General features: G+C 58.6%; 14 protein-coding genes across 67 annotated transcripts; 9 read left to right on the top strand and 5 right to left on the bottom strand.

Moving 5' to 3' along the window:
- Positions 1 to 30,027: 30,027 nt before the first annotated feature.
- ASB8 (ankyrin repeat and SOCS box containing 8) lies at positions 30,028 to 31,063 on the top strand. The gene is given in 2 exon segments (XM_009673444.2): positions 30,028 to 30,156; positions 30,419 to 31,063. Coding segments are annotated over 2 exon segments (774 nt in total).
- Positions 31,064 to 33,280: 2,217 nt separating this feature from the next.
- On the bottom strand, positions 33,281 to 42,154 carry PFKM (phosphofructokinase, muscle). Its single transcript, XM_009673061.2, has 23 exons — positions 41,997 to 42,154; positions 41,057 to 41,155; positions 39,606 to 39,679; positions 39,362 to 39,439; positions 38,738 to 38,927; positions 38,285 to 38,450; positions 38,104 to 38,148; positions 37,909 to 38,017; positions 37,736 to 37,831; positions 37,521 to 37,613; positions 37,286 to 37,411; positions 37,048 to 37,112; positions 36,907 to 36,970; positions 36,681 to 36,827; positions 36,373 to 36,443; positions 36,064 to 36,151; positions 35,824 to 35,976; positions 35,529 to 35,693; positions 35,306 to 35,367; positions 35,005 to 35,116; positions 34,723 to 34,822; positions 34,443 to 34,548; positions 33,281 to 33,885 (listed from the first exon to the last, which is right to left on the bottom strand). The coding sequence occupies exons 1-23, from the start codon at positions 42,121 to 42,123 to the stop codon at positions 33,738 to 33,740; spliced, it is 2,484 nt and encodes an 827-aa protein (XP_009671356.2). The 5' UTR covers positions 42,124 to 42,154; the 3' UTR covers positions 33,281 to 33,737.
- Positions 42,155 to 42,859: 705 nt separating this feature from the next.
- SENP1 (SUMO specific peptidase 1) lies at positions 42,860 to 61,069 on the top strand. 3 transcript variants are annotated; one of them, XR_011136524.1, is made up of 19 exons: positions 42,863 to 42,983; positions 43,435 to 43,485; positions 43,891 to 44,021; positions 44,931 to 45,003; positions 45,111 to 45,270; positions 46,604 to 46,763; positions 47,109 to 47,212; positions 47,290 to 47,537; positions 47,680 to 47,734; positions 48,097 to 48,135; positions 48,835 to 48,919; positions 49,219 to 49,371; positions 50,001 to 50,132; positions 50,612 to 50,815; positions 51,784 to 51,863; positions 53,599 to 53,666; positions 57,690 to 57,774; positions 58,195 to 58,290; positions 58,986 to 61,069. XR_011136524.1 is itself a non-coding variant. In XM_068921358.1 (18 exons), the coding sequence occupies exons 2-18, from the start codon at positions 43,482 to 43,484 to the stop codon at positions 59,046 to 59,048; spliced, it is 1,872 nt and encodes a 623-aa protein (XP_068777459.1). In that variant the 5' UTR covers positions 42,860 to 42,983; positions 43,435 to 43,481; the 3' UTR covers positions 59,049 to 61,069. The 3 variants fall into 3 exon arrangements, 2 of the variants coding, with proteins under 2 accessions (XP_068777459.1, XP_068777460.1); XM_068921358.1 differs by lacking the exon at positions 53,599 to 53,666 and having other exon boundaries at positions 42,860 to 42,983; XM_068921359.1 differs by lacking the exons at positions 57,690 to 57,774; positions 58,195 to 58,290; positions 58,986 to 61,069 and adding an exon at positions 53,918 to 54,102.
- A 14,243-nt stretch (positions 61,070 to 75,312) lies between these two features.
- COL2A1 (collagen type II alpha 1 chain) lies at positions 75,313 to 96,151 on the top strand. 2 transcript variants are annotated; one of them, XM_068921041.1, is made up of 54 exons: positions 75,316 to 75,440; positions 77,997 to 78,203; positions 79,124 to 79,140; positions 79,406 to 79,438; positions 79,556 to 79,588; positions 79,685 to 79,738; positions 80,173 to 80,274; positions 80,480 to 80,557; positions 81,113 to 81,157; positions 81,248 to 81,301; positions 81,409 to 81,462; positions 81,630 to 81,683; positions 81,795 to 81,848; positions 81,930 to 81,983; positions 82,098 to 82,142; positions 82,261 to 82,314; positions 82,872 to 82,916; positions 83,170 to 83,223; positions 83,372 to 83,470; positions 83,699 to 83,743; positions 84,752 to 84,850; positions 85,938 to 85,991; positions 86,500 to 86,607; positions 86,697 to 86,750; positions 86,830 to 86,928; positions 87,478 to 87,531; positions 87,618 to 87,716; positions 87,936 to 87,989; positions 88,224 to 88,277; positions 88,553 to 88,606; positions 88,749 to 88,802; positions 88,916 to 88,960; positions 89,080 to 89,178; positions 89,287 to 89,394; positions 89,483 to 89,536; positions 89,632 to 89,685; positions 89,793 to 89,846; positions 89,938 to 89,991; positions 90,093 to 90,200; positions 90,396 to 90,449; positions 90,538 to 90,591; positions 90,965 to 91,126; positions 91,213 to 91,320; positions 91,943 to 92,050; positions 92,353 to 92,406; positions 92,605 to 92,712; positions 93,364 to 93,417; positions 93,530 to 93,637; positions 93,803 to 93,856; positions 93,956 to 94,063; positions 94,145 to 94,433; positions 94,695 to 94,882; positions 95,139 to 95,381; positions 95,492 to 96,151. In XM_068921041.1, exons 1-54 carry the CDS (start codon positions 75,344 to 75,346, stop codon positions 95,636 to 95,638), a joined length of 4,476 nt encoding a protein of 1,491 aa, XP_068777142.1. In that variant the 5' UTR covers positions 75,316 to 75,343; the 3' UTR covers positions 95,639 to 96,151. The 2 variants fall into 2 exon arrangements, with proteins under 2 accessions (XP_068777143.1, XP_068777142.1); XM_068921042.1 differs by lacking the exon at positions 77,997 to 78,203 and having other exon boundaries at positions 75,313 to 75,440.
- A 2,341-nt stretch (positions 96,152 to 98,492) lies between these two features.
- Positions 98,493 to 104,211, bottom strand: TMEM106C (transmembrane protein 106C). 8 transcript variants are annotated; one of them, XM_068921035.1, is made up of 9 exons: positions 104,041 to 104,211; positions 103,352 to 103,404; positions 102,869 to 103,086; positions 102,464 to 102,527; positions 101,762 to 101,921; positions 101,520 to 101,660; positions 101,171 to 101,220; positions 100,813 to 100,866; positions 98,493 to 100,402 (listed from the first exon to the last, which is right to left on the bottom strand). In XM_068921035.1, exons 3-9 carry the CDS (start codon positions 103,056 to 103,058, stop codon positions 100,243 to 100,245), a joined length of 819 nt encoding a protein of 272 aa, XP_068777136.1. In that variant the 5' UTR covers positions 103,059 to 103,086; positions 103,352 to 103,404; positions 104,041 to 104,211; the 3' UTR covers positions 98,493 to 100,242. The 8 variants fall into 8 exon arrangements, with proteins under 8 accessions (XP_068777136.1, XP_068777137.1, XP_068777141.1 ...); XM_068921036.1 differs by having other exon boundaries at positions 103,343 to 103,404; positions 104,041 to 104,128; XM_068921040.1 differs by lacking the exon at positions 103,352 to 103,404 and having other exon boundaries at positions 104,041 to 104,120.
- A 6,510-nt stretch (positions 104,212 to 110,721) lies between these two features.
- Positions 110,722 to 153,255, top strand: VDR (vitamin D receptor). 2 transcript variants are annotated; one of them, XM_068921351.1, is made up of 12 exons: positions 110,722 to 110,824; positions 111,879 to 111,968; positions 116,345 to 116,425; positions 132,308 to 132,379; positions 134,038 to 134,188; positions 139,869 to 139,999; positions 147,777 to 147,961; positions 148,525 to 148,648; positions 149,239 to 149,410; positions 149,959 to 150,110; positions 150,598 to 150,714; positions 150,875 to 153,255. In XM_068921351.1, the coding sequence occupies exons 4-12, from the start codon at positions 132,316 to 132,318 to the stop codon at positions 151,132 to 151,134; spliced, it is 1,356 nt and encodes a 451-aa protein (XP_068777452.1). In that variant the 5' UTR covers positions 110,722 to 110,824; positions 111,879 to 111,968; positions 116,345 to 116,425; positions 132,308 to 132,315; the 3' UTR covers positions 151,135 to 153,255. The 2 variants fall into 2 exon arrangements, with proteins under 2 accessions (XP_068777452.1, XP_068777453.1); XM_068921352.1 differs by lacking the exons at positions 110,722 to 110,824; positions 111,879 to 111,968; positions 116,345 to 116,425 and adding an exon at positions 118,446 to 118,583.
- A 661-nt stretch (positions 153,256 to 153,916) lies between these two features.
- MYG1 (MYG1 exonuclease) lies at positions 153,917 to 156,970 on the top strand. 2 transcript variants are annotated; one of them, XM_068921133.1, is made up of 7 exons: positions 153,917 to 154,172; positions 154,929 to 155,044; positions 155,122 to 155,281; positions 155,436 to 155,585; positions 155,696 to 155,818; positions 156,113 to 156,294; positions 156,411 to 156,970. In XM_068921133.1, the coding sequence occupies exons 1-7, from the start codon at positions 153,924 to 153,926 to the stop codon at positions 156,595 to 156,597; spliced, it is 1,167 nt and encodes a 388-aa protein (XP_068777234.1). In that variant the 5' UTR covers positions 153,917 to 153,923; the 3' UTR covers positions 156,598 to 156,970. The 2 variants fall into 2 exon arrangements, with proteins under 2 accessions (XP_068777234.1, XP_068777235.1); XM_068921134.1 differs by having other exon boundaries at positions 153,919 to 154,172; positions 154,932 to 155,044.
- Positions 156,971 to 159,190: 2,220 nt separating this feature from the next.
- AAAS (aladin WD repeat nucleoporin) lies at positions 159,191 to 169,335 on the bottom strand. Of its 13 annotated transcripts, none has more exons than XM_068921647.1 (17): positions 169,210 to 169,335; positions 168,677 to 168,812; positions 168,008 to 168,135; positions 167,376 to 167,431; positions 166,871 to 166,962; positions 166,454 to 166,500; positions 165,556 to 165,654; positions 164,009 to 164,152; positions 163,662 to 163,782; positions 163,172 to 163,296; positions 162,855 to 162,915; positions 162,593 to 162,683; positions 161,877 to 161,970; positions 161,715 to 161,782; positions 160,422 to 160,503; positions 159,934 to 160,018; positions 159,191 to 159,634 (listed from the first exon to the last, which is right to left on the bottom strand). In XM_068921647.1, the coding sequence occupies exons 2-17, from the start codon at positions 168,797 to 168,799 to the stop codon at positions 159,494 to 159,496; spliced, it is 1,557 nt and encodes a 518-aa protein (XP_068777748.1). In that variant the 5' UTR covers positions 168,800 to 168,812; positions 169,210 to 169,335; the 3' UTR covers positions 159,191 to 159,493. The 13 variants fall into 13 exon arrangements, with proteins under 13 accessions (XP_068777748.1, XP_068777745.1, XP_068777749.1 ...); XM_068921644.1 differs by having other exon boundaries at positions 168,677 to 168,850; positions 169,210 to 169,329; XM_068921648.1 differs by having other exon boundaries at positions 168,677 to 168,834; positions 169,210 to 169,329.
- Positions 169,336 to 172,733: 3,398 nt separating this feature from the next.
- SP7 (Sp7 transcription factor) lies at positions 172,734 to 173,771 on the bottom strand. The gene has a single exon (XM_068921129.1). The coding sequence runs from the start codon at positions 173,769 to 173,771 to the stop codon at positions 172,734 to 172,736; it is 1,038 nt and encodes a 345-aa protein (XP_068777230.1).
- A 24,292-nt stretch (positions 173,772 to 198,063) lies between these two features.
- On the top strand, positions 198,064 to 218,829 carry SP1 (Sp1 transcription factor). 2 transcript variants are annotated; one of them, XM_068921232.1, is made up of 6 exons: positions 198,064 to 198,228; positions 199,717 to 199,811; positions 200,507 to 202,004; positions 216,533 to 216,701; positions 217,240 to 217,439; positions 218,137 to 218,829. In XM_068921232.1, the coding sequence occupies exons 1-6, from the start codon at positions 198,222 to 198,224 to the stop codon at positions 218,454 to 218,456; spliced, it is 2,289 nt and encodes a 762-aa protein (XP_068777333.1). In that variant the 5' UTR covers positions 198,064 to 198,221; the 3' UTR covers positions 218,457 to 218,829. The 2 variants fall into 2 exon arrangements, with proteins under 2 accessions (XP_068777333.1, XP_068777334.1); XM_068921233.1 differs by lacking the exon at positions 198,064 to 198,228 and adding an exon at positions 198,702 to 198,753 and having other exon boundaries at positions 218,137 to 218,823.
- A 4,799-nt stretch (positions 218,830 to 223,628) lies between these two features.
- AMHR2 (anti-Mullerian hormone receptor type 2) lies at positions 223,629 to 231,923 on the top strand. Its single transcript, XM_068921433.1, has 12 exons — positions 223,629 to 223,691; positions 223,800 to 223,955; positions 224,612 to 224,807; positions 225,511 to 225,533; positions 225,652 to 225,717; positions 226,422 to 226,540; positions 227,350 to 227,574; positions 228,536 to 228,650; positions 229,052 to 229,212; positions 230,540 to 230,687; positions 230,782 to 230,918; positions 231,699 to 231,923. The coding sequence occupies exons 1-12, from the start codon at positions 223,667 to 223,669 to the stop codon at positions 231,918 to 231,920; spliced, it is 1,593 nt and encodes a 530-aa protein (XP_068777534.1). The 5' UTR covers positions 223,629 to 223,666; the 3' UTR covers positions 231,921 to 231,923.
- A 284-nt stretch (positions 231,924 to 232,207) lies between these two features.
- On the top strand, positions 232,208 to 236,655 carry PRR13 (proline rich 13). Its single transcript, XM_068921474.1, has 4 exons — positions 232,208 to 232,270; positions 234,340 to 234,387; positions 234,518 to 234,843; positions 234,929 to 236,655. Exons 2-4 carry the CDS (start codon positions 234,369 to 234,371, stop codon positions 234,977 to 234,979), a joined length of 396 nt encoding a protein of 131 aa, XP_068777575.1. The 5' UTR covers positions 232,208 to 232,270; positions 234,340 to 234,368; the 3' UTR covers positions 234,980 to 236,655.
- Positions 236,656 to 237,784: 1,129 nt separating this feature from the next.
- On the top strand, positions 237,785 to 256,121 carry PCBP2 (poly(rC) binding protein 2). Of its 29 annotated transcripts, none has more exons than XM_068921567.1 (16): positions 237,792 to 238,099; positions 241,056 to 241,191; positions 241,743 to 241,766; positions 241,865 to 241,897; positions 242,333 to 242,449; positions 244,326 to 244,457; positions 245,141 to 245,269; positions 245,851 to 245,925; positions 247,639 to 247,725; positions 247,897 to 247,962; positions 248,699 to 248,740; positions 249,847 to 249,919; positions 250,401 to 250,439; positions 251,492 to 251,544; positions 252,058 to 252,227; positions 255,614 to 256,121. In XM_068921567.1, the coding sequence occupies exons 2-16, from the start codon at positions 241,123 to 241,125 to the stop codon at positions 255,648 to 255,650; spliced, it is 1,146 nt and encodes a 381-aa protein (XP_068777668.1). In that variant the 5' UTR covers positions 237,792 to 238,099; positions 241,056 to 241,122; the 3' UTR covers positions 255,651 to 256,121. The 29 variants fall into 29 exon arrangements, with proteins under 29 accessions (XP_068777673.1, XP_068777668.1, XP_068777667.1 ...); XM_068921566.1 differs by having other exon boundaries at positions 251,489 to 251,544; XM_068921552.1 differs by lacking the exon at positions 255,614 to 256,121 and adding an exon at positions 253,957 to 254,761.
- A 642-nt stretch (positions 256,122 to 256,763) lies between these two features.
- On the bottom strand, positions 256,764 to 267,143 carry MAP3K12 (mitogen-activated protein kinase kinase kinase 12). Its single transcript, XM_068921523.1, has 13 exons — positions 266,777 to 267,143; positions 266,206 to 266,389; positions 265,678 to 265,869; positions 264,871 to 265,029; positions 264,098 to 264,256; positions 263,120 to 263,228; positions 262,143 to 262,252; positions 261,754 to 261,870; positions 260,607 to 260,744; positions 259,493 to 259,943; positions 259,116 to 259,186; positions 257,718 to 257,979; positions 256,764 to 256,900 (listed from the first exon to the last, which is right to left on the bottom strand). Exons 1-13 carry the CDS (start codon positions 267,141 to 267,143, stop codon positions 256,808 to 256,810), a joined length of 2,412 nt encoding a protein of 803 aa, XP_068777624.1. The 3' UTR covers positions 256,764 to 256,807.
- Positions 267,144 to 269,065: the final 1,922 nt, after the last annotated feature.

Below are 269,065 nucleotides of genomic sequence, written 5' to 3'. Positions count from 1 at the left end.
AAGTGGTTGTCTTGCTTGATGAGTGATAGCTGAGTGCTGTCTCCCTTTTCTCTGCCTCCCTGTGAAGGATCACCGTCCTGTTCTGCACAAGGACAGAAGTGCACCCCACAAACAAGGGAGTTGCAATCTGACTAGAAATGGTGATGTCGCCCCCGGTCTGCTGCCTGCTCTCGGGGAAGGCCATACCTTTTAACTGTGTGTGTGTGTGTGTGTGCGCGCACGCGCGCCTGCGCAAAGAACAAGGCTTCAATGTGCAACGCCTACTGTTGGACTTTGAAAAGGCCATGCCACTAAAGAAGCAGAGTTAGGCCAGCATTCCGTGCTTTTTGCAAGCCAGCCTCCAACAGGCAGGCAGGCAGGCGTTATTCCTGAGTGGAAAAGAATGTAAACAGCCCTTCCTCCAGATTTCACCCCCATCCTGTTCTTTCTTACGTTGCTTTCAGCCTTCCTGCTCGGCTGTTAGACCCTCCCGAGCAGTCTTCCTTGTCCCAGTAGACATCGGCCTCTTCCCAAGCGCCGGGAGTCTTTTGGCCCAAAAGTGCCTTGCCGGGGTATGGTGAGCTGGGAGTTTTGTGCAGGGCCTGCTGCTGCATTGAAGTGGAGGTGTGGGCACTGCTGGAGGTTGGGAGCCCGCTGTGCCCCTGGCAGAGGCGGCAAGGCGGAGAGCAGAGGAAAGTCTGAGGGCGCTGGCTGGGAAAGAGAGAGAAAAGGAGCACGATGCGACTGGCAAGCCGTGAGCCAGAGGTGCTGCTGGGACGCGAGGCCTCCGAACTCCCTAATGCCTCTCTTGGCTGCCGGAGTGGGGATGAAAACTGTTCAAGGGCAGAGGGATTGTGTGAGCGGTAGCGGGGTGATGGCGTTGCAAAGGAGCTCCAACTGGCACCGCCCGTAGGGTCAGAAGGGAGTCTTGGGGGGCAAGGCTGCCTTCCTCTAGATAGCTCCATCAGTGGGACCACCTGAGGTCAAAAGGGCCTAGGGAGGAGCGTGGGAAACCTGGAATTTGGGTTTGGCTGTAACAGAATGGGGAGCAGTGAGGGAGAGGTAAGGAGGGGTGGGTTGTTTATTGGGGAGGAGTTTGGGCAGAGGAACGAGGTGCAGGGGTGGTGAGAAGGTGGCTTGAGGAAAAGAAAGGAAGTGGGGAAGAAGATGTGGAATCCTGGGGAGAGCACGGAAGGGGGGCATCTTATGACGGTAGGAGTGCAGACACCCACGGATGTGGTGCAGCTGACCTGCGGGCCCAAAGGCCCCCGGCAGGTGGGAGGGAATTGCCTTGGACAACCCCCTGGCCTCTCCACCAGGTCAGGGGTCAAAAGACTCAGTGTCACAGGCTGCTCTAAGAATACACACACACAAACACACACACACCCATCCCACAAACCCAGAGCTTTGCTTCTTTTGGAGTGACTTTATGATGCCCGGCCCTGAACCCTTCCCCTTTGCCTTGCCTCACAAAGCATCACCTGCCTCTTTCTCCACAAGAGAAAGGAAACAGGGTGCGGTTGCCCTAGCAAATGAAAAGCGGAACGCGAGCTGCAGACAACTGCCAGTTACAGACGAGACACCGGAGAAAGGAGAGCAGAACACCCTCCTGCGCGCTGCGTTGCAGAAGTGGCTCTAGGCGATCCTTAGGCAGCGTCTCAGATGGAGCCCAGTTTGGAGCCTCAGGGGCATCCCAAGGGTAAGCAATCCATATGGATTTACTTCCAAGAATGGGCATTTATCTTTTTGTGTCCTCCTGACAGCTCAAGGGAGAGGCAGAGCACATCTCTTCTCATGGCTGATGACAGGCATTCCTCTAGGGCAGGCCTCTCCAGAGTCTCAGCCGGCCAAGGTTTTGCTCCATGCCTGTACCATGCAGCACCATTACCAGAAGGCAGACACCCAGAAGAGAGCTAGCCTGCAGAGTGAACCTGTCATCCGCCCGCCACGATGGCTGGCCGAGGTCTGTGCTTGCACTCGCATTCCCAGCGGAACCACACCTTGCCCGGGACGGCCCTTGCAAGGCCTCAGCGTTCTGCTACCGCCACTCGAGTAACCTGCAGAAAAGACCACGTCGCGTCACCCTTTGGAAAGGGCATGCCCGTGAAGAAGGCAAAGGAGGCCAAAAAGAGGGGCCTTTGGGAAGCTCAGCCTTACATGGGAGGCGTGATTCAAGAGGGAAAATAGCCGGGCCCGGGCTGAGGGATGAGGGCTGAGAATGAGGCAGCAAACGACCGTAATGTTACTAGGGAGAAGAGCGTTCAAAAGGGAGCAGAGTGTAACAACCGAAAAAGGCCCATGTCAGTAGCAGCGCTGTCTTCCAAAAGAGGCCATAGGCCCATACTAGAGAGAAAGCCACAAAGGCAATAGCAAAGCCGTGCTGCCTTGGAAAGGAGCCCCGGCTGACTGCTTCCTTTTGACAGGAAATGAGTGCAATAGTTGCAGAGGATGGAAACAGTTCTCATTCCTGTTGTAAGCTCGAAAGAGAGGAAAAGCCAGACGGTCCCAAGAGAACCCAGTCTGAATGGTGCATCAAGGTGCAGCCCCTGCCCCTGCAGAGCCCTTGGGGAAGCTCCACTGCGGGCTAGGAGCAGCCGGGCACGTGGCCGAGGGCAGGAAAGGCAGCCTGCTGCATTGTGTGGCGGGGTTCTCTGGCAGACTTCTCTCTTAGCCTCTTCCCTGTCTGGAAGCTCGCCCTTCCTCCTCTAGAGCCTGAAGGGAAGCCCCGTAGCTTCCGAGATTCTGGAAGGAGAGTCAGGAAAAGTGGGGTGCAGCCTGAGCCAAACTTTGCCAGCTTTCCCGCATGGAAGAGTGGCGTCTTTATAAAACCACCTCTCCTTTTGGAAAGAGCTGTGGAAAGTGGGAGCAGAGCTTTCCTGCATCGCTGCCAAAGGCATGACTCAGGCTAGGTCGGGCCGCTAGGCACACCAAGGGAGGCAGCAGGCCTTGTTGCGCTGCGGGAGGCCAAGAAAACTTGAGGGGCCTCCTCACTCTTCTTTGGGTCTCCCGCAGATGGCTGGGTTCCGTATACTGCAGGGCGTCAGCACGCTACAAGAGCGTGCCTTTGCGCTGTACAAGGAGGAAACTGCGTGAGCCCTTACAGAAAGCTATGTGCCGCACACAGGTCAGGAGCAACCATGCGGAATTACGGCCTGCTTGAGACTTGCTTTCACTTTGCGATGGCTATGCCAAACGCATAAGAGTCAGAACCAGTGGCCTTCTCGCTTCTTGAATGCCTCTCTCCTCTCTGCCTCCTTTTGGCCTGGAAAGATAGGGCTTTAGCTGCCCTTTATTTTTCCAGCTGCTGATGTGTTCACAGAGTGGGGCAAGCAAGGGACAATGTGAAGGACATCTCAGCGCCACTTCTTTGGAGACCAGCCAATCCTCACGGGATGTTCTCAGCAAGACATCCTCTTTACTGCAGCGCACACAGGCCATGAGGCACTGCTTCCTGCTTGGTCCAGGAGACTTGCTCTCCTGTGCTGCCCCTCTTGCTGCAACTTTGTCTGCCGAAAACTTCCACCACCAGGCTCCTGCTGTGGCTCTATGGCAGGCTTGGCATGAGAGCTTCCATCGCCTTGCTTGTACCTCCAGGGCCCTTCTGCATGGTGACCGTGTGCAGGGAGGCATGTGACTGTGCTTTGTAAGGGAAAAACAGCGAGGGAGAAGTGGAAGTGCCTTTTGTGAGGGAGGACTTGGGTGGGAAACCTCTGCGCCACTCATGGCCCTGGGGAAAGGTTCCAGGCTTTCAGCGCCAGCCGTGGGCGTTACCTGAGCAAAGGCAGACCGCTGGAGTGAGCCTACTCCTAGGGCTGAGCCCAGGTGGAGAAGCAGCCCATTCCCTCCTTTGCCTTTCCTAGCTCCCAGGTGAAGACCTTGCCCTGCCCAGCATCTGCAGCCAGGTGAGAAGAGTGCCAGCCTTGCAGCAAAATGGGAGCCGTGCGGGCTTAGACAACAGGAAAGGAGCGGTGGCTGACGTGGGACAAGACCCGCCGCTGCTCTCCCTCATGCCACTGATCCTTTTTCCATGGCCTTTGGGGACTGGCGCACTGAGCGAGACGGCTGGAGGCAGCCCCACCTCGCCTCGCACTGGGCCCGTGAGGTCACAGAGGGGCTGCGGCGCCACGTCGGGCTGGGAGACACCACTCGGCACGCAGCCTGCAGAGCGGCGGTGACTGCTGGCGAAGGAGCAGTATGGTGCGAGTGTGGGGGGCCTCGGCCCCCGCCCGCCTCCTGCTGCTGCTGCTGCTGCTGCTGCTGCTTGTGGCCCTGCGTGCCCAGGACGCCCGGGCTGCTCCGTGGGGAGCGCTGGGCCCAGGTAGGGCGGGCGGGCTCGGAGCCAGCCGCGCCGCCACCCCGACCAGCAGCACCGCCGGGGCCAGGCACAGTCGGAGCTGGGGCCGGGGCCGGGGCTGGAGGCGGGAGATGGGCTGGGGCCGGGGCAGTGCCCTCCCTCCCCAGTGGTCGGGAGGCCGGCAATAGCCGGTGGGGAGGTGTGGGGTGGCTGCGGTCCCCGCGGGGCCTTTTTGGGAGATGGTGTGGTGCGAAGCAGTGCAGCCGGGAGAGGAAAGCGGGGCCAACCCCGGCACCACCCTTCCCTGCAAACGGGCCCCTGCCCCAAGCTCCGCCGGGGCAAATACTCCCCGCAGACGGCTACGGGTGCCCCTTGCTCCACTGCCACCCCCCAGAAGCCTCTGGCCGTGCCTCAGCCTAGCTCTTCCGCTCTGTGTCTGCTTACAGACGTGCCCACGGATGCTGCACATCCAGCGGCTCCGCTGGAAGAGGTTTGGGAGCCTCGGCGGGCCCCCACGGGTAAGGAGTCACGCTTGGTTTGCTGGCAAGGACAAGCTTTCTTTACAACATTTCTTTTCACCCCTGCAAGCCCAATGGTTGCTGGAAAGACCTATGTCGTGGTCTAGAAGGGCAACGAATCTCCTCTCTGCTTGCAGCTGGGCCTGTAGGTGAAGCTTCCCCAGCATCTCAGCTGGATGAGGTTTTGCCGCCTCTGTGGAATGCTGCGGGTGAGTGGCCACTACTTTTCACCTGGCAGAATAAGCTGGTGTTATTATTTAAGTTCTGCCTGCGCTTCTGTTATCACGCTTGTGACTCCCAAGCAATATATCTGGAGAGAGAAGCGAAGGAAATCTCCTCTCTGCTTGCAGGAATGGCTGCAGGGGATGCTTCTCCGGATCCCCGGGCAGACAAGGTTGTGGAGAGTGCTCTGGACCTCACAGGTGAGGCGAGGCTTACTTGCCAGACTCCTCTTTTATCTTGGGATCTTTGGCTGCCCTCCTGATGACTCCAAGTTTCCCACCAAACATCCGCTGCCTGAAGCCCACAGCAAGAGTTGGGGGGAGTGAGGGCTGAGGCTTTGCGCTCCCTCTCCAGTTTGGGCTTCTCTGCGGTGCCGGTGGAGACCTCCTTGTCAAAGAGCCCCGAGGGACAGGCTGTTGGTGCAGCTGGTCTTTGGGCAGTGCCAAATCCTGCATCGATGCAGGATTTGGAGGGGTGCCCAGGTGCAGCTGGAAGGGCACCCGGGCCCCTCGGCAGCTTTGAGACCCACAGGTACCATGCCCCGGGCCATGACCTCATCCACTCCCCTTCCCTGCAGTCCAGATGCTATTGGAAAAGTCATCCTGGAACCTTCTCATTCGCCTCTGGTTTTCCACGGGCCTCTAGGCACTCCTTGCCCTGCCTCTCAGGCGCACCCTGACCTCAAGCCTCGCAGGGATCCCGTGCCTCACCAGTCTCTATGGATTCCTAGGCAAGAAGAAGCCCTCATGCTTTTGTGGTGTTTCCTTTGAAATGTAACCTACTCCTTTCTCTGAAGGTGCTCCAAGAGAACCTCTCCCAGATAAAACAGCAGAGTATTCTGAGGCACTGTCAGAAGCTGTGAGGAAAATATTGCAGGGAGAATTTCTGGGTAAGCGCTCTGGCCTGGCGGGCCTTGCTTCTCCCAAGGCTTTTGTCCGCAGCTGAAACGGCGGCCCCTTTTGCCTGCCTTCTGTGCAGTGACTCCTTCAACGTCCTCTTACGGTTGGCACTCTAGGAGTCTGTGTGTCTGCGTGAGGAAGGGGCCTCAAACCGTGGCCTTGCAAGACTAAGGGGAGCCTTTCTGAATAAGCTGCACGTGGGAAGGCAGCTCCGTGTGGCCTGCAGGGCCTGTGCGTTAGCAGAGGGCTGCCGGCCCCGGCTGCTGCGCCCTGGGTTGGATTGGCAGGGCGCCGTTTTGCAGGGGCCGGGCAGGTCAGCGCCCGGGCTCAGCGGGGTGCCGCCGGAGGTTGGCCGGGGGAGAAGCCGGAGCACGGGAGTTGGCCCCAGATCCTCTCTCACTCACAAAGGCCAAGAGCCATGAGTCATCTTCAGAGACCAGTCCGGAAACCTAGCTGAAGGCACCCTTAGCTTAGGAGTAATGCCGACTCTGCCACTCTAGTGCCTGCAGGTGGGGCTGACAAGAAAGAGGCCAAGGCTTCAGCTCCTCACGATCGACACAGGCTCGTGAAAATAGCCTCTGGAGTCGCCTGTGGTGTGATGCTGGCTGGGATAATCCTGCTGCTAGTAGTTTCTTTGCTGCTGAAGAAGAGAAGACAGTGAGTTGGGTTATTTTCCCCAGGTACTGCTGAGATGGCTGCTCTTGGCAATCAAGAGCTCTAGGAGTGTGGAAGAGAGGGAGGGCTGCCCAGAGGCCCCTGTGGAGATTTCTGCCCTAAGTGGTGCTTGTAACTGGCCTCACGATTCATGCCAAGGACTATGCTGGTCTGAACCTTGTTTCTGTTGTAGCAGAGACCCAGGAAGGCCTGTCACCAGTGCTGCCTGGAGAAGGGAAGAGGCCAAGATGGAAGAGGGCGGAGCAGATTGCGCAAGAGGAAGGCAGGAGGCTGACGTGGCCATGGAAAATGACAACCTCAACAACAGCTACAGTCTGCTGCTGGGGAATCTGCCAGCAGACGCCACCCTGTCGACTAATGGTGCTATTTCCAATTGTCCGCCTCCGCCCAGAGGCTGGAGTAGCTCCGATGCTGGCGATGACTCTTCCTCAAGTGCATGCGGGTCTTGGGAGCCCACAGCAAAAGAGCATCTGTTGGCAGGATCTGAACCAGGTCACTCCAAGCCTGCCTATCTGCAGCCCGACCTGGCCTTTGGCACGTCACCTTCCGATTCTGAATAAAGAGCATGAAGAGCAAGCAGTGGAGCAGAAGTGGTTGTCTTGCTTGATGAGTGATAGCTGAGTGCTGTCCCCCTTTTCTCTGCCTCCCTGCGAAGGATCACCGTCCCGTTCTGCACAAGGACAGAAGTGCACCCCACAAACAAGGGAGTTGCAATCTGACTAGAAATGGTGATGTCGCCCCCGGTCTGCTGCCTGCTCTCGGGGAAGGCCATACCTTTTAACTGGGTGCGTGTGTGCGTGTGTGTGTGTGTGTGCGTGTGCGCACAAAGAACAAGGCTTCAATGCGCAACGCCTACTGTTGGACTTTGAAAAGGCCATGCCACTAAAGAAGCAGAGTTAGGCCAGCATTACGTGCTTTTTGCAAGCCAGCCTCCAACAGGCAGGCAGGCAGGCAGGCAGGCAGGCGTTATTCCTGAGTGGAAAAGAATGTAAACAGCCCTTCCTCCAGATTTCACCCCCATCCTGTTCTTCCTTACGTTGCTTTCAGCCTTCCTGCTCGGCTGTTAGACCTGGGAGCTGGGAGTTTTGTGCAGGGGCCGCTGCTGCATTGAAGTGGAGGTGTGGGCACTGCTGGAGGTTGGGAGCCCGCTGTGCCCCTGGCAGAGGCAGCAAGGCGGAGAGCAGAGGAAAGTCTGAGGGCGCTGGCTGGGAAAGAGAGAGAAAAGGAACACGATGCGACTGGCAAGCCGTGAGCCAGAGGTGCTGCTGGGACGCGAGGCCTCCGAACTCCCTAATGCCTCTCTTGGCTGCCGGAGTGGGGATGAAAACTGTTCAAGGGCAGAGGGATTGTGTGAGCGGTAGCGGGGTGATGGCGTTGCAAAGGAGCTCCAACTGGCACCGCCCGTAGGGTCAGAAGGGAGTCTTGGGGGGCAAGGCTGCCTTCCTCTAGATAGCTCCATCAGTGGGACCACCTGAGGTCAAAAGGGCCTAGGGAGGAGCGTGGGAAACCTGGAATTTGGGTTTGGCTGTAACAGAATGGGGAGCAGTGAGGGACAGGTAAGGAGGGGTGGGTTGTTTATTGGGGAGGAGTTTGGGCAGAGGAACGAGGTGCAGGGGTGGTGAGAAGGTGGCTTGAGGAAAAGAAAGGAAGTGGGGAAGAAGATGTGGAATCCTGGGGAGAGCACGGAAGGGGGGCATCTTATGACGGTAGGAGTGCAGACGCCCACGGATGTGGTGCAGCTGACCTGCGGGCCCAAAGGCCCCCGGCAGGTGGGAGGGAATTGCCTTGGACAACCCCCTGGCCTCTCCATCAGGTCAGGGGTCAAAAGACTCAGTGTCACAGGCTGCTCTAAGAATACACACACGCACACACACACACCCAGCCCACAAACCCAGAGCTTTGCTTCTTTTGGAGTGACTTTATGATGCCCGGCCCTGAACCCTTCCCCTTTGCCTTGCCTCACAAAGCATCACCTGCCTCTTTCTCCACAAGAGAAAGGAAACAGGGTGCGGTTGCCCTAGCAAATGAAAAGCGGAACGCGAGCTGCAGACAACTGCCAGTTACAGACGAGACACCGGAGAAACGAGAGCAGAACACCCTCCTGCGCGCTGCGTTGCAGAAGTGGCTCTAGGCGATCCTTAGGCAGCGTCTCAGATGGAGCCCAGTTTGGAGCCTCAGGGGCATCCCAAGGGTAAGCAATCCATATGGATTTACTTCCAAGAATGGGCATTTATCTTTTTGTGTCCTCCTGACAGCTCAAGGGAGAGGCAGAGCACATCTCTTCTCATGGCTGATGACAGGCATTCCTCTAGGGCAGGCCTCTCCAGAGTCTCAGCCGGCCAAGGCTTTGCTCCATGCCTGTACCATGCAGCACCATTACCAGAAGGCAGACACCCAGAAGAGAGCTAGCCTGCAGAGTGAACCTGTCATCCGCCCGCCACGATGGCTGGCCGAGGTCTGTGCTTGCACTCGCATTCCCAGCGGAACCACACCTTGCCCGGGACGGCCCTTGCAAGGCCTCAGCGTTCTGCTACCGCCACTCGAGTAACCTGCGGAAAAGACCACGTCGCGTCACCCTTTGGAAAGGGCATGCCCGTGAAGAAGGCAAAGGAGGCCAAAAAGAGGGGCCTTTGGGAAGCTCAGCCTTACATGGGAGGCATGATTCAAGAGGGAAAATAGCCGGGCCCGGGCTGAGGGATGAGGGCTGAGAATGAGGCAGCAAACGACCGTAATGTTACTAGGGAGAAGAGCGTTCAAAAGGGAGCAGAGTGTAACAACCGAAAAAGGCCCACGTCAGTAGCAGCGCTGTCTTCCAAAAGAGGCCATAGGCCCATACTAGAGAGAAAGCCACAAAGGCAATAGCAAAGCCGTGCTGCCTTGGAAAGGAGCCCCGGCTGACTGCTTCCTTTCAACAGGAAATTAGTGCCATAGTTGCAGAGGATGGAAACAGTTCTCATTCCTGTTGTAAGCTCGAAAGAGAGGAAAAGCCAGACGGTGCCAAGAGAACCCAGTCTGAATGGTGCATCAAGGTGCAGCCCCTGCCCCTGCAGAGCCCTTGGGGAAGCTCCACTGCGGGCTAGGAGCAGCCGGGCACGTGGCCGAGGGCAGGAAAGGCAGCCTGCTGCATTGTGTGGCGGGGTTCTCTGGCAGACTTCTCTCTTAGCCTCTTCCCTGTCTGGAAGCTCGCCCTTCCTCCTCTAGAGCCTGAAGGGAAGCCCCGTAGCTTCCGAGATTCTGGAAGGAGAGTCAGGAAAAGTGGGGTGCAGCCTGAGCCAAACTTTGCCAGCTTTCCCGCATGGAAGAGTGGCGTCTTTATAAAACCACCTCTCCTTTTGGAAAGAGCTGTGGAAAGTGGGAGCAGAGCTTTCCTGCATCGCTGCCAAAGGCATGACTCAGGCTAGGTCGGGCCGCTAGGCACACCAAGGGAGGCAGCAGGCCTTGTTGCGCTGCGGGAGGCCAAGAAAACTTGAGGGGCCTCCTCACTCTTCTTTGGGTCTCCCGCAGATGGCTGGGTTCCGTATACTGCAGGGTGTCAGCACGCTACAAGAGCGTGCCTTTGCGCTGTACAAGGAGGAAACTGCGTGAGCCCTTACAGAAAGCTATGTGCTGCACACAGGTCAGGAGCAACCATGCGGAATTACGGCCTGCTTGAGACTTGCTTTCACTTTGCGATGGCTATGCCAAACGCATAAGAGTCAGAACCAGTGGCCTTCTCGCTTCTTGAATGCCTCTCTCCTCTCTGCCTCCTTTTGGCCTGGAAAGATAGGGCTTTAGCTGCCCTTTATTTTTCCAGCTGCTGATGTGTTCACAGAGTGGGGCAAGCAAGGGACAATGTGAGGACCTCTCAGCGCCACTTCTTTGGAGACCAGCCAATCCTCACGGGATGTTCTCAGCAAGACATCCTCTTTACTGCAGCGCACACAGGCCATGAGGCACTGCTCCCTGCTTGGTCCAGGAGACTTGCTCTCCTGTGCTGCCCCTCTTGCTGCAACTTTGTCTGCCGAAAACTTCCACCACCAGGCTCCTGCTGTGGCTCTATGGCAGGCTTGGCATGAGAGCTTCCATCGCCTTGCTTGTACCTCCAGGGCCCTTCTGCGTGCTGACCGTGTGCAGGGAGGCATGTGACTGTGCTTTGTAAGGGAAAAACAGCGAGGGAGAAGTGGAAGTGCCTTTTGTGAGGGAGGACTTGGGTGAGAAACCTCTGCGCCACTCATGGCCCTGGGGAAAGGTTCCAGGCTTTCAGCGCCAGCCGTGGGCGTTACCTGAGCAAAGGCAGACCGCTGGAGTGAGCCTACTCCTAGGGCTGAGCCCAGGTGGAGAAGCAGCCCATTCCCTCCTTTGCCTTTCCTAGCTCCCAGGTGAAGACCTTGCCCTGCCCAGCATCTGCAGCCAGGTGAGATGAGTGCCAGCCTTGCAGCAAAATGGGAGCCGTGCGGGCTTAGACGACAGGAAAGGAGCGGTGGCTGACGTGGGACAAGACCCGCCGCTGCTCTCCCTCATGCCACTGATCCTTTTTCCATGGCCTTTGGGGACTGGCGCACTGAGCGAGACGGCTGGAGGCAGCCCCACCTCGCCTCGCACTGGGCCCGTGAGGTCACAGAGGGGCTGCGGCGCCACGTCGGGCTGGGAGACGCCACTCGGCACGCAGCCTGCAGAGCGGCGGTGACTGCTGGCGAAGGAGCAGTATGGTGCGAGTGTGGGGGGCCTCGGCCCCCGCCCGCCTCCTGCTGCTGCTGCTGCTGCTGCTGCTTGTGGCCCTGCGTGCCCAGGACGCCCGGGCTGCTCCGTGGGGAGCGCTGGGCCCAGGTAGGGCGGGCGGGCTCGGAGCCAGCCGCGCCGCCACCCCGACCAGCAGCACCGCCGGGGCCAGGCACAGTCGGAGCTGGGGCCGGGGCCGGGGCTGGAGGCGGGAGATGGGCTGGGGCCGGGGCAGTGCCCTCCCTCCCCAGTGGTCGGGAGGCCGGCAATAGCCGGTGGGGAGGTGTGGGGTGGCTGCGGTCCCCGCGGGGCCTTTTTGGGAGATGGTGTGGTGCGAAGCAGTGCAGCCGGGAGAGGAAAGCGGGGCCAACCCCGGCACCACCCTTCCCTGCAAACGGGCCCCTGCCCCGAGCTCCGCCGGGGCAAATACTCCCCGCAGACGGCTACGGGTGCCCCTTGCTCCACTGCCACCCTCCAGAAGCCTCTGGCCGTGCCTCAGCCTAGCTCTTGTGCTCTGTGTCTGCTTACAGACGTGCCCACGGATGCTGTACATCCAGCGGCTCCGCTGGAAGAGGTTTGGGAGCCTCGGCGGGCCCCCACGGGTAAGGAGTCACGCTTGGTTTGCTGGCAAGGACAAGCTTTCTTTACAACATTTCTTTTCACCCCTGCAAGCCCAATGGTTGCTGGAAAGACCTATGTCGTGGTCTAGAAGGGCAACGAATCTCCTCTCTGCTTGCAGCTGGGCTTGTAGGTGAAGCTTCCCCAGCATCTCAGCTGGATGAGGTTTTGCCGCCTCTGCGGAATGCTGCGGGTGAGTGGCCACTACTTTTCACCTGGCAGAATAAGCTGGTGTTATTATTTAAGTTCTGCCTGCGCTGCTGTTATCACGCTTGTGACTCCCAAGCAATATATCTGGAGAGAGAAGCGAAGGAAATCTCCTCTCTGCTTGCAGGAATGGCTGCAGGGGATGCTTCTCCGGATCCCCGGGCAGACAAGGTTGTGGAGAGTGCTCTGGACCTCACAGGTGAGGCGAGGCTTACTTGCCAGACTCCTCTTTTATCTTGGGATCTTTGGCTGCCCTCCTGATGACTCCAAGTTTCCCACCAAACATCCGCTGCCTGAAGCCCACAGCAAGAGTTGGGGGGAGTGAGGGCTGAGGCTTTGCGCTCCCTCTCCAGTTTGGGCTTCTCTGCGGTCCCGGTGGAGACCTCCTTGTCAAAGAGCCCCGAGGGACAGGCTGTTGGTGCAGCTGGTCTTTGGGCAGTGCCAAAGCCTGCATCGATGCAGGATTTGGAGGGGTGCCCAGGTGCAGCTGGAAGGGCACCCGGGCCCCTCGGCAGCTTTGAGACCCACAGGTACCATGCCCCGGGCCATGACCTCATCCACTCCCCTTCCCTGCAGTCCAGATGCTATTGGAAAAGTCATCCTGGAACCTTCTCATTCGCCTCTGGTTTTCCACGGGCCTCTAGGCACTCCTTGCCCTGCCTCTCAGGCGCACCCTGACCTCAAGCCTCGCAGGGATCCCGTGCCTCACCAGTCTCTATGGATTCCTGGGCAAGAAGAAGCCCTCATGCTTTTGTGGTGTTTCCTTTGAAATGTAACCTACTCCTTTCTCTGAAGGTGCTCCAAGAGAACCTCTCCCAGATAAAACAGCAGAGTATTCTGAGGCACTGTCAGAAGCTGTGAGGAAAATATTGCAGGGAGAATTTCTGGGTAAGCGCTCTGGCCTGGCGGGCCTTGCTTCTCCCAAGGCTTTTGTCCGCAGCTGAAACGGCGGCCCCTTTTGCCTGCCTTCTGTGCAGTGACTCCTTCAACGTCCTCTTACGGTTGGCACTCTAGGAGTCTGTGTGTCTGCGTGAGGAAGGGGCCTCAAACCGTGGCCTTGCAAGACTAAGGGGAGCCTTTCTGAATAAGCTGCACGTGGGAAGGCAGCTCCGTGTGGCCTGCAGGGCCTGTGCGTTAGCAGAGGGCTGCCGGCCCCGGCTGCTGCGCCCTGGGTTGGATTGGCAGGGCGCCGTTTTGCAGGGGCCGGGCAGGTCAGCGCCCGGGCTCAGCGGGGTGCTGCCGGAGGTTGGCCGGGGGAGAAGCCGGAGCACGGGAGTTGGCCCCAGATCCTCTCTCACTCACAAAGGCCAAGAGCCATGAGTCATCTTCAGAGACCAGTCCGGAAACCTAGCTGAAGGCACCCTTAGCTTAGGAGTAATGCCGACTCTGCCACTCTAGTGCCTGCAGGTGGGGCTGACAAGAAAGAGGCCAAGGCTTCAGCTCCTCACGATCGACACAGGCTCGTGAAAATAGCCTCTGGAGTCGCCTGTGGTGTGATGCTGGCTGGGATAATCCTGCTGCTAGTAGTTTCTTTGCTGCTGAAGAAGAGAAGACAGTGAGTTGGGTTATTTTCCCCAGGTACTGCTGAGATGGCTGCTCTTGGCAATGAAGAGCTCTAGGAGTGTGGAAGAGAGGGAGGGCTGCCCAGAGGCCTCTGTGGAGACTTCTGCCCTAAGTGGTGCTTGTAACTGGCCTCACGATTCATGCCAAGGACTATGCTGGTCTGAACCTTGTTTCTGTTGTAGCAGAGACCCAGGAAGGCCTGTCACCAGTGCTGCCTGGAGAAGGGAAGAGGCCAAGATGGAAGAGGGCGGAGCAGATTGCGCAAGAGGAAGGCAGGAGGCTGACGTGGCCATGGAAAATGACAACCTCAACAACAGCTACAGTCTGCTGCTGGGGAATCTGCCAGCAGACGCCACCCTGTCGTCTAATGGTGCTATTTCCAATTGTCCGCCTCCGCCCAGAGGCTGGAGTAGCTCCGATGCTGGCGATGACTCTTCCTCAAGTGCATGCGGGTCTTGGGAGCCCACAGCAAAAGAGCATCTGTTGGCAGGATCTGAACCAGGTCACTCCAAGCCTGCCTATCTGCAGCCCGACCTGGCCTTTGGCACGTCACCTTCCGATTCTGAATAAAGAGCATGAAGAGCAAGCAGTGGAGCAGAAGTGGTTGTCTTGCTTGATGAGTGATAGCTGAGTGCTGTCCCCCTTTTCTCTGCCTCCCTGCGAAGGATCACCGTCCCGTTCTGCACAAGGACAGAAGTGCACCCCACAAACAAGGGAGTTGCAATCTGACTAGAAATGGTGATGTCGCCCCCGGTCTGCTGCCTGCTCTCGGGGAAGGCCATACCTTTTAACTGGGTGCGTGTGTGCGTGTGTGTGTGTGTGTGCGTGTGCGCGCAAAGAACAAGGCTTCAATGCGCAACGCCTACTGTTGGACTTTGAAAAGGCCATGCCACTAAAGAAGCAGAGTTAGGCCAGCATTACGTGCTTTTTGCAAGCCAGCCTCCAACAGGCAGGCAGGCAGGCAGGCAGGCAGGCGTTATTCCTGAGTGGAAAAGAATGTAAACAGCCCTTCCTCCAGATTTCACCCCCATCCTGTTCTTCCTTACGTTGCTTTCAGCCTTCCTGCTCGGCTGTTAGACCTGGGAGCTGGGAGTTTTGTGCAGGGGCCGCTGCTGCATTGAAGTGGAGGTGTGGGCACTGCTGGAGGTTGGGAGCCCGCTGTGCCCCTGGCAGAGGCGGCAAGGCGGAGAGCAGAGGAAAGTCTGAGGGCGCTGGCTGGGAAAGAGAGAGAAAAGGAGCACGATGCGACTGGCAAGCCGTGAGCCAGAGGTGCTGCTGGGACGCGAGGCCTCCGAACTCCCTAATGCCTCTCTTGGCTGCCGGAGTGGGGATGAAAACTGTTCAAGGGCAGAGGGATTGTGTGAGCGGTAGCGGGGTGATGGCGTTGCAAAGGAGCTCCAACTGGCACCGCCCGTAGGGTCAGAAGGGAGTCTTGGGGGGCAAGGCTGCCTTCCTCTAGATAGCTCCATCAGTGGGACCACCTGAGGTCAAAAGGGCCTAGGGAGGAGCGTGGGAAACCTGGAATTTGGGTTTGGCTGTAACAGAATGGGGAGCAGTGAGGGACAGGTAAGGAGGGGTGGGTTGTTTATTGGGGAGGAGTTTGGGCAGAGGAACGAGGTGCAGGGGTGGTGAGAAGGTGGCTTGAGGAAAAGAAAGGAAGTGGGGAAGAAGATGTGGAATCCTGGGGAGAGCACGGAAGGGGGGCATCTTATGACGGTAGGAGTGCAGACGCCCCCGGATGTGGTGCAGCTGACCTGCGGGCCCAAAGGCCCCCGGCAGGTGGGAGGGAATTGCCTTGGACAACCCCCTGGCCTCTCCATCAGGTCAGGGGTCAAAAGACTCAGTGTCACAGGCTGCTCTAAGAATACACACACGCACACACACACACCCAGCCCACAAACCCAGAGCTTTGCTTCTTTTGGAGTGACTTTATGATGCCCGGCCCTGAACCCTTCCCCTTTGCCTTGCCTCACAAAGCATCACCTGCCTCTTTCTCCACAAGAGAAAGGAAACAGGGTGCGGTTGCCCTAGCAAATGAAAAGCAGAACGCGAGCTGCAGACAACTGCCAGTTACAGACGAGACACCGGAGAAAGGAGAGCAGAACACCCTCCTGCGCGCTGCGTTGCAGAAGTGGCTCTAGGCGATGCTTAGGCAGCGTCTCAGATGGAGCCCAGTTTGGAGCCTCAGGGGCATCCCAAGGGTAAGCAATCCATATGGATTTACTTCCAAGAATGGGCATTTATCTTTTTGTGTCCTCCTGACAGCTCAAGGGAGAGGCAGAGCACATCTCTTCTCATGGCTGATGACAGGCATTCCTCTAGGGCAGGCCTCTCCAGAGTCTCAGCCGGCCAAGGTTTTGCTCCATGCCTGTACCATGCAGCACCGTTACCAGAAGGCAGACACCCAGAAGAGAGCTAGCCTGCAGAGTGAACCTGTCATCCGCCCGCCACGATGGCTGGCCGAGGTCTGTGCTTGCACTCGCATTCCCAGCGGAACCACACCTTGCCCGGGACGGCCCTTGCAAGGCCTCAGCGTTCTGCTACCGCCACTCGAGTAACCTGCAGAAAAGACCACGTCGCGCCACCCTTTGGAAAGGGCATGCCCGTGAAGAAGGCAAAGGAGGCCAAAAAGAGGGGCCTTTGGGAAGCTCAGCCTTACATGGGAGGCGTGATTCAAGAGGGAAAATAGCCGGGCCCGGGCTGAGGGCTCAGGGCTGAGAATGAGGCAGCAAACGACCGTAATGTTACTAGGGAGAAGAGCGTTCAAAAGGGAGCAGAGTGTAACAACCGAAAAAGGCCCACGTCAGTAGCAGCGCTGTCTTCCAAAAGAGGCCATAGGCCCATACTAGAGAGAAAGCCACAAAGGCCAGCTGGCCACAAAGGCCAGCAAAGCCATGCTGCCTTGGAAAGGAGCCCCGGCTGACTGCTTCCTTTTGACAGGAAATGAGTGCAATAGTTGCAGAGGATGGAAACAGTTCTCATTCCTGTTGTAAGCTCGAAAGAGAGGAAAAGCCAGACGGTGCCAAGAGAACCCAGTCTGAATGGTGCATCAAGGTGCAGCCCCTGCCCCTGCAGAGCCCTTGGGGAAGCTCCACTGCGGGCTAGGAGCAGCCGGGCACGTGGCTGAGGGCAGGAAAAGCAGCCTGCTGCATTGTGTGGCGGGGTTCTCTGGCAGACTTCTCTCTTAGCCTCTTCCCTGTCTGGAAGCTCGCCCTTCCTCCTCTAGAGCCTGAAGGGAAGCCCCGTAGCTTCCGAGATTCTGGAAGGAGAGTCAGGAAAAGTGGGGTGCAGCCTGAGCCAAACTTTGCCAGCTTTCCCGCATGGAAGAGTGGCGTCTTTATAAAACCACCTCTCCTTTTGGAAAGAGCTGTGGAAAGTGGGAGCAGAGCTTTCCTGCATCGCTGCCAAAGGCATGACTCAGGCTAGGTCGGGCCGCTAGGCACACCAAGGGAGGCAGCAGGCCTTGTTGCGCTGCGGGAGGCCAAGAAAACTTGAGGGGCCTCCTCACTCTTCTTTGGGTCTCCCGCAGATGGCTGGGTTCCGTATACTGCAGGGCGTCAGCACGCTACAAGAGCGTGCCTTTGCGCTGTACAAGGAGGAAACTGCGTGAGCCCTTACAGAAAGCTATGTGCCGCACACAGGTCAGGAGCAACCATGCGGAATTACGGCCTGCTTGAGACTTGCTTTCACTTTGCGATGGCTATGCCAAACGCATAAGAGTCAGAACCAGTGGCCTTCTCGCTTCTTGAATGCCTCTCTCCTCTCTGCCTCCTTTTGGCCTGGAAAGATAGGGCTTTAGCTGCCCTTTATTTTTCCAGCTGCTGATGTGTTCACAGAGTGGGGCAAGCAAGGGACAATGTGAAGGACATCTCAGCGCCACTTCTTTGGAGACCAGCCAATCCTCACGGGATGTTCTCAGCAAGACATCCTCTTTACTGCAGCGCACACAGGCCATGAGGCACTGCTTCCTGCTTGGTCCAGGAGACTTGCTCTCCTGTGCTGCCCCTCTTGCTGCAACTTTGTCTGCCGAAAACTTGCACCACCAGGCTCCTGCTGTGGCTCTATGGCAGGCTTGGCATGAGAGCTTCCATCGCCTTGCTTGTACCTCCAGGGCCCTTCTGCATGGTGACCGTGTGCAGGGAGGCATGTGACTGTGCTTTGTAAGGGAAAAACAGCGAGGGAGAAGTGGAAGTGCCTTTTGTGAGGGAGGACTTGGGTGGGAAACCTCTGCGCCACTCATGGCCCTGGGGAAAGGTTCCAGGCTTTCAGCGCCAGCCGTGGGCGTTACCTGAGCAAAGGCAGACCGCTGGAGTGAGCCTACTCCTCGGGCTGAGCCCAGGTGGAGAAGCAGCCCATTCCCTCCTTTGCCTTTCCTAGCTCCCAGGTGAAGACCTTGCCCTGCCCAGCATCTGCAGCCAGGTGAGATGAGTGCCAGCCTTGCAGCAAAATGGGAGCCGTGCGGGCTTAGACGACAGGAAAGGAGCGGTGGCTGACGTGGGACAAGACCCGCCGCTGCTCTCCCTCATGCCACTGATCCTTTTTCCATGGCCTTTGGGGACTGGCGCACTGAGCGAGACGGCTGGAGGCAGCCCCACCTCGCCTCGCACTGGGCCCGTGAGGTCACAGAGGGGCTGCGGCGCCACGTCGGGCTGGGAGACGCCACTCGGCACGCAGCCTGCAGAGCGGCGGTGACTGCTGGCGAAGGAGCAGTATGGTGCGAGTGTGGGGGGCCTCGGCCCCCGCCCGCCTCCTGCTGCTGCTGCTGCTGCTGCTGCTTGTGGCCCTGCGTGCCCAGGACGCCCGGGCTGCTCCGTGGGGAGCGCTGGGCCCAGGTAGGGCGGGCGGGCTCGGAGCCAGCCGCGCCGCCACCCCGACCAGCAGCACTGCCGGGGCCAGGCACAGTCGGAGCTGGGGCCGGGGCCGGGGCTGGAGGCGGGAGATGGGCTGGGGCCGGGGCAGTGCCCTCCCTCCCCAGTGGTCGGGAGGCCGGCAATAGCCGGTGGGGAGGTGTGGGGTGGCTGCGGTCCCCGCGGGGCCTTTTTGGGAGATGGTGTGGTGCGAAGCAGTGCAGCCGGGAGAGGAAAGCGGGGCCAACCCCGGCACCACCCTTCCCTGCAAACGGGCCCCTGCCCCAAGCTCCGCCGGGGCAAATACTCCCCGCAGACGGCTACGGGTGCCCCTTGCTCCACTGCCACCCCCCAGAAGCCTCTGGCCGTGCCTCAGCCTAGCTCTTCCGCTCTGTGTCTGCTTACAGACGTGCCCACGGATGCTGCACATCCAGCGGCTCCGCTGGAAGAGGTTTGGGAGCCTCGGCGGGCCCCCACGGGTAAGGAGTCACGCTTGGTTTGCTGGCAAGGACAAGCTTTCTTTACAACATTTCTTTTCACCCCTGCAAGCCCAATGGTTGCTGGAAAGACCTATGTCGTGGTCTAGAAGGGCAACGAATCTCCTCTCTGCTTGCAGCTGGGCCTGTAGGTGAAGCTTCCCCAGCATCTCAGCTGGATGAGGTTTTGCCGCCTCTGCGGAATGCTGCGGGTGAGTGGCCACTACTTTTCACCTGGCAGAATAAGCTGGTGTTATTATTTAAGTTCTGCCTGCGCTGCTGTTATCACGCTTGTGACTCCCAAGCAATATATCTGGAGAGAGAAGCGAAGGAAATCTCCTCTCTGCTTGCAGGAATGGCTGCAGGGGATGCTTCTCCGGATCCCCGGGCAGACAAGGTTGTGGAGAGTGCTCTGGACCTCACAGGTGAGGCGAGGCTTACTTGCCAGACTCCTCTTTTATCTTGGGATCTTTGGCTGCCCTCCTGATGACTCCAAGTTTCCCACCAAACATCCGCTGCCTGAAGCCCACAGCAAGAGTTGGGGGGAGTGAGGGCTGAGGCTTTGCCTGCGCAGCAGGCTCTTGTGCAAGACAAGTGCCAAGGATCCATTTTGGAGCCTGCGGCAAAGCGCTCCCTCTCCAGTTTGGGCTTCTCTGCGGTGCCGGTGGAGACCTCCTTGTCAAAGAGCCCCGAGGGACAGGCTGTTGGTGCAGCTGGTCTTTGGGCAGTGCCAAAGCCTGCATCGATGCAGGATTTGGAGGGGTGCCCAGGTGCAGCTGGAAGGGCACCCGGGCCCCTCGGCAGCTTTGAGACCCACAGGTACCATGCCCCGGGCCATGACCTCATCCACTCCCCTTCCCTGCAGTCCAGATGCTATTGGAAAAGTCATCCTGGAACCTTCTCATTCGCCTCTGGTTTTCCACGGGCCTCTAGGCACTCCTTGCCCTGCCTCTCAGGCGCACCCTGACCTCAAGCCTCGCAGGGATCCCGTGCCTCACCAGTCTCTATGGATTCCTGGGCAAGAAGAAGCCCTCATGCTTTTGTGGTGTTTCCTTTGAAATGTAACCTACTCCTTTCTCTGAAGGTGCTCCAAGAGAACCTCTCCCAGATAAAACAGCAGAGTATTCTGAGGCACTGTCAGAAGCTGTGAGGAAAATATTGCAGGGAGAATTTCTGGGTAAGCGCTCTGGCCTGGCGGGCCTTGCTTCTCCCAAGGCTTTTGTCCGCAGCTGAAACGGCGGCCCCTTTTCCCCGCCTTCTGTGCAATGACTCCTTCAACGTCCTCTTACGGTTGGCACTCTAGGAGTCTGTGTGTCTGCGTGAGGAAGGGGCCTCAAACCGTGGCCTTGCAAGACTAAGGGGAGCCTTTCTGAATAAGCTGCACGTGGGAAGGCAGCTCCGTGTGGCCTGCAGGGCCTGTGCGTTAGCAGAGGGCTGCCGGCCCCGGCTGCTGCGCCCTGGGTTGGATTGGCAGGGCGCCGTTTTGCAGGGGCCGGGCAGGTCAGCGCCCGGGCTCAGTGGGGTGCCGCCGGAGGTTGGCCGGGGGAGAAGCCGGAGCACGGGAGTTGGCCCCAAATCCTCTCTCACTCACAAAGGCCAAGAGCCATGAGTCATCTTCAGAGACCAGTCCGGAAACCTAGCTGAAGGCACCCTTAGCTTAGGAGTAATGCCGACTCTGCCACTCTAGTGCCTGCAGGTGGGGCTGACAAGAAAGAGGCCAAGGCTTCAGCTCCTCACGATCGACACAGGCCCGTGAAAATAGCCTCTGGAGTCGCCTGTGGTGTGATGCTGGCTGGGATAATCCTGCTGCTAGTAGTTTCTTTGCTGCTGAAGAAGAGAAGACAGTGAGTTGGGTTATTTTCCCCAGGTACTGCTGAGATGGCTGCTCTTGGCAATGAAGAGCTCTAGGAGTGTGGAAGAGAGGGAGGGCTGCCCAGAGGCCTCTGTGGAGACTTCTGCCCTAAGTGGTGCTTGTAACTGGCCTCACGATTCATGCCAAGGACTATGCTGGTCTGAACCTTGTTTCTGTTGTAGCAGAGACCCAGGAAGGCCTGTCACCAGTGCTGCCTGGAGAAGGGAAGAGGCCAAGATGGAAGAGGGCGGAGCAGATTGCGCAAGAGGAAGGCAGGAGGCTGACGTGGCCATGGAAAATGACAACCTCAACAACAGCTACAGTCTGCTGCTGGGGAATCTGCCAGCAGACGCCACCCTGTCGTCTAATGGTGCTATTTCCAATTGTCCGCCTCCGCCCAGAGGCTGGAGTAGCTCCGATGCTGGCGATGACTCTTCCTCAAGTGCATGCGGGTCTTGGGAGCCCACAGCAAAAGAGCATCTGTTGGCAGGATCTGAACCAGGTCACTCCAAGCCTGCCTATCTGCAGCCCGAACTGGCCTTTTGCACGTCACCTTCCGATTCTGAATAAAGAGCATGAAGAGCAAGCAGTGGAGCAGAAGTGGTTGTCTTGCTTGATGAGTGATAGCTGAGTGCTGTCTCCCTTTTCTCTGCCTCCCTGTGAAGGATCACCGTCCCGTTCTGCACAAGGACAGAAGTGCACCCCACAAACAAGGGAGTTGCAATCTGACTAGAAATGGTGATGTCGCCCCCGGTCTGCTGCCTGCTCTCGGGGAAGGCCATACCTTTTAACTGTGTGTGTGTGTGTGTGCGCGCACGCGCGCCTGCGCAAAGAACAAGGCTTCAATGTGCAAGGCTTACTCTTAGACTTTGAAAAGGCCATGCCACTAAAGAAGCAGAGTTAGGCCAGCATTCCGTGCTTTTTGCAAGCCAGCCTCCAACAGGCAGGCAGGCAGGCGTTATTCCTGAGTGGAAAAGAATGTAAACAGCCCTTCCTCCAGATTTCACCCCCATCCTGTTCTTTCTTACGTTGCTTTCAGCCTTCCTGCTCGGCTGTTAGACCCTCCCGAGCAGTCTTCCTTGTCCCAGTAGACATCGGCCTCTTCCCAAGCGCCGGGAGTCTTTTGGCCCAAAAGTGCCTTGCCGGGGTATGGTGAGCTGGGAGTTTTGTGCAGGGCCTGCTGCTGCATTGAAGTGGAGGTGTGGGCACTGCTGGAGGTTGGGAGCCCGCTGTGCCCCTGGCAGAGGCGGCAAGGCGGAGAGCAGAGGAAAGTCTGAGGGCGCTGGCTGGGAAAGAGAGAGAAAAGGAGCACGATGCGACTGGCAAGCCGTGAGCCAGAGGTGCTGCTGGGACGCGAGGCCTCCGAACTCCCTAATGCCTCTCTTGGCTGCCGGAGTGGGGATGAAAACTGTTCAAGGGCAGAGGGATTGTGTGAGCGGTAGCGGGGTGATGGCGTTGCAAAGGAGCTCCAACTGGCACCGCCCGTAGGGTCAGAAGGGAGTCTTGGGGGGCAAGGCTGCCTTCCTCTAGATAGCTCCATCAGTGGGACCACCTGAGGTCAAAAGGGCCTAGGGAGGAGCGTGGGAAACCTGGAATTTGGGTTTGGCTGTAACAGAATGGGGAGCAGTGAGGGACAGGTAAGGAGGGGTGGGTTGTTTATTGGGGAGGAGTTTGGGCAGAGGAACGAGGTGCAGGGGTGGTGAGAAGGTGGCTTGAGGAAAAGAAAGGAAGTGGGGAAGAAGATGTGGAATCCTGGGGAGAGCACGGAAGGGGGGCATCTTATGACGGTAGGAGTGCAGACGCCCACGGATGTGGTGCAGCTGACCTGCGGGCCCAAAGGCCCCCGGCAGGTGGGAGGGAATTGCCTTGGACAACCCCCTGGCCTCTCCACCAGGTCAGGGGTCAAAAGACTCAGTGTCACAGGCTGCTCTAAGAATACACACACACACACACACACACCCAGCCCACAAACCCAGAGCTTTGCTTCTTTTGGAGTGACTTTATGATGCCCGGCCCTGAACCCTTCCCCTTTGCCTTGCCTCACAAAGCATCACCTGCCTCTTTCTCCACAAGAGAAAGGAAACAGGGTGCGGTTGCCCTAGCAAATGAAAAGCAGAACGCGAGCTGCAGACAACTGCCAGTTACAGACGAGACACCGGAGAAAGGAGAGCAGAACACCCTCCTGCGCGCTGCGTTGCAGAAGTGGCTCTAGGCGATGCTTAGGCAGCGTCTCAGATGGAGCCCAGTTTGGAGCCTCAGGGGCATCCCAAGGGTAAGCAATCCATATGGATTTACTTCCAAGAATGGGCATTTATCTTTTTGTGTCCTCCTGACAGCTCAAGGGAGAGGCAGAGCACATCTCTTCTCATGGCTGATGACAGGCATTCCTCTAGGGCAGGCCTCTCCAGAGTCTCAGCCGGCCAAGGTTTTGCTCCATGCCTGTACCATGCAGCACCGTTACCAGAAGGCAGACACCCAGAAGAGAGCTAGCCTGCAGAGTGAACCTGTCATCCGCCCGCCACGATGGCTGGCCGAGGTCTGTGCTTGCACTCGCATTCCCAGCGGAACCACACCTTGCCCGGGACGGCCCTTGCAAGGCCTCAGCGTTCTGCTACCGCCACTCGAGTAACCTGCAGAAAAGACCACGTCGCGCCACCCTTTGGAAAGGGCATGCCCGTGAAGAAGGCAAAGGAGGCCAAAAAGAGGGGCCTTTGGGAAGCTCAGCCTTACATGGGAGGCGTGATTCAAGAGGGAAAATAGCCGGGCCCGGGCTGAGGGCTCAGGGCTGAGAATGAGGCAGCAAACGACCGTAATGTTACTAGGGAGAAGAGCGTTCAAAAGGGAGCAGAGTGTAACAACCGAAAAAGGCCCACGTCAGTAGCAGCGCTGTCTTCCAAAAGAGGCCATAGGCCCATACTAGAGAGAAAGCCACAAAGGCCAGCTGGCCACAAAGGCCAGCAAAGCCATGCTGCCTTGGAAAGGAGCCCCGGCTGACTGCTTCCTTTTGACAGGAAATGAGTGCAATAGTTGCAGAGGATGGAAACAGTTCTCATTCCTGTTGTAAGCTCGAAAGAGAGGAAAAGCCAGACAGTGCCAAGAGAACCCAGTCTGAATGGTGCATCAAGGTGCAGCCCCTGCCCCTGCAGAGCCCTTGGGGAAGCTCCACTGCGGGCTAGGAGCAGCCGGGCACGTGGCCGAGGGCAGGAAAGGCAGCCTGCTGCATTGTGTGGCGGGGTTCTCTGGCAGACTTCTCTCTTAGCCTCTTCCCTGTCTGGAAGCTCGCCCTTCCTCCTCTAGAGCCTGAAGGGAAGCCCCGTAGCTTCCGAGATTCTGGAAGGAGAGTCAGGAAAAGTGGGGTGCAGCCTGAGCCAAACTTTGCCAGCTTTCCCGCATGGAAGAGTGGCGTCTTTATAAAACCACCTCTCCTTTTGGAAAGAGCTGTGGAAAGTGGGAGCAGAGCTTTCCTGCATCGCTGCCAAAGGCATGACTCAGGCTAGGTCGGGCCGCTAGGCACACCAAGGGAGGCAGCAGGCCTTGTTGCGCTGCGGGAGGCCAAGAAAACTTGAGGGGCCTCCTCACTCTTCTTTGGGTCTCCCGCAGATGGCTGGGTTCCGTATACTGCAGGGCGTCAGCACGCTACAAGAGCGTGCCTTTGCGCTGTACAAGGAGGAAACTGCGTGAGCCCTTACAGAAAGCTATGTGCCGCACACAGGTCAGGAGCAACCATGCGGAATTACGGCCTGCTTGAGACTTGCTTTCACTTTGCGATGGCTATGCCAAACGCATAAGAGTCAGAACCAGTGGCCTTCTCGCTTCTTGAATGCCTCTCTCCTCTCTGCCTCCTTTTGGCCTGGAAAGATAGGGCTTTAGCTGCCCTTTATTTTTCCAGCTGCTGATGTGTTCACAGAGTGGGGCAAGCAAGGGACAATGTGAAGGACATCTCAGCGCCACTTCTTTGGAGACCAGCCAATCCTCACGGGATGTTCTCAGCAAGACATCCTCTTTACTGCAGCGCACACAGGCCATGAGGCACTGCTTCCTGCTTGGTCCAGGAGACTTGCTCTCCTGTGCTGCCCCTCTTGCTGCAACTTTGTCTGCCGAAAACTTCCACCACCAGGCTCCTGCTGTGGCTCTATGGCAGGCTTGGCATGAGAGCTTCCATCGCCTTGCTTGTACCTCCAGGGCCCTTCTGCATGGTGACCGTGTGCAGGGAGGCATGTGACTGTGCTTTGTAAGGGAAAAACAGCGAGGGAGAAGTGGAAGTGCCTTTTGTGAGGGAGGACTTGGGTGGGAAACCTCTGCGCCACTCATGGCCCTGGGGAAAGGTTCCAGGCTTTCAGCGCCAGCCGTGGGCGTTACCTGAGCAAAGGCAGACCGCTGGAGTGAGCCTACTCCTAGGGCTGAGCCCAGGTGGAGAAGCAGCCCATTCCCTCCTTTGCCTTTCCTAGCTCCCAGGTGAAGACCTTGCCCTGCCCAGCATCTGCAGCCAGGTGAGATGAGTGCCAGCCTTGCAGCAAAATGGGAGCCGTGCGGGCTTAGACGACAGGAAAGGAGCGGTGGCTGACGTGGGACAAGACCCGCCGCTGCTCTCCCTCATGCCACTGATCCTTTTTCCATGGCCTTTGGGGACTGGCGCACTGAGCGAGACGGCTGGAGGCAGCCCCACCTCGCCTCGCACTGGGCCCGTGAGGTCACAGAGGGGCTGCGGCGCCACCATCCCGTTCTGCACAAGGACAGAAGTGCACCCCACAAACAAGGGAGTTGCAATCTGACTAGAAATGGTGATGTCGCCCCCGGTCTGCTGCCTGCTCTCGGGGAAGGCCATACCTTTTAACTGTGTGCGTGTGTGCATGTGTGTGTGTGTGTGCTCGTGCGCACAAAGAACAAGGCTTCAATGTGCAACGCCTACTGTTGGACTTTGAAAAGGCCATGCCACTAAAGAAGCAGAGTTAGGCCAGGATTACGTGCTTTTTGCAAGCCAGCCTCCAACAGGTAGGCAGGCAGGCAGGCGTTATTCCTGAGTGGAAAAGAATGTAAACAGCCCTTCCTCCAGATTTCACCCCCATCCTGTTCTTTCTTACGTTCTATCTCTCAAGGTATGTTGCAGCTGCCTGAACAGAAGGGGCTTTCTTTTTTGGGACAGTTTCAAAGGAACTCCCTCCAGCTATACCGCCAGCAGACCCTTTCTTGTCCCATGGAGTGATATGGAGCCCAGAGTGTCAAACAGGCAGGAAAGGCACACGGAGCCTCCCCGGGCACACCAAAAGGCAGGCCGAGCCTCCCGCGGGGCACCGAGAGGCACATGGAGCCTCCCCGGGAGGCACCAAAAGCCATGCAGAGCCTCCCCGGCTGCATCAAAAGGCATGTGAAGCCTCCCTGGCTGCACTGAAATGTGTGCAGAGCCTCCCCGTCTGCACCAAAAGGCATGCGGAGCTTCCCTGGTTGCACTAAAAGGCACATGGAGCCCCCCGGGCAGCACCAAAAGGCACACGGAGCCTCCCCAGGTGAATCAAAAGTTGCATGGAGCCTCCTCACGGACATCAAAAGACATGCGGAGCCCAGCCAGGTGCACCGAAAGGCACACGGATCCTACCCGGCCACACTGAAATGCATGCCAAGCCTCCCCGGCCACACCGAAAGGCGCGCTGAGCCTCCCCAGCCACCACAAAAGGCATGCCGAGCCTCCCTGGGCACACTGAAAGGCACGCCGAGCCTCCCCAGCCGCACCAAAAGCCACACGGAGCTGCCCCGGACACACCAAAAGGCACACAGAGCCTCCTCGGCTCTCACCGAAAGCCACAAGAAGCCTCCCTGTCTGCACCAAAAGGCATGCCAAGCCTTCCCCGTCACTTCAAAACACACACGCAGCCTGCCCCGGCTGCACAAAAATGCACACGGAGCCTCCCTGGCCACACCAAAATGCACATCGACCCTCCCACACAGCACCAAAAGGCGTGAGGAGTCTCCCCGGCTGCACCAAAAGGCAGGCCGAACCTCGCCAACTGCACCGAAAGGAGCACGGAGCCTCCCAGCGAGGCACCAAAAGGTATGCAGAGCCTCCCCAGCCACATCCAAAGGCATATGGAGCCTCCCCGGGCACACTGAAAGGCATGTGGAGCCTCCCAGCTGCACTGAATGACATGCAGAGCCTTCCTGGCTGCACCGAAAGGCACATGGTGCCTCCCTGGCTGCACTGAAACGCACGTGGAGCCTCCTCGGCTGCACCGAAAGGAACGCAGAACCTCCCCAGCCACAGCAAAAGGTACACGAGGCCTCCCCAGCTGCACTGAAAGGCATGCCAAGCCTTCTCGGTTGCACCAAAAGGCACACGGAGCATCCCCGGCCACACCGAAAGGCGCACGAGGCCTCCCCGGGAAAACAGAAAGGCACATGCAGCCACCTTGGCCACTCCGAAAGGCACGTCGAGCCTCCTTGGCTGCACCAAAAGGCACACGGAGCATCCCCGGCCACACCGAAAGCCATGCCAAGCCTCCCTGGCTACAACAAAATGCACACGGAGCCTCCCCGGGAGGCACCGAAAGGCATGCAAAGCCTCCCCAGCAACACCAAAATGCATGCCAAGCCTCCCCGGCCACACCAAAAGGCACGCGGAGCCTCACCACCCACACCGAAAGGCACGCCAATGCCTCCCTGGCCACACCCAAAGGCACCCAGAGCCTCCCTGGCCGCACCAAAAGCCATGCGGAGCCTCCATTGCCACACCAAAAGGCACCCAGAGCCTCCCAGGGCACTCCAAAAGGCAGGCCGAGCCTCCCGGGCACACAGAAAGGCACACGGAGCCTCCCCAGCCGCATCAAAAGGCACGCGGAGCCTTCCTGGCTGCACCGAAAGGCACGCAGAGCCTCCCCGGGAGGCACCAAGAGGCATGCAGAGCCCCCCGGCTGCATCAAAAGGTGTTTGAATCCTCCCTGGCTGCACCGAAATGCACGCAGAGCCTCCCCGTCCGCACCGAAAGGCATGCAGAGCGTCACAGGGGACACCCAAAGGCACGTGGAGCCTCCCTGGCCACACCAAAAGGCATGCGGAGCTTCCCTGGTTGCACTAAAAGGCATGCGGAGCCTCCCAGGGTGCTCCAAAAGGCATGCGGAGCCTCCCGGGCACACTGAAAGGCACACGGAGCCTCCCCGGGCACACCAAAAAGGCACGCGAAGGCTCCCCGACAGCACCGCAAGGAACACAGAGGCCCCTGGCCACAGGGAAAGCCATGTGGACGCCCCTAACGTACACCAAAACGCACACGGAGGCTCCCAGGCCTCACCAAAAGGCACGCTGTGGCTCCCCGGCCACACCAAAAGGCACACGGAGGCCCCCCAGCAGCACACAAAAGCACACGGAGGCTACTCCCAGCCTCCTGACAAGGAACGTGGTGCCTCCCTGGCTGCACTGAAAGGCAAGCGGAGGGGCCCTGGCCGCACCAAAAGGCACACGGAGGCTCCCCAGCCACTTTACAAGGACTCCCTGGCCGCTTACACAGGCAGCCGCAGGTCCCCCGTCTGCACACAAAGGCACATGGAGGATCCCCAGCAGCACCGAAAGCCACTTGGACGTCTGCCAGGGTCACGGAAGGTTTGGTTCAGGGGAAACAGTAGAAAAATGCGTTTCATTGAACAATGGGGATAATGTGCCAATCACCCTGTCCTTTTTGCGGCCCCAGTCAGCCCGCAGAAATCCCCCACGGCCGCAGGTCCAAATCCTTGGGGGAGGGCTAACACGTGCCTAGAAGCCCGCAGCTGTCAATCAAGCAGAATATTCCAGAAGGAGGGCACGGCAGTCCGCAAGCAGGTCCGCATTATAATTAGGGACCGAAAGCAGACTACTAAGAGCGGGGCTCTAGACAAATTTGACTAATGGCTTTCCTGTGGCCCCAAAGTGAGATAGGGATCAAAGGGGCACGTGTGAGCCCAGCCACACCAAAAGGCATGTGGGGGCTCCCAGGCCACATACAAAGGCACGCGGACGGCTCCCCATCCATACCGAACAGCAGGTGGACGGACGTTCCCCGGTCACACCAAAAGTCGCACAAAGGCCCCCCCAGGCTGCACAGAAAAGCACGCGGAGGCTCCCCAATCGCACCAAAAGGCACTCAGAGGCACGCCCCCCCCGCCACACCAAAAGCCAAAAGGAGGCTCTCCAGTCCCACCGAAAGGCACGCGGACGTCCTGGGCCGCACCAAAAGGCACACGGAGGCCCCTCGACCACAGACAAACACACGCACCCAGGCTCCCCGGCTGCCTACAAAGGCACACGGAGGCTGACCAACTACACTGAAAGCCACACGGAGGCCCCCAGATGCACTGAGATGTACACGGAGGCCCCCCTTTTGGCCATACCGAAAGGCGCTCGGAGGCTCCCCCACAGCACCAAAGGGCACACAGAGGGCCCCCCCGCAGCACCAAAAGCCAAAGGGAGGCCCCTCAGCCGCACCCAAAGGCACACGGAGGCTCTTTGGCTCCACCTAAAGGCATGCAGAGGCTCCTGGGCCGCACCGAAAGGCACACGGAGCCTCCCCAGCTGCCTACAAAGGTACACGGAGACTCCCCCACCCACACCAAAAGGCATGCGGAGGCCCCCCAGCTGCACCAAAAGGCATTCAGAGGACACCCAGCAGCATGGCAAGACACACAGAGGCCCCCCTCTCAGCCACACTGAAAGGCATGTGGCAGCTCCCCGGCCGCCTACAAAGGCACATGCAGCACCCCGAGCCACACCGAAATGCACACAGAGGCCCCCGACCACACCAAAAGGAACACAGAGGCCCCCTGGCTGCACCTAAAGGCATGCAGAGGCACCTGATATATACTCACAGTCACATAGAGGCTTCCCGACCTCACCCAAAGGCACTCGAAAAGCCCTCTGACCTCACCAAAAGGCACATAAAGGCTCCCCGGCCACACCAAAAGGCATGCAGAGGCCCTCTAGCCACACTGAAAGCCACGCAGAGGCTCCCCAGCCTCCTAGAAAGGCACGCTCAACTCAACAGGCTTTTACAGACCTGCGCCAATCTTGCACAGGCTCGTACGGGCTCACACAGGGCTCCATGGGCTCATACGGGCCCATGTCAAGTTTGTATGGGCCCGCGTCAGTCTCTACAATCTCGTACAACCCCGCGCTGGACCCTCTGGGCTTGTACAGGCTTGTGCCAAGTTGTACAGGCCCACATGGTGCTCTACGGGCTCGTACGGGCCTGCACCGAGCTCTACGGGCTCATACGGGCCTGCCTGGGGCTCTATGGGCTCATACAGGCCCATGCCGAGCTCGTTTGGATCCGCACCGGGCTCTATGGGCTCGTACGGGCCCACACTGGGCACTACGGGCACTTCCTCTTGGCACCTGGCAGATTGTACACCTCCCCAGGCCTCATTTTCCCATTCTGTAAATTGGAGATGAGGCATGCAAATGTGCTGCAGGAATAAAGGTTTTGTGTAGTGCTGGTGAAACTTTTCCTGGCATCTGGAGGAACAGAGTTAGGTCAGTACTGGGAGCCTTTGGGAAGCACCTTCACCACCAAATTTGCTTTTCCTCATCTTCTCCCTTGCCCTTTTCATGCAGGTTAATGCCCTGGACAGCTACAACTGGACTGCCCTCCACTACACTGCAGAAAAGGACGAGACCTGGGTGCAGATCCTCCTCGAATACGGCACCAATCCCAACACGCTGGATGGCGACAAGGACACCCCCCTCCACTGGGCTGCCTTCAAGAACAACGCAGAGTGCATGCAGTCACTCCTGGAGAACGGCACCCTGGTGGACACCCGCAATTACAACAATGACACGCCGCTGAGCTGGGCTGCCATGAAGGGCAACCTGTAGAGTGTGAGCATCCTGCTCGACTTTGGAGCAGAGGTCTGGGTGGTCAGTTTGAAAGGTCAGACCCTCATCTCACAGCTGGTTGAGCTGCAGGTCAGAGGACTGGGCATGGAGCGTGAAGATTCCTGCTTCAACCTTCTCCACTGGGCTATTGGACACTTTGAGCTACAGAAAAACGGCAACATGCCCTGGGAGGTAACCAGGGATCAGCAGCTCTGTGGAAAGCTCACCCTGCTCTGCTCTGCCCCGGGCACCCTAAAGACGCTATCTCGCTATGCCGTGCACTGCAGCCGGGGTGTGCAGTTCCTGCTGGAGGCTGTGAAGGAGCTACTTTTGCCTGTGTTCCTGAAGGAATTTGTGTTGCTCCTTAGCTTAAGCGAGAGGTGAGGCTCAGGGTTTTTTTTGCACTTGGCTTACAGCCCCATTCCTCCCTGCTGCACAGGGGCAGCGACAGTAACCAAATTAACCACTTGGTTTGTGACTCACAGATGCTGGACCCCTCTCTCACCCCGATGGACAAGCACCAACCGGTCGCCATCCTGGGTTTCCTCCTGCTCTGCTCTTCTGTCTGACCCACCTCACTTGGGGCAGGACAGCGGGATCTTCCGGTGCCGCTCACGTCTGCTGAGCGGAAATGGCCCTGTGTAGTTTCTTTGCCTACTCGGCTCCTCCCAAGCTCTTTCCCTTCAGTTTCAGCCTTGAGCCACCTGCATTCTCATAAGACAACACATCCCCCTTGAACAAATGGCAAATTGTATCCCAGCTGTGGGATTAACTTTTTTTTTTTTTGAGTTGGCGCAGATCTTGGTGAGAGCAGGGAAGGAGAGCAGTTCGGTTGTAGCTGTCCTGGGCATTAACCTGCATGAAAAGGGCAAGGGAGAAGATGGGGGAAAGCAAAGCCCAGGGAAAAGTACACCCCGAGCATGTGTATCGAGTCTGTATGTTGCATAGTGCCATGGGCTGATGCCTTTGCTCAGAGCTAATGCCTGCGCCTGTCCTGGCAGCTGCCTGAGCACAGCACCCTGCACTCCCAACAAATGGTGAAGAGCTTGTCTGCAGCTCCTGATGCTTTGGGCATCAGGAGACCCTGGACTTCCTTTCAACACATGGGAGAGGTCTTTTTCCCCTCTCCTCTGCAATTTTTAAGACCCATTAGCCTTTTCAAAGGGAAGGAAGTGGGACAGAGGAGCCCTCAGTGCTTGACAAACCAAGCACAATTCCTGGGGATGCTGAGGGAAACATCTGGATAAAGGTGCAAGTTAGTTGTTGCAGGGATGCTTGTTCAGAGCAATTTACCGTGGCTGGTGGAGCCAGGTCTGGAGCGCATCAGTCCCTGCTGCCCGATCAGGACTGATTCCTACCAAAACATTGCTCTGGGGCAGAGAAGCAATCACAGCACTGCTCTCATTGCTCTCCACTCCACAAGTCTGGCATCCTGAGGTTGTAATTCATGCGAATGGAAGAAACGTTTCCCTTGCTGTGCAGAGTAGGCAGCAGGATGAGTGCAGGATGCTCCGTACTCCTAACCTGAGGGGCTGGCTCATACCTGCCATGGAGTAACCTGTCTGAGTTCTTCCTTAGTTTGCTGTTTTGATTTTGCACTGCCCACTCACCATTTCATTGTTGATTTTCATTTATGTAAATATATGTATTTTTGAAGGTAATGTGTAAACGCATTGGCAGCATGTCCACGTGGGAAGCTGAGCAGGAATTCCTCAGGTAGTGCCCTCTCTCTGTTTAGCAAGTTTTGCTCTCAAAGGGCACGTTCCCAGCACATACTGTAGCCATGGACGGAGAGGCAAAAGGCTCCAAAAGAAGGAAAATAAGGCAATCTCCTCTTGAAGTACTGTCAGAGCTTGCCAGGCATGAAGCTGCTGCCTGCTGTCTGGTTGTAGTGTCTCGTGTGTCCATGTCTTGTATTCACAGAAATAAATGGCTCCCTGCAAGCCATGAGCTGTGCATGGGAAGGTTTGTGTGTTGCACCATTGCTGCCAGGGCTGGCTCTGGGTTTTACATAAATTTTAGTTGTGGTTCTGCTCTGCCTGTTCCCCCTCACTGCTTTGAGTCACATCTTCCCACAGGGCCCTTCTCTCCCAGCCCTAACCACACCTTGGCTATCTAGATCTCCTCATCTTGTCCTTGTGCTCCCCTTTGACACGGTGGTCACCGCGGTCAGCCCCTTCAGAGACCACTCCTGTGCATGCAGACCCCCTTCTCACAAGACGCCCTCACCCTGTCCCTCCAGTGCTGGCCTGTGCTCACTGCGGGCAACGCTGTGTCGGAGGAGCCATCCCAGTGGAATTTGTCTGGTTTTTTTTGACGTCTTAATGACGATGCACCAACACTCTGCAAACCCTTCATTCTCCAGGCAGAGCTGCCGTGAGCTTGTGGCTGAAGGTAAAGTGAGGAGATTAGATTTCAGTTACTTTATGGGAGAAACTTTGAGGAGAAAGTAAGATTTTTTTCTGTTGTGCTGAGAAATATGCATTGGGACTCCTGTCAAACGCAGACATAGTGGCCAGGGTGCCCTGGCCTGAACACACATGCTTGGGAGACGTGCTGTGCTTTCACTAGTAGGCGAATGTCAGAGGATTCAAGCACCATTCATGTTGCAACCACTGATCAGCGGTGCTGGTTTATTGAAGCATCTTCTTTACGAATTTAAACTAAGGTCCTAGTAACTCTACCCAGACTGCTTGCTCTTGGGTCACTGCAATATCCTGCCATAACGCAAGCTGCTTGGCAAACACTTTTCTGTTTAAGACCCCAAAAATAACTAACTGCAGGGCTTTAGAAAGCCCAGATTGCCCTGAGGAAACTGTCAGCTTCAGGAAACTGCCCTTGCACCAGTGCATCAGGTGCCCTTCATGTGCGTTGCTTTGACAGCATCTCTTGGCCGCTGCACATGCCTGCATGACCAAATGCAGCCCCGAGGGCTGCAGAAGCGGAAGGCTGCTGTGCGCGCAGCCAGGGAAGTGAGCTACAATAGAGAGAGCTTTATTTGGAGGTCCCCGAAGCAAAAGAAAACTCATTAATGGGGAGCCTTGCTGGTGTAGGCCTCTTAGATATTGGACTCCAGCGAGATCCTCTTGTGCGCGATGTGCTCCAGATGGGCTTTCTCTGAGGTGTCCAGCTCGATGCTGTACTTGGCCAGGATCTTCAGGATGGGACGAAGCTTCAGCCACCACTGTTCCTTGGGGATGCGGTGCCTGGGGCGAGAGGAAGGGCAGCAGTGAGGACCCCGCATGAGCAGTGACGAGTTTTGCTCCACAGTGCAAAGCACTGGAAAGGCCAAAGTGGTGATCATGGCTGGGGTTGCACCCAGGTAAACAAGTACTGGTTTATTCCTCTGTTCCCATGCAGCAGATGCAATTAAATCTCGCCTGATAATCCTGTACTGAGCCCTTACTGATGGGTTGGATGAGTGTATGTGGGCAGGTTTTCCAGTCTGGAAAACCGCAGCATGATGGATATGGCACTGCATTGCTCATGAAGCTGTTTCCATCCCCTTTTTATCCTCCCTGTAGCAATGCTCTTCTTCTCCAGGGCAGGGAATAGCCTCGTTTGAGCTCTTACCATCTGGCTTTTTTCTTTTTTTTTTTTTTTTTTAATGTTTCTCACTTCGGAAAACCCTTTTCCACTACAGCCACCTTTGCTGATGCCCAACTTCCCAGCCACCCGCCCTCGCGGTTCCCAGCCCTCTTTCCAGCTCTGTCCCATGCCCAGAGGCAGCGAAGGCAGCAGCCAGTGGGGTTGGGCCACCTACTCAAAGTCCGTCTGCTCCTTGAGCTCGTTGATGGGCTGGAAGACGAGGCTGCGCTTGCGCATGCCCAGCAGGCAGGCCGAGTCGGCCGTGTTGGCAAAGATCCTACCTGCAAGGGAAGGTCGGCAGTGGGCTCAGCATTTCGCCTATTTGGGGAGAGTGGGGGGCAGCTTTGCTGGGCCCTGCAACCCTCTGCCCTCCGGTTTGCAAAAGGAGGCTTTTGCTTTGAGCAGGCTGAGAAGGAAGCAAAAGCATCGCAGCACAGCTGCACTGCAGGACCTACCGTGCCTGGAGCACTCCTTGATCTTCCCGGTGATCCAGGCCACGGCCTTGGCGCCCATTTTGGTGCCAAAGTTCCTGTCAAAGGGGGTGGGAGTGCCGCCCTGCATGAGAAAAAACCGTCGAGCACATGGAGAGGGTGCTGCGACCAAGCAAGAGGCTCTGGTTTGGAGCCCCTCGGGCAATCGGCGTTTTTCCCTGGGGCTGGTGTTTGGGGATCAGCCCCACCATGGGGCAAGGCGGGAGCCAGCTGGGATCCCCAGCTGCCACTGCATCCCATCCCTACCTGCTGCATGTGCCCTAGTACATTCTTCCTGCAGTCAAAGATGCCCTTGCCCTCCTCGGAGTAGAGGTTGTAGATGAAGTCGGTGGTGTAGTTCTCGCTGCAGCGCTCATTCCTGCGGAGGCAGCGCAGCCAGGCTGGGGCAGGCTTGGCACAGTGGCGGGTGGCATGAGCATGCTAGGTCTCTGCCATGTGCACCGCCACCCGCAGCAGGCCACAGGAACATCTCAGCTCACGTCTCTGGGCCCCAAGCGGTGCTGCAGGGGCTGTCCCTGCCTCCCAGCAGCCCCACAGCCAGGGTTACCTCAACACCAGGCCCCTCTTCACTGTCGTCTTCATTTTCTCAGTTAAATGCTCCACATTGATCTGTGACCAGAGACAAGAGGGAGGTAGGGCCCTTTCTTGGAAACACAGCAGGGAAAAAAAACAAGGAGGGATAAATGCAACCCCTCATCTGCAGGCACAGTGGGTTGCCCCTGTGCAGGGCCTGGCAAGGAAGCAACTGGCCTCAGCTAGGCGATGCCCACCTGCAAGTCGCGGATGCTGAAGCGCTCCTCAAAGATGTATGCGGCATCTGCACCGCCCGCCAGCCCCGCCAGCGTGGCCAGGTAGCCGCAGTAGCCACCCATGGTCTCGATGATGAAGACGCGCCGCTTGGTCCCGGCTGCTGATTGCTTGATGCGGTCGCAGGTCTGGGGGGAAAAACCCAGCGGTTCTTAAACAAGATGGGGACTGGGAAGGGGAAAAAAGGAGGCCGGGGGGATGCTTGGTCCCCGCGCAGGCTGCTTTGGAGGCTTGGCTGGCCTGTTTGGGGAGCCCTACCGTGGTGATGGTGTTGAGGGCAGTGTCGGCACCAATGCTGAAGTCCGAGCCGGGGACATTGTTGGAGACGGTGGCAGGGATGATGCAGAGCGGGATGCAGAGCTCCTCGTACTTGGTGCGGCCCTCCATCAGCTCCAGGCTGCCTATGAAGGCCTGCAGGACGCAGGGAGGACAGTGGTGGTGCGACCCTGAGGCTGCATGGGGCTGGTGGCTCTATGCTCGCACCACCCCGATGCTCACCTCAAAGCCACCGATGATGATCAGCCCATGGATGCCAAAGCTGCTGATGTTTGCACTGATTTCCTCAAAGTATTTCTTGGGCAAAGTCCTGGCAGGAGCAGCAGGAGCTTCAGTACGGCATCCTGGGACCTCAGTCTTGGCTGGCCCAGGCCCCAGTGCCCCTTCTCCCCCTGGGGCTGGGTGCACCCAGGCCAGGACACAGCTAAAAGCGCCTGCCCATGGCAGAGCTGGTATTTCTGATGCAGAGGGCTGGCTGCAGCTGAGCAGCCTGTAAATGCAGCAGGATTTCCATAGCAGGGATGGTTTTACCTCTTTGTCCCCAGTTTGGAGCCACCGAGAGCAGTCCAGCCGCCAACTCTCTCCCAGCTGATCTCTTCCACCTGGGAGAAAGTAGAAATATGATGGTCAGATGGGTGGGAAAGGCGCCCCGGCACCCCCAAGGCTGGGGTAAGAGTGGGCTGGAAAAATTCCCAGCCAGGGAATACCGCAGGGGGCTGTCTGGAGCCAAGAGCCTTTCCCTATGGGGAACATTGCTCTGGGTGTTAAGGGGAACATCTCATCCTGTGCACCCCATTTCTCCCTGCAAAACGCTGCCCCGGCACTGGGGAGGGCAGTACCATGCCAAAAGCGAGGCCCTCGAAGCCGTCATGCACTGCCAGCATCCTGTGGCCATGGATGAGCCCAATCCTCACAGTGGACCGCACAGCTGCGTTCATGCCAGCGGCCGGCGCACCAACGTTCAGCACTGCCAGGGTGTAGCCACTCTGCCAGGGTGACACACTGCAGTCAGGACGCGAATCGGCGCTGTCGCCAGCACGCCGTACCCCCAGCCCCGGCTCCTACCTTGGTGGAGGGTGGGCGGATGTGGGCCAGCAGCTTGTACACGTTCCAATTATTTTGGAAACTCCTGTGAGGACGCAAGTGAGTGAGCTGGCCCCCAGCATGGGCAGGACCCCCCTAGGCCCCAGCACCGCAGGCACTCACTGGCCCCGCAGCTTGAGGGCATCGTCAAAGCGCTTCTCCTTCATCGCCGTTGTCACGTCTTTGGTCTGCAGGGAGGGAAAATGGATGGAGATGGTTTGGGAGTGCTGGGGCGCCTCGCCGCAGTGGGTGGCCAAGCTGTTTGCAATTGCAACTGAGCGATTTGGGCCGCTCAGAACAGAGTGCTGGCTCCTGTCCCCAGGTCCCTGCAGGCAAATCCAGCCGTCGGTGCCGTACTCACCACCTGGACACACTCCATGAGGGGCAGGCGCACAGCTTGGTTCCCCGAGAGGCTGACAACACAGGCGGGGGTGTCTGGGGTCCCTTCCAGCAGGGCCATGACGGCTTCGACGCCCATGCGACTTCCCTGGGACACAGGGACACACCAGGGGGTCAGCGCTGGCTGGTGCCTGCCCAGGGTCACCACACGGCACGGGGCACCCAGCCAGGGACCTGGCGGGGATGGAGGTGCCTACCAGGATGCGGTCAAAGGCAGAGGGTGTCCCGCCACGCTGCACGTGACCCAGGATGGTGACCCGGGTGTCATAGCCCAGGCGCTTCACCACCAGCTGCAAGAGAGGAGATAGCAGCAAGGTTCAGCTCAGGTGGGGAGGACTCTGGGGTCCGCAGCGTAGGAGGGACCCCCTCAGCAAGGAAAGTGGAGTTCGACGGAGACCCCCATCCCACTTACATTCTTGATATCGTCCGAGGTGATGAGCTTGCCTTGCTTGTCGATGGCGCCTTCAGCCACAATGATGATGTTGAGCCTCGAGCCCCCAACCCTCCTCTGGGCGAAGCGGCACAGGGTGGGTTATGCCATGGGGCCGGAGCATCCTGGTGGGCTGCTGCCAGGTGCCCCCTTACCTCCGTCAGCCTCCGGCACAAGTGGTCTTCCCAGTCGTCCTCGGGAGGCGATTCGGGAATGAAGACCCAGTCAGCGCCACAGGCCAGGGCAGTGATGAGAGCCAGGTAGCTGCAGGCAGAGGCGAGGCCGTTTGGGGTGTTTTTTCCCAAAATCTGGTGCTTTGGCAGTGGCCGGGCAGCTGCTCCGAGACTTACCCACAGTGACGGCCCATCACCTCCAGCACAAACGTCCTCTGGTGACTGCGGAAGACACAGCGGAGCGTTATTCCCAGCGGGCGCCAGGGCGCAGCCCCACCGCAGGAAGCGAGGCCGGCAACCCGGTCGCCTGGGTTCCCTCCAGCCTGGGGGTGGGCCAGTGCCTTGCTGGCACTGGTACCTCTGGGCAGTGGTAGTGATGGCATCCACGATCTCCATGATGCGGTGGAGGGCCGAGTCAGTGCCAATGGTCATGTCCGTGCCGCAGAAGTCGTTGTCAATGGAGCCCACCATGCCCACGATGTTCAGGTAGTTGGACTTCTTCGCCTCCTCTGGTGTGATCCCCCCTGCAAGGAGAGTTGGAGATGGGGGGTGGTTTTTGGGGGGGCATTACCCACACAAGAAGGGGTGCTTTGGGTGATGCTACCCAGCGGTATCATCCTGGCTGCCTTTCCAGGGCAAGACGCCCACAGATCAGCACAAATCTCAGCTCTTCACGAGTACTGGAGCACAAAACCAACCTGTCTGTGAAAAATCACCTGTCCGGCAGAAACAGCGCCCTTTCTCTGCCATCCCGCCAGCTGCGAACCGAACCTTCGCTGGGAGGCGGTTTCACCCAGTGTCAGGGTCTTACCTGTCTTCACCAGCTCAGCGAGGAGGCTGCTCCACTCAGCCCGGAAAGTGTCAGCTCCGGTGAGGCTGCCGTCACCGCCAATGACGCAGAGGTTGGTGATGCCACGTTTCACCAGGTTGCGGGCAGCTTGCAGGCGGCCCTCACGCGTCCGGAAATCTTGGCACCGGGCACTGCCAATGACTGTGCCACCCTGGCAGAGCCGAGAACGTGATCCCTCAGTGCCCCGGAGTCCTCACGGACATTTTTTGCCCGTGGGATGCATCTCCCAGAGTTGCCCCTGTTGTAACCCACACCCTGACATTATGTTCAGGGTGAGATCACCCCATTTGGGGGGTTTTGAGCCCTGTATCTCCCTTTGTGGCGATGCTCTGCAGCCAGGCGGGTCCAGCCATGGCTTGTTTGCAAAATGCCAGCACATCGGCTCCAGTTTCGTGTTATTTTCAGGCATAGACCTTCACTCCGGCCCCAGCGCCATGGCGTCTGGTTACGTGCCGGCTCCGGCCAACGAAAAGGTCAAGACGTTGCAGCTGTGGCCCCCCTCCCCAGCAGCATCGTGACCTTCCCTTCACAGGGTTTTATCCCTGTGTCGAGCTGCCCGTTGTGTGGCAGTGCCGCCTGCCTCACCAGCTGCAGCATCATGGAAACGCTCTCCCACGTGGCCTCCTTGATGTTGTCTCCTCCATCCACCAGCCCCTGGTAGCCCTAGGATCAAAGTGGAGGTTGAGCCCTGCCTGGTCCTGGGACAGGCAAATTGGGCTGCAATTTCTGCCGTGACCCCTCCACGTGCAGCCAGCACCGAGGATGCACTTGCAGCCAGGCTTTGGGGACACTCGTGGAGCTGGAGCTGGGGGCCGAGGCGGGTACCGACCTCATGCACAAAGTAGACCTTGGCGCCCAGGTAGATGCCGACCCGCACCACGGCCCGGACGGCCGCATTCATGCCTGCAAAGGGAAGCAAAGCGTCAGCGCCCCGCACACGAGAAACCCACCGTGGCACGGTGGACGCGAAGCTTGCCGGTGTTTTGGCCTCAGTTTAAAGCAGCTGCAAACCTCGGTGGGCAGAAGGTCCTCACCCCCTGCTCTCGGTGCATCCCAGACTCCAGCCGCATCAGCCCAAAGCGGGGCTTCCCGCACACCATACTCCAGAGAGCTGCAGCCGGATCCCCACTCCGAGAGATACAGAAGCTGTTCCCGGCTCTCTCAGGAGTGGGGATGGCAGCATCGGCCCCAAGTGCCAGCATCGAGCGGCACGGGGCAGCCTCAGCTTCCCCCTTCCCCAGCTCTGAGCCACGGTGCCAGCCCCTTGGACAAACAGTTTATTTTTGCCCTGCTGACATTTAGCAGCCGTAAATAGCTTCGCCTGGGGCTGTCTGTAACCTGAGCCGGCTGCGCTCCCAGAAAAGCTACCGCGCTCAGGTGACACCTCCCCAACAGGCGACGGACACAACTTGTGTCATGCCAGCCCGGCACTATCAGCGAGCCGGCACGAGAGAGGTGCCAGGAGACGAAGCAAAGCAGATACCCGGCAGGTCCGAGCAAAGCTCCCAGCAGGGCAGACCCAAAAGTTTCATCCGGAAACGCTCCCTTGCAACATTTGCTTTAATACCCTGGTGCGGTTAAGCAGGGCCAGTGGAGCTCATGTGCTTTTTGACTTTTTCCAGGCAGCCTGGACATCCCTCTCCTCCTCTCTCCCTGTGCCTCCCGATTTTATTTCCTCTTCCTTAGCGAAAAAGGCAAACGAAGCCAGGGCTCCTTCCCAGCCTTCGAGGGTGGGGAAATTCCCCTTAATTCTGCCCCTCAGGAGGGCCCATGCTGACCCCTGCCTGCCTGTAACGCTGCCACTCCGCACTGCTTCTCCTGGCATTTCCCAGCCTTTGGAGACTTGTGGTTTATTCCCAGCTGCAGGAATGCCAGTCTCCAGGTGCTGATTTATTGCTTTGCACTTTTCCTGTGCAGCAAGAAAGGCCACAGCAGGGGACATCACCGATCATCCCAAAGCAGCAGCTAAAAACCCTCCTGGACTCAGAAAAACCAGGTCCACTTTTGGTGTCAGGGGCTCTCATGTCCCCAGTGCCTGCCCTTGCCCCGAATGCCTGATGCAAACTGAAAGCCTTGCAGTGAGGAGTTTCGGTGCAAATAATTTGGAGGGATTTGGGTGCAAATAATTCGGAGGGGTTTGGGTGCAAACAATTCAGAGGGGGGTTGGGTGCAAACAATTCAGAGGGGGGGTTGGCTGTGAATAAACCCCTTCTCTGCCCACTTTTCAGCCAAATCAGCCCCGGGGTTTTGCAGGCAGCCCACGAGAGAGCCTGGCCTTACCCTGTGCGTCCCCTCCGGATGTCAGCACGGCGATGGCCTTCCCGGCTCCCAGGCTCTCGGCATGGCCTTGCACTTTGGGTGGCTGCGCCATCTTTCGCGCTGGAAAAAAAAAACAATCAAAAGGGGAAAATTGGAGCCGGCCCGTCCCGCTCACCCTCTGCGAGCCACCGAGTGCCCCAGTGCCTTTCAAGGCGGGGCGGGACGTCGCGGCGCAAGTGACACTGGCCACCGCGTCAGCCGTTAAAGTGGGAGGCTGCCGGCGGGAGGGAGGGAGGGAGGGAGGGCAGTGAGATTAGCAGGGCAGCTGGCGCCCAGTGCGACGCCTAGCCCCCCCCCAGGCTTGAGCCCTGTAAAAGTGGGGGGGGGGACATGACACACTGCGGCTGTTTGTCCCCAAGCCCTGCCAGCCCTGGCCACCGTGCCTCAGTTTACACCACCTGCCCCATTTGTGCCACTTCCAAACCCAGCTTGGACTTTTTGCAGCCCATGGCGGGGGAAAATGTGGAGTTTCTGGGGAGAGAGGGGAACTGAGGCACGGAGGCTGCAACACCGGCGGTCGCCGGAGGGGTTGGCCAAGGTGTTTTGGGGACCTGGATGGGCACGGCCCTAGGGCAGGGAACAGCACCATGGCCTCGGGCTATAGGGGTCTTAGCAGCCCCCAGGGCAGAGGACAGCACTTTCCCCTTCGCCCTGTCCCATCCTCCCTCCCTTTCCCTTTTCCTTTTGTTCTCTTCCTCCTTTCCTTTTTGCTTATCCCTTTCCTTTTTGCTTTTTCTTGCCTTTTCCCCTCCTTTCCTTTCCTTTTTCCCTTCCTTTCCTTTTTCCCCTTTCTTTTCCCCTTTTTCCCCTTTCCTTTCCCTTCCTTGGTGCCTGTTGGTACCAGGCTGCTCTCACCGCTGGGACCAGTCCCATGTCCCTCCTGGTCCGAGTCCACACTGACCTGGCGGCTCCCGTCCTTTCTGGGCGAAGGGGAAGAAGGTGAGGAAGAGGAAGACGGCGGCACAGGTGAGCGAGGCCGACAGGAGGAGCTTGGAGGCCTCCAGGGAGAGCTCCGGGAAAACCCCCATGGCTGCCCCGAGGCATCACGGGACCAGCCGTATGGGGACAGCTGGAATGGGATCGGCTGTAACAGGATCAGCTGTGCAGGGACCGGCTGTAATGGGATAGGCTGTGCAGGGACCGGCTGTAATGGGATCAGTTGTAACAGGACTGGCTGTACAGGGACCACATTATAATGGGACCGGCTTCACGGAGACCCTGCAGATGGGGCTCCAGGGGTGGCACTGGCCCACAGTGTGACACCCCAGCGGGGTGTCCCCTCCATAGGGTGTCCTCTCCATAGGGTGACACCTCAGAGTGAACCCCCCCTCCCATGGGGTGACACGGCCATGTAGGGTGACACTCCCCAAGGCAATCCCCACACATTGGGAGCCCTCCATAGGGTGCCCCCCATAAGGTGACACCCTCATGGGCCCCCCCATATGGGCCCCCCCCATAGAATCACTCCCCGCATAGGGTGCCCTCATAAGGCGATTCCCCCCCCCGACTGCCCCCCATAGGGTGCTCCCCCATAGATTAACACCCCCCATACGGTGACATCCCCCCATAGTAACCCCCCTATAGAGTAACTCCCCCCATAGCGTGATTCCCCCCCCCCCGGATTGCCCCCCTGTTAGGGTGCCCCCCATAAGACGACACCCCTGGGACATCCGCGCCGCCAGGGGGCGGCCTCCGCCCCTCTCCGGGCTGCGCATGCGCGGGCCCCTCCCCCGCCGGCCGGGCCCCCGTCCTCCCCGTGACGTCACTTCCGGCGCCGTCGCGCTCAGCGCCGACTTCCGCTTCCGCCTGCCTCGTTGCCGGGAGCTGCCGGAGGCGCCCGGGAAACTCGCGCGCGCGCGCGCGCGGCCTCGCGCCGGTTCCGCTGCCGGTGAGCGCCCCCCTCCCCCTCCGCCGCCGCCCCCGCCGCGCTCCGGGGAGCCCCGGACCGCCCCCCGCCCCGCGGCAGGGCAGCAGTGGCGGGTTACCGGCCCTGCGGCCCCCGCCGCCGCCGAGCTCTTCGTCGCCCCCGGTGGGGAGCCGTGCACCCGGCTGCTCCGTGGGCGCCGCAGCGCGGCGGGGACGTTGTCCGGCGGCGGCCGGGTTGGGGGGCCGCGGCGTGGCCGGGAGCGGGACAGGCCCCTCGCCCGGGCGCTCCGCTCGCTGCCTTTGCGTAAAAAAAAAAGCCACTAGGCCCCTTTTTCTCTATTATATCATTTCGACTAATAAGAGGCCTCCTGCTCCTCCCTCCTGGCTGTGCCCCACGGGTTCCCCCGGTCCGTCGTGGCCACGGGGGTGTTTTTTTGCACGGTGCTGTCGGTATAACCCTTGTGTTCTTGCAGATCTCCGCGGGTGAGCCGTGCCGGTCAGGGATGTGAGCTGCCTGGAGATGGGTAGGTGCATGTGTTTCTGCTATGCCGGAGCGAAGGGTTTGGGCTGCACTGGCACTTACGTGGTCTCTGGTCCCACTTTCTCCTGCTCGTGTAACTTCTCTTGATGCCTCACGTCATTTCTTGCGATTACAGAAAAATATTTGGAGCTTAGAGGCAATGCTAAGGTGCAGATGTTATTTAAGGAGCTGACTGGAGGCTTGCAGGACTGATGAAAGGGACTGTCGTTTTTATTGATTTTTTTTTTTTTTTGTGATATTCATCTTTCCTTTAAAAAAAGGAAAAGTGAAGCCTTCTAACCCAGCCTGCAGCTGCTCTAATCTAAGCAGAACAAACCTCTCTGAGTGCAACTGAGCAGAAACTTCTGCTCTTGAGTCTTCTGGGGATTCATGGGGGCTCTTTCCTCAGATGAAATTGCTGACCCGGTGAGGATGGAAGCCAGAGATGCGGCGTTGACTAACCACAGTTCCATGTTCAAAGCTTTCCCTCCGCAATCAAGAGCGAGCCTGCGGGATCAGCTTTTGCAGTCGGACAGCAAGGTTTGCGACCTGTTTATTCCTTCCTGGCAGAGCCGTCCTTTGTCCGTGCTGTTGCTTCTTTTCACTCGAAATGATCTCTGCTCGGCCCTTTCTCTGAAGGTGATGTGCTTGGGCAGCTGGTCTTTTGGGCTGATTACTTCTCTTGTTGCTTCCGTCTCTATCTTTCAGTATCAGTCTTCCTCCTGGGGTGGAAGCCACTGTGGGCAGGGCCTTTCTCTGCAGCATCCAGCTGTTATCACAGGATAAGATACCAGTGCACGTTAACCTTTGAATGCAACCTGCTGGGTGTTTCAAAGAGTGACTCTCTATTATACAGTAGTGCTGATTGCCTGCTGTCGATAATGCCAAATACTTCCTGAACAGAGCCACTGCTTTAGGAGCCACATTGTGCTTTTAGTTACTGATAAGCTTATAAAGCCGAAATTGCTTGTGAAATCTGCACACGAGCCCTTGTGTGTGCACGTGAATCCTGTGGAAAGTAAAATACACAGGTTTGCTTGTTTTATGGAGTCTGCAAGCATGTGCATGTATCACATAGTCATGTCTCAACGCGTCGACTAGGAGACAGTACCAGCATAGCTATGAAACTGTTTTTTTGCCCTATACCAAGATGAAAACAACATTTGTTTTTCTCTTTTCATTAAAATTGAAATTCCACCTGGCAGAGTGGATTTTAGACTTATTGGGGAGTGAGTGACACCTTCGTGACAATGTGCTGCATTGTCAGGCCAGGACTGGTATATTATTACACCGTTCTACTCTTTCAGTAGTTCCTAATTTATAATTATGTGGTCAGGGAGGGAGAGGAGCTGTAACTTGTCACGTGCCTTTATAGTTCTGTTGCGAGTGAGGTTTAAAGTTGAGAGCTATACTTCTTTTTTAATAAAAGGTTACAATCTCTTTGCCTAGTTCTTACCAAACAAGATTGGCAATTTCACTTGTCCTGCTGGAAATGCATCATGCACCCTCAATTACAGCCCAGGTAAGACATAGTTTTCTGCCCTGGATATAGATGTTTGTTTTTCCTGTTGTTCCCTCCAGCGGAAGATGTGGCTCTGTCTTGACTGTTACTGTGCTTCTCCCCGGCAGAAGTTCCATGTCCTGAGACCTTCCAGGCACCAGGAGAACCTCGAGCATTTGGCTCAAGCGCGAATGGGCAGTGGAGGGGTCTGGTTCCCACTCTAGGTTCTGTGTTGCAGAAGCCTCGAGTGAGTCGAGGCTCTTATCTCGAATCACGCAAAAACCCCAGGTGCGTCCGCATCTCCTCCGTGTTTAGCTTCCCCCCAAAGGGCCCTCTGTTGGGAACCTGAAGGGTGGGTGGAGATTTTTACCCGCACAAACTGTCGATATTATTGCAGATTCAGTTTGGCGTAGAAGTGGTTGCATAGGTTTATGACAGGTCACAGTTGATCAGGTCCCCGGGTGCCTTTCAGTGTTTATAACCTATCTGTGACACAGATGCCTTCTAAAGGATGCGAACACTGCTACCGAGAGCAGAAACAGCGCTCTCTGTGGGGGTAACCAGTCTCTCCTGGAAGCTAATAGTGTAACAGACTGATTTTTGAGTCCACCTGAAAATGCTATCTCTTTCTGAGGTGTTCTGATGGGGATAGCTGGAATGCTAGAAAGTGGGATAGTGTATTTTTGTGTGGGAAAAAGAAGGGATTGTTCTTTGACCTGCCAGTGAAAAGCTCTCTTCTGGCTGCTCAGCAGGAGTGCTAAGTTGTCTGCAGATCAACTGAGCCCCGAGTGCCTATTCAGAAACAGCACAAAGGGTTTGATCTGTTGCTGCTGAGCGCATCTTTGTGAAGCTCTTCACAGCAGCGAGTATGACAAAAAAGGAAAGTGATTGTTTTGAGAGTAACCTTGCTTGTGTGTTTGGAGTGCTGATGATGGGAGCGTTGGTACAACACCAGGAACTCAGGAGAGAAATAATACATCAGAGCGTTGCGCTGAAACAGTGCTTAGTGCACCTGGTGCTGAATGCAGGGCTAGTTTTGCAGCTAGTGTAAACCAATGTTGCTTCAGGGGGCTGGTGCCTCTCTAGGCCAGGGCAAGTCTTAGTCCTGCTGAAAATCCCTGTAGTTTGTTTGCAATATGTGGAATTGATTTCAACGGGAGAAATTCCAAATCAACTTGTGTATATTTAATGGACTAATAGGTAAGCCTGAGCTGTGGGAATAGGGAGAAGCAAGGTGAGGGCGAGAATGTCATGATTTGTGCCTGAAGGCAAAGTTCAGCCATTTTGTGCGCCATGGATCAAAAGAGAGGGAGAGCTGTTGGATCTGGCGGGAAGGTCTCAGTCTAGGTTTCCAGGCTGTGGTTCCTCGGCCTTGCAGTGCCACCTGGTGGCATCTTTTTGGCCGCACAAGCATCACCAGTTCCCTGGCATCCGGAATGGTGTCAGAGCAAGGTAACCAAGAACTAAAGCTTTGGGATAGTTTAAAAGGCCAGTAAAATACTAGTTTCTGATCAAAGTTGGATAGCCTGGATCTTGGCTGGGTTTGGGGGCAAAGACTTATAGCATTACCTAACAAAACGAGCATGAAATCAAAGAGACCCTTTCGCTTCTTTCCTCACAGTGGGACATCCAACAGTTTTGTAGGAAAGTCAAACCATCATTGCCATGCATCAGCATTTCCAATCAAACCTGCTCAAAGTCCTTCCTGGAGCGGTCCGTGTCGCCGTAGCCTGCTCAGCCCTAAGAAAACTCCAAGGCGATTCGTCAGCACGGCTGAAGAGGTAAAAAGATAAGGCGGGGAGACTGATTAGTATGCATTTCTTTCTGGAGTCATCTCTCTTGAGCATCATGAAGAGTTTGAAGCAGATGAAGCCGCTCTAAATGACTTTGCTTGTGCTGGATTTGCTCTTTCCATCAGGCAGAAACTGGCTCCAGCTCTGTTCATGTTCACACTTTGAATTGCGGTCGGTTTGATCTTAGCTGACGGTTGAACTCTTCAGGACCCGTGGATATGTTTGCACCATAGGATCTCCCTACTTTCATGTTTACCTGCTTTGCTTGCTTAGCATTCGTGGTGTGTTTGTTAAAATCATGTTAGCTGGAGGTGTCTGGTTATTTCCCTGCAGACTGTTCGAGAGGAAGAGCGAGAGATCTACAGGCAATTACTTCAGATGGTCACAGGAAAACAGTTCTCCACGTCCAAACCCTCCTCGCTCTTCCCCTTCCATCTGTGAGTATGTAAAATATGCTTCTCTGGCTGACAGTGCTGCATATTTTTGCAGGAAACTTACTCTGCATTGTTCCTAGGTCCAGGTGTTCAAATTCCAGTAAAACCTTAGTGAAAGAAACTCCCAGCCAGAATTCAAAGCTGTTTGAAGCTCACAACATTGCACCAGCCAGTTCAGCCACCAGCACTCTCAGAGCACAGGAGCAGCCATCCCACAAACCATCGCTCTACTCTGCATCCAACTATCCCTCCAATACCTTTGAGTCCAGTAACTCCAGAGCCCAGCATCACCAAGAAAATCTACCAGCATCTAACACACAGTCTGAAGGTAAAGAAATAAACCCTAGTGATGAACTTAAACGCATGTGGCAAAAACACTTCCTTTTCCACCCTGCGCTTAGAATTTTGCAGCAGTTGGGGAAGTCAGTAATGATTGTGAGGATAACATTCTTTAATCTTGCTCTTTTTAGGGTCAGACTCTGTCATTTTACTCAAGGTAAAGGATTCTAGAACTCCAGCTCCAAGGTAGGAGGCTTTAAAATAGTATCTAGAGGAAGGGGGCGGGGGGATTGCATACGCTAGTTTTCGTGATTCTACTGAGATGAGAGTCCAGAGTAAAAGGTGACTGCTGACTTTTTGTATGCCTCAGCAGAAGAGAACAATTTGCTGTAGTAACTTACAGGAGCTCATAAATTTTTAACCTGAATTTGATACATCAAACTTTTCTTGAGAACCGGCAGCAAATTACTGTCAGATCTATCTGAAGCTCTTAGTAACTCTCTAGGAATAAGGGTGTCCAGATATTGAATATAAATCAGTTTTCAGACAATTATCTCCTTTCCGTGTAAAGGAACACATTCATATTTGTCTTTTCTTCCCTTTTCTAGCCTCCCATTCTTCCAGGCAGAACTGTGGATCAAAGAATTGTAAGTGCATGTTGATGATATTTTGATCCTCCCCCTCCCCCCCCCCCCGGTTTTGTTTTATCTTTGGTCATTTGCTGACCATATAAATAGACTTTTCTAAACTCTGGGTTGGAGTTACAGAAGTTTACTGCCTTCCTAGTGCTTTTTTTCCCCAGTTAAACAAAACAAGTGACTGACTGTGGTCTAAGAGCCTTGAATTCTTAGTACATCAGGCTTCAATTTTCTTGTAGGCCCTTATTTTGTACCTTCTCCTTACCCCTCGTTCTGCAATTAGTTCTGCTTCCTATTGCTCCAGCATCTGACTGTCGGGACTAAAATTGCCCTTGCTTTTCCCTTGGAAGCCATGAGCTGCAATGGGAGGGTAGGGAGAAAGAGCTGAGAAAGGAAGGGTTTATTGGCCATCTGCTGGAAGGAGCTTCTCCTTGATCTGTGCCAGTTAACGTGTGAGCAAAGCAACAGTTGTCATGATGAGAAATTCTCAGCACCTTTTGTTTCCTGGTGGTAGGTCTCTCTTATTCTCTGCAGCCACCAGAAAGCAGGTTGCACTGATGCTCTTTAAGCAGGATGCCAGATTTGGGTGATACGTGCAGCGTATCCACAAGCTTGTTTCCTGCCTTTCATGGATCTGGTTTCCTGCCATCTGTGTTCACACAGATGTAGGAAAAATTCTGATTTGTTCAAATAAACTTTGCTTTTCAGGACCAGCGTCTACGATTCACGAGCTCGGGAGAGGTGGCGTCAAATCGAAGAGCAGAAAGCACTGGCCTTACAGCTGCAAAGCCAGGTAATGGAGAGCAGTGACTGAAAATGCAGTCTGTGCAAGTCAGAATGTTAAATCTCAGAATAAAAAACAAATCTGGAAACAGAGAAATGACAGAAATGTACTCCTTCAAGCCCCAGTGTCTTAATTGCTTCCCTTTTCCATGGCAGAGCTCTCAGTAGTACTCTGGCCACGGTAAATGCTGTCTCTCCGTGCCCGTGCCCTTGCATCTCCTGGAACAACCGGCTCCATGTAGCTCCCTCATAAACCCCCATGCAGGTGGCTGTCTTGGACATGTTGTAATCTGAAGGTCTCTCCTTCAGCGACTGCAGGAACAGGAGCACTCGGTGCAGGATCTGGTGGATTTAAATCTTCGCGTTCCCCTTGAGAAGGAAATCCCTGTCACAGTGGTCCCAGAAGAAAAAGAAGATGCTAAATCAGCTGATGGTGAAGAGGAATTCCCTGAAATCACTGAGGTAAATCCTCTTGAATCTAGTGGGCAGAAACAGAGACTTGTGTGCATAATACAAGTCTAAATATGAAGCTAGAGTGTGCTGTAGCTCAAGTGGCAGCACGAGTTGGGTGGCCTTTTCGGGCCTGCTATTTAGAAGTTGGGACCAAAGGACCAGGCAAGTCGTTCCTGGCTCTCAGAATCAGAGCCTGAGGTAAGTCAGAAAACGGAGGAGTTTAGGTCAAATAAAGCTGCAGCCCGTATCATTCTTACTGCTAATGCTTCAAGAAACCTGATTTGTTTTTATCCCGCTGCATGAACTGGTGAGGAACCCAAATAATATCTCCATTTAAAGAGGAGAACTGAACCTGTTTTCAAAGATGGAGCCAGTTTGCTCTTTGTTGCTGTGACACAGGTTCCTAGAAAGCTTTGTCCCAGTTGCATCTTGTTCCCCGCAGCTTTTGCTGCCTTTTTCAGTAGTACCAAGGGAATTTCCGACGATCTGTGCACAGAAAAGCTGTTCCCTTTTGTCTTTTACGTTTCTTGGTGAAGTCCTTATCCTTCAAGGAGCAAAGAGTAAGCCTGGGTTTGAATCTAGCCTTTGGAAGTAACAGGAACTCTCACTTCAAATGGTGTTTGTTTTTTTCCCTGTAGGAAATGGAAAAAGAAATAAAGAATGTATTTCGAGGTGGGAACCAGGATGAGATCCTCAGTGAAGCTTTTCGGTTAACAATCACTCGGAAAGATATTCAGACCCTCAATAATCTGAACTGGCTCAACGATGAGGTGAGAGGAGTCCATCTTGTGCCCTTGAGGCATCCTCCTTTGGCAGTTTAAAGTATGTTAAAATGAGCAGATGTCTGCCTTCTCTTTGTGTAAGGATGTCAGAGTGATTTGAGGGTAAAAAGTGCACTTGTGGGCTCCGCTTCACACTCTAGAGCGGTTAATCTATGGAGTAACCCCTCTGTAGAATACAGATGTGAAGCAATAAGGAAAACTGAGGAGTGAGACTGACCACGGACCTGATTGGGGGGGGCAAAAATGTCAAATGCTAAATATATACAAGTGCATTTCTAATTTTTTTTTTTTTTGGACTTTTGAAGCTTTCAGGGCTGTTGAGCTATTGTAAATCCCCCCAACATAGGTCTTCAAAGTGACAGATGGAGGGGGGAAAAAAACTTCTTACCTGCCTTTCTACATGTGCAGAGTACCTTTTGCAGAGGTGGCAATAATCTAATGTGGTGTGGATGCTTTTTCTTCCCCAGATAATTAATTTCTACATGAACTTGCTGATGGAGCGGAGCAAAGAGAAGGGTTTGCCGACAGTTCATGCGTTCAATACCTTCTTCTTCACCAAATTAAAAACTGCGGGGTACCAAGCAGTGAAACGATGGACTAAAAAAGTGGATATCTTCTCAGTGGACCTCCTCTTGGTGCCTATTCATCTGGGAGTGCACTGGTGCCTAGCAGTGAGTGCTTTAAAGTTATTCATAGCAGAACATAGCTGGAGCAGATCATCCTATAACTCTTCTGTGAGCCTAAAATCTCATGGCCTTTGAGTGACATGGCTGTCAGGCATTTGTGCGTGGGAGGGAAAAATTCAAATTCTAGAATGAATGAAGAGATAGCTGTAACTTTATTTTGGTGTCTTTCTAGCCTTTTCAAGATTCCCTTTTTTAAAAAAAAAAAAAAAAACAACCCCACCCCAAAACCCAGGCAGCTGTGAAGTTCACGTAAGGCTTGCTTATTCTCTGGAGAAAGATCTCGTTTCCACATTCCCACAAACTCATCTTTAGAGACATTGTCACGGGATCGTTTTAGAAAGATTTAGAAGATCGATACGTTACAGCTCTCTACTCCTTGTGCCCCTGTTTTGTTATGTCCCTTTTCTTGGCTGTTGGCACCTGTGCAGTAACAAATTGCACATGGCCTTTTAGCCTGCTTCAGCCTTGTTAGTTCAAACCTCTTCTGAAGGACGTTAAGCTACCCTGAAAGACAATGCTCCCAGTGGTGGGTAATGATGTGAAAATGGGGCATGGGGCCCCAAAGAGTAGCCTGGGGGACTAACTTCTTGAACTGCTTAGTATGCATCAAGTTGTCTGGAGCAAACCCTTCCGTAATTGTATCCATCAATCTGTGCCTTTAACAGTAGGGAAAACAGTGCTCTTGTGTTTCCTAGGGTGTTCTGAGGAGATCCTGATTTAGAGATTGAAGTGCTTAAATAACACAGCAGCAAGGGGGGAGATTTTCGGGGAGGGCTGTGGGGTACCGAGGAAGCTAGAAGTCCTTAGAAATCCTTTGTATCTCTGGGGGAATCACTGTGAAATCGTCTAAACTTAACTTTGTTCTGGCAAGGCTGAAACTTGCAGAAGGTGTGTCCTAGCAAACAGACGAACTCCTCGTCCATTGCATTATTAACGAGTCTCTCTTTATGTAGGTTGTAGACTTCAGGAAGAAAACCATCACCTATTATGACTCTATGGGTGGAATAAACAGCGAAGCCTGCAGGATACTGTTGTGAGTAACACTTAAGTTTGAGTTATGCCTGTTCAAAATCAGACAGCTTCTTGGTTTTCTCTGATTGTGAAGTAACAACCCTTCTGTAGTAACGATCCTTTTCTGGGTCCTGAGAGGAGGAGCCATAGGAACATCTTGATTTTCAGGCTTTGAGTTTCATCCTGTGTTGCTGATGCAGTTCACAGTAACAAAGGCAGTTGGTCTGCAAGAGTCCTGTATCCAGAAGCTCTCTCTTCATCTGTATCCAGAAGATCTGTCAGTGAGGCTGGTGTTGCCTTCAGAGGTATAGACAGGTTGCAGATCCATGTCTTAAGGACGTCAGGCTTTAGCCCTCTGCTGCGCCAGAGTCGTCTTGTGCATCTTCTGTAGGAGAACAACATCTTTCTAAAGAATAGGGGTTCTTCACTAGCCCTGCAGCTGCTTCAAGAAATGGCATCTCCTGGCCACTTCCTTCAGGTGGAAGTTTTCCTGCCTGTGGCAAAGCACAGCTCAGTAACTTGACCCTTTGTCTGGAAAGGAGATTCTGGAAAGAGTGATGGTATACATAGAGTGCTGGAGCGTCTCTTGCATCAGGATATGGATAAAGGTTTGCACAAGTCTCTTCTATATTGAGTTCCACCAGGACGTAACATGCCGTACTGTACCTCCAAATCTGCGTTGGGTGAAGTTCTTCCTGGGTTCAAACAGCAAATAAGGTCTTGCTTTTAGCCTCTGGAGGAGTAGTATGGGAGGGAGTGGTGCTGGCTGCCTACTCTCCTGAGCAGTCTTAGAAGAGAGGTACTGGCAAGTCAAATCCAGAATTGGCCAGCTTGAAATACTCCCCGTTTTATGAAGGAGCTGCTGAATACAGTGATGAGCTACTTCACCAGGGTGGAGGGGAAAAAACCTCTTCTTTTCTGAAGGTCCTGGTCACGTAGAACCGTCAGGCTGATACAAATCAGATTCCAGGGTGACTTCTGAAAAGCAGTCGCAAGCTCTTCTCGCTCAGATGTTGACCTGGGGTCATCCTTAGGTTCTGTTTCTCGTCTCGACTTTGTTCTAATGCTGACTTTGGAATCTGATCCCCAGTCGCAAAATCTTCTGGCCTGAGGTTGAGTACGTCTGTGGAGGTGTCACTCATTCAGTCAAGGAATGTTAGGAATGATAAAGACAGACAGGAGACAAATGCCATTTAATCATTTCTAGTCTATTTAGCACCTTCCTTTTCCAGTTCAGGTGCTCTGCAGTCTGCATGCACCAGGGTCGTTTAACGGACTGTAAAAACAGCTGTTTCCCTTCCTTTCCACCAGTGATCTGTGGTGTTGGTCTAAAGAGGGAAAGTGGAAGGGAAGAAGGTAAAGCCTTTGGAAATAGGTTTCAGTAGAGCATCTCTTAGCTTTGTGCTGCTCATGCCTTTGTGTTCAAATTTTTTTCAAGAATGGTTCAAGCAGAGCTGGCCTGCCTTGGGCAAGGGTGGTCTAGGTGAAATCTGCCCTTCAGCATAAATGTCTTTGATTGCAATGAAGAAGGCACAGGCATCTGGTGAAATGAGACACCTGGGAGGTGAGACGGGGACCCGAGAATCCTGTCCGTAGTTCATTTAAGGGTCTGGGATGAGGAAGCAGTCTCCAAGTTTGTAGCAGACAGTGCCAGAGGATACAAGGTGTATCGGTCCATGCAGGAGAAGTGGTGGAGACCCAGGATTTCAGGTCACTGTTGCCCTGGACATAATTGTTTTCCCTCTGTTTCCTTTTAGGAGGCTTTTATTGGTTGAATGCAGTGGGAGGATCACACCGGGAAGAAGGGACGGAGGTCCTATTCATGGTTAGTGACCCTTTCATGCTTTCAATCTTTAGAGCTTCCTAAAGGTGGTGAGTTTCTGATGATTTTACAGAGGAGGGAAGCTGAGGCACAGGGAAGGTAACGCCATGGCCACTGGCCGGGCTAGTGGAGTCCACAGATGTTGCTATTATAGTTTGCTAGATGGCCTGACTGTCGCAGTTTGTTTTTACGTCTGGGACTTGGATATGAGACTTCCTGGAGTGGACTTCAGGCAAACTGACTCTCTTTTGCAGGGTTTCTCTTTGGGAAAGGCAGTGCTCGGTATCTCAACGCTGCTAGCGGATTATGTGTTTTGGATAAATCAACCTGTTACGGTTAGTTTAAAAACTTGATTTTAGCGTACCGATACTTGAGGAAATCTCAGGGGATGGAGTGCACAGAGTTAACCATGCCTGTGAAATCTTCTTGTCTCCTGCTAGCAGGAAAATGTGTAATGCTTGCCTTAACGTTCCCCTTACTTCCAAGGCTTTTAGACGTTTAGCAGCGCACTGCAGAGTTGATTTCAACAATTCCCCTAGGGACATGGTCAGTTTTCTTGTCTGTGTAAGCACTGCAAAGGGCAAAAATCCATTTCCAGATTTAGGAAAATGGGATTAAAAGCCTGCAGTATTTGGCAGAGATCTTGGGTATGTTGGCTTTTGATTTGGCATGCAATTAGATTAAATTCTGTGTCAAACTTTTTTCATTGCAGTACTGACAAAGTTCATCAGGTACAATTAAATTCTTCCTCTCTAAATTGTCTCACAATTTGAAGTCAGCACATTTTTCTTTCAGTCCCCCCCCCCCCCCAAAAAAATCTTGTTACCTAGGCAGGATTGGTGCTGTATTTCTTAAGCTACAGGTACCTGATGTTAACCGATGTCTGTGTGTAGGCCAAAAGTTGCTTATAGAAAACTGCATAGGTGATGGTCACAATTAATGCGAACTATGCGTAGTAAATTAATTCCTTGCTCTCTTAGAGAACAGCTCAAAATTTCCTGGCTGCTGTGTACGTGTCAGCCTTGTAGCTGTGGCTTGTAATATTTGCAGATAAAACTGGACATGCAGAAGCCACCTGATGGCTTTATCCACTAAAGTGCAGGGACTGTTTAAAATTCACTGGTTTCTTCTCTATCTGCCAGACGGAGTCTCACACTGAGATCCTCTCTCCACCCCCGTTCCATGCACACAGATCCAGTCCACGCGGAAGCAGTGCTTTTAAGGCTCGTTCTAGTGTCTCATGTGAAGCATCCCTTTATTTATCTGTGCAGCTCCACTACCCATCCCTTAACAGGTGGAACAGAGTGGGCTGTGTGGTGCTGCTCTTTTTTTAACTGAAGATTCAACTGGGTTCTGGACAGGCAGCAGTTGCCAGGACTACTTTTTCTTCACAGTTGAAAGGAGGCCATTAGCTAATTAATGTTTCTGTTTTGTTTGTGTTGTGGTGCAGATAGTCTGCTCCCTTCCTCCAGTCACCTGTTCAGCACTGGAGGCTCAGCTTGCCCTTATTGTGAAGTAGTCGCAGGGAGTTTCTTCTCTGTCCATTAGCTCTTTTCTGGAGAGGAGATGTGGATGCTTCTCTCTGTCAATGAAAGATTTTTTTTTTTTTCTGAGATTTGACCCCCTGTTGAGGTTGTCTTGCGTGAACTGCAGCTGAGTCAAAGCAGCCACGCGGAGCACCGTCCAAGAGCAATTACAGCAATTGCTGGCAGCCGGCAGACCCTTTGCTGGGAGACCAGGCTCAGAGCATGCGTCCATCTAATAAAAGCTGAGAGAAAATGCTTGTCTGGAACTGATCTGGTCTTCAGTGGATTACCAGAAGAGAGACTCTCCTCCTTGACGTTTTATGTTCGGCAAAACCTATTTGTGACAATTTTTTAGAGAAACAATCGCTAGTCTTTGAGGGTCTCCCCTGTCGGATACTGGCCATCCTTGATCACCCAGGTCTGTGGGAGCTTTTACCTCTAACTTGCCTAAAGCACTTGAAGTTTTCTTCGAATGACGTGTATTCTTCTCATTTCTTATTTGGAGTTAGGATAGAAAAACTCCCTGACTTGGCACCAAGGCAGCAAGCCTGACCTTCCATCTCTTGGCTTCGTCTGCCGGTCATATCTTTCCTCCATCTCATTTCAGAGTTTACTAATGGCAAGATGTGATTTAGCCAAGTCTGAGCAGATCAGATTTCCGAAGGATGGCACATCTCCCCGCGTTGGCGGCCAAACTCACCTTCCTCTCTGCTTTTCTGTGCCAGATGCTCTCTTGACCTGTCCATTCGAGCCAGCAGCATTTAATCCCCTGCTTTTCCTTTCCAAGCTTTCTGATCGTGGCCACAACAGTGAGAAGACTCCTCAAACCGTTTTGAGAAGATGCCAGCGCGAAGGTGACTTCGGTAGATCTGTCCAGTTCTTTTGTGACTAAGATTAACAGAGGGCATATGAAAAGCTGAATGTCACTTAGTGACTCTGGTAGGCAACAGAGAGAGGCTCCTTTGGGGCCAGTGAGACTATTTGGACCCCATCGCCTTGTTTCCTGAGGCTGTCTAACGCCTACCTTTGTGGCTGTGCCCCTCTTGAGCTCCCCAATAAACCAAATGGCCCAAGGTGTTCATCTGCAAAGGAAGAAGCGTAGCAGTTGCCTTGGTATGCTCTGTGCATGATCTTGATGGGATTTCTAAGTTTTTTCATGGAGATACTGATCTTAGTGCAGAGGAAAACCAAAAACCTCCTGCCTGTTTGTCCAGTGGTATAATTCAGGCTGAAATGGCAGAAGCCTCTTTGGGCCGAGCAGGTGTGACAATACCTGTGAGCAATTCAGCGGGAGAGGAAGAAGGGTGGCCAGGGCTTTCTCAGCTCCTCACTCTTCAGTTTTGGGAACTGGAGTGGGGCTGTTTTGCTTCTCCTCTTCATCTGCTGGAGGCTTGTGAAAGGTATTTTTCATTTCCCCCCCTGCATGGCTGGCTCATTCTGCTACTTGTATTCTCAGGTACTTCTGCTGAAATAATACTTGGGTGTCTCTTACTACAGTAATGGGTCTCTTCCCCTCTCCACCTTCGTTTATTGCATTACTTCACTATTTTCTGCTCTGTACGATCTCCCAATGGTTCCATGCTTGCATTGGTCATTGAAGAGGGTTGTTTTTTCCTCTGTTTCCTACTGTTGGTTTGACTCTTTCCTGAGCGTCCAGTGCGCTTGACTCAATTCCTGTATAAATACCTCAGAGTTGACTGTGGTGTAGATTTTCGCATTGCTGGTTTCCCCTCTTTCCCCAATCCTTGGATTATATTTGAGAGAATCAGGCTCATGGGGTCCATCTTCCCTAGCTTGCTGCTACTTGAAAGCACTCTCAAACTGTTCTGCTGTGGTAAGAAACTTTCAAGCCAGTAGCGAAAGGGAGCCCTGAGAGAAGAGCTCTGGGAGAAAGCCAGGCCAGCATGTTGAACCTGTCACAGCCCGAAGAGTTTCGTGATATTCTTTGACGCCTTACACAAGGGTGATTGTTTCAGAGCTGCTGGGATGCTGTTAAGGTTATCACATATTTGCTGCTGTCTATGCTTATGCTAAGTAAGATCCTCAGAAGACAAGGAGCGTTAATCTACAGGAAGCTGTAACAGACAGTTCAGCTCTCCAGTCTCTCCTTGAATGTAACACTCTGCTTGCAGGAGCCTAGTGAGGCAGCCCAGTGGCTGCTGAGCTTTTCTCTGCTGTGAGTCACTCTCAAATAAATCAGATTTGTTCTCACTGGTTTATTTGTGGTTTTGACTCTTTGCTTGGTAGATATTTTTTTTGGGATGAGTTTTTAAGTTCTGCTTGGTCCTTTTTCTGATTGCCTAGAGCGCCTCAAAGCATGGGTCTGTAGAGCCCTTTTTAAAATGGCCAGTACTGAGAAGAAAATATTGGACTTCCATTTTGCGTTAATTTTGCAAACATGTCTGAGGACGTTTTAGGTAAACTGACATCGAGCGTATTGGACCTTGGCTAGTTTTCCCCGTTCCTCTAAGTAAGCTTTTTTGTTCTCTCATTCCTACAGGCAATACTTAAAACAGGAAAGTCTTGACAAGAAAAGGAAAGAATTCGATACTAATGGCTGGTCGTTGCTGAGTAAGAAGAGTCAGGTAGGTCCATGCAGTCAGGGGTCTGGAAGGAAGGCTCTGTCTTGGTCCTTGCTTTTGATCTGGGCCTGGATAAACCCTTGCTGTTCTATTGATGGTGACTTGTTCTCAGGGTAACTATGGGGATGAACAAATCCCTGATCCTCGATGGCAGAGTGCTGTGCTGCAAATTGCCATCCATCTCTTCACGGAAGTAGTGAGAGAGGTTTTCATCAGCCTCGGTGCCACCTCTGCTCCTGCTGTATGGAGCTTGCCCGCCCTCTTGTCCTCATCTATGCTGGCTTTCACCCATCCATCCTGACCTGGTTCCTTAGGACTTGTTAGATCTCATAGAGAGGTCCTTGGAGCTCTTCCTCCCTCAGGATTAGCGTGGGGATTGGCTTCTCTAAAAATGACACTTGGCTTTGTGTCATTTTGTTACAGGAGATCCCACAGCAGATGAACGGCAGTGACTGCGGGATGTTTGCCTGCAAATACGCTGACTGCATTACCAAAGACAAGCCCATCAACTTCACTCAGGTAGGCCTGGCCACCACCCTGGCCTGCTCTGCTGCTCCCTGTGCTCAGAGGAGAGACAGAAGTGGGTGACACTTGTTTGTGTATATTCTAATTTTTCCGTATGCCCTTAACTTTCTTTCTGTTTGGTTAAAAGTGTCCCCCTGCCCATGTGCTGATCCATATCACTGTTCCTTTGAGTAGAGCTGACACAAGGAGCTGTTTCGAATGTAGGGCATAAGTTGGAGTGCAGTGGCAGTTCTTTCCACTGGCTGCATAAGATTGTCCTGAAAAACCATCCGCGGGTCCTCTATTATACCCAAATACATGGGACACGTGACCAACTGGTTAGCGATAGCTCACAAAGCTGTAAGTCTTCCATAGAAATGAGACCCAGTAATACCGGCAATGGAAGTGGAGCGTTGTAGCTCAAATCTCAAGGCAATTTCAGTGTTGCTTGACATTGTCAGCCTCCGTGGAATATCCCCTGTATGATATTTTAGTTCTAGGTGTTAGAGAATGTCATCAAAGCAATGTTATTACCTAGATCTCATCTTATTTGCTGTCCTGTTTTAAATAATCTGAAAGCGAATTCCCCCAAGAAAGGCACCATTTATAAAAATTATACCCAGGAAAGTGGCTGTTAGATGCGTGGTCCAACCTCAGAAGACATGCTGACATTTGTTTTGTTTTCTTTCTTCTCTTTCCCCTACCCAAAGCAACACATGCCCTATTTCCGAAAGCGAATGGCCTGGGAAATCCTTCACCGCAAGCTGTTATGATGTTGTTGTGCCGAAAGCTGGTTCCTTGAGAGATTGTATCAGAAGTGCCCAGATTTGCCCTGCTCAGCAGCCTGAGCTGTGACAGGCATGGACCCACACAGGGGTTCAGTCAAAGAAATCGCAAATGAACTCTGTATGATATTTTTGATAAAACATCCTTCATGGACCAATGCGCAACGGAAATGTTCAGAAGCACACTTACCTTTTTTTTTGTTTTTTATTATTTCAAAACCTATTTTTACAAGCAACTTCAGGTGCTGAGACTCGAGGGGGCTGCTTTGGACTTTCGAGGAACTTTATTTTTCTGCTTTTTTCAGCTCTTGCTGTCGGCTTTGCTGAGCTGATGGCATGACTCTTTTGCAGGGAGGGCTGGATTTCAGGGGAAGGGGAAGGCACTTACACAGTTCTGGATGCTCTGAGCACTGGAAGAGCTCTGCTCCCCACCAAGGGGGCTTGTTAGCTGGGTGGGGGAAGGCTAAAGGTTATTTGGGGATGGATGTAGGGAGGGTTTTCCCTTAGAGGTGGCCCCGTTTAAAAAACCAGCATGTAGCAAGCAGCTGCTCTTGGATTGCCAGCAGATGGTTGGGCCAGCAGTTGTGTGGTAGGAACTGGAGAGGAGGATGCAAACCCTTTTAAGAAATGGCTAGGAAAAATGATTCTGATGAGCAATGTTGGCTTTTTGATGGATCCTCTACAGTTGACTCCTGTCTTATCTGCCCTCTGTCCTCAAGCCAGCATTTTTCTTACTTATCACAAACTCTACCTGCTGTAACCTATCCTAAGATTATTACCTACTTGTTGCTTGTGCCCTTGGTACTTAGGACAGACTAGACGTGGCTGCGGGCTTCCTCTGAAGAGCCACTGTCGGGCAGGGAGGCAGGTAGGGTGTCTCACAAGCGTGTTAAGCAGGACCTGGGTGATCTGTGAAGGTAACTTGTTTGCCGTTTCTGCAGAGTCGCTTTTCTGCCCGAGGAATTTATTATCTCCCAGTTCTTTAGCATCAAGCGTTTATGGAATTCAGGTACAAATTTGACCTATTGTAGCGTAGAATCAATGCATCGATGGATTGTTTTGTATATATTTTCAAATGTTTTCCAGAGCGACAAAGAACAAAGTTTGGAGTGTGCGTTTTTCTGCCCTTGCTTTACCTCCTAGCAAGAGATGAGGCTGTGGATTCTTCCCACCTTTGTCCTTGTGCAGCTGACCCCAGCTGAGCAGAATGAGTGTAAATCGCTCCATGTCATACCCTCTCTCCATGATATTTTGCACATGTTTTGCCTGGGGATGAATGCTGACACGAGGTCAAAGGTTGCATTGAATCCAGGCGTCATATTCAAGTTCAGAAGTGCTTCCAAAGGTATCTCTAAATACATTCAGTGTGTGACTCCCGGGAGCCTTGAGGACTAGTGATCTGGGTCTCGTTCAGTCAGTGGGGAAAAGTAAAATATTCAAAAGCACTTAAAACCTTCCAGAAGTGGGATTTTTAGGCCCCCAGGATGCCTCGATGCTTTTGAACATTTTACCCTGAGCACCTAATTCCTCTAGGCTCTCTGGGCAGTCTTGGATCAGGCTTTGCTGATGCTTTCAACTGTTTTAATTTATTCTCAAATGAGGTTTGGGAGGAAGTGGTGAGTGTTTGACAAGTTTCCCAAGCCGCTGAACCTGGTTCTTTTCTCTAGTGTACATAACCTTTTTAAGTATAAGTAAAGAATTAAATAATGTCCACTTTTGTATTTTTGTCTCCAGATAGGGAGTAATATTTTATACATTTTTCTGTACCTGTAAGCAGTAGTTTTGTACAAGATTTCTGCCTTTGCCCCTTGTTCCTACCAGGTTGTGTTCTTTGTAGGCTGGTTTGTGTATCCCTCCCTCCCTCTCCTGTCTGTTTGTTTTATACCAAGCTGATTTACTATCTTTTTCTATCTTTTACTGCAAGTAAAGATCTGAGGAAAAAAAGTAAACTGTATCTTTTCTTTTTTTGTAATGATCCAGTGTTAAATAAAACTAGCTGTAAAACTGTATCACTGCTAGCAACAGGAGCAGGAGTCTCTTTGTTAGCAAACAGTGCTTGCTTATGGAAGGCTAGTTTACATAATTCACCCTCTGCTTAAAATAAATCACTCTCAGCAGGCTCAGGCTGTCGTAATACAGAGGCATTTTTAGTGCTCGTGTTTCTCACCTGAAAGAATTTGATAGAGGAAAAAGCCAGGGGTTTCTCTTCCTAATACCCCCGCAAGCTAGAGTTAAAAGGCCTTTAGACTTGTACGTTGTCACCTTTTTGTTTTGTTGCTTCCTTGAGCCGGGGCATTGGGTGTGAGCTCGGAATGAGGATCCTGATTTTTTGGTTCCTGGGCTGTTCAGTAATGTGGTTCAGGGCTTTCTTTTTTCCCCCCTTGCTCTGGGCAGGGCCCGGTATCAGTTGGAGCTTTCAGGCGCCGCTGAAAAGCTCAGAACAGTAGCTCTGGTCTGAAAGAGCCCCTTACAATGTGCTGGTAACAAAATCAACAGGTCCGTTGTTTTCATTGGCTCCCTAGTTCCGAAAAGCCATGGAGAAAATCACTGTGTCAAAGGCGGCTTGTGCCTCGCATATGCTGGTAACCTAAAGACGCTTATACACACCTCCCTAGACACACGGCTCCCATCCCTCTGCGGCCACGAAAAATGCATTCAGCATTTATTCCTGCCCTTCTTTCTGGCTTATTAATAGAATAAATCATGTAGCCTAGCCTGCCTGCCCATCCCAGTCTGGGGATTTTCAGGTCATATTGACTTTTTCCTCCTTCCTGTATCCTTATTCCTAGACATGAGCAAGATTTTTTTGCCTAATATTTCCAAAGAGCCCGTTATTAGCATCTCTAACATTCCTTACAAACACACGCGCACACACGTGGCTTCTGTAAATATCCATCTCGCTGTCGTCTCCCACCCAGAGGCTCAATGCTCCATTCATCTCTTGCTTGCAAGTTATGCCTAGAAATCGGGAATTATCTGCCCTGCTTTATATGTGTTAACTGGGTTTATAGCGTGGGTGTCCTTAGAAGCGTTGATGGTGTGATTTGCGAATTGCCAGGCCTTGATCTCTCGAGGAGGGGGTCTGGTGCAGCTTCTTGCTCCAGGAGCTTTTCTTTTAGCTCAGACTGGAGCTGGTGTGGTTACAGAGTTGCTGGATGAGTTGTCGGAGGGCGTATGAAGGGATGGGGGAAGGCAGCGCTGCAGAGATGTGACCCGAGTCGGGCCCCAGAAGCCTGGATAACATGGCTGCAGTTTAGCACAACCCTGGAGAATGTGTTGGAGTTGACAGTGGTGGGAGAGCGAAGCTGATGGTTCAGGTATTGGCCCGTCTCAGGCATTTTGAGCACGTGTTTCGCCTGGCCTTTCTTGTATCTAGAACATCTTTAGCCAAGGTGCTGGACCCCAGTGTCATGTCAGGGTGACTTGGAGCCCTTCTGAGCCATGTCCGAGCCAGAGGGGCTTCTCTGCTCCCCGAAAGTCAGCTCAGCCATTCTGCCTAGCCCTGCGTGTACTGCTGCAGGGCCCAAAGATACAGGGTTTTTAGGCAAGTATGGATCAACTTTGCAGGTCAGAGAGCTGATGCTTCTCCAGATTGTTGGAGAGTGTGCAATCTTTGCAATATCCCATACCAAGCAACGCTCCATGATCTACTGCAGCGCAAAATCACTCACCTTGCTTACAGCCCTGCCTGTGATGTTGCATTGACCAGACTCCCTCTGTGCCGAAACCAGCAGTTGGGATGTCTTAAACCCTCCTGTCCTTTTCTGACCACCTGCAGGCGTCTGCTAGTGTGCTGACCCTGCCTGCATGGAGACCATGATGTTCCTCTGCAAATACACTGGATAAAAACCTTTGCAGGTTATTGCTTAAGAGAATCAGTTTTGTTTGCTTTCTCCTGCACATACAGATGAGATGTTCCTTTTTGCACCAGAGTGCCCAAGGATCTTTCTCCATCTTTTCCTCCCGTTCTAGATTTGTTCTTGGTTCGTAAGGGGGGAAAAAAAATGAGTTGTGTGTGCTGAAAGCTCCCAATTATCCATTTGTAGCTGCTCCCCTCTGTGGCTGGGCTTGGCAGGACGTCCTCATCACCGAAGAGCCACATGTTCCCTGGAACAGCCCCTGGAGCAGACTCCCTTCTTCATTCCCTGTGTTGGCTCTGCTGGTTTCCAGGGCAGGTTCCAGCTTTGCCACCTGTCTCCTGCTAACTCCAGGCAGCTCTAATATTTACCTGGACCAGGTATATTCAAATAGAGGGATAGCTGATTGCCAAGGGACAGTTCAGGTCATCGGCTCAACAAAACGATGCCTTGATGGAGGACTTGGCCGCCCATGCCCCTGGCCAGATGTTGGGCTGGAGGGTGGGCAGTGCCACTGAACTTCTGGCTTCCTTCTCAATTTACTGAGTAAGCAGATCACCTCCGGCTCCCTGTGTGGAGCGAGGACAGGCCTGGACCTTCTCTTGATCTGTTGGGCCACGTCTCTCTGTGCTTTCTAGTCTAATCATTGTCTTTTTGCTCTGGATTTAGTTGGATGAGCTCTTGGTAGATGATAGGCATCTCCAAAGCAGGGTTCCTCCCCTCTCCCAGCCCCCCTGCTGATTATGGCAAAGGTCTGACTTTCAAAGAGCATGGAGTCAGCCTTGTCTTTGCGGCTTTTTTACCCCAGTTTAGCCCATGGACAGAAAAGGATGGGCCTTTTTCCCTCTGAAGCATCCAGCCAAATATTAGGCCCTGGCTACAGGCAGTTTGGGGTCTTCTAACCCTCAGGCACGCAGTGGTCCCTTGAGCAAAGGGCTTGAGCAGTGGCATGGACCAGACCTGAGGTCCTGATATTGGGGGATCCCTTATGGGGACAGCTGGTTGTTCCCACGCTACAATCACCCATCCAAAGGCAATGTGTGTGATAGCTCAGATCCATCTATGTCCATATCTGTAGCCAAGGGGCCTGGATCCTCAGCACCTGGCCTTGGGCTGCTCCTGCACTGCAGCTCAAACAGTTTTCCAGCCAGAGGATCCCAAGACCTCTGGGTCAGCCACCCTGGGGCTCCAAGGAGTCTCCTGCTATCCTCTGGGCTCGTACCTCCATGGATGGGAAACTGAGGCGCAGATGCGGCAAGTTGCAGGAAGCTTATGGCAAAGCAGGGACCTCACAGAGCTCATCCTGGACCCACTTGTGGTCCCACCACAGATGTGCAGAGGCGCCGGAGTCTCTGCGGTGTGAGAGGGATGCTGGGCCAGCCAGCGTGGAGAGGCAGCAAGGTGGCACGATGCAACCTGGCATAAATTTCCCATCATCTCCTCCCGGAGCCATGGCGCGCAGCAGCAGCTCTGAACCGCTGTCCAGCCAAGCGCAGGAGAAGCCGTCTCCAGCGTCCAAAGCCTTTTGCTTATCAACCACTTTCCAAAAGTGACTTCCCCTCCGTTTGCTTTTTTTTGACTGACCAACTGCCAGCGCTGCTGATGGATGTGCAAAATTAATAGGGCTTGCTCCTGGCCAGGGGAAAAAACCCAACCCGGGACAAAAATGCCCTTTGTAGGCTGCAGTGAGCTGCTGCGTGTTGCGATTGGCATCTGCATTGTTGGGTAAACTTTGTCGAGAACATCAACCTTTCCGTAATTTTTCCAGTTGCTCCAGCTAAATAATTAGGCAAGTTCCTACAAAGCAGTATCCTAGATTTACAGCATGCCGAGACACAGCTGGCCTTGTGCTGGGGATGGGCTGTGGGGGGAGAGAAAGCTCCCTGCCGGCCACGGGCTTTTTTTCTTCTCCTACCCTTTGCAAAAACAATGGCACCTTTCCCCCCCTCCTGCCCTCTCCAAGGGCGCAGGAGCCCCGGCGGTGAGAGCAGAGCAGCCCGTGTGCAGCCTGAGTTTGGGAAAAAGGGAAGGAAGGACAGGCCAACCCTCGCGGGACGTGTCGCTCTACCCCAGCTCTTCACTTTTCCGAGTGGCCACGTGGCTTTTTCCCACGCGTGCGGCTGCGGGGCCAGAGGAGCCGGGCCCCGGGGAGAGCGTTTGCAGAGAGCTGGGAGCCAGCAGCAGCGCTGCCGTGAATGCACAAGCAGCTTCGACTGGAGGTGGATGAATGGAGGGATAGAAAGAGGGACGGCCGCGGCGGGGGCTGGAGCTGCCAGGCCGACGTCTCGGAAAGCATCAGACGTTTACCCTGGCGCTGCGCGGTGCGAGCGCCCACAGCCTTTGGTGGCGGGCAGTGGCCCTCGGGCGGGTGCCCGCTTCTGCTGGAGCATCCTCAGCCGGGCAATGGGGGCCTGTTCAAAGCGCTTCCTAGAAGAGCAAAAATGCACTTTTGGCTCAAAAGCAATTTGCCTTTTTTTTTTTTTCCCTCCCCCTCCTCCCCCTCTCCTCCAACAAGCTGAGCTTGGCAGGGTGGAAATGCGGGAGAGCTGGTGGCACCCAAAATCCCATGAAGCCGTTCAGCAGCCGGTGCCAGCTGAGCTCGGGGCCGGGCAGGATTTGGCCAGGAGGGTCCAGCACCCAGGTTTGCCCTCTGCCGCATCCCGGCTCCCTGCCGCTGCCTCAGTTTCCCCTCTCAGCCCCGCAGCAGTGACACCGCTGGCGGACGGCCGCCCTGCACACTCCACGACACTCCTGATCGTAATGCCTCCTAACGACGGGCTCCCCCAGCGCGGGCAGCCCGGGCCGGAGCTGCTGCTGGTGCCAGCAGCACCAGGGGCTTGGCACGACCTCGTCGCCCCGCTGGCTTTTCCCAGCGCCCGCCCCAAAAAATCAAAGCTCGGGGTGCTCCAGCCGTGGCTCGCCAGCCCGCGCTCCGTTCAAGCCGCGGGACCCTCTAAACTCCCCCCCCCCCGGCTTTTTTTTTTTTTTTTCCCCCTTTTCTCAGCATCCTCCAGCCAGGGCTGGAGACACAGAGGGCGGCTTTGTGCAGCCTCCCGGGGCGCCGCGGGGCTGGGCCTTGGCCCGCAGCCACCGCAAATAGGTGGCCTTTGGGCAGTGTCGTTGCAGAGGGCGGGCGCGCGGGACGCGCCGGGGCTCAATCGCTCACTATTTCAGGGATGGCGGGGGGGGGGGGGAAGGAGGAAATCAATCCCCGTGTCTTGGTTTTTAAAAGCGGGAATAGTGTCGTCTCTGTGCCGGAGGCGGCGGCGGGGAGCCAGGCTCCACTGGACGGGACGGCCCCATCCCTGTCATCCCCGCGACCGGAGAGCAGGGCCATCCGCGCTGTGGGAATGGCCCTTTCCTCCCCATCCCGCGGCCCCAAATCCCTGCGTTTGGCCCCCAAATAGCCGCTGGGGTCAGAGGGGGTGCCGGCAGCGGCGGAGTGCGGGAGATAACCTGGGGACGAATCTGCTGTTTCCAGCAGTTTGTTTAACCTCAAGCAGGTTTCTCGAGCGTCGTGGCGTGCCGGCCGAGGTATTTATAGCCTGCTGGGCTGCATCCTGCCCCAGTTGCAAACACCATTCGACGTCCAAGCATGGGAGGGGGCCGCAAAAAGCGACTTTTTTCCCCGGTTTCTCCCCCTCCCCCCCAAATAACGGGGACCTTGGAGCCGTTTCCCGCGTTTTAGGGAAGGGAAAGACGCCGTCGCCCCGGGTAGGCGCTGGCCCCGGCCGCTGGCCCCGCAAGCGCAGCCGGACTCTTTCCAGCCCTCATTAATTTGGGATAATCGGCGCACTCATTAGCGGGGGAGTGCGACTGCCAGGGCCTGGGCAGCCCCCGCCGGCCTCGCTGGCACCAGCACCCGCAGCTTTGTCCTCCTGGCTGTTGTGGGTTTTTTTTTTTTTTTCTCCTTTCCTCCTTTTTTTTTTTTTTTTCAATAAAAGGACCATTTTGGAGCACGCACGAGGCCAGTTGCGCCCCGGCAGCGGCCGAGCCGTCCCCCATGGTGGGGATTCTCTGATGTCTAATAATGCAGTTGTGCCCCCCCCCCCCCCCACCTGCCACGGGCTTCGGCCTCTCGCTTTGGGGAAAGATTCCCCATGTCAGGGCAACTTTACTACGCCAGCAGCTCAATGAGGGCTGAAACGTGTTGCTTCCCCCCCCCCCCCGTTTCAGTGCTGCCCCCAACCCCAGCAGTATCATCACGGCTCCGGCAGCTGCCCTGCACCAGGGTTTCCCCCCAAGCGCCAGCTCCGGGAGTGCCGGGATCCCGGGGAGGAAAAATCACCTCTCCCAAAGCAACCGGGGCCGCCGGGAGCCCGAGGGAGAAGGAGTTTTCTCATAAAGGCCCCCAATCGCTGCAATGGACTTTTGCGCCTTGCCGGCCGCGCGCAGCCCCGGCGTCGCCTCAATGGAGCCCTTTGTCCAGCATCACCTTCCCCAAGCCTTGCCTCTTCGCCTCCGCCGAGGAGGAGGAGGAGGAGGCCAGGCTGGGGGAACGGCCTTTCTCTTTGCCTTGCCGGGGCCGGGGGGGGGGGCCGAGACAGCGGGGCTGCGGCACTGGTGCGATCGCCGGAGAGTTATTTGACATCATCTCACAAAAATGCCGGCGGCTTCCCCCAGCCCCAGGGCCCCCTTCCCACCTTTCCGCCACTCCAGGAGGAGCCGGGGCAGAAGAGACCTCGCGGGGTTGGGGGTGGGATGCAGACGGCTGCACAAAGGGGCTGTTGGAGATGAAATGCGAGAAAAGGAAACAAAACGAAAAAAAAAAAGTTTGAGTCTTAATAACTCATATTAATACTTAATAACGAATGCCGGCCCCGGGGTGGGGGAGAGGCGCTGCTGGGGTTTGCACGGAGGAGCCCTGAGCGCCAGCTCCCTGCAGCATCCCCAGCGGCGGAGGGAGGCAGCCAGGACCGTGCAAAAGATGCTAATTTGGAGGGCAGAAGGAAATTCGGGTGGTGTCAGACCCGGCTCGCGCAAGGGCCAGGCGCAACTTTGCTGTAAGCGGGATGGAGAGATTCGCTGCGGGGTGGGGGGGACCGCCGAGGATCGCATCACCCCGGCTTCAAATCCCAACCTGGCTGCTCCTTCGGGAATTATTTCAGGAGTTTTTGTTTTTTTTTTTTAAAGTCCGGCAGGCAGCCAAGCGGCCCCCCCCCCGACGCTGCTGCAACCCGGCGTTTCGGCCTCGTCCGGGTGGGAATCAGGGTGACAGGCAATGGAAACGTGCGCAGGGAGCGGATAAAACGCGGGAACGGGCCGGCGCGGCAGCACCAGACAAAGCTCCTTTCTGCCTCCCCTTTCCCATGCCGGCCAGCCGAGCCAGGGGAAATATTTGGGGGAAGGTCTGAGGTTAATCAGAGTTGCCAGGTTTGAGTCGCACAGCTCGAGGGAGAAAATCGCTTGGCTTTTTTTTAAAAAAAAAGAAAAAACCTCTGAAAAACCCTCTTATTAAAGCAAAACTCAGCCGGGGGGTTGGGGTTTGCCCCCTCCTTCCCCATCAAACCTTGCAGCCCAACAACCAAGAGCGTGTGTTCAGAGGAAAGGCCCTGGGGCTATTTTTAGGACTGGCCTCCAGGGACCATGTGTATTTTGGGAGGTGAAAGCCATCGTGGCTGCCACGCGCGGAGACGGCGCTGGGGCTGGCAGCTTCGCGGAGCGGTGAAAGTGCCAAATGGGGAGAAATGAGCCCAAAACGAAGCCCGGGGCTGCGAGATGCTCGCTCACCTGAAGGGCCATGTCGCCCACAGTCCCCGGTTTCCCTCCTGGGCAAGAGGTCGTTTCCAAACCTTTGGAGGGATGCTTGTAAAATCGCTGCAAGTGCTGCCCATTTTCTCCCTTTTTTGCTCGTTTTTTTCCAAATCAGCAGGTTGGCTCCTCCGAGCCCCCCAGGAAGGGGTACCTTTCCCCAGGGTGCGGAGCAGGGTGGGCTCCCTGGCAGCAAGCTGGGGACAGTCACCCCAGCTGGTGGCATCAAGGAGGGGGCTTGTCTCCTGGCTGGTGGCATCAGGGTGGGGACAGTTGCCCTTGCTGGTGGCATCATCTTGGGGACATTCACCCTGGCGAGTGGCATCCAGGTGGGTAGAGTCTCCTGGCTGGTGGCATTTAGGTGAGGACAGTCCCCCTGGCTGGTGCTATCAAGCCAGGGAAAGTGGCATCCAGGTGGGGACATTGACCTGAGGACATTCACCCTGGCTGGTGGCATCGGGCTGGAGACATACACCCTTCTGGTGGCACCAAGATGAGGACAGTGCCATCAAAGTGGAGACCATCTCCTGGCTGGTGGCATCAAGATGAGGACAATGCCATCAAGGTGGTGACTGTCTCCCAGCTGGTGGCATCAAGCTGGGGACAGTATCATCAAGCTGGGAATAGTCCTTTAGCTGGTGGCATTGAGCTGAGGATGTTCACCTCAGCTGGTGGCATCAGGGTGGCAATAGACCCCTGGCTGGCGGCATCCCTGGCCCGTGCTGCCTTGCACGGTTTGGACGGTGATGGTGGCTGCAGCGGTGGCTGTGGCCGGGGAGAGGGCAAGCGTGGCGAGGCGGTGCTGGGGTGGGCAGAGTTAAGGCCGTTTGCACCCGTGTCCCGGTGCGACGCTGGCTGGATGTCATTCCTTCCACTCCTGCCACGGCGAATTCCAGAGCTGACTGAGATGTTTCCCTGTAATTCCTCCGACAGAGGCAGGTCTGCGTTCGGCCGCGCTGCTGATTGCCTTAACAGAGCCGGCCGGCCGCCACGCTCGCCTGCAGAGAACTTCTGCTTTCGCCTCACAGGCGGCGCGTCCCCCCCCCCCCCGCCCCGCTCCCGACTTGTCGCGCTGTGCCCTGGCCCCAGCGGTAAATCAGCACACGGTACTACGGCTGGCGAGAGGCAGCTTCTCGCCCTGCATTTCCCCAAAAATAAGGGGGAAAAGGGAGCAAATAAGGGGAAAAAAAAAAAAAACAAATACGGGGAAAAAGAGAGCAAGTCGCCCAGAACCAGGACAGCCGAGGTGGAAAGTGGCATTGGGGGGGGGGGACACAGAGCGGAGCAGTGTGGCCAGCTGTGTCAGGCGATGGCTGCGGGGGCTGGCAGCTGCTGCCTATATTTTGGGCTATGGCCCCGCGTGGGGGCTTTTGGGTGCGTTTCGCAGCGCCGTCTGGCAAAAAAGGAGCTGAAAGGGCTGAACAGCGATTTTTTTTTTTTTGGGGGGGGGTGGCGGATGAAGGCAGATGAACAGTGCACGGGGCCTGGGAGATGCCATCGTGGCCAGCCCCGAGGCTGGGAGAGGCAGAGCGGGGAGCACGCGGGGCTTGGCGCAGGCGCGGGGCTGCCTTGGGCAAGGAAGGAAACCCCGCGCCGGCGCAAAGAAAATGAGAAGGCGAAAAAAGGGGAAAAAAAAAAAAAAAAAAAGCTGTTAACACCATGCTATTTTTGGAGGGGGACCAGTGTGGGAGGGCTCTCGCGGGCTTGCCAGGCCACTGCCGGCCCCGTGTTACCCCCCGTCGGCTGCACGGCCGGAGCCGACCCGGCTCCCGGTTCCCACCGGCGCAGTGGCGGGGTGACTCGCCGCTGCAGGAGCGCTCGCGTCTCTGCACCCAGGGCCGGCTCCGGCAGGGCTGGGAAGCCTTCAACGGTAAAATCCCCGCCAAGGCATGCTCACGAGTGCTTCCCACAGATCAAACTCACTGCCTTTAATTTCCGGACGTGATTTTTGTCAAAGAAATGCACACAATGAATGAGCGGAGTCAAAAAAAAAAAAAAAAAAAGGGCGTCCCTGAAACTGTGTGTCCCTCCATCTGTGGGCTGGATCTGCCCCTTTCGGCCCGTTGCAGCCCATTGCAGCATGTTTCAGCCCATTGCAACCCATTTCAACCCACTGCAGCCCATTGCAGCATGTTTCAGCCCATTGCAACCCATTTCAGCCCATTGCAGCTCCCTGCAGCCCTTTGCAGCTCCCTGCAGCCCTTTGCAACCTCTTTCAGCCCCTTGCAACCTCTTTCAGCCCATTTCAGCCCAGTCTGGCAGTGAACTCAGGGAGGCAGCTCTGCCAGGCTCCAGCTGCAACAGCGGCAGGCATCCCAGAGAGGAAGGCGGCTACAGCCGAAAACCCACATGCAAATCACCAATCTGGAGGAAATCGGGTTTCCAACACGCTCTCGCATGGCTTTAACGCACCCAGAGCCGCAACCGCTCTGTAACGCTGCGTTTTCTCCATGCCTTCCCTTAAAAAGGGGCTGGCTGACCCCCAATCTAGGGCTTTTGGGCTTTGCTCATCCCTGATGTCTCCGGCCAGCAGCTCCCGTCACAGCCGGCTGCGGGAAAAAAAACGCCCGATGAGAGGCCGCGCGAGAGCGGCAAGGCAAAAAAAATCTCCTTGCGCCCGCGCGGGCATCGCCGAGCCGTCCTGAGAGCGAACCTTTCCGCCGCCAGCCCCGCAGCCCGCAGCTGCTGTGGGAAAATGTGCGGCGCCGCAGACCTTTGGCCCCTCTTGCGGAGATGAAAGAGGCCCCGAGGAATGTGTTTTCCCAGCTCCGCTCCCCTCGCGCCCGGCCCGAGCTTGCAAACTCCCTCCCCGGAGCCGCCAGCGGCCCGGGGACCTGCCGGTTAACGGCAAGAGCCTCCAGAAAGGAGGGGCCACGGCCGGCGCGTTGTTGTTCATTCCCGACGCCGTTTTCCACTGGAAAGTGAAGGTCGGCGCCAGCTCCTGGCCCCTCTCCTGAGCCGCCTGCTGCCAAGGGCCAAGCGTGAGCTGCCGCGGGCTCGTTCACCTGCTGCGTGGAGGGTGCAACCTCCCCCCCGCTGCACCCCGAATGCGGGGCTGCACGTGGGCTTCGCTTCCCCATCCAGCTGGGGAAACTGAGGCACGGCGGTGGGGGGGCACTCGGGGCGTCACCCCGCTGCGCCGCCTCCCCCGCTGCAAGGGAGCCCCGGGGCACCGGCGGGCCCCGGCGCGACTTTGCGCTGGAGCGGAGCGGGAACCAGGGCTTCGTCTGCTACCCAGGGAGCATTTCAGGGGAGCCCGGGCGGATTTGGAAGAGGTTTGCAAAGCAACTGGGAGATTTAGGCACCTGGTTCCCTCCTGGCTTTCTCCAAATGCAAAAACCGGAGCAGTTGCAAGCGGAGCCCGTGGCCGAGCCAGGATCAAACCTGGCCACGGATTCACCCTCCCTCTGCCGTGCATGAAGCAACCCCCAGCGCTCATCTTGTCCCGCTGCAAAACCCAGTGGCAAAGGGGCTCTGCAGCAGCGGGGTGTCGCGGCTCGCTGGAGCTGCAGGGTGCCGGCAGCTCTGGCAGGACTGCTTCGCCGCCAGACCCTCGGTTTTTGGCTGGGGCAGGTTTAGCGGCGCTGTGCAAACAGGGCCGGAGCTTTTGCCTTCCTAATGACAGGCGCGGGAGTTATTTTTGGCCGAGCTCGCCGGTGCCCGGCAGCAGCGCCCGCTAACACATAGGCTTTGTCTGCAGCCGGCCTCCTGGGAGGCTTTCGGTGGAGCGGCGAGGCTGGGGAGGAGGCCTGCCCCGGTGGCGCACAGAGCTCAGCACCTCGCCAGAGCTGCGGGAGTGCAGCGCGGCCGGGGGAGCTGGGGGCTGCATGACCTGCCGCCGCGCTCCGGCCCCTCCGGCCCCAGCCTTCCCCGATCCCATCCTTCCCCAAACCCATCCTTCCCCAGCCCCATCCTTCCCCAGCCACATCCTTCCCCAGCCCCATCCTTCCCTGGTCCCATCCTTCCCTGGTCCCACCCTTCCTCAATTCTATCCTTCCCCAGCTCCATCTCTTCCCAGCCCTGTCCTTCCCCGGGCTGGGGCTGTCCCCATCCTTCCTGATCTCATCTTTCTCCAGCCCGATCCATCCCCAGCCCCATCTCTTCCCCGGTCCCATCCTTTCCCGGTTCCATCCTTTCCCAGCCTCGTCCTTCCTTGGCAATATCCTGGCTCAGTCCCATCCTTCTTTGGCCCAATCCTTCCCTGGCCCCATCCATCCCCAGCTCCATCCTTCCTAGGCACCTCCAGGACAGGTGCCTCCGGGGGCTCAGCCCCGCAAAACACCCTGCAAAGCGCCAGCTCCTGGAGCCACAGGCTCAGGACCAGCCCCGGGACCAGGTGCCGGGGACAAGCACGCTGGGGAGCCCGGGGCAAGCGGAGCAGCCAGGTTTGGCGGCGCTGCTGCTGCTGCCGCCCACGCGTCTTCCCCAGCAGGAGAAAGCGCCGGAGAAGAATTGGGCTCGTGCAAGAAAAAGGGGTTTTGTTGCGCTCGCTGCGCAATGGGCCTTGAGGGACCTGCCGGGTCAAGCGGCCCTCGAACCGTTCCAGGAAACACGTCCCCGGCCGCGGGGCTCTCCCGCCTCCGCTGCCGCGCTCGGACCACCAAAAGCTTCAGAGCGCTCACCCGCCCCAGCACCCAGCAGTGTCGAGCCCCTCAGGGAGCCCTGGCCGCCTCCCAGGCCTTGAACCCTCAGGGTTTTGCTTCTCCCTTGCAAAACCCCACACGCAAAAATACAGCTCCCCCAAAAACCCCACATATTCATTTTTCACGGGGCCATTCCCTCCACCTGCCAAGATCACGGGCCAGAGGGGCTCTGCAAAGCTGGGAACATTATCGATGCCGGGAATTTGCTCCCGGCTCCGAGTGGGTTGCAGCTGGCTGAGCGTCACGGGGACGGGGTGCAACATCCCCCAGCTTTGCACCCCGGCTCTCTTTCTGAGCCTGTTTGTGCGTGGGCTGCCCCGAAGCAGAGCTGCCGGAGGCCCCTTTGCGGGTGCCTGGCTGGGGGGGGGGGGCCGGGGGGCAGCGGGCGCAGGCACCCCCAGGCGCCCCCAGCCCCCCAGCATGGCTGCGACGCTGCAGCCCGAGGCTGCACACGGAGCCACGAAGCTCTTTTAAAGGCCAGGGCAGGCCTCATCCATCACCTGACAACACCCAGCACCCTCCCAGTTCGGGGAGGGGGGCATCGCCCAGAGGTGAGGCCGCTTTGGGCACCTCTGGCCAGGGCCAGGGTGCTGCGGCCAGCAGGGCTGGGGTGCGCACGTGGCATTGGGGTGGGGGGGGAGGGAAGAGGGGGCTGGAGCTGGCCCCAGGGCTTGAAAAATGGTGGGGGGGGGGTTTCCCCCCCGTTGCAAAGCCCCCCATGGTAGTCACCCATCACTGTCTCGGGGTGCTGGGACCCCCTCATCACCTATCCCTCCCTTCTCTATGGAGAGGGACCCACGTTTGCAAGGCTTGGGGGGGGCAAGGTGTCTTAGGGATAGTGTGGGGGGCTTGGAGGGATCAGGTTCTGCCCCCCCATTTGCATCTCTTGTTATTTGGGGGGGGGATGCTGTTGGACCCATGTCCAGGCAGATGACTGATGGGGGGGGGGGCTAAGTGGAGCTTGGGGGGGGGCTGTGTCACAGTTTGGGGCTTGAAACCCCTATTTCAGCTATGAAGCAGCCAGAAATAGGGGGGAGCAGAGGGACTGGGGGTGTGTAGGGCAGATGCAGGGAGGGGTCTAGAGCTGGGAATGGGGGCACCCAAGTTGGGGAGGGGACTTGGGATGGGCAGGGACTAAGGGGGGGGTCTGGACCCCTCCCTCCGAGGGTCTTGGCACCCCCATGTAGGAGGTGATCGGGAGGGGACACAGCACCCCAGAACCCCCAGCAATGGGGGCATATTACCCCAAAGGACCCCTCGAGATGGGGGAGGTTGTTCAGTCCCCCAGGATCCCCGAGGGGGGGGGGGTCAGCCTCCCAGGGACCCCCGGGATGGGATGGGGGGGTATATAGCCCCTAGGCCCCCCCAGGATGGAGGCGTTCAGCCCCCCAGGACCCACCGGACCCCCAGGAGAGGAATTCAGCTCTCTAGGACCCCCTGGGTTTGGGAAGGGGCTCAGGCCCCCCCGAATGGGGGTTTCAGCCCCCTAAGACTCCTGGGAGGAGGGTTCAGCGCCCCCAGGACCCCCAGGATTTGGGGAGCGGGGGCTCAGCACTCCCAGGACCCCCGGCATGGGGGGCCCCTAGGACTGCCAGGATTTGGGGAGGGGGGGCTCAGTACCCCTAGGACCCCCGGCACGGGGGCTCAGCCCCCCAGGACCCCCAGGATTTGGGGAGGGGGGCTCCCCACTCCTAGGACCCTCCCAAGCTCGAGGTTGGGGGGGGCGGGGGGGACTCCCCTTCCTCGGCCACCCCCGACGTTTGGACGCGGGGTTTCGCAGCGGGGCCGGGGGGGGGGGGGGGGGACGACACGGGGCCGGTCCCCCCCGCCCTCCCCGGTCGGTCGGTGGGTCGGTCGGTGGGTCGGTCGGTGGGTCGGTCCGCGCCCCCGCCCGGCGGAGGAGGGCCGGGGGGGGGGGGGGGGCCGGCCCGGCTCGGGTTACAGGGCGCGGGGGGCCGCGCCCGGCACATATAGGCGGCGGCGGGGCGGCGCGGCACTGCTCGGCCCGCCGCACGGTGAGGGGCGCCTCGCCATGCCCGCCGGCCGCCGCCCGCTCCGCCTCGCCGCCGCCGCCGCCCTCGCGCTCCTCGCCACCGCCGCCGCCGCCGCCGCCCAGCAGCGCGACCTGCGTGAGTGCCGGCGGGGGACAGAGCGGGCCAATACGGGCCGGGGGGACAGTGCGGGACAGTGTGAGGCATTGGGGGGGGGACAGCGTAAGAGTAGTAGGGGACGGCGTGGGACAGCACGATGGCAGTGGGGGACAGTGTGGGACACTAGGGGACAGCATAAGAATAGTGGGAGACAGTACAGGGCAGTAGGGGACAGTGTGAGGACAGTGGGGGGCAGCCTGGGACAGTGGGGACAGCAGGGACAGCATGGGGACAGTGTGAGGACAGTGGGGGGCAGCCTGGGACAGTGGGGACAGCAGGGACAGCATGGGGACAGTGGGGGGACAGTGGGGGGCAGCCTGGGACAGAGGGGATGGCATAAGGAGAGTGAGGGGCAGCATGGGACAGAGGGGGACAGTGGGGACTGCATAAGGATATTGGGGGACAGCATGGGACAGAGGAGGATATCCTGGGACAGAGGGGGACAAAGTAAGGGGAGACAGCCTGGGGACAGTGGGGTGCAGCCTGGGGCGGTAAGGGACAGCATGGGGACAGTGGAGGATGGCCTGAGACAGTGGGGGACAGCATGGGGACAGTGTGGTACAGCCTGGGGCGGTAAGGGACAGCATGGGGACAGTGGAGGACGGCCTGAGACAGTGGGGGACAGCATGGGGACAGTGTGGTACAGCCTGGGGCGGTAAGGGACAGCATGGGGACAGTGGAGGACGGCCTGAGACAGTGGGGGACAGCCTGGGGACAGTGGGGTGCAGCCTGGGGCGGTAAGGGACAGCATGGGGACAGTGGAGGATGGCCTGAGACAGTGGGGGACAGCATGGGGACAGTGTGGTACAGCCTGGGGCGGTAAGGGACAGCATGGGGACAGTGGAGGACAGCCTGAGACAGTGGGGGACAGCATGGGGACAGTGTGGTACAGCCTGAGGTGGTAGGGGACAGCGTGGGGACAGTGGAGGACGGCCTGAGACAGTGGGGGACAGCATGGGGACAGTGTGGTACAGCCTGAGGTGGTAGGGGACAGCATGGGGACAGTGGAGGACGGCCTGAGACAGTGGGGGACAGCATGGGGACAGTAGGGGACAGCATGGGGCAGTGGGGGACGGCTCTGGCACGCTGGGGTCCAGCCGGGGGACCCATCCCGGGGCAGCGGGGAAAAGGCCTAGAGATGCTGGGGCGCACGGTGGGGACACGGGGAAACTGCGGGGACACCGGGCCACATGCTGGGCCATGTCCCGGTGACACCAGGCAACGTCCTGGGGACCCTGGGAGACATACTGGGGCTGTTGGGCATGGCCTGGGGGCCCCAGGGCACGTCCTGGGGACGCTGGTGACACCGGGGATGGTGGTAGCGCAGGGGTGCCTGTGCCAACCCCCCCCCCACCCCAGCACAGGGTGACGCTGGGTGCAACCAGAGACCCTGGCAGGGTGCTGAGCCCTACGCGGGGGTCAGATCGGGGTGGGGGGGGGGGGGCTGTGCTCTCCCAGCCAGGCAGCTTTCCCGCGGCTCCGTCGCCCCCCTTTCCCGCGCCGGCCTCGAAATCCCTCGCTGGCAAAAACCGGCAGCGCTTCCCTCCCGTCCTTCGGGGCCCCCGCCGAAAGGGGCGCCTGCTCGCTTTTGCTTGGAAAAAAAAAAAAAAAGGGGGGGGGGTCCCGAAGGCTCCCTGCCGCCCCCCCCCCCCACCACCACCCCTCTCCCCGGGGCGCTCTCCCCTCCCCTGGCCCCGGTTCCCTCGCGCCCGGTGGGCTCAGCGGGGCGGGAGGCTGGGGGCGGGGGGATCTTTCCTTCCTCCCCTTCCTCCTCCTCCTCCTCGCACCCCTTCCCCTGCAGGTTGCGGGGGAATTCAATCCCCCATTGTGCAGGTTTGTTTGCTCAGCGGTGAGGGCTGGCAGCGATGGTTTCCAGATGGAGTTGAACCGCTGCCCTTATTTATTTAAAGCGGGCCGGCGGCGGGCGCCGTGAATCGAGGCCTCTGTTCCGCTCCAGAAGAGCTTCATTCATGGCCGGGGCCAACGGGCCCCCCGGGCTCCCCCAGGAGCCCCAGCCACAAAAGCCCTCGCTGTCCTCGGTGGCCGGGCCACCGCGGCGGCCCCGGGCGCCCGCCGGCCCCCGCCGGCACCCCGCTCGCTCGGCGGCTGATGAGAAAAGCAGCCCGGCGGCTCGGCTCGCTGGGGGCCCGGCCAGCGGCCGCCCGCGCCAACGGGGCCTTAAAGGAGCATTTTGGTGCTTTCCCCGGTGGCCAAGGGCTTTCCTGGGGGGGGGGGGGGGTTAATTTTTTCCTTTTTTTTTTCTTTTTTTCTTTTTTTCGAAGCATGGCCCTGCTCCGCAGTGGGGCGCCCCTCTGCATTCCCGTGAGCGGCCCGCGCTGGGGGGGGGCTCTCTCGCCCGTGGGTCCCCTGTCCCTCCGGGCCACCCCAGGGACCAGGGCGGGCGATGCCGTGAGCCATGCTGATGCCGTGATGCTATTTCTCCCTCTCCTTTCCTATTTCTCCCTCTCCTTTCCCGTTTCCCCCTCTCCTTTCCGGCTCCCCCCTGCCTCCCACCGCCCTTCCCGTTTGGCGCAGAGGAGGCAGGCAGCTGCGTGCAGGACGGGCAGAGATATAGCGATAAAGATGTGTGGAAACCGGAGCCCTGCCGTATCTGCGTGTGTGACACGGGGACCATCCTCTGTGACGAGATTATCTGTGAAGAGATGAGAGACTGTCCCAGCCCAGAAATCCCCTTCGGAGAGTGCTGCCCCATTTGCCCCACTGACCAGCCTGCTGCCAGCGGTCGTAATTTATTTATTTCCCTTCCATAAATAAATTACCGGAGATAACGGACTCGGGTACCGGCAATGGATGAGCTGCCCCGACTCATCCATGGGGTCCCGCTGGGAAAAGGCAACTTCTGCTCCATCCCGCCCCAGGAATGGGAGGTTTCGCCCTGGGAACACCAGCTGGAAAAGCCCAACTGGCGTTAAAGATATCTCAGGGTCATTACGCAGACCGCATCAAAGCGCTCTCTGCCCCGACCAGCAGCCGGTGAGGTTTTCTCGAATCCCTAGAAAAGCCCTTTTTTTCTTTTTTTTTTTTCTTTTTTTTTTGCCATGTGCAGCAGGACATCGCAGGGGAGCTGCTGGTTTTTTCCTAACCACAAACCGCAGGCTGGGAACGGCAGCCGGAGAACGGCCCCCAGCGCTGCGAGCGCGGGAAAACCGCAGCCCCCCCCCTCTCCCCGGAAGCGCATGCCGAAAAAGAAAATTCAAATAGTGTGGTTCCCCCCCCCCCAAAAAAAAAAAAAAAGGAAGAAACACATAAAAATCGGCACATGATGCGACACCAGCAGCGTCTGCGCACTTGGCAGACTTCTGGGGACTCCCAACCCACCCCCAAAGCAGAAGTTGCCTTTTTTTAACCCTTCCCCGGCGGGGTGAAGGGTTGAGCCCGAAACGCAGCCGAGCACCCCGAACCGCGCGCGGGCTCTGTCCCGCCTGCCGCTTTCCGCTTCAGCCCCATCCCACTTTTCTTGCCAGCTTCACGGGACCCCCCTCACCCCCCCCCCCAATGCCCCCATTTTCACCCCCTATCAAGCCGTTCCCAGGGGTCCCGCGTGCAACCTCCCCGGTTCCCACGCCACCGCGCACCAGGGTCTCTCATCCCCATGCCTCCTGCCGCTAATTTCTCTCGTTTGTTTGTTTTTTTTCCAACAGGGCAACCTGGCCCCAAGGTGAGGCTGATTCACCCCTCGCGACGCAGGGACCCTCTCCCCGCCGAGGGGTCTCCTTCCCCACGGTTTTTCTCCCAAACCCAAACCCTGGGCTCGACGAAGGGCTCCCTGGGGGTGGCCTCCTGGGTGGGCGCGTGGCTGGCGAGTTTGTCACCTCCCAAGGCATCGCCCTTGCAAGAGAAGCCGAAATTTGGGATGGGATGGGGTTCATGGCACCGAAAACCAGGGAGGAATGGATCCCCCTCACCCATGCTTTGCATTTCAGGGACAGAAAGGTGAACCCGGCGATATTAAAGATGTAAGTGCCCATCACGCTGCGTTTCCCGCGCGGGGCGGCCCCGGTGGTGCTGAGCACCCCCTGGATCCCCCCTATAGCACAGCCCTGTCTTCATTTGTGCTTCTCCCCCCGCTACAGGTCGTAGGACCCCGAGGGCCTCCGGGACCGCAGGTGGGAGCGTGTTCCTCTGCCGGCATTGCTGGAATATTTGTGGGAGGGGAGGGGAAAGCGCCAGGGCGCGCTGACCCCGCTCCTCACCTCTTGCAGGGTCCCGCAGGCGAGCAAGGACAACGAGGCGACCGCGGCGAGAAAGGAGAGAAGGTGAGCTGTTTCGTCCTGAAACAGCAAAAAAATCCCGCCCGGGCGCGGGAGTTTGGGGGCGACTGGAGCATCCGGCCTGGGCGCGGGAGTTTGGGGGCGACTGGAGCATCCGGCCCGGGCGCGGGAGTTTGGGGGCGACTGGAGCATCCGGCCCGGGCGCGGGAGTTTGGGGGCGACTGGAGCATCCGGCCCGGGCGCGGGAATTTGGGGGCGACTGGAGCATCCTGCCTGAGCACAGGAATTTGGAGGTGGCTGGAGCATCCCGCCCGGGCGCGGGAATTTGGGGGCGACTGGAGCATCCTGCCTGAGCACAGGAATTTGGAGGTGGCTGGAGCATCCCGCAGCTGGCGGGGAGAGTGTGAGCCACCCGAGTGGGCGCACGGATGCAAAACAAGCCTTTTCCCCCTCTCAGCTTTCATCTCTCTCGTTCACAGGGTGCTCCCGGTCCCCGGGGCAGGGATGGCGAACCCGGCACCCCCGGCAATCCTGGTCCCCCCGGCCCTCCCGGCCCTCCCGGTCCCCCTGGCCTCGGCGGAGTGAGTATAGGGGGACGTTTTGCGCCCTGAATCGCGTGGGAATCTCCCCGGTCTGCACCCACTTCCCCGGTGCATCCCACCGCTGGAGTGCGACGGTGCTGAACAGGGCCGTTTCGGGGTTTGGGGGGGGGGTCTCATCCACACAGGGACAGTTCAGGCCGGGGATCTGAGCCATGGCCACGTGGGTTTGTTTTGTTTTTTGCAGAACTTCGCTGCGCAGATGGCAGGCGGCTTCGATGAGAAGGCTGGCGGCGCGCAGATGGGCGTCATGCAGGGCCCCATGGTAAAGCCAGGCGCCCGCTTGGGGCGGCAGCGCCGTGCACCCGGGGAGCTCCTCGCCGCGGGAGCGCCAGGGGCACCCGCTGCCTTCCCGGGGGACGGGTCCTCTGCGGGAAGTGGGGATGCTGCCGCAGGGATTGTCCCCGGCAGTGGCGGGGGGAGGGGGGGGGGAACCTCTCTGTGGTTGCGTATTCGGCAGCTGGGTGCTGCCAGGCGGGTGCTGGGCGCCCCATGGGTGCCGTGACGCACCCGTAAGTGCCGGGATGACTTAATCCCCCCCCCCACCCCCGGCATTTGCCGAGGGGTTGAAGCAGGGGCTGGCGGGAGCCGGGTATAAGGGAGGGGGGCAGTTTGTTCCCGGGAAACGCGTGAGAGCCGGGAAATTTTCCTGCTGGAAATCTCGGCCCGCGAGTGCCGCTTGGCAAGCGCTAAATGAAAGCCGGCTCTTAGTAAACATGGCTGGGGGCCAGGGCCGAGCGCGCTCCGGCTCTCGCCCTGTCTTTAATTCCTGCTCGGCTTACGTGGCCGTGACGCCACTGTCCATCTCTCTGTCCCCCAGGGCCCCATGGGACCCCGCGGCCCTCCCGGCCCCACCGGCGCTCCCGTAAGTACCTGCCCCCCCGGTGGGGCGACCGTTCCCCTCCAGCTCGGAGGCGCTCGCGGGCTTTGCTGATGCCCCCTTCTCCTGCTGCAGGGTCCACAAGGATTTCAAGGCAACCCCGGAGAGCCCGGAGAGCCCGGCGCTGCTGTAAGTAGCGGGAAGCCGAGCCGGGATGAGCCGGTTTTCCCATTGCAAAGTCCCCGGTGTCCCCTTTCGCATCTCCCACTCATCCGCTTCGTCTCTGCCCTTTCTAGGGTCCAATGGGTCCCCGGGGACCACCGGGACCTCCTGGGAAACCTGGTGACGATGTAAGTTCCCCCGGCTGCCTTGTTTTGCTGGGAAACCCCTGCCCGCCGTGGCTGAGAACGGGCAGCTCGTTGCACGGCGGGCAGCCCTCCTCGGGCAGGTGCGCGCTGCCTGCAGCGGGATGTTCCCCTGGCAAAAAGTGGACGGGTTTCGCCTCTTTTCCCGGCAGGGTGAGACAGGAAAACCCGGCAAATCTGGCGAACGTGGCCTCCCCGGCCCCCAGGTGAGGCTCCGCCGGGCTGAACCCGTCTCTCCGGGGCACGATCCTGCCGGGACGGTGCCCTTCCGGGTGCCGCCTTCGCGCCCGACCCTCTTTCTCTCCGCTTGGTTGTAGGGTGCTCGTGGCTTCCCCGGGACGCCAGGTCTCCCCGGAGTGAAAGGCCACCGGGTAAGTCCCCGCCGGGTGTCCCCGGGTGCCTCGTGGCCCGGCTCTGCCAGCGGGTGACCCCCAGCTCCCTTCTCCCCCCAGGGCTACCCCGGCTTGGATGGCGCGAAAGGAGAAGCAGGAGCTCCCGGAGCCAAGGTAAGCGCTGGCGGGTGAGGCAGGGTGCCGCCACCGTGCCGAGCGGTTCCTGGGGGGCCCATCCCCACGGCGTCGGGGCTCAGCAGCGGGTTTTTCACTGCCCTTTCCTTGCAGGGTGAATCCGGCTCGCCTGGTGAGAACGGGTCGCCCGGCCCCATGGTGAGTGGCGGGTCAGAGGCGGCGCGGCCGCGGCGGCCGGGATTGGGGGGGGGGGGGGGAAACGAAGCACGGAGGGTGCTGGGGTGAGAGACTCATCCGCTGCCGTCTCCTTCCCCAGGGTCCCCGCGGTCTGCCCGGTGAGAGAGGACGTCCCGGCCCCTCCGGCGCCGCTGTGAGTATCGCCTGCCGCCCCTGGGCCAGCGGGCGGTCGAGCCGCCCCGGCTCGAATCCCTCCGTGAACGCGGCGGAGCGAGCCGGGTGCCCCGTTGGCCACGGTGCGACCTCGAGGCGGCCGGGGGGGGGAAAAACGCCGCGCCGGGTCTCGAGGATGCGGTACGCGCCGTCTGGGCGCCCCAGGGGGCTGCAGGCCCAGCGCCCCCGCCGCCGCCGGACCCGCCAGCCCCGTGCCCTGCGGCGTGAAAGCTGTCCTTCCCCTCACCTCGCCCGGAGGAGGAGGAGGAGGAAGAGGAGGCTGCCGCGCCGGCCAAGGGGGAGCCGCAAAGCCGGGGGCGATGCCCCGAGCAGAGGCATTAATCCCCGTCCCAGCTTCCCGCTGGCGGGAATGAAAAGGGGGGGGGGGGAAAAAACCCCCTTAGAGGGTGGGAAACCAGCCGGCAGCGCTCGCGCGCGCCCGGGGGGGCTGCTCCGGTGCCGGGCCGCACGCCAGAGCGGGCACCGGCCCCCCGGCAGCCTGGTGCCCCCTTGATGCCCATCGTCTTCTCTCCGCAGGGTGCTCGCGGTAACGATGGTCTCCCCGGCCCTGCTGGACCCCCTGTAAGTAGAGGACTTTTTCCGCCCCCGAATCCAGCCCTACAGCTGCGTGGTTTGGCTGGAAAGCGGGGCCAGGGCCCAGGGCGGGCGAGGAGGCGACAGCGAGCTGCCCCGGCGGGCTCAGGAAGGTGTCGCCTCCAGCAGCCGCCCTGGGCCCCGGCGCCGCGTCCCCTCCCGTCGCCGTCGGCGGGGTGCTCCCGGCCCCGGCTGTGTCACCCGCATCCCGGCCGGACGCTCACGCTCTCTTTTCCCTTAGGGACCCGTCGGCCCTGCCGGAGCTCCCGGCTTCCCCGGCGCCCCCGGCTCCAAGGTGAGGAGGGCAGGGAAGGGGCAGAGGGTGCTGCCGCCTGCCGCGGCTGGCTGCAGGACAGCTGGGGAAACTGAGGCACGGGGCCGGGGGCAGCGGGCGGAAAGCGCCCGGCTCATCTGTGCCACCTTCTTACCCCGTCTCTTCGCAGGGCGAAGCTGGTCCCACCGGCGCACGAGGTCCCGAGGGTGCCCAAGGTCCCCGCGGCGAATCTGGCACCCCCGGGTCTCCCGGCCCCGCGGGCGCCCCCGTAAGTACTGCCGTTCCCCAGTCCTCCTTCGCAGGGTGAGAGGAGCGCGTCCTCCCGCCCCCAAGGTGGGTCTGTCCCCACACGTCCCCTGGCCCAGGTGCCACTGGGATGGGGGGAAAAGGGGTATCTGCTCCGGGGTGATGGGGAAACTGAGGCACAGGGCACCCCAAAGCACATGGGAAAAGCCAGGCATGCACCGGGCACCTGCCTCAACCCCTCGTCTTTTAGGGTAACCCTGGCACCGACGGCATCCCCGGCGCGAAAGGATCGGCGGTGAGTGGGGCCGGGGAGAGGGAGGGGGCCACGCGGTGGGGCTGGGTGCCCTGAGCCCCCCGGGGAGGGAGTGCAGGAGGGCTGCACCCTGGGATGGGGGCATGCGGGGATGGGGGGGATGGGGGATGCTACAAGATGCTGGGAGACGCTGGAAGATGCTGGGGGACGGGGTGGGGGGGACACTGTGATGCGAGAGGATGCGGGGGTGCTGGGGGACGCGGGAATGCTGGGGGACATTGGGGGACACTGTGATGCTGGGGGATGTGGGATGCTGGGGGATGCAGGATGTGAGGGGAGGTGGGATGCTGGGGGACATGAGGACACTGGGGGACACTGCGATGCTGGGGGACATGGGGGGCATGGGGGGAGACTGCGACGCTGGGAGACACAGGGATGCTGGGGGGCATGGGGGGACAGTGCGATGCTGGGGGGATGCTGGGGGGCATGGGGGACAGTGCGATGCTGGGGGGACACGGGGATGCTGGGGGGCATGGGGGGACAGTGCGATGCTGGGGGGATGCTGGGGGGCATGGGGGACAGTGCGATGCTGGGGGGACGCGGGGATGCTGGGGGGCATGGGGGGACAGTGCAATGCTGGGGGGGCGCGGGGATGCTGGGGGGCATGGGGGGACAGTGCAATGCTGGGGGGGCGCGGGGATGCTGGGGGGCATGGGGGGACAGTGCAATGCTGGGGGGGGCGCGGGGATGCTGGGGGGCATGGGGGGACAGTGCGATGCTGGGGGGGCGCGGGGATGCTGGGGGGCATGGGGGGACAGTGCGACGCTGGGGGGGTTGCAGGGGCGCTGGGGGACACAGGGATGCTGGGGGGACACACGGGCACACGGCGGGACGCAGGGATGCTTGGGGGATGCAGGGCTGCGGGAGATGCTTGGGGACGCGGTGGGACGTGGGCGTGCTGGGGGATGGGGGGGGGTCGTGGGGGGTCACAGGGGGATGTTGGGGGGGACACATGGCGCTTCTCTCCTGATGGCTGCTGGCTGCCTGCAGGGCGCCCCTGGCATCGCGGGCGCTCCAGGCTTCCCCGGCCCCCGTGGCCCACCCGGCCCCCAGGGTGCCACCGGCCCACTGGGACCCAAAGGCCAGACGGTAAGAGCCCCCAAGGACCCCCCAGGCCCCGCCTACATGCACCAGGCTCTGCCCAGGTGGTTTGGCCCCTCCCCCTCAGCCACAGGCTCCACCCCCATGCCCCCAACTCCCTGCAGGGTCCCCTCTGCAGGTCACCCAGGGGCACGTCCTTCCCCTGCCCAAATCCCCCTTGTGCCACCCTGTGGGACACCCTCCCCTGGGTCCCAAGGGGGCTGCTGGGGACAGGGAGGGGGACAAAGAGGAGGACGAAGGTGGGGGCGGGGAGGAAGATGTGGACAGGGACGAAGATGTGGACAGGACAGGAAAGAGGATGGGGATAGGAAAGGGGACAGGGACAGGATTGGGAATGAGGATGAGGATGGAGACAGGGATGGGACAGGGATGAGGATGGAGATGGAATAGGGATAGGGACAAGGATGAGGATGGGGACAGGGACAGGGATGGGGATGGGAATGGAGTGGGGATAGGGACAAGGATGAGGATGGGGACAGGGATGGGGACAGGACAGCAAAGAGGATGGGGATAGGAATGGGGCTGGGAATGAGGCTAGAGATGAGGATGAGGACAGGGACAGTGATGAGGATGGGATGGAGACAGGGAAGGGGACAGGAAAGAATGAGGAGAGCGATGGGGACAAGGATGGGATGAGGATGAGGAAGGGGATGAGGATGGAGCCAGGGACAGGGATGGGACAGAAATGGGAATGGGCATGGGGATAGGACAAGGACAGGTTCAGAGATAGAGAGGGTGGAAGGAGACAGGGATGGGACAGGGATTGGGATGGGGACAGGGACAAAGATGAGAATGGGGATGGGGATAGGGATGGGAATGAGGATGGAGGTGAGCATGGGGACAGGGATGGGCACGGACGGTGATGAGGACTGGATAGGGACAGGTACAGAGAATGGGGACAGGGATAAGGATGGGGACAGGGATGGGATGGGATGAGGATGAGGATGGAGACAGGGACAAGCATGGGACGGGAATGGGCATGGGGATAGGATGGGGGCAGGTACGGAGACAGGGATGGCGATGGAGACAGATGGGACCCCGTATCCCGCACCCACCCGCCTTTTCCGCTCCCTAGGGAGAACCTGGCATCGCAGGCTTCAAAGGCGAGCAGGGTCCCAAGGGCGAGACGGTGAGTACCCCCGGGCCGCGACACCCCCTCCCACCTCCATCCCCACCACCCAGTCTGGACCCCATGCCCGGGGGGGCTGTCACTTGGCCCCCCCCCCCCCGCCGTGTCCTCCTTCCCCAGCGTGCCTGGCCAGGAACGAGTGTCTCGGCGGCGACTAATGAGCCTCTTCCCCTAACGAGGCCCCTTGACGGGCAGCATCCCCCCTCCTGTGCCCCAGAGCCGGCTCTGCGGCGGGGGAACAATAGCTGCTGTGTTGCACCGGGTCCCGGCCTCCCGCTTCCCGGGGCCGGGAACATTCCCCCATCGCTTCATTAACCAGCCTCAATGCGCCAGGGCCGGATCCCCGCCTTTGCTGCTGAGCCCCGGCAGAGTTGTGACATGCAATGGCATTGCCTCGCTGGAGCTGCTCGCGCGGGCATGCCACCCCCCGCCCCCCAGCATTGCTCTACCCCTTGGTAGCCCTGGGATTAGGAAGGCTTGCTCTGACCCCCCTCTTCCTCTTCCTCAGGGCCCCGCAGGACCCCAGGGTGCTCCCGGACCAGCTGGTGAGGAAGGCAAGAGAGGAGCCCGCGGAGAGCCCGGCGCAGCTGGCCCCATCGGACCCCCCGGCGAGCGGGTGCGTGGGCGCCCCGTCCCTGCGGCGCGGGCCACCGGCCCCCTTCGCCACCCGCCTTGACTCCGCTTCTGCTCTTCTTCCTCCCTTAGGGCGCTCCCGGCAATCGCGGCTTCCCTGGACAGGACGGGCTGGCTGGCCCCAAGGTGGGACATCTGGGTGAGGGAGGGGGGCAGCGGGGGGCCCTGGGGACGCCCCAAACTCACCCATTTCTGCCCTGCACAGGGTGCTCCGGGCGAACGAGGTCCTGCTGGCCTCGCAGGTCCCAAGGGAGCCACTGGTGATCCTGGCCGCCCCGGAGAGCCCGGCCTGCCCGGCGCCAGGGTAAGCACTGCAGCGGGGCTGGGGGGGACAGATCCTGCACCCGGGTGGGGTGCAGTACTGGGAGCGGCAGGGTGAGGCCGCACTGAGAGCCGGGATGCAGCAAGGGCTTCCCGTGGGAAGGAGCCTTCCTCCCCTGCCCCGAGCTCACAGGCACCAGGAAACAAGGTGCCCGGCGGCGTCACCAAGCTCCGCGCTGGGTCCTGGGTCTTTCCCGTTAAACGGGCACCTCATTGAGCTGAAGCCACCTGGCCTGGCAGCAGCAGGGTCAGGTTGGCCCAAGCAGCCTCTCCCCGCTGCCTCCTCCCTCGTGGCTGGGAGGAGATCTCAGCCGGGTCAGTGCCACCAGGGGACGGCAGTGATGCACGGTGGCTCACGGTCCCTCTTTGGGGTTGGCGAAGATGCTCTTTGGGGTTAGCCGGATCCCTTGGTGCCTCTTCCGTTAGCTCTAGGACCAGAACACCCGCTTTTCCACATTGGAGGTAGGTTGGACCCCAACACCCAGGACCAGTTACTGCAGCCTGTCATCTATGCTCTTCCCCTTTCTCGCAGGGTCTCACCGGCCGCCCTGGTGATGCTGGTCCTCAAGGCAAAGTTGGCCCAACTGTAAGTGATGCCGGCGGGGGTGAGGAGGGGTGACAGGGTGGCCAGGCACTGCCAGGGCCCGTGCTGACGCCTTGGTGTCCCCACAGGGTGCTCCCGGCGAGGACGGGCGCCCCGGCCCACCCGGCCCGCAAGGTGCTCGCGGACAGCCCGGCGTCATGGGTTTCCCTGGTCCCAAAGGTGCTAACGTGAGTATCCGTCCCCGCCGCGGGGTTTTTTTTTTTTTCCCTCTCCCATGAGGGGGAGGAGAGGGAGGAAGAGCACGGCAGGGATGTGCACCCTGACGAGGTACCGAAAGCTGCAAACGCCAGTCCCAACGTCCAGCGCGGGGTGGCAAAGACGCAGGAAAACGCGGCATCCCCGTCTCCGCAGCATCCCCGTCACTGCAGCTCTTCTCTTCCCTCTAGGGCGAGCCTGGAAAAGCTGGGGAGAAGGGACTTCCAGGTGCCCCAGGGCTGAGAGTAAGTGATTTTGGTTGTCCCCTACTGTTGCATTTCTGGGTTGCTCCCGAATCGCAGTCCCGCCTGCCGGTGGCTGCTGCAGCGCTTTCCCGTTCAGCCCCTTTCTCCGGGTGGGAAAACTGAGGCACAGGGGGCATCGGCTGGAGGGAGGCCAGCGCGCTCAGCTCGGCAGGGAAGGCGCTGGCCTGACGGGGCATCGCGCCGAGCGAAACCTGGGTTTCTCCTTCTCCTTAGGGTCTTCCTGGCAAAGACGGCGAGACGGGAGCTGCCGGCCCCCCAGGACCTGCGGTGAGTGCCCCAGCCTCATTTGGGCATTTGGGCCCCAAAATGGGGCTGGGGGCCGTAGCCCTGCAGGGTCTGGGCAGAAGCTGGCCCCAGACCTGCGGGTGACAGCAACCCACCCCATTCCCACCCCACGTCCCTCCGTGGCCACCGACGGTTCGGGCTCGCCCGAAATCTCAGGCTGACGAAGGGGCACCAGCCCTGGCGCTCCCAAAGCCCACAAGATTTTGGTCCCCCGTTTCAGTGGCACCAGTCATCCTTCACCACTGTCCTTTCTGCAGGGTCCCGCTGGCGAGAGAGGAGAGCAAGGAGCCCCCGGACCTTCCGGCTTCCAGGTGAATGGGGGGCAGAGGGAGCCGGGCTGAGCCCCGACGCCGCTCGGGACACCTCCGGCAGCGTTTCTGGGGCGATGCTCAGTGGCGATACTCGAGCATCCCCATGTCACTGCACTAATGCCGCTGCTTTTCCTCCTCCCAGGGCCTTCCCGGCCCGCCAGGTCCCCCAGGAGAGGGCGGCAAGCCCGGAGACCAGGTGAGGCCACCCGTCCCATCCACCTTTTCCCCGGGCGTTCCCCAGCTTGGCAGCCAGGGCCGTTAAGCCCCCTGGTGCACCCAGCAGCGGGACTGAGCCCTCTCTTTCCGCAGGGCGTTCCCGGAGAAGCCGGTGCCCCAGGTCTCGTCGGTCCCAGAGTGAGTATTGTCCGTTCCCGTGCGTGGCGCCTTTCCCCGGCCCAGTGGGGATTTCGGCAGGACCGAGGGGGCCGTCTCCGTCCGCCGCCCCTTTCCTAACCTACTCCCCTCTGCACCAGGGCGAACGCGGCTTCCCTGGTGAACGGGGCTCTCCCGGCGCTCAAGGGCTGCAAGGTCCCCGCGGACTCCCCGGCACTCCGGGCACCGATGGACCCAAGGTAGGTGATGGTGGTGGCACCCAGCAGCCCCCCCGTGCCACCCGGGATGGCTTGATGAGGCTTCGTGTTTGCTGCCACTGGTGACATGTGGCATCTGCTCCGCTTTAGGGTGCCACCGGCCCCGCCGGCCCCAACGGCGCCCAAGGCCCCCCCGGATTGCAGGGAATGCCAGGCGAGCGAGGAGCAGCTGGCATCGCCGGCCCCAAGGGAGACCGGGTAAGTGCTGCCAGCGGGATGTAGCCATGGGTGCCCTGAGCGATGTCAGGTTCGGCTCGGCTCACCCTGTCTCCATCTCACCCCGCAGGGAGACGTCGGCGAGAAAGGTCCCGAGGGAGCTCCAGGCAAAGACGGCGCACGGGTGAGTGAGACAGGGCTGGAGGCGATGGGGCTGGCCCAGGTGGCTGGCGAGGGATGCTCGGGGCTGCCTCATCCTCATCTTCCTCTCTCCCCCAGGGTCTGACCGGTCCCATCGGCCCCCCTGGCCCCGCTGGTCCCAACGGCGAGAAGGTGAGAGCCCGGGTGGTCCGCAGCACTGCCCTGCACCCAGCTGGATGCTCCCCGCTGCTGCAGAAACCGGGAAACCCTCCTCATCTCTCCATCCTTCCTTTTTCCAGGGTGAATCCGGCCCCCCTGGCCCATCCGGTGCTGCCGGTGCCCGCGGTGCCCCTGTAAGTACGATGCCAGCATCTCCCCCTGGCCCTGAGCTGCCACTCGCTCCAAGCCGTCCCCCCGTTTAACCTCCCCATCTCTCCCTCTCAGGGCGAGCGTGGAGAGCCCGGCGCACCCGGTCCTGCAGGATTTGCCGGCCCCCCTGTGAGTACTTGGCCCCCCATCCCTCCACGGCACTGGGCCGAGCCCCCCACCAGTGTGGTGCTGGCTCTCACGGCCACCGCTTTCTCCTTTACCCACCACAGGGAGCCGACGGACAACCCGGCGCTAAAGGCGAACAGGGAGAGCCTGGGCAGAAAGGTGACGCCGGTGCTCCCGGTCCCCAAGGTCCTTCTGGTGCACCCGGCCCACAGGTGAGTGAAGCTGGGGGTCGCAGACCCTGCAAAACCCTCCTGGATTTTTTTTCTCCGATGAGAAAAAGAAATCCAGGGCCAAATCCGGGCGGCCGATGGGAGCATCAGGGCTGGAGATGCTGCAGCCTGCGTGGGCGGCCCCAGCCCCCCTCCCCTCCAGATTACATGTCTAACCCCATTTTCTGCCCTTCCCAGGGTCCCACTGGTGTAACCGGTCCAAAAGGAGCCCGTGGTGCCCAGGGTCCCCCTGTGAGTATCGCTGGGGAGGGGTGGCCATGGAGCTGCGCCGGGCGAGCCGGGAGTTGAGGGTCTGATCTGTGTTTCTCTCCTTTCCCAGGGAGCCACTGGATTCCCTGGCGCCGCCGGACGTGTCGGACCGCCTGGCCCCAACGTGAGTTTGGGGATGGCCAGGATCACTCGACCCCATGGGTTCGGGGCTTGGAAGAGGCTTTTTTTGCTCCATGCATAAGGTTCCAAGCACAGGAGGGGACGGCGCATCCCAGCTCAGGGATTTCGCTCCGAGCTGCCCTGGGGCAGACGTTGAGCCAAACAGCTCCAGGCTGATGCCGGTCGGCTCTTAGCAATTCGTTAATCCATAGAAAGGGCCTTTCCAAGGGTTTTTGAGCATGGCCAGACCTGGAGCCCTCCCTGTGCGTCAGGAGGTTGCATTTCCCTTCGCTTCTCCCCCCGCAAATGGCATCGGGGCAAGTGGGCGAAGGCAGAAATGCTGCTGCCTTTTGCACCAACTGCTTCTTCCCCACTAGGGTAACCCAGGCCCCCCCGGCCCTCCTGGATCTGCCGGCAAAGATGGTCCCAAAGGTGCCCGTGGCGATGCTGGTCCCCCAGGCCGTGCCGGCGACCCCGGTCTCCAAGGCCCTGCTGGTCCCCCTGGCGAGAAAGGCGAACCTGGAGAGGACGGCCCCGCGGTAAGTTTTTCGGAGGGGTGGTCCTTGATCTGCACCACACGGCGCTGTCCCGCTGGATCTCATCCTCCCCCTCTGCCTTTTTGCAGGGTCCCGACGGCCCCCCTGGTCCCCAAGGCTTGGCAGGACAGCGCGGCATCGTCGGTCTGCCCGGTCAGCGAGGCGAGAGAGGCTTCCCCGGTCTGCCGGGGCCATCGGTGAGTTGCTTTATACCCGCGTTGCAATGGACAGAACGGCTCCGGCAGCTCTGGGAAGGAGCAGAGCAAGGTCCAGTGCGGCCCCGGAGCAGCAAGAGGTGCATTGCAAAGATGCACAGGGGTTTTTAAGAGGATTCAGCATGTGGGAGCAGTTCAGGTAGGGCTGACCCTGCTGTACAACATGTAGGGGGAGCAGAGGAGCCCTTAACTCCTCTTCCAGACCTGCTTCCGGCAGCCCTGCGGCACGCAGAGGTCCGTGTGTCAGGCCGAGTTGGTGAAACTGGAAATTGCCGGGGCATTTGAAGCTCCACTGCAGGCTTTAAGTCCTCCCTGGCCCAATTTCCAAGCGTGACCACGGGTTTTGCAAAGCTGGGTTTTCTCCACCAGGAGCCGCTGGCTGCAAGCGCTCAGGCTGCCGGCGTTGGGGGCGGCCGATTTCCAGCCCCGAGCAACCAGGGAGGCGCTTGCATTAAAGCAGGGGCAGCAAGTAGCAGGGGGGATTGATGCTTTTTTTGCACAGGGAGGTCTGGAAGCCTTAAAACAAACCAGCTGCCAGGCCAATGGCCACGCAGGGATGCCCAACTCACCAGCGTCTTCTCTCGTCTTCTCTCCTCCCATCTAGGGCGAACCTGGTAAACAAGGAGCACCCGGCTCCGCGGGCGACCGCGGCCCTCCTGGCCCCGTGGGTCCCCCCGGGCTGACAGGTCCCGCCGGCGAACCTGGGCGCGAGGTAGGTGAAATGCCAGCAAGCAGGGCGAGAAGGAAGGGAACTGGAGCGCTTCCTGGGTGCCTCCAGCCGTGCCGATGCCGCGATCCTGGGCTGTAGCCAAAACCCCAGCGACGGGCATTGATTCCTGCCACGAGAGCCCTAGGGCTCGTTCAGCTCCTAGCAATCACCAGGGCCTCTTTGGCGGCAGTGTTTGCTTTGCCGGGGGTGGGGATTTATAGCCAATTCCCATGATTTCGCACGCATCCCGCTCCCCTCCGTGGGGAAACACTCCACCGGGGCGTAACTTCTCTCCTTGTCCCCAGGGCACCCCCGGCTCTGACGGCCCCCCAGGCAGAGACGGCGCCGCCGGCGTGAAGGTGAGTTCACCCCGTGGGAAATCTGTCCCCGAAGCCCCTTCTCCTGGCCAAAAAGGCCCTTTTTTTGGTGCAAAAACTCCTTCCCTCAGCCATAAGCTCCCAGGGTGCTGGCACTGAGCATCCCTTCCCGAGCATCCTTCACCCCACGAAGCCGCCAAGGGTCCGCGCCGTCCTCACGGCCCCGTTGTCTCCATGCAGGGCGATCGTGGCGAGACTGGTCCTGTGGGTGCTCCTGGTGCTCCTGGCGCCCCTGGCGCTCCCGGCCCCGTCGGTCCCACCGGCAAACAAGGAGACAGAGGCGAGACGGTGAGTGCCGGTGCCTGCCATGCAGTCGGGGCAATGGCTCATTAGGTTTAGGGGCTCGTTAAGCAAGTCACCCCCCAAGTGCAGATAAATGCCAGAATAATTGACAGCATCACCCAGGGTGCAATTAAAAGCTCAGAGTAATTGGGAGAGTCAGGCGGGTGCAGTTTTAGCAGCTGTCGCTAGCTCTGAGTGGCGCCCGGGGTCCCGTTAGCGGCTGCCAGTGATTCGGAGCATCTTCCACAGGATTCATTAGTGTGTGGAGCCCAGTTAGGTCTCTGCACATGCACAAGCACTGCCCAGGGAGCAGTAAATGCCCTGAGAGCCTTAAGCAGGGAAAATCTGCCAGGGCAGGCTTTAAAAGCAAGTAGCTTTAGGTGGGGAAGGAATTATTTGGAGTGAACACTCTGGCTGAGAGTATTTAAAGATGCTGTTTAGAGCCAGCAGCTGCTGTTTTTTGCCAGCATGGTGGAGAGCTTGTTTGTGCTGGGCTCCGGCTCACGGGTTGGGGCTTGTCTGCCTGTCGGGGCAGGTTCAGAGACCCCCAAAGACACCCCTTATGTGCACGAGATGCACGAACGTGGCAGGGTTGTACCTCCTCGCAGTGCAGCTCTCAGCCCAGCTCCTGCTGACTCCCCTCTTCTCTCTCCCCAGGGTGCTCAAGGGCCCATGGGTCCCTCCGGTCCTGCTGGTGCTCGGGGCATGCCGGTGAGTAACACTCATCCCACGCTGCCGTCCACCCCTGCCTGCGATGCGCTGGGGTCCCGCGGCACAGTCAGTCGCCTGCCTGCACCCGACGGCTCCTCCGCTCTGCTTCCAGGGTCCCCAAGGTCCTCGCGGCGACAAGGGTGAGACTGGTGAGGCTGGAGAGAGAGGACTGAAGGGTCACCGAGGCTTCACTGGGCTGCAAGGTCTTCCCGGACCTCCCGTAAGTGTTTCCCGCAGGTCCCCGACACTCAGCCCTGCAAAACCCTCCAGGTCGTGCTCCGGGGTTGCTCTGGCCACAGAGGGAGCCGCATGTCGGCTGTGCTGCGGAAGAGCATCCTTCGCCTCCAACACCGGGAGCTGACCAGCCACTTTTCTCCTTCTGCAGGGTCCTTCTGGAGACCAAGGTGCTGCTGGTCCTGCTGGTCCCTCCGGCCCCAGGGTAAGTCCTGCCAGTGGGGTCCTCGTGGGGCAACTCTGTCCTCGGTGCACCCTGGATTCCCAGCATCTTGCACTGACTCCCTTTGTGGCTCTCTCCTAGGGTCCCCCAGGCCCCGTCGGCCCCTCTGGCAAAGACGGCTCCAATGGCATGCCCGGCCCCATCGGTCCTCCTGGGCCCCGTGGACGGAGTGGCGAACCGGGTCCTGCAGTGAGTGGAAGGCAAAGTGGTGGCTGGGAAGAGGCTCTGGCTTGCGAACCAGACCGTCAAGATCACGTCTTGCTTCCGTAGGGTCCCCCTGGAAATCCTGGTCCTCCTGGTCCTCCTGGCCCTCCGGGCACCGGCATCGACATGTCCGCTTTTGCTGGCCTCGGTCAGACGGAGAAGGGCCCCGACCCCATCCGCTACATGCGGGCAGACGAGGCAGCCGGCGGCCTGCGGCAGCATGACGCTGAGGTGGACGCCACACTGAAATCCCTCAACAACCAGATTGAGAGCATCCGCAGCCCCGAGGGCTCCAAGAAGAACCCAGCCAGGACCTGCCGCGACCTCAAACTCTGCCATCCCGAGTGGAAGAGCGGTAAGAGCTGCCAAATCACTGCCTACTGCCTTGCCTGTCCCTCTTCACCCAGCCTCTTGCATCCGGGAGGGCGGCTGGATCTGCAATGCTCTCTGCTCCTGGCCCATAAGACTCTCCCATAAGGCCCTTAAGGCTCTCCTCTTCCTCCTCTGCATGGCTGAATCCCCTGGCACGCCCCCTGTTCTCCCAGGAATCGGCATGCCAGGCTTAGTTTCTCCCAAATTTGACATTAACATGTGCTGCTCATCTTCCCCACTGCAGGAGACTACTGGATTGACCCGAACCAGGGCTGCACCTTGGATGCCATCAAGGTTTTCTGCAACATGGAGACAGGCGAGACCTGCGTCTACCCGACCCCGAGCAGCATCCCCAAGAAGAACTGGTGGACCAGCAAGACCAAAGAGAAGAAACACATCTGGTTTGCAGAGACCATCAATGGCGGCTTCCACGTAAGCATCCCTGGCGTCCGGGTTGTGCACCAGGCGTAGGATGAGAGGCTGAGGAGGGGAAGGTGTTTTCAAGGCTTATAAACCAGCCTTTTTCAAGGATTATCTCGAAAGTGTGGCGTGGGGTTCTTTAGCTCTGCAAAGCAAAGGGAAAAGGCTGCGACTTTTGCAGCCATCCAGGAACGGTAGGTGTGGGCGTCCCCTCAAAAGGGGTTGTCGCAACCGCTGTGGGCTCTAACTTCTCCCTACTTCCCTGCAGTTCAGCTACGGCGATGAAAACCTGGCTCCCAACACCGCCAACATCCAGATGACCTTCCTCCGCCTCCTGTCCACCGAAGGCTCCCAGAACGTCACCTACCACTGCAAGAACAGCATCGCCTACATGGATGAGGAGTCGGGCAACCTGAAGAAAGCCATCCTCATCCAGGGCTCCAATGACGTGGAGATCAGAGCTGAGGGCAACAGCAGGTTCACATACAGTGCCCTGGAGGACGGCTGCACGGTAAGTCCCCGGGAGGCCGCCAAGCCCTGTTCAGACCACGAGGAGGTGTCGCAGGTTGGGATGGCTCCGGGACGTCTGATAACGTTCCTCCTCTGTTGCTTTCTTCACAGAAACACACTGGCAAATGGGGCAAGACAGTCATTGAATACCGATCACAGAAGACCTCACGCCTGCCCATTGTAGATATTGCACCTATGGACATTGGTGGAGCCGATCAGGAGTTTGGTGTGGATATTGGCCCAGTCTGCTTCTTGTAAAAAGAGTTGTTTTATTTGTGTGTTTGTCTGTCTTTTTTTTTTTTTAATTCAGCCCAATACTGTTAAAAAACAAACAAAAAATGCCCACCCCAAGGACCTGAGTACTTTCCAATCACTCGTACAACTTCTGCACTGAATGGCTGAAACGACCCCCAAATTCCCCTTGATTCACGCGCTTCCGTTTGGGACTATTGCCAAAGCCGTCACAGGGCAGACTGCGAAATAAAACCACGGTCTTATTTATTTATTGTCTTCCTGTAAGACCTATTTTTGGGTCAGGTGGAGGTGGGAATCTAACTGGCAGGTATGAAGGTGCCTCCCCACAAAAGGGATCTCCCAGGTCTGGGTATAAACTAATCCCCTCCCATCCCCATCCCTCCCTGTGTGTATCACCAGCAGGAGTACTATGTATAATACAACAAAAAATGGTGCTATTATTGTAAAACAAGTCTGTATTTTTTAACATCGATTGATATAAAAAAAAAAAAAAAACCTTTGGTGGAAAGTAGAAGTTGCTCTGCGCTGCGTTTCTTTTTGTCTCTCGCCGGAGGCATTGGCTGCAAGCTCTTGTCCTTCGCATCCCTTTCACGGTTCATTGGCTTGTATCCCTTCCTTAACCACGATAAAGGTAGTTTTAAGGGCACATCTCAAACTTTATTTCATACAAAGAAAAGAAAAAAAAAAGGGAGGGGGGAGGAATAGGAAAATTTGAAGAAAAAAAATCTTGAAACACCAGGAGCAAACAGAGCAGCTGTGAGATTTCTGAGGGATCATTTGTTCCCCCTCATCACTATGACAGCACCAGGGTAGGCTGAGGTACATGCTTTCTCTTCTAGGACTGGGAAACCAGTAAAATCCAGTAAAACCAGTGGGAAGGGGGAGGCTGCGACCAAGTCTCAGGGAAAGGGGCCTGGCTACAGCCAGGGGGCAAGCAGGACACACAGGGAGAGATTTGTGGGTGGATGGACTCTGGTGAGAGCCATTTAAATGTTTCTCTTTATGTTCGTTAAAACTAGGTGCAATCCCTAAAAACCTCTAACCCCCCTTTCTTCCTACTGAGGAAATCATGCTAGTTCGTGCATGGAAAAAATGTAATTTAAGGATACATTTTGCAGCATGAAGATGGTAGAGTTCACAGCCATCGCACACAGGCACCGACTGCTTGTGACACAACTCCATCCCTCTGCCTTCTTCTGAAATCCTGACCTCCCTCCCACACCCACATCCTATTTTCTGCACTAAAGGTAGAATGCTTTTCCTATTTAAGAAAACTAAGAGACCATCACCAAGTTCGTTCTATTTGTACTAACTTCCACCCAATGCTGCAATCGTTATTGAACAATGTTTTTATCTGAGCTAGGATACCTCACAAAAGAAAAGGGAAACACACACTCAAAAAAACCCTTTAATTAAAAAAAAGTTAAAAGAGCATGGCTAACATTACATATATGTAACTTTTTAAATTAAACCATGCAAGTTCTCCTCTTAAACACACTTGCTAACTAGAGGAAAAGCCTCAGTAGTTGATTTTTTTCCTATCTTAAAGTTAGCCCACACGGCATTGCAAACATGCTTGATCGTCGTGTGCATGAACAGTCAAACATGGAGCTGCTGACTTGGAGGTTTACAAGTTGTATAACAGTGCTTTTGTTAAAGCCCAAGGGTTTTGGGTTTTTTTGCCTCAATTGATAATATGAACACTGCAGTTTTCCATTAAGAAAAATAAGACCTTAAAGGATAAAAAAGAAACACCTTTTAAAAATGCTACTTCAGGGTCTACATCATGACTCTGAACGCTCACAGCTGTCCATGTGGCAGCAACCACCCCTGTTAAAGCACGCAAAACAGCCTTCACCAGACTGGGAACTTTATAAACATTGGCAGAAGAAATTCATTAAAAAGGATTGGAGGATTAAGAAGGATTTTCAAAATAAATGCCCTTTAAAAGGCCAGGTGCTTTGCCACATGACCCAGAGGGCACCCCTAATTATCAGCACTCTGGCTCACTGCTGGTATCTGACACACCACTGGTCCAACAGAAAGCAGCTTTCCTGTTCACTCAAGCAGCAAGACTAAGGTTCCTGCTGCAGGCATCCCATGAGTCCCCGAAATCACCAGTAAATTTAAGGGCTGTCTCCCACTTCCCCCCCACTAGGTAGCTTTTAACAACTGGTTGCACTAGGAGCTGGAGAGCATCGCTTACTGCCGAAGCAAAGAAGCAACTCCGGTAGCAGAAGGCTGTTGCCGCCCTTTGCGGGCATCACGTGCCACCCCACAAGGGGGACCAAGCCAAGCAGGACTGAAAACTGCTGGGCTGTTGACAGGCAGGAAGCCAACAGCTTGAAAAAACAAGACGGATAGAGAATGTAGCTGGTTATTTCCTCATCTTAAAAAAGAAATTCAGCTCATCATAATTGTGAGAGCTAAATTAGGGTTTTAGGAAAGTCATGCGAGAAGCTCATGATCGAAATCGCAGGGATCAGCAGCAGTGCAATAGCCACAGAACTTGGTTCTGCATATCCTGTTATCAGTCGAAGCTGCCCCACATGGAAATGAAGGCTCCGGAAGGACCATGGCTTCACCATTTCTGCACGTTCTACCGCTCTGGTAGAGTTTCTCAGCCCTTCCCCTTTGAAGCAAAAAGCAACAAGTTGGCCTCAGTGCAAAATAGACACACAAGACCCCACAATGACCATCCCACAGGTCCAGCAGGGAGAGGCAGACTCCGGTTACAACACCCCTGGTGTTCAGCTCCAGCCCTCCCTTCAAAGGGAGGGATAACTCCACTCCGAGTAGATTCCCTTCGCATTTCGGGAAGCTTCGTCTTTGCCACCATAATAAGAGGCTTAAGAACTGAACTTTTCTAGGCAAGATTCTTTATTGCTCTCCACAGACTTAGGAGCAGGATTTTTCCTGCTCAACCCTCCATTTCCCAAAATCATCAGTGAAAGACTAGGTGCTGCCAAGTAAAAGGTGCAGTGAAAGGGAGGACACTATGCCAGTCACAGCACAAAGCACTAACTCCAGGACAATGTCTAATTTCAAAAGGAGAAACACAGTTTCTTTCATTTCCAACAGACAACACCACATGATAATATACAAATCAGATTTAATAAGTAAATTAAATTCTAGAAATTCTGCAAGGCAGAAGTGCCACTTCTTAAAAAAAACACATGTATTTCCCCCCCACACACACGCTCACCCAAAATAAAGTTCCTTCATTGAAAAAACACCATGACCTTACTGGTTTCCTTTGCAGCCTTTACTTGTGTTTTGTTTCCACACACGCCCACTCACACTAGCACAACGTAGCTCACAAGAGACAGACAGCCAGGGAAAGATGTAGATGCACTCGCAGGAGGCTGTGGTGATCGAGTTCCAGAAAAACTATAAAGGACAAAAGCAGGATGTGCAATTCTCTAAGTCTGTAGAGAGAACTAAAGTGGATGCTGTGCTTAACTTTCACATTCGATTTATTTAAGAATGTACCTGATACCTTACAGGAGCCCTTTGTTCCAGAAGGATGGTAAGCCTTTGAAACAAGAAACTCACACTAACTTGCCCAAAATTAGTTTAAAACTGCACTCATTTCCCTGAAGGGCACTAAAAGGAAACCAACACAGCAGCACTTGCATATTTAGTCTTTAGACATCCTTTCCTACAGGGAAAACAGGCAGCTGTATAGAGAATAGCATTCTACAATACTGTCCCTTCACAGATCCATCCCAAGTCTTCAGGAAAGCAGCAGGCACAAGTACAAAGTGAGGCGGAGGAACCTGCAGCTGTCAAGCACCATGTGCACCCTGAGCAGCAGCTTTGGAGCTATGCGTGAGGGAGGAGAGTCCAAGCTGTGTAGTCCCTTAGCACGTCCCCAGCAGCACTACACTTACTGAGGTTGTCTTCATTAAGACTGTAGTGCTTTGGTATCGATTCCCTGTGGGCAGTCCCAGAGAGCTGCCAGCAAGCAAAATCTGCGCAACAGAAGCGGCACACATTGATGGGAAAAAAGAACTGACACTTCTATCTAATGCAAGTTACATCTGCACAGATAAAGCCTGAACGCCTTATCTCCGCATTCCTTGCGGGAGACTATCTCCCAGAGACTATCAAGTCCTGCTTTGAAATCTGCTGATGATGTGTTGCCACTGATGAACCAATTACCTGCACAGAACTAATCAGTTTGCCCTGAAAGGACCAGAAACAGCGTTAAGATTCAGAACAGCTGCAAAATTCAACTCACTGTTTTACCCTTGGACTGCAAGGCATGGCGATTCAGAGTCCCAGTCCCCTACTAAAAACTTGTTCTTTGGAACTGAAGATGAAGGTAAGCCCAGCAGGTCCCTTATTTTGGGAAGGCGCTTGTTTGCTTGCACATGAACACCATCCCAAACAGATTCTGGGGACAGGCCAGCAATTCAGTCAAGCTGCATATGGAATAGTGTGAAAGGGACCCAGAGCTTCCAAATATCTCTGCCAGCATTCCCCAAAGTCATTGGCAATCCTTCTGTTTCCATTTGAAAGTTCATGGTCCTTTCCACAGCTATGCATTCCCATGGGAAATCCATCCTCACCACCACCTCCCACAGAAAATATCAGCCGTGTCCTCAGGGCACGCTCTTCTCTTTGGTTACCCCTCGCGCTGATGGGGTCGGCAGGGACGGAGGCTCCGGGAAAGCTGTGGAGTTGGTACTGCAGTCCACATAATGGTACTTTTCCAAGGCGCTCTGGGTCACATGGCCAACATACGAGAGCTTCACTGATGTTCTGAGAGAGGGAAGAGCAATTTAGTGAAGACTGGACCAATGACAGGGATTTCTCTATTAAAACCTCCTGGATTTTCACATTTTACATTTGATAACACAACTCCTCTTCCTCCCCAAAAGCTGTGGATCCTCTTAAAGATACTCATTCAGCAAGTGTATCCAGGTGTACGGCTCACTGCAAATACAGTGCCTAGAGCACAGGATGAGTCATGAGAGAGCTCAGATTAGAATAATCTGCTGTCTTCTCCTCCCTGTTTTCCATTTTTTTTTACCCAACTGTGTCAACTGTCATGAATTAAAGCTGACACAACGAGCAAGTCTGGGGTGCTTGCCAAGCACGATTCTTTTGACAGACCATAGGTTTGCTGTGGCAGCAATTCCCCTTTGAGTCAGAAGCAGAGAACAACTTACCTCATAAAAATCACTATGTTATGTACCTTGACCTTGGGAAACGTGCAGAAGAAACTGGAAGAGACCAAAACAAAGAAGAAGGTCAGCAGAAACTAAGCGAGGTTTAATGCACCAAAGAAATCTCAGCAACATCTGTGTTTCCCAGGTGTCTTCTGATGACATTTTCCCTTTTGTGTTAACTCAACTGACGACACGGCCCCAAAAACCCTCTTGATAGAAATGACTTGGAAGGTCACTTTAATAAACAGTTATTTTCCATAAAATAGCAGAAAACAAGTCATTTCCAGAGTGAATTCTAATTAAAGCAGCCTAAACCTCTCTTCTCCCCAGTTATCCAGAAGAAATAGTAAATCCTTACTACACATAAGAGAAAGGTCCACCCAACTCTGCCTTCACAGTGAAATTCACCTGCAAAGGTAAATGAAAAATACATTCATATACAGCTCAAGTGACTCAGGAGACTCTCTCAGTATCAGTTTAAAAACACCCCTTCGAGAATCTTTCCTACTTTAGGTTCTTTCAGCTGGTGCGCACAAAGCACAGATTATTCTAGTGCTAAGACTATTTTGTCTGCCAAAGCTTTGGGTATAGATAGATTATGACTAAGTTAACTTGCAATACTGTGCAATGCTGATATCTGGTGACACATATAGCATATGTTATAGTGTATAGCATATGCCCCAGACCATGCAATGAAAAACTAATACCAGTTTGTCACTCAAAGGCTGGATGCAGGAGACGTTGGTGATCTGCTGGGTTCCAACAACAGTGTTCATGTACTGCACCTGGCTAGTCAGGCTGGTCACTGTAACAGAGTAGAAGTTGGAGTTTCTGATCCTTAAGGTGGCCTGTTTTGAGAAAGAGGAGAAACGCGAGCAGTGGTGGCCTCTCTCGCAGCTCAGCGGCAAAATCCCCCCCCTCAACAGACGCAGACACGCCAAAACTTTACCGTGATGGCAAGAACGACAACAGAGTTCTTCTTGTCAAACCAAACTTGAACCACTTTAATGCCTTCATCATCCACCAGGACAGAATGTGGAAACAGAAAGAAAACCACCAGCCCTGATATCAGAAGGCAGAGCAGCACCGACAGCAGGACATACTGCTTCCTGGAAGAGGCAGGAAAGGGTTTCACATCCTTTGCCCTAACACAGCATCTGCAAAATTATCTCGTATCTAAAATTCAGCCTAGCCAACAAACAACACCTATCTGCTCTTCCCTGGGAAAGACACAGAAGTGCTGCTCTTACATTTTCGATATCTGAAATTGCTCAAAACCGTTGCCCTTGACACAGTTTATTTTCCAGTAATGAGTAACCAAAGAATCATTTTTGGCCCTATAATGTTTTCCACAATCTAGCGTTTTCACTGTTGGTAAACCAGCTTCTTTTTAAAAGCTTTAGTAAAGGGCACAGGGACAAAGGGTATGAGTAGTATCATTGTTTCTGCATTCATCCCTACAGTGGGATTTGACAGGAAGTATGTAGAGTTACATTTTAAACTGTATTTATTGGCATACTTAGATTAAAACAAAAACACTGGATGGAAGAAACGCTGCAGACTGGGTGAAATGTTTAGCTGTGGCCATAAATGACAAAGAGCCCCATTTACTCTTCACAGAAACATAATTATGCTCATACTACGCACTTACGTTCTCTGTGGACGCAGCCGTTGGTCAGTGTAGGGTATCAGAGCCACCAACTCATTTACCTGTTCTGAAAAGCAAAAGGAGCACGTTAATCAGTTCTGTTCACTTGCAAGCTTACACTTCTTTGCAAGGATCATCATGTCCTTGGGACGCTGACGAACTCTAGACAAAGTTTATTCACAGCTCTATGCCAGACAAGAAACTGGCTTTTGTAAAGTGCTCTTGCTCCTTATACGTCAACATAGAAAGAAGCAAACAATAAGCATGAAAAATAAGCTATATTTCAAAATTTTAAAAGCAATGCTGGTATGATTTGAAGAAGACTCTACAATAAACAGTTATTTCATGTAAATAAGGAAGATTTTCACTCTGCACATATAGTATTTAAGTCTGAATGCAGACAGTTACCTGTGGGAATGCAGCCAGTGCCTTGGCAAGTGGGACAGGTGATGCTGTCCTGACCTGTGAATTCAACATACGGAAACTTGGCAATGTCTTCCTCACGATCTCGGCTATCAAGTAAGTCATCATCATCATCACCATTCTTCCTCTGCCTTGAGGCAACATTATTAGCAGAGAGGGAAAGCTGAGAACCCATCACAGCTGCTGCAGAAAAGCCGCATAGCCTAAGACAAGAGATAGCAAGAACAGTAGAGGTCATTAAAGAGGCTTTCAATCTGTTTCTATCAGACAAGGAAATCATACCCCTAACTCCAGATACAAAGGGCATACTGGCTCTGACATCTCCCTCAGACAGCTCCCCCCAGGGACCCACCCCCCACAGCCCCACTAAATATCCCCCTCAAAGGGTTCCATGTCCCCTCAGAACCCCCCAAAAACAGAGACCATCCCCCCTCCCCACAGGGGCCCACCTCCCCAAACCTGTAAGACCTGAGATATCCTCCTCAAAGACCCCTCAAGAGAAGCCCGTTCCCACATAGCCCCTGCAAAAACAGAAACCCCTTAGAAACCTCCTTCCAAGAGACCTGTCCCCCAGCACGCACCACAGAGATACCCCACCACAGAAAGAGACCTATGTCCCTTCAGACCTCAGAAAATGATGAACTACCCCTTCAGACTCCACCCTAGAGAACCATACCCCCTCAGACTTCCCCAAAAAGAGACTCAGTCCCCCCAGGCAGCCCCCCTACAGGCATCCATCGCCCCACACTCACCACAAAGACACACTCCAAAGACTCACATCCCCTCAGAGCCCCCCAAGAGGGACCAACCCCCACAGCACTGCCCCCAAATAGACCCACACCCCCCTCAAAGTGCCCCAAAAGAGAGACCCACCCAAATACCCCCCCAAAAAGAGGCACTCCCCCTCAGACACCCTCCTCCAGCACCCACCACAGAGACCCCTCCCCCCCCACCGAGAGACCCTCGGCCCCTCAAAACCAGCCAGAAAGAGACACCGCCCAAACCACCCTCCAAAAACAGACCTCGCCTTCAAATAACCTCCAAAAATTATTGCCCCACCCTCCAAAGGGGAAACCCCCGGCCCCGGCCCCGGCCCCGGCCCCGGCCCCGGCCCCGGCCCCGGCCCCGGCCCCGGCCCCGGCCCCGGCCCCGCAGACCCGCCACCGCCGCCTCTCTCCACACGCGCAGCCGCTGTCGCTATGACAACACCGCGCACCAGCCGTGGGCGGAGCCAAGACCTAGCCCCGCCCCTCCGGCGGCGCACGCGCGAAGCGCGCCGCGCGGAGGGCGGGGCGGAGGGGGAGGGCTCCCCTAGCGCCCGTCCCCTCGTCACGGCGGCGCCCCCGCCCCCGCTCTGCGCGCGCGCACAGCAGAGGGCGGGGCATCCCCGCCCGGGGAGGTAAATGGGCGGGGCTTGATGCGGTGACGCAACGCCACGCCCGGGCACACCTCTCCCTTAGTGCGCCTGCGCAGAGGCTCGGCAGGGCGGAGCCCACGACCACACCCTTTGGGGGCGTCACATATAATGCGCATGCGCCAGAAACCCCCCCCCCGGGGTGGTGCCCGCTCAAGGGGGAGGGCTGATGCCCTAAGCAGGGCGTGTCCCCATGTGCATGCGCACTGGCGGGGCAGTGCGCAGGTGCTGGATGCGCACGCGCAAACCCCCGTAGCCGCCGCGCGCATGCGCCTGGATCGGAGCCGGGGCCGGATGGGGGTGCGCATGCGCCATGGCGGCCCAGTGAGGCCCAGTATGAGGGGTGGCCGCTCCAGTGCCAGAGCGGCGCGCACCAGTATGAGTCGCTATGGCCGTGGGAAGGCGCTGCGCGCCTGTGTAACGCTCAGTGCCCAGCGTGAGGCACCGCACCGCCGTGCCAGCAGCCCTGCACCCCCGGGCCTGCACGCGGCAGGTGTTACAACGCGTGTCGGTGCTCAGCCAGGGCCGAGCCCGGGGCTGCCTGCAGCCGCCTTGCGTCCGGCCTGGCAACCGAACAGAGCCGGGAGGCAGGACCCAGGGCTGCTCCACGCCGCTGCGGATCCGGCCCAGCAGCCAGGGAGAGCTGCCAGGCGCCACACCGGGCCCCAAAACGGCGTGGCGAGGGCTGCCGACGCGGCGTTCCCGCAGCTCCCGTCCCCGCCGCCCCCTCGGCGTCGCACACGTGCCTCCTGCTCTGGAGACTAAACCTTAGCTCCCAGAGACAAATTACCCAAATGAGCCCAGCAGTTAAGGCGGCGGCTCCACACAAGCAGGGGAAATTGCCTCCGTTTGGGTGCGATTTGCAGGAAGTGAGTTCGGTGGGTTCCCGCGTGGCCGCTGAGCACCGATCTGCGAGCCTCGGGGCCGCCCCGGCAGCGAGCGGTTCCCGCGCCGAGGCTGCTCGTCTGGATAAAATTTGTCCTTCCTGATTGCGGAGCTGAGTCTGTGTTTCTGCCGGCCGCCCAAACGGGAAGCAGGAAAGCTGCCGGTTCACCCCGAAACAACCTCGCCAAATCGCTGAGCGGAGGCTCACGCTAGCGGCCGCTGCAGCCCCTCCTGCACATCGTTTTTAGAGAAAATTGCAAAGTTTCCTCCTCGGAAAACGCAAGGTGCGGGTCAGTGGGAAGGTGTGAGTGGCCTCAGCCCAGCCAAGCCCGGACCACACGGCCCTGCGCTGCCTGGAAACCCTCGTGGCAGAAATGCCGCCGAGTGTTGATCTTTGCTCCTTCTCCCGTACTGTCCCAGCACGAACCCTCCTGTCTTTACTGTTTTCTTTTTTTTTCAGTTTTACGGCTGGAAAACCCTCACCCAGGGCCCGTTTGCCCCCGCTTCGGCAGAGCTCAGTCCAGCATGGGCTGCACCGAACCTGGCCACGGCTGAGGGCATCCCATCCGCTCCCACCTGACCATACCAAACCCCTCCAAAGACAAATAAATAATTGCTGGGGCAATTTTTTGGCGTCCTTGACCAAAGCGGTCCCCCAAGGACGAGCAGCACCATGTCCTGGGGATGCCCAGAGACGCACCATGATGCTACGGAGCACCTGGGAAATTTCTGAAGCTCCAGTTTGCAGGGAAAAGGAGTCAAAACTCCTTCCCTCCCGTTGCCCTCAGTCCGATAGCTCTGAAAAAGGAGACAAAATGGTCAGTTTGAGTCCTGGGTTTAGGGGCTTGTGACTTTAGGCATGTGGGATCAGGCTGGGCTACAGGATGAGCCTGGATGTGGATCTCCCCAGCCTGCGCTTTGCCCCCGGGTAATGTGAGGACCAACTAACGCAGAGCGGCCCCCCAAACTGGCCAGCTGACATTTATAAACCCAGCGGTGCTGCGAATCAACAACGTCCCATGCAAACTGTCGTTATTCTGGTGCTGTAAACGTGAGATCTTGGTGGAAAACTGAATTCCTTCCCCTCATAATCTACAGCTGCTTAACCAAAACCATAAAAACAAAGTTTATTGCAAGAAAATATTCCCAGTAACCTTGCATGCTCAGGAGACAGATGCCTCCTGAGCACCGGGGACTTGCTTTGTATCTGCTCTCCTTGCTGCCAACTTCTGCCGCTGGTGGAAACTTTATGGATCATTTATTCTCTCCTTCCCAGGAGCAAAATGCCAGCATGATGGAGTTTTCCTGGCTTGCCGTTCGCGAGATGCTAATTGCCTGCCCGTAACTGTCAATGATGGATGGCTGTGCATCTCCGATCACTCCCGAACTGAGCTGGGGGATAGCCAGGGACCAGCTCTCTGCAGGCTGGAGCGAAGGTGCAGGGTGCTGGCCCTCAGGACCCTACAGGGCAGGAGGTAGAAGGGGCAGATGCAGGATCAGGCTGCCACCCAAAACCGCCTATATGGATGGACCTGCACAGGCAGAGGAGAGCCGGCACCAAGCCCCGGGGTGAGCTCAACCCCACAGTAGACACCGGAGAATCCCCAGAGGGTGCCAAACCCTCCTCCTTGATCCCCCAGCCGACCCAGCCGCTGGAGCCATCGTCACGCTGGCAGGATTTTGCAATGACTTCCTGAGAAGCCTTCGCTGCATGGAGGATGAATCGAGCGTTTGAGTCACCCCAAGAGAAAGCCAGAGGATCCTGCACTTATGCTGCTGCGAGAAGCAGGGATTGGGTGGGGGGGGGGAGTTGCTCCCGGGGAGGTGCTCAGGGACCCAGCTGTCCCAGACAGTCCCGCGCTCCGGGTTTCGGCAAAGGGAGCGGTGGCGACCGTGCAGTCGCTGCCGAGCCGAGCGTCTCCCGGGAGCACTCTCCCACCCACATAACCAGCCCTATTACTCCCATTAGCTCCCAGCTGCAAAGTGGTTCCCATTAGTTGTGTTTTCGGAGGCGTCGCTTTTTCCCGATTTGTTTCGCGAGGAAAGGAATGTTTTCCCCTGCGCCGTCCCCCTGGCCGGGGCTGGACCACGCAGCAGGAGGAGCAGCTGAGGAGGATTTTCCCCCTCTCCCCTCATCTCTTTCCCCCTCTGAACACCTTGTTGCTCCTGTCCCAGGCTGCGATGCCCCTGGTTTAATTTACTGTTTTGAAGGGAGCTGATGCAGGTCCCAGCACAACCCCCCCCGCCCCGACGCAGCAGCACTGCTGGAGCAGAGGGGCAGCGTGCCATCACGTAAAGGTGGGAATAACCCTGCCACCACCTTTCTCTAGCCCGGCAGCATGCCTTTTAATGCAAACAGCTTCAACTTTAGGGACTTTTACAGCTAAGTCCTGGAAGGGCAAACTGAATCACAGCGAGGTTAAATGACTTGTCTGAGGCCAAACAGGAAGCTTGTGGCAGAGGAGGGCTTCGATTCCTCCCTTTCATGAAGCCATGCACCAGCTGCTGAGCCATCATTTCTCTCCATTAACCCTGGCGTTTCCCAGTAAAGACTGAGCAAGATGAGAGCTGAAACTCTTTAATGTTGTCAGCCTGCAAGAAATCGGGGTAAACAAGCAAGCAAACCCAGGCGCACAAACCCGTTGGTTGGTAAAACCGCTCTATGCCGGCTTGCAAAGCACCTGGGCATGGAGGGGCCTGTTCTCTGAGCATTTAGTAGCATTAATACTGCTGGCCCATGCTATGAGCATTTGCTGTTTGCTTTGCTCGCATTGTACCAATGCAAGATTTTAGACCTCGCGTACGTCTCTGCGCATCCTTTTGGACCAGCGTGGGAGGGATTTTGCAGCTCGGTTGCACGGCTCTCCGCACGGTTCTCCCCGCAGCAGGGCTTGCTTTTCCCCATGTATGTGGAGGGAAAGTGGTGGTACTCTTAAGCATGACTATCCTGGAGCCCCAGAGCAACGGGACACGATGGGCAAGCGGATCGAGGCAAGAAGGCACATGGCCGGTGAGAGCTGCTGGCCAACGACCTGCATAAGATCCAGCCCTGTATTTCCATGTGTGAGCACAGCAGAGGCAGTGGCAGAGCAGCCTGAGTTCGAGGGAAGAGCCAGATAATAGCTGTAAGCCAGCACAGGTCACAACCGAGGGTGCAAATTAAAACTCTCATCAGTTTGAAACCTTCCTCATAGCTTCAGGCACCAACTGGTCCACGTACACAAGAACAGCAGGGTTTGGCAGCTGAGCTCTTTTATTGGGTTGAGGAGCGCGTTGCACTGCTACAGACAAGTTGAGGTCCATGGGTAATCTGCTGCATTAAGGCTTAAGACACAATTTAACCTTGCAAATGGCTGCGGTGGTTTAAAGCGCTTGGCCCCACCTCTCCCGTGCAAGCCAGTGCGCCCATGGCAAGGTGACGGGACGGGGCACATGCAGCACTCCTCAGCCACTCCAGCACAAAGTCCTGCCTGCCCGCAGCCTCTCCCCTCTCCTCTCGCAAAGTTCTGCCGAACTGTCTTTAACGAACTCCCATTTCCTCCTAGATATTTTTTTTTTTCTCTGATTGGCCTCATTAAATCAATTTAAAAGCGTTTAGCAAAACGTTTTCCCCAGGCAAATTAAAGCAGTTGAACTTGCTGATTATGGTTCAGGAGCGGTGATTGCTGTCTGCTGTGACGCTGGCTCGGCCGCCCTCGCTGTCTCTCTCCCTGAGAGGTTCGTTCCCCCACTGTGCATCAGGGGCTCGTTTTTTCCCAGGTTTTTGAGTTAAGAGGACATGTAATAAACTTTGGGAACATCACAGTAGGGGCTTACTTGAAGCTTACTTTCTCCCTCCTTTGTAAAGCGTTGCTGATTCCTGTCTGCACTCAGCGACACGTTTCTAAGGACGGGAAGTGAGGAACCGTCAAACAGCCTGAGTGTTTTCAGACCTGGGGTGTGATGTGTCCAGGCAATCGAGCGGCTTTGGGTTGGGGCTGCAACACCAGCCGAACCTGCTCGACCCAAACCACCACGCTCTGGTTTGACTCACGTCGCCAGTAATGTGATTTTGGCTGTCCGAGGTCCATGCTCGTGACCTGGCTGGGAGGAGGGACGGCAGCAAACCCCGCTCCGTTCAGCCAGCTGCTCGCGGGTGGTAGTCCGTGTCAGCTGGGACTCGGGCCGGCTGGAGGGATGGCAGGGAGCCTCTGTCACTGTCCCGTGCTGCAGCAGCGCCTAGAGAGCAAATGCCAGATCCCAGTGTCCTGCAGTGACAGCCAAAACCAGGCGTCCTGTGGGACCCTGTCCCCCAGGCCCCTTCCCATCCCCTCGGTGTGTCCAGGGTCGTCTGTGCACTGAGCCAGCAGCGAGGCCTTTGCAGCAGGCTCCCGTGAAGCCACTGCCTCAGGGGCACACCAGGGGTGCCACGGGGCTAGCCACGCTCAGGGCTGCAGGCTGCAGAGAGTCATGTCTCTGCCAGGAACCTGCCCACCCTTGACCATATGCTTTTCTAGCTCTTGGAGCTGTGCCTAGGATGTAAGCAGAGACTAACTAGCAGTCTCTAGTCTGGAGGCAGAAGATGAATCAGCTCTCCTTCTCCCATTAATCTGATCTAAGCATCAGAAAAATACATGAGCGCTCTCAAAGCTGTTCTCAGATAAAGGATTTGCAGTGCATGGTGGCAGGGCTCTTGGATGTCCTTCTGAAAACAGGAGAGGAAGAGGAGCCCTGCACATACTGCAGTGGCGTAAGCAAGATGGGGTTAGTTTGCTACGTGACAAATTCGGTGAGTGCTCCTGGTGCATAGTGGCTTGTTACTTAGAAATTCATAAGGAAAGCAGCCTCTGAACCGCTGCCAGCTCCAGGGACAGAGCTGTGTAACACCTGGACTCACAGGAGGCACCACAGCAAATGAGAAATACGGCACAGACACCCAAACATGCTCAAGACCCCGCAGGACCCCATGTTACAGGGAAACAGTTTGCCAGAGCCTGCTGGGGAGGACACCAGCAGTATTTGTCCCTGTCCCTGTGAGGGACCATCCACAGGCCAGGAAGCCTGGCTCTCTGGAAGGTGCTAGAGGTGCTGTTCGTTTTTATTAATCACTGCTCTACTTCATTAGGCCCTGTCTTGGGTGGGGGGGGGGGTGAAGAAGGTCTCCGGTGGTGGCCCTGGGGTGGGTCACTCCTTGACGTGCAGCTTCTAGGAAGGAGGGGTGAGGGGGCGGCTGTGGGGCGTGCCAAAAAGCTGTACCCCAAAAGCCCCGCCGAGTACCCCAGAAGCTGCTGGCGGAGCGCAGGGCCGCTGGGCTCGTAGCAGGGACCGCGCTGGGCTGGGGGGTCCCGCCCGGCCTGGGACCCTCCCGCAGGACACGCACCCACGTGCGATCTCCCGCCAGCCCGCGCCCCGCCCCTAGAGGGCGGGGCTCGGCACGGCCCGGGCCCTATAAGGCATCGGTGGGAGGGGCTTAAGCAAGCCGGCTCCTTCGGGGGCGTGGCCAGGGCGGCGCCGCACTGGCATTGGCGAGACGGCGGGAGGGGGCGGGTCCGTGGGCGGGGCCCCTGCGAGGGGGCGGGGCGCGGAGCCAGCCGGTTCCCGTCAAAAGGCGGCTCCGGGGCGGTGGGGGAAGGAGGGGGTGGTGGTGCCGCCCGGGAGCGCAGGTACCGGGGCCCGGGCTGGGGGCGCCGGGGCTGGGGGGGAAAACTGTTCCCGCTGCCTGTCGCGGACTGGCCCCTGGGGAAGGTGGGGGACCCCGGTGCCCGCCGGGGTGTGGGTTGAGGGGGCCTCTGGTGCTCGTGGGGCTGGGGAGGGGGGCATGTCTATGGGAAGCCCCCTGCCCGAGGATGTGGGGGGGGGGGACCCAATTGCCCCCTATGGAGGGAGGAGGAGTGTGGGGTTGCTCCCTGTGGCCCTCCACATCCTGGGGGGCAGGTGAGTGTTTTGGGGGGGCCCTTTGGACCCTTTATGCCCCCCTGGGTTGCAGGTCTTGTTTTTATTTGTCCCTCCTATACTCCCTGCCTCCCTGAGGTTGATGGCCCTGTAAATGTATGGGGGGGCCTCTGTGCCCCCTGCTGCAATTCAGAGGCACTATGTGGGGGGGGCTGCAGTGTCTCCCCTCAGCTCCCCCTTCAAAGAGGGTCTCAAGGACTTTCCTCTCTGAAAATGGGGTTCCCCTAGCTGTGGGAGGGGTCCCCTCCATGCTCCTGCCCCTGCTGTGTGTTGGAGGGTGGCTCTGGGGCTGGGGAGGTCCCCTAGTGCTGCCCTGTCTCAGGTCTGTCCCCCCTCTTTGGGGGGGGAGAATTGGGGGGGTGACTGTGTGACCCTTTCCCCAAGCCCCTTGTGAGCTGTTGCCAGTCAGTCTGGGGTCCCTGTGGTGGGATGTGACCCTTGCCTGCTCTCCCCTGTCCAGCCCCTGAGGTCTCTGAATCTGTGATGCCTGTGACTTATCTGGGTGCTGTTGCAGGGGGCACAGGCCCATGGAGGCATTGGGATTGGGGGTGCTTAAGCTGTGCTTTAGGGTTTCCAGCCTGTCCCTTATCAACAGGCTGGTCTCTGACTCAGGTAAGTTGCTAATTAATGATCAGCTTTAAAGCGTATCTTAAAGCCACACTCCCAGTTATGTGTTGGAGGTGTGGAGGGAGATGTCCAATGCCAGGCTGAAATCCAGCTGTGGCAGTAACTGTGCTCGTTTGTTCTCTCTACCTGCTTCCCCAGGGGCTTTTTTGGCTGTTGCTGAGCCATCTACATTGTGTCGGATGTGACTGCTAAAATCCCTCATCTTCCCAGCGCAAAGAGAAAGCGAAGGTACTGGGGATCTTTCCACTTCTCCTACACAGAGGAAGAAGGGGTGTCTTTCCCTAGACTGAGCAGGACACCCCTGGGTCAAGAATGAGCCCCCAGAGGGACCTGGGGGGTATTGAGTGGCTGGCTTAGGACAGGTAGAGGTGACGGTTCCCTATAGTGAGCTGTGTCTTCCTCTTTTCCCCTTGTTCAAGCTCTGAACCGGCTGATAAAGGCTGGGGCTGGAGTCTTCAGCATTAAAAGTTTCTTCAGAAACTGGTTTTCATGAGAAGTCAGCCCTGGGTTTGCAGCATTTCATGGTGTGCTCTCCTCCCACACGAGCTGGGCAGTGACTCATCTTCCTCTGAGGACTTGGTTAAAGGAGCACCAATGATTTTGGGGCAATGTGTGTCTCCTCCCAAAGGGAGACATCTGCTCAGCATTCAGCTCTGGTCTTGGTCTGCAGACCCTGTCAGTGCTTCCTCTGTCTACCGGGGAGCGAGGGTGAGCTGGCCTGGCTGGGTTAGTGTTGTGGGTGCCCCTGCATGGGTAGGGAGGATAAAGAATATTTAACTTGCCTGCTCCAGTGGGGAAGGAGGTTAGGTTATAACTACTCACTAATATAAAACTTTTTCTTACTTCTCCAGTGCAGCTGGTTACTGAGTTTAAATCGGTCTGGGTTTGTAGCTGTTGGCTGTGCTGTGATTTCTGGATGTATCTGGTTTAAGAGTACTTAAATGGGAGCTAGGTTTCTCTGGATGTATTAGGAGCTTTATCAGGGCAACAAGCAGAACAAGTGCTTCTTTTTAAAACCATGCTGGAAACCTGTTTGGTGTTGTGGCATGCCAGTGTCTTGCTTCTCTGCTTGTCCCTTATCAAGTGACTGTCCTCAATTCAATAGGATTTTGCATGTGTCTCAGTCTGCTGCTCCTTGCAGCCCAGAGCGGGACAGCAAAGTCTGGGTCCTCACTTGTAATCAAAGTGCTCTCTGCAGTGCGAGCACCTGATGTGGCAGTGCAATCTGTACCTGGTGATGATGTCCCAGGTGAGCATCTTGGTCAAATAAGCCAGGCTGTGGTAGGCTGAGGTTTGGTAATTTTGCAAGCTGTACTGTCAGCTGTGTATTGGGCAGATGACTGTCCCTCCAGGGGATCCAGTACCCTGAAAATGAAGGAAGGACCATTGGGTGCAGGAGGCATAGTCAGATGTCTGCCTGAGATCATGCTTGTCTGTAAACAGATCAGGTGTGAGATCTTGCAGCAGGATTTCAAATAACAAAGGCATGAAACAATAATAGATTTTTTCATTGGCCAAGAATTTGCCTTGGGTCAGTTAGCTTTTTCACTAACTGTTTTTTGCTTTAATCCCAGTGTACTTAAGACAAAATAGCTGGGTAATCTAACTTTTTTGTTTTCATTTAATAGCTGACTTTGGAAAAGTGGCTAATCTTCCCTCTGGTTAGAGGTGCACTCAGGAATAATTTTTAACCTGCTATTGCTGGGCCAAAGTGAAGTCAATCTGGCCCAAACTTCCTGTGGCTTTCAAAGGGGAATTGCTGAAGTGTCAAGTCAGTGGAAGAGAAATAATCAGACTTAAAAGAGGTTGTAAATGGGTCTATTTCTTCTGTGCAATGTCTGATCATGATGGTGAAGGGTGGAATTGGTCAGCTGAGCTTCAACACATGTTTTTCTTCTAGTTGTGCAATACAAGGGAGCCTGAGTCTGGATGCTTCTCTGGCAGCATGTCTACCAGCTGCAGGGCTGTGGCACGAGAGCCTGGTGCAGGCAGCTGTGCTCAGTGCTGTGAGAGGAAGAGGTTGTGCATCTTGGGTGTTTGATCGGTCTGGCATGAACAGATTCAGTCCACTTATGGCCCCAAATGAAAGCCATGACTGCACTTTCCCTCCCTTGCTGCTAGTGATCAGCTGATGACATGGCTGGAGAACAGACGTGCACAGCAGCACCAGGTCCACTTTGTGAAGGGGCTTTGGACACTCTTAAAAGGGACTTTCCTGAAACCCTGACATGTGAGGGGAGTTAAATCCCTCTTCCTCAGAAGGTGTTGCATATGAGGTGTCATGGTTTGAAAGTGTTTAATGGGAAGTGGGTTTCAGATGATGCCTGTCTGTATTTGAATATGATGCAGGTGGTAAGTGAATAAATGCATGCAACATCAAAACAACTGTATCATGTTCTGAGCTGGGAGCTTTCTCCCTGTTGCTAGGGACGTGCCTAGGTGCCAGCCAGGGTCTCTTTCCGTCCTGTGGGACTATCTGCTCCTGGAGATGCAGGTGGCAGCCCCGGATGGAGGACTAGCTATGTTGTAAAGCAGGCATACAGTGCCTCCTAGATGCTGTGTAGTTGCTGGGACCTGCTGATTTGGATGTCATCAGCCCTAACTTCTGCAGAAGTGGCTCTGCTTGCTGTGGGCTAGTGAATCTTTCATAACCATAGCTATGAAGGGGGGTGGTTACCCCTTTGGGTAACCCCTAAGTTGTCTCTTGGGTAAGAGGTGGCAGCGGAGCATTTCAGCACTCTGCCCTGGGGATTGCATAACTAGTGTGAAACAGCTAATGCTCACCATGTCTCATCAAGGCAGAAACATTTAGGGGCAAAACAACTCTGTTTTCAGGCAGCTGGTGAAAGTTGTTGCGACAGCTGGCTGCTTGCCTCGCACCCACGGAGGGAAGGCTTAGTGTATCTGGTCTCTGTTGCTAGTTTTCTTCCCCCTCATGTGAGAACATATTTCTGGGGACTTGACTGGGTCTTAAAGGGCTTTGGAGCTGTGATGTGACTCGAGTGAAGGAAAATGCTAGATTCGATCTGTTCATTTCCCTCCCTGCCATCCAGGGTGCCACCTTTTGAAGGCAAAGTACAGCCACTTTGCAAGGGACGCTGTGCCCAGCAGTGTCGCCAATTCCTCTGCTGCTTCCTCAACTGATTCAAGCTACTGCTCTTGTTTACTACGCACTGAATCTGCAATGGTCATGTTTGTGTGATTGCTTCTGTGTTATAATTCCCAACTAACATCCTTGGTGCCCTTCCAGCTGTGGTCTGCTTTGGCATGATAGCAGCCAGGTGCTTGCCCTGATGCATGGGCACCAACTGGTATCTGACAACACCCAGTGGTGGGGGTGAGAGATGGGCAGTAATTTAGAACAGTTTTGCAACCTGAAAATGAGAGATGCAAGTGGTAGAACACTATTCTGACTAATTACATCTAGAATAGAGGTACTAGAGATCTTGGGAAGACCTGTAACTCATAACTGAGTGTTAGTGCAGTGATTGTGGAAAGCTCTATCTAGCTTGGGACGCTTGCATTAAGTTTTGTCTCTGAAGGTGAACCCAGCATAGAGGTTGCTGCTGCTACAGAACCAGGTAGAAATGGCAAGTACCTTTATTAAACAAGACTTATGATTTCTTTAAAAACATTCTAACCAAGCAAAACCCCCAAATGTGTTAGAACTGTGTGAGGTTAGCATTACATCATTCATTTTACATTGACTTACTAACACATGAAGGCACTGATCAGGCCCTGTGGAAGAACCCAAGGTGCTATCTGGCATCAGCCTATTCCTTCTCAGCACCATGCCCTGCACTGAAGGCAGTTTTTCTTTAGATATTGCTTATTAAAAGGATGAAATGCCCTTGGGGTTGTGTGTGTTGAGAGCGCAGAGCTATATAAATGGAGCCTGGAGTCCTGGATGTGTCACCTACATTTCCTTTTTTCCCAAATTTAATGGATTAGCTCATGTCACAGAGTCAGTGCAGGCTTTAGGCTCTGCTGTCCCCTCCCTCAGGAAGGAAAGTCCACTGAAGCATTAAAATTGTGCTAACACCAAGGTAAAATGGTGCAATAAGAAACTAAGTCCACCTTCAGTTTTTTGAAGAGCTCACTGAAAGGGGTTGTGTTAAGGTAAATGCATTTGGCACACAAGAGCAGCGCATGGGGTTGGGAGAGGGAAGGACTGTTAAACCAGGGTGTGAGGGGATATAAACTGCAAGGGGAACAAAAGTCCAGTGCGATAAGGAAGGTCAAAGACACTTATGGGCTTTAAGATGAAGCTTTTTAGCAATGACCTAGAGAAGCAGGTGCCATGACTGAAGGTAGGGAAATGGGTGTCCTCATAATCAAGAGATCGCAGTGTAATTTCAGCTGAAGGAACAACGTAGCAGGGTAGTTAACAGTGCTGTTCTGTGTTTCTGCCTGCATTTTATATTTGCTGAATCAGTTGCACCTCAAATACAGTTTTCTTATCTGTGGTGAACACTGGTATCAAGGTAAACCTCACATGTGGAAGTGACTTTTGGCTATTAATAGTTGGAAAAGGGGTGTAAAAGTGGTAAAACAATATGTGGAGTATTTTTCTATGTATCTAAAAGTAGTTTCCTTGTTTCCAGGAATATATGTTGCCTGCCAAAGACCTTGGGACCTGCTGACGTGACCCTTCTGTATTGCAGCTCTCTGTTAGTTGGACACTGGTGAGTGGCTCTCCTGTCTTAAACTAAAGTCTTGTGAGCGTTAGTTTTGCAATTCCTGGAGACTTTTTGAGAAACTCAAAGGAGAAAGCACTGCCTGTATATTGAATGGGGTGTGTTTGGTTGAAAAGGGTGTTCTTTACTCATGAAGTCTTTCTATTCCTCTCTCTTCTGAAAAGCTGTGCCCTTTTGTAAGGATTCTGTGTACCAGAAGTCTGCACTTTCCTTTGCTCCAGGCCTTTTCATCCTGACTGGTTCAAGTTGGGTGTCCAGCTCATGTAGGTGCTATTTGTTTCTCAATGCAGGGCAGCAATAGGCAATGCCTTCTCCTGCTTTATCAGTACTCCCCCTCCCACCACCTCCTCTTTCTGTCCTCCTGCTTGGGCAAGAAGCAGCACCTCCTGCGATGGGCGAGGTGATTGTTAGTGGGGAGGTGTGACTGTTCCCTTGATCGCCTGACTGCTGGGCCTGTTGGCATCCTGTGCTGTCTGTCACCCTCTGCCAGGTGAGGGGAAACAGCTTTGGGAGCTGTGTGTTGCTTCCAGGCCTCTGAAGGTTTTGCTTCTCTAACCTGCTGTAGAGATGTGGATAGTGCTGACATGGAGGGATCCTTATAAACAAACACTTGGCTCCATAAATATGCCTGTTGAACTGAAGGTAGATAAGATACAGGCATGGTCTATATTTAGACTTGCTTAGTTTTGCGGAATATGCTGTGGCCTTGATCAGAACTGGGAGCATTGGCTCACCTTTGGTTCGAGGAGGGATAGCATGCCTAAGAGCACAGGTTGCAGCCAGTGCTCTGCCGAGCTCTAACGTGGTGCGCTAGGAAATGTTGTCCACAGCACCCTGGCTTTCCTCGATTCCCATCTTCCAAGGCACCGGCTGTTCTCCAGTACTACTGGTGGGTAGGGGACTGGTTTTATTTAACTTTGTTCTATCTTCTCCAGGTAAAAGGAGATTTTATTTTTGAAGTCATTTGTGGTTTGATAGCTTGGCTTACAGTGTGCGTGTGGAGGCTGACTAGTTCATGATGCTGAACTTAAATCTCCTCTGTGGGGAGAGCCCTTCTCCACAGTCCTGGCACCTTGCTTCCCTCTGGCATTTTGTCCTGCAGGGAGTTCTCCTACCTGTCTCTAGGCTAAAAGCAGCCTGGAAACTGGAGTTTCAAGTTGCAATCTCACTGGCATGCTCCAAGGGGAGTTGATTGTTTTCTGAGCGCATCTGTGCTTCGTGCTCAGACATTCGAGTAATCCTGTGGTCTACTCAGTGTCAGACAGAGGAGGAGGAGAAACCAGTTTGCTCTTGGTTCTGCTGCTGCCCTGTTCGGTGGCCTCTGCACCTCTTGCCTCCCACGCTGTCCTCGTTGTTGACACTGCGTGTTACTGGGAGAAGGTGCAAGAACATCATCCTGGACTGCTTGATGCTGTTAAAAGGCAAATAATCACTTGCTATAGTAGCAGGGGAGACCCTTCATCTATAACAGAAGAAAACTGTGCACCTGCACAGGGCTACTGTGCTGCAAGAGGTACTTCCTTCAGTTTATTCTGCCTTGCATGGATGACAGAATCTCAAAACAGAAGTATGTTGTGATAGTAACAAAGCCTCAGGTGTCCATGACCTTGGTTGTGTGATCTCCACTACAGAAATGTAGCAGAGACAAGGAGAAGTATGTGTGTAGACCTACTTGTAGGAGTAGTGGTGCTTAACTGCTGGCAGGTCAGGGATGGAGTGCTTAGCAAGCTTCTGTTCTGCTCTCAAACACTACATTTGCAAGCTCAGTGTCATTTCTTCTTACTGCAGCCCAAACATACCTGGTCAGAGCAGTTTCTACCTCCATGGTGAGCTGAAATGAAAATGGCTGATCTGGGAAAATGGGTTTGCTACAGCTCTTTGGGAAGGAGAAAAGCAGAAATACCCACAGATTTCATAGTACAGGGGGGCAGTTCTAACACTGCTCATGCACGCACTTCCTGGAGTAGCAGTAAAATAGCTGGAGAAGGAGCTGCCTGTTGAGGGCAGGGCATGACTCTGCCCTGGTATCACGTGCTGCAGTGCTGCTTAGATCTGGATTTACCCGTCAGCTCGTCCAGACAGGCACAAGGAGCGCAGACCTAGGAGCCAGCGCCTCTTAGTCACACTCCCTGGGCACCTACTTCAGGTAAATAGCCCTCCCTGTCTGGGAGAATGGTTGGACTGGACTGGGAGGACCAAGGATGCCACAGAGCTCAGCTTGTGGGTCTCATCCCTTAGGGTTTCTGGTAGGCAGCAATAGGCTTTAATAAGTATTTTCCCTGGAATTAAGTTTTTGCCAGAATTAATGACAAGGCTTAGTGTTGCTTTGCTTTTTTCATCTCCTAGATGAGATGATGTGGGGATGTCCTCTTGATTTAGTCTAATTTGTTTTGATTCTTGTACTGTTCCCCCTTTGATTCTGGTGCTGCAGTGGGTTTGTTTTAATGTGTGGCTGCTGAATTTCTAGTTGTTCATAGTTGTCCTTTAAGCAGCTGGTAGAGATCTGTTGGCTTAATGCAGTTGCCTCTGCTCTTATAAGAAATCACTACTCCGTTCGTGGCTCTCAAGGAAAATGAGGCTTGTAGGGAGTGCTTGGGCTGGAGAGGGGAACGGATGTGTGGGTTGGACTTTAACATCAAAAGCTCTTTGCCTTCAGATTATCCCACTTATAAATATAAGTGATGAGTCAATGAGGAGAGATTGCTAGGGCAGGCTGAGCTTCAGGAGCTTGTACACAAGACACTTTCTGAGCAACTCTCGGAGCTAGAGTCTGGTCCCCTGGTTACTTGGCAGCTCCTGTTGTGTCCCACTCCTGACTGCAGGATGGCCTTGGAGACCACATGATTCAGTCTCTGGCTTCCTTAAATCTCAAATAGCCTGCTCTGCTGCAACAGCCTCTTCAGTGCAAGCAGGTCTAGGCATGCATTGGTTTTTTTGGGGTCCCACTGTACCCAAAAGCTGTCAGCTCCTATGGTCATACTGTAACTTCCTGCTTCAAAGCGCTGCTGAGCCTTTCAGTCCTGTTAGGCTGCGTTGAGGGAAGTTGTGTTTTGGGACCTAAAAATCTTTCTTCTGCAAAAAGATTTCTTTTAATGCTGCTTGTTGTCTGCTGGAGTGACAAATTCCTGGGAACCCCACTCGGTGGGGAGGTTGGATCTCTTAAAGCCAGCAGACTTTTCCCCTGGTTTATCTGCCTCATGTAATGAGGGCTGGTCAAGGCTTGTATTTCTTCAGTGTTGACTTAGGGTGACTAAGGCATCGCAAATCAATCCTTCTGTCACTAGCTGCTTCTCCAAATGCAGCTTTCTCCCTGTCTGTGTCTTTCCTCACCCCAACAGATGAAATGTCTTAATTATTTAGGAAATGCAGCTGGGTAGAAAATTTGTAATCGGAGCAGATCAAGCCTAGATGGATGCGAATGGCTTTAAGTTATGTATTTTCTTTTGAGAGGGCTTTGCTTGCCACCGAGTAGAATCATGAGTGCAGACGGGAACTTTAGGAATCCTACATCGGACATCTAACACAATCTGCTTCCAGCACAAATGGACCACAGTTGTCAGGTCTCTGCTTACTTCTGGGAGTTGCTTCAGATCTTGTCCTTTATCTCCTGGAATCTTAGTGAATTAGTTTATTTCAAAGGCTGCTGGAGCAGATTGGCAGCCTCAGAAGGGCCCTATCTCTTTACCACATATGTTACTGCTTTGTAAATCCGGTGCCCTGTACTGGAGACCTTGAATTCTGGACTCTTTCTGCAGAACTCTGGCTTGGTGCCTTGCAAAGTGAAGATGTCCTTATGTATGCTGCTATTCACGTCTAGAATAAATGTCACCTGAGGGGCTTGCCTGGCTTGATGCACTTATCTCAAGCAAATCCTAGACTCAGTCTGAGCTATGGCTGTGCTGCAATATCTGACCTGGTTTTGTTGGTTCTACCTGTGGCCATAGCCACTGGCATTAAAAGGGAATTTTTGAGGCGCTCTTGGTCAGTATGAGACAAGCCAGAGCTCTTCCTGCTCAAGAGCTGGACATGCAGCTCCTGGCACCTGTTCTGCATTAAGGGGATGAAGGACTCAAACTCTCCTCTTTTGAACTAATGAAATTGGAACACAGCTCATCTCCCAAATCTTGGTCATGGCTTCAGGGGGCCCTTATTTCTATATTGATTTTGGTAGTATTCCACAGTTTGTATCAGCTGAAGCAGTTTTCCTCCATCTCTAGTAAAACAAATGTTGGCTTGATGTAATTAAACAGTATTAAAGTTACACAAACCCCCCCCCGGGACTCTTCAGTACTCTTAGTGTGATTTTTATCTTTTTGGAGAGTGCTAAACAATTTGCATTCTTAGCAAGAACCTATTTGCATATATTTTGAAATAAGGGAGAAACTTTTAAGGAGTGTGGTATTTGCCACATGCAGGGACAGCTCCTTTCTGTTGGTCTTTCCTGAATTTTTGGAATATGAGAGAAAGGATTCTTCAGCTGCTTTTGCTGTGGAATTGGTGATTAGGAAGTAAAGCTACAGGTGAAGCACAGAGGCAATTTGGAGTGAGAGGCATGGATGATTGAAATCTGGGAAGGCTTTCAGTGATGCTAAGCATCATGGGGAAGCATCTCCAGAAATAATTACCCTTATGAATTTGAAACTGTTGGAGCGAAACATTCCCTCTGACCTGTCCTTGCTGTGCCCTGCGGTTAGCTGCGTGCAAATGTGGCGGTGTTACTTTCTGCCTCTACCATTGTGCCTCATAACAGCGATATCAGTATGGAAATCATGTTGACTAAGCTAAAGGCAGAGTTTCCAGTGGAAAAATTAGCTTGGAGAAATTGCTCTTCTAGATAAGAAATGGAAATGTGAAAGAAGGAAATAGCTGTTAAGACTACTCCTGCCCCTTTTGGCTTGTGGAGACATTCGCTGCTGATAACTTGTGAATGGGTTAGGGTAACAGCACCTTAATGCCAAATACTACACGGTGCAGCTGGTGTGGGTTTAGTTTAGGAGCCTATTCTGCAGTTAAATGCTTTGCGCTCAGCCAGCTCTGCTAACCTGCTGGAGGCCTGTCTGGGAGCTCAGGGAGAGCAAACACCTGATCAGGTGACATTGTACTCCTGCAGTGTTTGAGCTGGGGGAACTGTTGTGGTACAGGAGAGCTAGGTTTGGGTTGGCCTTTGATGCCCTCTGTGTCAAATATCCACCGGGCTGTTAGCTGGCTCCTTCAGCTGGTTGTTAGCACCTGGATTAGGTGCACAGTGAGAAGAGAAGGGAAAATGCACTGGCGAACTCACAGTGCCCACCTGAGCAGATCTCTGCCTGGTGGGACCCCTCCAGGTGCTTGCTGCACCTCGGTGCTGCAGCCAGTGCCCTTCCCCAGCTGGTGGCTGAGTTTCTTCAATAACATGTGGAGTTTGTCTTTAAACTTCAGTAAAACTAGTGGGTGAAATAAGTACCAGCTGCCCTGGCTGTGGTGCTGTACGGAGAGAGACAGTGAACATGTTTGCATTCACTGCATCCGTCTGAAAGCAAACAAATCCCTGCTTCCTATGGCTCGGCAGCAACAGTCCTGCAGTGCTCCCAGGCAGTGGCCTGAGCTGCTTGTGTGATGCTTTCAGTAGCTCCAGTCTTGATTTTCTCCACTTTGATTTTGTTAATAGCAGCCCCCAGCTAGCTTTCTTCGGTAGCTCTTGAACTCCTTGGGACAGTCAAACAGGACTTCCTGTAGTCAAGCAATCTGTCTGAGCATGACTTCTGCCTTTCTCCACTTCCCCAGCCTGTGGTAAGTCATAAAAGACGCTGAAAAATCTGAGTGGGACTGACACTGTCTGTACTTTGTACCTCTCTCTCCCTGAGCTAATGAATACTTTGGGCAGGGAAAATGCTGGCTGTTTCTTCTTGTGTTGCTTTTAAAGAGCTGACCGTTCTTGAGTGGCTTCTCCCAGAGAAGCAAGCGAGGAGCTCTTGCAGCCTCTTTTTGCCTGTCTGTAAGGAGATCTGCTGTTGCTGGGAGCTTAGGATGTCTCCTGGGGAGGCCAGTTAGATGTGCTCAGGGCATGGTTGGGAACAGGCTTTTCCATCGAATCTGGGCAGAGCAGCTTGTGGGCTGTTTTGGTGAGTCAGAAGGGAAGTCGGACGGGGCTGAATCCTTCCTGTGAACTGGCACTTGTGCATCTGCTTTCCTGGTAATGTCAAAGCTGACATGTCCTGTATGCGACTTCTTGCAGCATCCACTTCTGCCCCTTAATCACTGGCATGCAATAAAATCTGATTTCCATGCTGGTGTCAAACTGGCTGTGATGTTGTTAGCACTGAGAGCTTTCAGCTGAACTAAGAAGGAGTGTTTAGTAGTAGCTTGTCTGATATGCAAATGTTAACATGCTGCATATGGTCACTTCTTTGACATGTGTTTTGAGAGAAATGTGCACAGACAAAGCAGCTTGACTGCAGCCTGAACAGCTAGAGCGCAGTGACCCTCCCCTCTCAGCATGTGTTGGAGCATGCTGGGGCAATAGATGTGCAAGCGCTCTCTTAGGTCTGGAGAAAGGTCTGTGTGTGTGTGGTGCTGAGACGGCATGATGGTACAGATGCTAGGTTTAGAAAACTATTGCGCTAGGAAAAAAACTGAAGGAGACAGGAAGAAGTTTCTGTCCCGGTTTGGATATAATGTAACTGGATTTGGCCTTTAATCAGTTTTCGGTGGTGCAGATAGGCAGTTGTGTCAAAGCGATAAACTCCCTGTTGCTGTAAATGCAGCACTACAGATCACAGGCTGGTTTTCAGATAATCCAGTTTAACATCTTACAGCTGCCTTTTTTCCTCTAAAAAATCATAAACATGTGCAACAGCTTATGAGTGAAAGGAAACCTATACAACTTTCATTGCTCAGCTCCAATATTTCTTTTTGTCTTAGTCAAATCTTCTGGCCTGCAAGGCATGGGTTGTGCGACTGCTGTCACTTCTCATTCATGACTAACATCCTCCCTTGGTTCGGCTCAGGAAATGAGTCTGCTGTAGTTAGCACGACTGCAGGCATGGTGGTCTCTCCATTCCAGTTGATGTTTAGCTATTTTTGAGGTTGCTATTTGAGTCTAATGCCTTGTGAAAGAGTGTATTTACTCTGTGTGACTTGTGGAGTCCGAGGTGATGCCGCTTGCCTTGGAAAGGCTGCAGAGCAAACGCAGTGTCTGTGGGCGCACAATGCTTGCAGGGAAGGAGAAGCAGCAACCCTTGCAAAGCACGTGCACACAAAGTCAGCATTTTCTTGCAAAATGTGCAGACCTGGGGTGGCCTCGCAGGGAGGCAATGGTCAGGTGCTGGTGTTGCCTCTCGTTCGAAGCATGGGGGCATCAGTCAAATGCTGTTGCAACTGAAGTGCAAGTTGTTTCAAGTGCCAGCTTCTAGTGGGCTTGAGTTGGATGGTGGTGTTCAACTGCCAGACTGAAGACTGCCATGTTGGTGTGACAGGGAGGATAACGGGATCTATGGAGCCCAAGCACCCTGACTGGCTTTGTCTGACATGTAGGACCCCTTCCAGATGCACGGTCCCTCCTGTGTCTGGAGTGGGTTTTGTGATGGCTGGGAGCTCAGAGGGTAGCTGGCTTGTTTTCCTTGCAGTTTCCCACTCCCTGTTGTCCTGTTCCCGAGGTGAGTTGCCCTAGCACTGCTATGTTTGATCTGCTCTGCTGTTTGCTTTATAGGTTGGCAAGCTTTCACCCTTCCCTTCTCTCCTTATTTTCCTGTTTTTTCTTATCTGCAGCTGCTAGATCCAATGCAAATCACAATTCTCCCATACCCTCCAGTCAGATGATTCTTCCATTTGGATGAAGAGCTATGTTTCTTCAGATGGGGCAGACAACCCCTTTCCTTAGGAGACACCTCTCCCAGCCTTGTCTGAAACCTCCCTGCCCTTTTCCTGCTTTCCCATTTCACCTGAATGCTTACAACAGTCATCTCCTGCAGTTCTCCACAACTGAGGGAGTCAGAATTGTTTGCACCATTCCTGGAAACCAGTCCAGGCCAGCAGGATCTGACCCAGGCATGATGGAAAAGGCCCTGCCATGCCCTAATGAGGGAGGAATGCTGGCTGCCTCACCTTGCTCCAAAACCCAGCTGGGGACCCTGCTGCCCCCAGACGTTAGCCCTGGGGATGCCAGTGCTGCTCTGACTTGCAAAGGGACAAGAGCACTTCCTGTCCCCGTACCAGCTTACACTGGAGTCAGTGGGATTAGGGACTTCCACACTGTGGGAGTGTTTCTGGCTCAATTGGCACAAAGTCAAAACTGCCTGGAAAACTGAAATTGCAGAGGATGCAGTTCACATCATAGCTGATATTTGTGTACACCATAAACAGTACAAAGCTTTTAGGGTTGCTTAGCATGATGTCAGGTACTGACTCATTGCTGCTTGTTCTTGGGGACTTTTTTCTCTCTCCCAAAAAAAGCATCACTTTGAAATTCTTTTGTATCTAAAGGCTTTTTGACTGATTTTTTTTTCACTCTAGAAATCTTTGGACGCAATCTCTAAATGGATGCAGTGTCGTAGCTACTAAATGTTAAAATGCAACAGCTCCTTTGCTCCAAAGTGACATTGCAGGCAATCTAGGGTCATGCTTGTTCACGAGGGTCTCTATTAATGCCACTCTTCCCCTTGGTCATGGGGATTATGAGCCATTTTAATCAGAGTGCCAGATGAATCTAGGAATGGGATCTCAAATGGGAAGATGCTCTCCAGAACTGGAGAGCATGAGGCTCCCAGCAATCAGCAGAGCTGTACTGAAAAGGCTGCTTAGGAAGCCCACATGCCTGTTGATCAGGGCCCATTGCAGCCCATTCTGGCTGCTAACTCAGTGCCAGAGGATGCTCCACCCTTCCTATTGCATGCTGCTTTCCATCTCCTTTGCAATGATGCTTTCAAATCCTTTAAAAGTCTTGAAGCTCGTTGTGTTTCAGGCTGCTTTGTGCCATCTCCACTGTGTTCACCCCTCAGGGCAGGGATGGCTTCTGTGCTGGGGTCTGTGGGTGTTCCTGCAATGTGGTAATTGAGGGCTCCTCTCTGTTATTACTCTTATCAGTAGCCAGTGGCCTCTGCTCTGGGTGGGGTGAGCCAGGCTTGCTCATCCCAGATGGCAGGCTGTCTTGAGACCTGGCTCTGTGTCTGACTCTTGTGTCAAGTTGGTCCAAAGAGGATGCCCCTTTAGGAGGGGCTCCTCAGCTGGGAATGAGCGCAAAGCCGAAGGGGGGCTGGCTCAAAACAAATCCTTTTCCAACTTCCTCCATGCCTGCTGAGATGACACCAACAGATACTCACTTGTGGCTTGTAAGGCCGTGATGCTAAAGAGGAAGCTCCACCAATCCGTGTCAAAGTAGAGGCCACATGAAAAGTTGCTTTAATTTTCTTATTGAAGGAGAGTTTGAGAAAGGACACTGCTCACATAAAAAAAAAAAAAAAAAAAATTGCATGTGAAAGCAAGCCAGCAGCTGCTAATGTAGTGCTCATGGTGTCTTCCTTGGCTCGTAGATTCGGATGGGTTTCCGCAAGGAGTGTTCTGTTCAGCTTTTGTGGCTCAAATGACAAAGCGGCTTGCCAGCAAAGAGTTGGTTGGAAGTATTTTTGATGCTGTGCCCAAGCCATAATCTGGAAATCTGTTTACTTCATTCCTTCAATTCAGGGGAATGGCACTTAGAAATATTTTCTGCTTTTACCTTTGCATGTAAGGATTTGTTGCCTAATTGTCATGTGAGATCTTAAAGATAGTTGGCTAATGTGGTAAAAGCTTGTAAATGGCTAGGTGTTCTTGTTCTGCCTCTCCATGCTAGTTAAGCTGTTGACAGCTTACATGGAGATGCTCATCTCTGACTGTCCCTTGTCCCTGCCATACGCCTGTTTTCTTGGCCTCTCGCATACTGTGAAACAGGCTTCTCTGGCACTTCCCATCAGGACACTCAAGATTGATGTATCTGACAGCTACAGTTTGTGCTTGGACTCCAAAGCCAACTCCTGTCTGCAGCGGGTGCAAGGTGTGGCAAGAGGAGACACTTCAAGATCTTAGACCTGCCCAGGGTGTGTGTTTAAGGCCTTGTCACTGTATCATTGGATCAGTGAGACTGGACATGTTCTGCAGCCTACCAAGAAGGTTACATGCTTGGCAGCTTCTGCATGCCTGCACAGTCTCCTGGTGCTGCTCTGCAGGTTTGAATTTCTCCCCAAAACCTTGGGAGAGATCTTCCTTCCCAGAAGAGTTGGGAAGGGTGATGCTCAGGGAGGTGTCACCATGTTGATGACCCCTGATCTATGGGCAGATCCAAGGATGGAGACCCCAGTATTTGGAGACTATCCTGTATATCTCTCTTCCCACTCTAGTTTCCCTGTTCACCAGATTAAAGGGGTCAGGACACAATGGTGCAGAGGGCAGACACTTGCTTTGTCAGTGCTTTTCTTCTAGCTTTGCCATGGAGGATGCGGCTGTTCAGGTGTCTGCTCCTAACTATGTCAGTGAGGAGTGCTGGAGCAGCTGTAATCGAGTTCCATGTGCCCTTGGGCTTGCTCCATTCATCAAGTGTTTAGAGAGCCTGAAAAGTTCCTGATTCCTCACAGGTAATGAGATTAGCATTTTGCTCCTTGTAGTGGGAATTAAGGTCTCTCTGACCTTCTTGAAACTAATATTTATAGCTCCTTCAGTTGTCACACAGCTGCAGCATCAGACCCTCCTCTGGATGTCTCATTGCAGTGACATAAATTTGCAGCCTGGTAGTGTCTGGCCTCTTTGGGGTAAGAAGTGTCACACGTGTGTTGCCTGGCATGAAAGAGCCTCCAGTCCTGGTGTGGGGTCATCAGATGCTCTGGGAGGGTTTTACATTAATCAAATTAATGGCAGAAACAGTGGCATGAGCTGACTTGCATCAGGTAATAAAAAGCTGCCAGTCTCCTGACGCTGCCAGTTTGACACAAGTCCTTGCCCAGCTCTTACAAGGTCCCAGTCACTCTGGGTCTTGCAGAAAGTTGGAAAAACATGCTTCCAACCTGGAAATGGAGGTGAATGGTGTTAAGAGGACTCCAACCTGCTGCATCTGTCTACATGCAACATGTAGAGCCACCTTCTGCGCACAGGCTGGCGCTGGGCTCCCCATGTGCATGTGGATGCAATGCTTTGCCTTCCCAAGAGGCTGTCAATCAGCTGTCTAATAAATCTCATGGAAAGCAGTTGAATAACAAGGCTCCCTGGAGCTACAGAAGGAAATGATTTAATTGCCTTTCTTAATAGAGAAAGGGGTTGCCCATGTGCCACAACTAGATGTTATGAATAGCTTGACTTGTGCTGGAAAAAGGCTCTTGAAATGCAAGCGAATTGCCAGAGGCTCTGAAGAGACTGCATGGAGCATTGTTGTGTTTTCACGTGTCAACAGTGGTATTAACAGTGTGTGAGCCAGGGAAATGGAAAAACCCCCATGCAAGTGAGTGGGTCTCTCCAGGACTCAGCTGAGTCATCAGTAGCAAGTCAGAGCAGTGTCAGGGGTAAGGATTTACTTTGACTTCAGGAAACCAGCCTGTTCCTTTCAGGCTGTGTGGGTGAAGCTTTGTTTAGCCTGGCAGATAAATTTGACCAAAAAATGCATTTTGATGGGGAAACAAAGATATTGAGAACTTGACAAATTTCATAATATGTAACAGCTTATTTTCTGCCTCCTGAAAATGTTTAACAATGTTTGTCTCAACACCAAAGACAAAAGGTGACATTAGTTAAAAGGAGGGTTTTGTTTTCTGGGAAACTGTCAGCTGCTTGCTTTGAACCAAAAAATTGAAGAAAAAGGTCACCTGAGCTTTGTTTCTCTGCCAAATCTCGGTTGGGCAAAGGCTCAACCCTCTGGGAGTAGTTGGTTAAATACAAAGTCCCTTTCTTGCTAGCTTTCAAGGCTTGGCCAGACAAAGCCACAGTCTTGCTTCTAGGTGTAACTAAACCTGTGCAGGGCATGATGTGATGAGATCTGACTCCACTGTGCATGTCCAGAAACCCCTACTTCTGCCCCATATTCCTCTGCCCTGCTGCTTATCCTTCAGAGTGTTGCAGGCTTCTGTTTTCCCTGAGTTCAAGGCTGCTGTCTGTAGCAAGCTGAATCTTGCTTGCGGGCAGTTATATGCAAGTGCTCTACAGGGTTTCCTTATACTGGGAGTTAGTGTTAAAAGGTATTGCTGGCTCTGTGTATTGAGAAACTGGAGCTGAGCAGCAGTGCCACAGGCCATCTCCCATGCTGAGGTTTATACATCAGCCTTCAGAGCTGGCTTCTGGCTCTGTTTTTGTTGAAGCTGGTGTGTTAGCCCTAGCTCTGGCTGTTGCTAGTGGAGTAACAAGCATTTCAGTACTGTGATGCTGGGAAGGAAAAGCACCACTGTGCAGCCACTAAATAAGAGTGAGTAAGGCTTTTAGCATGAGCAATCGTCCTTTGAAGCCTTTTCCCCTCTGCCAAGTCTTGAAGAATTGCGCATGTGAATTTTGCAACTAAAGTCAGCAAGAGAAAAAGGAAAGTGATGAAATATTTTCCTCATTTTAATGAAATGCCCCCTACAAGAGTGGGTGGCTTCTGAAGGTAGTCAGAGATTAATACAGACTTAAAAGCAAACAATCCTCCTTTGGGCTCCGCGCAAAGGAAGAAGAGCAGACAGTGTCTGATTCCCTGGGTGAGCAGGAAACTTTTCATGTTCTCATTTGCTGGCCTATAGCCTAGGCATCCCTCCTGTGTCCCATGGCTGGAGGTCCTTGTGCTCATGTGGCTGCCCCAGGCTTGCTGGGTTGCAGTTTCAATGACTTAGAGTGCTCTTCAGGGCAACTTGCTGGGTTTCCTGCAAGTTGGGCTGTGCCTGGGGAATGAGATCCTCCTCCAGAGGATGCTTTTCCCTTTTAGCAGATGTTGAGCCTCTAACAGCTGCATGTTTTAGCTTCCCAGCTCTGAGCTTCTCCCTAAATCTCTTTTTTTTTTAAACCAGAGCTTTTAAATGTTGCCCTGTCCCCTGTTCATGCAGGCTCTCAGCCAGCCAGCAGCACATGGCTGCGGCTGTACTTTGCCTCCTGCCACCTGCTTGGGGAAGCTGCTGCCTCCCCCAGTCCCTCTCTATGAGTTTAGTTCATCAGAAAGGGCTGGAGGTCAAAGCCAGAGCTGTTTCCAACTTGTTTCCATGCTCAGTGTTAATGCATCTCCCAGTTGCAGTGATGGAAGTCCTGCATATGCAGTGACAGTCTCTGGTGCTTTGCACACAGGCGAGAGGCCAGCTGCCTAACAGCTGTAACATACCGCTGCTGCGGTGGAGGGGAATCACAGAATCACAGAATGGCCAAGGTTGGAAGGGACCTCTGGAGATCATCTAGTTCAACCCCCCTGCTCAGGCAGGGTCCTCTAGAGCATATTTCCCAGGATCATGTCCAGACGGGTTTTGAATCTCTCCAGCGAAGGAGACTCCACTACCTCTCTGGGCAACCTGTGCCAGTGCTCTGTCACCCTCTCAGGAAAGAAGTTTGTCCTCAGGTTCAGATGGAACTGCCTGTGGTTCAGTTTGTGCCTGTTGCCTCTTGTTGTCTTGCTGGGCACCACAGAGAAGAGCAGCCCCATCCTCTCGACACCCCCCCTTCAGATACTTGTAAACATTGAGATCTCCTCTCAGTCTTCTCTTCTCCAGGCTCAACAGGCCTAGCTCTCTCCTTTCTTCAGAGAAGAGGTGCTCCAGTCCCCTCATCTTTAGCCCTCCACTGGACTCTCTCCAGTAGTGCCATGTCTCTTGTACTGGGGAGCCCAGAACTGGACACAGTACTCCAGATGAGGCCTCCTCAGGGCTGAGGAGAGGGCGAGGATCACTTCCCTCAACCTGCTGGCAACACTCTGCCTCATGCAGCCCAGGAGACCATTGGCCTTCTTGGTGACAAGGGCACGTTGCTGGCTCATGCTTGACTTGTTGTCCACCAGGACTCCCAGGTCCTTCTCTGCAGAGAAGGCATTGCACAACCTTGGGCTGGGTCTTTCTGGCATGCCTGGCCAGCAGCAGCGAGTCCCTCGTCTGGGTAAGACAGAGGTGGAAACAGGATGGGCTTTTGTCTCCAGCTTGCTGCATGCATCCTCCTTCCCAGGCTGTCTCTGCTGGGGTATGTGGGCTCTTGCTTTTCTACCTGCAAGTGGGTCTATCGCAACCCTGGCTGTAGCAGCTGCTCAAAAGGAAGGCTGGAGGACAGCTAGCAGCTGCAACTCTTTGCATAGCAAACAGAGCTGGTTTACTTGTACCAAACTGTTCTTCCCCCTCAGGGTCTCGTTCAGGCTGGGCAGGTGAGGTTTTCCCACGTGTTTCATCTTGACTGAAGCAGCTTCTGGATTGCTACTTCATCTGGCCGCATCCCAGCGGAGGGCTCCAACTGTTAATTACGATTACGAGGCGGTCCCTGCCAGTGCGTTGTGGCTTTACTAGCTTTGCTGCAGTGACAACTTGATCCAAATCAGGATGGATCATCTGAAACTTGAAATTCTCTGACCACTTTGTGGATTCAGTACATTGGGAATAAGTTGATGTGAAACCTTAGATCGAGCAAAGCACAGCTGTGCGGAGCCAGCCATGGGGCTTTACTGGGGCAAAACTCAGGTCGCTGCAGCTCTGCTATAACCAACTGCAAAACTGGTTTGACCTTCTTGATGCCTGCTCAGCAGAGGTCAGCAATCCAAACGCAAACGCTTTTGCCTCTTCCAAGAGGTGAAGGCTAAATGTCAGTGTGATGAATGAGCGACCTTTCACGGGGGTGGAGGGAAACTCCCGTGAGCGCTCCACCCCGCACAGACGTCACTTCCATTACGGGGCTGAGTAACGTTTTCCAAGAAGTCAGAGGCAGGTCGAAGCGGCGGCATCATCCCTGTGGGAATTGAGTCTGGCACCAACTTATGAACCTCAGTGACCAAATCTTTTAGCTTTTTGATTGAGAGCTGGCAAAAATAGGTGTGATAAGCACCTGCCCTGGGCAGGTAGAAATGAGCTCTCCCAGTGGCTGGCAGCTTGACTGGTCATGGTCAGCACCTGCTTTTCCCATCCTGCCCCATGTGAAGTAGCTGGAGGTAAGGGCATCTTCATGCATGGTCCTCGGTGGCAAAGCAGGCAGCACCCCAAGGGCCGGGAAGAGAGGATTGGGGAAGGCAGAGCATCTTAACAAAACTTTTTCCTGGCTCTAGCCCAGTGCTGCAATAGCCCGGTGCCAGTGTGCCGCTCCTCATCTGTGAGCAGAGTTGCTGAAGGAACAAAATGACATGAGAAGGGAGGAAAAACTCCAGGTATTCAGCTTTCAGTGTTGCAATGATCCCATTGACTTTGAGTGTATATGCTCAGCTGAACGAGGAGCGGCGTTATAGCAGCCATTCAGCTCTGCTTGATGCCATCCCACGCAAGGTGGCAGGTCTCACACTATTGAACGCTTGACAGGCTGAATTGTGAAATTTAAATTTATAGGAAAATATTACTTGAGGTTAAAGGAATGAGCTGTATGTCTCTCCCTGTCGTCTTTCCTTCCTGTGCCCTTGCTCTCGCAGAAGGTAGGCGCCGCGTTCACTGACGCGTTCTTCTAGCTCCCCTAGCAATGCGCCCACAGCAGGCACGCGGCGGGTGGCTGGACGTTGCGATATCACCTCCCTAACCTGCGGGCAGGAGGAGTTGTGGGAACCAGACAAGTGGTACCCAGGCAGTGGAGGGGGGGGGGAGACAGGTTATTTTGAGATTGCAGCAACCCTGCTCAGCACGTGTTGCTTGCATCTCACCAGGGCTGAAGCAAACTGTGCCCTGGGTGTGCAGTCAGATGGTCTCTGACTCACCGACCTCAAAATTTTTGAGCTGTTTCAGACGTTGTCACATATGTCTCTGTTTGCAGGTGGCTCCATGTCCCAACTCCAGAGCTCCTGGGAAACACACCAGCAGAACATGGCTTATCTTCAAGATACAGGTAAAAATAACCTTCTCTGCCCAAAGGATACTCTCCTTGGGATTGGGGGCTTTTCGCAAACAGCGTAGCGGTCTAGGACTCCTAGCACTGGCTGTGCTAAATGTCAAGGCAGACACGCTTATAAAACTAGGAACTGATAAGCGTCCAGCCCTGAACAGCTTCTTTGCATGTGTGTGAGTGGATTAAACTTTTTGGATGTCTTAAGCTCCATATGCAAGAAGTAATCTGAGCCTAAAGCTTGCTGGCCCTCAGGGAAACTCCAAGCTCCTGAGGATCTGGAGTTGCTTTGGAAGCTAGGTTACCGCAGGTACTCTGGGAAAATCTTCCTTGTCCTCTTTGCCTGCTATAGAGTGATTGGGCACCGTGTGCAAGCTCCAGGTGCTGTGCAAAGCGCCTCTCTGCCAGCAGGGGATTGAGAGGAGCCCAGATGTTATTGGGATTGGACAACAACAGTCTGGCAGATTTGTACTGAGACCTAAATTTTAAGAGTTGGTCTGCTTTTCTCTGAACTCATTGTATTTGTTTTTCTTTGACCTAATGGTTGCTTGTCTAGAGTAAGTGAGCAGCTAATAGTGTTTTATACAGGACAATTCCAGTATATTAGCTAATAGCCTTTCAAAAGCAGGCTAGACTGAGACAGACGGCAGCGATCTGCAGTGCCTCTTGAGGAAATGCTTAACCATCATATTTAAAAAAAAAAAAAAATTGCTTGCTTGAAAGTATCAACTCAAATCTTTCATCCTGAGATGCACAAAGAAACTGTCCTGTGTACAGGGAAACTACAGCACACTAAGAACTCACTGGGTAAATCGACCTAGAAACAATCATCCCTATCTAACTACTGGGGCACTATCTGAAAACAGTCTGTGTGGTCTTTACCAAGACTTGGTACCATGAAAGCCTCTAACTTTTGTTTTCTTGGTGGCTTCAGAGACTCAGTCTTTCTAATAGCAGATAGATTTCTGTCAGTGGATATTGTAAGCCAGGAAGAGTCTATTAAAGGCTTCACTTCAATATATTGCTTCTCAGCTACGTTGCACATAATCCTCAGTGGAAGCCCTATTTCCGTCCTCGCTTGTTTATGTCCCTGCTAAACAATACTCGATTGATTTGCATTTGGGATTTTTCTCACTTACAGGAGCTGACATGAGTGTGTTAGTGTCACTTCCTGTTGGTGCACAAGGGAAACTTTGCTCGAGCTGATGGGCGGCATGACCTCTTTCCCTGTGGTTGCACTGCTTCGATCTGGGTGAATTCTGGTGCCTTCAAGGCTTTTTAGAAATGACCACAAAGGAGCGTGGGGGGGAAGGAGATAGAGGTTCTGAGTTGGCTACAGGACTCTTTTCAGTGAAGCAGAGCAAAATAATGTGAGAGCGTTCCAAGGTGCATTCATATGGCTGTGCGTATGGGAAGAGGGGGATCAGCAATGCGTTCGCTTGGTAGTTGAGCAAAATGTGCGTGCTCAGTATAAAGTAGCTAGACCCTGCTTTATGGTGTTAGTGTGCAGAGCCAGAGGAAAGTAGAAGCTTGTCTTGCCTGGTCACACTGAATCCAAGAGGGGGGAAAAAAAACCTTTTTGCATCTAATTTGCTTTTTGTAAAGCTGTGACAGATATAAATAGGTGCCCAGCTTTCTCTTTTCCCGCTCTGCTCTCACAGATATGGAGACTGTAGCGGCTAGCACATCGCTTCCCGACCCAGCCGGTGAGTTTGACAGGAACGTGCCCCGTATCTGTGGTGTCTGCGGGGACAGAGCCACTGGTTTTCACTTCAACGCGATGACCTGCGAAGGCTGCAAGGGCTTCTTCAGGTGAGTGTGGGTCTCTGGCAGGGGGTTTTACTCGCTAGTCAGTAAGCTTTGAGGAGCAGGCAATCTGATCGTCGGGGTGCCGCTTGACTGCCATTCAAGCTATCAGCTTCCCTACAAAGCTGGGCTGTGAACAGATCTGCCAGACTTGTGCCTGTATTGCAAACTGCACGTCTTGATAATGGCGAGATGGCTAAATACCTCCCTTCTTGTGGCTTGCTGTGACACCCTGCTACTGGGAAACAAGTTATTTCCCATTAGCCGGAGGTTTCCATCTGTTCAGGAGTTCTGCAGACCTCTGCGTACTGATGTGCAGTGTAGACAGCAGTGTAACAGCCTCTAGCATGCTTTGGTATGTGTGGCACCTGGGCCTGGTTAAAAACGCACCTGAAACTAGCAGTCTTTGGAAACTAAACCTGCACAAACAGCCACAAAAAACTTTTCCTTTAAAGCAACCTGCCTCTAAAGTCTGCTTTGAAGCTCTACACACCCCTATACTGGGAGATGTACAGGGTACTCTGCCCACATGCTAGATTTGGTACCAAACTCTTTCCTAGCTTGGAGGCAGTTTTTCACTTGTGCTACTCTGGTGGCTCTTGGGGGTTAAAAGCAGATAGAGGTTGTATATGTAGCCTTTTCTGCTGGCAGGTGGGGTCTTGAGTGGTCTCAAGCTGGTCCTAAGCAGGGCAGAAACGTGCCTAGAAGCTGCAGAGGCCTCTGAGTTTGGAGAGTTGCAGGTTTGTGGATATTTAATGGCTCAGTCTCATCTGGGTGTCTGCATTCGAGGCAGCGCTCCTGCACCGACGGTGCAGAACCGTTCACGTGGGAGTTCACATTGCTTGCACCAAGTGAGAGAATGACTAAGCGCTGGTGAAACAAAGTAAGATAATGACTGGCGTGGGACTGGCTGGGAAAAGCCTTGCTCAAGTATTTTGCACTGTAATGAGATGATGGCAGCAGGTGGCTGTGGGACTGCAAGCACCAGTGTGCACAGCTTTACATGGTGAGCTGGACAATTAAAGCAACTAAAGCTAAATCTCAGAGCGAAGTCATAACTTCACTCACAGGGATTTCGGGGCTAGACAAGGGTTTTCACATACCAGAGTCTTGCAGCCCGTTCCTGAATCGGGCAGCTTCAAAGCCTGGCCAACCTGAACAACAACATTTTCCTCAATTACTGCTGCTAAATGAGTAACTCTTCAGGTGCTCTCTTCCATGCTGTGGTTTGGTGTCCTTCCCTGTCCCCATTGTTCCTACAGCAGCAAGGGGAACGGCCTCACTTTTGTCCTCTGAAATGGCCAGGGCTGCTTGATGAACCTTTCCTGGGTGCGTTGGCGAAGCCCTACACCCCTGGCTTGGCAAACTGTAACCGTGTAAAACATGCAACTTTGACGGTATTTCTAAACAGGCATTTTAATGCTATGGAAAGCTGTAATCCTAAACTAGCCCTTCATGCTCCATATAAGGCCTTTATTTTCAATTTAAGGTTTTTATTACTTTTTTCATCTTCCTTTCCAGACATGCTCTCCTAATGCTAGGTCTTGGTGTTTAAACTTGAGGGAACACAGACTTGTTTACAAGCCTTTTTAAACCACAGAATTAATTCCAGGTTTAACACTTGTTGCTGCCACAGTATCCAAGTGCCTTCTATGAGAAAACACTGCAGTGCTGCTGTGGGGGCAGCTGGACTCCGAAACTGTCCCCAAAAAGCTGCGGATCCACCTTGGATGTACCTGTTTAATGCTGGGAAATCTAACACAAATCAGTCTAACGTAACCTGTGGCCTTCTGGCTCCTTTACTTTAATGATGCTGTAGAGGTGTTAGGAGGCTAGTGGCACCTCTGGGTGGTCAGAAGTGCGCATAACCTGCAGCGTGAACAGACCTGAGACAACCTTTGGCCACTTGCTTCAAAGTCCACATGGCTTTGAAGCCATGCTTCAAAGTCATGGCTGCGGTAGCCCTTTATTAAGCTTTGCTGTTTGCTCAGGAGCTCTTAAAATGGAGCTAAACCTGAGTGACTTATTCTACTGTGACTTGGCTGAAGCATCCAGAGATTTCTCTGGTTTCTTCTGTGCTTCTAGGTGTCTCTCCCTTCCCCACCTGCTCAATGGTGCTGGGCAGTAACAACAGCACTACTTGGAAAGGCTCCGAGTATTTCAAAACCTAGTAACTCCCCACCCATCCTGTCTACATCACTGCATCTTCCACTTCTGTAATCCTCCTTAATTCTTTGCCACGTTCTCCATGAAACTGCTTTGGTTCTTGGCTATTGACAGAAATCCATCCCTCCTTCACGCTGCCCTAGAGCCAGAGTTCAACTTCAGACCCTCTGCCCCGTTACAGTAGCCTCCTACACTCGTGCTGCTGTGTGAATTGCCGGAAAACAGACAGCCCTCTAGTATGCAGAGGCCAGAAGTGATCGTAGACCTTGGGGTGGAGGCAGGGGGGTCTGTGCACAGCAGGAGATGTGCAGCCTTGGAGGTGTCTGGGCAGCTCTGTAGTGGGGCTGCTGTGGATGGGAATGAGGCAGCAGAAACCAAATGCTGGGCATGCGCAGCCTCTGGATCCTTTTTCCTCTCCTTTCCTGACTTGTTTCAGAAGGCTGCTGCTAATATTTCCCAGCAAGAATGTGTCATGGGTCTCTTTAAAAAAAAAAAAAAAAAAAATTTCAGGGCAAGGTGTAGTTGTCTGACTGGCTCTTGGGAGCAGGAGCTGGCAGGACTGGGGGGAGAGGATGCAGACTGGAACGACAGCGGTGCCGGAGAGCCGCAGCTCTGCTCCTGGCCCTGCCTTGGCAGTTGGTGTGTCAGGGGACTTCTCTGGGTGGGGGGGCTGTCGGCAGTGGGAAGAAGAATTGTCCCACCCTAAGTAGTTTTAGGTATCTGCTGCTCTCCGTGAAGCACAATGACTCCTTGTGTGTCAGCTGTGTGGCCCCCAGCTTGTGGGGGGTGACAAACAGGAGGGGCTAGGCAGGACACTGGGGTTTGGTTATGAGTAGAGTAGTTCTCGGGAAACGGGGTATTTCGCAGGCTCTCTAAATGTGAAAGTTGTGTGTGTATCAAGAGCCCTTTCTGCTAATAAAAATTCAGAGGGAGACATGCTTTGAAGATCAACCCTGTCTAGTAAAAGAGGAGGACAGAGCACACCAGTAATATCTGCCACATGATGCAAATCTGGTCCTGGCTCTTTCATTCCTCTGCTGAGGAGTGTGGTCAGGGCCGGTATTTACCATCTGTCTTTTACATAATTCCAAATTTTCAGTAATCTAAAAGCCATGGACGGTGGGGGGAGGGAAGCTAACCCTACCGTCTGTGCGCTAGGTAGGAGCACAAGGCGCATTTCTACCAAAGAACAAGTATGGAGCTAAACTCTGTTGTAGAATAGATGCTGAGCTTAGTGATAAGCTATCCTGGCTTGCGGACCTGGAGCTAGGCAAATTGCGGTCTTTTCTGTGGCCGTAGTACCCTCGCTGGGGCCAGGATCTGTTGCACAAAGCAAAACCAAAAGGACTGTTTCTGCCCACGTGAGATGGGCGTCCTGCAAGCACCAGCAGGAGCTCGTGCCTTGCAATGGTTGAGCCCTCTTGTTCGCGTGCAGCGAGCTTGCAGAGCAATGCTATCCTTATTTTCCCCCTTCCAAAACATATCGCAGCTAGTCCTGACCTCAGAGCACGTTGCTCCTAGCTCTGCAAACCTGAGCTTTCCTTTCGGCTGGACGCAGGCGTGTTCGCTCTTACCCGCGGGCTGGGTTTGTGCAGGGAGGGATCTAGTTATTTTTAATGTTCGGCAGCGTGCCTGGGACACTGATCTAAATGAGCCTTGAAACAGCTATTCTGGAGCTTTATAAAAATACACCGAAGCTGACAGAGCCGGACAGCGCGTACTCCCGCTGTGTGCCTGTGGCTCGATGCTGCTGGCGTAACGCTGGGGCCCGTTGTCGCCGAGAGCCGAGGACCCTTGGGGCAGAGAAGAGGCTGCTTAGAAACCTTCTATTGTGCCCAGCTACCCTGTATTCAAATAAACTGCAATTTTCATACCAAAACCGTACTGTTGGCTTGCCCTCGCGCGCAGGACATCTTTCCCTGCCCGAGGGCCTCACGTTTCTCTCGCTTGTTTGTGCGTTCCCTAGCTTTGCCCCAGGCTGCAGGGGAAAAGACAAGCTGTCCGCCTGCCCCCAGATACTCGCAATGCAGGAGTCGTTCACCGAAACTGGGCCGTTTCAGGGTGTTCATTTCCAAATCCTTGTTTGCCCCTATACCTGCAAGGGCGAAGGCCCTGCTGTTTTTGGTGGAAGGGGGGAACTTGGAGAAAAGCACTAAACTAAGAAGCAGCTGTTGAATGAAACTCAAGTTTCTAACTGACCGCCGCTGATCTCTAGCATCAGGTGGATTACGGAGGGCTCTGCCATCTAGCTAGACTACAATCGGCTTCTATATTAATTTTCCTATATGTGTTTATTCATCTGTTAGGGGAAAGTAAAAAACCTCTTTGTTTACATCTCCTTTTCTAAAATAGCCTCTAATTGCATGCTACGTGCCACTCGGGTCTGCAGCCCAAGAACGTATTTTATATTTAAACCCTATAAGCACAAACTTGGCAGTGTTCCTGGGCTAGAGGCCCATCTGCCATTGTGGTCTTGGCCTGCAATTGTCTGTTCAGTGCATCCACGTTTTCAGCCTCCGGAGTCACGTGCTGTCAATGAAAGCGATAACGGCGTCGCGAGGAGGCTTTAGTGCTGGAAGAATGATTCCTTCTAGCAGGCAACTCTGTATCTAGATGCTGAAATCCAGCATGCCGCAGATTTAGAAATATCCGCAAATTCAGAGGTGACCCAAGCTTGGCTTGCTGGTGGGAGATCCTTGAGTAACGTTTCTCCTCCAAAGCAAAGATGTAGTATCTCCAAGCACAGAGGAGAAACTGCCCTTAATATAAAAGCGCAGCTATGCTTGCATCATGTCATCAGTGGATCTCAGAGAACAGCAGCATAGAGAGGCAAGTTTTAGCTGGAAACTGTGGCTTTGACCCTTTGTACTTGGAAGATTTACAGTCCTGATTGTAGCAGTGGATTAACGCGGCGCGGTGCGGTTTCGGTGGAAGAGAGGTTATTGTGTTAAGTGTTGTTTCACTTGTATCCTGCAGTGAGGTTTTTCTCATGTACACAGAAACATGCGCTCCAGCCAGTTATTCTAGCAAAGCAGGGCTTTAAAGGCTAGTAAATGTTTAATAACATGTACTGCTTTGGTACATGCCGGCCTGCACTCTGGTTTCTTTTGCAGCTGGAGGCTCAGGTATGGGTTCCTCTAAAACCCTTCTAATCCCCTTCTTGTGGCCTTCAAAATACCCATTGCAAACCAGAAAACCATTGCTGAACTTGGAGGCCGTGTCCTTTTAATAAGCCCTACTTTTCTGTGCTGTTCAGAAATGCCCAGACCTCTTAAGAACAAACCCATTGGTAGATGCAGCCTGGTGCAGCTTTTCAAACTCACTCTTTTTGAACAACTGGCTGTCCTGAACTGCATCAGGTCAGAGGATGTTCCTGGCACGCTCTTGGCAATCTGTCTCTAGCAGTTTGCTGTCCGGAAAGTTAAATTTGTATTTACATCTCCTACCAATACTTAGAGTAGTTTCTTAGACGGTCAAAATGGTGGTGACTAACCCAAGACACTTTTCCATTCCCTGCCAGGAGAAGCATGAAGAGGAAGGCGATGTTCACGTGTCCGTTCAACGGTGACTGCAAAATCACCAAAGACAACCGGCGGCACTGCCAGGCCTGCCGGCTGAAGCGCTGCGTGGACATTGGCATGATGAAAGAGTGTGAGTACGCGGACGTGCCAGCCCAGGGGAACCAGTTCAGCTTTGTGCCATAACAGCCTTTTCCTTCTCAATTAACCCACAGTGCAGAAGGAAGGCACGCAAGCGTAAAACCGTAGAGCTTTATAAAGATTTGGCCAGGCTCAAAGAGGGCGCAAAGGGCAGGGGATGTTGCTGGGTAATGGTTAAGAGGAGCTGATTTAATGATTGAGACTGTGTTGGTTAGCGATCTGTAGAGTTGGCCTGTGCCAGAGCCAAATTACTGCTGCTGGCTGTTGTTGGGCATCTGTGTAGCGAGAGCAGCCGGGGCTATTTCAAATTAACACCCGGTTAGATGGACTGAACTTGCTCATGTCCTACCTGTGCAAAGTAGCCGTTCTCTTGCAACATGCTTTTTCCTGCTCCTTCCTGTATCCAAGCAGGCAGTGAGAACTGAATGGGATTCCCCGTAACACTGACATGCTACGCTATATTAATTTCTGTGAGCGTGGAATTTGCTTACACTTTGCTCCAGGCTATCCTTTTAGCCTTTATTTTGGATCCTTGTTCTTGCAACGTGAGTCTGGCCACATGCACGGCAGAGACTTAAGCAAATAGTAGAGGGAAGTAAAATAGATTTTAACCCAGTCCAAACAGACTAATGTTGTCCAAATATTTATTTTATTCAATGATAATTTATAGACAAGCAGCTCTTAAAAATTAAATCTGTTTGACACGCTTCCTCCTACGTACACACGCTTTCCATGTCCTAAGGCTTCAGGAGAAGACTGGTGTTCGCATAGCGTTCAAGCCAAAATAATAGTCTTCTGCTAGGAAACTCTGCAAACAAGACATCATGTCGTATGATTGATGGACTTGAAAGGTTGGACCGGGCTTGGAAAATTTAAGTGGTGCTTGTTGCCTTACATGATGAGTAGAGAGCAAAAGCACCTGACATCATGGGGTGCTGCTGAAGCACAGCTCTGTGCCTTCCAGAAAATCAGAACTTAGAGGTGTTTGCAAAACACATCCTTGAATTCCCAGTTGTCCCTCAGGGTCAAGGAGGTCCTTAATGAATAAAAGACCCCTGCATCCTTTTAGGCAGACAGCGATGCCCCAAAAAGAGAAAGAGACCCCGTGATATACCATGTACACCCATCTCTTGCATGAATGCGGGGATGTGTGAGCCCACGGTCGCTGCTCTGTGGGGAAGTGCAGACTTATGTCCCACACTTTGTCCTGTAGAAGTAGTCACTTGCTTTGGTTTAACGTTTTAGGCTCTGCAAACAGTTTGGGTGAGAGCAAAGAACCAGCCCAACTCTTTGTAGCTGAGTGAGCAGCCTGGAGAAAGCTCTGTGCAAAACTCAGAATTGGTGTTTTCCTGCCTTGGTATTTATTTCTGAGTCTGAGAAAACAATAGCTTTTCTGGGGGTTGCAAATGGTTGAAATGACACCATTAGGTACTTTCTGCTTGAAAATTAGCTCTAGAGAGTCTTCTTGTGACTCTTCCAGAACGGTAGGTTGGCGGTGTCTTCTCTTCTACTGACGTTATCTTGTAATCATTGCACGCAAAGTCTCGGAGGGAGAAAACACATTGCGCTTTTTCAAGCAGTGAAACGTCTTGGTGCACAAAGCTGCCTGGCCGAGAGCTTGAGGCTTTGGTCGCTGCTGCTGCTTTGGTGTAACTGTTGCTAACGAGGGAATTGTGTTGACTTGTAGCAGTTAATTACCCGGGGAGAACTGGCCAGGAAAATTCGGTAGCAGCGATGCGTGGTGCGTTTCCACCCTGGACGGGGCCAGCTCCTAGGGATACGCTGGTTCTCTGCAGGAGTTAACTTGTAAACGCCCCGGTTAGCGAACTGCTGCTGTATTAATGAAACCTAACCTGGAGAAACTAAAATTAGCCTTCCCGTGGACTTTGCTGCTGCTTGAATGAAAGGGAACAAAGTGTGCTGCTGTTATTTTTAGGTTAAATGAGGGATCTTTAAACTCTTGGGGGGGCTTTGTGTCTTCTCCAAGCCGCCTTTGCCATGCGGATCGCCACGGACAAGGGTGGAGTGGTTTCACTCCAGTGCTGGTGGGACCCAAAGCTGAAACGAGAGAACAAGCCGGGCATAAGCAGAGCGAGGGCCCAGCGGACTTGGCGTCTGCTTTAATGTGAGGTCTGATGCAGACGATCCCAGGCGGCAAGGTGCTGCCGGCCGCTGGCTGTTTTCTTGCCGGACGCCAGGTCTCCGGCGCGCGCAGCCCGGACCACGCGGTGGCACGGTGGTTACGGCGGCTCGGTTCCCGAAATTGAGTTGTAGAAACTGACCCTGGAGCAAAGCCCCTGGGGCGTTCGTGTCCCCGCTCTGTCCTCCCACGAAGCTGGGGACGGCATCGCTGCTGCCGCCGTGGACCGAGGGGGCAGCTGGCGGGCAGCCGAGGTTAAAGCCAGCGGGATGACGCAGGAACGTGCTGAGCCGAGCGAGCGGGTGGGAGCAGCGAGGGTCAGGGCCGGGCTGGGGGGCTGGAGGTTGCGGCGGGCTGTCGGCAGCGGGGCAGGCGAGGCGATCAGACTGATTTATAGTCCTGCCACAACGCCTAAGGTTTGCCCCAAGCTGTCCGCAGGCAACGTTAGCAAATATTTGTGGTTTTCTGCCTGTCTTATCGGCGTGGGGTAAAGCACAGGGTGAGTTTACGGGGCTGTGCAGCGGGCGATAAGCTCAGGCGAGCTCAGTCTAGCGGTCTGAGCAGCAAACAGCGTCTAGAAACGCTCCTTTCTCCACTTTCCGGAGCTGTTTTCCTTTTGGACGGCGCCAAGAGGGGCAGGTTCACCAGCCTCGGTGTGGCTCTGCTGTCGCGTGGCTGCCTTGTTTGCTCGCTGTAACTTGTCCCAGGTTGAATGTCTCAAAGCAGTTTAAACGGTCCCATGCTGGGCCCCTACAAAGCGTCTTCTACGGCGGGATAGCAGAGGTGTACCAGCTAAAACTATCTTCCATCAGCTTCAAAAGCACCTGCCCGTGGGGTTGTTCTCGTGGCTGTACCTGAATTGGCTTCAGAAATGAACCTTTTGGGGTTTCTCGTAGCACTGTGAGCGGAGCCGCCGGCCCCAGGAGGGCAGGTTGGGGATGGCCTGATCCCGCTCTCCGGAGCGGGACTGGCTGGGAGGAGGCACTGGGGGAGGCCAAGCGGGTGCTTTATCACTGGGTGGTCAGGGCTGAGATAAATGGGAAGAAAATGCTAACGGGTCTCCTGGCATTCACCAGGAGCTGTTTTGGTCCCCTTATTTGGGGGCCGTGAGCTCTGTCTGCAGCGGAGTGCATGCAAAAGCCCCTGCCCCACTTGCTGCCACAGCATGTCAGGGTGAAATAATGCCACCTGGTCTCTCCGCACCTCTTTGGCAGGTGCGAGGCTGTCAAAAAAAAAACCTTTTGCCTGCTATGCCTGTGCCTAAGCTGCGTTTTTGTGTCACGCACGGCCAAGCTGCCTCCCTTTTGTTTGGGGAAATGGGTGTGCGAGAGGCGGCTGGCTCCCACAATCGAGATGTTAAGAGCAAACAGCAGATTCAAACCAGCCCGAGCAGCTCCGGCTGTTGCAATCTGCAGCTCTTGGCGATTTGCAGTGCAGATGAGGCTCTTAATCCCACTCCGGCGCTGATTTGGGTGGCAACGAAATGCTTCAGTTATCTACTCTGGTCTCATAAAACTGCACTTTGCCAACTCCTGGGAGCTAGGGAAGGGGCATCCCGCCAAGGCACGGCACTGGCTGAAGCATGGGGCGTTAGATGGAGCTGGGCTCCGCAACTGCCCCTAACCTTTGGGTGAGTTGTGTCTCACAGTGCCCCTGCCCCTTCTCCCCCCGGGCTTTTATCAGATTTGCAGTGTCTATAACATGCTGGGACGGGGGACAAGGCTCCCCTTGGTCGCCCTGGAGCTGTTGCTCCAAAGCAGAATGATAAATAACGCGGAAAGGCCGTCTGCCCCCAGGTCCTCGATGTCCGTGGATGCGGTCAGAGCTCGCTCGCCTCCCTCTCCCTCCAGCTCTGCCGTGGGGCTGGAGTTATGACCTCAATGCTGAAAATCCCTAAAGGGGAGGGGAACAGAGCAGAAATACTGTCAGCTGGGAGCCAGGAAGAGAAGTAGAAATGGGAAGAGATGGGGGGGAATTTCCCAAATCAGCCTGGAGAGATGCACAGGGTGGAGCAGGCAGTGTGGGGGCAGCAGTAGCCGGCCCAAAGGGGCAGAGTTAAGGGCGGGGGGACACAGAGCTGGGGAGCAGGAGACTGGATCAGAAGGGGTTAATCCTCTCTGAAGCTTATCTTCCTTGCCCAACTGCTGTGGGGACAGCCGTGTCCCTTCCACTCCTCGCAGCACGGAGACCCCAAAAAGACATCCAAAAGCTGTTTTCAGTTCGGGCTTTAATACTCCGTTGCCCTCCAAAGTGCGGAGCAGAGCCAGCAGAGGCGGCATTTCCAGCTCTCCGCTGCTTCCCCGAACAGGCTGCTGTTCCTAAACTGGAAAAAGTCCCCAGTGCCCCAGTCCAAGGGAGATTGTGTTATTCCCCCTGTCCGAGGAGCCGCGTTGCGCAAGGCCTGGCCTGCAGGACCTGCGCTGATGTCGGAGACCGTCCCGGAGACGATGCAGGAATATTAGAGGAAGCAAAGAATTGCGGCCCTCCAGGAAAACATCACTCAGCGGGGTTTGGTGTTTGCACGCTGGCTGTGAAGCGTCTCTGCTGCCTGTGGGCTTGAAGCACATGCTATAAATGTCCAGCATCCTCTGCAATTAGAGCAGGTTTGGAAGCCAGCTGAGCATCTGGAAAGCTGTCTCTGAAATCCCATGCAAGCATTGCTTCATTTAGCCACAGCTCAGCTATGTCAGCGGGATGTGACCTGCTTGGTAGGGGAGGGAGCGGTAGCCAGGGGCCCCGCAGCCACTGTCACAGCTCCGATTTGCTCTCTAGTGCTGGTCCAGGAGCTGTGATTTAAACCACTGCTGTTTGCCTCTTGCTTTTCTCTCTGCTGCAAGCTTTCCTCCTCTCTGATTTCCGTGCAGACCTGTGTGCGGGAGGCGATGTGTGATGGCCAGCTGGCCCGTAGCATCCCGTTATCCTCCCTGCAGACTTGATGCAGCCAGCAGTGCTGGGACAAACGGGGGAACTCAGTGCTCTGTTACATAGTCCCCATGTAGGGAAATCTGGCTGCCTTACAGGGTAGGGTTGGCGTTTCTTCACCCTCCAGGAGCGACGCTTTGGGAAATGCTTTTGCTTTCCAGCTCCTACCAGCCCAAGAAGTACCACAGACTCAGTGTTTCTCCTGGCAAGCGCTGGAAACAAATCTGTTTTGACAGCCCTTTAAAAGCAAACACTTCCGACGCTAAGCATTTAAAGAAGGCTAACTGCAAGGAGGTCAAACTGAAGCCCCAGTCATCCCGAGATTGCTTGCGAAGGTGGCAGTGTGAGCAGCTGCCCAGCTGTGGGTCCGCTGAGTGGCCCCACAGCAGGGAGTGGGATATGAGCATCCAGTCGTCTTCCTCCCCTCCCAGCTCCTCTTCCTCCGCTTGAGGGGAGAGCAGCTCTCGTGTGCTGGGAGTGAGTGTGGCAGATCCAGGGGGCCATCCTTCAAATGTAGGTGGGATAAGGAGGAATTAAGAGTCGCCAGAGGAGCTGACCGACCCAACCGTCTTGGCTGGTCGGTGTGATGGGGACGCACCGGTGAAGTCAGTGCTCCCCGCGCGGGGTGCTGCACCTACCTGGAGAGCTGCACCAGCTCCCCGTGTTGCCACAGCAGGGCCTGTATGTGACAGGGGGAGGCTAGTGGCATCCCGACAGCTCCTTTTGGGGGGATTTCTCTGGGACTGAAGCAGCAGGTGAGTTTGAGGGGTGAACTTCTCAAAGGTGGAGGAACGCCTTGTGGTCTCATTCCAACAGTGAAACATCAACCTCCCTCCAAACTGCTCCGTGGATGTTTCCTAATTTCTCTGGAACTTGCAGAATCTGGAAATTTGCAGGATTCCAGATTTGCCTAATTTAGATGCCTGCAGTAATCCCTGCTGAAGCCCTGACACTCAGTGACCCAGGGCTGAGCCCTCTCCTGCGGGCAGCAGGGCCCCGTTCCTCATTCGTGAACGTTTCCCTCATCACCTGCAGCTCCCAGGTGGATCCAGTGTTTTCCCCTTCCTCCCTGTGGTGCTTTCACCCTTAGGGTTCACAAGTGTGCCTGGCTTTGCTTACTAACACCTTGTTTGTACTGCTCTTTCCCTGTGGGTAGTTAAGGGGTTCATCCATTAATAGTCAGAAAATATCAGAGGACGGCAAGGGGGAAGCAGGAGAAGTTTGGCTCTGCCTTCACACTTTGCTTCTTGGCTTGTCCGTGGTGCAACCAACACCATGGTCACAGGCTGGACAAGCCTTTCAAATGTCAGGTCTCTGCTTTGCTGTTCGGGGCTGCGCAGCGCCCAGCGGTTTGTAATGGGAAGGGGGGAGGCAAACTGCTAATTATGCTCCCCAAGCAGTCACACTGTCCCCTGGAGAGCTAATCCTCACATGCCAATCACAGGAGCAACCTTTTGGCCTGAACCAGGCCTTCCCATGCCTCTTAGACCTTTGAATCCTCCCTGAGATTGTGCAGGTTTGAAACTGTATTGGAAAAATGCTGTCGGCAAAACACAGCAGAGGGACTGAGGGCTGCAAATAGCTCCTTAGAGCGACTGCCTCAAGCCCTGGGACTGTGTCTCCCTGTGGCCTGTGCCAACCTCTCATTCCAGATTCCACCTGAACTCACCCAGCGTCGATTCTCCTCGCAGCCCGAGGCAGGTAGAAAGCCTGCAGTCATCAGATAACGTGCTTGAGGTTTTTTGCTAATGACCAGTTAAAAAGCTAATAATGTCCTGACAAACGCAAAGTGCTATTTTTAGGACCTGTCTTTTGATTTGCTTTGCTGACTCTGAGTGTTAAAGAGCTTTTGTGAACATTTGACTTCGGTGGAGAGCATAAGGTGGTTGCTACCTTAAACTGAGTCAAGGTATAAAATCATTACAGTTTGCCACCGCTTTTCTTCTGTTTCAATCCTGCAATGCAAGAATTCAGGATCTTCTTCCTTGTGCTGTTCACGTCTTGAAGCTCTTTGTAAAGGTAACACTTGAAATTGCTGGTGGATGTGCCCCTTCCCAAAGTAAATGGGGAGAAGTGTTGTGTTTCACCTTTGGGTCCGACCTGTGGCTGCTGCCCAGGGATGTCACCCGTAATACAAGTAATAAATATCTATGCACGGGAGGAGAGATATGCTCGAGTGTCCTCTTAGCTTAAAAGTATTTGTGATGGGCAGAGCTGCAGAAGCACTGCCAGATGCCCAGACTGTCCAGTCCCTGCTGCAGCGTGGTAGCCTGATCCGGAGGCTGAGCGGCGCTAAAGGCGGCCGCATCGGGCTCCCTCTGTTGTCAGGCACTGAAAACGGCACGGGAAGCACGCTGGAGCGAGATGAACCTGCTGGCCCGTGTCTTGCAGGATCGTGATTTCTTTCACCCAAAGGCACAGAGCAAACAGGGAGATTGTAGTTCAGGTGCTGCCGCAACCTCGCTGCACCTGGTCCTTGCCTAAAAGCACCCCGGTGGGCTATAAACAGTGCCGGTCTTATGTGACCTGGCAGTCGAGGACAAGAGCAGGACGGAGACGACGCAGGTTTAATGATTGATAGCGATGCAATGGGGATGCTGCTGGGCGCTGCCAGCTGCTGCGGCCCAGGGTTGGTTCAGTCCCTTGTTTCCCTGCACCGGTTTCTGACACTTGTCCCTTTTCTCCCCTCCCGGTGCTGTCCCTGCAGTCATCCTGACAGACGAGGAGGTGCAGAGGAAGCGTGAGATGATAATGAAGCGCAAGGAGGAGGAAGCGCTCAAGGAGAGCCTGAAGCCCAAACTCTCAGAGGAGCAGCAGAAAGTCATTGACGTCCTCCTCGAGGCCCATCGCAAAACCTACGACCCCACGTACTCTGACTTCACCAAGTTTCGGGTACGGCCGGGGCATACCAGCCCCGATTCCCACGCCAGGATCCCAGCGGTGGCCCCCTTGTCCCCGGTCCCAGCTGCCTGCTAGAAAATTCAGCCCACAAGAATTGTACCAGCGGGCTCTCTGCTTAGGTGCAATCTCTCCTTTTGAACAGAAGCAGCAGATTTTATTAGCCTATTTCAGTAGGGATTTGAAAATCTTTGTTTCAGTTTGGCACACACTGAATACTTGGTTTGAAAAGGGGGAGCCGGGCCCCCAGGCAACACGGGCCCCGCTAACCCCTGCCGAAAGGCAGCCAGCAGAGAGCCTGGCTGCTGGCTACAGTGCCAGGTAAAACAAGGAGAAGCCCTTCCCTTGCCCTGCTCCCCTCCCAAATCCAAGCAGTTCCTCTCCCAGATGCACCTTCCCTGTTTCATCCCCTACATTTCTCACTGGATTTAATCACAGCACTAGGAGTGGCGTTAAAAGTCCCAGCGCCGATATCTTGATGCTGTTGGCAGCGGGTGAACAACTGTTACCAAATTGCTCTCCCGGCCCTGTTCCTCACATCCTGCTCTCTCTTCCAGCCGCCCGTTAGAAGCAACCCTAGCAGCAGGGTGGCAGCGAGGTCCTCCTCCATCCTCACCCAGGACTTGTCCTCAGAGGACTCCACCGACCTCTTTGGCTCTGATGCCTTCAACACGTTTCCAGGTACCACGCTCGCCTCTTAGTGGGTGACGGTTGGTGCCCACGTGCTGCCTAGAAGCGCAGCAGGTTTATCTAAATTGAGCTATTTAGACTCTTGTTTTTCCTCTTCTGGAGAATTTATTTCACTGTAATAGCTGCCTGGGGGATGTTGAGAGGGCTGTTTGCATGCTAAAAGCACGTCAAGTGCTGTCCCCGTGGACCTCTGTGTGTCTGGGCTCCTCAGGAGGGCTGAGGGGAGTGTGAAGGTGAACGCCAGGTTGCATTGGCGCTGCTCCAGCTGCAGTTGCTGCCTGGGGTGCTGGAGGAACGTGGTTTATAGGGGTTACGGGATGGAGCTGCTGTTACCCAGCCCCATGGAGCCCCTTTCCTAGCAGGAAGGAGTGCACCCAAATGCACCTCACCTGCTCTATCTCAGAAGCAGCTGTGGGGTTCATGCCACATGAACACAATGCAAAGATCCTTCCCAGCAGGATGGACACTGGGAGCCCCCCATCTCATGCCGTTTGTGCTTCAGGCTGGCGTCTCTGCCCTCACCCGCGATGGCCTCCCCGTGGCTGAGGCACCCTCTGACATGATCATCTCCCTCTCTACAGAGTCCATGGAGCCCCAGATGTTCTCAAACCTGGTCCTCTCTGAGGAGAATGATGAGAGTGCCTCCATGAACATCGACTTCTCCCACCTCTCCATGCTTCCACACTTAGCAGACCTGGTCAGCTACAGCATACAGAAGGTGATCGGCTTTGCCAAAATGATCCCAGGATTCAGGTGAGACGTTTGCTCTCGGACACAGAGTCTGTGGTGGATATCTGCTCTCAGGAATTGATGTGTTTCTGTCCCACCCCTCACAGCCAGTTCATTTTTCTCCGTTTCATCTTCACAGCTGTCCACTGGGCTCTGTTCCCTTCATAGCTCCATTGCTACTTTCATGTTTTCTCTCTCCCCTCCCTTCTGAGGTTGCTCTTGTTCTGTCTGACTTTAGCCTTGCTCTGCTGGACTCTGTCAGCAAAATGCTCCTAAGAAGATGCCCAGGGCCATGCAAGCTGTCCCTGTACCGGTTTGTGAGGAGTCACGGATCCTGTTTAATTCCAGCGCAGCGAGAGCGAGGCTGGTGATGCCACCTAATAAATGTGGCTGCAGAACCACCTGCTGCTTAATTATGTTAGAAACTCAGAGCAAGGGAGAAGCTGGGATGCCCCCAGGAGGCAGCCAGCAAAGGGATCGGGTTTCGGAGAGAGAGCCTGACGTGTGAACGTCGTGGACCTCTCCCTTGTGCGTCAGATAAGTCTCACGCCACCCTCTTTCCCCCTGCCTAGGGATCTGACAGCAGAGGACCAGATCGCGCTGCTGAAATCCAGCGCCATTGAGGTGATCATGCTGCGTTCAAACCAGTCCTTCACCCTAGAGGACATGACGTGGACCTGCGGCAGCAACGACTTTAAGTACAGGATCAGTGATGTCACCCAAGGTAAAGGTCCCGGGTTTGCTGACCGGCTCACAGCAGCCCATGCTGCTGTTTGCTCTCTCGTTGGCCATAGGCCAAGAAACATCATCCTGGCCTTAAATTCAGATGCAAAAATCCAACAGTGAGTAGTCTGTAAAAAGAGATGCCTTGGCAGGCTGCAAGGCTGGGGGACAGCCAGCAGTAGCTCAGCAGTGTCACGGCCAGGCCGAGCCCCCTTCCTGATGTCAGCTGGGCTCTGTTTATCCTCCGAGCCCTGCGCTGTGGGACGCACGTGCATCTTGCAGCCGGACCGGATGGCTGGAAAGAGCCGTCAGCTCCTGAAGGAAAACAAAGCTAGGCGTATGGCAGTAACTCAAAGCTGTCTCCAGCCTCGCTGCCCTGCACCGGAAAGGCTGGAAACCTGCTCTGCCTCCACCCTCGTCTCATCTGTGGGAGGTCTGAGATCTTGTCCCAGGAGCAGACTGCGCTAAAGGGTCCTTTCTCTTTGCAGCTGGCCACAGCATGGACCTGCTCGAGCCGCTGGTGAAATTCCAGGTTGGCTTGAAGAAGCTGAATCTTCACGAGGAAGAGCACGTGCTCCTCATGGCCATCTGCATCCTGTCCCCAGGTAGGAGGAAACTCGTGCCCAGAGGTCACTAACCTGCCAGGTTTTCGCTCTGTTAAGGTGCTCACCCCCAAACGTAACCCTTCCGTGCCTCTCTGCCATGGCTGTATGGCGAGGAAGGGAGTCGCTTTGCGTCAGAGCTGACAGCGGTGATGTTTCCTAGATCGCCCTGGCGTGCAGGACAAATCGCTGGTGGAGTCGCTCCAGGATCGCCTCTCGGAGATCCTCCAGACCTACATCCGCTGCAGGCACCCGCCGCCAGGCAGCCGCCTGCTCTACGCAAAGATGATCCAGAAGCTGGCTGACCTGCGGAGCCTGAACGAAGAGCACTCCAAGCAGTACCGCTGCCTCTCCTTCCAGCCCGAGCACAGCATGCAGCTCACGCCGCTGGTGCTCGAGGTCTTCGGCAACGAGATATCCTGACTCCGCCCGTGAGGTTGAGCACCCACGAATAAAGGGATAAGTCAGCCCAGCTTCCCAGAGGCAGCGAGTGGAGGGATGTGACCCTGGGCAGGAGTTTGTACATAGACAATTTGATTTCACACTACTGGTAATTCTACTTGTTTTCTCCTCCACGGCAGCTGGGGTTTGCTGCTGCAGAGCAGTGACAGACCCACTTCTGTGTTTGGTCCCTCTTCCCCTTCCGTGAGTGACTTTTCTGCTTGTCTGCCGTCTGCAAGAGCTGACTTATCCCTTTATGGATATTTTGAGGCTGTCTTTGTGCTGGGCTGCCTCAAACCACTTCTTTCTGAACCAAAAGGTTGGGCTGCTTGGAAAGGGAAGTGCTGGGATGTTGCATGGGGAAGCAGACTGGCGGCGTTGGGGAGCGCTCAGCGCTGCCCTCCGTTCCCCCTCTAAAATCTGCAGCACAGACACCGAGTGTGTTCAGGGCTGCCCGAGAGACCCATGCGCATGGCCCCCCATTTCAGGAGAGATGCCGATTGATTTGCACCCCCCCCAAATCTCTGCAAGAAAATGCCCTGGCCCCCCTGGCCAAGGCAGAAGCTGTGCTGTGCTGTAGGCTCCGTGTCGCTGCGTGCAATGAAAACCACTCCTTTGAGCTGCTGTGAGGCTGGTGAGAGGCCAAAGCCATGTGTCAGGGCTCACCTCTGGCCTGAGAGGGGAGACGTGTCCTAAATCTTTAGAGGGGATAGCTGGACATGCTGTAATTTGCGTTCCCAACACTGCTGCCCAGCAATGAGGGAGCAGAGAGCGCAGGAGAACGGCCAGCCTCTGCACCACGGTGAGACCGCTTGCGTCGAGCTGTTCTCAGCAGGTTTGCCAAGCCTGTGCGAATCTCGCGTAACTCCTCCGCGCTCACCCCAGCTCATGCTGGGAACACGATTCAGAAATGACACCCGTTGACACCACAGGCCTTGAGCAGCCAGTGAAGGCGGCGTTGCGTTAATGGCGAAGGTCCAAGTTCGGATCCAGCCTGCTGAGGTTGCCTTTGTGACGCTGGAAAACCAGCCCTGAGGCTGCTCGGGGTTGTCCTGCACGCTGCTGTCCCTGCTCGGTGCCACCCTGCAGAGACCGGGCCAGTGGTGAAGGGGTGGCCCTTTGTCTGCACTAAACCAGAGCGTTGTGCTTTGCTCTTGCACACGTCTGGGGCAATCCCCATGCAAAGGAGGCCCTTCGTGCAGCAAAGCCAGCTCCCCTGCGGGCCAAAACCTCCTGGCGCTTCTCAGGGGAGAGCCTGTTCTTGCTCCCTGGCAGGGTTTAAGATTAGAGGACGTATCCCCCAAGCAAAAGCAAGCCAGACAGTGGGAGCGAAACCTCCAGGAGGGCAAACTTAGGGCCACGGAGCAATCCATGATGGCCCCAGCTGGGGCATATGGGCTGCATGTGGGTCTCTGGGAGTGGGAGGCAGCTGAAATCAGTGCATCTCTCAGCCCCAGCGGCAGGGGAGGGCACACAGCCAGCGGGGCCCGTTTGGGCACCGTCTTATAAATGCAGCCCTGGTGCCAGTAAAGCCCAGCGGAGCTGCAAAAAGGGAGCCGTTCTCCCCAAAACGGGGAAGAGACACTGCTTGCCTCTGTCCCAGCTGCCATCGCAGGGACTGCAAGAGCCAAGTGCCTTGAAAGGCTGCGCTGGGCGAGGACCTTCCGTGTCCGCCGGCTCCTCACCGAGCAGCGGCCCCCGCCGGGAAGCATGGAAAAGCCGTTGCGTCCTCAGTCCCCTACTCCAGACCTTCCCCAACCATGGGGCGCGTCCCTCGCTGCCAGCCCCAGCTCGGGCCTTTAACCCAGGAGCTGCTGAGCAGGGACCTGGCAGCAACGGGAAACCACTGCTGCATCCCACGACAGGCAGCGCCGCTCCAAGCTTTTCCTGGGGCTAACCTGTCCTGAAACCGGCCGAGCGAGCGGCCCGGTGTAAGTGACTGATTTAACACAGCCACGAGCTGCCGGGGGGTGGATTTGAAGGATGGGGAATGTGAATCCAGCGTGGGACCGGGGTGGCGATGCACTTTATCCAGGGGGGATGCTGGGAGCCTCCCGGGGCTGTGGCTGCTCCTGGCGAATAAACCTGATGCTTGGGAAAGGCTCTTGGTGCCCGGCTGGTTTTTGGGGTCTGCCTGTCCGTGCGACTGTCTGTGCGCCTGTCCATGTATGAGCGAGTGAGGGTGGCCGTCCGGCTGTCCCCAGGCTGTTTGGCTGTGCAGGGCTGTCCGCGTGTTTGTCCCTGTGTCCTTCCCTGTGCCCGTGTGACCCTGTACCCATCTGTCTCTGTCCTGCATGTCCATGTCCCTGTGCCCGTCTGTCCCCGTGTCCGTCCCTGTGCCCGTGTGTCCGTCCCTGTGTCCCGTCTGTCCCTGTGCCCGTGTGACCCTGTACCCATCTGTCTCTGTCCTGCATGTCCGTGTGTCCCTGTGCCCGTCTGTCCCTGTGCCCCGCGTGTCGTGTCCCTGTGTCCCTGTGCCCATGTGTCCGTCCCTGTGTCCCGTCTGTCCGTGTGCCCCGTGTGTCCCCGTGTCCCTGAGCCCGTGTGACCCTGTACCCATCTGTTCCTGTGCCGTGTGTCCCTGTGTCCCGTGTGTCCGTCCCGCGTGTCCCTGTGTCCCGTCTGTCCCGTGTGTCCGTCCCGGTGTCCCGCGTGTCCCAGTGTCCCGCGTGTCCGCGCAGGGCTCCGGCACAGCCCGCTCGCTCGCTCCGTCCGCGGGTCCCGACCCAGCGCAGAGCGCATGCGCAGCCCGGCCGCGGGGGCGGGGAGGGATGGAGGGCGAGCCGGCGCATGCGCAGGCCCAGAGCGGCGCATGCGCGGTGATGTGGGGCGCGCTGCGAGCCGCCCGCCGAATGGCCGCCGCCGCCGCCGGGAGTGGGGCCGGGGCCGGGTCCGGGTCCGGGTCCGGGTCCAAGCGGCCCCGTTGCGAGCCCGCCCCGCGCATCGGCACCCACGACGGCACTTTCCACTGCGACGAGGCGCTGGCCTGCTACCTGCTGCGCCTGCTGCCGCGCTACCGGGTATGGGCGGCGGGAGCGCGGCCTGGCCGGGACCGGCAGCGGCACCGGGACCCGGCGGGACCCCGTGCGGCGGCGCCGGAGCGGGGACCTGCCTGAGGCCCCCGGGAACCGCCCCCCGGGCCCGGCTCCCCCCCCCCCCGAGATCCTCCCCCCTGTGCCCCGGGCCCGGCTCTCCCCCCCCCCGAGATCCTCCCCCCGGTGCCCCGTTCCCGGCTCCCCCCCCCCCGAGATCCTCCCCCCGGTGCCCCGTTCCCGGCTCCCCCCACCCCGAGATCCTCCCCCCGGTGCCCCGTTCCCGGCTCCCCCCCCCCCGAGATCCTCCCCCCGGTGCCCCGTTCCCGGCTCCCCCACCCCGAGATCCTCCCCCCGGTGCCCCGTTCCCGGCTCTCCCCCCCCCCCGGTATCATCCCCCCAGTGCCCCGTTCCCGGCTCCCCCCCCCCCCCCGGTATCATCCCCCCCGGTGCCCCGTTCCCGGCTCTCCCCCCGCCCCGGTATCATCCCCCCCGGTGCCCCGTTCCCGGCTCTTCCCCCGCCCCCGGTATCATCCCCCCGGTGCCCCGTTCCCGGCTCTCCCCCCCCCCGGTATCATCCCCCCATTGCCCCATACCCAGCTTCCCCCCCCCCCCCCCCCGGATCACCCCCTTCCCCCTGGTGGCCCGGGCCCGGCTCCCCCGTGCAGTGCCCTACCCCCTGCCCTGTGGGCTGGTCCCTGGGTGCCCCAATTGGGGCCCCCGGTGTCACCGTGCCACCCCCAGCAGGACGCGGAGGTGGTGCGGACACGGGACCCCCAGCGCCTGGCCCAGTGTGACGTGGTGGTGGACGTGGGGGGCGAGTACGACCCCGAGAGACACCGCTACGACCATCACCAGAGGTGAGACCTCCCCTCTTCCCCCGCCAACCAGCTCCCGGACGCCTGGGTCCGCCAGGACTGACCCTGCCGCTCCGCAGGTCCTTCACGCAGTCCATGCAATGCCTCCGTCCCGACAAACCCTGGACCACGAAGCTGAGCAGCGCCGGGCTGGTCTACTGCCACTTCGGCTCCCAAATCCTCGCCGGCCTCCTGGAGCTGCCAGAGGACAGCCCCGTCGTGACGATGCTCTACGATAAGGTACCGCCACAGAGCTTCTTCCCAAGGGCTTCTCTTGGAAGAGTCACCCTGCAAAGAGGGGACCAGTTTCTTCCAGCTGCTGGTGCCCAACTGTGCTCCGGTTCAGGCTGCACTGTGGGCTGACCCGCGCCGTTCCCCCCTCCGCCCTCCCCAGCTGTACGAAAACTTCGTGGAGGAGATCGACGCCATCGACAACGGCATCTCGCAGCGGGACGGGGAGCCCCGCTATGCCCTGACCACCAACCTCAGTGCCCGTGTGGGCCACCTGAACCCCCGCTGGAACGACCCCGACCAGGACACTGAGGTGGGCATGGAGGGGGGGGGGGGGGCCACCGCTGCCACAGGAGGCAGGGTGGGTGTGGGACCACCGCTGCCTCCCCGGTGCCGCTGCTGACTTTCAGCTCCGTCCTGCAGGCCGGGTTCAAGCGGGCGATGGAGCTGGTCGGTGGGGAGTTCATGGAGCGGCTCGACTATTACCACCGTGCCTGGCTGCCCGCTCGGGCACTCGTGGAAGAGGCCATCCAGCGGCGCTTTGAGGTACTCCCCGTGCCAGCTTTGAGGGTCACCGGAGTCCACAAGTGGGGACAAGCTTTGGAAGAGCAGGGAGGCCAGATGCCTCCAGTTATAAACCTCCCTGCTGGCCCCATGGCCCTGGTATAGCAAAGCTCCCCCTGCCATTAATCTCTGTGCACAGCAGTGCAAGGACCTAGATGGGCTGGGAGAAATGTAGGTGAGGCAGGGAAACTGAGGCACGGTGGTGCCAGGGCCGAGCTGGGGGGCAAGACCCAGGCGTCCCGGCCATGTGCGCTCAGCCTCAACCCCGCTGCCCAGGTGGACACAAGCGGGGAGGTGCTGGAGTTCCCGCAGGGCGGCTGCCCCTGGAAGGAGCACATCTTCAGCCTAGAGAAGGAGCTGGCGCTGCCCAAAACCCTCCAGCTGGTGCTCTACCCCGACCGCAGCGGGCAGTGGAGGGTGCAGAGTGTCCCGGTGGAGCCGCACGCCTTCGAGAGCCGGTAAGACCCTGTCTCACGCCGCCCTGGTGTCCCCTGTGGCCAAGAATCCCATGAGCCAGGGAGGGGGCTGCGGCAGGGCAGCTTTTCACCTCCGCTGCCTTCCTCTTCCTCCACAGCCTCCCTCTCCCTGAGCCATGGCGAGGCATCCGTGACGAGGCTTTGTCCCAGCTCACCGGCATCCCCGGCTGTGTCTTTGTGCACGCCAGCGGCTTCATTGGAGGCAACCGGACACGGGAGGGGGCCCTGGAAATGGCTCGGCGGACGCTGGCGCAGCGGCAAGGCGGGGATGCACAGAGCAGCTGACCCTCCCCCCCCACCCCGAGGCAGCGCCAAACGGGGGCCAGGACACACCCCCCCCCCGCCCCGCAATCTGGTGGGGAGGGTTTCCAGGGACTGCTGCCAGGGATGGCTGAGACTGCCCTGCTCGGTGCACGTAAAGGGATCACAGAAGCGAAGCAGGACGATAAAGGTGCAAGGCCAGCTTGAGGCACCTGCCCGGCCATGGAGGCTCCTTCAAGGCTGGGGGGGCATCACTGGTCCCAGCGATGGCAAGGGGCTCCCGGATTCAGGAGGTTTTATTTGGAGCTGGTTTTCTGAAGATTCCTCCTACCCCCATAGTGTATCTACTTCCATTGGGTTCCACCCTCAATACCAGTAAAAACCAGTGTTGTTCCCAGTGTGTTCACCGCTCGTTGCTTGCTGGGGTGGGGGGGTGGGGTCGCAAACCCCGATAGCTCACCTGTGCCCACCCTTGGCGCTGGGCTGTGCCTGCGAGGCAGCACAGCCTGTGGGAGAAGGGGCCAAGGGGAGGTTAGGACCCAGGCATCCTGGCCCCCCCCCCCCCACTAACCCATCTAATCCCCCCCCGGCCCCTGAGGGCTGGGGGAGGACCCAGGCACCCTGCCCCCCCCCCACTGACCCATCTAACCCCCCCCCCCCCCGAGGGCTGGGGGAGGACCCAGGCATCCTGGCCCCCCCCCCCCACTGACCCATCTAATCCCCCCTCCCTGGCCCCTGAGGGCTGGGGGAGGACCCAGGCACCCTGGCCCCCCCCACTGACCCATCTAACCCACCCCCCCCCGAGGGCTGGGGGAGGACCCAGGCACCCTGGCCCCCCCCTACTGACCCATCTAACCCAGCCCCGAGGGCTGGGGGAGGACTGAGGTGTCCTGGCCCCCACCACGCCTCCCTGCGTGCCACAAGCCCAGGCACCCAGCTCCCTGGGGTGGGGGTTGCTGAGCATCTCCCCCCTCCCTTTGGCTCTCAGCCTCCTGTTACTGCCCTGGGCTGGCTGGGGCGATGCAGCTGTACTGGGTAGCCTGGCTGCTGCTGCTGGCACTGGGGCTGCCCGGCTGCCCCCAGGGCTGCTGCTGCCCCCGCATGCCCCCCCTAGGGCTGCCCCCTGGCCACAATGAGAGCCTAGCACCGGGAGCGCCCCGGGGCGGGAGGCCTAGGACCACCGATATGGCCGTGCTGGTGGCTGTGGGCGGCTGGGCAGCCGCCGTGCTTGCCTACGTGGGCCGCTATGTGCGCAGGAGCCAAGCCGAGGCCCGCCTGCACCTCAACTACCTCAAGTCCCTGCCCTGCAAGCCACAGAGCCCCCAGGAGGAAGAGGAGGAGGAGGAAGAGCCACACAGCACCATCCTGTGATGCCCCATGGACACGACAGATCAGCGGTGGCACTGTCCTGTAGCAAACGAGCCCCGCGAGGGGTTGAAGCACCCACCTGGATCTCCACGCTCCAAAAAAAAGCACCTTAAATCTGCCGGCAGCTGGAGCTGGTTTGTACTCTCTTTTTTTTTTTTCTTTTCACTCCCATCCTTGGACTGGCTCTGTCCAGGCTGTGCGCCGCTCTCCCTGCAGCCCCGTTAAAGAGCTGGTTGCAGCCATCCTTTCCGGCTGGGTTAACGCAGCTGGCATCCCCTGGGTTGGGGATTCCCTGCCCTGCATCGGGGCTCGGCTATGGACGGGGGGGACGACGGTCCTGGGGGGGTTTTTGCAGCGTGAGGGGATCGAAGCCATCCCATCCCAGCTGCTTCGTCTCCATGCCATGGGCTCAAAGGTCTCCAGCTGCTGGGCTGGAAGGGGGTTGTGATCATTTAGGGTGCAGAAATCCCTGCTACGGAGGTTGGGGGGGGTGGAACAGGGAGGTGGTGGGCAGCGAGCAGGGCCCCTCACTGTTCTTGTCATCTCTGTGCCCTGCAGTTTAGCAGAGCAATTACAGCATAATCCCAGGATTTAGCTGTGCATAATCCCAAGGATTAACCACACTGCCCCCAGATGCCCCTCTGCTAATCCCCGGTCAGCAAGGGGAGGGGGGGTTTGGCTGGCACAAGCACCCATCCACTGCCAATGCCTCCCTGCAGCCCCTGGGCAAAGCAGAATGGGCCAAGGGAGTGAGTTTTGGGGGGGGGGGGGCCATCCCCTCCCCAAGCTTTTGGGGCACTTTGGGTGGTTCTCATCCTCAAGCCAAAGCCTGGAGGTTGCAGTCACCACTGAGGACCCCCCCTCAGCCCCTGGCTCCTGCCCTGGAAAAATAGGGCCACAGGTGCAGCAGGGGATTAACCCCTAAGCAAAGAGAGGTCCCAGCACCCACCCGAGCAGCACATCCTGCAGCACAGGACACATGCACACCAGCACTTAGGCAGTAGCTACATTAAAACAAAAACAGATTTAAGGCATCTGGCATCATGGTTGGTTGGTTTGTTTGTTTGTTTTTTATAATTAAGGCATGGAAAAGGGAAGGAAAGTCCTTGTTACTGCAAACTATTTTTGGTATTGTAAAGCAGTACCAGAGTCCTGGGAGCCAACAACAGACTGCGAGGCTTTGAGAACTCTTCCAGGCAGAAAACTGAACTCCCAGGGCAAGGAAAGAGCAACATGATGAGAAGAGGCATCAGGTAGAAAGAGTGATCTTTAATCTGTACAGTACCAGCCCCTTGCACGCTGCCCTCCTGTCGGATGTGTGCGGCTAACAGAGATGCCCTGTTTTGAACCTGAGGAGGCAGGCAAAGGCACCTGAGCCAAATAGCAGCTTCCTGGGCCTCCCTGCACACACCACATCCCTGCTGGGAGAAAGATGCAACTGCAGCCCAGCCCAGGGCAGCTATGGAAGGAGCGTCCCAGTCCTGGTTCACGAGGAAGATTGGAAAAGGCTGCTGGGGGACGCTGGTGCCCTGTCCAGGACCCATAGGTGCCGTTACAGCTCTGAGAACAAGGGCTGCTCCCGCACGCTGGCACTGGCCATGGCTGCGACAGGGCTGCGGCCAGGGCTGAAGCAGGGGATCTGGGCGCTCACGAAGAAGAAAGGGATGTGGCTGATCTTCCCCGTGGACCAGCACTGGAGGGGGAAGAGAACAGGAGCACGCAGATGGGTATGGGGCATCTCCACGCCACCCTCAGCTCTGTGGCCCCCACCCCCACATGTGGTAGGGGTCCCCAGGCTCAGCCTAGCATCACCCCCTCTCTCTGTAGTTGAGGCAAGGACACCTTCCTCATCATCATCTGTTCATAGGGATATTGGGGGAAGGCTCTTCAGCCCCCTCCAGCCACTGGATTTAGCTCACTAAGGTACAGCAATGGGGAGCACAAGGGAAGCGGCTGGAAGAGAATCGCTCCCAGAGACAGGGCTGCACTCACCACAGTCAGGAGGGCGCCCTTCTTAAAGCAGGGGTGGAAAGCAAGGAGCTGAGGCTGTGCCCCCCGCTCACCTCGCAAGAAACCGCTGGAAGGAAAAGGAAAAGCTGCGGTTACAGAACGCTCCTGTCAGGGCCGATCCCCTCACAGCCACCCTACTGCTGCAGGCTGCTTCTGGCTCACTCCTGCAAAATATAGCTCTTCTGGGGCAGCCTGAGGTTAGCAGAGGAGTTTATGCCCCAAGGGATCTTCCTCTGCACCAAGCAGCAGGCAAGAGCAGCCAGAAGGAGAGGATTTTGAACTGGGTAACAGACAGTTTGTCCGAAACGTGACCATTTCTGGGGCAAAACACGGCACCCTGCCTGAGAAGCTTCCCAGCGTTCCCTTCTGCTGTGGGGAGGTGGCAGGGAAGAATGGACGCAAGTCCCAGCGGATTGCTGGTATTAACCAGCTACGACAGTACGGGGGACTTAAAACCTGCCAATACGCACCACGGCAGAAGCTCAAACACAGGGCTGTTGCGGGTGCGAAATACAGCGATGACTGTTGGGCTCTCAGGAACGTCGGGATTCCCTGCAGGAGGGAAAGAGAACAAGTGAATGAGGCATTTCCTTGTCTGAGGAACAGCTTGGGCTCCCACGTTGGAGCCCAGTGCACAGAAGGGCCTGTTGACGGGAGACCCAGGACAGCGAGGTCATGTTTTTGTGGGGAGCAGCTGGAGGGAACTGGACGCTACGGAGACTGGGGCAGGCAGCCACAAAGGTTGGGGAAAAGCTGGCTTCAGACCTCCTTTTCCTCACACCAAGACCAGCAGTATCCAAGGAAGAGGCTTTCAAAGACACTTCAGTGAGTTAAAGGCTTTACTCCAAGAGCTTCGGGTAGGTGGATGTGGCGGAGAAGGGTTTGGGCAACAGATTCAGCAACTCCTTTGGAAATTCCCCAGCTTTGAAGGGCACAACGCTTGGAGGGCCCTATCTTCGACATCCTCAACAACGTTCTGCTCTAGCTCACAATAATGCTTTGAAGCCAAGCCTGGCTCACTGCTCCAAGATGTGAAGGCTATTTTCAGTCCCTCTCAGCCCCATGCAATTTTTGCACTGAGATCCAAGCAGGATGAGCAGAGGACAAGGTATTTCTAGCTACAGGAGTCGCAGAACCCCTTGTTTTTTCCCCTCACTTTCTTCCCCACCCAACTTTAAGCAAAACACTGGACTTTGCACAAAAATGAGTCTTGGGCCCAGCCACTGCTTCGGATGTCACCCAGCTGGTGGCTTGCAGGGAGGGAGTCTGAGACGAGCAGCACCCCCAGCACTGCGTTTCGGTCCTCTTTCAAAGGTCTGCTTTGTCTCAGAGGAGGGCTGGGGCCTGGCTGCAGCCAGGAGGGCCTGAATAGCTCGATTATCCCAGGGGCTGCTCCTAAAACAGAGCCAAGAGGCCCAGTCGGGCTCCAGGCCTAATGTGGGCACTGTGGGAACACGGAGACCTTGCAGGGTGGTTTGTAGAGGTGATTCATCCAACTGAAAGGGGGAAGGGAACTCATCCAATTCCCAAACTGCCACTTCCAAGGATATGGAGGAGCAGACACAGCCACCTAATGCGGAGGAGCAAAGAAAGCCTTGAGGAGGCAGGACAGAGCGTGGGTGCTGCCTTCCAGACCCAACTCCATCACCCTGCTAGGTTTCACACTCCTCCTGTCCACTGGAAGGGGGTTTTGTAGACAAAGCCAGTAAGTGAGAAAGAACCCACTTTGGGACAGGTGAGACAGGGTAGCCTCTCCCTTTTACCTCTGATGATCACTGCGAGTCTCTCACCGCTGGGGTCCCACACCATGGAGTGCACCTCTCCTCCGATCCTGAAACCGGCACAAGCAGCAGTGAGATCTCCTCCCCACAGCCCTCCACCTCCGGGAGGAGTTGTCGGAACAGGCGTCATGTGTTAGTCCTCACCTCTCCTCCCCATAGAGTGTCTCGAAGGTGGTCTCCGACAGGTCTGCCACAATAGAAGCCGTTTTCGATCCTCCCACTTGCCCTTGCATCTCCCCTGAAACCAAGTCCCAAGTCATTTCTTACAGTCTCCTGGTCAAGTTACTACGTTGGTGGTTGTACTGCCCAAAACTGCGCCTGTGTTTACAAAATGATACAGAACTTTTCTCTTCCTCAGAGTAGCTGAGGAGTAACCTGATCCTATCCCAGAAGCATCTATGTGCATTTCGGATGGATGGCAGGGGAGGCTTTCCCTCTACAAATATGGGGGGAAAAAAGCAAAGAGAGCCAAAAACTTCACTGCACTGTCAAAGTTTCCCTGCAAACTGTGACCATAAGGTCAAAACTCAGAGCAAGAGACAACAGGAGGGGGGAAAAAATTGATGTTACAGAGACACTGTGCTTTGGCCTATTCCCTTCCCCACCCCATAATGACAAAGCACCCAGGAAAGGCTCTGTGTTTGAGAGACTGCTAAGAATTTGCTGCTTTCACATCCTTCCCCCTGGGTGCTCTGGCTTTGCCTGGGTCATTTGACAGCCAGCAGGCTGCGAAACGCTCTTAATAAACAAAAAGCCTATAAGGCCTGAAACAGCCCTGGCTGAAAGCAAGACGATCGCTTAAGAACTAGCTCTCGGCTCTTGGAAAGCTTTGCCCCAGCTGTTTGCTCCAGCAGACTCACCCCTGTACTCCGAGAAGGACAAGGAGTAGATGACAGACTCCCCCAGCACCGTGAAGAGCAGTCGACTGCCATCAGGGCTCCAGCACCCTGTCTGCAGGACAGGGAGGCATGTTAAAAACAGCTAACAAGGCCAGGGATTTGGCAGCTTTCACTCCAGAGCACTTTGCAGGCTCTTGCAAGAGACTTTTCAGAGCAAGCTAGAAACGGGAGTTTCTTCCCCTCGTGGGTGGGAAATGCCCTTTTTCAGCTGACCCTGTCCTACCTGGCAGCGTCCTTTGATAGTAGGCCACCTCTCACAGGTCCACATCTGAGCCTCCCACACTCTGGAAGAGAGGCAGGGCCAAAGTGAGTGAGACAGACTGGAAAGGGTAGAAAGACAGTTCAACTCGGGTCAGACACATCAGGATTTGCGTCAGTTCTTTTTCTCTGAGAGGAGCTCAAGACATCAGACCTGACTAACCACCAATTTTACTTCTCTCCCGAGACACAGGTAGGAACGAGAGCAGTCTGGGACACGCACAAGCCAGATCCACCTTGCTTGAAGACATTAATAGCAGCAAGGACAGGCTGGGAGCTCACCTAAACACAGCTGAAGGAGTGGCCGCAAGGACCTTGCTGCCGTCTGGTGACCAAGCCAAGTAAGTGACTCCGCCGCCGCCAAACCACTGCAGTTGGACACAGTTTTCAGTGGACACATCCCACACCTAGAGGAGGGGACACCAGAGGCTGGAGGATAACTGGGTGCTACACAGGCCCCTGCACGATCCAGCGCCCTTGAGGAAGGCTCCTGCTACAGGAAGCACGTCTCAGATGTCAGCCAGAGTCAAAACATGCCACTAATGTAACTAAACACTAATGTAAATACTACTAATGCAAACACTAATGTAAATAAATCAGCAGCAGCCTGATTAGACCATTCTCGGAGGAAATGCCCCCTGCCCCAGCAGTAAGAGCTGCAGATGAAATCACGCACCCGAACCATTTCTAGATGACTCAACGGAGGATTCAGCAAGTCCTGGTACCCCAAATACACCACCCCAGAAGGGGCTGCTCAGTCCCCCTTACTCACCAACATGGCTGTGTCAACTGGCGAAGCCGAAAGCAACAACTCCCCGCTGGGGGCCCAGGCGAGGCTGGTGACAGGGCTGTGCCCAGGGTAGGAAAGCACCTGGGCGCAGCCGGACGAGGGCCTGGAAGGAAGGAGAGGTGGCTTTCCTCATATGGTGCAGACTGCTGTGGCTGATCCCAGGAGGAAGAGGCTCCCGGTGACGCACCACGCTATGGCCAGGTTTGTGTCCCTCAGCAGGATCGACGCCTACCTGGCCTTGACTCAAAGCCAGCCCCGAGGCGGAAAGACCAGGCTGCGACACAGGCAGGACAGGGGAGAGACATGCAGCTCTCCGCATTGCTGCTCACCTGGTGGAGAGGGAGGTGGGGTCCAGGTGCCACACCAGGACACAGCTCTGGCAGGCCACGGCGAGGATGGAGGCGCACAGCGGCTTCCAGGCCATGGCAGCCACGTTCCTCTGCAAGCGATGCTTCAGGGTGGGGATGGTGGCACTGCGGGAGAAGAGGGAACATTGACCAGAGCCAGAGAATCAGGGAGATCAAAGTCCTCCTGCCGCCCAGGGCCAGTCACCGTCCAGCTCCCAGCATCCTCTATCCAGCACCGACTGCAGTGGAGGCCTAAAAGCGTAGGGTGAGGGGGCAGTGACCTATTTCTTTTGGTGGGGGGACAGGGGAGACCCCAGCCAGGTGACACCTGCACTACTCAGTGAGCCAAAGGGATGGCCGCACACCTCACGTCATTAAGCGGCATGCCCTGTGCTGCCCACGGGCTAGTCCCAGGGTGAGATATGGCACTTGCTGGCTTGAAATCCCAGCTGGGGGAGAAAGCCCCAGCAGGGAAAAGCTGGGAGGGTTTCAGAACGAGCCGGGTGAGTCTTCTTTTAAGGAGGGCTTTATATGTCTGCTGAGCCTCGCCCAGGGAGCAGGGAGACCTGGAGGAGAAACAAGATTCAATGATGCCCAAGAGGGGAAGAGAACATCCCAGCTGTAAGAGCCTCTTGCTGTGAGCTGCTCTGCCTGCTGACTGCAGCTAAGCTATGGGTGCTACAGCAGCCCACCCTCCTGGGCTACTTACAGAGCCACAGAGCGGGGAGGGAAAGAAAAGAAAACCAAGGCTCAAATAAGAGCAGAGATCTTAGAAAACGTCCTAGCAGAGCTGCTGCCGCACAGCAAGTAATTCTGGGGATAGCTACTGCTGATGAGAGCAGAGTCTGTCTGCGGACACTATGGCAGGAACCCTTATATGTGCTAAAGGTGGATTTGAAAGGGCAAAACCAGGAAGGAACCCTTATATGTGCTAGAGGTGGATTTGAAAGGGCAAAACCAGGAAGAGATGCAGAACTAGGGTCTGCAAAAGCGGAGACACTTCCCTGAGGAGCAGAGCTTTGCAGGGAAGCCACCATGCCCTAGAGAGAGAGAGGCACCAGTCACAGAAGTCAGGGCTGCAGGGCTTCATGCAGCCTGCAGGAACCCAGCCTGGCTCCAGAGCTAGAGAAAGAGCTGGTGGAGAATCAGAGGGAGCAAACAACCCTAAACACCCGCAGACATAGGGATTCCTGAACCCGGATTGCTGGGGGGAGGGGGGGGGTCCAAACCCAACAGAGCCTGGCCCAGCCAGCAGGCAGGGTCCCCCAGGTAGGAAATGGCAAGTCCAGGACACAGCAAGAGGTTCAGCTCTTGGCTCTTTTTCCAGGTGTTCCCATAACTGTCAGTGGAGCACAGAGCTGGGCCATTCACCCTCATCCAAAGCAGCTTTCGTGAGGCTTCATAACCACAGGGCATTCCCAGGCACGCGTGACACAGGGCCTCAGACCCCTGCCAAAAGCATCTAGACCTTCCACCGTCCCTGCTCGGCAGCTATAGCACGCGGTGGGGAACAGCCCAACCCCCCTTACCTGTTTGCGTTGTAGACACGAATGGAGTCGTCCAGAAGAGCCACTGCAAACTTGCTGGTGTGGGGATGCCAGGCGAAGGCTCGGATGGTACAGCCGGCCCTGGCAGGAGGGATGGAGCAGGGTGAGACACACCAGGCAGCAGACAAGGGCTTCTGGCTGAAGACAGCAGTGACAAGCTCCAAAGCACGAGTGGTGACCCACCTCCTTCACTCCCAGCAGCCCTCCAAGGCTGATAAAGATTTGGCAGTTCGGCTTGCCAGGGAGGAGAGGGAGGAAACAGTTTTCAGACAAGGCTGAGCAGGGGTGCTAACGTCACCAGAGCAATTTGTGTCAGAGCAACCCCTCCTCTCCCTGACGCAGAGTCATCAGTGAAATAAAACTCCCCTTTCACTGCTGAGCAAAACACTTTTCTCTGAAAAATTGCCTGTTCCTGGCAATTATTTACACAGGTCTGCAAAGCACTGACTTAGCAAACAATCAATGGTCACTGTTTGAAGAAAACATCCGAGCTTAAGCCATGGAAAGAGCAAAAAGCCCTGATGTAGTCTAATGCCGTTTCTTCCATGGCATTGGGGCCACCTGCTTTGCCTCTCTGTGTTGTCACACAAAAAGTCGGGTAACCACAGGCAGGCAAAGGGGAAGTATTTGCCTGGACGTTCCCTTCCTGGGGAGGCAGAGCACAACACACCATCAGGCGCTTCTATCATCGCTTGTGTACCTACAGGCCCTTTGATCAGCTCTATAAACCCCATTTTGCAGGTGTAGAGGTGAGGCCCAGAGAGACTCAGAGTCCTGTTGAGTGTAGATCTGGCTCGGGCCTCTGAAACCACAGCTGCTGTGGGCCCCCGGGTCACAGACACAGGCGCAGCACAGCAGTGGCTCAACGTGCAGGACTTACCAGTCCACTGTTTGGGAGAACTCTGCAATCATGTCTTCACTGGTTAGCTTTTGGGAAGAGGACAGACGGGAAAAAGAGTTAATGCTGATCTGGCAACGCGCACACAACGAAAACGAGAGCTGCCTCCGGTACGGAGTCAGGAGCCTTGCCCCTTCCTTCTCACCCCACCTCGAGTTTTGAGCCCTCAGGAGCACTTTGCTGTATTAGCTTTTCTGCACCCCATTCTCCCCATCTTTGACAAAGAAAACTCAAGTGTTTCAGTGGTTTTAGCTAGGCAGAATATTTTGCTGTATTTTCAGGTGGGAGCCACCTACCCATAATCCAGACCATCAGGGCCAAGGTCATAGGACGTGCCATGCAATGCCTGCCTTCCACCATTGATACCTAAGGACAGGGTTAACGCCCCAAAAAACTCACCGACAAGTGGGGGAACAGGGAGCCGTGAAGAGAGGACACCCAGTGGCACAAGGCCAAGGCATAGCGTGATCCTGTCTTCACCCACTGCAGAGCTGGAGAGAAAAAGGATTGTCAGTGCTTCTGCGATCTTCCAAGCCAGGGCCAAAGAGCAGAGGAAGCAGAGTCAGCTCCTAAAGGCCAGCGAGGATCAACAGAGACATGCGTGTGGCGTGATTTGATTTAACAAAACCAAGACAGTGAATTTATAACCCAGGTCCCCGAATCTCAGTGAGACAGTGGCTCTAGCAGCTTCGATAAGTCGGTGTGGGCAAAGCCACACCTTAAATCTTATCGTAACATCCACCTCTCCCTGCTCCGGCACGGCCCTCCCCAGCACCTTCCTCACTAGGCGGTACAGAAAGCGTCACTAGGCCGAGGAAGGAAAGGGAACAAAGGGATCAAAGCAAGAGCTGGAGAGATCCAGGAAAAAAAGTCTCCAGGTCCTCTGAGAGCAGCCCAGACTCACCCTCCTCCTCTGCGTTTGCCACCTCATTAAGCACCCCGCACACTCCCACGTCCCGCCTGCAACAGAAAGCTTGGTGAGTCTCTCTCCTTCCTGCAGGGAAAGGAGATGTGGAGGGGCTGGACATCAGGCAGAGAGACAGGGCCTCGAGTGCTTTCCGGGGCTGCAGGTAACCTCTCTCTAGCCTCACCCCTGCTGACAGCTGTTCCTTATCATCTTTACATCCTCCCTCACCTGACAGTGAGCCCTGGAGCCCCCAAACCCACTCTTCCCTCAGCTGCAGGTGTTTGTCTGCTAGTCACAAGCAGAGGCCAAACGTGCTGGAATTGCCAGCCTGGCTCCCCAGCTGCACTGAGCTCACTGCTATATTATGACCCACTTCGAGCTCTCCAAGAGCCCCAGATAGCTCAGGTGGGAGCACTCTGCCCAGCATCAAAAAGGCCTGGGAGAGGGGAGATACTTTCCCACTGCTTGGGAGTGAGCAAGAAGGGGCAGCAAAGCCTCCACTGCGCTCCTGGGTCGAGAGGCTCTAGGCCAGGGGACAAAAGCAGGTTTTGTTCAGCTCTTAGCAGGGCTTGGCGCTGCTGAGGCTATCAAACAAGCAATCACCTCCTGGCTTTCCCTCCCACACTCACCAGGCATTGATGCACCTCTTCCAGAGGGACTCGCGGTGGTGGATGAAGGCAGGCTTGGTACTGTGCTCCAGCCGGCTGTGAGCCTTCAGGGCTTCCTTGGGCAGGCTGAGAACAGGCAGATCCGCCAGCTACAAGCACAGGCATCGAGCAGTGAGCGAAGCATCTGAGCTCTGGGAGCCTCAGGGGCAGCTGAGCGAAGGACTCCCAGAGCAGAACAGGCGCTGCTGGGTGCTCAGCAAATGCAGAGCAGGGAGGCAGCCCCAAGCCAAGGAAGTAAATATAGACATGAGAAAAGGAGAGGTGCAGAGTTGGGGGGGAGGATAGAGAACTACCACAGGCCTGAGCCTGCCTCCCTCAGGGATGGGGTAACCTTTGGTGGGGAGGCAAGGAGGAGAAGCATGGCTGTCAGAAACAGGAGAAAGCAAGTGCCCTGTGACTTGGGGTAAGCAGTGCGCTCTGCTGTCCCAGCACTAAACCAGCACACGCACACCCCAGGGCAGTGCAACGCAACCGGCCTCTCCACAGACCTCACTCGCTGAGGCTGGTAGAAGAAAAAGGGGGCAGCCTGCCCCTTTTCTGCACCTCTGACTCCCCTCACTAGGGGGTGGAGCCCAAGCTGCAGCACAGGGGGGCTGGGTGGGAGTCGCCACCATGCCAGGAAGCACTCACCTGGCTCTGGAAAGCAAGGGGCAGCTTTTCATAGAGGTGGCCGCAGACCAAGGCGTTATTGAACTCGTAGAGGGTGACATCTCCGGGAGGCGGTGGAGGTGGGAACAGGCCTAAGGAGCACATCCTGCCGCAGGTCCTGGCGAGGGGGGGGAATCGTGCTGTGGGAAAGAAACACTGACCCCACAGAGGAGCCTTGTCCGAACCTAAAACAACTCCCTCTACCTGGGGGGGGGGGGGGGGCTCCCACTCAAACTCCATCCTCTGCCCTTAGAGGTGTGATTGCAACGTCCCTCCGCCCCCAAACTGGCTCTGCAGCAGCTCCGCTCGGCTCCACCCCAGCACCCTCCCCAGCATCGCCCAAGTGCCCCCCGGCCCGAGGTGTCACCCCCGCCGCCACAGCCCCCTCGCTGCTCTCACAAGCGACCCTGCCCCAGTATCGCCCCCCTCCGCCCCGCCCCGCATCGCCTCTGCCCTCACGGACGCACCGTCGCCCCTCGCGCGGCCGCCCGCCGCCGCCATGCCGCCCCTCTCACCCCTTCGCGCCTCCCGCGCCGACGGGTGCCCGCGCGGGTCAATCCCCGCGGCCGCGGGCCGCGCCGACGGGTGCCCGCGCGGGTCAATCCCCGCGGCCGCCTCCTCCTCCTACGCCCTCTAGCGGCGGCGGGGCGGGGCCTGGGGGGGGATTAAAGGGGCCGCGGCACCTCGCTCATCTCCGTCCATGCGGCGACGGCGCCCCCGGGGGCCCCCCTCGATAGCTGGCTGCCTGACTAGTCTTTCCCAGGACAATCAGTTCCCCTCATTCTCTTCAAGGAAACTGGAGGCTCCCTTTCTATACAGCGGGCTGATAATGGGGGGGGGTCACCCCGTGACAGACGTTGCCCGTTTAAGAGCGGCGGCGAGCCCCGCGGTGGCGGGAAAGCGGCACGTGGCGGCAGCAGCGCACGTGGCGGCCGCGGGGCTGCGCTGGGGATTCCCCCCGCCCCCAGGCCCCGCGGGGTCCTCGCGGCACCCGGTGGCCGCCCCGGGACTCCCCAGGGCCTCCTGGCGCCAGGGGCACCCCTGAGGTGTCACGGTGGGACCCTGTGGCTGGGGGTGTCGGGGCGCGTGCGCGGCTCCCGTGGGTGCACACTGCCATGCACGACCTCCCACGCGTGGGTCCCACGGGCGCACGCTCTACGCCTGCCTGTGCACAAGCCCCGTGCGGGCACGCATCCCTCCGTACCCTCCTGCGCGCAGGTCCCGTGGGCGCACACCTCTGCACCCCCAGGCATGGGTCCCATGGGTGCCCACCCCTATCTAGGCAGGGTGCAGGGTGCTGCATGTGCACCCTCTGCTCCCCCCCCCCCCCCCCAGCCCAGCCCCTCTGGCTTGGAGCGCTCCCATCTCTTCTTCTTGAGATCTCGTTTTCCTTCCCTCCCGTTTTCGGCTCACTTTTATTATATTTATCTCTGTATTTTCCTTAGCGGCCACAGAAGTTATTTTAATTTTTTCAGGATATTAAATAAACGCTCTGGCGGAGGGGGCTGCGGCAGGAGGCCCTGCATTCCTCACCCATTACGGAGCGAGCAGGGTTTGATAGGAGACAACGATTTGGACGGCGCCGATCGCTGGAAGACATCAGAGCCGCCACAGGCCTGGCTCGGCCTCGCCGTCTTCCCTTCCCTTGGACGCGGCGGCAGTAGCTAAACCTCCCCCCCACCCCACGTGCCCCGCTGGGAACCGCCGGCAAGGCAGCAAAGCTCGCCGTCCTCATCCCCGGCTGCTCAGGGCATCCCTGCCGGGGGGTTCGGGGCGGAGGGGAGGTGCTGGGTGGGGGTAAGGAGGGGTTTCGGATGCCCCCAAAAGCAGAGCCGTGGTTTGGGAGGCTCCGGGCGGTCGAGCCTCACGGTGGCCCTGGGTTTGGGGCTCGCTGGCTCAGCCAGCGCGGCTGGAGGCTCCCCGCGGCCCTTGGCACTGGCCCACCCGCGGCGCCGGGACGAGCTGCCGTTTTGGGGGTAAAACCCAATGGCGAGGGGGTCCAAAAGCAGAGCTGGCAGCGGCCATCCCAAATTCCCCGGGGCGGCCTTTATGGGATCGGGAGAGGCAACCCGGGCCACTGGCAGCGCCTGTGCCGCAGGGTCCCGGCGAGCGTCCTGCCGTCCCCGGCTCTGGGAAAGCCGCCTTGCCGCGTGCCTCAGTTTCCCCTTTGCACGCTCGGGCTGGGGCTGCCTCCAGCCTGCGGCACCCCCACGCAGCGTCCCCTGCCCGGGGGGGGACACCTGGGGCTTCGCCAGCTCTCGGGAGCCGCGGTGGCGGCGGTGACTCAGCCAGCGGCTGGCACACGTGGCCCCGCCACGCTGGCGCGCGGGGACCCGCTTCCGGCCCCGGCTGCCTCCCCGGTGCCGTCACCGGTCGCGCGCGGGGGACCGCGGGCTCCCGCCGCTGTTTGTGCTGGCGCCGAGCGCCAGGCCCTTTCCGCCTCGCTCTCCCTTTTTTATTTTTTTTTTCCTTTTTTTCCCCTTCGCTTTTCTGTGTTTTTGCAGAGAAAAACCCAGAAAAGCCCCAAACTGCGGCTCCAAGCAGCAAAACGCCCGGCAGGAGCCTGAGGCACCAGGGAATCGGCCCTGGGCGCTCCGGCGGAGGGAGGCGCGAGGTCCCCCGCCAGCCGCGGTGCCCAAAGTGGAGCCTCCCCGAAACATCACGTGTGGCCACACAGCTCCGTCACGCGTGGCTGGGCCTTGGTGCTGCCTCGGGGAAACTGAGGCAGGGAGCAAGAGGCGACCGAGCGAGGGAGGAGGTGCGCGGGGCCGAGCGCCCCTGCGGGCATCCCGGGGCTCTTGCACACGCGTGTGCACGGCACCCGCAGGCGCCTTCGTCTCCCAGCAGAGTCCCCACGTGTCCCTCTGGGGCTTTGCTGGCGGGGAGGATGGGTGCTGGGGTCGGCCCTGGTGCCAAAGCCCTATTTTGTCCCCAAAAGTAGCTTGGGGTGTTTGTGCGGTCCCCGAGCCTGGGGACATGGGCACACAGGGGACCTGGGACATAGGGATGGATGGTGGCCATGGGGAGCGGGGGACACGGGGACACAGGGATGGTGGCCATGGGGATCTTGGGACATGAGGACCATGGGGACACTGGTACGGTGCCTGTGGGAGTCTAGTGGCAGAGAGACGTGTGGATGGTGGCAATGGGGACATAGGGATGTAAGGATGGGGACATAGGGGACAGGAATGGGGGTTATGAGGACACGGGGACACAGGAATGGTGGTTTTAAGGGCATGGGGACACAAGGGTGGTGACCAGGGGGACACAGGGACAGAGCCAGCTTGTCCGGAGACCTGCTGAGTTCCCGACACCCCCTTGGCTCAGCTGTGCTGGGGGGGGACGCACACGGAGGGGACCCTGTGCTCCAGGTGGGGACAGCACACAGGCTGCATGTGGCATCTCGGAGGGCCGCGTCTCCCTTTGGCCACCGTGTGCCTCAGTTTCCCTTTGCAAAGCCAGCGAGCGCGGGGGGGGGGGCGCTGCGGGAGGGTCCCGGGGTGGAGGACGAGTGTGGGAGGGAGGCAAAACCCCCAGGACCCCTACGCGCCGCCTGCCCATGGCGGCCACCACCGCAACGAAGTTGCCCGTGCTCAGCTGCGCTTGGGGGTGGGAAAAGGCTAGCGCCGCTTTGCTTTATTACTCATTAATCCCTTTATTGCATTTTTTTTTGGGGGGGGGGGGCAGCCAGCTCAGACGGGGGAGGGGGTACATTAGCGCCTAACGACCCGGGTGGGCTAATGAAGGGGGTGGGGGGGGGAGAAGGAGCCGGCGGCGGGCTCCTACCCTGTCCCTGAGCTGTGAAGCGGGGAAGGGGGTGGGGGGGGGACACAGGCGAAGCGGTGGGGGGGCCACGAACCCCCCCCCAAAAAAAAAACCACCTCGTCCATCAGGAGCCCCCCCCCCCCCACCCTCCCCAAAACCGCCGCCGGCTTCCTCGGCATAACTTAAGACATAAATTACAACCCAGCCGGGCGCCCAATAAATACCCCCCCTCCCCGGAGGAGGAAGAGGAGGAGGAGGAGGAAGGGTGCCAGGCTCAGATCTCCAGCAAGCTGCCGGGCTCGGGGCTGGGGGGCTCCTTGGCGGCGGCGGCGGTGGCCGGCGGCGAGGAGGAGGAGGAGGAGGAGGCGGCGGCGGCGGCCGGCTCGCCGTCGCCCGCCGCCTTGGCGCCGCCGGCCTCGGCGTGGGTCTTCTGGTGCTTGCTGAGGTGGTCGGAGCGGGTGAAGCGCTTGTCGCAGAGGAGGCAGGTGAACTTCTTCTCGCGGGTGTGGGTGCGCACGTGGCGCTCGAGCTCGTCGGAGCGGGTGAAGCGCTTGCCGCAGAAGAGCCAGTTGCAGACGAAGGGCCGCTCGCCCGTGTGCCAGCGCAGGTGCGCCTTGAGGTGCGACGCCTTGCCGTACACCTTGCCGCAGCCCGGCACGTGGCAGCTGTGCAGCGGCTTCTTGCGCAGCAGCAGCCCCCCGCCGCCGCCGCCGCCGAGCCGCTCCAGCTCCTGGCAGTTGGGGCAGTCGCAGGGTGCCCGGCCGGCCGGCGCGCCGCCCCGCGTGCCGCCCGCCGCTGCCGCTTTGGGCCCTTCGGGTTTGGGTGGCGGCGGCGGCGGCGGCGGCAGGAGGTGGGCGCCGGCGTAGGGCGCGGGAGCCAGGGCGGCCAGGTCGGCGCCGTAAGCGGGTAGCGGCGGGCTGGGAGCCCGTAAAGCGCCCGGCAGCCCCTCGCCCGGGGCGCCCAACCAAGCGCCGGCGGCGTGAGCGTCCCACCAGGGTGCCGCCGCCGCCGCCGGTCCCCCGCCGCCGCCGCCTCCTCCGCCGCCGCCGCCGGCCCCCCCCAGCCCGGCTTTGTACCAGGCGCCGTAGGGGTGCGTCACCTCCAGCGGCGGGTGGCACCAGTCGCCCGGCGGCGCCGGGTGCCCCTTGGCCACCCCCAGCCCTTCCTGGGTGCCGGCGGCGGGCGGCGCGGCGAAGGAGGGGGCGAAGGGGCCGTAGTCGGGGCCGTAGGCGCCCGGCGAGGCGCCGGGGCTGGCCGAGGGCGAGAGCAGCCCCGGGGCGCTGGGGAAGGCCGCCGCGTACGAGTCACCCATGGTGGCGGCGCAGGGGGGGGGTCTGGCCGCGTTTCCCCCCCCCCCACACCCCGCACCTCTGTTTGGCTCGGCCGGGGTCAGCGGGCGTCAGCGGAGCCGGCGGCTCGGGGCCATGGCGCCCGGTGGCCTGCGGGAAGAGGGAGATGGGGGTTAGGGGGTGGCTGGTGCCATGGGGCACCCAGAGCAGTGGAGCACCCAGAGCAATGGGGCACCCACCGCAGTGGAGCACCCAGAGCAATGGGGCACCCGCTGCAGTGGCGCATCTGGTGCAATGGGGCACCTGCTGCAGTGGGGTGTCTGGAGCACCCAGTGCAATGCAGCACCTGGGGCAGTGGAGCACCCAGAGCAGTGGGGCAGCTGTTGCAATGGGGCACCCAGAGCAGTGGAGCACCCAGTGCAATGCAGCACCCGGGACAGTGGAGCACCCAGAGCAATGGGGCACCCGCTGCAGTGTCGCATCTGGTGCAATGGGGCACCCGGAGCAGTGGGGTGTCTGGGGCACCCAGAGCAATGGGGCACCGAGAGCAATGGGGTGTCTAGAGCACCCAGAGCAATGGGGCACCCAGTGCAATGCAGCACCTGGGGCAGTGGAGCACCCAGAGCAATGGGGCATCCGCTACAGTGGTGCGTCTGGTGCAATGGGGCACCCAGAGCAATGGGGCACCCGCTGTAGTGGCGTGTCTGGTGCAGTGGGGCACCCGGAGCAGTGGGGTGTCTGGGGCACCCAGAGCAATGGGGCACCCGCTGCAGTGGGGCAGCTGGTGCAATGGGGCACCCAGAGCAATGGGGCACCCGCTGCAGTGGCGTGTCTGGTGCAGTGGGGCACCCGGAGCAGTGGGGTGTCTGGGGCACCCAGAGCAATGGGGCACCCAGAGCAATGGGGCACCCACTGCAGTGGGGCAGCTGGTGCAATGGGGCACCCGCTGCAGTGGCGTGTCTGGTGCAATGGGGCACCCGGAGCAGTGGGGTGTCTGGGGCACCCAGAGCAATGGGGCACCCGGTGCAGTGGCGCATCTGGTGCAATGGGGCACCCACTGCAATGGGACACCTGGGGCAGTGGGACACCCAAGGCAATGGGGGCACCTGGGGCTGTAGGACACCCAGCATCATGGGGCACCCAGTGATGTGGGCTACCCACTGCCATGGGGTGCCCAGTGCAATGGGACACGCAGTGCCCGGGGCACCCACCACCATCAGGTACCTGGCACCATGGGGCACCCAATGCCATGGGGCACCCCACACTTCAGGACCACCCCTCTCCCTGGGGCACCCAGGAGAGATTCTCCGCGGGGGGGATTCTCTGAGGGCTAATACTAGGGTTGAGCTAACCCTGGGGCCCAAAGGGGCTGGCATGGCGCAGGCGAGCAGCGGGTGCCGCGGCCCCCCCCTCCCCGCTGCGCCGCCTCCCGGCCTCCCCCTGTTTCCAATCTCGGCTCCTTCTGCCTTTATGGCCTTTTAATCGAATTACGTTGTGGCCTCCCCCCCGCTCCTGCAGCGACTTCCTCTCCTTTTATTCCCTTCATGGGTTTCATGTGCCGCTCCCAGAGAGTGGCGAGAGGCCGCGCGGGAAAAGCCGGCCCCGCGCTGGCGGGCTGAGACCGGGCGTCACGAGCTGCGCCCCCCCCCCCCCCCCAGCAGCTGCGCAGGCTCCCCCTATTTGTGATTCCCCCCCAGCCTGTTTTTTTTTTCCTATTTTTTCTCTTTCCCCCCCCTCCTCCTCCCCCCTAGTTTGTGGCTTTTTCAGCTTTTTTTTCTTGCCATGCTTATTGCGCTGGGCCTATTTTTAATCCAGCCCCGGCTGCGGCCGCAATGTGCTCCCAGCCCTCCAAGGATAACAAGGGCCAGGCCTGTGCCCCGGGAACGCTGCCCTGCCGCGAGAGCCGAGGTAATTAAAACCAGGGCGAGTGTCTAACGGAGGCACGCTTAAAATAGTGTAAACCTCCCATAAATCAGCTTAGCTTGCGCCGGTAAATTAGGAACCGGGCAGGCGCCCCGGAGAGCCAGGAGCTCGGCTGAGAACGGCTGCAGCTCGGTGCACTAGTGGCTGCTGCTGAAGTGTTGCGGGGGGGGGAGGCAGAGACCTGGCAACTTCCTCACATGGGTGGGCCAGGCTGTGGCTGGGCCCCGGGGGGGGGGGTCTCCGGGGGGTGAGGGTGGGTCGGGTGCCACACGCTCTCTGTGCTTGTGCACGCGGCTGTGTCACCCGTGTGCACCCCTAGGCTTTTGGGGCTGCTCCTGGGGCCTTGGCTCTTCCTGCCCCACCGGGGGCTGAACCCTAATTAGACACCAGAGAAGCCACCCGGGGTCACCCAGCCCCAACAATAGTTGCCAAGCCTGGCCCTAGCCAGCCGCCCCGGACGCCTGGGCCCTGTGCCAGAGGGGCTGGGGGGCTCCAGCCGCAGCCGATGCCCCCAATGCCCCCGGCTGGCCCCGATCCTGGCTCTGTGAGCACCAGCCCCTGATTCCCAGGCTCCAATCCCAGTCCCCGATCCCCAATTCCTGCTTCGCAGTCCTGATCCCGGATCCCAGTCCCTGATTCCCAGTTCCTGAACCCCAGTGCCAGATCCCCACTTCCCCATCCCGTATTCCCAGTCCCTGATACCCAGTTGCTGCTCCCCAATTCCCCATCCCCAGTCCTGGTCCCTGCTCCCCAATTCCTGATCCTGGATCCCACTCCTCGATCCCTGATTCCCAGTTCCCCATCCCCAATTCCCAGTCTCAGATTCCCAAGCCGCAGTAGTTGCTCCCCAGTCCTCCATCCCTGATCCCCAGTCCCGGATCCCCGATTCCCTGTCCCTAATCCCCAGTTCCCGATCTCCAGTCCTGGGTGCCCAATTCCCAAACCCCGATCCCTAATTCCCCATCCCCAATCCCGATCCCAGTGCCAGGGCCATGATCCGTGGTCCCCGGTCCCCGATTCCCAGGCCCTGCATCCCACTCCCTGCTCTGTGGTCCCCCATCCCTAATTCCCAGTCCCTGGTCCCCCATCTCTGACCCAGGTCCCCAGTCAGACCCTAATTCCTAATTCAATCCCTAATTCCCGGGCCATCAAGGGGCCACGCACCCGCCTCGGCCACTGCCACGTCCCTGCGCAGGTGCTGGCCAAGGGCCACCGTCACCGTGCCCATGGCTCCCCCGGGCCTCCTCCACCGGCACTCCCCCCCCCGGCGGTCCTCACTCAGTCACAGCTCCCAGCTCCTTCCTCTGGCCCCCCCGAGGGCGAACCCAGGCGTCCGGGCCACCCCGTCACCTGGCCAGGACCCTGGCTCCCCGTGCTCGCACGGTGGAGGTGGCACTCGGCCCCGTCTCCTCCCTGGGGACAGCAGGGCACAGCCCCAATGTGGGTGCTGGCTGGGTGACACCCTGCTGGGTGACACCGACGTGTCCCCAAGCCCCAGCAGGCCCCCGGGGTCCCTGTGGACATGGGGATGGTGAGAGGGAGGATCGGGCCCCATGCGGATCGGGTCCCATGCAGGAAAAGGGGACATCGGGTCCCCATGGCCTGCCACGTGCGTGTCCCCCTCTCCCTGTCCCCACAGCTCCCACGGACCACGGTGGCCTCCGGCACCAGTCCTGCATCCCTGCAGCGACCCGGCTGTCCCGGAGCAGCCACGTGCCGGGGACCGACGTGGCCCCATCAGCAGGTCACAGGGTGCTGTAGCCCTGGGGACGGATGTGGTCCCATCAGCACATCCCCAGCATGCCACAGCCTTCAGGGCAGACATGTCCCCCCCAGTGGCAGCTCCTGGCACACTGTGGCCTTGGGGACACACAGGTCCCCATCAGCAGGTCGCAAGGTGCCGTGGCGCTGGGAGCAGATGTGTCCCCATGCACCAGGGCTCCCTCTGACCCCCACCAGCACCCCAGGGTGCCGTGGGACCATGGGACCCACGGTAGCCCCAGGCTGCCACGGCCGGGGGTCCCAGTGTGGCAGTGGCAGTGGTGGCAGGGAGGGGACACGGGGACACCCGTCCGTCCGGAAACAGCCACGCACTCCCAGGGCTGAAAATAGCCCCGGAGCCGCTGAGCCCCCACGTCTGCCCTGCAGTGCCCGGACGCCTGGGTCCCCTCCAGCCTGCGTGGCCCATGAGAAACATGGGGGGCACCTACTTTTGGCGGGGTCCCTGTCCCAAAGGGGGGGGGGTCCCTATCCCAGGGGATCATTTATGCTCATGGGAGGTGGTCCTTTCCCAGGGAGTTCCCCTATCCCAAAAAGGGGGGGACCCCTATTGCCGGGGGGTCCCTGTGTCCTCATTGGGGGGTTCCCCATCCTGGGAGGGTCCCCTATCCCTGGGGGTCCCCTGTCCTGGGAGTCCCCCTATCCCAGCGCGGTCCCCATCCCAGGAGGGGTCCCCTATCCCTGGGGGTCCCCTATTCCCGGAGATGTCCCCTGTTCTGGAGTTTCCCCTATCACGGGGAGGGGGGTCTCTGTGCCCCGAGGGGGTCCCCATCCCGGGGGGGTCCCCATCCCGGCAGGAGGAGCCCCCATCCCGGAGGGTCCCTGACTCCGGGGTGGAGGGGGGGATCCCCCATCCGCAGTGGGCTCCCCGCTCCTGGGGGGTGCCGGTGTCCCGCGGGGTCCCACCGCCCCCCGAGGCGCCCCGGGGTCCTTACCGCGCTCCGGGGCTCCGCGGGTCCCGCAGTGCCGGGGCTCCGGGCGGTGCCGGTCACCGGGGCTCCGGGGGTGCTGGTTACCGGGAGTGCCCGGGGTGCTGCTTGCCGGAGGTGCCGGGCTCCGGGGGTGCCGGGGGTGCCGAGGTCCGGGGGTGCCCGGGGTGCCGGTGGCCGGGGGTAGCGGGGTGCCGGGCAGCGGAGGGGAGCGCCGCGGCGGCCGCCCGCCCCGCTGTGCCGCTGCGCCGGGGCTGGGCCGGGCCGGGACCGGGGCGCGGGCGGGAGCCCTGCCCCGAACCGCCCCTCGGCCGGGGGGGGCCCGGGCCGGGGCCGGGGGAGGGCAGGGGGGAGGAGAGCAAAGCGGGGGGGGGGGAAGGAGGGAAAGAGAAAGCAAAGAAGGAGAAAGGGGAAAGTGGGGGGAAAGAAAAGGAAAAAGAAAGGAAAGGGAAAAAGAAGGAAAAGCAAAAAAAAAAAAAAAGAAAAAAGGGGAAGAAGAAGGAGGAAAGGGAAAAGGAAAAGGGAAAAGAGAAAAAGATGAAAGGAGAAAGAGAAAAGCAAAAGGAACAAGAAAAAGAACAAGAAAAAGAAAATGAAAAGACAAAAAAGTGGAGGAAAGGGGAAAGGGAAAGGGAAGAAGTGAAAGGGAAAGAGAAAAGGAAAAAGGAAAGGAAAGGAAGGAAATGGAAAGGAAAAGACAGGAAGAGGAAAAGAAAAAAGGATGGAAAAGGGAAGGGAAGGGAGGAGAAGAGAAGAGAAGAGAAGAGAAGAGAAGAGAAGAGAAGAGAAGAGAAGAGAAGAGAAGAGAAGAGAAGAGAAGAGAAGAGAAGAGAAGAGAAGAGAAGAGAAGAGAAGAAGACACAAAGGGCAAAGATCAAAGATGAAGGAAAGACTAAATCGAGGGGATGGAAGAAGGAGGGAGGAGAGAAGGGAAAGAAGGAAGAAAAGGGAAGAAAGGGGGAGAAAAGAAAGTGGCTGGATGGGAGAAAAGAGGAGAGCAAAGATGAAAAGGAGGCAAGAGAGAAGAAGCAATAAGGAAAAGGAAAAGAAAAAGGGAAGGAAAAAGAAGGGAGGAAAAAGGAAGGGAAAGTAAATGGACTAGAGAGAAGAGGAGATGGAGGAGGAAGGCAGAGGGAGGGAAGGAGGAAGAGAAAAAGGCAGGACAGCCTAGGAGGGATGGAGGCAAGGGAAAAGGAAAAGAAAGGGACGAGAAGGGAGACGTGCTGAAAAGGAGAGAAATAAAAAGGCAAAAGGGAGGAAGAGAGGACTGGGGAGAGGAAAAGGAGAGGAAAACACAAGGAAAGAAAGGGAGAAAGAGGCAAGGACAGACCCCGTCGCTGCAGGGGCTGAGGAGGGGTGGGAAACACCCCAAAACGGTGCTACCCCCCCCCCAAGCCCTCTGTGGGGCTGGGGCTGCCTGTGTGGGGAAACTGAGGCAGGGCGGGCCGGGCCGGCTCCCCGCGGGGCCCAGGTGTCTGGGCCCAGCCCGGCAGCCGCTGCAAGCCACCCCCCCACCCCAGGCCCGGCCTCATCCACCTGCCCCTCGTTAGCGGGACACCGGGGGCCACTCGTTAGAGAGCCGGGGACCACACAGAGGGGAGAGTTCAGGTTCGGTGTGAGCAAGTTGGGGAGATGGGGATGGGGACCAGGATGGAGACAAACGGGGACCAGGGATGGGTTGGGGACAGGGATGGGGACATACAGGGACAGGGATGGGGATGTGGATAGGTATGGGAACAGAGATGGGGACACACAGGGACAGGGATGAGGATGGGCACAGGGACGGGGTTGGGGACAGGGTGGGGGACAGGGATGGGGACATACAGGGACAGGGATGGGGAGGGGGTCAGGGATGGGGACAAACAGGGACCAGGGATGGGGAGGGGGTTGGGATGAGGGGAGGGAGCAGGGTTGGGGACCAAAGGGGACGGGGATGGAGGGACCAGGGATGGGGACAGGCTCAGGGATGGGGACGATGGGGTTGGGATGGAGCAAGACTGGGGACAGAGGGACACCTGGGATGGGGACCGGGATCAGGGACAGGGATGGGGCAGGGATGGAGATGAGAAGAGACCCAGAAGGGATTTGGGGGTACTGGGGATGGGGCAGGGATGGGGACAGGGGATGGAAAAGGACCAGGGACGAGGATGGGGGACAGGGGTTGCGGTGGGGATGGAGCAGGGATGGGGCCAGAAGGGGACCTGGGATGGGGACCAGCACCCGGGATGGGGACCGAGATCAGGGATGGAGCAGGGCCAGGGCTGGGGGGGGGGGGGAAGTGGGACCAGCAATGGGGTGCAGAGCAGCAAGTTTGGGGACCAGGGTGGCCTCGGGGACCGGGGGAACCCACTCTGTGGCTCTGTTCCCAACCTCAAACCGATTTTCCACCAAAGCGGAGCCAGGGAAAGCCCGGATGCCTGGGTCCCTATCCCAGCACAGCGAGAGGTGGCAGAGACAGCCGGCTCCGGCTGCCGCGGTGGCTTTCCGCCTCCCCCCGTGCCTCAGTTTCCCCCCGCCGCCGGGGCTCATTCGAGCTGCACTTTGATTCCTCACTATTTCCCCCCCCCCCCGAAAAAACATCCCGTTTGGGAGCCAACGGGGCCATTTCCCAGCCCTGACTCAAGGTTTTCCGCTCGCGAGCCGCTGAGTAACGGCCGCCGGCGCCGCGGCCCGGCCGGCCAAAAGGCCGCAAGCCGCGGACACCCCCCCACCCCACCACCGCCACCACCGAGCCGGGGGGCACCCAAGGGTGGGGGGGTGAGGGCTTGGGGGAAGGCTGCTGCTTTTGGAGGGGAAGGGGGGTGTTGCTCACATCAAGGGTGGGGGAACGGCCGGCGGGGGTGGGAGCTGCCCGGACGCCTGGGCCCAGCAGCGGAGCCCCCGGGGCGGCGGGCGCCCGCCGCAGGGCAGGGAGCAGCCGGACGAAATGAGAGGGTTGGCGGCCTGATTACAGGGCGGCGCCGGGGCCGGCTGCCCACCGAGCCGGCGGCTTATTTTAGCGCGCGGCCCGGGCGGGCGCTGGCAACGGCCCGCCGCGTATTTATACACCGCGGTACCCCCCCCCCGCCACCCCGGACGCCTGGGCTCTCGCGGAGGGAGGGGAGCGGGGCTGGGGGAAGGGGGGACGCCTTGCTTCTCTCCGTCCCTTCCATCCCTCCGTCCCTCCTCTGTCCCTCTAGCCAGCCCTTCTTCCCTGTCCATCCATCCCTTCTTCCATCCATCCCTTCATCCGTTGCTCCATCCATCCCTCCATCCATCCGTCCGTCCTTCCCCTTCTCTCATCCATCCCTCTATCCACTCTTCCACCCCTTCCATCCCTCCCTCCCTGTCCCTCCATCCACCCCTCCACCCCTCCATCCATCACTCTGTCCATCCCCCATCCCTCCATCCACCCCTTCATCCATCCCTCCATCCCTCCCTCCCTCCGTCGCTCTGTCCATCCCTCCATCCACCCCTCCATCCCTTCCTCCATCCATTTCTCTATCCACCCCTTCATCCATCCCTCCATCCACCCCTCAATCCATCGCTCTAACCCTCATCTCTCCATCCACTCCTCCATCCACCCCTTCATCCGTCCCTCCATCCCTCCCTCCCTCCGTTGCTCTATTCATCCCTCCATCCACCCCTCCACCCCTCCATCCATCACTCTGTCCATCCCCCATCCCTCCATCCACCCCTTCATCCATCCCTCCATCCCTCCCTCCCTCCGTCACTCTGTCCATCCCTCCATCCACCCCTCCACCCCTCCATCCATCACTCTGTCCATCCCCCATCCCTCCATCCACCCCTTCATCCATCCCTCCATCCCTCCCTCCCTCCGTCACTCTATTCATCCCTCCATCCACCCCTCCATCCCTTCCTCCATCCATTTCTCTATCCACCCCTTCATCCATCCCTCCATCCACCCCTCAATCCATCGCTCTATCCCTCATCTCTCCATCCACTCCTCCATCCGTCTCTTCATCCATCCCTCCGTTCCTCCCTCCCTCCATCCCTCCTTCCCCTTCTCTCTCATCCATCCCTCTATCCACCCTTCCACCCTCTTCCATCCCTCCCTGTCTCTCCATCCACTCCTCCATCCACCCTTTCATCCATCCCTCCATCCACCCCTCCATCCACCCCTCCATCCACCCCTCTACAATCCCTCCACCCCCTCTATCCACCCCCTACTCCTCCTTCCATCCCTCTATCCACTCCTCCATCCCTCCCTCCAGCCTTCCCCCCTTCCCCTTCTATCCATCCTTCCATCTCTCCATCTCTCTCCTTCTCTCCATCCTTCCATCCATCCATCCACCCCCCCAGCCATCTTCCCTTCTCTCCCACCCACCCCTCCTTCCTTCCATCTTCCTCCCTCTCCATCCCCCCATCCATCCCTCCTTTCCCCTTTCTTCCTTCCCTCCTTCTCCCTGTCCTCCCTCCTTCCTCCCCTCTGGTCCCTCCTTCGCTCTCTCCCTCCCTCGTTCATTTACTACCTTTGTGAGCAGTCCTGCTTCCATACCTGGCACGAGTTTTGGGGGGCTCAGCCCCCGTGAGAAGAGTTTGGGTGAGCTAAGACTCCCCCTCCCCATGACCCACGTTTGAGGGGCCTCAGCCCCCCCCCCAGCAGGAGTATGAGGGGGGTCTCAGCTCTCCACAGGTGGGGGGGGGGGGGTTTCAAACCCAACCTGTAATGAGTCTCAGGCCTCATGACATGAGTTTGGGGGGGTCCTAACCCTATGACATGAGTTTGGCTGGGGGGGGGGTCTCGGGCCCCATGGAGGGGGCACCATGATGCCAGGAGTGGGGGGAGGGCTGAGGGCACCCTAGTGTGAAGGCTTGGGGACACTGTGCCAGCTGGGGCCAGGGGACACTGTGCCGGGGAGGGGGGTCTCAGGCCCTTTCGCGCGGGTTTGGGGAGGCGCTCAGACTCCATGACACGAGTTTGGGAGGTCTCAGCTCCTGGGAATTGAGTTTGGGGGGTCTCAGAGGTGGGCGGAGGTGCCCGGTGGCCCCATGGGATGGCGATGTGCAACCCCCCCCCCCCAGCCTGCTCCGACCGCCGCTGCCGCCTGCCCCGCGCCAGCGGGAGCCCAGGCGTCCTGCGGCAGCCGCCAGCGCGCGGCCCCGGGGGGATCCGGCGGCCCCTTCAAAGCGGAGCGAAAATAAACCCGGGAATCGCTTCCATGTGTGAGCGGGAGGTGGAGGGGCAGCACTGGGCAGACTGGGGGCACTGGGAGTGGGGGGGGGGCTGCGCTGGGGGGACTGGGAGCACTGGGAATGGGGGGACTGAGGCTGGAGGGGGCTGGGAATGGGGAAGATTGAGGGCACTGGGAATGGGGGGGCTGGGAATGAGGGGCTGGGACTAGGTGGACTGAGGGCACTGGGAATGGGGGGGCTGGGAATGGGGGGCTGGGACTAGGTGGACTGGGGGCACTGGGAATGGGGGGGCTGGGAATGGGGGATTGGGACTAGGTGGACTGGGGGCACTGGGAATGGGGGGGCTGGGAATGGGGGGCTGGGACTAGGTGGACTGGGGGCACTGGGAATGGGGGGGCTGGGAATGGGAGGCTGAGACTAGGTGGACTGGGGGCACTGGGAATGGGGGGCACTGGGAATGGGGGGCTGGGACTAGGTGGACTGGGGGCACTGGGAATGGGGGGGCTGGGAATGGGGGATTGGGACTAGGTGGACTGGGGGCACTGGGAATGGGGGGGCTGGGAATGGGGGGCTGGGACTAGGTGGACTGGGGGCACTGGGAATGGGGGGGCTGGGAATGGGAGGCTGAGACTAGGTGGACTGGGGGCACTGGGAATGGGGGGCACTGGGAATGGGGGGCTGGGACTAGGTGGACTGGGGGCACTGGGAATGGGGGGCACTGGGAATGGGGGGCTGGGACTGGGAGGAAATGAGGAGTCTAGGAACGGCGGGGCTGGCACTGGGGGGACTGGGAAAGGGGGCTCTGGGAATGGGAGCCCTGGGATGGGGGGGCTGCAGGACTGGCACTGGGGGGTCTGGGTACTGGGGGGACTGGGAGCACTGGGACTGGGAGGCTGCATCTGGAGGGGCTTGGACTGGGAGCACTGGGAATGGGGGGCTGGGACTGGGGGGCAATGGGGGGCTGGGAACATTGGGCACTGGGGGACTCCCGGCATCCCCAAGCCCCCTGGCAGCAGTGTCCCTTGGCCTTGCAGTATGGTGTCCCCAGGGCCAGCTGGCACAGTGTCCCCAACCCCCACCCTTGGCATCACAGTGTCCCCAAGCCCCCCCCAGCAGCACAATGTCCCCAAGCCCCCCATTGGCACAGTGTCCCCAAGATGCCTGGCATCACGGTGTCCCCAAGCCCCCCAATGGCACAGTGTCCCCAAGCCCCCCCAGCAGCACAGTGTCCCCAAACCCCCCAATGGCACGGTGTCCCCAAGATGCCTGGCATCACGGTGTCCCCAAGCCCCCCAATGGCACAGTGTCCCCAAGCCCCCCCGACAGCACAGTGTCCCCAAACCCCCCAATGGCACGGTGTCCCCAAGATGCCTGGCATCACGGTGTCCCCAAACCCCCCAATGGCACAGTGTCCCCAAGCCCCCCCGACAGCACAGTGTCCCCAAACTCCCCAATGGCACAGTGTCCCCAAGATGCCTGGCATCACGGTGTCCCCAAGCCCCCCAATGGCACAGTGTCCCCAAACCCCCCTGACAGCACAGTGTCCCCAAACCCCCCAATGGCACGGTGTCCCCAAGATGCCTGGCATCACGGTGTCCCCAAGCCCCCCAATGGCACAGTGTCCCCAAGCCCCCCCGACAGCACAGTGTCCCCAAACCCCCCAATGGCACGGTGTCCCCAAGATGCCTGGCATCACGGTGTCTCGACTCTCCCCCAGCATCCCGGTGTCCCCAAGCCCCCCAGCAGTCTGGTGTCCCCAACTCCCCCCTCCCCAGCATCCCAGCGTCCCCAGTGCCCTCCCGGCCCTTGCCAGGCCAGCCGGCACCCAGGGGGACACCGGGGATGGCCCCGCTGCCCCCCACCCAGCACCCGCCCTCGCTTTCCCTGCTCCGCCGGCAGCTCCCTTGTCCCCTCCATCCCTCCATCCCTCCTTCCCTCCATCCCGCGCTCCGGCCCCCGGATGTTTCCCTTGCGGTCGGAGGCCCCGAAATAGCCGCGGCCCTAATGCGCGTGTGGGTGCGCCGGGCCGCGCCGTGCCAGCGCCCGCCGGGCTCCAAGCGGCCCGCGGGGGGGCCCGGCCCCGGCCCCGCTCGGGGACTCGCCGAGGGCTCGTAGTGGGGCTCAGCGCCACCCGCAGCTGCACCCCGCTCGCGCCCCAGGGAGGCCAGACCCCAGTGACCGGGTGGCCCCCAGCCCCCCGCCACCGGCCCGGCCGTGTGGGAGAGGTGACGGTGACACAAAGGGGCTGGGAGGTCCCATAGGGACAGGAGGGAACCTGGGGGGACATGGGGGGCCTGGGGGACCCAAGGGGACATGGGGGGACATGAGGGGCCTGGGGGGACCCGAGGGGACCCAAGGGACTTGGGGGGGGGGCTAGGGGACCCAAGGGGACATGGGGGACATGAGGGGCCTGGGGGGACCCGAGGGGACCCAAGGGACTTGGGGGGGGCTAGGGGACCCAAGGGGACATGGGGGACATGAGGGGCCTGGGGGGACCCGAGGGGACCCAAGGGACTTGGGGGGGGGCTAGGGGACCCAAGGGGACATGGGGGACATGAGGGGCCTGGGGGGACCCGAGGGGACCCAAGGGACTTGGGGGGGGCTAGGGGACCCAAGGGGACATGGGGGACATGAGGGGCCTGGGGGGACCCGAGGGGACCCAAGGGACTTGGGGGGGTAGGGGACCCAAGGGGACCTGGGGGACATGAGGGGCCTGGGGGGACCCGAGGGGACCCAAGGGACTTGGGGGGGGGCTAGGGGACCCAAGGGGACATGGGGGACATGAGGGGCCTGGGGGGACCCGAGGGGACCCAAGGGACTTGGGGGGGTAGGGGACCCAAGGGGACCTGGGGGACATGAGGGGCCTGGGGGGACCCGAGGGGACCCAAGGGACTTGGGGGGGGGGCTAGGGGACCCAAGGGGACATGGGGGACATGAGGGGCCTGGGGGGACCTGAGGGGACCCAAGGGACTTGGGGGGGGCTAGGGGACCCAAGGGGACATGGGGGACATGAGGGGCCTGGGGGGACCCGAGGGGACCCAAGGGACTTGGGGGGGGGCTAGGGGACCCAAGGGGACATGGGGGACATAAGGGGCCTGGGGGGACCCGAGGGGACCCAAGGGACTTGGGGGGGTAGGGGACCCAAGGGGACCTGGGGGACATGAGGGGCCTGGGGGGACCCGAGGGGACCCAAGGGACTTGGGGGGGGGGCTAGGGGACCCAAGGGGACCTGGGGGACATGAGGGGCCTGGGGGGACCTGAGGGGACCCAAGGGACTTGGGGGGGGCTAGGGGACCCAAGGGGACATGGGGGACATGAGGGGCCTGGGGGGACCCGAGGGGACCCAAGGGACTTGGGGGGGTAGGGGACCCAAGGGGACCTGGGGGACATGAGGGGCCTGGGGGGACCCGAGGGGACCCAAGGGACTTGGGGGGGTAGGGGACCCAAGGGGACATGGGGGATATGAGGGGCCTGGGGGGACCCGAGGGGACCCAAGGGACTTGGGGGAGGCCGAGGAGGGGCTCCATGGAGATGGGGGGGTCCCATGGGGATATGGGGGACATGGGAGGACACAGGGAGGCATGGGGGAGCTGGGGGACCTGGAGGGACATTGGGGGGGCATGAAGGGACCCTGGGGTGCTAGGGGGGGCCCATGGGGACACAAGGTACCTGGGGTGGATGAGGGGGACATGAGGTGACACTAGGGGACCTGGGCGGTTGGGGGGGGCCCAGGGGGACATGGGGAGACCTGGAGGGGGGCCTGAAGGGTCCTTGGGGACCCATGGGGACCCAGGGGGATGGGGGGGACATGAGAAGATGGGGGGGCCTGAGGGGACCCAGGAGACCTGGAGGACGTGGAGGGGATGCAGGGGGACACGGAGACCTGTGGGCTGGGCACACGGGGCAGAGGTTGCCTCGGGGTGGCAGCGGGGGGGGTCCCGGAGGCCAGGCCAGGCCGTGGCCCCGCTCCCGTTTCCTTCTCACCCTTTAATTATCTCCTGCCTGGGCTATAAATAGCCGCGGTGGCCGCCAGGGACCGGCCCAGCCCACGGGGACACCGGGGACGGACCCCTGGATGGCGGTGACCGGCCTTGGGGACCGCAGAGGAGCCCCCGGTCCGTGCCCCCCTGGCCAGCCAGCCAGCCAGCCAGCCATCCTCCCCCCTCCAAACCGGCCATCCCCCCCCCGCATCTCCCTGCCCACCCAGCACTGTCCTGCCCTCTCTCCATGCCTTTAGCCCTCCCTCCACCCCTCCTTTGCCATCCCCTCCTCCATCCCATCCCATCCCATCCCATCCTCACTCCATCGCCCATCCTTCCTTCCCATCCCTCCATCCTAGCCCTCTCCATCCATGCAGTGCATCCTTCTTCCCCATCCCTTTGTCCCTCCCCATCTGTCCCTCCATGCCTCCATCGCTCCCTGCATCTCTCTATCCTCACCATCCCTCCATCCCTCCTCCATCCCTCCCTGCATCCCCAGCCCTCCATCCTATCCCTCCCCATCCCTCCAGCACATTCCTCCGTTCTCCATCCTTCCTCATCGCTCCATCCTCCCCATCCCTCCTCCATCCCTCCACCCTCCTCCATCCCTCCTCCACCCTCCTCCATCCCTCCCTGCATCCCGCATCTCTCCATCCTCTCCCTCCTCATCCCTCCAACACATTCCTCTGTTCTCCATCCTTCCCCATCCCTCCATCCCCCATCCTTCCCTCCTTCCCACCCCTCCATCCTCCATCCCATCCCTCCCTGCATCCCTCCAACCCATCCCTCCAATACTTTCCTCTGTTCTCCATCCTCCCCCATCCCTGCATCCCCCATCCTCCCATCCCCCATCCCTCTATCCTCCCCCATCCCTCCATCCTCCACCCCATCCCTCCATCCCCCATCCCTCCATCCTCCTCCATCCCTCCCTCCGGCATGTGGCTCTCATTGCTCTGCGGTGCAGAAGCCGCATCAAAGCCGAGGGCGCAGCGGCCGGGGGCGGCAGGGGGGTCCGACCGCCCCGTGCTGCGAGCTTCCCCCCACAGTGCCCGGGGGGGTCTGCGGGCAGCGCAGGGGGGGGTCCCAGGGCCCCGGGGAGGGGGGTCCCCTGGCAGCGTGGCACCCCGGGGCCCTGCCAGCCCCCGGCCCCGGCGCCCGCGGCGGTCGCTGCTCCCGGCCAGGCCCTGGCGCGCGCCGCGCTGCATTTCTGCGGTTCCCAACCCCAAATTGCTGGGAGTCGCCCGGCGTCGCCCTGATTCCTCCGCGGCCGCTGGGCCGTGACCTGGGGCGGGGGGGGCAGCCGGGGGGGATGGGTGGCCCCTCTGCCCCCCCCCGCTGGTCCCAGTGCTCCCTTTCCTCTCCCACACTGGTCCCAGTGCTCCCTCTCCCCCCCACATTGGTCCCACTGCCCCCATTCCCCATCCCAGTGCTCCCGTTCCCCTCCACATTGGTCCCACTGCCCCCATTCCCCATCCCAGTGCTCCCATTCCCCCCCACATTGGTCCCACTGCCCCCATTCCCCATCCCAGTGCTCCCGTTCCCCTCCACATTGATCCCAGTGCTCCCATTCCCCATCCCAGTGCTCCCGTTCCCCTCCACATTGGTCCCACTGCCCCCATTCCCCATCCCAGTGCTCCCGTTCCCCTCCACATTGATCCCAGGGCTCCTATTCCCCATCCCAGTGCTCCCATTCCCCTCCACATTGGTCCCAGGGCTCCCATTCCCCATCCCAGTGCTCCCATTCCCCTCCACATTGATCCCAGGGCTCCCATTCCCCATCCCAGTGCTCCCATTCCCCTCCACATTGATCCCAGTGCTCCCATTCCCCATCCCAGTGCTCCCTTTCTCCTCCACATTGATCCCAGTGCTCCCATTCCCCATCCCAGTGCTCCCATTCCCCTCCACATTGGTCCCACTGCCCCCATTCCCCATCCCAGTGCTCCCGTTCCCCTCCACATTGGTCCCACTGCCCCCATTCCCCATCCCAGTGCTCCCATTCCCCTCCACATTGGTCCCACTGCCCCCATTCCCATTGCAGTATTCCCATTCCCCTCCACATTTATCCCAGTGTTCCCATTCCCCTCAACACTGCTCCTAGTGTCCCCCATTCCCCATTCCAGTGCTCCCATTCCCCTCCACATTGATCCCAGTGTTCCCCATTCCTCATCCCAGTGCTACCATTCCCTATCCCAGTGCTTCCATTCCCCCCCACACTGGTCCCAGTGCTCGCATTCCCCATCCCAGTGCTCCCTTTCCCCTCCACATTGGTCCCAGGGCTCCCATTCCCCATCCCAATGTCCTCATTCCCCATTCCAGTGTCACTCCCCAACCTAGAATAGGGATAGGAGAGGGATGAGGATGGGGACAGGACAGGGACAGGTCACAGACAGGATTGGGGACAGGGCTGGGAACAGGACGGGACAGGGTTGAGGACACGGACAGGGTTGGGGCAGACTGGGGCACAGGCACAGGTTTGGGGACAGGGACAGGTCAGGGACAGGGTTGGGGACAGGGACAGGACGGGGCAAGGCTGGGGACAGGACAGGGGCAGGGTTGGGGACAGGGACAGGGTGGGGAAGAGGCTGGGGACGGGCGCCGTCCGCCAGGTGGCAGCAGAGTCCCGCGGCCGGGGGGGGGGCGGCACCGACCCGCCGCGGCCACCAGGGGGCGGGGGGGGGGGAACGGGGAACACTGGGGGGACACTGGGGGGAACGGGGAACACTGGGGGGAATGGGGGAACACTGGGGGGAACACTGGGGGGGACACTGGGGGAACACTGGGGGAATGGGGGAACACTGGGGGGACACTGGGGGGAACGGGGAACACTGGGGGGGGACACTGGGGGGACACTGGGGGAACACTGGGGGAACACTGGGGGGACACTGAGGGGAAATGGGGGGACACTGGGGGGAAATGGGGGAACACTGGGGGAACACTGGGGGGAATGGGAGAACACTGGGGGGATACTGGGGGGACATTGGGGAAATGGGGGGACACTGGGGGAACAGGGGGAACGGGGAACACTAGGGGAACACTGGGGGGAATGGGAGAACACTGGGGGGACACTGGGGGGACATTGGGGGAAATGGGGGGACACTGGGGGAACAGGGGGAATGGAGAACAATGGGAGAACACTGGGGGACCAGGGAGAACACTGGGGGAACACTGCAGGGAATGGGGAACAGTAGGGGAACAGGGGGAATGGGGAACAACGGGGGAACGGGGGAATGGGGAACACTGGGGGAACACTGGGGGGAAATGGGGGAACACTGGGGGAACACTGGGGGAATGGGGGGAACACTGGGGGAACACTGGGGGAATGGGGAACACTGGGGGGGAACGGGGAACACTGGGAGAACACTGGGGGGACACGGGGGAAATGGGGGAACACCAGCGGAACACTGAGGGGAACGGGGAACACTGGGGGAATGGGGGAACACTGGGGGGACACTGGGAGAACACTGGGGGGACACGGGGGAAATGGGGGAACACTGGGGGAACACTGGGGGGAACGGGGAACACTGGGGGAATGGGGGAACACTGGGGGAACACTGGGGGGAAAAGGGGAAACACTGGGGGAACACTGGGGGGAATGGGGGAACACTAGGGGGAATGGGGAACACTGGGAGAACACTGGGGGAATGGGGAACAACGGGGGAACAGGGGAATGGGGAACACTAGGGGGAAATGGGGGAACACTGGGGGAACACTGGGGGAATGGGGAACACTGGGGGGGAACGGGGAACACTGGGAGAACACTGGGGGGACACGGGGGAAATGGGGGAACACTGGGGGAACACTGGGGGAACACTGGGGGAATGGGGGAACACTGGGGGGGACACTGAGGGGAACGGGGGAACACTAGGGGAACAGTGGGGGAACACTGGGGGAATGGGGAACACTGGGGGAACACTGGGGGAACACTGGGGGAATGGGGGAACACTGGGGGGGACACTGAGGGGAACGGGGGAACACTAGGGGAACAGTGGGGGAACACTGGGGGAATGGGGAACACTGGGGGAACACTGGGGGAACACTGGGGGAATGGGGGAACACTGGGGGGGACACTGGGGGGAACGGGGGAACACTAGGGGAACAGTGGGGGAACACTGGGGGAATGGGGAACACTGGGGGGACACTGGGGGAACACTGGGGGGACACTGAGGGGAAATGGGGGAACACTGGGGGAACATTGGGGGAATGGGGGAACACTGGGGGGAACAGTGGGGGGAATGGGGGAACACTGGGGGGACACTGGGGGGACACTGGGGGAACACTGGGGGGACACTGAGGGGAAATGGGGGGACACTGGGGGGAAATGGGGGAACACTGGGGGAACACTGGGGGGAATGGGAGAACACTGGGGGGATACTGGGGGGACATTGGGGAAATGGGGGGACACTGGGGGAACAGGGGGAACGGGGAACACTAGGGGAACACTGGGGGGAATGGGAGAACACTGGGGGGACACTGGGGGGACATTGGGGGAAATGGGGGGACACTGGGGGAACAGGGGGAATGGAGAACAATGGGAGAACACTGGGGGACCAGGGAGAACACTGGGGGAACACTGCAGGGAATGGGGAACAGTAGGGGAACAGGGGGAATGGGGAACAACGGGGGAACGGGGGAATGGGGAACACTGGGGGAACACTGGGGGGAAATGGGGGAACACTGGGGGAACACTGGGGGAATGGGGGGAACACTGGGGGAACACTGGGGGAATGGGGAACACTGGGGGGGAACGGGGAACACTGGGAGAACACTGGGGGGACACGGGGGAAATGGGGGAACACCAGCGGAACACTGAGGGGAACGGGGAACACTGGGGGAATGGGGGAACACTGGGGGGACACTGGGAGAACACTGGGGGGAAATGGGGAAAACTGGGGGAACACTGGGGGGAATGGGGGAACACTGGGGGGAAATGGGGGAACACTGGGGGAACACTGGGAGAACACTGGGGGGACACGGGGGAAATGGGGGAACACTGGGGGAACACTGGGGGGAACGGGGAACACTGGGGGAATGGGGGAACACTGGGGGAACACTGGGGGGAAAAGGGGAAACACTGGGGGAACACTGGGGGGAATGGGGGAACACTAGGGGGAATGGGGAACACTGGGAGAACACTGGGGGAATGGGGAACAACGGGGGAACAGGGGAATGGGGAACACTAGGGGGAAATGGGGGAACACTGGGGGAACACTGGGGGAATGGGGAACACTGGGGGGGAACGGGGAACACTGGGAGAACACTGGGGGGACACGGGGGAAATGGGGGAACACTGGGGGAACACTGGGGGAACACTGGGGGAATGGGGGAACACTGGGGGGGACACTGAGGGGAACGGGGGAACACTAGGGGAACAGTGGGGGAACACTGGGGGAATGGGGAACACTGGGGGAACACTGGGGGAACACTGGGGGAATGGGGGAACACTGGGGGGGACACTGGGGGGAACGGGGGAACACTAGGGGAACAGTGGGGGAACACTGGGGGAATGGGGAACACTGGGGGGACACTGGGGGAACACTGGGGGGACACTGAGGGGAAATGGGGGAACACTGGGGGAACATTGGGGGAATGGGGGAACACTGGGGGGAACAGTGGGGGGAATGGGGGAACACTGGGGGGACACTGGGGGGACACTGGGGGAACACTGGGGGGACACTGAGGGGAAATGGGGGGACACTGGGGGGAAATGGGGGAACACTGGGGGAACACTGGGGGGAATGGGAGAACACTGGGGGGATACTGGGGGGACATTGGGGAAATGGGGGGACACTGGGGGAACAGGGGGAACGGGGAACACTAGGGGAACACTGGGGGGAATGGGAGAACACTGGGGGGACACTGGGGGGACATTGGGGGAAATGGGGGGACACTGGGGGAACAGGGGGAATGGAGAACAATGGGAGAACACTGGGGGACCAGGGAGAACACTGGGGGAACACTGCAGGGAATGGGGAACAGTAGGGGAACAGGGGGAATGGGGAACAACGGGGGAACGGGGGAATGGGGAACACTGGGGGAACACTGGGGGGAAATGGGGGAACACTGGGGGAACACTGGGGGAATGGGGGGAACACTGGGGGAACACTGGGGGAATGGGGAACACTGGGGGGGAACGGGGAACACTGGGAGAACACTGGGGGGACACGGGGGAAATGGGGGAACACCAGCGGAACACTGAGGGGAACGGGGAACACTGGGGGAATGGGGGAACACTGGGGGGACACTGGGAGAACACTGGGGGGAAATGGGGAAAACTGGGGGAACACTGGGGGGAATGGGGGAACACTGGGGGGAAATGGGGGAACACTGGGGGAACACTGGGAGAACACTGGGGGGACACGGGGGAAATGGGGGAACACTGGGGGAACACTGGGGGGAACGGGGAACACTGGGGGAATGGGGGAACACTGGGGGAACACTGGGGGGAAAAGGGGAAACACTGGGGGAACACTGGGGGGAATGGGGGAACACTAGGGGGAATGGGGAACACTGGGAGAACACTGGGGGAATGGGGAACAACGGGGGAACAGGGGAATGGGGAACACTAGGGGGAAATGGGGGAACACTGGGGGAACAGGGAACACTGGGAGAACACTGGGGGGAATGTGGGAACACTGGGGGGAATGGGGAACACTGGGGGGAAAAGGGGAAACACTGGGGGAACACTGGGGGGAAATGGGGGAACACTGGGGGGAATGGGGAACACTGGGAGAACACTGGGGGAATGGGGAACAGTAGGGGTAATGAGAGTAATGGGGAATACTAGGAAGAATGGGGTAATGGGGAACAATGGAGGAACAGGAAGCAATGGGGGAACGGGGAACAGTGGGGCCAATGGGGAACAATGAAGGGAATGTTGGGAATGGGGGACAATGGGGGAATGGGGAACACTGGGGGGAATGGGGAACAATGGGGGGAATGGGGAGCAAAGGGGGAATGGAGGTAATAGGGAACACTAGGGATAATGGGGGGAATGGGGAAGAATAGGGGATTGGGGAACACGGGGGGAATGGGTGGAATGGGGAACAGTGGGGCTGGTGGGGAACAATGGGGGAATGGGGAACAATGGGGGAATGGGGAACAGTGAGGGCAAGAGGGGGAGCGCAAGGGAATGGGGGTCCTGGGCTGCTAATGGGGAAGGGGTTCCTAACGAGGCGTGATGGGGGGGGCTTAATGGGCAGCAAAGGGGTGCTAAGGGGGAGGGCCTTCGCCCCGACGTCCAGCACAAAGAGCGGCGCGTGCCGAGCTGGCCAGGACTCAGCTCCGGGGGCCGGCGGCCCCCAGCCGGGCCGCGCGGGGAGGAGATAAAGCCCCAAAGCTCTGTCGGCCGCGGGGCCGGGCCCTCTCCCGGCCCACCCGGGGGGAGCAAGCGACGGGAGCAAGCAGGGATTTGGAACCTGATTTTGGAGGGGGGGGGCTGAGAAACGAGGATGGATGGCGATTCCAGCCGGGGGGGGGTGGTATTCTGCTCCGGAAAGGCTGGGGAAAAAGGAGCCATGTCACCTCCCCGGTACCCACCAGCCAGTGCCGTGCCGATGGGGAAACTGAGGCACAGGGCCGGGCCCCGCTAAGCTCTCCGGCGTCCGCCGCTCAGCGTCCCCACGTGTCTCCCCCCCCCCCAACCAAGCAGCTCGGCGCAGCCCCCAACCCGGCCTGTCCCGGTGCCACCGCTGCAGGGGCTGGGGGGGGACGGGGGGGCGGCCGCGGGCCCCCGCCGGTCCCAGCTGCTGGCCCACGAGCTGCTGACGCCGCAGTCCGCGGGACGCGGGCCCGGATGAAAGGAAAAGCCGTGTTTGCTCGGCGCTGGCGGGGGGGGGGGGGAGTTGAGGGGGGGGGCGGCCCGGCCTCCTCCCCGGCCCCGCGGCAGCTGCGGCGGCGACTTCCAAGGCCGCAGCGGGATTTGCGGTGAAACTCCGGCCTCTTCCCTGCCGGCAAGGGATTGGGGGGGGGGGGACGACGACACCAAAGCGACCGCCCGGCTCCGGAGGTGCGCACCGCAGGGACAGCCCCCCCGAGCAGGGGGGGGGGGAAAGGGGGGCAGGTCCCACGCTGGGGGCTTTGCGGCCGAATCGGCCCGAGGCGAGGGGGACAAAAAGGGCTGACGGGGTTTGAAAGACCCTTGGCCAGCGTAGGGAGCCACGGCTTCGCCCGGCTCGCGGGGGGAAACCGAGGCACGGGCGAGCTGGGCCATCCCGGCCGCTCTGCTCCGACCACATCCTCCCTTTCCGCGGAGATGTGGAGTTAACGGGCTCACGGCGGCAGCCCGGCTCCCGGGAATCAGACGCCCCCCGGGACGCGCTAGCACCCCTCCGAAAACCTCTCCGAAACGTCCCGGCGTCTCCCGAGCTGGCCGGGCGAGGGCTGGGGTCGGTCGGCAGCCATGCGGGCCGGCGCGCCGGCTGGGAGGCAAAGGGAGGGGAAGCGGGTTGGAAAAAGCAGGCTGCCAACGCTCCCGCGATTTCGGCTGCTCTTTCGCTTTCAGCTGGGGCTTTTTTACAGGGAAGACGAAGCCGTTTAGCGTTTCCAACCCTGCTCGGCCTTCCCAAAGCAACCGAACGCCGCCACAGCCGGGCCAATGCTCCTGTCCTCGGCTGCCCGCGGGTCCGACTTCCGCCCAGCTCCGTATTGCTCTCCGCTGCCAGGGTTTTGGGGGAAAAGGCCGGCGGATTTGTTACATGAGAGATGCCGGAGCCGGGATTAGGGCCGGAAGATGTTCCACCGACGCCGAGCCCAGGGAGGGCATGGGTTTGTTTTGTTTCGCTGCGCTCCGTCCGTTTCTTCTCGAAAAAAACAAAAAAAACCCCTCGGTGTTATTTTAATTACTCAGGGGCTTGCAATCTGCTGGCGGGGGGGGCAGGCTGCCGCGGGCCGAGTGCCGGGAGGGGGAAAGCAAAAATAAAACAGTTCCGCTGGAAGCGGGGTGAGGTCATGGTTAGCGACGGCAGAATTTTCCAGCTGCTGAAAGAGGGGAACGATGCAAAAAAAACCAAAACAAAACAAAACCAAAAAAAAAAACCAGGTCACTTAACACAGCATTTGGAAGGACAGCAGGGGCACCGCGCAAAGGATTTGCCCGAAACTGCGACCTCTGACTCCTCGATCGGAGCGGAGCCTCCAAAACCAACACGGGCAGCGCGCGGGGAGCGGGGAAGCGGCGCTCCGTCCCGCCGGGATGGCGGCAGGACGCCCCGCTCACGCCGCCGCCAGCCCCGGCGTCCCGCCTCGCCGGCGGGGCGCATCAAAGGGAAGCGGGGGGCCGAGCCAGGCGGGATGCGAGGGGCCGGGCGGCGGGAGGCGGAGGCCGGACGGCGACTCCGCGCGCCGCTTCCCCGCGGCCTCTGCGCGAGGGCCAGGAACGTCCCGGCCCTTCGAGGACCCGGCCGGGAGGAAAACCGCCTCGTTTCGGGGCAGTTACTCCTTGCGGGACCCCGAGCTGGGCCCTGTCACCGCTCGCCCCGTGGCTCTCTCTCCCTTTTTATAAACCTGGCACAATCTGGGGGCTTTTGTGGAAAAAATGACACCCCCCCACCACCACCCCTCAAAGCACCTTTTGGCCCCCTAACACGGTGCTGCCACAGGGCAGCTGGCACCCGTGGAAGGGAGAGGATGAGGCACCGCGACAGTGACGGCCTGTCACAACGGGGCTGTGGGGACGGCACCCGGCTGAGGCGCTGCCGTGACAGGCCACGTCGCAACAGGGAGTCGAGGGCCTGCCGCCATGACAGCCCCCCCCTCCCCCGACACGCTGCGAGGAGGGTTCGCGTGCGGCGTTGTGACGGGAGGAGGATGGGACTAGAGGGAACGGTGGCACTGTCGCGACACGGCCCCGGCCAGCCTGGCCGCCCCGGAGGCGGCAGCTCGGGCCCCTGCGCTCCCCGCTCGGGACAAGGCGGCGGCTGGGGTCGGGGCGGAGCCAGAGCCAAAATGGCGCCTTTTCCGCCACATTCCCAGCGCCGCCAAGCCGTCCCTCCAAGGGCGCAGCCCGGCCGTTCGCCCCGCCCCCACCCGGCGCCCATTGGTCAGTTTGAGACGGATCGCCGTTCTCATTGGCGAGCAGCCCCGTTCCTGCCGACCCATCCGGCCTCGGATTGGACAGTCAGCCGTCAATTTCCGAGCCCGCCTTCTCCAGCCGCGCGGGCAGCGCGGCTGCCCGGAGGCCAGTTGGCGGGTCCTCACGCCAGTCATGCCTCCGCCCCGCCTCCCGCGCGGGACCGCCGCCCATTGGCCGTGGCACGCGCCCATCCCGCCGCGGTTCACGCCGCCTTGGCCGCTCCCATACGGGGTCTCCCTGGGAGCCCGCGCCGGCGCTGATTGGCCGGCCCTCACGCCAGCCCCCCCCTTCCCCTCCCCCGGCCGCCAGCGCCCTCCCGCGCCCCCATTGGCCGCCGCCCGCGGCGCCCCCCTTCCCCCACGGGGCGGGGTCGCGGGGGCGGTGCGGCGCGGCCCCCCCTCCCCCCGCCGCCGGCCCGCCCTCGCGCCCCATTGGCCGAGCCGCCCGCCACTCGCCCGCCCGCGGCGGCGCCCCATTGGCGGGCCCCGCGGCGGGGGGCGGGCCGCGGGGCCGGGGCCGCGGCGCGCGGCTCCCTCCCTCGGCAGCCCCTTGGCGGTCACCGGCGGGGTTAGGCCGCCTCGTCAGCGAGCCGGGCGCGCCCGCCCCTCCTCCCCCCCGCCCCGCCGCCGCTTGGGCTCGCCCCCCCCCCCGGCCACCATGAGCGGTAAGGACGGGCCCACCGCGCCGGCGGGGGGGGGGGGGCGAGGGGCGCGCGGACACACCACACACACACACACGCCCGCCCGCTCGGAGGGGCCAGCGGCGGCCCCGCCCCGCGCCGGGCCGGGCCGCGCCGGGCCGGGCCCCGCCGCGCCGCGCCGGGGGGACCTGCCGGGGGAGGGACCCGGGGGAGGGGGGAAGGCCTCGGGGGAGGGACCCGCGGCGAGGGAGGCCGGGCGGGGGCCGGCGGCCGTTCAGCCGTGCCCTCCCTCCGCCCCGCCGCCGCGGGAGGGGGGGGCCGCCGCCGCCGCGGCCGGCGCGGTGGGGGGGGGGGGGGAAGGCGCGGGGAGGGCCCGGTGTGAGGAGAGGGTCACGGGGTGGGGGGGAGCCGGGCCTGGGCGCGCCCCGGTTGGAGGCGTGGGCCCGGGCGGGGGGGGGGGGGGAAGCACCGGGGAGGGGGTGTTTATGCGGGGAGATGCCGGGGGTGGAGCAGGGAGAGGGGAACACACCGATGAAGGGGTATCCCCGGGTGAGGGGGGAGCCTTAGGCAGGCGGATGCATGTGGGGTGGGGGGAAGGAGCCCGCCGAGGGGTGAGGGAGAGCTGTGGGGAGGGGACCGTGGGCTAGGGGGGGATCCATGGGGTGGGGGAGAGCCGTGGGGAGAAGGCCCACGGGGCGAGGGGAGAAGCCGAATTAGAGCGTTTTGGGGGAAGGAGCTGTCGGAGAGGGGAGGAAGGCCCTACGAATGACCTGGGGGGACCTGGAGGGAGGTCTGCAGGGGGCCTGGCAAGGGGTGCTCGAGGGGCAGGAGTAGGGGGCACAGGCCCCAGTTCTTTGGGGGTCAGGGGTTTTGCCAGGGAAGGAAGGTTTCGTGGAGGATTGTGAGGGGCTGGGGGGGGATCCAGGAGGATACGGATTTGAGGGGGAACAGAGACACCGGGCAGTGGGATCACGGGGAGCGCAGATGGGGAATCCTAGCCTGGATGGGGCCTCTCCAGACGGGGATCCCTGGGGAAGCCAGTGGGCTGGATCTGCCAGGGGAAACCCCTGGGCAGGGCAAGGAGAAAGCCTCAGGGGGTGGATCCGCGGGGTGCCGGGGCCAGCCAAGGAGGGCCTGAGCGGGAGGTGTGCTCCCAGGCTAGCGGAGAAAGGGAAAGGGGAGGCCCGAGGAGAACCGAGGGGCCAGGGAGTGTCCCGAGCAGGCAGGGAGGAGCTGAGGCCTGGAGCGCGGCCTGTCCCTCCTCCGCCTGTCTCCGTGCCAACTCCCCTTTGGCAGCTCCCTCTGCTTCCCAGCCCCTTCTCGCTGGTGCCGGAGCAGCACTCGGTCCTCCCAAAAGTGCCTACCAGAGTGCCTTCACCTCTCCCTGCCCCAATCCCCTGCTTTTCCAGCCCCATAACTCCTCTCAAGTCCTTGTGTTCCTCTTCCCCCCCCCCCCAATCCCTCTGCCCAGAAATGTATTTTAACTCCGACTGTTGTTTCCGGCCCACACAGACCAAGAGAGTCCCGAGGAAATGGCTGCAGTGAAGCCCGAGAAGGGCGAAGGAGATGCCAGCAGTAATAGCAGCGGAGGTGGTGGGGAGGGCCAGGTGAGTGCAGGGAAAGAGGCGGTGCAAGGAACAGCCCGAACCTGGCAGCTTCCTGGCTCCGCTCACCCTGGGGACTTGCCGACCTCGTAGCAAAGTCCAGGGCCGGGGCGGGGAGCTGCGCTGAGGTGTTTGTTTGGCCCAGCCAAGCGCTGCACAGGCTCCTCTTCCCAGGGAAAGGAAGAGAGGGCGAGTGAGTGACGGGGGAGCGTCGCGCTGCCAAACACCCTGTTGGAACGTGTTCAGCAGGGAGTGCCAGCCCAGAGCATGTTTCCCCTCCTCCCCGAGTTGTGCATGGTGCTCTTGAAAATAGGCTGTACACCCTGGTTCCAAGTAGCTGCCACGGCCCTGACCAGCCCTTTCCCTGATCTGGGTGCCCAGAAACAGCTGTAGGAGTTGTTCTCCTGTAGTGCTACAAGGAGATTCACTCGCTTTGGAGTGGAAGAAATGTGTCTCTTTGGGTTTTACATGCAAACTCCCTCCCCTTTCCTCCCCACCGGAGGGTTTTTCACTGTGGGTTCAGTTTGTCCCGGCCTGACAGCCCTGTGTCTGGCAGTTGTATTTTTCCGGCTGTGGGTGGGTTTTCTCAGGAAGGAGTGTTTATCTTTTCCAAGTACGCTCCTCCCTGGCTTCTCTTTTTTTTTCGGCCTGCCCACTGGGCCGCCTCCTGTGTCCTTAACTCCTCCTCTCCTTCCCAGGAGTCCCAGCCTTCCCCGCTGGCTCTGCTGGCAGCCACCTGCAGCAGGATCGAGTCTCCCAACGAGAACTCCAACAGTTCCCAGGGCCAGCAAGGCGGGAGCGGCGAGCTGGACCTCACGGCCGCTGCTGCTCAGATTGCCCAATCCGCCAACGGTTGGCAGATCATATCCACTGGCTCCAGCACACCGACTCCTTCCAAGGAGCAGGGCGCCAACGGCAGCAATGGCAGCGACTCATCAAAAAGCCGGCCCGTGAGCGCGGGGCAATACGTGGTCACGGCCGCCTCCAATCTGCAGAACCAGCAGGTGCTGACGGGCCTGCCAGGTGTTATCCCAAATATCCAGTACCAGGTCATTCCCCAGTTCCAGACCATTGATGGGCAGCAGCTCCAGTTTGCCACCACCCCTGCCCAAGTCAATGTGCAGCAGGATGCCTCTGGCCAGCTGCAGATCATCCCCGGCACGAACCAGCAGATCATTACTAGCCGAGCCGGGACGGGTAACCTCATCGCCATGCCAAACCTGCTGCAGCAGGCTGTCCCCATCCAGGGTGTGGGCTTAGCCAACAACACCCTCTCAGGGCAAACCCAGTACGTGGCCAATGTCCCCGTGGCTCTGAACGGCAACATCACCTTGCTGCCGGTCAACAGCGTGGCGGCTAGCCTGGCCCCCACCTCTCAGACGGTCACTCTGAGCAGCTCCGGCTCTCCGGACAGCAGCTCCCAGCCAGCCACCTCAGGCGCTGCCATCAGCTCGTCCAACATGGCCACATCTCATGCTAGTTCTGGCTCCTTTTTTACCAACGCCAACAGCTACTCCACCACCACCACCACCAGTAACATGGGCATCATGAATTTTTCCAGCAGTGCGACCGTGGGAACAAATGTTCAGGCGCAGACGCCCCAGAGGGTCGGCAGTGTCCAGAATTCGGACTCTCTGCAGAGCCAGGTTTCTGGGGTGGCGTTGCAGCCAGGGCAGCAGAAAGAGGGGGATCAGAGTCAGCAGTCGCAGCAGCAGCAGCAGCAGATCCTGATCCAACCTCAGCTAGTCCAAGGAGGGCAGACCATCCAAGCCCTCCAGACCACCCCGCTCTCTGGCCAGACCTTTGCCACTCAAGCCATCTCCCAGGATGCCTTGCAGAACCTGCAGCTCCAAGCGGTCCCCAACTCCGGGCCCATCATCATCCGAACGCCCACGATGGGGCCGAACGGGCAAGTGAGCTGGCAAACCATCCAGCTCCAAAACCTTCAGGTGCAAAACCCCCAAGCCCAGACAATCACCTTGGCCCCCATGCAGGGAGTGTCGCTGGGGCAGACGGGCAGCACCAGCACCACGCTCACCCCCATCGCCTCCCTCCCCAGCGGCACTGTCACGGTCAACGCTGCTCAGCTCTCCTCCATGCCAGGCCTCCAGACTATTAACCTCAGTGCCTTGGGAGCGTCTGGGATCCAGGTGCATCAGCTGCAAGGGCTGCCGCTGGCCATAGCAAACACTGCTGGTAAGTCATTTTGTCTCAGTCCCTTTCTGTAGCTGGGCGGAGGAAATCGAAGGCAAAACCATGTTGCTTGATTCCCGTTTGAGCAGTGATGTCCAGCCTGCAGGCTGCGTCCAGCCTACTTTGCGTTTGCTGCGCGCGAGGTGCCGTTTGGACTCTGCAGAGTTCAAAGTGTTGGCGTATCTGCGTGAGGGCTAGAGGAGGGTGTAATCGATGCTGAATTGACTTGGCAAGCGGCCCAGCCCTTCTGCTTGCTCTGGGAAGGAAGCACTAAGCCTCTGCTAATTTCCAGAAGACACTGAAGCTCTTTGGGGAGATGCTGATCTAATTGACTCATTTGTGGCTGATCACTTGGGGAGCACCAAGAATTAGGGGTGGGCCAGAATTAGAGGAGATGCCTGCAAATAGGGAAAGAAGGAGATAGGCAGAGAGAAAAGGTGAGGGAGAAGTGGGAAGATAAGTAATGCTGAATGCAGCGCTAATTACAGAGCGAAGCGCGGTTGCCTGATGCCTGCACAGGGATCCCGGCAGTGGGGTAGCTGAGTCGGGATGGGGTGGGCAGGGTAGTTGTAGCTGAGTCCCGTTCATCTACTCGACTGCAGGAACCCACAGGAAGAGTCACAGCCTTCTAAGATACAGGAAAACGCAGAAACAGCTTAAAGCCCTCTCTCTTCTGCGCCTCCCCCAAGAAAACAAACAAACAAAAAGCCCTGGGGGAATTTCCTTGCAGTGGCAGAAGAATGGGCTCTTTAAGTGTATGTTTCGCCTAAAGTTGGGTGCTGCTGAGAGACGCTGTGGTCTCATCCTGCCCGAGACAGGCCAGCACAAAGCACCCCGCTTGTTCCCCCGAATCGATTCTGTCGTCTCCCAAACGCTCCCACTGCCCCAGTGTTGAGTTTGAGGCCGCTCGGCTTCCGCTTCGAAATGCTGTGCCTGCTTTTGAGACAGTGAGCGAGAGAGAGAGGGTTGTAAGCTCCTGCCGTGAAAGAAATCAGTGCTGAAAAGGAACTCTGCTTGTTTTTTCAATGTTTGACTTTTGTTCTGGCTCCAGCTAAAAAGGCAGTTGCTAGATTTAGTCACAGCTGAGAGGCAGCAAAGCTGTTGCTCAATCCAGCTTGTGCTTCCTTCTCGCGAGAAAAGGAGGCTGCTCTCTTGGAGTTGTTTTGCAGCAGTATTTTGGGCTGTTGCTACAGCAGCATGGCTTGCAGTAGTCCACGGGTTTATTACAGACAGGATTAGTCTGATCTCTCCATGTGAAGCAGGTCCTTGGATTTCCCTGAGCTGCGAGACCACTCGAACTAGAGCGGATTCATTTCCCAACCGAGAGGGGAATTGACAGTGCGTCATCTCTTTTATATGTGGAAAGTGTGGGTGGTGGCGGGTCTCTTTTGTCTTTGCGTGCTTGGGTTCCCCCGAACCCTGTTGGCCTGCCACCTCTGGGTCCCTTCGCGGAGCCGCTTGCGTCAGGCCTGCACAGCGTGCTTGTTTTGAAAGCCCCGAGAAGGAGAACATGCCGAGAAACGCATGGGCGACTCCTAGTTCCTGTATTTGTGTGTGGCTCTGCCCTTGGAGGTGGGGCAGGGAGGAACGCTCCAGAGACCACCCATCCAACCGCTCCGGGTTTAAGACCGTCCTCCTTTTTTCTTTTCTTTTTTTTTTTTTTTAAGCTCAGCAGCATGTGTTTAGCTCTTGATCTGCAGTGACAAATTTGCCATCTGATTCTGGCTGAGGCGCCGAGAACCACGGCCGCGGGTCTCGCTGTTTCTGAGCTCTGAGGATGTGACATTCGTGTGGGGTTTTGATGTTGTTAAGTTTGAAAAACCGAGTCGACGTTGCAGTGCAGGTTTCAGGTTTCAAAGGGCTTGCAGGGACCCACTGAGATCGCGGCTCCACGATATACCACAAGTCTGGTTTTAGGGCTCCTAGGAGTAGATCAGAAAGGCTGTGGCCGGGACAGAAAGCCCCGATGTGCTCTCTTCCCTGGCTCTGGTCCGTTCCAATGATTTGGATGGGTTAACTCTAGGCCGGATGAGGTAATTCTTGAGATTTGCCGGTCTAGTGTTGCGATGTGCCCCCGCAGCCAGCAGAAAGCCTGTTTCCAGTCGGTGCTGAGCCAGCCAGACCTTGCCTAGGTGCGTCACTGTCTGCCCGTGCTTGCTCCACGTCGCGGGCGCGTCGCTGAGCGACCCGGTAGGCTGCGATGCAGTATTGGTGCTGGGGGGGCTGCAAACTCGCCTCTCTTTGAGTCTCTTCTCTCCGATGGCCGTGGAGGAAAGGAGTTTGTTCCTGACTCCACCTATTGTTCAAATAGTCGAAAATTTTCCACGATGTGCCTTCTCTTCACCTGCTGACGGCTCTGCAAGCGCTTACCGCGCCTGCTGGAACTTTCTGTGCTTGCTTAGCGCTTGAGGCTAAGGTTTGGGAGGGTTTTTTCGATCAGGAAAAAGCCCTTATGCTTCAGAGGGAGGTGAACGGAAAACAAAACCTCGCTGAGGTTGGTTTGGGAGGGGAGGATTGCAGCTGGTCGAAGGCACGCAGGCATCCTCCAAGCCCCTTAGATTTTGCCACGTGTTGCAGGGCTGGAGAAGAGCTTGCCGCGCTTTGGTGGGGGGGACGGCGGCGCGAGGGTTTAGGGGAGCTGAGCGTGCATCCGAGCTGCCTAGGCAGCGGTGCAGAGCTGCAGGAGAGCGCGGCAGCCACCGCGTTTCCTACCACTGCCCTGCAGGAGGGGCCAAGCTGTCAGCTCAGCTCTTTCACCGGCTGGTGGCGATTCTGGGTGCTCGGGAGCCTGGGTTTATCTGCGGTTAATAGATGAGAGAGCGGAGCCGTTCCCAGCTAAAGATGGATGGGACCAGCCCTGAATGCCCGCGGCCATAGAGCGCCAGCGGTGCAAATCTGTGGAGCTGAGCTGTTTCCAAGAGCTGAGCTCTGCTTCCTCTGGAGCTGACAGCCGTTCCGGTGTCCCGACTTCACTGCTGCTGGGCTGCAGGAAGCACGTCTCCTCTTCGCCCAGCGGTGCCTGCCTGAACCCCTCTCCGTGCATTTCCCCTCGCTGGCGGGCTGGGGACTCCTCTGGGCTGTGGCTTTCCTGGCTCTGGGTTTCAGCCCCTCAGCAGGGCGGGGGCGAGTTGCTGATGAGATTTCTGCTTTTCAGTTTCTTTTTTGCATACTGGGGAGGGGAGCAATCCCCTCGAGAAAACGACATCGGAAAAAGCCTTCTAAGGTTCCTAAAATCGGCGTAGTGTTCATGAGTGAGGCAGATCCTGGTTCTCTTTGCAGACTTCATTCTGCCCGTGTTTGTGTTAATTAGTTGATCGCGTCCTGCTTGCTTTGTAGGCTGTCTCCTTCCGCGGCGTTAGCTGGGCAGTAAATTAGCCCCCGTGGCAAGACGGATGAAGGTCTGTGACCAAAATGGGCTGGTATGTGGGCAAACAGGCCTTGCAGCGGGCTTTGTGGTGAGGGGGAGGCACGCTGCGGAGCCAGAAGGGCAGGAGAGGGAAATTTCTTGGCCTGCACCGCTGCGAAAGCCCACGGATCGGGCCAGGGCGGATGCCACTGCTCCCTACGTGAGTGGGCAGGAGGACTCCCTCAGGGCCAAAGAAAGATTTTAGCCAGGCGCTCTCCTTGCATCGCCCAGCTCCGAGGCGAAGCGACGGGGTGGATGTCGCAACGCTCGCACCCGCAGGGTCACACGCCACTCCCCTGAGTCTGGAGAGTGGCGTCACCCAGCTGTCACCTGTGTCTCCTGCTGGCTTGCCCTGGGAGGAGCAGCTCGGGCCATGCCTCTTTGCACAGCTGCAAAGGCCCTGTGGCAATCGGGGTGGGGGAGATGTCAAGAAGTTTGCGACGCCGTGGTTTCTCTTCCCCTTTTGGCCGAGCGCTTTAGCAGAGGAGGAGAGGGGCTTTTTAGCTCCGTGCCTGTGTAGTTTTGCCAGCAAAGCAGCTCAGCCCCACAAGCCTGTCCCTGCTGTGCTCTCCAGGCCCTGGCAAAACTCTTCTGCTTAGTGCTTGGAGATAAAAAGCCCTGCCTGGCTGAAGTATGTGCTAGGTAAATAGGTTACTGGTAACGGCTCCCTGTTAGGCCAGGGGCTGGAGTTAAAGCCCTCATCCGAAGCCCTGGTACTGTGCGAAGCAGCGCTAAAGAAGGGTTTTATCCCAGCCCCAGGGAGGGTACGGTGAGGGGGTCCCGCTTTCAGGGCGATGCGGCAGCCTCCACGCAAGCTGGCAGAGGGCAGCCCAGAAGCACAGCTCCTCTGGAGACGTGGGTGAGAACAGGAGAACGGGACTTTGGGATCATTTACGTGTCGGATCCCTGCTAAGAAAATCCGCTGCCTTTTTGATTTGCTCATCCCAGTGAGAGCACCGTTTTGTCCCCGTTTGCATGAGGGGATCCAACTAGGTGGATGTTTCGACTCCTTCCAGCGAGCGTGGGGAGCCTGCTTGTCCTGCCTCGCTGCGTCTGAGGGAGCGTGTCCCAGTCCCGGGACATCAGGCAGGACCGGCCCAGCCAGCCGAAGGTGCCAGATCCCAGTCCGGTGAGCGCTCCCCCACCCCAAAGCCACACGCGCCCCATCTGCGTTGCGTTGCGTTGCTTGGCTGCATTCGAGCCGGGACGTCACCTCGCCCAGCTCTCCCGGGGCGTTCTGGCAGGACCAGCTTCGTTTCAGGGCTCAGTCTATCATTTGGACGAAAGCTTGTGGTCGAATCAAGTAGTTGAAACGTAGCAAGGATATCCTTTAAAAGAGAAAAAGCCTTCGTAGGGGAAGTATCCCCTTGAAATCTGCTTGCCAAATGCGTCCCCAGCTCTGTACCATGACTTTGTTCTTAGAGCGTTATTCCCAGCCATCGGGGTACTGACACAAAGACCCAATTGTCTCCTATTTTCTGTTTTTAAGAGAAGCTTTGTAGCAGGCCTTGATGAGCCATCCACATGGCATTGTCTGCGGAGGGGAGGGGGAAATCGGACTCAATCTCGCGCCAGCAAGCCCCGACAGGATCTCTCCTTAGCGGGCCCGTAATTGTTTGTTTCAGTTCGCCCATGACATCAGTTTAGAATATTGTGAAATTTCCTTCTCTAAACCCTGGCCGAACTGGACTTTAAATACTCCCCCGGCTTCCTTGGCTGACCTCTCTCTGTACCATAATAAAGAGAGTGTTTTATTGAAGAAATACACACATTCAGAAAGCTGCTTGCGTGCGTTTGGGGAGAAGAGAGCGATCCTGATTCGGAGCTTGCATTGCTACGAGACAGCTTCGTCTTGGAGAACCGGCTTCGGCTGAGAGCTGTTTTACACTCGCTTTAAAGCCTTGGTAATAGGAAGCGGGTCTTGAAACTAGGGAGCATCGTGCCTCCAAACCAACCGAAGCGGCAGTGCTAACGTTATACTGTCACAACACATATAAAACAGAGGCTTTACCAGAGGCACAGCCGTCTCAAGGTTGCACCCCTCGATGCAGCGAGCTGGGGAGGGCGACCAGCCCTGCTCCTCCCTGCGGCCGGGGCTTGGCCACAGCTGAATGGGATCGAGTTGGCAGCCAGGCTGGTCGGACTGGTTCGGGACTTGGCGCAAGTGTCCCATGACGCGTCTTTCCCTCACGCGGCGCCTCGCTCTGCTCTAGACTATCTCGCCGGTTTTGCTGTTTGGGTTCCCGCCGCACTTGGCCTAATCTTCACCTTCCTTTTATCTGAGCGGGCCTTGGCCTTGCCTCTTCCTCACCTCTGAAGAGAGCTCTCTTTATCGCCCCTTTGCAGGAGCTGGATCCCGGGTCGAGCTTATCGGCGGTATTTTCAGCACAGCTCCTTCCCAGAGTGCTGGCTCCTTGAGTGCTAGTTCCCGTAGTCCGGTTGCTGGGGCTCCCTCTCTCCACCTAAATTAAAAGCCTTAAGTGATGTAGGCTCAAATTCTCCATCTCTGCCAAGAGGTGTGATTTAAAACATGGACTTTGAGAGTCCAAAGAAGCGTCTGTCCTTTACTTCTGCGAGGAAAATAGAAATCCAGGTGCGGTGAGAGATGCTGTAGGAATTTCCCTGTCTCTGTATCCTCTCCTCCCGGGCATCTGTTGGGCCTTGGCTCAGGCTGGCAGCACAGAGGATCACCCCTCCTGTCACAGCTGGGCTTTTTCCTGCTTTGTGAGCCGTCACAGGTCATCTGGGACCTTTTCTTTACTATCCTACCGTCTTTTTTGGTGCGCTTTGGTAGGGTGCGTGTACGCTACAGGGTAGAGATGCTCTGGCTGTCGTGGGTACCAGCTGCTGGTATGCCTCGGGGTGCAGCTCCTTTGCTCTGGCAAGGGCAATCCCAGGGAAGGCTCTGCCAGGACTAGAGGTTTATCCCGGTTTCACAGCGATCCAGAGCGCAATGAAAAGGGCAAAGGAGATCTGTGTTTCAGTTTGCAGCGTGACAAAGGCATTTAGCGAGTCCGGTGGGGTCGGAGATTTTGCAAATCCTGCCAGGTGACTTCCTAGCTCCCCTGCGCGTCCCAGCATCGGTGTGTGCAACAGGGGGCTGGACGGACACGACTGGCTTCCCGTGCAGCCAGCAGAGCTGGGTGGAGAGTAGTGCTCGATCCGACCGCTCTGCACTTACTTAGTTTTTTCCCTCCAGAGGAAGTATAATTTAATGTGACGCACAGAAACTTCCAACAATTAAAGGATATCGCAGAACTTGCCGTGTGGCTTTTCAAGTCATTAAACTCCAGATTAAAATACAATTACTCAGTGTGCTGCAGTCTGACTTCGAAACTGCACCATCTTATATAGCCAAGTACCATGTGTTCCCTGCTCTGCTGTCCATAGCTCAGAAGAATTATTAAGATAGAGCTTGGCTAATTTACATGAATGACTTCCACTGCAGATTAACTCATTTTGCAAATTAGTGAGGAAATCAAACGAGATAAAAATCAAGGGGACTGCATTACAAAAATGTACTTTGTTCCTTTGTGTAGCAAGTGCAGTTTAATTGTCTTTGATCTATCTGGAGTGACTGCGGTGGAGTATTTTGGGGAAAGCAGTGAACACCAGCTAGACAAAGCTTCGCACTGCCACCTTGGGCTTTCGGACTCTGCCAAAAAAGAGGAGGAGGAAATGGGGAGGACTGTTAAATTATCACAAGCTATAAAGGTTTGATTTGATTTTTTTTTTGCAGGCATGTGCCTGCCGTCTGTCGCTCACTGAGAATAAACGCGTTGGGATCTGCTGAGAGGTTCGGGGAGCCGGTGGGTTATGTATTGCTCGTTTTTTGCCAGCCTTTCTTTTAGTCTTAAAGCTTCCTGTTGCCTCTTACCCGCTCTCCAGTTCATCTGGAAGCTGACGTTGGTTTCTTTTGCGTGCACATGCTCCGCTGGGTGACAATTTACCCCCTTCTTCCTCTCTTGCCTATGCAGAAGTGCAGCTGCCAATATTGCATAGTTTGCACAAGAAACCGTTTTTTCCACGTCCTCCCTGAGCATGAAGATCGAGCCTGTTTCCCCTCTTCCAAGGTCAACTGGGGTGGATCTAAAAATGCTCCCGTCTTGTATCCACAGGGCATTTCTCACCTCGTTTGAGTTTGCTAAATAAAACTACTAAACCAAAGCGTTTTTGCTCCGACGAGCAGTTAGAAGACAAGAACCACCTTGTCTTCAAAGGCGCCACGAGCCAAGGCTCCCTGGGCCTTTGGTTTTTAACGTGAGACTTGACAATTACTACCCCTCTTCCGGGAGGTTGGTACCCCTATCCTGTGCCGGTGAAGTGGGGGCTCCAGTTCCTCCTGGTTTCATACCCCACTGCTCACCAGGTTTCTCTCTTGTTTCTGTTTTGGGCTCCTGTTTGGTCAGGTTTGTTTCTCTGGAACCTCCCTACCGGCTTGCCCGGGTCTCTCTCCCCACTGTTCCCAATCGTTTTGGACCGGTAGCTCTAAGCGGCAGCTTTTTCTTCAGCGCTCTCACACTCTGGTCACCCCACAACGCTTGCCAAGTGAATTTGCTTTTAAGCCTGGTGGTGCTTACAAAGCCTGGCATTTACAATCCTTGTGATATTGCGTGCCTGTGCCAGCGTTCACTCTGATATATCAGCAACAGAGAGCGTATGCGTGCGTGCGGGGGCCCTTTGGTTTGCAAACACGTCTCCGTAGGCAGGAGCGAGGCTGTTGAGCGTGTTCAGACCATGGTTCAGCGTCTGCGGCGGACGATCGCCCGGCTCTGGCTGTGGACTAGCGGAGAGATCTGGCTGCAGCGAAGATGACACGGGTGCAAGCGTGAGGTGCAGCAAAGCAGAGTCGGTTCCTGTTTGCCGGTGGCAAGGCCCCGCTCCTGCTTGTGCCACCTGTCTTCGCAGGCAAGTCTATCTTTACTGTTTGCTCCCCAGAGTTTTCTAAGGAGAGGGGGGGAAAAAACCCCAAAATCCTTATTCTGCTAGTGGTATATCTTTTCCAATACTTCAGTGACCTGAGCATGGACCAGGGACTTGGCAGCCTTCATGAAAGCTTTAGTCTTATAAGTAATCTATATTAGTGGAGATAATAAACATAAATTATCCAGCTGGTTTCTCTCCGCCAAGTTTTCTCCTGAAATTGCAATATTCTGGAGGCTTCGGCGCGTCCTGATATGTGAAGAATGAAGCGTGTACGTACAAGATCTGTCTTCTCTTGCTGTAATTTATTTATACCTTAATTAGATGCGAGCCATAGATTACCAGAAGGAAGACTTGGGTTTTTTTTTCCCCTCCCTGTGACATGCCAGCAGACTATAAAATGCTGCGTAGGCTTTGCATGTTTGAAGATTGAAGCAATTCCAAGAAGTTGGGGCTGGTTTCTCCTCCTCCCAAGCGCTTGGACATAATTTGGGGAGAGCGCGCGTCTTCTCCTTTCTTTTTACAAGAGTTCTCCCGGGATGGCACATACACGACTGGGAAATCTCTAATCTGTAGCTGCAATGCAAGCTGTTGTCGCTAGCCTACAAAGCTTGAAAAACTCCCTGGTTCCCTCCATGCTGGTTTTAGACTGTAAACATATGTTGCAAGAGCCAGGGGCGGACTAAAGAGGTTTTGTCCTAAAATTGCTAAACTTTGCGGGGAGTGCAGGAATGTTGCTGACTAGGTACAGGAAGGCCCAGCCAAGATTTCCGAATGCGCTCGAGATCGTGTCTCCTTCGGAGAGACAAACTTAGGCTCTATTTTCCATTTCTTGCCATGCGTGATTGGGGCTGGGCAAGGGATGTTGGAGGAGGCGCTTGAGAGCCCGTGGGATCGGGCCGTTTTTACGGGATCTTGTTTAGGGACTGGCCAGACTTGTCGCGTGGTGTCTGCTGATACAGTGAGCCTGGGCAGCCCTCCCAGCTCAGGCTGGGTTTGTCCCGATAAAAGAGGCCGTGGCTGGGATCTCTGGGTTAGAAGTGAAAGCGGAGATAGCGGCCAGAGCGCGTTACGCTCGGTTGTGGCTGCACGAGAGACTCTGCTGATGAAATACTAACAGAAAGCAATTCCCTTCCTCCTACCCAGCGTTGTTAATCTGCCAGATCTGGCCTGGGTGCCGGAACTGGATTACAAACAATATTCCTCCCGACCTCGGCATCCCAGCGTGAGCGCTCTGCAGGCAGCACTTTCTAGGGCAGAGGCGGTCTTTGCCGTTGCAGTCGTTACATCAGCAGCGCTCTGCAGGTGCCTGATGTGGTTAAAATGATGACTGACCTGTCCCAAAACCGAATCTGCCAGTCTCAAGGCGTTAGTCATGGGTGTTGTTTGCAGCATCTTTCAGGCGTGACTCAGTTCGAGTGCGCTGTCGCTTCCTTCCCCTTGGAGAAGGGGTTTGGGTTATACCTGACGGCTGCGCTGGTCCCCGGCGTTTTCTGGGCTCCCGGACGCTCGGAGGGAAGTGCTGTGTGCCCTGGGGTTTGCTTTGGAGAGATTATTATGCCCTTATTCCAGGACAAATCTTTTGCTAGGTTAGCTGGTTCCTGGAAATAGCAGTGAAGAGAGGCCCCGTAGCAACTGGCAGAGCGGGGAGAGGATTGAAGCCATTCAAATCCGCAGGCCGTCGGGATCCCCTCTCGCCTCTATGTGGACCAGAGGGGACCATCGGCTGCCGTGGGCCACGCGGTCTTTGGGGCAGGCATCATCCTTTAACGCAAGATGCCGGAACACGCGGGGCAAGGGCGCACGAGCACAGCCCCTCCGGCCTGTGACCGAGCAGAGGGAAGCGTCTCGCCATTACATGGAAAACATCCTGGCTTCCGCTCCAGCAGCGACTGGTGATTCGTTCCTCTGCAGCGGAGCTGTGTCCCCTGTGACGTAAATAGAAACGGGGTGAGCAGATGAGTCAGAGCTTGTTTCCTTGATTGCAAGCTCTTCTCTTCTAGCTTTTGCTTTGATGCTTCGGGTTTCTCAGTCCTAGAAGACGAAGGACTTGTCTTGGCAGTGCTGCCCCTTCCCAGGAAAAGCGGTCCTTCTCTCCTCGGGTGGACTGGGGGCAGAGCAGCCGACCCAAAATTGCAAGCCCCGCTTTCTGAGTGACCCTGCTTGGGATAGCAGAGCTTGTATCGATGCCGTGGCCCGGAGGAGCGAAACTGGAGCTATATCCCTTGCCGGACACCAAATGGACATAAGAAGAAGCCAAGATGGTTCTCATTTGGAGCGTGGCCCGGCTTGTACACACAGATCCCTCAGCTGGTGCGCAGAGCCTTTTGCAGTGGCACAGCCAAGCTGTCGGGCATCACAGCCCTTTGCTGGCCGCTAGTCCCTGAGCTAGCCAGGGATGTATGTCTAATCGCTTTTGTTCTTATCCGAGCTTGGGACCCTGCCCTGGCTCCTCTGCGGAGCTTCCTCAGGGCACCACTGACACCTGCTGGTAAAAGCAAAGCCGCTGAGCACAGATGAGTCCTTGGGAAGGCGGCCGGTGCCAGAAACTCTTCGTCATTCCCCCCTTGCTATCTCGTGGTTGTGAAACTCCCTCCTGGCTGCAGGAAGAAAGCCCAGGACGCGGCCCGTGAACGCTGCAGGCCGACGTGAGTTTAGCCGCCTTCAGCACCACTACCTTTCCTGTGGATGCTCGGTGTGTTGCCTCCTGCCTAGAACCAGTTATCCGCCCCGACCAAAAAAAAAAAAACAGGTTTTTAAGGCAAACTTCACTAGTTCGCTGAAGGTACTTGTCCCAGCAGGGCCTGGACACCGGCAGCTGATCCACGTGCATGGAAATCGCAGCCTTGTAATGTTTGTGCTCCTTAATTAAGAAACATCTTCCAGATACCAGAGGAAGAAGATGGATTGAATCCTTTTAACTGATTTGTTTGATTTGGGGTGAATAAGCATCCCTCAGGGCACTGCGGCATCCCCAGGAGGAGCTGAGACCGGCCAGCCACACGCCTGCAACGGCCACGACCATCTGGGCATGGTGAGGGTGGATTCCTGATGGCCACGTCTCCACTGGCCGAAAACCCAGGTACAGATGGGGCATATTCATGAGGTGGACGGCAACGGCAGACCCTCCTTTGAGTCTCTAGGCTCTTGGGCCTTGTGGTGTAACCGAATTGCCTTGTCTGGAGGAGACCGTGAACGTCCTGGTGTCCCCATCCGGTCTGTCTGCGTGGGGACCGGCCAAGGAAATGCAGTGCGCTGCCTTCAGCACGGCCTTTTGCAGGGCTGGCTGGCTGGCGCTTGGTCTTGCAGGTCTTTCCCTGTTAACTCATCTTCGTTGGAGCCAACCGAGGCAGCTGCTGATGAATGGCATCAGGAAAGCCTCCAGATGGGGATTTTCAGGGAAGCCTCGGCCAGACACGGCCTAATTTCTCAGCTGTGAGAGAGGATCTCCAGCAAAGAGTGGCAGGGCGCAGCGTTCGCTCTCGGGGCCGAGGGTGTGCGCGCATGTTTGCCCGTGTTTTTTTCTCAGCCTCGCGTTCAAACAGCACTGTAGTCACGCGGTGATCTCTACCCTGTCAGGTCCCTAGCTGATTGCAAGGAAGCCTGTAGGAAAGAGGTAGATTTTTGGCTCCACACACACCCTGTAGCAATCCAAGCGTGCTGCGGCCCTTCCGGCGCCGCTGGGGCTTTGTGCCCCATCCGATGGAAGCGGCTCGACTCTAAAGCTGTTGTTAGCCCTGTTGGCATATGTTAATTGCAGCTGAAAAGAGATTACTCAGCCTGCCGTCTCTGCACCCGTTACGGCTTTTCAGCATGGAAATAATCAAGCAGTGGAGCTTGAAGGGAAATAAAACACTTGTGAAGTGTGGATGGGGTTATTGGAGAAGCAATTAGATGACAGCATAAGCGGAGAGCAATAAAATGGAAATGAAAACTGATAGGCTTAAAAACTTCCTACCCCTTCACCCCCCCCCCCCGTTATGAATGTTTTATGTTTGCCTGCATTTGCGAGCTTGTCAGCACTACCCTGTAATTCCTATGGCTTTTATAATTGGGAGTTGCTCCTCGAGAGAGAGAGAGAGGGAATGCGTTCCATGAGCGGTGCCAGATGATTTTTCAACTTTATATATATATATCCCTTTCTGTAATCACAGTAATTAACCAGTGAGCGCATGCCGATAATATCTTCGCTGATAGACACTACTAACAACCATGGTCTTCCAGCCCGCTTTATTTATCGCTGCCTTTTTGGGGCTTTTGGCGGGAGGGTTTGCATCTGCTCTGTGGATTGGCTCCTGCGTGGTTGCTTTCATCAGTTTTAAATGAAAGATGTATTCGAAAAGGGAAACCTGGCCCGCTCAGCCCAGAAACCTAGGGAAAAGGAGGGATTAGAAAGTAAAAACACAAAAAATGTATGTTAAGAAAACGGCACGTTTCTGGGGTTGGCGCAGGAGGGCAGATCTGATTTCCTGCTGTCTCTCTTTCTCTCAGTGCTGTTTTGCTCCTCAGCCCCCAAAAGCAGGTTCATAATGGAAAAATGAGCCCTCTTCCGGCAAGGAAGGCTGAGAGATGTCTAGCAGCCGCCCGCCCTCCTCTGCCTCTAAAAATTTACTGGTCTAAGTAAAAGGGGTGAGTCTGGAGCCGGGAAGCGATTGCAGCATCTGCAGCCCTCCCATTTTTCGTCTGGGCAGCAGATCCCGCGGTGTGAGATTTCTCAGGGACGGGTCCTTGAATTCGCCCCATTGGAGCTCTGCCAGATCCAACTGCACCATCTGTCCTGCTCCCGCAGCCGAGTACCCTGCGCTGGCTGCAGTTTGAACCGGGTACGTTCGTGCCAGAAGCGCTTATGTTGTAACGGGAACTTCTGGGAGCTGGAGCTGATCTTTTCCCGTTAATCCAGGGTCTGTTTTGGTGCCTTTTGGACCTGGCTGGTGTTTGATTTGTGCAGAGCATCTCTAGGAGCTGCGTGTTTGGGACTCTGCCGACATTCTGGCCATCTCCAGGTGCCTCCTGCTCTCCACCTGCGGACAGTGATGCAGCCCTTTCTGGGGGCTGAGCCTGCGCTCAGCTACAACTGCAGAGATTTTAGGAACAAAACACGAGGTCGGATGAAGCGCTTCCTCCTGTTCAGTCCAGGTTATGCCTTTACCTAAAAGTGCGGGCAGATGAATTCTGGTGATGCGTTTCACGTGGCTGGAGACCTTGCTGCTCTGGGTCTGCCCTGGGGTAGCCGGTGGTCGAACCTCGTGCGCAACATCACTTTACCGGCAACGGGCCCCCGGTCTCAGTTAGCAGGATGCGACTCGGCACAGCACGCAACCGCGAGGCTGCGTGTGAAGGCTGACAGCCTTGGACTGTCAGGCAAGAGAAGAGCAAGAAAACAGCCTTTGCTGTTTGGAAAGCAGGACGTGGGAACTGGTGAAACTCTGGCCTCGGTGAAGTCGGTAGCAAAACGTGATTCAGAGAAGCCAGGGCTTCCCTCCGCAGTGTTTTGACGCTTGCTTTATCACTGACACTGTTTCGAGCCAGCCGGTGCTGCTCAGTTTACATTTTTGCTCTGTTTTCTGTACTAGGTTAACTGAAATAGTTGAAATAGTTGGCAGGTGGCTGTAGTGACGTAGGCGGTCTGTTTTCCGGAGAGACACAGCTCTTACCTCTGCTTTAGACACAAATCCGTGGATGCAGACCAATGCTTGGGGCAATGCATGGGAGCTGTGGGGACCCCCCTCTTTGGTGGGGGGCTGTGGAGGGCAGGCAAAGACCCAGGACTCGCTAGGAATCAGCCTGGCATGGGATTGCCGGGGTTCAGAAACACAGCACTTCATGGGAGGTAGCCTTGCAGAAGGAGAAGGCTGGAAGTAATAACTTCCTACAGTTCAATCAAGCTGTCAAAGCAAAAGGTTTGTCCGAGACCCTCCTGGCTTTGCAGCTGTCTGGAAAACACAGGGGAAGGATTTGCAGAAATCGATGCAGCCTAAAACCCTGTGGCTCAGCTTGCCAGATGGTCTGTGATGCTCTCACCTGGCTCTGTTGGGAGCCGGGTGGCACCTCCGCCCCTTGCTGCTGCGTTACACAATACAGGGGCAATCACGCAGAGGGCTGAGTCGTATCCGTGCAGCAAGATCCCTCTCCCCTACTCATTTCCTTTTTGCTGCTTGGGATTGCTGTCAGAGCCCGCAGTAACCTCTGTGTTTCCTTCTAGGCGACCACGGTGCTCAGCTGGGCCTTCACGGCACGAGCGGAGATGGGCTCGGAGATGAGAATACGGCTGTGGAGGAAGGAGAGACCAGCCCCGATCCACAGCCCCAGCAAGGCCGGAAAGTGCGGAGGGAAGCGTGTACCTGCCCCTACTGCAAAGACAGCGAGGGAAGGTAAGGCTGCTCGGCGGGGGGATCTGGCAATGCCAGGCTGCCTAAGCACCTCCGATCCCCCGTAAGCGGGCTGAAACACAGACTGCACTGTCTAATGTCCCAGTGGCGTGGGCCTGTGTTTCAAAGTGAGCGTGGCTGTCGTCGGCAGGCATCTCCCTGTGCTGCCTCCATCCTCCACCTTGGCCAACTCCAGAGCAGAGCAAATGTTTGGGTAGAGCGTTTTACCGCCTGGAGAAGGGCTGTGTTTGAGGACACACCTCAGGCTGAGCTAAAACCTCGCCTCCTCCCCTTTCCTTGGGTCGTTTGGAGACATCCTGTCAGTGCTGCAGTGAATTGCAGCAAGGTGGCTGGCTAGTGGCTCTCTTGGTTGGCAGACGGGTAGGCACAGATTTTGGCCGCTGTGGCTCAGCGGTGACGGGAGTATGGGAACGCCATGGAGTGAGGTGCCTTGTTCGGAGATGTTCTCCCCACCTCTGGTTGACTGGAGCACAGAGGTGCTGTCAGGGCTGTTTTAACTCTCTCTCTTGGACTCTTTCAGGAGCTCTGGGGATCCAGGTAAAAAAAAGCAGCACATCTGCCACATCCCTGGCTGTGGGAAGGTGTATGGCAAAACCTCTCACCTCCGGGCTCACCTGCGATGGCACACCGGAGAGAGACCTTTCGTGTGCACCTGGATCCTGTGTGGGAAGCGTTTCACCCGGAGCGATGAGCTGCAGCGGCACAAGCGCACGCACACAGGTAAGGCCTGGGGCTGGCAAGGATTGGGGTACAGAACGGACCACAGTCTGGCTCTGGCCTTTCCAGGCCCATCTCTGGCCTTCCCAGCCCCGTGCCACAGTGCTAGCGGGCACGCTGGGATGTTTTAGCACCACCTGCCGTACAGAGCAGCGATAGATCTGCTCCATCATACCGCACGGTGGAAGTCCTTTCTAGGATTTCCAGCCCCCAGCAAAGGAGATGGCTCTGCCTGACTTTCCTCACCCTTTGCTGTTGCCATATAAAGCCCAGGAGGGTCTAAGTGCGATCGGGTGGCTCTGGTCAGGTCAGGGCAATAAGCTGGGCCTGATGCCATGCGAGAAAGTGATCAGATGGCATTTGGGATAAATTTGGTGCTGGGGAAATCCTTTCTGCTTTTCCGTGGGACTGTTTCCGGCGTCAAGGTGGCAAAACCGCAGTCGAATCCCTCCCTGTCTCTAAATCCAGCAGGATCAGATGCTTTTGAACTCGAAGGGAGGGCAACTCATGGGCAGGATGGGATCGGCAGCTGCCCGATGGCAGAGCTGCTTTATCTGTAACACTGCAAGTCAGCCATACGGTACCGGTAGCTCTTTTTTTCCCTGGGTTTCTTCACCTTATTTCTGGCCTGGGAGAGCGTGGTGCTGCCAGGGAACCGGCCCAGCCTCCAGCTGACCCCTCTCTCCCTCTTGACTTCCAGGAGAGAAGAAATTCGCCTGCCCCGAGTGCCCCAAACGCTTCATGCGGAGTGACCACCTCTCCAAGCACATCAAGACCCACCAGAACAAGAAGGGAGGCACGGCCAACAACGTGGCCATGAACGTCTCCGCCGTCCCCATGGACACGGGGGCCTCCGGCGAGGGCAACGGCGGGCCCACGCCCTCGGCCCTCATCGCCACCAACATGGTGGCCATGGAAGCCATCTGCCCCGAGGGCATCGCCCGCCTCGCCAGCAGCGGCATCAACGTCATGCAGGTGGCTGACCTCCAGTCCATCAACATCAGCGGCAACGGGTTCTGAGGGCGACGCGGGCACTACGGGCGACACGGCAGCGCCGGGCGGCACGGGGCCGAGAGGCGAGTAGAGACGGAGCTGGGAGCTATTTCACCGTGAGGGCGACATCCGTGTCGCCCTCCAGCACTAAAGTCCAGCTCCTCTTACCTGGGATCGCAGCCCTCCTTGAGCTGTCCGACCTCCGGGGCCCGGTGACCACACACGAAGGCCAGAGCTATATATATATTTTTTAATTTTGGCTTGTCCTTATTATTATTATTTCCCCACTCCGACCCTCTTCCTCCACTCCCTCCCCGAGATCCGTCTGCCCCTCCGTAGCTAGCCTTCGATGCCATCATGCCTTGGTAAATGTATATGATCATTGAAATACTTTTTAGCAAAAAAAAAAAAAAAAAAGGAGGAAAAAAAAGAAAAAAAGATTCTATATTATTATTATATATATAAAAATATAAAATGTGTTCGTTTGAGAGAGGAGAGATTTTGCTGCGACCATGGCCTTGGTCTCTTTGATGCCTTATCTTGGAACAGGTTGACCCTCTGGGGCAGTTCGGACAGTGCCCGAGCTGTCGTTCAGATGCTATATTACATTTTACATTGTAACCTTTAAACAAAAAACAAAAACCAAGTCTTTTTTGTACACTTTGCTTTTAGGTTGTTCTTTAATTTCTTTTTAATTATTTGGGTGAGGTTTTACTTTTTCCCCTTGTAAAACAGCTGCCCTTTCCCTGCCCTTCACTGGACTGTTGGTCTTTATTTTAAGCGGTCTTCTTTGCGAAGATCCTTTTCCTCCGGCTTTTTTAATCCTCACTCTCGCGGGTGGAGCGTAAACTGTACATGTGGAATCAATTTGTAAAGGATTTTGTGCAGGTTCACTCGAGCTATTTACCAGAGGGTCTGGGACCCCGTGCATTGGGATGATTGGGGTACGGTTGGAGACGGGTTGGGAGGTCCTTCAAGGCCTCAGGCAAACTTATTTTTCTGCCTTCGTTGGTCTTAATAATAATCCTAAATGGGAGATCAGTGCCTCCCGAGCGGGAGATGTTACTTTTCCACCTTAAAGAGATTACTGGCCGCCGCAGGGCCGATCAGAGGTGCAAAAGCAATGCGTGGGGCTGCCCTGGCAGCAGGGCGAAGCAGTAGGCAGGGCCGGCGGCGACTGCTCGTCCGCCGAGGCATGGCTTGGGGCGTCCGGGGCCCGGTTAGCTCGGGGTGTCACCTTGCAGGTTTTCTTCTTCCAACACTACTGTATGTGGCTCTTCCGGCTCTGCTTCTGCCAGGCTTGTACAAAAAAAATAAAGGGGGGGTGTTGGAGATGGGGACGATGGGGGGAAAATTCTACTTCTTTTCGGTGCCCAGCTCTTCCCACCCCACCAAGGGGATGGGAGAGGACTGGGAGCGCTAGACAGCTCCGTCCTCTTCCTTTTTCTCCCCCACCCTCCTCTTCCTGCTCAAGTCGCGAGACAATATCTGCCCTTTGCCCTCCCACCTCCGGCTGTAAACAGGCGAGAGGCTCCCTGCCCGCGGCAGGAAGGAGACGCAGGGAGGCCGGGACGCGCTCGGCTCCGCTCCAGAGTGCCGGCGCCCCGCGGCCCTGCCGGCTGCCACCTTTGGGGGATTTCATCGGTGGATCTCGCAGCCAGCGTCTCCAGTGGGCAGAGCGCATGGGGCGGCTTTAATTAGTCTCCGAGATCAGGCGATGGTGCAGCGCGCCTCCGAAATACCCGTTGAAAGCTGCCCCGGTGCTCGACACAGCAGGCGGTGGGCAGGGAGGCACGGATGGGAAGGGGCTCTTGAGCTCTTTCGTTACATCTGTTTTTGTTTCCAAGCAGAAATGGTGGGGTGAGACGAGGCAGAAGCGGGTCTGAGCCGGAGATGAGAGAGCGCCCTGTCGGAAAGGTGTCCACGGGCAAGACGTACGGAAAGGTTAGATCTGAAACCTTGCTGGAAAGCTGTGGCCAGGGCGGCTGGAAAGTAGAGCAGGCACCATTGGTCCTAGAAATACCTGGTGCGCATCTCAGATGTCTGAACTGAGCCTAGTTTGGAGGTGGAAATAGTGTTGCCAGCAGGTCGAGGGAGATGGTCCTGCCCCTATGCTCACCTGGAGCGCTGGCTGCAGTGCTGGGCACCCAGTATAAGAGATACGGAGCTACTGGAGCGAGTCCAGCGAAGGGCTGCTAAGATGATTAAGGAGCATCTCTCATATGAGGAAGGGCTGAAGGAGCTGGGACTGTTCAGCCTGGAGGAGACCGAGGGAGGATCTTCTCAATGCGTTGAAGTATCTGAAGGAAGGGTGTCAAGAAGGGTATCTGGAGGACGGGGCCAGACTCTTTCCAGTAGTGCCCAGTGACAGGGCGAGAGGCGACGGGCACAAACTGAGCGTTCATCTGAACATAAAGAAAAGCTTTTTGACAGCGACGGAGCTCTGGAGCAGGTTGCTCAGAGAGGTGATGGAGTCTCCGTCCTTGGAGACTGCCTGGACAGGGTCCTCGCAACCTGCTCGAGGTGAGCCGGCTGGAGCAGGGGGTCGGACTAGGTGATGTCCCGAGGTCCCTGCCGACCTCAACCGTTCTGCTGAGCTCCCGGTGCTCATTCAGAAAAGAAGGGGGCAGCCGGTGGAGGCCAACGCGGGCGTCTTGGTCTTCCAGGTCCCACCGAGTTTGCAGTGGTTAGATCAGACTCCTTGTATTTGTCTCCTCCGGCCGGGAAGCTCAGCAGGGGTTTGGACGCACGCTCGCGGGGGGAAAAGCCAGCACAGCCGCCCTGGGGAGAGTTAGGTGAACTCTGGCCGCCGTCTCACACCTGCACGCGGTGTCTTCCTCCCTCCTGGCAGAAAAACCGAGGGCGATTCTGCTGTATGTTTTTCTCCAAAGTTTTTTTTTTTTTTTTCTTTTCCTTTTTTTCCTGCCTGAGGATAACCAGGAAACTTCCCGGGCGACGGAGAGCCAACGGTTCCCTCAGTGGCTTTCTCCGCTCCCGGAGACGCGTGCTCCCACTCTATTCGCTCGGCTACCCAGGGGGCTTTGACGTAGCCGGGCCACCGGAAGGGAGACGCAGGCTCTCCGCCAAGGTTGCCAAAAGAGCAGCTCGGCTCGGACTAGCTGCAAACATCTTTGGAGAGGAGTTAAACCGGCTCGAGGCCCCGCCACCTCATGGGCACCCAAATCGGGGCACCCCGTGGTGCACCGAGATGCCGCCGTGAGCCCCACGGGGCAGCAGGGAGAGCTGCCCGGGGCCCGTCCTCGCTCCGAGACGCGCCGGCATGTTTTCCGCGGCAGTGTCGTCTCGCTGGAGCCACGAGGAAGCTCCCGAATGCGGCCCCGGCGCCTTGCCCGGCTGCTCTGGGTGCCCCGGATGCTTTGCTACAGCGAGGCGTCCGCCAGCCACATGCCGCCCGCTCCCTGGGGCTGAACCCGGCGGCGGAGCGACCCCGGCCAAACTGTGAAGCGCGAAGGTGGTTTGGGGTTTGTTTTGTTTTGTTTTGTTTTGTTTTACCTTGTTTTTACAGAACTGCAGGGAGGGAGGAAGTAACCGTGGCGATTCCTCCGGCTGATCCTTTCTGCGCTCGCTCGCTCTCTCTCTCTCTCTCTCTCTCTCTCGATATATATTTTTGCATTTGTATATTTTTATATAGGAAACTTTAAGCATTTGTATTTTAATAATCTGTGAAGCACTATGAATCCCCCTGGCGCGTCCTGTCCGTGTCCTCCCCCTCGATACTGGAAGCTGCAGAGAAATTGATAGAAAGCAGTATTTTTTAATTTAATCATGGGGTTTTTTGTTGTTGTTGTTGGGTTTTGTTTTGTTTTGTTTTGTTTTTAACCCCCCCCCCCCGGTAACGCTGCCTTGTCGGGGTCCCGGCGGAGCCGCCGCCGAGCCCCCCTGTGCCCGGAGGGGAGCGTCGCCCGCTCGCCTGCTCTGCTCCCTCCCAGCCCACCTTCCCGCGGAGGCTGAGCCAGGAATCAAGTGCCAAACCCTGGCGCCGCGCCTGCCCCGGAGCTGCGAGGATTTGGGGGCCGTTCGGGTGTTTCGGGTTAAATTTCCCACGCCCCCCCAATGCCAGCTCTGCAGCCCCGGCGCCGTGGCCCCCCCCCCCCCCCCATCATCCCTTCGGTATTTTAACCGACGGAGTTTTAATTTTCCTATGGAAACGCAGCCGGGAGGAGTTGTCCGAGGCGTTTCGCCTGGCGGGAAGCGGGGGGACAGAGGATTCGGGGACACGACGGCGGAGCAGGGCCGCCCCCGGGCTCCGGCCCTACTCCGCGGGCCCCGCCATCCCCCTGCCGAAACGGCTCCATCGTCCAGAGCCATCGCAGGGAGCAAAAACGTGCCTTGATATCCGGGCGAATAAAAGCGGGGGGGAAAGGGGGGGGGGGTGCTCCGGCTTCGGCTCCTTTTCTACCCGCCCGGGACGGGACGGGTGTTTCTGGCTTCACATATCTCCGAGCTTTAATCCACCGTCGCCCCTTAAACCCGAAGAGCAGCCCGCGGCTGGGCGGGCTGGGGGGCGAGAGCGGCCCCGGGGCGCCCGAGCCCGCCCGCGCCGCCCCGACACTGGCAATAATTCTCGATCCGCCTAAAGACTGTTTTACCTTGTAATAACGTCCGCGCTTTTGGGTTTTTTTTTGTTTTTTTTTTTTTTTAAATCCAGTGGCTGATGTACTGATGTCCGAAACACGTTTTCAAAGTGCTATTTTTTTGTACAAAAGACTAGATTAAACGTAGTTTTTGGCTCCTTTGTAAACGGATGACGGCTTTTTAATTTTTTTTTGGGGGGGGGGGTGAGGGAGAGGGGTTGGGGGTAAGAAAACGCGCGGCGGGCCCGAAAGCGGCAGCGTTATCCGTCTGCCGTTATCGGCTGGGGAAACCGAGGCACCCGGCACCCCGAGCGCCTGGGGAAACCGAGGCGGGGAAGGGGGTGGGGGGAACCCGGCACCCCGCTACGGGTCCACCCGTGCCCCCAGGGGGTCCAGGCGCCGGGGGGTTGAGATTCAAGCGCTGTTCCCCCCACCCGGGGCACCCTGCCCCTCTCTCCTCCCCGGCGCGGGGGCAGCCCGCGCCTTCCTCCTCCTCCTCCTCTTCCTCTCTCCGGGGGCTGCCTCCCTCCAGGGTCCATTTCTCTTCCAGGCGGCCCCGGCCCCCGCACGCGTCCTGCCAAGTCCTTCCCCGCCGCGGGGGCGGCCGGGCACCCGCGCCAGGTGCCGGAGCTGGAGGCACCCATGGGGCTGGCGCCGGGGCCACCAGGTGGGTGCCGGGGCCCCCTGCCGCCAGCACCGCCGCGGGGACCCTCGCGGAGGGAGCGGGGTGACGGGAGCCGCTGCCACCCTCGCCCGCACTCGGTGTCACCCGCAGGCGCCCGGAGCCGCAATCTCAGCTGCGTCTCCTACAAGCACCCCAGCGTGCGGGGCAGCCTGGGGGGCGCGGGGGGCCCGGCCCGCCGCACCGTCCGCTGCCCCCCCCGGCAGTGCTGCATCGGCATCTGGAACCAGAGCCACGCGCTCGTGCAAGGTGAGGCCCGGACGCCTGGGCCCTGGGTCTCATCCTGCCCTGGGGTGGGGGGGGAGAGGTGAGACGGGGCTGGGGCTCATCCTGCCCTGGGGGGCAAGAAGGGGCTGGGGCAGGACCCTGGGTCTCATCCTGCCCTGGGGAGATGAGATGGGGCTGGAGCAGGACCCTGGTCTCATGCTGCCCTGGGGTGGGGGGTGAGGTGGGGCTGGAGCAGGACCCTGGGTCTCATCCTGCCCTGGGGGGGGTGAGGTGGGGCTGGAGCAGCACCCTGGGTCTCATCCTGCCCTGGGGGGGGGTGAGAAGGGGCTGGAGCAGGACCCTGGGTCTCATCCTGCCCTGGGGGGGGGTGAGGTGGGGCTGGAGCAGGACCCTGGGTCTCATCCTGCCCTGGGGGGTGTGAGAAGGGGCTGGAGCAGGACCCTGGGTCTCATCCTGCCCTGGGGGGGTGAGAAGGGGCTGGGGATGGATGCAGGGTTCGGGGGGGGGGGGCCGGACGCCTGGGTCCCGGCTCAGCTCCTGCGCTCGGCTGTGCTTGACCTTGGCCGAGCCGCTTCGCCGGGGACCTTGAAAAAGTAGCGAAAGGCGAGCTGGCCCCGTGCCCGCCGCGGGGGTCCGGGGGGTGCCGGGATGCCGGTGACAGCGGCAGAGGTCCCCAGGCTGCTGGGGCGCCGGGGGGGCCGGCTGCCCCTCGCCCGCCTGCGCCCCCAGCCCCGCCGGCACCCCCGGCGGCACCGTCCTCGTCTGCCTCTGCCACGGCCACCTCTGCAACAGCAACGCCAGCGGGCTGGGGTCGGGGGCGCCCCGGCCGGCCCCGGGCACCGGTGGGTGCTGGGGAGCATCGGGGGGTCCTAGGTGTCAGGGGGAACTGGGGTGCTGGGGCGGCATCGGGTCTTAGGGGAGCTGGAAGGGCTGGATGGGACCCTCTTGGGGGAGTAGGGTGGGCTGTGGGACCCATGGGGTGACCAGGGTACCCATGGCGGGGCTGTGGGACCCATGGGTGGCCATGGGACTCATGATTGGGGGAGTTGGGGGAGCCATGGGGGTTGGGGGACCCATGAGGTGACCAGGGGACCCAAGGGGGGCTGTGAGACCCATGGGAGGCCCTGAGACCCAAGGGGGCCATGGGACCCATGGTGTCCCTGAGACCCATGAGGTGACCCAGGGAGCCATGGGGGGGTCTGGGTCCTATGGGGGGGACGAGAGGACCAAAGGGTATCCCTGGGACCTATGGGAGGATTAGGGGACCTATAGGGAGTGGGTGGCCCTGGGACCCATGGAGGGGCTATGGAGCCCATGGGGTTCTGGGGGACCCATGGGTGGCCCTGGGACCCACAGGGAAGTGGGGAGAGTCAAAGAGAGATCAGGGACCCATGGGGGAACTGGGGGACCCATCTGTGGCTGGGGAGCCCATGGGAGGTTGTGGGACCCATGGGGGGTTATGGAACCCATAGGGTGACCAGGGGACCCATGGCGAGCCTGGGGGACCCATGGGGGACCCATGGTGATGCCAGCCCCAGGGCTGCCCTGGGCGGGGGGTCTCAGCCTGCTAAGGGAGGACACCTCATCCCGGACGCCTGGGTCCCCTGCTGGATTGGGGGGGAGGGCCCGGACACCTGGGTCCTTTCCCCAGGTCAATGGCCGGGGCCGGTGTCACCGTGGCCTCTGCCCCCAGCGGCCGGCCGCACGGGGCCCGCAGGTGCCCTGTGGCTCTGGAGTGCCGGTGGCCTCCTCCTCCTCCTCCTCGCCTGCCTGGCCTTCCTCGGTAGGGCCCGGGGGGACGCAGGGGGATGCGGAGGGACGCGGGGACCCCTCGGCACGAGCCACCCCCATCCCTGAGCCCCCCTGCCAGGCCCATGGGTGCCCCATACCTCCAGGGTACCCCTCTGGGTGGCTGGGGATCCCAGTGTCCCCAGGGTGCCCGTGTCCTTTGTGTCCTGTGGGTACCAGTGTCCCCTGGGTGCTGTTTCCACAGGGTGCCCATGTCCCTTGTGTCCCCAGGGTGTTGGTGTCCCCTGGGTGCCCTTGTCCATGGTGTCCCCGAGATGCCCGTGTCCGTGGTGTCCCTGGGTGCAGGTGTCCCCGAGTGCCATGTTCTCAGGGTGTGGGGGTCCCCGGTGTACCCAGGTGCTGTGTCCCTGGCGTCCCCTGGGTGCCCATGTCCCTGGTGTCCCCAGGGTGCAGGGTCCTGTCCCCAGTGTCCCCGGGTGTGGGGATCCCTGGTGTCCCCGGGTGCTGTGTCCCTGGCGTCCCCTGGGTGCCCATGTCCCCAGTGTCCCCAGGGTGCAGGGTGCCATCCGCAGTGTCCCTGGAGTGTGGGGGTCCCCTGGTGCCTATGTCCCTGGCGTCCCCAGGGTGCGGGTCCCCAGGGTCCACGGTGTCCCCAGGGTGCGGGTCCCCAGGGTCCCCGATGTGTGGGGTCTCCAGGGTCCTCGGTGTCCCAGGTGCCACATGGTGGGTGCCTGGCAGGGCTACGGCGGGCGAGGGCCCACGGGGGGCGGCCGCCTCGAGGGAGCCGGGGGCCGGGGGTGGCGGGGACCCCCCTGGACCCCCCCAGCCAGGACTTGCCGGCGCTGCGCTTCCTGCAGGTGCGGGGCACCCCGGGGTGGGGGGCACCCAAGGCCAGCACCCGCACAGGGGGCACCCACATAGGGGGCACTGATGGAGGGCACCCACATGGATGGCACCCATAGGGAGGGGATTCATGGAGGGGGGCACCCACATGGGGGGGCACCATCTTCAGGGGTGGGGAGCACAGTGACCCTGGGCTGGGGGTGCCCATGGGTGCTGGGGATGGGGGCACCTGGGGCTAGGGGTGCCCATGGGTGCACGGGGCTGAGGATACCCATGGCCGGGGGTACCCATGGGTGCCTGGGGCTAGGGGCACCCATGGGTGCCCAGGGAGGGGGGTACGCATAGCTGGAGGTGCCCAGTGGGTGCCCAGGGATGGGGCTAGGGGTGCCCATGGGTGCCTAGGGATGGGATACCTGGGGCTGGGGTGCCCATGGGTGCCAGGAGCTGGGGCTGGGGGTACCCATGGGTGTTGAGGGCTGGGGGTACCTAGGGCTGGGGGTGCCCATGGGTGCACAGGGCTGAGGATACCCATGGCCGGGGGTACCCATGGGTGCCTGGGGCTAGGGGCACCCATGGGTGCCCAGGGAGGGGGGTACGCATAGCTGGAGGTGCCCAGTGGGTGCCCAGGGATGGGGCTAGGGGTACCCATGGGTGCCTGGGCCTGGGGGGGACCTGGGGCTGGGTACACCCCTGGGTGCCCAGGGCTGCCGATACCCCGGCTGGGAATGCCCATGGGTGCCAGCAGCTGCAGGAGCGAACCCGAGGCGGCTCGCCGTGCAGGGTGGGGTGGGAGGGGCGGGCACCCACGGGTGCTGGGGCGCAGGTGCTGCAGGCGGGACGCTTCTCGGCGGTGTGGCGGGGCACCCTGCACCACCGGCCCGTGGCCATCAAGGCGTTCGCGGCGGGGGCGGCGGGGCGCTTCGCGGCCGAGCGGGCCGTGCACGCGCTGCCGCTCATGGAGCACGACAACGTGGCGCGGCTGCTGGGCGCGCGGGGCGCCGGGCCCCGGGCCCGCGGCGGCCTCCTCGTGCTGCAGCTGTACCCCGCCGTGAGTGCCCCGCGCGCGGGCGCGCCGGGGGGCTGGGCTGGGCTGGGGTGCTCCGGGTGCCCACACGGGTGCACAGGCTGCTGTGGGTGGGCATGGGTGCTCTGGGTGCCAACGGGGGTGCATGGGCTACTGCGGGTGGGCATGGGTGCTCTGGGTGCCCACGTGTATGCACGGGCTGCTGCAGGCGGGCATGGGTGCTCTGGGTGCCCACGGGGGTGCATGGGCTACTGCGGGTGGGCATGGGTGCTCTGGGTGCCCACGTGTATGCACAGACTGCTGTGGGTGGGCATGGGTGCTCTGGGTGCCCACGCAGGTGCATGGGCTGCTGCAGGTGTGCAGGGGTGCTCTGGGTGCCCACGGGAGTGCACTGGCTGCTGTGGGTGTGCATGGGTGCTCTGGGTGCCCACGCAGGTGCATGGGCTGCTGCAGGTATGCAGGGGTGCTCTGGGTGCCCACGGGAGTGCACTGGCTGCTGTGGGTGTGCATGGGTGCTCTGGGTGCCCATGCACGTGCACAGACTGCTGTGGGTGGGCATGGGTGCTCTGGGTGCCCACGTGTGTGCATGGGCAGCTGTGGGCGTGCGTGGTGCTCCAGGTGCTCCACGTGCTCCAGGTGCTCACGCGCGTGCGCGGGCTGCTGCAGGCATGCATGCACGTGCACGGGGTGCTCTGGGTGCACATGTGTGTGTGCATGGGGTGCTCTGGGTGCACACTGTATTTGTGGGGTGCTCATGCACGTGCACGGGGTGCTCTGGGTGCACATGTGTGTGTGCATGGGGTGCTCTGGGTGCACACTGTATTTGTGGGGTGCTCATGCCCGTGCATGGGGTGCTACCAGCTCGCATGGTGCCTGTGGGGTGCTCTGGATGCACGCACGGGTGCACGGGGCGCTGCGGGGGTGCCCGGGGGGAGGGCCCGGGTCCCCGTGTGTGCGTGTCCCCAGCGTGTGCCCGTGTCCCCAGGGCTCGCTGCGACACTTCCTGCGCCAGCACGTGGGCACGTGGGCCGGCAGCCTGCGCCTGGGGCTCTCGCTGGCCCGCGGCCTGGCCTTCCTGCACCAGGAGCTCTGGCGTGACGGTGAGTGGCGCCCGCACGTGCACCGAGCTCACCTGGCCTCTGCAAGCACCCCAGGGTGCTCTGCACATGCACCCAGCTCACACGCTCTCTGCAAGCCCTCCCAGGTGCCCAACGCGTGCACTGAGCTTGCTTGCTCTCCGCAAGCACCCTTGGGTACCTGGTGCATGCACGGAGCTTGCCTGGACTCTGCGTCACCCCGGGGCGCCCTGTGCATGCACCAAGCTCACCTCTCCAGTGCAAGCACCTCTGAGTGCCCGGTGCATGCACCGAGCTCACCCAGTCTCTGTAAGCGCTGCAGGGCCCTGTGCTTGCACCATGCTCACCCCACTCCACGCGAGCACCCCCGGGTGCCCCCCCCGGAAGCGTCTGTGACATCGTGTTCCCCCCCCCCCCACCCCCAGGCCTGTACAAGCCCAGCGTGGTGCACCGGGACCTGAGCAGCCAGAACGTGCTGGTGCGCGAGGACGGGACGTGTGCCATCGGTGACTTCGGGCTGGCGCTGGCGCTGCCACCCCGCGCCCAGGCCGGCAGCAGCGCCCGCCACGCCGTGCCCATCCGCAAGGTGCCGGGGAGCCCCGGGTGACCCGCGGCGGGACGGGACCCTCTTCTCCGTGCTGGGGGCACGGGTGGGAGCGTGGGTGCATGCCAGGCAGGGGGGCGCACGTGGGAGCACAGCCCTGGTGCAAGGAGGGACCTGGTGCAAGGGGGGGTCCGGTGCAAGGTGGGTGCTGGTGCACGTGGCAGCATGGCCCTGGTGCAAGGAGGGACCTGGTGCAAGGTGGGTGCTGGTGCACGTGGCAGCATGGCCCCGGTGCAAGGAGGGACCTGGTGCAAGGAGGGACCTGGTGCAAGGGGGGGTCCGGTGCAAGGTGGGTGCTGGTGCACGTGGCAGCATGGCCCTGGTGCAAGGAGGGACCTGGTGCAAGGTGGGTGCTGGTGCACGTGGCAGCACGACCCTGGTGCAAGGAGGGACTTGGTGCAAGGGGGGGTCTGGTGCAAGGTGGGTGCTGGTGCACGTGGCAGCATGGCCCTGGTGCAAGGAGGGACCTGGTGCAAGGTGGGTGCTGGTGCACGGTGGGTGCTGGTGCATGTAGGAGCATGGCCCTGGCGCAAGGCAGGCCCTGGTGCAAAATGAGACCTGGTGCACGTGCAAGCTGGGCCTGCCCGGCGAAAGCCGCGTCCCAATGCCCGTGCAAGCACTGCAGCGCCTGTGCGAGTGCTGCGGCACCCGTGCAAGGCCCGTGGGGCCTGTGCAAGTGGGGGCGATGCCTGTGCGAGCCCCGTGGGGCCCGTGCAAAGGCAGCAATGCCCGTGCAAGCCCTGCAGTGCTGCTTGCACAGGACCCATGTAAGCCGGGCAATGCCCCTGCAAGCCTCGCGGGGCCCCTGCAAGCCGGGCAATGCCCCTGCAAGCCTCGCGGGGCCCCTGCAAGCCGGGCAATGCCCCTGCAAGCCCCGCGGGGCCCCTGCAAGCTGGGCAATGCCCCTGCAAGCCTCGTGGGGCCCCTGCAAGCTGGGCAATGCCCCTGCAAGCCCCGCGGGGCCCCTGCAAGCTGGGCAATGCCCCTGCAAGCCTCGCGGGGCCCCTGCAAGCTGGGCAATGCCCCTGCAAGCCGGGCAATGCCCCTGCAAGCCCCGCGGGGCCCCTGCAAGCTGGGCAATGCCCCTGCAAGCCGGGCAATGCCCCTGCAAGCCTCGCGGGGCCCCTGCAAGCTGGGCAATGCCCCTGCAAGCCCCGCGGGGCCCCTGCAAGCCGGGCAATGCCCCTGCAAGCCCCAAGAGGCCCCTGCAAGCTGGGCAATGCCCCTGCAAGCCCCGCGGGGCCCCTGCAAGCCGGGCAATGCCCGTGCAAGGCAGCAGGGCCCAAGCGAGCACTGCGGGTGCGCGCAGGCGGGCACCCAGCGCTACCTGGCACCCGAGATCCTGGACGAGAGTCTGGACCTGCGGGCCTGGGGCAGGGCGCTGCGGCAAGCCGACGTCTACGCCCTGGCGCTGCTGCTCTGGGAGATCCTGTCGCGATGCCAGGCCCTGAGCCCCGGTGAGCACCCGCGGGTGCTCCCCGCCCGAGGCACCCCCCACCCACCCACCCCCCGGCCGGGGCACGGGGCTGCCGCTGACCCGACGCCCCGCAGGCCGCCCCGTGCCCGAGTTTCGGCTGGCGTACGAGGCCGAGCTGGGCGCCAGCCCCACGCCGGCGCAGCTGCGGCGCCTGGCCGTGGAGGAGCGCCGGCGGCCGCTCATCCCCGCCGCGTGGCACCGCGCCGGGCAGGTGAGCCCGCCGCAGCACCCGCCGCCCTGCGCGGGGCGGCCCCGGCCCGGGAGCTGCTTGCACGGGGCGCTCGTGCCCAGGGGGGTGCAGGGGTGGTGAGGCTGCCCGGGTGCTCGCGCCCATGGGGGTCCTTGCACAGAGTGCCTGTGCCCAGGGCTGTCCCTGCCCGGGGTGCCCAGGGGGTCCCAGGGGTGCCCAGGGGTGATGAGGGTGCCCGGGTGCTTGCACCCACGGAGGTCCCTGCACAGGTTGCCCATGCCCAGGGTGCTGGGGGGGGTCCTGGGTGCCCACGGGTGTCCCTGCTATGGGTGCACAGGGGGTCTCAGGGGTGACAAGGGTGTCCAGGGCTGTCCCTGCCCCAGGGTGCCCATGGGTGTCCCTGCCCCGGGGTGCCCAGGGGAGGGCTTGGGAGTGCCCAACCTGGGTGCCCATGCACGGGAAGGTCCCTGCCCGGGGTGTCCGTGCCCAGGGTGCCCCAGGGTGCCCCTGCCCCGATGACGATGCTGAGGGGTGCCCATGCCCAGGGTATCCATGCCTGGGGTGCCCAGGGGTGCCAAGGGTACCCAGGGAGGACCCTGCCCGGGGTGCCCCTGCCCAGGTGACGATGCTCAGGGGTGCCCATGCCCAGGGTGCCCAGGGCTGACAAGGGTGCCCAGGTGCCCGTACCTGGGGAGGTCCCAACCCTGGGGTACCCCTGCCCAAGCACCCAAGGGTGCCCATGCCCGGGGTGCCCAGGGGTGCCGGCGCGCACCCCGGGGTGCTGAGGCGGGCGCCCCGCAGCCCTCGGCGCTGCTGCAGGAGGTCCTGGAGGACTGCTGGGACCCCGACCCCGAGGCCCGGCTCACGGCCGAGCGGGCCCACCAGCGGCTCCAGCGCCTGGCCGCCGGCCCCCCCCAGGGTGCCCCCCTCCCAGGGGACCCAGGCGGCCGGGCGCCCGCTGACCCCCCCGCTGCTGCCCTCCACAAGGGGCCCAGGCGTCCGGGCTCCCCGTCCAGCAGCTGACTAGGAGGTGCGAGGTGCCCCCCTCTCCGATCCCCCCCAATTAGGGCTCGGTGCAGAAGGGAAACTGAGGCACGGGGTGGCCTTGGAGCAGCAAAGGGGGGGGGGGAGCCCAGGCGTCCGAGCCCCCACCCAGTGGGTGCAGCGAGCCCAGGCGTCCTGCTGCCAACCCTCCCCGCCCCCTTCTCGGTGCAGGGGGCCCAGGCGTCCTGGCTACCTTCCCCCCACCCCGCCCATGCAAGGGACCCAGGCGTCCCGGCTCCTCCCCCGCTCTTGCCCCGGGGGAGGGCCCAGGCGTCCGGCTCCTCCCCCGCTTCCTGCGGGCGGGGCCGCGGAGCGAGCGGAGGCGGCAGGTTGGATCGGACCCGGCCGGGTCCCCCCCCCCCTTCCCCAAATCCACCCCGGGGCCCCTGGATCCGCCCCGGCCCCCCCCAAATGCCTCCTGCACCCCCGGAACCCCCCCTGCACCTCCTGCTCCCGCTCTGCACCCCCCCTGCACCCCCAAATGCCCCCTGCACCCCCAAAACCCCCTGCACCCCCTGCTCCCTCCATGCACCCCAACTCCCTGCACCCCCAAATCCCCCCTGCTCCCGCCCTGCGCCCCAACCCTCATGCACCCCGACCCCCCTCCACCCCCAAAGCCCCCTGCACCCCAACCCCTGCACCCCCAATGCCCCCTGCACCCCCAAAGCCCCCTGCACCCCCTGCTCCCACCCTGCTCCCCAACTCCCTGCACCCCCAAATCCCCCCTGCACCCCCAGAGCCCCCTGCACCCCAAGTCCCTGCACCGCCTTGCACCCCAACCCTCATGCACCCCGACCCCCCTCCACCCCAATGCCCCCTGCACCCCAACCCCTGCACCCCCAAATCCCCCCTGCTCCCACCCTGCGCCCCAACCCTCATGCACCCCGACCCCCCTCCACCCCAAAGCCCCCTGCACCCCAACCCCTGCACCCCCAATGCCCCCTGCACCCCCAAAGCCCCCTGCACCCCCTGCTCCCACCCTGCACCCCAACTCCTTGCACCCCCCTGCACCCCCTGCTCCCGCCCTGCGCCCCAACCCTCATGCACTCCGACCCCTCTGCACCCCCAAAGCCCCCTGCACCCCAACCCCTGCACCCCCAAACCCCCCTGCACCCCCAAAGCCCCCTGCACCCCCTGCTCCCACCCTGCACCCCAACTCCCTGCACCCCCCTGCACCCCCTGCTCCCGCCCTGCGCCCCAACCCTCATGCACTCCGACCCCTCTGCACCCCCAAAGCCCCCGGCACCCCCAGAGCCCCCTGCACCCCAAGTCCCTGCACCGCCCTGCACCCCAACCCTCATGCACCCCGACCCCCCTCCACCCCAAAGCCCCCTGCACCCCAACCCCTGCACCCCCAAACCCCCCTGCACCCCCAAAGCCCCCTGCACCCCCTGCTCCCACCCTGCACCCCAACTCCTTGCACCCCCCTGCACCCCCTGCTCCCGCCCTGCGCCCCAACCCTCATGCACTCCGACCCCTCTGCACCCCCAAAGCCCCCGGCACCCCCAGAGCCCCCTGCACCCCAAGTCCCTGCACCGCCCTGCACCCCAACCCTCATGCACCCCGACCCCCCTCCACCCCAATGCCCCCTGCACCCCAACCCCTGCACCCCCCTGCACCCCCTGCTCCCGCCCTGCGCCCCAACCCTCATGCACCCCACCCCCCTCCACCCCAAAGCCCCCGGCACCCCAACCCCTGCACCCCCAAATCCCCCTGCACCCCTAATGCCCCCTGCACCCCTGCTCCCACCCTGCTCCCCAACTCCCTGCACCCCCAAATCCCCCCTGCACCCCCAGAGCCCCCTGCACCCCAAGTCCCTGCACCGCCCTGCACCCCAACCCTCATGCACCCCGACCCCCCTCCACCCCAATGCCCCCTGCACCCCAACCCCTGCACCCCCAAATCCCCCCTGCACCCCCAGAGCCCCCTGCACCCCAAGTCCCTGCACCGCCTTGCACCCCAACCCTCATGCACCCCGACCCCCCTCCACCCCAAAGCCCCCTGCACCCCAACCCCTGCACCCCCAAATCTCCCCTGCTCCCTCCATGCCCCCAACCCCCCTGCACCCCAAATCCTTCGTGCACCCGCTGATCGCCCCTGCAACCCCTGCACCCCCCAAATGCACCTGCACCCCGGTGACCCTGCACCCCCATTCCCACTTACACCCCCAAACCCTCCTTGTGCCCCCCGCACCCATCACCCCCCCCACCTGCCAATCTCCTGCTGCCCCCCCTGCCCCCCCAACCCCCCCAGAGGCCCTGGCACCCCTGGGTGCTGCCCCACACCTGAAAGCCCCCCGGGGAGGGGGTGCAGCAGGGCCCCGGACCCCCCCGCAGGTTTTGGGGGACCTCCGCTGGCTATTTGGGGTCCCCGCTCACCCCGTGTCGCCCCCTCCCAGGTCGCGGAGCCATCACCCACTGCGGCGCCATGTGGGACCCCAGCTCCGGTAAGGGGGGGCAAACCGGGGTGCTGAGGGGGGACCCCCAAAATGGGGGGGGGCTGCTCCGAACCCCCCTTGCCCCCTTGGGGCAATGAGGGGGCTCGACGTCCCTCTAATTTTCTCTCCCCCCCCGCAGGGCAGCCGGGCGCCCCAAACCCCGTGTACCCCCCAAACCCCGCGTACCCCCCCCAGCCCGTGCCCCCCCCGAACCCCATGTACCCCCCGCACCCTGCCAACCCCCCCCAGCCCCCCTACCCCCACCCCGGGGTGCCCCCAGCACCCATGGGGGGCCCCGGGCAGCCCCTCGGCCCCCCTCCCCTGTACCCACCGGGGCCCCCTGGGTGCCCCCTGCTGCCACCCCCCCACCCCGGGGTGCTGCCCCCCCCCGGGCTGGACGCCAAGGCAGCGAGGAAGATGAAGAAGCGGCTGAAGAAGGCTCAGAAGAAGCACAAGGCTGGGAAGGTGAGGAGGGGGCACCCCGGGGTGGGGGGCACCTGGGGGCGTTCCCCCCCCCCCCACTGCCACGAGCGCTCTCGTGTCCCTGCAGCGCTCTTCGTCCTCGTCGTCGTCCTCCTCCTCCTCCAGCGACTCCGACTGAGGCCGCCGCCACTGCTGAGCACCCATGTCCGGCTGTGACCACCCGTGACCACCCGTGACCGCCTGAGCCCACCCATGCACCTGTGACCAGGGAGCACCCAGGACCACTCGTGCCCACCCGTGCCCACCCATGTACCTGTGACCACCAAGCACCCGGGACCGCCCATGTCCAGCCGTGAGCACCAGTGACCACCCATGCACCCGTGACCACCAGGCACCTGTGGCCACCTGAGCTCACCCATGTAGCTGGGACCGCCCCTGTCCACCGAGGACCACCTGTGACCACCCATGTCCACCCGGGACCACCCATGCACCCGTGGCCACCAGGCACCTGTGGCCGCCTGAGCTCACCCATGTAGCTGGGACCGCCCCTGTCCACCAAGGACCACCTGTGACCACCCATGTCCACCCGGGACCACCCATGCACCCGTGGCCACCAGGCACCTGTGGCCGCCTGAGCTCACCCATGTAGCTGGGACCGCCCCTGTCCACCGAGGACCACCTGTGACCACCCATGTCCACCCGGGACCACCCATGCACCCGTGGCCACCAGGCACCTGTGGCCACCTGAGCCCAACCATGTACCCATGACCGCCCGTGTCCAGCCATGACCACCCTTGCGCCCGTGACCACCAGGCGCCCGTGGCCACCTGAGCCCACCTGTGCTCCCGTGATCTCTGTGCACCCATGGCTGTGCGCGTGCCATGCCCATGGTGTCCCCGTGGCCGTGGTGGCCCCTTGTGTCCCCTCACCCCATGAGCACAGGGGGGGGAGGTAGTTCCCGGGTGCCACGAGGTGCAGGGGGTGTCCGGGTGTGTTGGGGGCTGTTGTGGGTGCTGGGGGAGGTTCTGGGTGTCAAGGGGTGTCACGAGGTGCCATGAGGTGCAGGGGATGCTACAGGGTAGCATGGGGGGCTGTGGGGTGCAGTGGGTGCCATGGGGTATCATGTGCTATGGGGTGCAGCAGGTGCCATGGGGTGCAGGGGGTACTATGAGGTATCATGGGGTGCAGTGGGTGCCAGAGGGTGCTGTGGGATGCTACGGGGTGCTATGGGGTGCAGTAGATGCTGTGGGATGCCAGGCTGTGCAATGGGTGCCAGGGGGTGTTGCAGCATGCTATGGGGTGGGTGCTGGGGGGGGTGCCACGGTGTGGAGTGGGGTACAGAGGATGCCAGGGGGTGCCACAGGGTGCTATGGGGTGCAGTGGGGGCCATGGGGTGCTATGGGATGCAGTGGATGCCAGGGGGTGCAATGGGTGCCAGGGGGTGTTGCAGCATGTTATGGGGGGTGCAATTGGTGCCAGTGGGTGCCACAGTGTGGAATGGGATGCAGTGGGTGCCAGGGGGGTGCCACAGGGTGCTATGGGTGCAGTGGGGGACATGGGGTACTATGGGGTACAAGGAGTGCCATTGGGTGCCAGGGGTGCAGTGGGGGCCATGGGGTGCTATGAGGTGCAGTGGGTGCCAGGGGGTGCAATGGGTGCCTAGGCTGCCAGGGGGTGCCACAGGGTGCTATGGGGTGCAGTGGGGGCCACAGGGTGCTATTGGGTGCTATGGGGTGTCACAGTGTGCTATAGGGTACAATGGGGGCTACGGCTTGTCACGGGTGCCATGGGTGCCCCAGGGTGTCCCAGGGGCGGGGGCACCCCCGTCGCCCCCAATAAAGCTCTCGTCCCACCCGCCGTGTCGGAGTCTCTTGGGGTCCCGCGTCAGCACCCGCTGTGGGGCAGCGGGAGGGGGGTCCCGGGGCAAAAGGGCCCCGTGTGGGGTGTGGGGCCGGGAGCTGCCTCCTTCACCCACCTATTGCCCCCCTGCCCCATTGCCCCTCCCCTAATGCCCCATTGCCCCCTGCCCCATTGCCTCCTCCCCTATTGCCCCATTGCCCCCTGCCCCATTGCCCCTTCCCCTGTTGGCCCCATTTTCCCCACTGCCCTCCATCCCATTGCCCCCTCCGCTATTGCCCCCACCCCATTGCCCCTCTCCCCATTGCCCCCTCCCCTAATGCCCCTATTGTACCCCTGCCCCATTACCCCCTCCCCTATTGCCTCCGTTGTCCCCACTGCCCTCCACCCCATTGCCCCCTCTCCTATTGCCCCATTGCCCCTCCCCTATTGCCTGCATTGCCCCCTGCCCCATTGCCCCTCCCCTATTGCCCCATTGCCCCCCTGCCCCATTGCCCCTCCCCTAATGCCCCATTGCCCCCTCCTGCCCCATTACCCCCTCCCTTATTGCCCCATTGTACCACTGCCCCATTGCCCCTCCCCTATTGCCCCATTGCCCCCCTGCCCCATTGCCCCTCCCCTAATGCCCCATTGCCCCCTCCTGCCCCATTACCCCCTCCCCTATTGCCCCATTGTACCACTGCCCCATTGCCCCTCCCCTATTGCCCCATTGCCCCCTCCTGCCCCATTGCCCCTCCCCTAATGCCCCATTGCCCCCTCCCCTATTGCCCCATTGCCCCCCTGCCCCATTGCCCCTCCCGTAATGCCCCATTGCCCTCTGCCCCATTGCCCCCTCCCCTATTGCCTGCATTGCCCCCTGCCCCATTGCCCCTCCCCTAATGCCCCATTGCCCCCTCCTGCCCCATTACCCCCTCCCCTATTGCCCCATTGTACCCCTGCCCCGTTGCCCCCTCCCCAATTGCCCCCATTGCTCCGAGTCCTCCCCGCCGGCGGCGGCGCTGCGGCGCGGCAGCGGCCGCTCTAGGCGCCCGTGCGGCGCCTCGCTGGTCTCGGCGGCGGCGGTTGGGGCGGGGGCGGGAGCGCAGGCGCGCGCGCGCAGCCAGGCGTTGGGCGGGGAGCGGGGAGGGCGGGGGGAGGAGGAGAGGGAGGTGGCCGCTCTATCCCCGCCCCGCGGCGCCTCGCTGGTGCGGCGGCGTCCGTTTCCGGGTCGGGGCGGGGTTGAAATCGGGCCGCTCCTCGCCGCCCCCTCCCAGACCCGCCGCGGCCGCCGCAGCAGGAGCAGCAGCCGCCGCCTCCCGCCGCCGCCGCCATCCCGCCCGCCCGCCCCGGCTCGCTCCCTCTCCCCCCCCCACCTCCCTCCCCGCCTCCTCCTCCCTCCCCTCCCTCCTCCCGCTCCGCCCGGAGCGCCCTTCTCCCGCCGCCGTTACCGGCGCCGCTCCAGGTAGGCCCGATCCCCCCCCCCCACCTCGCCTGACCCCCCCCGCCCCGCTCCCCCCTCACCCCCCCCCCCGCCTCCTTCTTCCGCCTCCCCTCCGCGGAGCCGCGGCCTGGCGTAGCGCCGCCGCACCGCCCGCCGCCGCCCGCCGCCGGCCGCGCCCTCACGCCAGCCCGCGGCCTAAGTGCGGCCTAGTCGCGGCCTAGGCCGCGGCCTGCGCGCGCGCGCGCGGCGGCCGGGGGGGCGCCCGCCCCTCCCCCCCTCCCGTCCCCGCGCGGGGCCCGGTACCGGGGGGGGTGGGGGGGACCGCGAAGGGGGGGGGGAGCCGCGTGCGTCACATGGCGCCGCCCCCCCCCCCCGGTAACGGGGGCGCCTTATTTTTCTTTATTTTTTTTTTGTTTTTTTTTCTTCCTCTCTCGTTTCTGTTTTTTGGTTTATTTTAATTTTTTGGTTGTTTTCCTCCTTCCTTCCCCCTTCCCCCCCCCCGGTCCGTGCCGCCGTCCCGGAGTTTGTGGCTCCCCCCCCCCCCCCCCCCGGAAGGGCTTGGCTGGGAGCCGCCATCCCGGCGCCGGGTTCGGGCTTGGCGGCCGGTTCCCCTGGGGCTGGCCCGGTTCTGAGCCGCCATCTCGGCCCGAGGAGCCGGTCCTCGCTCCCCCCCCCCCCCCCCCCGGGGCGTTGGGTCTATTTCGGAGCCGCGATCCCGGGCTTGGGAGCCGCTTCCTCCCTGGGACTGGCCCCATTTGGAGCCCACATCTTGGGCTTGGGAACTGGCCCCCCCCCTCCCACCCCCCCCCCCCAAAAAAAAAAAGTTACCGGGGCCGGTTCTTAGCCAGGATTCCGGCACTGGGAGCCTCTTCTGCCCCCAGAACTAGGCCCAGTTTGGAGCCACGTTCCTGTGAGTGGGAGCCAGTTTTCTCTCCCCTTGCCCAGGACCGGTTTTGAGCCCTGATTCTGGCCAGGGAGGGTTCCCCTTCCCCCCCCCCCCCCCCAAGCCTTCACACCCCTTTAAGAACTCAGCTGGTTTGGAGCCCTGATCCCAGTCTCTGCTCCCCCTGCTGCAATCGGGCTCAGTTTGGAGCCAGGCTCCCCAGCCCCGGAGTTGTTTTTTGCTCTGCTGTGGGCATGGGCCTGGTTTGGAGCCATGATTTTTCTTCCCCCCTGCCCCAGGGATGGGCCTGGTTCAGAGCTGCAATCCCCAACCGAGGAACCAGTTCCCCCCAAGGATGAGCCCAGTTGGGAGCTGGAATCCTAGGCTAGTGTAGTGGGAGGGCTCCAGGTTGCCATTTAATCCCGATACCGGCACGGAGGCCAGGCCCTCCACGTGCTGGGCTCGGTGGTGATGGGGCCCCGGGGGCGGGTAGGGCTCCCGGAGAGAGGTAAGGAGAAGTTTGGGGGAAGTTTTCCTGCTCTTTGCTGTGAGGAAGCAGCCCTGCCGCAAGCCCGGACTGGACTCGCTGCTGCCAGACAGCCTCAGCCCACCCCACGCGGCTTCGTTTCTCCCTTCTAATAACCCCCTGGCAAGTTTGGTCGGCTTCTTTTGTCCCCATTGGGCCGCTCTGCACTGAGCGACGCGGGCCGTAGCCGACCGGAGCTTGTTCGACTGGCAGAACCACTGCCAGAAAAGCAAATTAACGCTAACTACAGTGAAGTGGGACGCGGCGGTACGCTGAACTGGTGGGAGGAGGAGTGGGCTCAAGCTGTAGAGACGGCAGCGGTGCCAGCGAGACTCCTGCCACCTCCGGTGAACTGGCAAACTCGTAAACAGTAAACTCGTGGGTTCGGGGCTAGATTCTCTGCTTAGCTCTGCCGCTGCCAGGCTTTCAGTTCCTGGGCCCTTCTTTCCAAACTAGGAAGCGGGTGCGTTTCTACTCCAGGAGGATGTCATGTGAAATTTTATTGAGGCCGTAACTACTTGCTACGGCAAAAATCTCCTGCGCCAGTAGCTTCCCCTAAAAGAGCATTTGCCCAGAGCAAGGCAGCGCTGCCCAGTTGGCACGATTCCCTTGGAGATTAGTCCCCCTGCCTTTGCCCCGCTTTGCCTGGGTTGTTTCTTTCCTGGGCTTGGTTAAACTTTGATGAGGTGGTGACCAGCCGGCCAACGTACCAAGCTGGGCTGATGAAAGTGGAGCGGGGCCGAAATGAGGTTTTGAAGTTAAACGGATGATTAGCTGAGCTGCTGCTGGTCTCTGGACAGCCGTGGTGTTTTGCAACTGCTGTCGACTTTAGTTCACAGGTTGTTTGAAACCTGATCGTGTGCTCATGTGGCCTTATCTGCTTTGAGTAAATCAACTTGGAAACCGGTCTTAAAGGCCTCTAAAAGTGCGTTTACAGAGCACAGATAACTTTTTTCAATAGCCCGACTCCCCAAGTGGGTTAAACTACCTTTAGTTTAGGAGCGGGGCAGTCTGGTGTGTGTCTACACACAGCTGCTGAAGGAAAGTTTATAATCTAGATTAAGGTGTGTTGCTTTCAAGTAGAGGCAAGTCCTCGAAGTTGTAGACAAAGCCCTTCCGCAAGGTGCAGGGGTGGCTGGAGCTGTGGTCCACGGGAGCTATTAGCAGGCCCCGTGGGAGGGAGACAGAGCGGCAGAGGACGAGCGAGCCCTTTGCAGCCCCGGCTCCCAGCGCCGGGGGCGGGCGGTTGCTCAACGCGGGTGGGATCGCGCCTGTTCAGCAGATTTGCTCTGGCAAGCACCTTACAGAAGAACCAGCTCGTTGGGGAGCCATCTGGGCCACCGAAACGCACGTATCGCCTCTCCTGACTGCTTGTTGGTGCCACGCGGAGAGGAGCACGGCCCCAAAACTGCCAGGGGGTTATTGAGAGGGAGAAAAAACTGGGGGCCATCGAGAGCGTTCGGCAGCTGCTGTTGGTGTCAGAAATCAGCCAGGACAGACCGGGGAGAGGCAGCAGCAGGGGAGGGTTGGAAAAGCACCTCAGAGACAACCCCCTCTCTTGTTCGTAGCTTCTAGCGCCCAGTGACCAAAGATCTGACCACTGACGAAGCCTGACTCAACCGAACGCAGCTCAAGATGGACACCGGTGTTATTGAAGGTGGTTTAAATGTCACGCTCACCATCCGACTACTTATGCATGGAAAGGTATCTGTCCTTCCTTCCGGGTGCGACCGTGGGGTCGCAGTGAAGCCCCTAACTCAGGTTGCAGGGGTGACCCTTCTGGCAACCCGGGTGGAGGTTGGGCGTTTCGGCAGTGGTGAATCAAATCAGCCCAGCGTCTCTGAGCTGCGTCGTTATTACAGCCATTAGCCGGTGGTGCTAGGAATGTGCTCCTTGGCACTGGGCCTGGTCCTGAATGTCTCATGATGACTGGGGCAGTGCTTTAAAAGCTCAGTGCTTCAGTGTTTAAAAAAAAAAAAAAACAGCTGGGGGGTGGGGAGAAGTGACTTGAACAGGGAGTTTGGCTGGGAGCAGAGGTGTCAGCGTGGCCTGGGGGCAAGGGGGGGACCTGGATGGGTCCCAGGGTGATAGTTTGGGATTTGAGGAACTTGTTCTGGCTTCAAAATGAGCATCTGTCCCAAGAAAGAGCTCTTCAGCTCCCCAAGGTGGTGGCTTATGCTTGGGCTTGACTCTCAGTTGTGCCCAGGAATTTTTTTTTAAGTACTTACTAATAGCTGCTTTTGTTTCTATCCCAGGAGGTCGGAAGCATCATTGGGAAGGTAAGTGAGCGCCTAATCCCTCACCCTGCCTCCCTCTGCCCCCTTCTTGTGCCCACCAGGCCGCAGTAACGCTTTTCCCTTTTCTGCCCTCTGCACAGAAAGGGGAGTCCGTAAAGAAGATGCGCGAGGAGGTGAGTCCCGGGGCTGGGGGAGCCGCAGAGGGACTGGGGGAGCCTGCGGGACTGCCGAAGGGCGTTGGAGTGGCTCGGGGAGCTGCCGGGGCCGTGGCGTTGCGGGCCTTAAAAGGAATTCGTAGCCCAAGCGGTGCCAGTGGCACCGGCAGCAGATGGGAGCCGCCGGGTGCAAGGCATGCTGGGAAATGTAGTCGTGGCTGGGGCAGGAAGCCAAGGAGGCTAAGATGGCTGCCCGGAGCTGAGCCCGGGGAGGGAGGGAGGTTTCTCAGCCCGTGGAGGATCCTGGGGGACCCCGCGCTGTCCCGACTGCCCCATGCGGAACTGGGTTGGATGCAGGGACCTGCTGCTGCTGCCGGGGTGGGTTTGGGGGAGCTTCGGGGGGGTGCTGAGTAGAACTGGTCGCCCTGATGTCCACTTGCTTTCTTCCCACAGAGTGGTGCTCGCATTAACATCTCAGAAGGGAACTGCCCTGAACGGATCATCACCCTTGCTGGACCCACCAATGCCATCTTCAAAGCATTTGCGATGATCATTGACAAACTGGAAGAGGTGCGTCTCAGCCCTGGGCCCCTCGGGCCCACGCTGCGGAGCTGTCGGTGGGCTGCAGCCCTGTCTGTAGTCATCATTTATGATGTCCCTGAAGCAAGCATGCCCTGTAACACTGCTACGCTCAGACCCAGAGCTTGCAGGGAAGTTCAGGCTGCTGGAGCATGAGTGAAAGCAGTTTTCTGCAGATAGCTTTTAGCACTGTTGGCAGCATGGGCTTTTCCTGCCCAGGATTGGGATGTTTTCTTAGCAGGGCCTGATCTTTGCTCTGCCTTGAGCAGGGTCAAGGTACAGAGAGCAGGTAGTGATACTTCCTTGGGTTGTGCTCAGCCCTGCTTAAGCAGCTGGGACCTGAGAGCCAGAGCCCTGCAGGGACTTTTCTGGGCTGAAAATATGCTGTGATCGCAAGTTGAACAGCTTAAAAGTTCAACTTGGTTGAAAGTAAGGTTGTGGCAAGCTGCCCCTGGTAGCAGGGCTTTCAAAGCCTACTGGTTTTGCTTGCCCTCATGGACTGTCCTCTGACATACCAGTTCGCCTGTGCCATGCAGTCCCCAGGCTTGGTGACTCGGCAGGCAGCAAGGGCTTGGCTCTGTCCCCTGCCCATTGAGAAGGGGAGCTGGGGGTGCTGCTGTGCAGCACTGAAAGAGGAGCTGCCTCAGGGTTGCCTGTTTTGTGCCCCTGTTGAATCCACATAACTTTTCTGAGGGGTATTGGTCCTGGGTAACCTGAATCCTGGCTGCTGGCATTAAAGCCTGCTCGTGGCCATGGTGAAGAGCTTCCTGGCCTGCTCCGTGTCCTTTGGAAGGTGAGAGCTCAGCTGGCCTGGCATGGAGCACTGCAGGGCAGAGCTCCTCAGCCCTCTCCCCTCCTGGTGGGGGTGAAAACCCTGTGGCCCTTGCTCCCCTCTCATTTGGTCTCCCTCCCTGTGAGGAGGCTGCCCTGATGCCAGCAGATCTGTCCCTAAGGCCCATCCGCTCTCGTTGCTCAGACAATCGCCTCCAAGGCTACTGAGCCCAGAGCTGTTCCTGCTGTAACCCGAGAGCTGACGTCCTCCAAGGACTCCTCTGCAAGGCTCCTGCCCTCCTCCCTGCGTAGTGGGAGCCCTGCCTGGCAGCAGGCGGATGTGGGCTGACTCCTGCTATTGAGTTGCTTTGGGAACTGTCAGACCCGCTTGGGTGCGGGGTCAGCTCCCCGGAGCAGTGCTGGGTCCCCGTCCACGGCCTGTCCAAGCGTGGCTCTTGGCTGCCGGCGCTCTGAGCGCTGCTGGGCTCTGAGTTAATGCTTTTATTTTAGTAGGTCAGTTGAGCCGTGGCCTTGTGCCTCCCCTCCCCCTGCTGACACATGACTGCTATAATCATCTCTGGGCTTGTTTTTCCCTGCAGCCGCTCCTGCCTTGACCCCCCCCCCCCAAATTACGGCAGGAGACTCCGCACTCGACAGGAAGCTACGTCTGTAGGGGATCCCTGATGGCTTCCCAGCCCCGAGCTTGAAGCTTGCAGCCTTGAGCACCAGTGCAGCCTGTTCCCATGCTAGAGGGCGGCTTAGCTGCGGTTTGACCCTGTCAGTGCCTCAGTGCTGGACTGCTAGCACAGGTTTTTGGGGTTAAAATCCCATTTTTGTGGAGAGAGCCACAAAGTTGGCCTTCCTCTGTCCCCATGCTGCACCAAGCTGTGGCTGTCACTTCTGGGATGCTAGCAAAGTCTAGGAGATAGGATCAGGAGGGCCCCCAGGGTTGTCGTGGCCCTGCCTGCCTGTGCCAGCTTCGTCTTCCCTGTGCCTCTGCTGGGTACGTTGCCTGCCCGTGTGCCATTTCAAGCAAGGTGGCTACGAGGGTGCTGCACCGGGCTGGCTCCCTCTGAGTAACTCCTCTTCCTCGCAGGACATCAGCAGCTCCATGACCAATAGTACAGCTGCCAGCCGGCCCCCAGTCACCCTCCGGCTTGTGGTACCCGCCAGCCAGTGTGGCTCCCTCATTGGAAAAGGAGGCTGCAAGATCAAAGAGATAAGAGAGGTGTGTGTCAGCTGGCTCGGGGCAGGGGGGATGCGTGAGGTCTGGGTGTCTCCAGGAGCGCGGCAGAGGGGCGAGTCCTTGCGCCCGCCCCCAACCCGGGTAGCATTGCATAGTAGAGATGTAGCATCATTTGGTCTTTTTTTAAAGAGCTCCTTGTATTTTTAGTGCTTGTGAAACTGAGACTCGGGGCAGTGTCTGGCATGGGGCAGACCCTCCCTGCCCTGGCGCTGTCCCCTGGAGCAGGATGCCTGGGTTCCTGTTCCCTCTAGGCTCTGATTCCCTCCCCCACCTTTTTCCAGCTGGCGGAGGGGGAGAATGTGTGCTGTGAAGCCTGCAAAGCCCTCAGCTCTCTGATAGGAAGGCTTGTAATGCCACTTAGCGCTGGGAGCTGTTGACCCTTGGCTGCCAGAGGATTAATTCTGTCCAGCTCTGCTTGCTGCGGAGATGGACTTGACTTGGGTTACAGGGAAAGGCTGCAACCCAGTTCCTGCTTTTCTGCCCCGAGCTCCTGATGACCAAATTATTTCCAGCTAGGATTAAAGAACTTTATTTTGGAGAGAGGAGGGGGGCAGTTTTGGCTATGTATAACCCAGCAACGGTGTTTGTTGCTGAGGCCGTTGGGCGCAGCGAGGTCACAGCCCTCCCCAAGTCTGACAGTCTATTTTTAACTGTAAACTTTGCAGAGCACGGGGGCACAGGTCCAGGTGGCAGGAGACATGCTGCCTAACTCGACCGAGCGAGCCATTACCATCGCTGGGATCCCACAGTCCATCATTGAGTGTGTCAAACAGATCTGCGTCGTCATGCTTGAGGTAGGGCCTTCCCCTGGCCCCATGCTGAGGCTCTTTTCCCCTAGGGAAGCCTGTGAAACAGAGGGTTCCCTGCCGCCCTTGTCTGGCGGCAGCCATCATTGCCTATAGAAACTGCTTAGGAAGGAGAAAATGCTGCTGGGGGATAAAGGGGTAGTTGGGGATTATAGCCTCATTCAGGTGAGGCTTGGAGGTGTCCAGCCAAGCCTAGACTGGGCAGAAGCTGCTTAAAACCAGGGTCAAGCCAGTCCTTTAGAGCCTCTCTGGCTACACTTGCTGCCCAGCAGTGACCAGTGGTGACATCCAGCAGGAGTGTCCTGCTGTCCCAGAGCAGTGTCCCAAGCCTCTCTTGCACACTGCTCTGCTGCTTTCTGGGTGTCTTCCCTTGGCTCTATGCTCAGGATGGGGTGGAAATGGGGTTGCCCTGTGGCATTCTGCTCAGCCCAGGCTCTGTGTCCTCCTAAGCGGCTGATTTAAAAAGCAGAGTGTTAGCATGTGGGTGCAGCCCTGCTTGAGTCTGGGGTGGGGATTGTTGGTGCCGGCAATGTTTGGTGTCTAACATCTCTTCTCTGCCCGTCACCCAGTCTCCCCCAAAGGGCGTCACCATCCCCTACCGACCCAAGCCATCCAGCTCTCCTGTCATCTTTGCAGGCGGTCAGGTAAGGCTTCTCCTCTGCTTGTGGGGTGCGGGGTGGGGAGAGGAGGGTGTCTACCAAGCTGCCACACTGCCAGCGCACATCAGCCGCTCTGCGTGCCTGTCACCCACACCGCTTCCCCTGGCGTGGAGTGGCTCTGCTTGGCCTCAGCCTCCCAGAGCCCGCTCCGAGCTTTCCTTGCTGAGCTCGCTGAGGGATGGAAGAGGGCAGAGGTGGGGAAGGGAGTTAAAGGGGCTAATCTGGGGAGGGAGGTGGGGGGTTGACTGTCGAACCTGGAGCAACCAGCCAAAATCCCAGTGTGATGGTAGGGATGGGAATCAGACCAAGACTCCTGCTGCCAAATCTAGTCTCTGCCCTTCTCTGTGGGGCTGGCTCTCGGAGGACTCTGTGCTACCTGTGTGGGTGACTGGCCCCAGAAGGTTGGGGGGTGTCTGCTCTCTGGGGTGCCAAGGCTTAGCCTGTGCCTTGGGTAGGATCAGGGTGTGGAAAGGCCTCATCTCGCACAAAGGGAGGGCATCAGATAGGAGTAGCCATCAGGTAATTTGGGATCTAGTCCCTCTTCTGCTGAGCTGATCGGGGAGTGTTTCTCCCCTCCTGCTACCCTGCCTCAGGGATGTGCTGGCAGCAGGTAGCTGGCTTGTGCCGCCCCATTGCAACAGCCAAGAAGCGAGGCGCTGCTGTAGCTGTTACAGACAACAGGGCTCCTTTGGGATCCTGTCTGCTGTAAAGCCTCAAATCTCCTTGTCCCCTTGGGGTGGGGCCAGCTGGGTGTCCTTGTCTGTGGTCCTCTCCAGGCTGCTGGGCCGGTAGGCGAGACAGGAGGCTCAGGCTGGGGTGTGGGTCGCTTGCTCCCCACCCTGCGATTCCCAGGGCTGCCGTAATGCTTGGAGAAACATGGCGACTTGCACTCGAGCGCATCAGCTGCCTTCGTGCTGTCAGGGAGGTCCCTCCGGGATAGGCTGCGCAGAGCGCAGGCAGCCCCGGAGCCCCTGGCCAGCCTGAGCACCCAAGCTTGTCTTGCTGACAAGCAAGATCCGGCGTTGTTGACCGAGGCCTCTAGGCCATGCCGGCTCTGTAGGCAGGGAGGGGGTAGCTGCTGACGGCCTCCCCGAGAGCCGAGCCCGACTCCTTTGTGCGTCTTGGGCCGGCCTGCTCTTCCCCTGCCAGGCTGGCATGCCACGCTTGTTCAGGGATGGACCTGTTGCTGTCCCCTTCCTTGCCTCGGCCCCCCCCTTGCCCTCCCTGCCTTCTCCTTCCCTCCCCGAACCCGGTCAGCCCCCCCCCCCCCCCCCGACAGCTTCTCCTGCCGCTCTGCGCCCGGGGGAAGTGCCTGGCGAGTACGTCCGCGCCCCTGCGCCTCTTGCAAGCGGAGGGCCGTACCGCATGGTCCCCCCCCCCCGCAGCGCGGGAGCAGGCTGCCTTTCCCATTAGAGCAGTGAGGAGCAGGCTTCTGATGGCCACGCATTTCTCCCTCCCCTTCCCTTCTTCTCCCCCCCCTTCTCTTCCACCCCTCTCCCCTGGCCCAGGGCCGCAGGCAGCCCGATGCAGCCGTCCGGGCCTGCTCCTGGTGGTGTTGTGCTCTGTCTCGCAGCTCAGAGTCGTGCGTAGAGCAGGGTTAGCCCTCGAAAGCAGAGCTAATGTCGATGTGACTTTGGTGTTAGCGGAAGGTTTCGGATTGACAGCCCTGGAGACTGAAGTCCTCTAATTTATCCACAGGACAGGTACAGCAGCGGCAGTGCGAGCTACCCCCACACCGCCCCATCCATGTGCCTCAACTCTGACTTGGAGGGACCACCTCAGGAGGTGAGAGGGGAGTTCAGTCTCCACGGCCCGTTCAATCCTTGGCCTCTCTGAGACTGCCAACAAGGGTGGCATCCCCGTCCCCGTCCCCAAAACCGTCACGGTGGCTTTTGTGCTGTGGACTCCTGTCCACTGGGAACTGGACTCTGAGCCCACCAACCTCTCCTCACGCAGGCCACCCGGCAGCCACTGCATGGCAACGAACTTGGGCCAATTCCAGCCTGGGCTGCAGTTCTTCCGGTGACCTGGAAGTGAGGCTGTGTACCCCCCTCTCCCCTTCCTATCCCACCCCCACTGCCCGGCCCCCCACCTTAGCCAGCCAGGCCCCAGCCAGTGACTCGCCCTTTCTGGGTAGCTTCAGGAGGAATCTGAAGTCTGTGGCTGTCCCTTAACCTCAAGTCATGGAATTGGCAGGTCAGGCACTCAGCCTTGTTACCCCCCGAATGCCTCTCTTTGCCTTGTCTAGCATCGGTAGCCAGCTCCAGCATTACCTCTAGCTTGCCCGGTGACGTTTTCCTAGGCGTGCGGAGTGACGAGAGGACTCGGAGCGGGACTTTTGGGGGGCTGCTGGGCCGGGGAAGGAGGGGCCGGGAGCTAGCAGGGCTGGCGGGTGTTGGAGATCTTCCCCTGTCGGCGAGGCGGGGGGCGCAGGGCTAGAAGCATTGTCGGACTCCACCACACCATACATCTTCATCAAGATCCCAGCCGTTCTGTTTGTCTGCCACTTTTTTTGGGGGGGACGGCGCCATACTGTCCACTCCCTCCCTGTAACTGCCACGTAAGGCCAATTTGAGTAACCTCCCGTCTAGAAACTGCTTGTTACAGCATTATCCGTCCCCTGCCTCTCCCTGCCCCACTTCCCTCGCCCCGGAGAACTCTCCACCTTGGCTCTCTGACTTCCTGGCTAGTTGAAATCTGTCTGTCCCTGGGTGGCTGTCCAATGGTTGTTAATAGGACTGTTTTCCTCCTTTTGTAGGCCTATACCATTCAAGGACAGTATGCCATTCCACAGCCAGATGTAAGTTTTTGTTTACAACTTCTTGTCTTGAAATCCACCCTTTTTCCCCCCCTTCCAAAATTTTCTCTGTGCTTTCTCAACTTGAGCCGCTAGCCGTCAGCTTGGGCTGAAACTCAATCCGATCCGAGCTCCCCCCCAAAAAACTCACCTCCCCTCAATTCGCCCTCCTGCAGCCAACTTCACCCAGTCTCAGATCTCTCCTTTCCCCCCTTCTTTCTGACACTTCCCTCCTCCTTTTTTTTTCTTTTTTTTCCTTCCCTGCCCCACCTCTCCCTGGCTTGGCATTTCACATTAGCTCTAGCTTCCCTCCCCCTCTTGAATTTGGCATGAAGCCCGTCAAGAGAAAACAAAACAGTGCATGAGGGTATACTGTCATGGTGGTTCTCCTGGGGCAGGGGACAGCTGGCCTAGCAAGCGGTCGCAGGTGGCAGCGGGGGGGGAGGATCCAGCTCAGCTCAGACTGATGCCAGCCTGCTGGGGCCCTTTGGAAGAGGGAGATGACAGTCCAGGCGGTGGCCACTGCTCCTGTGGGTGCTGTCCTGGCTCGCTGTCGGACACCTTCCTCTGTCACCCTTGCTCATCCCTTAGGTTCGTTGCAGGCTTGATGGGGGCTGAGGTCTGCTTCTGGCCCCCTTAGAGCAGTGAGGGGGGCTGTGATGCGCCACGCCAGGGAGAAAGGGGCTAGAAAAGCTGGGCTAAGAGCTACTCTGGGGGCTGAACCGAACCAGGCTCCATCCCAATTTCCCTTTGTGACATCCCTCTCCTCCCTCCTGCCCCAACCTCTGCTCCCTGCATGGTGTGGTGTGAGCACCCTGCAGTCTTGTCTCCTGCTCCTCTCTGCTTGTCTCCCTGAGCTCCTCTCATAACTCCTTGCTGCTGCCCTCGCTTCACCGGGGGTGGGCACAGCCCCTTCAGCCCCTTCTCACCTGGCGCCTTCCTCCTCTCCACGTGGAGAGCGCAGCACTGCCTGCTGCCACCCTCTGTGCAGAGGGCTGGGGGGCCTGGTGCCACTCGCAGTGTCTGTGTTGATGTGCGTGCTGAGAGTCCTGGCCCCGTTGGGCTTGGGAAATGGCTAACATCAGCCTTTTTCTTTCTCTTCCCTCTAGCTGACCAAGCTGCACCAGTTGGCAATGCAACAGTCACACTTTCCAATGTCTCATGGCAACACTGGATTCAGTGGTATGGAAACTCCTTCTCTCTTCTGTATGCTAGCGTGGGCCAAAGGCCAGCCCGTGAGCTGCCGCTTGGCTCCTCTCGCGCGCAGCCTCGCGGCGGGGCCTCCGCTCGGGTCTCGCTCGCTCAAAACCAAACCCCTCAGAGCAAAACCTGGCCAGGTAACAATTTTGTTGCAACACCTCTGGGGGTGACTTGGTACTGACCTCTGTGAGTCGCGGGGGGCCGCAGAGCATAGAAAAGCACCGAGCAGGCAGGGCCTCCATGCTGCTTACCTTCCTCTTCACCCCATCCTCCACAGCTCTGCCAATGCACCGGGAGACCCCCAACCTGCAGCACCCTCTCTCTCCCCTCCGGCTACTCCAGTCCTGAGCAGGCAACTGTTGAGTTGTACCAAATTTGCTGTAGATTTGCTAAGATGGCTAAATATCCATTTGGGGCTCTAAACTTGAGACAGCCAAACTCATTGTCACTTGTATCTTAACAGGCATTGAATCCAGCTCTCCAGAGGTGAAAGGCTATTGGGGTAATGATTAAAAAACAAAATCTGTAGTTATTCTATTGTGTATTAATACTGACCGGGGTCTCGTTCTCCCTGTTAAATGCTGCCCGCCTTGTGCACGGATGGGAGGGGAAGGGGGGGGATCAAGGGGAGCCTTAGAAGGGCTGGAGGTACTGACTGCCTTGGTTGTACAAGCCCCAGAAGAAGTCAGCTGGACTCTGGACAGTGGAGAGCAGGACTCGTTGGAGGGCTCAGTGTGTGATGCTCTGTTGGAAAGCCTTGGGCATGTGCTAGGCCCCTCGCTTTACCCTCCGCACGCCGCGAAGGGGGAGCAACCCCTTGCCCTAGGAGTTGCTGGAGCAGACTGCATACAACGGCTGAGCTGCTGCCGGTGGCAGAACTGCCGCTTGCGCTGAAGCCTGTCCCGGTTGGTGGCGGGGAGCATTGCGTTAACAGCCTCGGCCGTCGTCGTATCTCTAGGCCGTGAGCTGCTTCATCCCTGCTGAAACCCTGGGGGTTAGGTCTTGAGGCTCTTGCTGTGACGCTGCCCCATACCGGGAGCCAGCTGGGGGGGGATCCGCTTAGCACACGTGCTTTGCCCTGTCCTCCATGGAAGCGGCCTCGCAGCGCTCGTGCAGCCGGCTGGCGTAGCACTGCCCTGCCGGGGTCCTGGCACGTAGGAGGGAGGTAGCATAGCATTTCGAAGCCGGTGATTGAGCCGGTTCCCTTGGGCAGCGGAGTCGAGCACCCGAATGGAGCCCCCGCAGTGACAGTGCGCTGCTCTGGTACTGTCCTGACCGGAAGGAAGATCCTGTGGTGACGTTGTGGGGGCGGGGGGGTGGGGAACGGGCAGGGGAGAAATTTGAGTGGGAGTGGGTTGGGAGGAGGAGGGGAATGGGGGGATTGGAGTAACCTCACAGCTTGCTCTGCCCTTCCCCTCCTGTTAAACCATCTTCAAGGTAGCCATGAACCCAGCAGCAAATGCTGGCTTGACTGCTCCGGTCTGTGTGTGCTGCGCCTGCTTTCCGCACTGCCTCCCGCTGAACTTGTCCTGCTTTCTGTCTGTCTTTTAGCAGGTTTGGATGCGTCTGCTCAAACCACTTCTCACGAACTCACCATTCCAAATGATGTGAGTACTGACCCTGCGGAAGGGGAACGACTGTGCAGGCGTGAGCCGTGCACCCGCCAGGCTGCATCGAGCCTGATCTCTGCGCTAGCAGAGCAGAGCCCCTGCTTTGCAGCCCAAGTTGGGAAGGGTGGCTAGTAGAGAGCTGTCCCCTTGTCCCTGTGGGTCACTGAGATCTGCTCCTCTCTGGGGCAGATCTAATGAAACGGGGTGTGAGGTTGTCCGTCCCCTGCCAGAGCAGGGTGTGCATTCACCCCTCTGCTTTGAAGCTGCGGAGGGCTTGCAGCAGCCCCCGAGGCTGACAGCTGCACCCCAGACCAGCTCTTCGGGCTGCTTTGAGTCACCTCATTCCTTTTCCAGCCAGCATTATGGCAGCAAACTCCTTTCTGGGCTCCCTTAAAACACCCTGGGAGATCCCAGCCCTGACTTAGCAGGCGACAGACCTGTGACCTGGTAGCAGGGGGATTAATGCAGCCAGCTCCTGCCTGCTGCTAATGAAGCCATTTCCTCCCCCAGTTGATTGGCTGCATCATCGGGCGTCAGGGCGCCAAAATCAATGAGATCCGCCAGATGTCTGGGGCGCAGATCAAAATTGCCAATCCAGTGGAAGGATCTACTGACAGGCAGGTTACCATAACTGGATCTGCAGCAAGCATTAGCTTGGCCCAGTATCTAATTAATGTCAGGTAAGTCTCCGGGCGGCAAGGCTCTGCGTGCCAGGGAAGGGCATGGGGAGGGCTGGCGCAGGGGCCTCAGCGCCTTGGTGTACCACTCCTAGGGCTGGGGTCACCCTTGTGCCCCGAAGCGTGAGGGGAAGGGGTTGCTCTCCCAATTTTCCCCCTTCTGTGCCCTTCCTTTCCCCTCCCTGTGCCTGCAGTCCTGTTTCCCTGGTGCAATTGCTTTCTGGTCTGTGGCAAGCTACAGTTTTAACAAATCTGCTTGGAAAAGGGTTTGCCACAGGGCTGGGGGAAGCTGGTGGCCTCTTTAAAGCTGTGCCTGGCCCTGTCAGGCTCTCAGCAGTCAGGGCTGTGGTGTTAAGTCTGTGGCTTGCGTGGTCAGGGCTTTCTGTGGGGTGACAGAGCTCCTGGGTGCCTGCTAGCAGAGATTGGGGCAGGGCTGCCAGTTCAGCCAGATCGCGAGTGCCTCCCAGCGGGACGCAGTGACCCTGGGAGCGCTCGGTGCCGGCAGCGCTGGGCTTCGCTTGGGCTCCTTGCTGTTCTCTGCTGGTTCCCAGAGCAGGTGGCGAGGTGGCCTGTGGCCCCTCCAGCCCATAAGCGTGACAGGCTGGCTCTGAGGTCCCCGGCGAAGCAGCAGCCAACAGGGGACTGCTGGCTCCCCCGAGGACGGGAGAGAGGCAGGGCTGGGTGGCGGGGCCTGGACGCGTGCCCGCCATGCAGTGGTGCGCTGCAGCTCGGCTGCCGCAGTTTAGCTTTAGGGCCCGACTTGGACTCTGCAGGCTGAGGGCTGAGCTCAGCGCTGGTGGCGCCTCTGGTTCAGCCGGGGAGGGGTTGATCTGTGCACTGAGACCGCCAAGTGTGTATCTAGACCCGTCGTGCTGCGTGTCAGGTCCTCGTCCCCTGCAGCAAGCTGGGCTGCGAGGGGTGTATTTCCCCCCGGCATCTGGGGGGAGCTTTTTGGCACAGCCTTGCATAGAGGGCCCGATTCCCCTGCCCGGCTGCTTTGGGAGGCCGCAACTGCCCCGGGGTACAAAACAACCACCCTGGTGTCACCGGTGGTGTGAGTGGGGTTAGGCAGCCAGTGGCCCAGCGTTCTCCAATTCCTCAGCCCGTGGGGCTTTGGATGAAGGAGAAGAGCCAGGGAGAGTGCCGGCCGCAGAGCGGCATTGCCTGGGAGCGCAGCTGTCCTGGCGTGGATCTGCTCCGCGTGGCACGGGGGGGTTGCCAAGGCTGGGGGCGGGCTGTGGCCACTCCAGACCGCTTAGGAGCGGGTTTGGCCTAGCCTGGAGGAAAAGCTGTGTGTATTTTTTCTTTTTTTTTTCTTCTCTCTTTGGGCTTATTCCTCCTCTTGGTAGTTAGCAGCTTTATGCGGCTGGTGCCAAGGTCCCCCGCTCAAAAGGCGCTGGGGCGGTGCAGCTGCTGAGCTGACAGCTCGACACGGGGGTCCCGGGGGGGCTCGACGTCCAGGGTGCGCTTGAGGCCCCCCGCGTCGTGCCGAGGCGAGGGCTGGCCTCGTGTGTCCCAGCGCCATGGGGCAGCGCGGGCAGGTCCGTCTTGCCGAGAGCCCTGACGGCCGTGGGGCTGTGCCCCTCCTCGGCCTTGCGGCCACCCCCTTGCCATATGCGCCGCTTCCTTTCCGAGCTAGGCTGGTGCTATTTAAGCTGTTTGTCCTGTGCTTTTTTTGTGGTGTTCCCATCCACCCACCCGTTTTTTTTGTTCCTTTTCTCCTCTGTTACAGTTTAGAAAGCGCTAAACCCTCCTCCCAGGCAGCCTCCGTCACGATCCCTGACCACCTCAGCATCAACCTCTCTCAACCCTCCACCCCTTCTTCTTCTTCCTCCTCCACCACCACCCCCTCGCTCGCCACAGCGGGGGCCTCCGAAGCACCCGCCAGCCTCCCCAACCCTCTTCCGACCGCCCCTTGTGTCTCCAGTCTGCTTGGCATGAAACCTGTCCCTCTCCTGGCTCTAAATGTTGTGTCTGCTGCTAAGGGTACCTCCACTTCAGCTGTGCCATGTGTTACTAACAAACTGAAAGCGGAAAAGCAGAGATTCTCTCCTTACTGAGTCTGCTTGTGGCCTTAGAGGACCAGCAGATTGGTGGCAGCATGGAGACCCCGTAGAGGAGACTTGGAAGAGCAAAATTTTTCTTTTTTTTTCTTCCTCCTTTTTACTTCAAAGTGAGCTTGTGATGTTTCTTAGAACGGAGTTTTTTTCTTTCCGGCTGCCGGCCGAGAGACAATTTTCCCTGTGTCCTGACCCGGCCTGGAGTCTAGTGATCTGTTTTAATTCCTTCTCGATTCTGCTAGCTTGTAGCCGTTGCTTTATTATTATTTTTTTTCAGTAGCTTGTTTGCAATTGCGGTGGGAAGACGAAGTGGGGTGGGGTGGGTCGTTTTGGGGGTGGCGGGAGGTGGGAGGGGGTCGTTACAGAATAAACGAGTCTGGATTTAATTGCATTCCTGGTTACGTTGCCCAAGGGGCTCGCGGCCTCGCCTGTCTCTCTTTAATGTCTGTACCTGTAATAAAGTTGCCACGGTGAGAATCTGCTCTGCTAGCTCTGTGCCGGCGTGGGGGGCTGAGCCCCGGCGTGCGGGGAGGGGGCTAGCCTGCCCAGTGGGGTCCCCTCTCTTGCTGGGGTGGGGGGGGAGCCATCACCACCCCATTTTGGGGCGATAACAGCCCTGCTAGGCTTTGAGCCGCAGAGAGCAGCAGCTCCGGTGAGTGCGGAGGTGCCACTCTTGGTGCAAGCCGGATGCTCTTGACTTGAGCTAGATGTGCCGGTGTTCCCCCCCCCCCCCCCCCCCGAACTGCTTGCTCGGGGACCCTGTTGCACCGCGTCCCCCTCCCTCTGCTCCCATCTGTGCTCCTGCTGGGGGTCCTTGGGCCTGGCCTTGCTCCCTTCCCCGCAGGGATTGCTGCTCCGTTCCCGCTTTCCTGCTCCTGGGGTGCTGTGACCACCTCGAGGTCCCCCTTCCCTGCTGCTCCCTGGGTGCCCCCCACCCCCAAAAGCTTGCTCCCGGAGCCGCTGCGCGTCACCGCTTCCCCGTGGTGCGGTGGGCTGGCTCTGCTCGTGCTGGGTTGGGGAGGAGCCACGCAGCTCCCTTTTGGGGGACGACGGGGAAGCCCTGCTCGCCTCCCTGCCGCACGTGAAGCAAAACCCATCCTTTTCCCTCCCAAACCTCGTCCCTTCTCCTCTCCTGGCGGGACCCAGGCCGCGGGGAGGGAGGGGGACAGCCCAAGCCCCCACGCTGGGGCCATCACCCACTTGCTGGTGCTGCCAGCATCCCTCCCCTCCATGTCGCGGGACAGCGGAGACCTTCCTCTCCCCCTCCTTCCTCTTGCTCCCTTCCCAACCGGGCTGGCGCCCGCTCTGACGCCCTTTTCTTCGTTGCAGGCTCTCCTCGGAGACCGGGGGCATGGGAAGCAGCTAGGGCCCCGACGCGGCCCCGCGGACCCTCGGCCTCACTTCACCATCCATCTGTGTAGTCCCTTAGCAGCCAGCCCCAGGTTTTAACTAGTTTGTAAATTTTCGGTTCCTCCATTGCTCTCCGCGGCCACTCATGAGGTTTTGTTTTTCGTTTTGGGTTTTTTTTTTTTTAATTACAGCATTTTAATTCCTTTCTCTGTTCAGCTGTTAAACGCTGAGCCCCAGATCTTAGTTTTATAAAGCTTCTCTCTCTCTTTCTCTCTTTCTCTTTCTCTCTCTCTCCCCCCTTCCCCTTCCCCCCACCCTCTTTTTTCGGCTCATGAAGTTTCTGTTTGTCATGAAATGTAAGAGTGGAAGAGAAACATTTCAGTTTAGTTCTGTAACGTCAGGAAATTTTTCAAAAAAAAAAATAATAAAAAGATGGACTGGAGCTTTTCCTTGTGAATAGAAACTGGAGGATATTTTGGTTAATGGATCTGGCTGTCTCCGTCTTTATTTGAACCCCCGAGTCCCGGGGCCCCAGCACCTTGCTGGTGGGTGGCTCTTCCTCACCCAGTGTTCCCAGTATGGGTTCAGTGCTCTCAGCTTAGGGCTTGGGCTCCCTTGGAGGGTGCTGCCCCCCCCCCCCCCCCCCCCCCGCTCTCTAGGGGGAAGCTGGGTCTTGCTTTGTGTCCTGAGCCCTTGTGGTTTGGGGAGATGCTGGTATCCTCATTTGGGGGGGGGGTTCACCATCTGCCTGCCCCCTCCCTTGCTGGCATGGTGGCAGCAGGGACCCTCCCTCTGGGTGTCCTATGCCCCAGCCAGTGCTCCCACTTCACCCAATAAAGACAGGGGCAAGACTGTCCCCATTTTGGGGAGGGGGGGGCTCAGCCTCTGCTGTGGCCCCTGCTGCCAGGGGGAAGGGGTACAGCCCCCGCCTCCTCTCCCCTCCTCTGGGGTGGGGATGTTCAAGTAGGACCCACACAAACAGCATGAGTGGGCCCCCTCTCCCCACCCCCGAAACCTGCTGGGACCCCCCCCCCCAAACCAATGCCTGATCCCACTGCCCTCCCACCCTGGGGCGCAGAGCTGACACAGAGCTTGGCATAGAGATTGATAGATATTTATATAAATATTTGGGGCTGTACAAGTGAGGGGTGCACAGGGAAGGGGGGGGGCAGGTCACAGGCTGGAGGGGGCGGCGGGCCGGGCCGGCCCCTCGCCGCTGCCCGAGTGGTCCAGCTCCGCACTGTCGCAGTCTGAGTCCTCGGAGACCTGGGAGGGGGGACAGAGGCCAAGGGGGAGTTAAACACCCCCAGCGCCTCCCCCTGCCCTGCAGCCAGCCCAGTCGAGGACCCCCTCCCCATGGCATCTCTCCCTGAGCACCTTACAGCAATGGCACCACCCTTGGGGGGGCTCAGGGGTCCCCTTCCATGTGCTCCTAGGTCCTGGGGGGGCTCTGGGGACCCCCTTCCCCTTGCTACCTCCTCTTGGGGGGGGGGCTCAGGGGACCCCCTCCCCACTGTCACCCATCCCTGGGGACTTGGGGGGACCCTTTTCCTATAGCACCCAGTCCTGGGGGGCTCAGGGGACCTCCTCCCCATGGCAACCAGTCCTGGGGACTTGGGACCCTGCTCCCCATGGTATCCATCCCTGGGGTCTCCTAGGACCCCCCTCCCCATGACACCCAATCCTTGGGGGAGCTCTGGGGACCACCCTCCCCATGGCACCCAGTCCTGGGAGGCCCTGGGAACCCCCTTCCTCTTGCTAGCTCTTCCCAGGGGGGGCTCAGGGCGACCACCTCCCCACCATCACCCATCCCTGGGGACTTGGGAGGACCCTCTTCCTATAGCACCCAGTCTTGGAGGGCTCAGGGGGCCCCCTCCCCACGGTGTCGCACCCTGGGGACCCCTCCTCCCCTTAACACCCAGTGTTGGAGACCCCTTTCCACAGTGCCGGGCCTTGGGGGGAGCCTGAGAGACCCCCGCCGCCGGGTGCCCCTGCAGCACCCAGCCTGGGGATGCTCAGGAGACCGTTTCTCCCTGATGCCTGACCCTGGGGGGGACATCCCCGGCTCAGTGTCCCCCGTCACCTTGGGGCTCTGCCCGCCGTGGCGGCGGCTGGGGCCCTCGGGGGGGGCTGCGTCCAGGGGGATTTCGGAGCCCTGCGAGAGCAGGTCCTCGGAGCGGTCGTCAGGGCGTTCGTCCGTGTTGGTGCTGCCCACGTCCGGGGTGGCGCTGTGCGAGGGCTCGCTCGTGTGGCCCTCGTCCCCGTCCCCGTCCCCGTCCCCGTCCGAGAAGTTCTCCGAGCTGAAGGTCGACAGCGACTGCCGCTTGCTCATGCCTGGGGGCCACCTGGGTTGGAGGGGGGGTTGGGAGAGGGAAGAAATGCTGAGGACCCAGGCGTCCGGGCGCCCACCAGCACCCCCACTGCACCCTTCTCCATCCTGGGAGAGAACCCAGGCGTCCTGGCACCCACCAGCCCCCTTTGCACCCATTTCAGGCATTCGGGCACCCAGTGGTCCCTCTGCACCAGTTCTAGGTGTGCAGGCACCCACCAGCCCTCTTGCACCCATCTCCATCCCAGGAGTGCACCCAGGTGTTTGGACACCCACCAGCCCCCCCCTTGCACCCATCTCCATCCCAGGAGTGCACCCAGGTGTTTGGACACCCACCAGCCCTCTTGCACCCTTCTCCTCCCAGGAGTGAACCCAGGTGTTTGGACACCCACCAGCCCCCCCCTTGCACCCATCTCCATCCCAGGAGTGCACCCAGGTGTTTGGACACCCACCAGCCCCACCTTGCACCCATCTCCATCCCAGGAGTGAACCCAGGTGTTTGGACACCCACCAGCCCCCCCCTTGCACCCATCTCCATCCCAGGAGTGCACCCAGGCATCCAGGCACCCACCAGCCCCCTCTTGCACCCATCTCCATCCCAGGAGTGCACCCAGGTGTTTGGACACCCACCAGCCCCCCCTTGCACCCATCTCCATCTCAGGAGTGCACCCAGGCATCCAGGCACCCACCAGCCCCCCCTTGCACCCATCTCCATCCCAGGAGTGCACCCAGGTGTTTGGACACCCACCAGCCCCCCCTTGCACCCATCTCCATCTCAGGAGTGCACCCAGGCATCCAGGCACCCACCAGCCCCCCCTTGCACCCATCTCCATCCCAGGAGTGCACCCAGGTGTTTGGACACCCACCAGCCCCACCTTGCACCCATCTCCATCCCAGGAATGCACCCAGGTGTTTGGACACCCACCAGCCCCACCTTGCACCCATCTCCATCCCAGGAGTGCACCCAGGTGTTTGGACACCCACCAGCCCCTGCCTTGCACCCATCCCAGGCATCCAGGGACCCAGGCGTCCTGGTGGCCCACCTGCCCCAGCCAGACCCTAGGGTGTCCCGGCTCCATCCGCATGGAAATCCAACTTCCCCCCCAACCCCCCCGCGAGCGAGCCCAGGTGTCCGGGCTGGGGGGCACCCACCTCTGCCGCAGGGGCAGCTCCACCTCGCTGTCCACTTCGCCCTCCTCCTCCTCCGACGAGACCCCCCGTTTCTGGGGGCAGAGGGCAGCGTTGGGGCCCCCCCGCTGTCCCCCCAGCCCCAGCAGGGACCCAGGTGTCCTGCAACGCCCCTCTCCCCCCCCCAACTCAGATGGACCCAGATGTCTGCCCCTCCCCCTCAGAAGGGACCCAGGCATCCAGCAGCCCCCCCCCCAAAATCCTGAAGGCACCCATGGGTCTGGCACCCAACCCCACCCCTAGAAGGGACCCAGGCCTCTGCCCCCCCCCGCCACCAAGATGGACCCAAGGGTGCTGCCCCCTCCTCCCCCAGAAGGGGCCCAGGTGTCCGGCTTGCTCACCTGGCCCCGCGTGACAGCCGCCCGGTAGAGCAGCGCCGCGGGGGTGAGGTGCTGCCCGGCCCCAGCTTTGCCCCCCCGGGCCGCCCCACTGTCCCGCTCGGGCTCGCCGGGGGCTGGGGGCCGTGGTGGGGGGCACCCTTGGGTGCCCAGCTCCCCCCCAGCCCCCGTGCCAGGCGCTGCGGCCGGGGGGGCACCCGCAGCCTCCAGGGTGCCCCCCAGCAGGTCGGGGCTGGCGGCAGCCGGGGGGGGTCCGGGCAGCCCCCGGGGAGGGGGTCCGGCCTCAGGACCCGGCTCCCCGCAGCCACCCCGGGGTCCGGCTTTGCGGTGGCGGCCCTTGGCCCGCCGGCTGCGCCCAGGCGAGGGGGGACCCTTGGGACACCCCGGCAGGGCCACCTGCGCCATGGCCGCATCCAGCTTGGGCAGCAGCACCTCCGGCTTCAGGATGTCGGGCCTGTGGGGTCGGGGGGGGGGGAGAGCACAGGGCAGGGCTGCGGCTGGGGACCCAGGTGTCCAGGAGCCCCCAGAACACCCCCTGGCCAGCCCCAAGGGACCCAGGTGTCCGGGCTCCTGGTTCCACCCCTGCTCCATGCCCCAGCAGAGATCAGTGGGCCCAGGCTCCCCATCCTGCCCCACTCCAAGGGACCCAGGTGTCCGGGCTCCCAGACCACCCCCCCCAGCAAAACGATACTGGCATCCAGACCCCCAGCACCCCACTCCCATCCCAAAGGACCTAAGTGTCCAGGCCCCCACACTCCACCCCGAAGGCCCCAAGGTTCTGGGTCCCCCAACCCCATGAGGGACCCAGGCGTCCAGGCATCCACCCCCCCACACCCCAAAGACCCCAGGGTTCTGGGTCCCCCAACCCCATGAGGGACCCAGGTGTCCAGGCATCCACCCCCCCCACCCCAAAGACCCCAGGGTTCTGGGTCCCCCAACCCCATGAGGGACCCAGGCGTCCAGGCATCCACCTCACCCCCCACCCCAAAGGCTCCAGGGTTCTGGGTCCCCCGACCCCATGAGGGACCCAGGTGTCCGGGCATCCACCCCCAACCCTAAAGGCTTCAGAGCTCTGGGCCCCCCCACCCCTGTAATGGACCCAGGCGTCCAGGCGCACCGCTTGCCATGGGGCGAGAGCTTCTGGGGCACGTTGCGCTTCTTGATGAGGGTCTCGACGGCGTTGCCGTGTAGGAGCCCCCGCGGTGCCCGTGGCTTGAAGAGCCCGGGGTAGCGCTTCTCCAGTGCCTGCTCCCGCCTGCACGGTGTGGGACACACGTGGGCACTGGCACGCCGCATCGGGAGGGGACACGGGCATGGGCCCAGGTTGGACACGGGGTGGGATCATGGTGGTTACAGGATGCTCATGGGGTGGGCGCAGGGTTGGCACTGGGTCGCCAAGGGCAAAGAGTGGGCATGGACATGGGGACAGGGGTTATGGGGTGGCCATGGGGTAGGTACAGGGTGGCCAAGGGCCCACCTTGGACATGGGGTCGCTTCGGGGTGGTTACAGGGTGCTCATGGCATGGGGCATGGGGTTCACATGGACACGCGGCGGGCATGGCATTGGCATAGGGTCGCCAAGGGCAAAGGGTGAGCATGGAAATGCAACAAGGGTGTACGGAGGTTGCGTGGGGTGGCTGTGGGGTGGGTTCGTGCTGGTTATGGGGTGTTTATAGGGTGAGCATAGACACAGAAGAGGCTCAGGGTGGGTTTGGGAGTTGGCATGGAGTGGGTTCATGGTGGTTATGGGGGGCTCATGGCATGGACATGGTTATGACATGGACATGGCTTTGGCATGAGCACAGGTTGGACATGGGGTCGGACTGTGGTGGTTATGGGGTGTTTATGGTATGGGCATGGCTTTGGTATGGACACAGGTTGGGTGTGTCCATCCACCGCCCACAGGTGGGTGGGTTTGTGGTGGTTACAAGGTACTCATGGCATGAGCATGGCGTTGGCATGGACGTAGGGTGGCCAAGGACCCAGGTTGGATGGGGGGTGGGATCATGGCAGTTATGGGTTGCTCATGGCATGGATACGAGGTTGGCATGGGCACAGAGTGACTGTGGGGTGGCCAAGGGCCCAGGTTGGACATGGGGTGGGGTCGTCGTGGTTACAAGGTGCTCATGGCATGGACATGGGGTTGGCATAGGCACAGGGTGGCTGTGGGGTGGCCAAGGGCCCGTGTTGGACGTGAGGTGGATTCATGGTGGTTATGGGGTGCTCACAGGTGGGCCTGGGGGTACCTGCAGGCACTTGCTCACCTGAGCAGCTCCTTCTCCTTGAGCTCCAGCTGCAGCATGAGGGCACTGAGCTCCATGTAGAGGTTGTTGGCCCGCTCCAGCTTGCGCTCGTAGTGCTCTCGGATGTCCAGCGCGTGCCTGGCACCGCACGGGCACCGCGGCGTCGGCATGACACTCCCGTGGGCTCGGGGACGGGGGTGTGGGAATGGCACGGAGGTGGCACGGCATGGGGACAGTACAGCATGCAGGGCATGGGGGTGGCACACACGGTGGGGCACCCAAAAGCCCTCCCCATGCCCAGGTACCCCCATTGCCCCAATGTCCCCGTCTCACCGGTGCCCCCCATGTCCCTGCCACCCCCCCGGTGTCCCCGGTGCCCTGATGGCCCCAGGCCTCGCGGCCGGCCCCACCGGAGCTCCTCGCGCCGACGGTTGATGAGCTCCTCCTCGAGCCGGTGCAGACATGTCCCCTCCGACTTGATCTTCTCGAAGTGCAGCTTTACCTCCTCCCGCCACTCGGCCTGTGGCAGGTGGGCACCGGCTACCACGGGAACCAGCTACACCGGGCACCAGCTACTGCGGGAACTGGCTACACCGGGCACTGGCTACCATGGGAACTGGCTACCGCAGGAACTGGCTACACCAGGCACCAGCTACCACAGGCACCGGCTACCACAGGCACCAGCTACTGTGGACACCAGCTACACCAGGCACAGGTTACCATGAGAACCAACTACACTGGGCCCTGGCTACCATGGGAACTGGCTACCGCAGGAACTGGCTACACCAGGCACCAGCTACCACAGGCACCGGCTACCACAGGCACCAGCTACCGTGGACACCAGCTACACCAGGCACAGGTTACCATGAGAACCAACTACACTGGGCCCTGGCTACCATGGGAACTGGCTACTCCGGGAACTGGCTACACCAGGCACTGGCTACCACAGGAACCAGCTGCTGTGGGAACCAGCTACACTGGGCACTGGCTACCATGGGAAGTGACTACCGTGGGAACTGGCTACACCAGGCACTGGCTACCACAGGAACCAGCTACCGCCAGGCACCAGCTACTGTGGATACCAGCTACACTGGGCACCAGTTACCATGAGAACCAGCTGCATTGGGCACTAGCTACACCAGGCACTGGCTACCCTGGGCACCAGTATCCTGGGTACTGGGATATACTGGGCACTGGCTACCCCGGGCAACTGGCTCCCACAGGCACGGGGCGATCGCAGGCGCCAGCTGCCCCAGCACCAGCCATCGGGGTCCCCGGGATTTGAGATAGACCTCCTGCAGGGTGTGGGCATCCCCAGGGCGCTGGGCATCCCAGGGTTGCTGGGTGTCTTGGGGGGCTCCAGGGTGCTGGGGGGGCGCAGGGGTACCTGCGATTTGAAGTAGGTCTCCTGCGGGGTGGAGAGGACGTCGGCTGAGGCGATGTCGAGGTGCAGCAGGATCTGGCGGAAGGATGGCCGGTTCCGGGGCTTGCTGTTCCTGCGGAGAGCGGGCACAGCACTGGGCACCGGGGGCATTTTGGGATCGCAGGCAAGGAAGGGTGCATGGGACACAGTGAGGTGCCCAAGGGTGGGGGTGTGGGAGGGGTGGTCCCTGGGTGCAGTGACCAGCCCTCATACAGAGTCCTGATGGGCACATCTCCCAGGGCAAGGGGTCCTCCCTGGGCAAGATGTCTCCGTGGGCATGTCCCTCAGGGTAAAGGTCCACCATGGGCAGGAGGTTCTCCATTGGCAGGCATCCTCCAGGCAGGGGGTCCCCCATGGGCAAGATGTCCCCATGGGCATGTCCCCCAGGGCAGGGGTCCCCCAGGCAGAGGGTCACTGGGGCAGGGGGGTCCATCAGGGTATGAGATCCTCCATGGGCAAGATGTCCCCATGGACACTTCTCCCAGAGCAGGAGGTCCTCCATGGGAAAGATATCCCTATGGACACTCCCTCCAGGACAGATGCCCTCCATGGGCAGGAGTCCCCCAGGCAGAGGGTCCCCCATGGGCAAAATGTCCCCACGAGGACATCCCCCAGTGCAGGGGGTCCCCATGGGCGGGGCAGGTCCTTCATTGGCAAGAGGTCCCCATGGGCATGTCCCTCAGGGTAGGATGTCCCTAGGGGCAGAGAGTCCCCCATTGGCATGTCCCCCAAGGCAGTAGTCCCATAGGGCAGGAGTCCCCCATGGGCAAAGGTCCCCACGTCAGGACCTCCATGGTACGGTCCCCCATAGCACCCTTGTTGGGCGTCCGTGGTGTGTCCCCCATGTCAGGGTGCCCACAGCATGTCCCCTGTGGTGTGTCCCCAAGTGGGTTGCCCATGGCGTGTCCCCCATGGCGTCTCCCCAGGTGGGTGCCCACTCACCAGCACTGGCGCAGCAGCACCTTGAAGCCATCAGGGCAGCCGGAGGGCACGGGTAGGTGCAGGCTGTTGCTGCCCACCCCCCAGATGATGGCTGATGAGTCCACGTCCTTGTAGGGGATCTCACCCGTAAGCAGCTCCCACAGCACCACTCCGAAGGACCTGGGTGCACCATCACCCATGGACCCCAGGCACCTGGGCACCCACTGCCCACCAATCCCCTGGCCACCCCAGGCATCCATGTGCTCTGGTAACCCTACATCCTATGGTCCTCCTAGTGTCCCCTGTGCCCTCACCAGTGCCCCCTGATCCCTCCATGGTCCCCTCATCCCCTCTTCATCCCCCTCCCCCCATCCTGTGTCCTCATTCCCCCTTGCCCTGCCCTGGGGCCCCCAGTGTCCCCTGCCTCTGCCCATGCTGGTGTCCCCAATGTCCTCTCTCCCCACCAGTGGCCCTGATGTCCCCTCCTGTCCCCCATCCCTGTTTCTGCAATGTCGCTGTCCCCCTCCTAGTGTCCCTGATGCCCCCATCTCTGTCCCTCCCCCAGTGTCCCTGGTGTACCCATTGTCCCTGTCCCCAAAAGGTTTCTAGTGTCCCCAATGTCCCCATAACCCCCTGGTGTCTCTGGTGTTCCCCCAATGCCCCCTCCCCATCCACAGTGTCCCTAGTGTCTCCCCATTGCCCCATTTCCCCCAGGTCTCCGGTGTTACTAAAGACACCCGTGCCCCACCATGCCCCTGGTGTCCCCGAGGTCCCCGGTGTCCCTGTGCCCTCACCAGATGTCGACCTTCTCGGAGACAGGCTCATTGCGGATGACCTCAGGTGCCATCCAGGCCACGGTGCCTGCAAAGGACATCTTGGTGCTCTTGTCGATGAGCTCCTTGGAGGTGCCGAAGTCTGAGATCTTCACCACGTCGTCGTAAGTGATGAGCATGCTGGGGGGCACCCGCTCAGTGCCACACCAATGACACGGCACTGTCATGGGCATGGCACTGCTACGAGCATGCCACCACCATGGACATGGCACCGTCATGGATATGGCATCACCATGGGCACCACCATGGGTATGGCACTGCTATGGACATGCGACCATGACGGGCACAGCCCTGCCATGGGCATGGCACAGTTATGGGCACGGCACCATCATGGAGGTGCAACAACAGTGAGCATGGCATCGCCACTGGCATGGTACCGTCATGGGCATGCCACCACTGTGAGCATGGCACCTTCATGGGCATGCCACCACCATGGGCATGGCACCACCATGGGTACACAAGTATGATGGGCACACCACCACCATGGGCATGGTGTCGTCTTGGGTATGCCACCACCATGGGCATGACACTGCCACAGCACCTCTACAGGCATGGCACTGTCACAGGCATGTCGTCACCACCACGGTCATGTCACCACCACAGGCATGACACTCTATGGCACCATCATGGGTGTGCCACCACCATGGTCACCATATCAGACACCACCACAGCCCAGAACTCCAGGGAAGGAGCCACAACGAGGCCCTGCCTCCACCCTAGGCCCACCCCTGCACCCATGGATATCCCCAAGCTCCTGTCCCTGCTCACTTGGGTGACTTGAGGTCGCGGTGGATGATCTTGTGGAGGTGCAGGTAGTTCATGCCGCCGGCAATGCCCATGGACCAGTCGACGAGGAGCGAGGGGGTGACCTTGCGCCCGGCGCGCAGCACCTCGTAGAGCTGGCCCTGGGCGCAGAACTCCATGATGATGCAGTAGCAGGGTGCCTGGGTGCACACGCCTCTGCGGGCACAGTGGCACCCATCAGTGCTCAGGCACCTGGCAGCACTGGGACACCCAGCTGCACCCAGGCATCCAACAACTCTGGAGCACCCAGCTGCACCATGGGCACCCAGCTGCACTGGGGCACCCACCTGCATCCAGGCACCCATCAGCATTGGGGCACCCACTTGCATCCAGGCACCCATCAGCGCTGGGACACCTGGCTGCACCCAGGCACCCACTAGTGCTGAGGCACTCAACTGCACCAGGACATCCAGGCACCCATCAGCACCCACGCCACAGAGGTGTCCCATGTGTCCATGTCCGTGTCCCCCATGTCCCTGTGTCCCTGCTCACTTGAAGGTGATGATGTTGGGGTGCTTGAGCTTGCGCAGGTGCTTGATGTCAGTCTCCTTGAGGTCCCGCACCTTCTTCACGGCCACCTCCTCACCGTGGAAGCGGCCCAGGAAGACGGCGCCCTGCGCCCCGCTGCCCACCCACTGCAGGTCCAGGATCTCCTCGAAGGGCACCTCCCAGGGGTCTGCGGGCACCCACGTGCATGGCACCCGCTCGCCGGCACCCCGGGGTGTGCCCTGGCACAGCTCCGGTGCCATTAGGGTGCACCCATCCCGCTGCACCCCATTGCCTCCTCCCTGCCCCTCTGTACCCACTTCCCTGCGGTCCCTTTCCCCCTGCACCCTCATCCCTGCCCCATGGCACCCTTCTCTGCCCCATTGCACCCTTCTTTGCCCAGTTGCACCCTTCTTTCCCATTTGCACCCTCCCTGCCCCATTGCACCCTTTGCCCCATCCTGTCCCTACTGCACCCTCCTCATCCCATTGCACCCTCTCTGCCCCATTGCACCCTCCCTGCCCCACTGCACCCTCCCTGCCCCACTGCACCCTCCTCGCCCCATTTCCCCCCTCACCCTCCTGCGGGTGCTTGTGCTCGGCGGCGTAGGCTTTGCCGATCATGGTCCAGACGGGCTTGAGGCAGCCGAAGAGCCCCTCGAGGAACCCGCCGCCCGCCTGGCACCGCAGATGCCCGGCCTCGGGTGCCAGGGCCCCGCCGCGGCGCAGCTCGCCCGGCGCCCCCGCCTCGGGGCCGCCGCCGTCGGGGTGGCGCGGGGTGCCGCGGCGGGGCCAGGCCTCGGCGGCGGCGGGGGCGGCAGCGGGGGCGGCGGGCAGCACGTCGCGCAGCACGCACTGCGTGGGGGTCAGCTCCTGCTCCGGCGTGCCGTCCGACGCCAGCGCCAGCGAGGGCGACGGCGTCCGCGTCTCGTGCAGGCAGGCCATGGCGGGACCCCCACCCCGCCGCCGCCGCCGCCGCCGCCGGCCCCTTGCGCGCGCCTGCAGGGACAGGGGTGTCAGTGGGGTGCCAGGCGGTGCAGCCTCTGCGTCCCTGCAGGTGGCCCTACATGTGTGTGCAGCCCCTTGCACGCGTGTGCAGCCCCTTGCGCCTGTGCGTGTGCAGCCCCTTGCGCCTGTGCGTGCAGCTCTGCGTGTGTGCAGCCCCCTTGCATGCATGTGCAGCCCCTTGCACCTGTGCGTGTGCAGCCCCTTGCGCCTGTGCGTGCAGCTCTGCGTGTGTGCAGCCCCCTTGCATGCATGTGCAGCCCCTTGCGCCGTGCGTGTGCAGCCCCTTGCGCCTGTGCGTGCAGCTCTGCGTGTGTGCAGCCCCCTTGCATGCATGTGCAGCCCCTTGCGCCTGTGCGTGTGCAGCCCCTTGCGCCTGTGCGTGCAGCTCTGCGTGTGTGCAGCCCCCTTGCATGCATGTGCAGCCCCTTGCGCCGTGCGTGTGCAGCCCCTTGCGCCTGTGCGTGCAGCTCTACATGCGTGCAGCCCCTTGCATGCACGCGCAGTCCCTGGAGGCTGCGTGCACCTCCACACGCGTGTGCGCACTCTTACATGCACGTGCAGCCCCTTGCAGCAGGGCAGGCACCCCTACACCCCGACCCGGGTGTGCGCGCCCTCGCTCACACACACACAGCCCGATATACACGTGCACGGGCTTGCATGCGCGTGCGCGCCCCTCGCACACGCGTCTCTGCCCCGTGAGGAGTGTGCGTGCATGTGCAGCCCCTTGCACACACATGCGCACCGCTCCTTGTGCATGCTTAAGCCTAGGCACGAGTTTGCACACGCGTGTGCGAGCCCATGCACATGCATGTGCAGCTGCCTCCCCCTGGTAGTTGCATGGGGAAGGGGGGGAAACTGAGGCATGGCCGGGGAGGGGACCCAGGCGTCCGGGGCTGGAGGGGGGGGTCAGGCCCAGTCCAGCTCCCCCGAAAATTGGGGGGGGTGTTGCTATGGCAACAGCGAGCCGGAGGATGAGGTCATCACTAAAATTAGTAGGGGGGGTGAGTCACCGGGGAGGGGGGGTCGTGGGCGGGGCTTAGCGTCACCCCGAGGGACCCAGGCGTCCGGGCGGCCGCAGGGCAGGTGGGGGGGGCGCCCCGCCCCCTCCCAGGTAGCGTGTCCCCCCCCCCCGGGCCAGTACGTCACGCGGTGACGTCATCCCGGTAACGGGAGCAGATGGAGGGCCCCCCCCTCCGCCCACCTTCCCGGACGCCTGGGTCCCTCGGACGCCTGGATCCGCGGCCGCTCTGCACGGGGGGGGGGGGAGGCTGAGGCGGGGAAGCAGCGGGTCCCTTAGTGTCGCGGCGGGAGGGGAGGGTCACATCGCGACATACGACAACGCCGTGTCGCGACAGAGCCGAGTTGGCGTGGGCCGTGAGGGGAGGGGAGCGGGAGCGCCCCCGCGCGGCCTCTGGAGACGCGGCGCTGTCGCGACATGAGGCCGGTCGCGATATGACGAGCGGCTGGACGGCAGCGGGGCCGGGCCGGGGTGGGGGGGCTGCACGGGGTGCATAGGCGTGTGGGGGGGTGCACACACGTGTCCAAGGTGTTTGCATGTGTGCAAAGGGGTGCACACACGTGTGCAAGGGGGTGCACGTGCCTATGCAAGGGCACACACCTATGCAAGGCCGCACACATGCAGGGGTGCACACGTGTGTAAGGGTGGGCACACGCCTGCAGGGGTGCACACAGGTGTGCAAGGGACACACACACACACACACGCGCACACAGGAAGGCCAGAGGGTGCACAGGCATGCACGCGCATGCACACACGTGTGCCAGGCCATGCACACACCTGCTTGGGTGCACCCGCTTGTGCAAGGGACGCACGCCCCCGGACAAAGGGGGTGCACGTACAT

The sequence above is a fragment of the Struthio camelus genome, chromosome 28 (genome assembly GCF_040807025.1).
Source record: "Struthio camelus isolate bStrCam1 chromosome 28, bStrCam1.hap1, whole genome shotgun sequence".
In the NCBI taxonomy this organism is placed as follows: domain Eukaryota; kingdom Metazoa; phylum Chordata; class Aves; order Struthioniformes; family Struthionidae; genus Struthio; species Struthio camelus.
This window is presented reverse-complemented; position numbering and strand designations above follow the sequence as displayed.

What these genes read in the sequence shown, in the direction of transcription:
- PCBP2 (XM_068921551.1), top strand. Translation starts at nt 241,123, where the DNA reads ATGGACACCGGTGTTATTGAAGGTGGTTTAAATGTCACGCTCACCATC. An exon ending in TAAAGAAGATGCGCGAGGAG is followed by an intron (nt 241,898 to 242,332) that starts GTGAGTCCCGGG and finishes TTCTTCCCACAG; the next exon opens with AGTGGTGCTCGCATTAACAT. An exon ending in TCATTGACAAACTGGAAGAG is followed by an intron (nt 242,450 to 244,325) that starts GTGCGTCTCAGC and finishes TCTTCCTCGCAG; the next exon opens with GACATCAGCAGCTCCATGAC.
- COL2A1 (XM_068921041.1), top strand. Translation starts at nt 75,344, where the DNA reads ATGCCCGCCGGCCGCCGCCCGCTCCGCCTCGCCGCCGCCGCCGCCCTC. An exon ending in CGCCCAGCAGCGCGACCTGC is followed by an intron (nt 75,441 to 77,996) that starts GTGAGTGCCGGC and finishes CGTTTGGCGCAG; the next exon opens with AGGAGGCAGGCAGCTGCGTG. An exon ending in CCGGACCTTCCGGCTTCCAG is followed by an intron (nt 88,607 to 88,748) that starts GTGAATGGGGGG and finishes TCCTCCTCCCAG; the next exon opens with GGCCTTCCCGGCCCGCCAGG.
- SENP1 (XM_068921358.1), top strand. An exon ending in CACCCTCAATTACAGCCCAG is followed by an intron (nt 45,004 to 45,110) that starts GTAAGACATAGT and finishes TCTCCCCGGCAG; the next exon opens with AAGTTCCATGTCCTGAGACC. An exon ending in GAATCACGCAAAAACCCCAG is followed by an intron (nt 45,271 to 46,603) that starts GTGCGTCCGCAT and finishes CTTTCCTCACAG; the next exon opens with TGGGACATCCAACAGTTTTG.
- PRR13 (XM_068921474.1), top strand. An exon ending in AGAAGCACAAGGCTGGGAAG is followed by an intron (nt 234,844 to 234,928) that starts GTGAGGAGGGGG and finishes GTGTCCCTGCAG; the next exon opens with CGCTCTTCGTCCTCGTCGTC.
- VDR (XM_068921351.1), top strand. Translation starts at nt 132,316, where the DNA reads ATGTCCCAACTCCAGAGCTCCTGGGAAACACACCAGCAGAACATGGCT. An exon ending in GGCTTATCTTCAAGATACAG is followed by an intron (nt 132,380 to 134,037) that starts GTAAAAATAACC and finishes CTGCTCTCACAG; the next exon opens with ATATGGAGACTGTAGCGGCT. An exon ending in AAAATGATCCCAGGATTCAG is followed by an intron (nt 149,411 to 149,958) that starts GTGAGACGTTTG and finishes CCCCCTGCCTAG; the next exon opens with GGATCTGACAGCAGAGGACC.
- PFKM (XM_009673061.2), bottom strand. Translation starts at nt 42,123, where the DNA reads ATGGGGGTTTTCCCGGAGCTCTCCCTGGAGGCCTCCAAGCTCCTCCTG. An exon ending in TTTCCATGATGCTGCAGCTG is followed by an intron (nt 38,928 to 39,361) that starts GTGAGGCAGGCG and finishes CGGCTCTGCCAG; the next exon opens with GGTGGCACAGTCATTGGCAG. An exon ending in CGCTGAGCTGGTGAAGACAG is followed by an intron (nt 38,451 to 38,737) that starts GTAAGACCCTGA and finishes CTCTCCTTGCAG; the next exon opens with GGGGGATCACACCAGAGGAG.
- AAAS (XM_009677076.2), bottom strand. Translation starts at nt 168,934, where the DNA reads ATGGAGTTTGAGTGGGAGCCCCCCCCCCCCCCCCAGGTAGAGGGAGTT. An exon ending in TTCTCCCAAACAGTGGACTG is followed by an intron (nt 165,655 to 166,453) that starts GTAAGTCCTGCA and finishes CCCTCCTGCCAG; the next exon opens with GGCCGGCTGTACCATCCGAG. An exon ending in CTATCAAAGGACGCTGCCAG is followed by an intron (nt 162,684 to 162,854) that starts GTAGGACAGGGT and finishes CCTGTCCTGCAG; the next exon opens with ACAGGGTGCTGGAGCCCTGA.
- AMHR2 (XM_068921433.1), top strand. Translation starts at nt 223,667, where the DNA reads ATGGGGCTGGCGCCGGGGCCACCAG. An exon ending in ACCTCATCCCGGACGCCTGG is followed by an intron (nt 225,534 to 225,651) that starts GTCCCCTGCTGG and finishes CGGGGCCCGCAG; the next exon opens with GTGCCCTGTGGCTCTGGAGT. An exon ending in ACGCCGTGCCCATCCGCAAG is followed by an intron (nt 229,213 to 230,539) that starts GTGCCGGGGAGC and finishes GGGTGCGCGCAG; the next exon opens with GCGGGCACCCAGCGCTACCT.
- SP7 (XM_068921129.1), bottom strand. Translation starts at nt 173,771, where the DNA reads ATGGGTGACTCGTACGCGGCGGCCTTCCCCAGCGCCCCGGGGCTGCTC.
- MAP3K12 (XM_068921523.1), bottom strand. Translation starts at nt 267,143, where the DNA reads ATGGCCTGCCTGCACGAGACGCGGACGCCGTCGCCCTCGCTGGCGCTG. An exon ending in GTGCTGCTGCGCCAGTGCTG is followed by an intron (nt 263,229 to 264,097) that starts GTGAGTGGGCAC and finishes CGCTCTCCGCAG; the next exon opens with GAACAGCAAGCCCCGGAACC. An exon ending in ACGGCGGGCAGAGCCCCAAG is followed by an intron (nt 256,901 to 257,717) that starts GTGACGGGGGAC and finishes CCCCCCTCCCAG; the next exon opens with GTCTCCGAGGACTCAGACTG.
- MYG1 (XM_068921133.1), top strand. Translation starts at nt 153,924, where the DNA reads ATGGAGGGCGAGCCGGCGCATGCGCAGGCCCAGAGCGGCGCATGCGCG. An exon ending in GCCTGCTGCCGCGCTACCGG is followed by an intron (nt 154,173 to 154,928) that starts GTATGGGCGGCG and finishes TGCCACCCCCAG; the next exon opens with CAGGACGCGGAGGTGGTGCG. An exon ending in CCGCACGCCTTCGAGAGCCG is followed by an intron (nt 156,295 to 156,410) that starts GTAAGACCCTGT and finishes CTTCCTCCACAG; the next exon opens with CCTCCCTCTCCCTGAGCCAT.
- TMEM106C (XM_068921034.1), bottom strand. Translation starts at nt 103,190, where the DNA reads ATGCCCTTTGTATCTGGAGTTAGGGGTATGATTTCCTTGTCTGATAGA. An exon ending in CGGCTGCGTCCACAGAGAAC is followed by an intron (nt 101,922 to 102,463) that starts GTAAGTGCGTAG and finishes TGCCTCTTCCAG; the next exon opens with GAAGCAGTATGTCCTGCTGT. An exon ending in TTGTCGTTCTTGCCATCACG is followed by an intron (nt 101,661 to 101,761) that starts GTAAAGTTTTGG and finishes TTCTCAAAACAG; the next exon opens with GCCACCTTAAGGATCAGAAA.
- SP1 (XM_068921232.1), top strand. An exon ending in GAGGTGGTGGGGAGGGCCAG is followed by an intron (nt 199,812 to 200,506) that starts GTGAGTGCAGGG and finishes TCTCCTTCCCAG; the next exon opens with GAGTCCCAGCCTTCCCCGCT. An exon ending in GCACAAGCGCACGCACACAG is followed by an intron (nt 217,440 to 218,136) that starts GTAAGGCCTGGG and finishes CTTGACTTCCAG; the next exon opens with GAGAGAAGAAATTCGCCTGC.